Below are 288358 nucleotides of genomic sequence, written 5' to 3'. Positions count from 1 at the left end.
TAATGCCCCCAGAGGTGCCCCCATGAGCTAATAATGCCCCCAGAGGTGACCCCCATGAGCTAAAAATGCCCCCAGAGGTGCCTCCATGAACTAATAATGCCCCCAGAGGTGCCCCCATGAACTAATAATGCCTCCAGAGGTGCCCCCATGAACTAATAATGCCCCCAGAGTTGCCCCCATCAACTAATAATGCCCCCAGAGGTGCCCCCATGAGCTAATAATGCCCCCAGAGGTGCCCCCATGAGCTAATAATGCCCCCAGAGGTGGCCCCCATGAACTAATAACGCCCACAGAGTTGCCCCCATGAACTAATAATGCCCCCAGAGGTGCCCCCATACACTAATAATGCCCCCAGAGGTGCCCCCATACAATAATAATGCCCCCAGAGGTGCCCCCATATACTAATAATGCCCCCAGAGGTGCCCCCATACAATAATGATGCCCCCAGAGGTGCCCCCATGAGCTAATAGTGCCCCCAGAGGTGCCCCCAAGAACTAATAATGCCCCCAGAGGTGCCCCCATACAATAATAATGCCCCCCGAGGTGCCTCCAAGAACTAATAATGCCCTCAGAGGTGCCCCCATATACTAATAATGCCCCCAGAGGTGCCCCTAAAAAAACAAACATCCTACTCACCTAATCCACGTGCAGGCAGCAGCTCTCCTCCTCCTCTTCGGGCTCCATCTTGCGAGCCGCAGGGACGGGACTTCCGGCAGACGTGATGACGTCACATCCTCACGCCTGCCGGAGAGGTCACGGCCCGGCCTCCCATAGGCTGCTGATATGAAGTGCCGGCAGCCTATGGGAGAGAATACAGGAGGAGGACGCTGACAGGTCCTTCTCCTGTATTCTGATCGCTTTAATGTTCCGCCCGCTCACTGTGCGGGCGGAACATCAAAGCGATCTGTGCATCCCGAGAAGCTGCACGGCCGCAGCTTCTCGGGATGCTTAAAGTGACACTGCCACAAGTGGCAAGGGGGGGCCGTGCGGGCCCCCCTAGCGTAGGGGCCCGGTCGCCATGGCGACCCCGGCGACCCCTATAGCTATGCCACTGGCAGGGACATCACTGGAGCTCAGTGGCAGTCATATACATGCAGGGACATCGCTGGAGCTCAGTGGCAGTCATATACATGCAGGGACATCACTGGAGCTCAGTGGCAGTCATATACATGCAGGGACATCACTGGAGCTCAGTGGCAGTCATATACATGCAGGGACATCACTGGAGCTCAGTGGCAGTCATATACATGCAGGGACATCACTGGACCTCAGTGGCAGTCATATACATGCAGGGACATCACTGGAGCTCAGTGGCAGTCATATACATGCAGTGACATCACTGGAGCTCAGTGGCAGTCATATACATGCAGGGACATCACTGGAGCTCAGTGGCAGTCAGCTCTTCTCCATAGATACACAGGGGGAGATTTAGCAAACATGATGTAAAGTGAAACTGGCTCAGTTGCCCCTAGCAACCAATCAGATTCCACCTTTCATTCCTCACAGACTCTTTGGAAAATAAAAGATGGAATCCGATTCGTTGCTAGGGGCAACTGAGCCAGTTTCACTTTACACCATGTTTGATAAATCACCCCCTGTATTTATGCAATGCAAAAGAGCTGACTGCCTGTGCTGGCGGCTTCTATCATGCTACAGCAGAGGCAGCAGCATCTGGGGATATGGGAAGGGATCATATGGGGAAAAGATGGCTGGGTGCTTGTGTATCTGTGTGGTTCTTACTTAGATATGTTAGTGGTCACTGGGGGGAGGGAATGTGGGAGGGATTACAAGATGTAGGCTGGTGGAAGGGGACGGGCTTCGGCACACAGAGAATGCTGGTCTATGTAATTTAGCAGGTTCTTTGCTCAAGTGATTCAAACCAGGAAGTAAAGAAAAGATGGGTGAAAAGAAAAACATCCACAAGAGTTGAACATCCTCTTTAACCCCTTCCCGCACGAGGACGTAACTGTACGTCCTCGCGCGGGTGGGGGAGTTTAGAGCGGGCCCGCGCAGCGACCCCGTTCTGAACCGCCGCGGTCCCGGGTGCAGCATGTAGCCTGGGACCGCGGCTATTAGTGCCGTGCCCGCTAATAAAGTCTTCAGATGCAGCTGTCAAAGACTTACTACAGCTGTTCCCTGGTGGCCTAGTGGGGAGATTGCCCTCCTGTGACGTTGTCTGGTGCCGGCCGGGTCTGCGCCGTAATGGCGCTGATCTCGGCTTGACATTCTATTGCTTTTGGCTGCAGCAGCCAAAAGCTATAGAACACTGATCTCATCGATCTATGCTGTATATCCTATACAGCATAGATCTCTATGAGAGATCAGTGTTGTTACTAAGAAAAAAAAACCCTCCCCTAGTAAAAGTTTGAATCACCCCCCTTTTCCCATGTTATAAATAAAAATAAATAAATAAACATGTTTGGTATCGCCGCATGCGTAATCGCCCGAACTATTAATTAATCACATTCCTGATCTGATCGGTAAACAGCGTAAGCGCCAAAAAATCCCAAAGTGCAAAATTGCGCATTTTTGATTGCATCAAATCCAGAAAAATTGTAATAAAAAGCGAGCAAAAAGTCGCATATGCGCAATCAAGGTACCGATAGAAAGAATACCTACCACAGACCCATAGACCAAAGAATAAAAGCGATATAAGCATGGGAATAGAGCGATTTTAAGGAACACATATTTGTTAACAATGGTTTGAATGGTTTTTACAAGCCATCAAATAAAATATAAGTTATACATGATACATATGGTTTTTACATATCGTACTGACTTGAGGAACATATATAACATGTCAGTTTTTCCATAGGACACCACGCATATAATTTTTTTCTAGTTTCGCAGCATATTTTATGCAAAAATTCAGCCTGTCATTGCAAAGTACAATTAGTGACGCAAAAAATAAGGGCTCATGTGGGTCTGTAGGTGTAAAAATGCAACTGCTATGGCCTTTTAAGCACAAGGAGGAAAAAGCGAAAACGCAAAAACGAAAACTAGCCCAGTCCAGAAAGGGTTAATGACTGAGCATTACCACCAGTACTGCTACTGAATAAAAACACTGTCAGAGTCCAGCATTACCCCACATAGTGACAGTATAGTGATTATAGTTACATCTAGTAACTCACAGGTGATGTCTTCTCTCATCAGTTGTTTGCTTTTCTTCTCTATTCAGTCCGAGCCATCATAAAGACTTCTTTTAGCCATGACCGTACCATCTATGGGACAAACATTTAAGGCTCCACACTTTACCAACACTCTCTTCACCTATACATACTTCATCCATAGTGCTTCAAACATGAATATTTTCCCCCATTTGGCACTTACACAATAATCCCTTCTGTTCCTCCATGGTGTAAATTTTTGCTCTGACTTAAATGGGCACGGTCAGGAAAACTAACTTTTGACATGTCATCAGACATGTCAAAAGTTGTTGATCAGAGCGGGTTTCACTGCAGATACTCGCTCTGATCAAGAGATGTAGCCAAGAAAAGATCACAGCTGTGCAACCCTCTCCCCGGCCAGCGGCTAAGAACAGCAAAATTTTCCATAGACTTCTATAGGGAATCTTAATGGACTGCGCTGCTGGCCGGGGAGTGCATTGCGCAGCCATGTTCTTTCCCTGGCTAGATCTCTTGATTGGAACGGATGTCAGTAGTGAGACCCACTGTGATCAATAACTTTTGACTTGTCTGATGACATGTGAAAAGCTAGTTTTTGTGACAAAATCCTATCTGTGACAGATCCTATCTGTGTCTCTACACTATTATAATGCCCTGTTCTTTGCCCCCAAATTATAATATTCCCTTCTTAGCCCTCATTTCACATTAATCACCCCTCCTGTGCCCTCTAAGTAATAAAAATCCCCCTCCTGTAGCCCCAAATTGCAATAACCCCCTTTGTGGGCTCCAAAGTAGCAATCTCCCCCCCAAGGAGCATTAATTCCCCTCCTGTGCCCCTAAGTATTAAAACCCTCATTCTATGCCCCCAAGCAGTAATAATCCCCTCCCCTCTGTCCCCAAGTAGTAGTAATCCCCCTTCCTGTGCTTCCAAGTACTAATTATCTCCCTTACTTTCCCCCAAAGTGGTCAAAACTCTTTTCCTGTGTGCCTAAGTATTATTAATCACCCTTCCTGTGCCCCTAAATATTAATAACCCCCCTTCCTGTGCCCCCAAACAGTAATAACCTCCTCTCCTTTGTCCCCAAGTAGCGGTGATCCCCCTTCTTTACCCCCCCCCTTCTCTTTTCATAGAAAAGCTGCATATAGCTTTTAGTCTATAGTATACTGTGATGGAAGCTTCCTGCATCAGTAGATGGTAGTACATAGTGAGCACTATATAGATGTAGCACAGCTGGGTATGTCATGGTACAGTTATCTACATAAATCTGCATATTGTGCAATAAAACCTGCAGAGTCAAGTGACAAACTCTGCCCTGCTGAATCTGTGCATGGCCCCTGACAAATAAAACAACAAACCAGCTACTCACCTCTCCAGTGGCTCCCATGCTGCTGTCTCCCCCTCCATGCTTCCTGGTTCAGGCTGCAGGCTGTTCTCATGGAGCAGCCTGACCAGGAAGACATTACTAGCTGCTCCAGATCACTTATAAATCACAGGCGTAATGCAGCCTGTGATCTAGAAGTGAGAGACACATAGCAAAGAGCTGATGTCTGCCTGCTCTGTGCCTCATGTCAGCTGTGTTTGTGTCCTAATAGGATACAGACACAGATGACAGCAGGGCAGCCCCATACAGTGCAGGAGCAGTTAGTTTGGGACCATAGTGGAGTCCCTGCTTCCTGTGCACCCCCAGTAGTATAGATCACTTTGTGCTACCTCAATAATATAGACCCCTTGTGTGCTGCCCCAGTAGTATAGACCCCTTGTGTGCTGCCTCAGTAGTATAGACCCCTTGTTTGCTGCCCAAGTAGTATAGACCCTTTGTGTGCTGCCCCAGTAGTATAGACCCCCTGTGTGCTGCCTCAGTAGTATAGACCCCTTGTGTGCTGTCCCAGTAATATAGACCCCTTCCCTTATCCTCCATACTATAAGAGAAACAAAGAAAAAAAATCATTTATACTCATCTGATTTCCTTGTGCCTCCCATTCTTTGCAAGCGGTGCTCTAGTGACACCACTCGAGCACCGGAACACCAGGGAGAGAGTGGCCTTTTATGACCGCAGGCAAGACACTGCCTGCAAACACAAGAGTGACTGACAGGATGTGAGCCAATGTCTCCCGCTCTATCAGTGTTGCTGCATTTAACTATGAGCGCTTGTTATGAGCGCTCATAGCTCCAGATGGTGCCCCCCCCTACAGTCTGATGGCTGACGCCCTGTGCGATAGTACTGGTCGCACATTGCTATGGCCAGCTCTGCTTGTAATGCTGCTAAATAACTATGGTGAGCAATCATGTTGTTAGACACACTGGTCCCAATTTATCTAAAGTTTAGACCGATTATTAGTACATGGTGCAGACACATTAGTACATCTAGGCCAATGCTGCCAAAATATGTGTGTACTTTTGTACACACAGCTTTTTGTTGAAATTTATCAATCAGTTTATACTTCTTATACTTTTACCACAGATCACTATGTGTGAAACCATCCTTACACAAGCATAAAAGCACACCAGCCCAAAATATTATAATTTATGGATAAATTAAATCCCAATCCCTTTAACATATGCACACCCGCTGCTTGTTGGAAATTTACTTGTAGAGAAATGAAATACTGGCCCATAGGGGATCAGAGTTTGCCAGAGTTTGGTCTCCCTGTTTAGCAGCTACAGGATGACATATATGAGTTTCAGCTTATTATATAGAGGCAGGGAGTGACCGGGGTGACAGGCAGCAGCATGTAGTGTGCAGAATCAGCACAGCCCCTCTCCTCTGGGACCCTCCCCGACCTCCTCCTCTCAGGCTGCTTCCATCTGCTCTATGTGCTGCTGCTGGCAGTCGAAACACAGGAGGAGGGGAGGGAGAGGGGCTGCAGCCGCACAGTGTGCCTTGGAGCAGCTCCTGGAGCTGCCGATCTGACAGCATGTGAGCTGTACCTGGTGCTTTCCTTTACCAGAGAAAGCACCAGTAAATCACACCAGTGTGTGTACCTGTGTGTGAGTCTGTGTGTATGGTGCATGTGTGTTTATTATTTATGCATATAGGTCATGTGTATGTGTTTATATCTGCATATGGCGTGCGTGTGCACAGTATTGTCCATGTGTGTCCATGCATATAGGTAATGTGCATTTCTTTATACCTTTGTGTGATGTGTGTATGTAATGTGCATATTTGTATTTAATATGTATCTACACATTATGTGCGCTCATTTGTAACTCCCTCTCCCATACCTAAACCTGCTGGGACTCCAGGGTCCAGGTGTCAATTAAGCAGGGAGGGGGAGAGAGAATAAATTCCAGCTTGCAACTGTTCAGGAGCTTGGAAAAGCCTTCTTTGACTCTTTGTACTAGAGAATAGAAGCATTTTCTATGCTAGGGAAGCACAGACAGTATCTAACAGTGTCAGCAGTCTGAAACATGAATTATAACTGACAGATTCTCTTTAAAGAAGAAATCTTGTAAAACTAACAAATGACAGGCAGGCAGTGAGGTGTGGGAAGGCATAAAGAAAGTATACTTACCAGTCCCTGTGCCCCTGTCCTGCGGTTCTCAGTTCTTTCCCACAGCTGCCAGAAGTCATTTTCAGCTGGGTTCCATGCCAGCTCCTCCAGCTGCAATATCACTGACCGGCTGATGGCTTCCCCGCTTAACCAGTCAGTGACTACTGTGGTGTCCCATGCCCATCACTGATTGGCTGAGCAGACGGTCCATCAAACGGTCTGTGACGTTGCAGCTGAAAGAGCTGCAGGAGGCTTTCGGCTGTCCTTAAACGGGTATTCCCCCCAAAATTATTTTTGCATTAATATGTTGCCCACCCGTAGCTTTCCATCTTTCCAATATAAAGTTATAATTGATTCTGCACAGTTTTGCTGTTATCTAGCTGCATTCACCCCCACCAAATGCATAGAATCATCAGACCTCAGTCCACTCCGACACGCTCCCTGCTCCTGGCCCCCACCCTCCGAGACGGCATCACTTGTCCTGCATCTCTTCAATTGGCCGGGTTAGCACTTCTATCCCAGCCAATCCGAAGTGATGGAAGACACTGATAGGGGATGGCTTCTGTAAGAGAGGGAGACAGTGATCAGTGCAGCTGTCACTGTTTCCCTTTCTAACAGCAGCCACCCCAGTCACCCGCACTGTGTGGCCCCAGCCCCAAAGTTCACCCCCTGATGACTATGCCCCCTCACTCGTGTCGGCGCTTACCAGTGGCAACATTTGCAGACCCCCGTCACCTGCAGCGGCGCTTACCGGCAACCGCCCGCCCGCATCGCTCGCAGCACCGGCGCAACTACCCCCCCTCCCCCCCGACACTCACGGCACCCCTGTTATATACAGACGGCGCTTACTGGCGGCAACCCCCCACCCACCCCCGTCACCAGCGGCTCACTCTCGCCCACCCGCCTCAGCTGGGCTCATTTGCGGACCCCCGTCACCCGCGGCGGCGCTTACCGTCGCAAACACCCCCCCCCCCCCCACTCGCGGCACCTCTGTCATATACAGACGGCAACCCCCCCCCCCCCCCCCCGAGGGCCGCGGTTGACAGGTGCCGCGGGACTCAGGGGTTCCGCGAGTGACCGGGTCTGTGTACAATGATAAGGGGTGAGAGTGGGCAACACCCGTGTCATCCGCCGCTCACCCCCTTGTCATCCACAGGCGGCTGCAAACCATCCCCCCGGAACTCACCCGGCTGCCAGTACTTTACCCCAGCACCACTCACCCGCAGCGGCGACACCCCCCTCACCCGGAACTCACCCAGCCCCCAGCACTTTACCCCAGCACCGCTCCACCCCCCCCCCGTAACTCACCCGCAGCGGCGGCACCCCGCTCACCCAGAAGTCGCCCGGCCCCCAGCACTTGACCCCAGCACTGCTCCGCCCCCGTAACTCACCCGCAGCGGCGGCACCCCTCTCACCTGGAAGGTGGTAGGCACCCCGAGCACCCCCCCACCCCCACCCCATGACTTACCTGCAGCGGCGGCACCCCCCACGGCATGCACCCCCACCACCCCGTGGCTCACCTGCTATTTTAACTCTGCTGCATCACACAATCATCTCTGCTGCATCACACAATCAACTCCACTATATCACACAATCAACTCTGCTGCATTACACAATCAACTCTACTATGTCACACAATCAACTCTGCTGCATCCCACAATCAACTCTGCTGCATCCCACAATCAACTCTGCTGCATCACACAATCAACTCTGCTGCATCACACAATCAACTCTGCTGCATCACACAATCAACTCTGCTGCATCACACAATTAACTCTGCTGCATCACACAATCAACTCTACTATATCACACAATCAACTTTGCTGCATCACACAATCAACTCTACTATATCACACAATCAACTCTGCTGCATCACACAATCAACTCTGCTATATCACACAATCAACTCTGCTGCATCACACAATCAACTCTACTGTATCACACAATCAACTCTGCTGCATCACACAATCAACTCTACTGTATCACACAATCAACTAAGCTGCATCACACAATCAACTCTACTGCATCACACAATCAACTCTACTGTATCACACAATCAACTCTGCTGCATCACACAATCAACTCTACTATATCACACAATCAACTCTGCTGCATCACACAATCAACTCTACTGTATCACACAATCAACTCTGCTGCATCACACAATCAACTCTACTGCATCACACAATCAACTCTACTGTATCACACAATCAACTCTACTGTATCACACAATCAACTCTGCAGCATCACTTAATCAACTCTACTGTATCACACAATCAACTCTACTGTTTTGCTCACTCAACTCTGCTGTATCACTTATTCAACTCTGCTATACAACTCGCTCAACTCTATATCACTCGCTCAACTGCCATATCTTGTGAATATCAGCTCTGCTACATCAGGTATCAATCAGACATAAGCATTGCATGATGGGAAATGTAGTTTTCTGGCCGACGCCATGTTGGATATAGATCGGCTTTTAAAAAAAGTTGTAACTATAGAACGGAAGCAGCTAGAAATACGGGAGACGGCTCAAAATACTCAGGGGGACTTGGTGAGTAAGACTGGCTAGGTTTAGGAGCATTTTATTTTTTTAGCTCTTGGGGGGAATACCCCTTTAAGGAAGTTATTATTGTCGTTATTGTTAAGGAAGTGCTATGGGGCCATAGGGACTGATGAGTATACTTTCTTTGTTATGTTCCCACACACCCCTATCTGTCTTAGTTTAATGGAACTTCTCTACTCAAGAAACATAAGTGGCACGCTATACTGTTTGCACAGAGTTTCTGACAAGTTACTAGCAGCGAGCTAGCATCACTGGTCACATACACAGCTCTGTGCAAAGTCACTATAGTAATATGAAAGGTTTGGTGCTGGTTATATCTGGTATATGTAGGGTGGGCCCCTTAAGATGAGTTGATGTCCTCTCAATTATTTGTCATTTTTCCCAGACAAGTTTACTGAAATATAGCTTATTATCTATTTAACAGCAATAGCGTTTATGCTAGGTCAGGCAGACTTCATGCACAAGATCATTATTTTGTAACCAGAAATCACATTGGGACTTCACATCATATTGGGACAAAATGAAATCACAATGGTTTTTGAGAGTAGGGTCCATGCACACAGCAAAGTGATCTAAAACAATAAAATGCAGTATGAGCCCATACCAATCTATGGTAAGTACGAACCTTAAAAGTTGTTGCTTAACTTACATTTACAATAAAGAGTCACCGATACAACCACCACCCTAAACTTCTAGACATCTTGTGTGGCTCATGCGGTTCTTAAATGGGCTACAGAGTAAGAAATTAACAGCAACTATTCCATGCACACGGACCATCATTGTTAGTGACATAAATCTCATATAAAAAATATATATGTGATGAATATTCCCCCTTTTTAAGTTTTACATCACACTTTTTACTAATATTCTGTAAAAATAATCCTCTTGCACTATGCAATATCCTTAAAATACATATTCTGGGGCAAATATGCAATAGCAGATGTTTAATATCTTAAAAAATCCTATTTTATATACAAAATTAAGTGAGAAGGAAGCACATACAGCATAAGAGACATTCCAATCCAATCCCTCCATCTGTCATCTCACCCTCAACTGTGGGGAAATTAAATGAATCCACATAATGGAAGATTTTCTTCATCACAGCTTACAAGATCTAGCCTGGAAACAAATTAAAATATTCTAGCGTAATTACATTTTTCCCTTTGGTCTGGGTGCTTGTGAGTGAGAGCTTCTGACACATCAGGTATATGGTAGATAATTCCGGTATTTCCATGAGGGATGGAAGATATCATTAAAAGTGGTTCATAGGTTCTTAAGCCGCATCTATAGTTATACAGACAATGCAGGGAGGAATAGGACATTTAATCTACAGGCAAATAAGGAATACTGATGAAAAGGTTTTTAGTATACATCTGGAGGTTTCCACAGACATTAGACTAAATACAGGAAAATGAATAATTCTGACAAGTTTGACTGCAGGCACATTTTTAGGAATCAAACCATTTTAGCAGGTACCGAAAGTGATATGAACCACTATAAAGTCAATTGGTGGGGCTGGATGTTCTTTATTGGAAGGCTGTCTGTGTGCTCATGTGATCGACAGACATTAGTAGATGATCCGTCATAGAAACCCTAAATGAAACAACTTTTTATGAGTTAGGGAATCCATTTCTTTTGAAAAAAAAAGAAAAAAAGAAAAGAAAATGTATTCTATATGATACAAACAGCAACCTAAAAGTTTACTGTGAATATAAATTATGCAATATCAAAATCTCAATAATATAATTTGTTTAGATGATATGAATCCTATGCTATCCTATATACATTAAACCTCCTTATAAAGGACAGTTGTCTACAACACAGCTGTCACGGCCGCGGCGGCGCCCCGTGTTCCGGGCCGCCGCCGCGACCTCCTCCTGCCCCATGCAGCCGCCGGGGTCCTTGTGCAGGGACCCCGCGCTGCTGCTAGTTCGGCCCCTGGGGGCGCCTCACCTCTCCTCCGCTCCTGTCTCCGTCTGTGCCGGCCGGCGCGCGCGTCCCCGCCTCCTAGGGCGCGCGCGCGCCGGCTATCTCAGATTTAAAGGGCCAGTCCGCCCCTAATTGGTAGTTGCACCCAATCACTTCCTATAAATCCCAGCGTGCCCTGTCCCTCGTGTTGGAGCCTCTATATGCTTCCCATAGCGTTTGGCCCAGCTCCCTGTTGTTCCTGACCTTAGTCCTTGTCCCTTGTTCCTGTCTTCAGTCCTTGTACCTAGTCCTTGCCCGCTGCCTTCCCATTGTTCCTGAGTCCTGTCCGCCACCTGCGAGCACGTCTACTATCCTCTGCCTGCACTATCTCCTGCCTACTGCTCCTGCCACGCCTCGCCTGCCGTCACTAGCAACCAAGCCAGGGGTAGCGACCTGAGGGTCGCCTGCCGCAGCAAGTCCATCCCGCCTTGCGGCGGGCTCTGGTGAAAACCAGCGGCCCCTTAGACTCTGCTCCCTGGTGAGGTTAGTGCCATCGCTGATGACGGCCCAGTGGATCCACTACTCCAGGCGTTACAACAGCAGACCTGCTATAAATCTATTAAGTCCGGACAGACAACAGTTTTCTAAAATTAAAATAAAATTGCACATGGCCTCCTTTACATACTATAGAGCAGTAGGATATAGTGTACTGCATGCTGCTTTCTAGTGATTTCTACAGTTTGGTGCTATAGACTTAAACTCCTTTTAATGTAATAATTTACATTTTACATCTGTAATGACATCTGATGGAAATAGATCTAGTTGAGCTGGAGCACAACAGGATAATACGTGCCTATACAATGTTTGGTTATATTAAAGAAAAGTAGCATAACCAGTCACTATTGTTGCTCTACTTAAAATGGATAATAAATGGCTATTTCTAAGTACGTCCTAAAAAGCACAGACTGACATTTGGTATGTTAAAAATTCCAAATGGATCGTATGCATTCAGTATCTGCCTTAGAAATTTGCTGATGACATTTATGTTGATGGTGTAGATGTAACAATAGTGAACGCATGCACAGACCCGGTTATGTGTATCTGTACAGTATTCTTTGTGCAGTCACCTTATTTGCCAGTATTGGTGTCTTTGGGAACACAAGAAAATATGTTAATAGCATGATGATCAGCTGTGTTCATTGAATGGCCACAGTTTTCCCACGCTTCTATTAGTCCACACTGAAGTGTGAGTGGCAGAAAGCCAATGCTGGCCACTTCATTATCTGGTGACCTTCGTCCTCTTGGCTAGCTGTAATCCTCAGTGGTGGTGTAACCCAAGTGACCAGGCCTCATTAGAGGTCATGACCTGCAGGGTCTTAGCACAGGGCACGCTGTGTTTTTTCCCAGGAAAACTCCTTCTAGCAGTCTTTCTCTATGAGCCCAATGGTCTTTGCTGGGGAAGTGTCAAAGTATTTAAGACTAATGTCATGAAAGGCAGCCAACCCTCTGCTGCAGATTGAAACTAGTGGTATGTGGCACTTATAGTAGGTGGCTCTGAACTGTGATGTATATTGATACCTGTAAATAGTTGCTAAGCATTTGTATTGATAGTATATTGCACAAGCATACTCCATGGCCACAAACAAGCCGCCCGCTACAGGTACATTGATCGCCAAGTGCTCTGTATTCAACAGAAAGATCAGATCCTAAAAGGTTAATCACTTTGTAAAATCTATCAAAGGGTTTAGAGAGGAAATGTTTGTATTGACAGGAAGATCCTGAGGCCTGAGGCAACAAGAGAGCCAGACAAGCAGAGGCTTTTACAGTAGAAGCAGAAATCACTATAGCCGGGGTTCCTGAGCGGAACACACAAATCACCTGAGTCTTCATTCACACCCAACTTACGGAATTAGTTGTCATGGAGATGAAGGTGAATATTTACAGAACAAGAGGACTAGGTGTGTTGCAGGAATACATGGTGCAAGGGCTGGAGCAGATACATATCACACACACAACTCATTTTATTCTTACCTTCACACCTTGAATACTATAGCCCAGGCTTCTACACCAGTGATAGATTGGTATGTGAATTAAAGAGTGATAAGGAACTAATCAGCAAGACAAACATTTGTGTGTGTGTGTATATATATATATATATATATATATATATATATATATATATGACAAGGAAGTTAAGGGAACAAATGCAAGCGCTAATAGAGAGTTGTGGAAAGTACCTGCTAAAAGTGGTGTAAGAGTAAAGACCCCCATACACATTAGTCACATTTTGGCTGAACCCATTGATTTTGGTGGGACTTGCCAACAATCTAATTTGTATAGTGACCTTTAGACTCTCTTGACAGCTGGATAGGTGAGGCTCTCAAACATCTCATATCTCAGCCATTGAAGTCAAGGAAGTAAAATGAAGGTGGGACCTCTAGACGATGCTTGATCACAGTGATTCTATCATATGACAATCAAGAAAACAAAGCATACTCTAAACTAGACTAGCCTATATAATGTATATTGCATGCTGCATGTGAAGGGAGAAAAATGTATTCCAATTCACTTACAGCCAATATCTGGCTGCTTAGTTTTGTAACGGCAAAGAAAAGAATGCAGTCCATGTGACAGCAGATGGCTGTGAACCACCCTTCTACTGCTTCACTATTGATCTTTAAAACCAAATCATTAAGAAAATGGTCCATGCGATAACATATTTGTGTATTGGGGTGCTCCTCTGTATACCAGACCATCAGTGGAGCAAACAGTCGGTTATTATGCCCTGTGTAAAGAATGAAGCAAATGGCCAATGAATGAGCAAGTGGTTGTCCATTAGCTGATTGCTGAGATAGTACGACTCTAAACAGGGCCTAAAGGCCCTATTAAACCAACAGATCTGCAACAGATTATCTGCCAAAGATTTGAAGCCAAACCCAGGAACAGACTATAAACAGAGAACAGGTCATAAAGAAAAGACTGGATTTCTCCTCTTTTCAAATCCACTCCTGGGTTTGGCTTCAAATCTTTGGCAGATAATCTGTCATCAGATCTGTTGGTGGAATAGGGCCTTTAGGGAGGGGGGGGGACAGGGGGGGGCAGCTGCCCTGGGCGCAGAGACCAGGGGGGGGGGGGGGGGGCGCCATCACAGGGAGCAGAGAGAGAAGGATCACAGTGGATGAGGCAGTCTGGAAGCGTCCTGCCCTCTGTCAGTGTGGGGAGACAGGAGACGATTTTAACTTGATCAAAAGAGCTATTTTCCATACTGTACTGTCTCCTGGCTGTTTAGCTATAATTTGTGCAAAATCGCTGCATTTTTACCGAGATTTTGCGCAAATCCGGCCTAAACAGCAGCAAGGAGACAGTACTGAAAAGTTACGAGTGCCCAGTCTGGAGTGGGGAGGGGGGCAGGGGGGTACAGGGTGACACCAGTCTGGGATGGGGGGAGACACACAAGAGAGTGTCCAGTGTCTATTTAGGGGTCTGGTCTGGTTGTACATTATTATATACTCAACCCCTTAATAACTGCCCTCTCGAAATATATATCACATTTATATAAACCTTACCTACTATCTGCAGAGGTAGGGAACCTTGGCTCTCCAGTTGTTGCAGAACTACAACTTCCATCATGTCTGGACAGCCAAAGTTTTAGCTTTGACTGTCCATGTATGATGGGGGGTTGTAGTTTTGCAACAGCTGGGGAGCCAAGGTTCCCTACGCCAATCTATAAAGCACCTGTACCTGTATATACAGCGACCATGATACAAGGGTCATTTTTCTAAATTATTTCTATTTTGAATTTGGTGATGGAATACCATACTGGAGGTATTGCCGCTGTTGTCTCCGCTGCTGAGTAGAGTTGATCGAAGCTCAGGAAATCCTAGGTTCGATCGAACTCAAACATTCACAAACCTGTCACATTAGATTGCTGATGCCCACCTGGTCCATGGGGAAGGAGGAGAGTGCCCAAGTACCCCCTAGGTAATAGGCTAATCCCGGAATTCCAGGCGGTACCCGGGCACTCTCCTCCTTCCGCATGGACTGGGAAGGCATGGGAGGGGGGGGGGGGGGGCAAACTGAATCTTTGCCCCGGGTGCAGGAGAGCCTAGCTACACCTCTGACTCTAAAAATCACCACTGGTCGGGCTGCATTTCTCAAAAACATGGTAAAGTGATGCATTTATAAAACATAATGTCACCTCTCTAAACACAGACATCAAACTAGTCTATGACAAATGCAATGGATAGTAAATGCTGTGGTTTTAGTAAATCATAGAGTGGCCTAAAACATTTGGTTTAGAGCTGCACAATTTGAATAGGGTATTTTGGAATCTTGTCCACAATAGTTGCATATCTGGCCACAATGCACAAAATATTGTACATACAAACATGCCCTAATGTCTAAAATCTGCAGCAATGTGTTCCATTCCAACGCAGAGGATATCCAGAATGCAGCAATCGATTTGAAAATATACTTGTCCCCAAAAGAGGGCAATTTTTTTTTTTACATTTTACACATTATGGCCGGGTGCACACGCTGTAAGACAGCGGCCGTTCTGTGAATAGCAGCTGCACAAAATTGACATTTCAGTTTTGAGTGCGGCCGCATGGAATCCCGGACGGAGTGCATACTGTGTATACTGGCCAGGATTCCATAGAACACAATGTCATTAGACATTTTCAATAAATAGCGGCCGTTGTTGCAAACTGCAATAACAGACGTTATTTATTGAACAAATAAGCTGTGTGATTGTGGCCTTTAAGTTTATATTCATACATATCAGCAATACTTGAGGGCAATCGTAGTAACAGTAGTGTGAAAGGAGTCCACAGCAAAGCAAATCTCTCTAAAGCAACATTCTGGGGCGAAATGTTTACATTTCATCCACTTCTGTAGCGTCATATCCCTGCTTTTAGGTACTAAGAACATTATAGATTCATGTATTCATTTTAATATATAGAAAAGTCTTCTAGCAGGAAGCAATTTTAGAAGTTGCTTATATTTCTGGTAAATGTACAAATACACAGATCCTGATCTTATGACCTGTTCTTATTGTGAAAAATAAGCACACAGTATAAAGTAACCTAATAAACACTCACTATAGCATACTCAGCGAGCATATGTTATGTATATGAAACTGTGTTTCTATATATAGCATATCACCCAAAGAAATATGTGTGATGTGAAACCTAGTGACATATTAGTGTCCAGAGAAACCCTTATATTCCACATTTCCAAAGCAGACCTGAAAAATGTTGCTGCTTTGATAAGGGTCTTGTGGCCAATGTTTCTCCCTGGCTTGTTCGCTAGCACTATCTGCAATATAAAGCCAAGAGAAGCCACAAATTGTAAAAGTCACAGAAAAACTACTGTCAAATGCAGTAAACTGTGACAGCAACTGAGGCGAGCATTTTATTTACAGACCTAATCCAGTCGCAGTTAAAATTAACATCAAGGGTTCAGTGAAGTTCATAAATTAAGCTGAAAAGTTTTACCAATTATAATTTATTTATTCTCAACTTATCTTCTAAGGATGGAACAATGAATTCATATTCTCATTAACCTGAAAAGAGCTACCCTTGTGCTCACTGTCGCCCCCTGCAGAGCAATGCACTTTGTATGACCTTCTATGAGGAGTTGGGTAAGAGAAACAGCAACAGCTCCGAGAACATTTCTACTGCATCAAAATTATTTTGGGGACACAAACAAATAAAAAAAAAAAACGTCTTTTCTTTTTCTGCACAACCTACTATGATTTTGTTCCAGTGTGCATAGTCTTATGAGGAAAAGTAGACCTGTCAGCAGGAAAACAGTGGTGTAAATAAACCCATGGCTGGATAGGTCTAGTCATTATGATTCCAGGCCTTTTTATCTTCAATATCCTTTCCAGCACTAAGATATAAGACTTGTTAACATGTAAATGAGACTCAAGTGCCAAGGGGGTGTTCCCCAGTAGGTCAAGAGCCCAGGTAAGTCTAATCCTCTTATCCACCACCTCTGTACCAACTTGCATCTGGAACAAGTTATTACCTCATCGCTAGTTCAATTTTATCAGTGATTTGGAATACATACTGTAGTATGTCCAAAGCATTGTTGCCTATCAGTACTATTATTCTGACAGACAGTCTATTAGCACAGCCTAACAGGCAGAAGCTGGTGACAGAACTGGGGACCTTTACCAGACCCCCAGTTAACAAGGTAACCACCGTCATCCAGTGATCACATTGTTGTGTGCTTATGGCAATACACCTTAAGGCTATGTTCACACAACGTGTCTGGATCATCCTGGCCAAAGCACGCAATGAAGCAAGCGGCTGGAGCCGCTCGCTTCATTGTGTGAACTGACAGGGTTTCCTACAGCCGCAATTCATTGAATTGCGGCCTCAGAAAACTGACATGTCAGTTATTTGTGGGTCCCATACCATACCATAGAAATACCATAGAAATGTAGGCAATGTTCCACACTACATAAAGTATGGCCGTTGTTGCCTATGAACATAGCCTAAATGTTATGGTCATTATTGACCATGGCCTGCAAGGGGATAAACTTAGAAGTTTGCTTTGATCCTTGCAGTAGCAGCAGTCCAGCTCTATATAACAGCTGAGCTCCTGCTGGGAATCCACAAATGGCAGAACCCACAAATCTTTAGAAATGAGCACAAACTCATGACGTATATATCTCTCCCCGGATGATCTCCAGATCGCCCCACGGCTCCTTTGTTTTGAATACAGCTTTATTCATTCTCTATTGAGCTTCCAGGAAAAAGTCAATTGCTTCGGTAATGATGGCCACAAAGAATGTGTATGAACATTATTTGTGGTCATCAGTATGAATAAACGGCTGTCCAGAAGAACGGCTGTCATTTTTACATAGTGGGAACATAACCTAAATCTGACAAGCTAATGCATACCAATACAAAACCCCATATAATACTTAAAATACATAAAAAATGGAAAACATGGTTTGTTTCTTCAAGACAAAGCACTTTTCTTGTCCATTGTCTAAGTTAGTATTGCAGTATTAGGCTATGTTCACACTACGTAAAACAACGGCCGTAGTCCTCGCCGCAAAACTACGGCCGTTGGTTTGAGGTTCCCTATTATGAATGCAATGCACTGTAACTACGGCTGTTGAATGCACACTGCGTATCAGATACCGGCCGTTGTATATACGTGCCCGTGAAAAATTAACATGTCAATTATTTCCGGCCGGTAATTCTGCAACAACGGCCGCGAATGTAAAACTTATATCTGCCGAATTAAACTTGATTTTGATGTAAAAAATTTTCGGAGTGGTTTCTCGGACTGGGTGCAGTATTTAAAGTAAATGACCCGTTTCAGCCCGCTTAAAAACATGCTAGGAAGCAAAATTAAACAACGGCCATAGTTTCACGACTAGCCTGTACGCTAGTAATTCCACAGACGTAGTATCAGTCGCAAAAGTCCGGCCGTTGAAAACAACGGCCATTATTTTATGTAGTGTGAACATAGCCTTAAAGTAAATGGGGCTAAGCAGCAATAGCAAACCAAGCTCATAGAGAATAGTGGCACTGTTTCAGGTACAGATCAGCCATGTGTTATGCATCTTATTTATATCTTATGTGCTTCAAACTATCTAAAATTATACTCTGGATGAGTCCAGGTACAAGAAAATTGCAAAAGAACCATTCCTGTAAAAGTAAAGGATTACTAAATGAATGATTGAGTTAAGGGCCATTGTATTCATGTTAGCTTAATTTTCTTTAGAGGGAGCACCAATTTCTCACCTTACAGTATATTTATAGACTGACACTAGAGTCAGACTGGATGCAACGTCACCCGGATGCTACTCTGGTCTTTCATTGATTCCAGGCTTCCCTGATCTTTAGGGCTGTCTGCAGGTCAGTGTCAAGGTCATAGATCAGGCTGAAGCCACTTGCTAATATAGCGTCAGCTAACAAGATGTGTGTAGTGCAGAGACAGTGTCCATCTCATGCAATCGCTGACCTCACCCTGAGGGAGAAGGGTATCAGTGGTATTGGAAAGCTGCCACTTTTGCAGCTGATGGAAGTGTCTGATAACAGCTAAAGACTCTTTGATTATGGAGACACAGGCAGAGCTGAAGGCAGTTCATTGACTGACCCTGTAGAGCAAGAATATTGATGCTTTGGATTTTCTCACTTGATTAATTCTTCCTATCCCCACCCACCCTTGTAATATTGATGATACTCTGTGTTCAGCAGTATAACCACTGCCCCTAGTCTTAGAAAAGTCTCTGTCTTCTTATTACTGACATTGATAAGATTCATTTCTGCCAACAGTTCATGTTCCATATTCCTTCCATGGTGATGAAAAAAATTTAGAGGGTGACCATTGATTTGTGGTGTGCCAATGGGCTTCTACATTCTGCCCCAGAAAAGTAAGGGAAAGGCCTCAGGTGCAGACAGAAGATCTTTGAATAGTGAGCAAAACTAGACATCTCAGAGAAAGTCAGAACCCAATTTGCCAACTGACAATACAATGATGTAATAATACTCAGGATTATCATTTATACCTTTAGGAAGAAACATGAGCTGATTCACCTTGTGTCTAACCTGAACCCTGTGAGATCATGTAGGCTAATCTGTATCTATTTTGTCTGAACATCTGTAGATTGATTTATGACAATATCATACCCTCCCCTATAGGAAGCAGCTCAAGAAGCAAGAGTTCAAGCAAATACATAAACTCTGTTACATTGCTGAAGCTCCCTTCCAAGCAGTTAACTCTCAGGTAACAGACACAAGGATGTTTACCACAGTGCTTCTCATACTGAGGCACTCCCTAGCTGTTGGTAAGGCACAAGTCAGGAGGTAGGTTTCATAGAAGTGACTGTAAGCTGTCACCTCTCTCACTGGCTGCAGCAATCACTGGTTTAGCAACAATATTGACTTTTTTTTATACAACTGTGTAGTTATGATGTCAGAAATGAGCTTTTTACACAATTTCCATTTCCTCTAGACATATGATGACATTTATCAAACAGTTAGAATATACTTTGTTGCCAACAGCTCATATATTAATGAGTTTGGGTAAAATTAAAGTTGCACACATGTTTTAGCCAATATAGTCTCCCCATATGTTTTATGGAGCACGGCCAGATGTAGGTTTATGTGGTCCCTTGGGTGACAGAGCCTTAGTGGGCTCCCTTGGGCCTGCAAACAGCAAGACATTCAAACAGAGACAGAGACGCCAGAGGAATGGTAAATGTAAAAAGTATGTTTATGATTGTTTTTTTTTTCTTTATTAGTGCCAGAGTACCCCTTTAAAAGAACCCGTCAGGCCCTTAGCACCTCACAAACTGGCCCCCAAGTCAGGGGAGAAGCTTCCCAATGACATTTATTCACTATGGCCTACTTCAGTGCAGAACTTCTCTTTGAACTCAAAAAATCAGTAACCTGCTGGGCTGTTGCAGGGTTCCTTGGGCAATTATCACGGTGGTCCGGAGTGGAGTATTGACCCACCCGGACTATTGTCACTCCCACTCACAGAAAGGGATGATAACCCAAGGAAGTGTGATTACTGTGTCAGTGCTTAGTGAAGAACCACATGAGTCCCGTTAGAATAAATATAATCTTGTTTACTGTGAAGATACTTGATACAGGAAGCAGGTAATACAACTTTGCCTTGATAGGGTATGTTACACTTGCGTGAAAAGAGGTAGAAAGTTCAGAAGAGTAGAGAGGAGGATGTCGAGAGAGTCCCACCTAATGTACTACTGTGCTCTGTTGGAACTTCAGAGGTAAATTAAGTAGAATACTTAAGAGAAGAAAAAATACTTGTGCCTGTGTTTTCACCCTTTGGTCTTTGCATTACCTATTGCCCACCAGTGTCAGGTGACCCATCCTGGAGGCTGACACAAGCCCCAGACCTTGTTACCTGGGATGAGCAGAGTGTTCAGTTAGAATAAGTATAATCTTGTTTACTGTTAAGATACTTCATACAGGAAGCAGGTAATACAACTTTGCCTTGATAGGGTACGCTTGATAGGTTAGATCTGCCCTGAGAATAGAATAGAAGATACAGTCGTGCTGGCTGGGTTGCGTGACAAGAGGTAGAAAGTTCAGAAGAGTAGAGAGGAGGATGTCGAGAGAGTCCCACCCAATGTAGTACTGTGCCCTGTTGGAACTTCAGAGGTGAAATAAGTAGAATACTTGAGAGTAGAAAGAATACTTGTGTGCCTGTGTTTTGACCCTTTGGTCTTTGCACCAACTATTGCCCACCAGTTTTAGGTGACCCATCCTAGAGGGTGACACAAGCCCCAGACCTTGTAACCTAACCTGGGATGAGCAGAGTGGTCAGAGTTCTCTGATGACACCTGCGCTCTGAGTACATAGGCTTCTAGCAACTTGAACACCCCTACATATATAGATATATACTAGCAGCAATATACAGCACATATATACCAATAGTGAATATATTGCACAGATATATTCTTTTTATGGCATTCACCATGCAGGAAAAGTAATGTAGTTTTTGTTTAGTTTAGATATTTCTATAGATATATATATAGTTTCTATAGTCTCAGGGTATGTTCACACTATGGAATACGCTCAAAAATTTCAAGTTTAGGCCGTGTGTCGTGAAGTTCCATCTGTCCCATTGACTAAATGATATTCTCAAGCTCAATCCGCCATCCGCCCAAAGAATTGAGCTGGAGAATATCATTGAGTCAATGAGACCAAATGAAACTTCAAGTGGAGTCTGCCGCACTGTCTCCGCGTGAAATTTCCGAACGTATTCCATAGTGTGAACATACACTCATAGTTATATATATATATCCTTGTTTACATTTTTTTAATTAGAAAAATAGGGAAAAGTAGTGATTTTCATTTTTTATACAATGGATTCATTTTTTTTTACATCTTTTTAAAGTACACTGCACTAATAATGTAAGTAGTGTACACTAATTCTTATGGTATTATTACAGTGTGCGGCTATAACTATGGCATCTAGGGATTTTTTATTGCTTCCCTAGCAAGGTGAATGTGTGTACAGGCTGTGGGGGCACTAATAACACAACAGAATGCCAGTCACTGGTGACAGATAGCAGCTGGCAACCCTGGGTATAGACTGGGCTCAGCTACAAAGATCACTCCGTACTTATACAGGAACATCTGCTGTACGTACAGGGCAGATTAGATACACACACACACACACATATATATATATATATATATATATATATATATATATATATATACACACACACACATACACACACACACTAATCTCCTGTATCTGTCTCCTCTCTAGCAGATGTCATATCCCAGGCCAGCAGTGAAGGGGTCAGGAGATGAGGCTGTATGGGAGGGGACAGGGCACACACAGCTTCCAGTCATACCTGCTGTGTGTCAGCTCTGCTGTGGTGCTGGGCCTGCCTCCCCCTTCTCTCTGCTCCGACACAGACAGCCAGCAGCTAGGAGACAGCCGCCCCGAGTGACAAGGCATTGAGCTTTTGAGAGGGGGCCTGAGGAGGAGGCAGAGGGGCCTGAGGAGGCAGGGGTGTCTGATGATGTACCTGCAGTAAAAGTGAAAGTAAGGGATTGTGCCGCCCCCTAGTGGAGCAAAGAATCTGCCGCCTGAGGCAGAAAGCTCACTCTGCCTCATGGCAGAAACGGCCCTGAGTATATAGACCCCTTTGTGCTGCCCCCAGTAGTATATAGACCCCTGTGTACTGCCCCAGTAGTATATAGACCTCTGTGTGATGCCCCTAGTAGTATATAGACCCCTGTGTGCTGCCCCCAGTAGTTAATAGACTCCTGTGTGCTGCCCCAGTAGTTAATAGACCCCTGTGTGCTGCCCCCAGTAGTATATAGGCCCCTGTGTGCTGTCCCCAGTAATTAATAGACCCATGTGTGCTGCCCCCAGTAGTATATAGACCCCTGTGTGCTGTCCCCAGTAGTATGTAGACCCCTGTGTGCTGCCCCAGTAGTATATTACATTGTTACGAGCGCTCATAGTTACAATACAGAGCGCAGCAGCGGGCGGGGGGCCTGCAAGGGGCACCATGGATGAGTAAGTAGACCAACTACTTACCCATCCTGATGGCGCTCCCTCCCTGACAGGCTGGCAGCCGGAGCCCTGTGCGACCGCACTGGTCGCACATAGCAAAGGCCTGCCTGCTGGGGGGGCCCTTTCACCAGTGGGCCCGATGCAGATGCACCATTTGCCGCCTGGTTAAAGTGACCCCCAGCAGTTGCCCAGGTGACACATACATTCTATATTAACGTTTATCAGTGTTATAAACGTGCTTTGATCACCTAACCAAAAAAATAAATAATTCTGCCTTGCTCCACAGTCCTCTAAGGATTTCAGAAAGCCGTCATTGAATGCAGCCATTAATGCAGCTTTGCTTACATGTAAAAAAAAAAACATTTATTTTACTAGAAAAAAAATGTAAACTTTAAAATATATATTTTTTTTTACTGTCACTGTAAAATCCTATGGGGGAGATTTATCAAAGGGTGTAAAATTTAGACTGGTGCAAACTGCCCACAGCAACCAATCACAGCTCAGCTTTTAGCTCTGTTAGCTTGATAGAGGAGCTGTGATTAGTTGCTGGGCCCAGTTTGCACCAGTCTAAATTTTACACCCTTTGATAAATCTCCCCCTATGTGTCTAGATACATTTCAGCCTCCCAAAGGCATGACTTTTGTCTTAAACTACATTACTCAATTACTCAATACTTAAGGCTACATAAAGTTATTAAAGTACTTTTGCTATTGTGTGCTGGCACTGGGCTAGTCTGCATAGTTAATGGAAATGTTACTCAAATCAGTGCTGTTTGGAAAGATATTTAAAAAGAAAGACCTTCAAGTTTCTGGCAATAAGGTATTAATTTCCTGTCATACATATTTTAAATGAAGCATCTACAAATGGTCTGGTGTGACTGAGAGAAAGGGTGGGGTGTGCTGATGGGAAACAGAGACCGTCTGCCCAATCCCCATAATTCTGCCAGGCTTGTTGAGGCCGATGAGAGGTATCAAGCTCCTCACCATTTTCCTGCACTGATTTGAATATGTAAATATTCTCATGTGCTCTCAAAAGCTGATAATATATAGTATTTTGTTCCCTACTTTATCCTGGGAGATTATTTTTTAACCCAAATTATTTTGCATTGTTAATATTTAAATCCACATTAAATCCAGATTAGTGCTGGAGAGATATGACAAGATATTTACACGAAACAAAAAACATCAAATTACTGCAGTCAACTCATTCTGAGAAATCCTTTGTGTGGTGACGGCGTACGCTCAGATGGGTTAAGAGAACAGCACACTCTAGCAGTGTCCACACCTCACACCATCATCCTCCCCTGTGCTATGCAACATCCATCACCGGAATTAATAACACAGATAAATCCAAAATAAATCAGGATTAGCGTGAACTGCATCTTGGGGTTTAGGAAAATGAAAGGATAAAGAATTCTGCTGCTTAACACTATCACTGCTGAGCGGAGGGGCTAAACGTGTTAATTCCAACCAGGTGAAGCATCTTCGGTCTCTTGCTTGGTTTTGAAAACATACAATAGCTGCTGTCTCCTCATATACCTTCTACTGGGCATGTTTTTCAGATATCGTTTTGTCACCAAAACAAGTAGTAATGCCTAAAATAAATCAAAAGTTATTGTTTGTGAGGTAAGTTTTTAAGGGTCAACAAGGTCACAATTTTAATTGACATTAAACTTGAGCTGTGCCTATAGACGTTGTTGTCACATAAACGGGGTCCCACACCTGGTTCGGCTACAGATAAACATAACAAAAGGGTGGAAATGTTTGCTGGAGATAGTCAAACTAGAGTAGATGGTAAAGTATGGTGTCAGGTTGGCAGCATGATGCAGGTACCCATGAGCGAGGTGCTTACCGAGAGTAAGGTTGTCCATGAGTCCTTATGGGGTGGCCAGAGGAGGAGGATATGTCACCATGTCCCTTTCCACCACTGACTAACTACTGGGAGGCTATCGAGTTCAGCTAGGATGTAAAGGCTGTTCCATGAGATCCACCACCACTACCACCATAATCATGGCGCTCCCTGGAACCAGGGAGCAGCAATTCCACTGAGCCGGTATGGCTTTTCTGAGCATGCAGTGGTCTCACTGAGGCCGTACAACTTTCCTGAGTATGCAGCAGTCCCACTAAGGCCATCCAGCTTTCCTGAGCATACATTAGTCCCACTGAGGCCATCTGGCTTTCCTGACAATGCAGCAGTTCCAATGAGGCGGTCCAGCTTTCTGACCATGCAGCAGTCCCAATGAGGTCATTATGCTGATTTGAAAGAACCCTTAGAGGCTGACCCCCAACTGCTTCAGCATCATTTGGTCCCAGTCCACCTTTGTCTCATGGAAGATTGTACCAGGACAGGAAATAACAGAAGTTGTACATCAGAAGCTATGTAGAGCATCCGCACTTGGGTGTAGCATGTCCTCCACTGAGGAAGGCAATTGTACAGGATTTTGACAAGGTGAAAGGGTACAGCTTTCTGAGGGACATCCTAAATGGCTATATCTTGTTTGCGAATATGAGGTCCTGGAACTCAGTGAAGACGTGGAGTACACGCCTGTGCAAGGTCCTTGTTGATGGTGGGCTGCGGCAATTAACCCAGCCGGGTGTGTTGCCACCCTCCTCTGTCCCTACAGAGTTGAAGGATTGTGACAAGAATTATCCCCTGTACCAATTTAAAGCACTGGTTGACACACCTGAGCTTGACACCAGGACTTGGAAGCCACTGCACAGGAGCAGAAATCATCCCCACTGCAGCTGGTTGCACCTCACCAGCTCCTCCAACAATCCAGGGAGTCCCTCAAGTGACAGACACCATCTCACCCTCTCCCATAGTGGCAGTCCTTCTTCCGGTGACTTGCACAGTAGGTACAGTTAGAGAGCCCATGTTATACACCCTTTGGGCTATTATTGTTTGTTTTATGTATGCCAGGTCTTTGTCTGATCTCTGCCCCTTTTACACGGGCCGATTATCAGCTGCAGGATCATCTCTAGTGACGGACGATAATTGGCCCATGTAAAAGGATCCTTATGTTTTCTCATCACCACTACGGCAGTCAGAATCTTTTGATTACAGGTGTTTAAAGGTAAACTTTAATATGGAAGCTGTATCAAGTGATTCTTAAAAGCCGTACTGTGTACCATAATGAATGCTGATTACAAGTGATGTTTACAAGTTCCTTATCAATGACTTTAAGTGTGTTCCCCATTGGGCAGAAGACCATCTCAGTGTAAGAGTCATGTTATCGTTATTGTTATATCCAGGCCTTTTACACTAGATTTGTGAATTTAGTGAGGTATATGAAACATTTGCACTTACTGTCCCATCTTAAGTCACCCATCTCTAGCCAGTGGACATTTTGAAGGTACTCCACAGATAAAAGACTATAAACCGTTGTACCTGAAGTTCCAGTAAAGTGACTGTCGAACAATAATGCCTACTCTCCCTGTTGATCACCTCAGACAACAGTACTTGGCAGTTGGCAAGATCCGTCAATATCACCAACACCTAGGTGCAGCCCCCTTCAACCACTGTGGCTGATCTCCTCAATTTGTTTGCTTCTGAATCAATATTTTTGCAAAGTTTGGTACAAATCTCGATTTGCTCATCTCTAGTATGAATGTTTCTTCTTAATCACAGCCAGCCAAACTGTGAAGATCCTCACAAGAGTCTACTTTAATTGGACTGAGTTCCCTTTAAATTGATTTGTAACCCACAGCAACCATGTGTCACAAAAGTGTCTTAGTTAACCCACTATTCACAGAATCCTTAAAGGGACAGTGGCCTTGTGTTGTATTTATGCACAAGAACTGTTCCTAATGTTAGAAGTCTTCTGTTCACACTTTGTATCAATATACAGTTAACTAACAAAGAAGTGTGGATTGCCCTAGATACATTGTGCTAGCAATGCCCCCCTGCCACATAACATATACAGAGCACTACTTCACCCAGTTATACCGGCGCTACATATCACCAGTTGCCAACCCTTGATTACGACACTAGATTCACCCCTGTATTTTGTACAGGTATTACATGTGTTTCAATATATTTTCTTGCCAGTAGCTTAGTGGAGAAAATTGGTCCTCGTACGGTACTAACATAGCACCATGGATGCTTTTTTTTAGTCTTTATTGACTTCTATGGGGTCATAGAGAGCTTTGGAAATCTCCGTAGGATTACATTACCTCCATACAACTTGGAACCTGTATAAAGTCATAATATGGTCATGTTCATTAGGCCAAGATGATGCACGACCTATCTGTTTACCCTATCCTTTAGAGAATAATGCCATTTTTGGAAAAATCCACACTAATTCCTCTGTGAATTTAAAACATACCATTCACCTCGATAGCTGGGTATGATATGACAGCACAGAAGACAATTTTTACAGGTCACATTTTGTAGAACACACAAGAGCTCCAGTGGTGGGGCGAAAGCATCTGAATGATTATTAACACAAGACTCTGCAGTAAAACAAGCCGCTCGGTTACTAATGAGGCCACTGCTCAGCAGCCTTTCATTTTTTTTTTGAAGTTTGCACATTATATTCTTACATTCTCCATATGGACGCAGAAAAAAGAAAGGAACCGCCCTCTGTCACCAGTCCACATATTTAATCCATGTGCTTATGTCAAACTTAATTACAGTGTGTTGGGGGAAAGAAAATAACAAGTAAGTCCTGCGAGGGCAGAAATAAAAGAGTTGCTGTAATAAGTGTAATTCTGTCAAAGCGGTTAGTTGCAAATTTAAGTCCGAAACACAAGAGATGTAACTAAGGTCTAAAATGCTCGGTAGAACAATTAATTCAGTCGGTACAATTAAAAGTTTATATATCTATGAAAGACTAGCATAAGCACCAGCAGATTTTAACTCCAAGAGAAATTGATCTAGTGGCCTGGATTTATCAATCTGTCTGGGATATAAACTTGACAGAAAGCAACCAATCACAGCACATTTTGTAAAAATAAAAGCTGAGCTGTGATTAGTTGCAATTTTTTGAGCCAAAAATGTGTCCAACTTTTGTCTCAGGGCCTTATTGCACGAAGCGATAATCTGCTGAATCAGGCCGTTTCGGCAGACTATCGCTCTGTGTAATAAAGACAATAATTAGCCAATGAAAAAGATCATTGGCTGATTGTGTCATTTGATCATGCAACCGGACGTGTATCACAACGTGTAATAGTGATGGCTGAGCATGTGAAAAGAAAATAATAAACTTTATTTTTACCTGCTCAGGCTCCTCCTTAACGCTTCTGTCTGCTACCAGCAGCAGCCGCTCGCATTTCTAAGATGATCTCTGCAGTGACAGGCTGCTCAGCCAATCTCATCTTGGCCAGTGATTTGCTGTGCAGCCAGTCTCTTCAAAGACCGTCAGAAGTGTGACCGGTGGCAGTGGGTAGCGGGCAGAACCTAAAGGACACAGGGAGCATAGAAAATCACAGTATGAAATTTACTAGTTTACAGTTAAGGCAAAGGCTGCACAGACATTACTAACAATGTCCGTGCAGCCCTTACTGCACGATTACCGAGGTGTGTAATAGGCTCAGTAAGTGAGCACTGATCTAGCAGATTGACGCTCGCTTACACTAGTCATCGGACCATGAAATATGGCCCTCAGACAGATTGATAAATCTAGGCCATTATCTATATTTGTACCCTTTTTTACCCTCACAGGATCAGTTGATTTCAATGGACCGACTATAGTCTAGTTAATTTCCAAGCATATATATTTTTTATGGTATCTGTCTGCATTTTGAAGTCCTGAAAAGAAAAACTGTATATGCTCAGAAATTGACTATGTTTAGTCCATCGCGAATCAATGGATCTGGCGCAGGTGTGCTGGCAAACTGTACTGCTGTTTTGGGGATGTATACAACTAAAATCACCTATATTTCGAAGTGAATGTAGCATAGGGTCATGTGTGAGTGTTGGCTGTAATTAAAGCAACAGTAATGGCTAAGCTCAGTATTATAGCTATGCTGTACAGTGATTGGTTTATACCCATACTGTACTGTACAGTTCTTATAGCAATCTGCTTTCATGTTGACAATGTAATAATTATCATAGGAAGCCTTGTCACAAGGGGGTTGCATATTAGAATTTTAAGAGATTATTGTATGAAATAATGTACACATACTCATGGGAAGTTCTGTTTACACATACTCCTGGGAAGGAGGGCAATACATGTGTAACAGGGATGCACTTGGATGGCAGTCTGAGGATCAAAGAGTCTTTGGTCACAAGGTCAGCATTTGACCTGCTTTAAGGGCTGCATTCTGAACGCAGGAGGCAAATTAATCACAACTGGTCTACCAAGACCACATACTGTAGTCGTGAAGTTTCTACAAACTCACTCTCTTATGGAAAGCACTTGAGTGGAAACAAATGTTCCTGCTCTTGATAGCCTCCAATCTATATACCCATCTGTATCTGCAGAAATGTTCAGTAATGTTTTACTGTCCCGTGTTTCTTTCATTAGGTTAATGAATTCATCTTTGATGTTCACATGCTCCGATCCCTCCCCTATCTTCCGTCTCCCCTCTCTTCCCAGGCTTGCTGGATACAAGTTTCTTGTTTGACACAACCAAGTTTCCAGGGAGAATTTTTCCCATGGCTCCGTCCCTCAGTTCAGTTTAGCTGTTCAGTATTTATAGCAACATGAAGTTCTTAATGGGCCAATTTGTTTTAATTTCCACTGCTTTTGTGTTTAGCTTGCCCTCAGCTGTGGGTAGCCTTTTCATTGCTTTATTGCCGGGGTGTGTTAGGGAGAGCATGAGGGGGGGGGGGGGGGGGGTACTTACAGGGATACAAGATGCACAGGGCACAGAGCAGTCTCTGCAAATATAGTGTTCTCTAAAGCTGGTTTTCTCATTGAGAGAGAAAAGGTATGCAGTAAGTGCCAGAGACAAAGACACAGAGACAGGCTGTATGCCAAGCAGGGCCTGCTGCCAAAGCACATATAACCAGAACCAGCTCATAGCAAGCAAATCAGAAACACATGTTGGGGAACACGGGCTACTAGCTGTTCACCACTGCTGCTGACACATCTCCAAAGGAACATTTTCCACTGGGCTGCTAGTGGCCTGGCAAAGACAAGGGTCTTGGACTCAGAAACAGGTGCTAAACAGGGATAAAGGGGTGGCAGAATGTACAGATCAATGAAGTTGGGTTGTCAGGGTTATGGATTGCTTGTCGACTATTAAAAGACTACTAGAGCCAAACTTCAAAGTTTATAAAACCACCTTCTGATATTCTCTACACATATATAAATGTGTCTAGATATTTTCTGAACTGGATATACAGTGGTACCTCTGTTCTCAAACTGAAATGGTTCAGAAGGGCATTATGAGTACTGAGCAGTCTGAGAACAGAGCAGTGTCTTCCCATAGGAAATAATGTAAATGTGCTTAATTGGTTCCAGCACCAACCAATAATTACCTACAGTACCCATATATTACATTGATAAGTGCCCAGTTTAATCTCTAAAGTACAGAACAGCACTATACTATACAGTACATTACATAACAGCACTATACTGCACAGTACATTACAGAACAGCACTATACTGTATGGTACATTACAGAACAGCACTATATACTGTACAGTACATTACAGAACAGCACTATACTATACAGTACATTACAGAACAGCACTATATTGTACAGGACATTATATAACAGCACTATACTGTACAGGACATTACAGAACAGCACTATATACTGCACAGGACATTACAGAACAGCACTATATACTGTACAGGACATTATATAACAGCACTATACTGTACAGGACATTACAGAACAGCACTATATACTGCACAGGACATTACAGAACAGCCCTATACTGTACAGTATATTACAGAGCAGCACTATATACTGTACAGTACATTACAGAACAGCACGATATACTGTACAGGACATTACAGAACAGCACTATACTGTATAGTACATTACAGAGCAGCACTATACTGTACAGTACATTACAGAACAGCACTATACTGTACAGTACATTACAGAACAGCACTATATTGTACAGGACATTACAGAACAGCACTATACTGTACAGTACATTACAGAACAGCACTATACTGTATGGTACATTACAGAACAGCACTATATACTGCACAGGACATTACAGAGCAGCACTATACTGTACAGGACATTACAGAACAGCACTATACTGTACAATACATTACATAACAGCACTATATACTATACAGGACATTACAGAGCAGCACTATACTGTACAGTACATTACAGAACAGCACTATACTGTATGGTACATTACAGAACAGCACTATACTGTACAGTACATTACAGAACAGCACTATACTATACAGTACATTACAGAACAGCACTATACTGTACAGTACATTACAGAGCAGCACTATACTATACAGTACATTACAGAACAGCACTATACTGTACAGGACATTACAGAGCAGCACTATACTGTACAGTACATTACAGAACAGCACTATACTGGACAGTACATTACAGAACAGCACTATACTGTACAGTACATTACAGAACAGCACTATACTGTACAGGACATTACAGAACAGCACTATACTGTACAGTACATTACAGAACAGCACTATACTGGACAGTACATTTTAATGTTCAATAAATGTTTAATAAAACCAGCAATTATAGTACAGTAGTCACTAACTCCTCACTCATCCTTTACTGTTTAGTGCCCCCCCAGCACAGTAAAGGATGTGAGATGGTGGTGCACTGACTGTACTATTACTGTACTGTATATGCACTCCAGCAGTCTTATACAGTACAGGATGGGGGATGTAAGTGCACTGACTGTACTACTACTGTACTGTATATGCACTGCAGCAGTCTTATTTAGTACAGGATGGGAGATGGTGGTGCACTGACTGTACTACTACTGTACTGTATATGCACTCCAGCAGTCTTATACAGTACAGGATGGGGGATGTAAGTGCACTGACTGTACTACTACCGTACTGTATATGCACTGCAGCAGTCTTATTTAGTACAGGATGGGAGATGGTGGTGCACTGACTGTACTGTATATGCACTGCAGCAGTCTTATACAGTACAGGATGGGAGATGATGGAACATTGACTGTACTACTACTGTATATGCATTCCAGCAGTCTTATACAGTACTGTACGGGAAGCCTCTTCAATGCTAAACTCACCAGGTAGAACCTACGTTCCACGCTTGCAAAAACATTCTGAAAAATTCAGAGCAAAGTTGGAATTCAAAAAGTTACTTTCAGGCAAATTTACGTTTGAATACTAAACTGTTCGAGTTCAGATGCTTTTAAATACCGCGGTTATTACTGTACTTCATGACTGGGTTGCAAAAAAGTGTTTGAGAACCAAGCAAAAGTTTGAGAACTGAAGCAAACTTTTCTTGAAAATACTGTTTGAGAACTAAACTGTTTGGGTTCAGAGCAGTTTGAGAACCGAGGAAACACTGTATGTGGGATAAATTAGAGAGAGTGGGAACGTCTCTTATGTAGTCTCATGAATAAATACTGCAGTCCATTTATGTTAGCCATTTAATCAACATTCATGGGAATGCGGCCTACTAATTTCCTAGAAACCTCTACCCTAACTGAGATGTTGGTCACTTGTGTCTCATATATCTGTAAAATCATGGCATTCTATGGATTCTGGACACTTGGTCTACATGATTGCTGCTTGCACTTTTCACACTACTAGTAGGTTACTCGTGAGAGGCTGCTATATGCAATCAGGGTCTGGTCTTGGTCTGAAAATAAGAAGCCGAGAAGACATGGTGACAAATATAATGAGAATATTGATAGACTATGCATTGAATATATTTAGAGATTATTGAATATCTTTTTTAGATTTCACAATGCTGGGAAACTAAGAAGCTGTAAACCTTGTAGCCCCCCCTCCTTTAATACAGAATTGTGGAATGCTGACTCCATTGCAGAAGAGAAACGGGGAGGGCCGGATTCCTTAGTAAGTCTTGCTGTACTTTCTTAAATATAATTAGATGCGCCTCATTAGCTCGCACTGAAGGTCCTTTGTACTTTTTTGGAGCTGGGTTTGCTATACGCTCTGACGGCCGCAGTGTGTAGCACCCCTGGCCTGCGGAAGCTGTGCCCTTTCATCTCCCAGTTTTATCCTCTTTCCACGCTTTAACAAAACACTTTGTCATTTCCTTTGTTTTTCACAGGCTCTTTCCAGCTGTGTCACTTGTCTTTGAGTACACACAGCAGCTGTTATATGAGGTACACACCTAACTCAACCTCCTGAGATTTTTGTGGTGCAAATTCATCACCAGTCTCAAAACTTGTACCTTTCTTTCACCTTGCACTTCAGAAAGATACTGGAAACATTTAACTTATTATGGGCACCCGAAGATGCTGATAAAGATGGGGATATTTTGAAACATCTAAACACCAAAGATCTATAAAATTTATTGAACAGTGAATTTTGCTTGGCCTATTTCTATCACCCCAGGCTCCTGACAAAGCTGCTTTGTGCAGCATAACCCATTGGGCCACACTGTATTTTTGCCCTTTTATACTGTTACTGGCATCGCAGGTTGTATGGCATTCTGTGTATACCTTTAATGTCTAGGCGATACATGTAGGGGTGTGGATGCTGGCTCTATTTATTGTCTCTTTATGTAATAAGACCTTTAACCACCAAACTGCCTATCTTTTTTATGTGCTGTGCCCAGATTCTGTCGTATGTTCTTTGTGATGCCCCTTGAAACCCTCACACCTCACAAGGAGACAGACTGCAGCTGTATTTCATAGGATACTCAATAATCTGGCTGAGTGGACAGAAGTTCTGTGTCACTAAACTATCACCTTCTGCTGTTAGTTATGATTTCAGAGCAGAGCAGAATAATGGGACTGTGTCCCCAGTGGCATTCATTATGCAGGATAAATAAAGTTATATTTAGATAGATTGGACTTTTTTTTTACATGCATTGATACCAATTGTGTTTAGTTAGTTATAAGGATGGTGGCATCCTCGGGAATTCACTTGAATGATGTCAACTTTTTGGTAACTATATGATCAGTATAGGGGCACTTATACTTTTTTTTAAATATTCAAATACCGTCCCCCCCAACCCCCCCCCTCCACAAGAAAAAAAAAGGGGGCACTTATACTTTAAATAACTAATTTTATGGATTCTTTGCATGCAGATCATGTTGTAATTTAAGTTAGACTATTGGAATATGTATTTCTTCCCTGGTGTAGCAGGCCAAATTAAAGGGGTTATCCCGTCTTACAAAAACATGGCCACTTTCTTTCAGAGACAACACGACTCTTCTCTCCAGTTCAGGTGCAGTTCCTAATTTAACTCCATTCACTTCAATGGAACTGAGCAATAAAACCCCACCCAAGCTGGAGACAAGAGTGGGGCTGTCTCTGGAAGAAAGTGGCCATGTTTTTGTAGCGCTGGATAACCCCTTTAAACCCCACCCAGATTATTCCTAGGTATAGTTTGGCCTAGGCCAGAGTATACCTCGGGGTATAAAATAGCCTAGGCCAAACTATACCGCTCCAGGCCAGAATATACCACAGGGTAAAAAAAAATAGCCTGCTAGACCATAATATACCCTGGGCCGAAAATAGCCTAGACCAGAGTATACCCCAGGGTATAAAATAGCCAAGGCCATATTATATCCCTCAAAGCCATAAAGTTATCTCTTCACTGGTTTTCTCACACTGTCTCTAATTTGTTAAAAAGTACGCTGTCTCCTATGTCTGCATGGCTTCCGGGTGACCTGATTGGTGTATGTCATATGCTAATCAGTGTATGACACACCATGCGTTGATCGGTGTATCACATGTCATGTGCTGATCCGTGTATGACACGTCATGTGCTGATCAGTGTAGGACACATCATGTGCCAATCGGTGTAGGACGCGTCATTAGCTGATCGGTATATGACATGTCATGTGCTGATAGGTGTAGGACACATCATGTGACAATCGGTGTAGGACGCGTCATTAGCTGATCGGTATATGACATGTCATGTGCTGATAGGTGTAGGACACATCATGTGACAATCGGTGTAGGATGCGTCGTTTGCTGATCGGCATATGACACGTCATGTGCTGATCGGTGTAGGACATGTCACGTGCTAATCGATCCATCCGATAATCACCCCATGTAAAGCTGCCTTTATAAGTTCAAGTTTCAGGATGGTATGACTTTGCTATATTATAAACAGCCAAGTTTTTCTGGTTGAAGTAATAAAAGTCTATGGCTAGAATTTTTAATCTCCACAATTGCTTTGAGCAGGAGAAGCTTTTTATGGGCTGCGCAAAATTTTATGGTTGTTGCGCAAAAACCATCATTAGTCTCATGTTCCTTGATACAATCTATGCCTAAGGCTGGGTTCACACTGTGTTTTTTGCAGTCCGTTTTTTTTCATCCTATTTTGCAGACAAAAAAATGGATTAAAAAACGGATCAAAATGCATTTTTTTTTGTGTACACAAAAATGTTGAAAAAAACTGATGCGTTTTGATCGGCTTTTTGATCCATTTTTTTTATTATGGGAGTCAATGGTGAAACAGATCAAAATGGAGGCACACAAATGCATCCCTTTTTAATCCGTTTTTTTTTGCAAAAAATGCCTAAAAAAACAAAAAAAACTAAACGGACTGCAAAAATACAGTGTGAACCTAGCCTAAAACAGCTTGGCTAAAAAAACTACACTAAGGTAGGATTTTGCGCAAAAACTGAACATTTTGCAAATTTAATGAAAAAAGTAGTTAATACAAAACCATGCCCCTCCCACTGCAAACATTAAAAAAGGAGCAGGCAGTGGAAAATAGCGCAAAACCCTTAAAAGTGCACAAAATCTCATTACCTTAAAAAAAACAGTGCAAACGCAATGATAAATGTCTTCGATGTATTTAGTTTTTAAGATTTACATCAGTGCGTCTCCCTTATTTCAGCAGACAAAGCTGAATCCCTAATAAAATGTTAAAAATTAAGTAGGTCTTGTGTCTATCACTCAATGCTACTGATTTCATGGGGTTATAATATGGTCTGAGGAGGTATGAATTGGCCTAGGCCAAAATATATCCCGGGGTATAATCTAGCCAAGGCCAAAATATACCAGGGGTATAATCTAGCCCAGGCCAAAATATACCTGGGGACTAATCTAGCCTAGTCCACTTAAACCCCAGGTATAGTCTGGGCTAGGGGTATTCTCTGGCCTGTTACATTACAACTGCCATGATGTTTTAAATGTGTTTTCCTTTGATTTATTTTAATGTACTTGCGGAATTCATAATAAACATAATTTTAGTTACAAGTAGCTCAAAGAGAACCTGTTAGCACCTGAAGTGGTAGTCACCTAGTGAGCATGTAAAATTTTTGTAATTTGGCCATACAGTGAATTATGCTCAATCTCAGGTCTCCTACTGTAATGAACAGTCAAAGAGGAGTTGTGGCTCTGTGTTTGTGCTGCACCCTGGCACTCCTCACCACTGCTTTCTCCTCCGTCTAAATAATCTCTGATGCCCAGCCTCCTGCTTGCTTGCGCTGTCAACCAGTGGCTCTGAGTGTTGATTTCAGTCAGGAACTACCTACAGAGGACTGATCTGAAATCAGATATGGTTGAATTTCCAAGCCTAACTGTGTTGAAGTTGGGATCTAGGGGTAAATCACCTGTCTAGAGAGCCATAACAGGTTTTTTTATTCTATTTCCCATTATTTTTTCTCATTATTGTGTCATTTTCTAAGTGCAAAGAATTCCCAATCAGGTCCAAATTAGTTTTAAAATTCATTTTTTTTATTACAATGATTACAAATAAGAGAAAGAAAAATATATTTAATTTCCATCAGGAGACTTAAACATAGTAAAACCTGTTATTGGTCTCTAGACAAGTGATTTACCCCTAGACCATGGCTTCAACACAGTTAGGCTTGGAGATTCTACTATATCTGATTGTCCTCTGTAAGCAGATTATGTCTGACATAAACACTGAGAGACACTGGCTGACAGAATGAGTGAGCAGAAGACTGGGCAACATTGATTATTCATGTAGAAGAGGGAGGAGAAAGCAGTGGTGGGGTGTGCCACAGTGTGGCACAGATGCTGAGCCACGATTCCTCTTTGACCCTTCATTACAGTAGGAGAACCAAGATTGTTCAAAATCAACTCCACGGACAAATGACCAAAATGTACCATGCTCACTAGGGGATTGCCAACTACAGCACACTGACAGCACCTTGGGTTGGGTCTGGGTGCTGACAGATTCCCTTCAACATTTTTTGTATAGGTGAATTAGTTTGTTATAGGTAAAGTTTTTTTTTTCTATATAGCCCTTTTAAAAAAATATTTCTAAAACTTTTTTTTTCTTAGTCATGGGTGACTCCCCACCCAGATGACTAGGAAACCATAATAGAAGGAAAAAAAGGAATCAAGTTGGCTGACAACCCATGCATCCCAAATCAACTAAAATAGGTAAGCACAAGACATAAAGATGAATCTCTACATTAGTCACAAAAGCCTACACTGCACTATATAAGCAAAGGCAAATTCCCTGAGTGCTTCCTCTAGGAACTGTAGTGGGACATCCTGTTCACCATAGTATAGGAGTGTGTAAATTAGCATGATCTCATTCTGGCACTGAATTTTTAATAGTGTGTAGAAGCATGTTTAAATCTCATTTATGTCCATGTATGAATAATATATGTAGTTGTTATGAGCCATGATTAACAGGGGAGATAATGGTCACCTCTTATTAACATTGTGCAGAAATTGGAGCCCCAGAACAATATCACACTAATTTAGTATAACTAAGAAAGATTGCATTATTGTTTTCTGCATTTTCTGGGTCTGCTGATCCTGCATTGTAACTTTTGGTTACAATAGAGGTCATGAGTGTGGTATGGCTCTGATTATCCTTCGAGCTGTTGAGTTTTTCATATACAGTGGTGCCTTGGATTACGAGCATAATTCGTTCCGGGTCCATGCTTGTGATCCAAAACCACTCTTAAACCCAAGCAAATTTTCCCATAAGAAATCATAGAAATGCAGACAATTGGTTCCACACCCCCAAAATAATGATTTTTTATTCTGAATAACATGTAAAACAAATGGAACAAACATTTAGAAACAGCTGAATATGTCACATTATATGTTACTGTACAGTATTGGAGAGGATAGGAAACACAAGGGCTGACAGAGACTGCAGGGAGCATGAAGGAATGAGCAGGGCAGATGTAGGCATATACATGCAGCACTCTCTGTCTGGGGAGAGAGGGGATACAGCTATGGAGAGATTACCTCCATAGTCCTGTCCCCTGATGTAAGCCCCAGCCTGAAGTGGATCTGCTATGACTTGAAAGGTGAGGGACACTTCGTGGGTCAGAGTACATGGCTGTAGACCCCACTGTGCAGACCATGCCCCTCCCCCACCCAGTACAGGGAGCTCTTAAACCAAGTTACAATTTGGAAAAACTTGCAAAACACTCTCGATCCAAGTTACTCTTAAACCAAGGTACCACTGTATTCTGAAACATACAGAGGTGCCTTTTTTTTACTAATTGTATATGAAGTTGTCACAAAATATAACAATGCCATGCTCCACCAGATGCTATATTATAGAACTATTCTCTAACAACGGTTTGGGGGGATAATAACCAAGTAATACAGTGCCACAGGAGCATCATACACTGGCACATGGAATGCCTACAGCTTCTTAATATGGAACTGCGGGAAGTATGTGGGCATTGGGCAGCATGGTGGATCAGTGGTTAGCACTGTAGCCTTGCAGCGCTGGGGTCTTGGGTTCAAATTCCACCAAGGGCAACATCTGCAAAGAGTTTGTATTTGTGTGGGTTTCCTCCCACACCCAAAAAACATACAGATAGGTGAATTTAGATTGTGAGCCCTATTGGGGACAGGGAGCAATAATTGGCCAAACTATGTAAAGTGCTGCGGAATCTTTGTGCGCTATACAAATAAAAACATTGTATTTATTGTGTGTGCAATTTCTATAGCTTTATGCACAAGGCTCTGCCATGTGCAAAAAACTTAATTTAAACATATACCCAAAGCCTATAGGTTTTCTGTAGTGCTTTATCATCAAGCAAATCTATCTGCTGGTGATTCATATTTCTACCATGTGCTTCTCTTTACAGCCCTGAATGTTTTTCAGCAATAGGTTACTTATGAATTTTAAATAGTAATAACATGTTGACTTAATTAGCAATTCTTTACAATTAGAATAATATTACTATTACTCAGCATGCTAAGAAAAGTACATTTATAGTCAAAACAAAAGGAAACTTGTGCCATATCCTTTAGGGCCAGCGCTCAGGAAAAACACCACTTAGTCATAAAGTATCTTGCTGCTTTACTGCTCTGTGATTAAATAATACAGTCACATATGTATTTCTGATGAAGAAATAAAGACATAGCCCATCAAGCAACTTTCATTGTGACCGTTTTCAAAGAACATATAACACCCAAACGATGAAAGAAAACAACAACAAAAAAAAAAGAACATGATGCTCAAAAGTTAAAGTTAAAAAACACAAAGAAAGGATTATAAAAAAAAAAAAAAGGATGAGTATGCTCACAACTGACAGAACATAGAAATCGGTGGGGCTCCAGCAAACACGAATCTGCTGGTAATAATAGAAAAAAGTACAAAGTATAAACCAGATACAGAAAGATATGAATATAGTATTGGTCAAATAAGGTCACACCAAACTTATGGTATTTCACCTCTAAATATAGAGGACTAGAGGAGTGTAAACATAGAGACAAGCTATAAACCACCCATAGTACACATAGACAATACCCCCCCATACATTGACCATACATTGCTAGATACCAGTGCTACACATTCTCCGCAGACTGTACAAATGATAACAGTGACATATCCAGTTACTCACAGGTAACAGGTCACTTTTTTTATTTTATTTTCCATCTAGCCATGATAACTCCAGAGAAACATTTTTAGTTTTTTTTGCTCCAGTAACTTTATTACGTAGGGTGCCTCTGTACCCCCATATAATATTAAGGCCCCTCTGGGTCACTGAATAGTAAAGACCCCCTGTGCCCCCATATACTATTTAGGTCCCCCTCTGTGATAAAGTATAAACACCCTCTCGGTCTCCAAATAGTAGTTAGGCACCTCTGTGCAGCCCCCATATAGTATTAAGCCCATTTATGCCCCATGTAGTAGTTAGGCCTCTCTGTATAGGTATACCCCCAGTAGGTAGTATTCCCCATGTAGCTACCCCCCTTGGTAGTCAATAGGTAGTATCCCCCCTGTAGGAAGCCCCCCAATAGGTAGTAGGCATCCCCTTCTGTAGTAGGAAAATAATCATACTCACCTGGCTCCAATGCAGTCCTCCAGCATCTTCTCTCTCTTCCTGCCAGATGCTCAGTAATATCACTCAAGCACTGGCGACCATTCTCAGAAGAAGAAAACTGCCTGTTCCAAAAGAGGCACAGTGATTGGCAGTTATTGTCGATCAGAGTGCCAAATTTAACTGTAAGCATTAATTAAGAGAGTTTACAATTAAAGGGTCGGTGCCCTCCAGTTGCTGATGCTAGACCTAAAAATCAGCACAGGTTTTCGTGTGCCGTTGGTAGCAGTTCCTGGGCTGTTTTTTTTTTAATGTTCTTAGCTACTTCCCTTCTGACAGCAGTTGGTGCTGCCTGAGAAAGCCACTTCAAATGGCTTCATGGCCAAAGCACCTCTGAGAATATAGCCTTAGCAGGCATTAGTAGATGCAGGAGACCCACCACACCCTTGCTTTTAAAGAATAATAAGAATAACAGAATAAGCCCAGGGGACTATTGCCCTCTGTTGTCATATTGGCCTGACTTTATAAACATAAAAAAAAATATAAAAAAAATAATTATCTTTTTGGGTCATGGGCCTTACTGGAATAAGCGTGTAGACCATGCTAGGGTCTCATCTCCACAACCTTGTCCATATACCCTATTATTGCATGTAGAAGTCTTAAAGGGCAAGGCAGTGTCCCTCATAGACATGTACTACTACATTTACCCTGTGTTGGACACTGCAGGGAAGGTAAACAGCCCTCAACATCATCAATCAACAAAAGCAGCTGATTGCTGGGGGTCTCGGGAACCAGAGTCCCAATCAGCGGATTGCCAGGACAGATCCTATATTAAAGGAATTGTTGGTAAGACGACAACCTCTACAAATGTACTCCTTGTGATTTCTTACTGATTGCTGCTATCCCACTAGTGGGTAAGCTACTGTGGGGTTCACAGTTATTGGGATCAGTGACTAGTGGGTACACATTTGAGCACATCCATGTGGTTGGATGTGGATGCAATTTCTTAAGACAGTTGTCTTTACTAGCCATAATGTTTGTTCACCAGCTAGCCACACCCATGCCCATAGACCACTGGTCACTTATATGACAATAAGCTACTTGTTTCTTACAGTACATTATATGACATAGCTGAACTAATGTCAGCTGACTTGGAGTTCGTCACACAGCCGTCTGCACTGAAGCAGTTAATAATGCATCACAACCATTTTAAAAGTGCTTCTGACAATGTGCAGTTAATAGGGAGAGACTCCAATGGGATACTGTGGGTTGCTAAAGAGAGATCACAGATTCCATGTAATGTGTGTACCACATGCTCAGCCCATGTGTTCCATGTCATGTGTGAATGAATGTAAAGTCCAGACAGAGGCATCCTTCAGCAAGGCTCAGATTATTCAAACCATCTGCTGATCCCTGGCTGTGAAAATATTCCAAGTTACAAGAGCCAGCACAGTGGAAGGCTGGCCCCCTGTCTGCTTCCCAGCTCCCTCCTCTCTGTCTGCATTTTATCAAGCTGAAGGTAGGAGCTGGGAGAGGCTGCAATGCTAAAGTTGCAGAGGGCGTTAATATGTAGCACTGATGCAACTCCAGAGATGGCTGAGGAAAATATTTATCGGAAAGTAAAAATATTACTCATGATGAAGTGTCCATCCGTGATGTCATGAAGCCATATTACAAAACACATGTGAGCTGTACAATTTCCAGGGTCACTGCCAAGTTTAATAGATTTGTCCCAGGAACTATTTGTCCATAGAAGGGCTTCTAAGTTTCACTGGTAAGAAACTGTAAAATAAAATAAGTATCCTTGTACACAGAAATTCATATTGACATCATAGTCAATGCTGAGGGATTCAGCATGATAAGAGCTCCTCTCCTAGGTGCCTGTATTCCTATGACAGCACTGGCTATGCAGCAGAGTTGGATCATGTACTTGTAGAGGGCTTTAATACTACTACTACTACTACTACTAGTTATTATAGAGTATACATTACATAAACTTAAAGGGAACCAATCAGCACATTAGAGCTGATTGGGCTCTCAGAACAGCTGTACAGACCTTGCAGCTGGGTGTCCTATGGTGTCAGGGGTTCCGGACTCCATAGGTTTTATGCTTTGTAATCCTGCACAGGGTGAGAGGTAATGGGCCTCCTTGCCTGTCAATCACCCCGCATAGCACACTGACTGGACAGAGAACGGTGACTAGTCACTGCCCAGATGACTAGTTCATGGCTCTGCCCCTGCCTTGGAGGATTAAATAGCATTTTACCTGACATGTTGCCTACGGAGGACAGAACCCCCAATGCCATAGGAGACCCAGCTGCAAGGTCTGGGCAGCCGTTCTGGGAGCCCAGTCAGCACAAATGTGCTGATTGGTTCCCTTTAAAGGATAAGGACAACTTTGCAGTTGCTCCAATGCATCTAAAATTGAACTAATCTGCACATGGTCTTTTTTAATTGGTTATGGACTACAAACAACCCTACATGGTGTATGTCCAATATATATATTGACTCCATTGTCAAGAAAACAAAGAAAAGAAGACAGCGATGCTGGAAACAGCCTTTTTTTGTGTTATGAAACATGCAATGCTTCAAACACTGTTTCCGGGTCTTGTTCCTATGACGGGCAAACTGATAAGCTGCATTGTAATGGCTGCACCCATATGGGTTGCTCATAGCCTTTGCACATGTAAGGATGTAAAAACAAAAATTCTTACTTACTAATGTAATTTAACCTACAAATGCTCAAAATTAAATTCACCTTGAGACTGGTCATAAGACCAAAGCAAACAATGTGCTTCTGCTGCATAAATAATAATAATAATAATAATAATAATAATAATAATGAAATGAACTTTAAGCCACTTGATCTCCTGTTCTATTTCCCACTGGTCATCTGCTGCGCTGAGCATGAGAACAGGCCAATGTGACGTGCAGCATGGGACTCAGAAAGTGCTATCGGTCCCTCAGCGAGTCTGTCTGTGGGAGGAAACACATTAGCATCTTGCAGGCCAGGAATGCTGACCACTCAGATGCTTAAAAAAGGTTGTGGAAAACCATTAAAAACAAACCAAACAAAAATAACTTTAGCCTTTCCCGAGGCCAGTCTGTGAGAACGCATGTGAAACAAGCCAGGGAATGACTGTCTGAGGGAAAATGACACAATTTCTACTATATATGCAGAACCTCTCTAAGGTCATGATCCGAGTACTCTTTAAATATCATTTAAAGATACTGTTCTACTTTATGCAGCTCTATATATCTTTCTTGCCATTCAGTTGACGGGGTGATGCCCTGACGATATGGGTGGAGAGGTGCAGTCATATTAATGGTAATCAGGGTCACCATAGGCCTAATGAGCCACAGTCATAGACTGTACCTGTTTTCCCTGGCAGTTGTAATAAATTAGCTTCTACAATGACAGGAATTATTCAAATAGACTCATATATGTATATATATATATATATACTGTATATATATATATATATATTTATATATATATATATATATATATATTATATATATATATATATAATCAATTGGGAGCAGTAACTATCAAACTAAATGTAATACTGAACAAAAAAACATGTGTTATGGCCCCATTACGATAATTTGCGCAATCAAGCGATTAACAATTTGAAGTAACGCTGTGTTTTTTTTATAACGATCAGTGTTATGATGGAACGGTAAATCGTTTAAAAAATTCCTTATTAAAATCGTTTTGAGATCGCTTAAGCCCATCTCACACATAGGGGGAATCGTTGAAAGACTGTTTAGACAAAGCGATCTGCGGATTTTCAGTGAACGACTAACAACGATTTTACAACATGTTGAAAGAACACAATGAACCATTTACCACTCGACGCTTGATCGTACGCAGTTTACACGAGCGATTATCGCTCCAATGCGTCTGCTATTGTGAAAATTTGAATGATAATCGCTCTGTGTAAAGGGATTATTTGTGTAAATCTGCAAATGTTCATTTGAAAATAGTCTGCCATTTTGTGTCTACAGCTCTGATGTAGAGCTACACATTTCATTGGAAAAGGCAAACTACTACTTCTACTACTAATTATTATATGGTATGTACCTCTGTGTGTCAGTGTATGGGGGGTGATAATAATCTTTGTATAGTGGATGTTATTTAGTTATGGTATGGTGCAGGGCTGTGGAGTCGGAGCTAGTTTTGGCTGGAGTCGGAGTTGGAGTTAGCTAGGGCTGGAGTCGGGGTTGGAGTCGGAAAAAAATGTACCAACTCCGACTCCAGCTTTAAAAAAAATCTTTAAAAAATGTAGAATTGAATTTTGATATGAAGTTTTGCTCTTGAATATATATTATGAGCAACATTCTAATAGGACACTGGCCCTATTACATAAGGGTGGTCATGGAAAAGTTGACGGTCACTATTTGGCAGTTTGTTTCTAAGCTGGAAGAGTCCATTGTGTTGGGGGAGATCTGTGCTGTTCTCTTCCTGGATGCTGGATGACTATATGAGCAGCAGTGTAATATGAAGATATCCTGTGTAACATAGAGGAGAAGACATAAGTAGTGTAGCAGTAACCTCTGTCCTCAGTGTGGTGTTTTCTCTCTGGGAGAAGATTGTGTGTTTTTCTTCAGTGTTCAATGGCTGCAGCTGTGTGTGTGTGTGCTATGGCTGCAGTAGGTTGTGTGTGTGCTATGACTACAGCAGGCTGTGTGTGCTATGGCTGCAGCAGGCTGTGTGTATGTATGCTATGGCTGCAGCAGGCTGTGTGCTATGGCTGCAGCAGGTTGTGTGTATGTGTGCTATGGCTGCAGTAAGCTGTGTGTGTGCACACTATGGCTGCAGCAGGCTGCGTGTGTGCTATGGCTGCAGCAGGCTGTGAGTGTGTGCTATAGCTGCAGCAGGCTGTGTGTGTGTGTGTGTGCTATTGAATGCCCCCACAGTGACCTTCTATATCACTGTGTGACCTCTATATTACTGTGTGACCTCTATATCACTATGTGTGACCCCTCTCTATATCACTATGTGTGACCCCTCTTTATATCACTATGTGTGACCCCTCTCTACAGTATATCACTATGTGTGACCCCTCTCTATATCACTATGTGTGACCCCTCTTTATATTACTATGTGTGACCCCTTTTTATCACTATGTGTGACCCCCTCTATATCACTATGGCTGACATCTATATTACAGGTATCTGGCACTGTTAGCAGTGTTTCTGTGTGTATGGTGAGTATTTAGTTAGAAACATAGAAGATTGTCAGCAGAAAAGACCACCTGCTCCATCTAGTCTAGTTCTAAGTTGTTCAGGACATGGAGGCTGGAGACTGGCTGCATCCACTGCACACACAGGAGAAGCTGCTTTATATCTTTCCTTATTCCCTCAGAAATCGCCCCAGGAACATGTAGGACATTAGAGAGAAGCTGCTGAGCCAGTGTGATAAATAACTCCCCTGGTATATGACCGGCCATTTATGAAGGAGCAGGAGTCGGAGTCGGGAGTCGGAGTCGGTCCTGATAAAATTCAGGAGTCTGAGTTGGAGTCAGAGCTGTGGCTTACCGACTCCACAGCCCCGGTATGGTGGTATTAGTCACTATATGGTAGTAATGGTGATGGCCACGTTGTGGTGATATGTGTTTTTTAAATACTGGTATTATTGGTCTTGGTATACTGGATTTTAGTAATGATATGGTGGTATTAGTCACTATGTGGTGAACATTTGGTGATAATATATGTTTCTTATATACAGGTATACTGGATTTGGTCAGTAACAGTGTGGTGGTATGATAACATGTGCTGATAACAATTATATACCATATAATCTTGTTGGACCGGGAGCTACAATTCTCAGCAGTTTCTTAAGGTCTATAGCTGTCAGGGCATGCTGGGAGTTCACAGTTGATGGAGTTGGGTATAACATACTCCTGGGGTATTCATTTTACATTAATAAAATAATTTAATTTGTAGGGAGAACTACAACTCCCAGCAGTTCCTAAAGGCCTATAGCAGGGTGTTACATTTTTGGGGGTCGGGTGTTACATTACAACTCCATAGATTGGGAAATACAACTCCTATCATGCCATGACAGCTATAGACCTTCAGGAACTGCTGGGACAGCTATGGACCTTCAGGAACTGACATTTTAGACATTTCTTACCTGCTTCTAACTAGTTGTACTGTGTTCACTGCTCCTCATAAACTGCCCGCTTGTGACAAAACTGGCGCGAATCAGGACACGGCGGCGCTTGGAATAGGGGTGGAGCTGAGAATGTTAGGGCATCACTGGGGAGGTGAGGACATGTCACAGTAGGCAAGCCAGGAAGAAGAGGAGGCTGAACTGCACTGCGAGTGAGACCAACAGCCTGAAAACTCCTGATGCTGCACAGCGAATTGTGCGGCCGTGCAGCTGTGCAGAGTTGGGAGAGGGTCAGAACCGGCCCATGGACCATCTGGCATTTGCCAATACACCACACAGCATGCTGTATTCTCTACCTGTAACACCACACAGCACGCTGTATTCTCTACCTGTAACACCACACAGCACGCTGTATTCTCTACCTGTAACACCACACAGCGCTGTATTCTCTATCTGTAACACCACACAGCACACTGTATTCTCTACCTGTAACACCACACAGCACCCTGTTACTACCTGTAACACCACACAGCACGCTGTATTCTCTACCTGTAACACCACGCAGCACTGTATTCTTTACCTGTAACACCACACAGCACGCTGTATTCTCTACCTGTAACACCACACAGCACGCTGTATTCTCTACCTGTAACACCACACAGCACGCTGTATTCTCTACCTGTAACACCACACAGCACTCTGTATTCTCTACCTGTAACACCACACAGCACGCTGTATTCTCTATCTGTAACACCACACAGCACACTTTATTCTCTCCCCGTAACACCGATCTTGGAGTAAAGAATTATTCTTTTAAAGTTAACAATTTAGTGTGTGCTATTTTTTTTTATTCTCATTTCCACGCACATATTATGATCAAGCATCATTTGTCTTTGAAGTTGAGCCCACAAAAATGACTTATCTTCCATTGGATATACTGCTTATGCCTCGTTTTTTGTCTGATTGGGATTGGCAGTGCCAGCTCTGGTTTACCATAATTTAATAACATTACTGCATCAATTCATTACAGTACTGCAATATTTTTGTAAAGACGCAGAACTGCAATTAGGGATGTACATAGGCTGTATCCCAGTTTTCCAGGCGTTCTTCCCGCTGTATCCGCCCGCTCCACGGAGCGGAATCTGCTGCCGAGCGTTCAGCTTCATACGAACCCGAACGTCGGCAGGTTCGGACCATCCCTAACTGTGCAGGGCCGTTTCTAGGTAATTTGAACTACAGGGCGAATCTTGCTAAACCCCCCCCCCCCAAAGTGGTGTGTGTGTGTATGTGTGTATAGGTGTGGGGGGGTGTTACTGGGGAGTAGCAGTGTGTATTATGGCATAGAGCCATGTTATTTAACCCTTTTCAACTTGGGGCAAAAAAAAAGTCATTCAGTGACTCAAAGGTTTGTTCCCTTTTCCTCTCCATCTGGCCTGGACCACCATAATGATTTCTTGCAGCAACAATTCGTCTCTTGTGAACCTGTCAGACAAAAATTTTAGGCTCCGCACTTTTACAACTTCCACTTTTTTTGTGTCATGTGCAGTAAAGTGAGTAGGTATGTGGTTTGCACCCTGTATGCAGGGCTGTATTAACAGCTGCTGCTGCCCTAGGCACTAAACCTGAAGACGCCACATCTTCACACACCTATTGGTGATACCAAACCTGACCAATACAACCATACCCCCCACCCCCTGGAAAAGACACCAGATTTACTGGCAAGTCTGAACGGGAGGAGGGAAACTAAAAAAATAAAAACACAAAAATTAGTTTTTTCTGTCCCCCTGCTCCCTGGTGCTGCCCCCCTGCAAGGTGCTGCCCTAGGCACCTGACCATGGGTGCCTAGTGGTAAATACGGCCCTGCCTGTATGTAGCATCCCCTGCTGTGCCCCCATATAGTAATAATGCCACCTGCTTTGCCTCCATATAGTAATAATGCCCCCTGTGCTGTCCCCATAGTAATAATCCCCCTGCGCTGTCCCCCACAGTAATAATCCCCCTATGCTCTGTCCCCCATAGTAACAATCCCCCCATGCTGTCCTCATATAAATAATCCCTCCCGCGCTCTGCCCCCCCATAGTAACAATCCCCCCATGCTGTCCTCATATAAATAATCCCCCCTGCGCTCTGCCCCCCATAGTAACAATCCCCCCATGCTGTCCTCATATAAATAATCCCCCCGCGCTCTGCCCTCATAGTAACAATCCCCCCATGCTGTCCTCATATAAATAATCCCCCCCGCGCTCTGCCCCCCATAGTAACAATCCCCTCCATGCTGTCCCCATATTAATAAACCCCCCTGTGCTCTGCCCCCCCATAGTAACAATCCCCCCATGCTGTCCTCATATAAATAATCCCCCCTGCGCTCTGCCCCCCATAGTAACAATCCCCCATGCTGTCCTCATATAAATAATCCCCCCGCGCTCTGCCCTCATAGTAACAATCCCCCCATGCTGTCCTCATATAAATAATCCCCCCCGCGCTCTGCCCCCCATAGTAACAATCCCCTCCATGCTGTCCCCATATTAATAACCCCCCCTGTGCTCTGAAACATCCATCCCCACGAAAAAAAAAACAAAAACATTATACTCACCTCAATAGATAGAGCAGGTCCCTGTCTTCTGATCTTCTCATCTGGCCTGCGAGGAGCAAGCAGGCCGCTGCCGCCCCCGCACACATCTTCTCCCTCCAGCGCAGTGATATGATGTCAATGTGGAGACCACGTCTGAGGGGGCGGCAGCAGCCAGCCTGCCTCGCCGTCTGGGGGGGGGGCGAAGCGGCGGTCCGGTGGGCGGTTCAGTGGTCGCGGCAGGTAATGGGGAGGGGAGGTCAGGCCAGGCCAGGTCATGAGGTGGGCGGGCTGGCTGACGGCCGGGGGTTCGCGCCGCTAAGTGAGGTCCTGGGGGTGCCACCAGTGCCCCCAAGCTGTTGGTGCCCCGTGCGGTCGCCCGGCCCGCCCGCCTCTAGAAACGGCCATGCTCCTGTGGCATCAGACGATGATGCGTTGTGAGAGAGTGAGAGGCTGAGGCCAATACAAATTTTGTAGTCCTTTTATTTTTAATTTGGTGGAGCACTGAAAAGCCACTGAAGCGAGGAATATTGATAATAACATTATATTAGAAAGTTATATATCTTAATTTAAATACAATTTTATCATACTGGAATACCCCTTAAACCCCATGACGACCCAAGGCATACCCATACATCCTGGCCTGGGTAGGGGAGTTCGGAGGGGGGGGGGGGTCATGCCGTGTCCCTGCCCTGAGCTGCATAGTGGCTATAAGTGGGCATGGTCCGATCGCGGCGCCCACTAATTAGCCATTTAAATGCAGCTGCTTTGACAGCTGCATTTGAATGGCCTGTGTCCTCCATCTATGGTGGTCTATTGGAGGGATCGCTGATCCCTCCAATAGCGCTGGAGGGATGGCGCTGTAATGGCGCTGATCCCGGCTAGGCTGCTGGAGCCCAGAGCAATGCATTACTGATCTCAAGGGTCTATGGAGCACATATGTACTGCATAGATCTTAATGAGAGATCAATGCAGTTATAATACAAGTAGAAGTTCCCCCTGGGAGTCTTTTAGTTAGTGTGTAAAAAAAAATCCCCTTCCCTAATAAAATTTTTCCCATTTTATATAATAAATAAACATATTTAGTATCGCCGTTTGCGTAATCACCTGAACTAGTAAATTATAACATTCCTGATCTTGCACAGTAAGTGGCATAAGTGCAAAAAATGCCAAAGCTCAAAATTGCTGGTATTTAGTCACATGAAATCTAGTAAAATTGTAATAAAAAGTGATCAAATAAGCAAGCAAGATGCCAATAGAAAGAACAGATCATGGCACAAAAAATGACATTGCGCAAAAAATGAGCAATTTTAAGAACATTTAGTTTTCATTAAAAAGGTTTTAATTTTTTAAAAGCCATCAAATTAAATAAAAATTATATAAGTTGCATATCATTGTACCCATAGTGACTTCAGGAACATATATAACATGTGAGTTTTACCATAAGGCGAACAGCATAAACACGAAACCCCCCTGAATGAAAAAGATTGTCATTTTTTCAATTTTACTGCGCAAATACTTTTTACTCGGTTTTGCTGCACATTTTATGGAAAGATTATGTCTGCCATTACAAAGTATAATTGTCGCTGCAAAATAAAAACGGATCACATGGGTCTGTAGGTGGAAAAATGCAAGTGCTGTGGCCTTTTAAACATGAGGAGGAAAAAACGAAAGCGCAAAAACTGAATTTGGCCTGGTCATCAAAAGGTTAAAAAGGTAGTGCGGCGGTAAAGAATTATTTACAGAATAACACACATTACAAAGTTATACAACTTTGTAATGTATGTTTTGTCTGTGAATGGCCCCCTTCCCTGTGTCCCACCACCCCCACCCGTGTACCCGGAAGTGTGGTGCGCTATACATACCTGTCACGTGCCGACTCGTCTCCGATCTTCAGTCAGTGATTTCCTCTTCGGACGGCCGGGCCGAATCCCTCCGGCTGTCCCGAGTGACGGCTGCCCTCTTCAGCGTCATCAGATGCTCACAGTTTGGCTCAGCTAATCGTGTCTGAGCACCTGATGACGCGGCTGCGTCATCGGCTGCTCAGCCGCGATTGGCTGAGCACAATTTGGCTCAGCCAATCGCGGCTGAGCAGCTGATGACGCGGCAGAGGGAGGCGGGCACTCAGGACAGTCAGAGGGATTCGGCCCGGCCGGCCGAAGATGACATCACTGACTGAAGATCGGAGACGAGTCGGCACGTGACAGGTATGTATAGCTCCCCACACTTCCGGGTACACGGGTGGGGGTGGTGTGACACGGGGAAGGGGGCCATTCATAGACATAACATACATTACAAAGTTGTATAACTTTGTAATGTGTGTTATTCTGTGAATAATTCTTTACAGCCGCACTACCCCTTTAAGGGCCTGTTGCCCACACAGAACCCCCCTAACGCTGTATGTATGGGCATCAGGACCTAAACAGTAAATGGGGATGGGAAGTGCACTACTGCTGGGACCTGGCCCTTTTTTGCAGTTTGCAAGCGCAAATGCTAACCACTCCTGCTAGCACAACAGGAAAGAATGCTACTAAAGTACTAACAAGCTGTGTTACTATATTGCGTTTTTAATTTAAGTGCAATGTGGGAACACAGACTAACACTTACCTCTCCCTGCCCCTGTCTGTATGGCATCTTTCTGTACACTGCAGCCTTTAATGTCATGCGATGGTCACCAGAGGCAGCACTGCAGGCAAAGACACAGCCAGGAGCAAGTAGGGGTAAGTGCTTGCTTAGGTGTACCTTTACAGTAAGCAGCAAGGTATCTGTATTCATCTCTGCTTATTATCTGCCCCCAGGGGTTAAGTGGCATTGCTGCAATGTTGTGAGACCCCACCTAACTCCTTCCTGACTGAACGCACTTCCCAGGCGCACACCGACACTGTTGCACACTCCCACCAGCTGTATCTTAGGATCGCAGTGTGTCTCAGGAATGAGACCTGGTAAAATCAGTACCAGAATGACATGTCAAAAGTTATTCCAAATGCCTTAAATACTTTAAAGAGAACATCACCTAAAGGGAATCTGTCAGCAGCCAGGCTCTATAAAAGGTGCTGATAGTATGCTGTAGCTGGCAGCCCCCTAGTAAGCATGGTACCTTTTGGTAATTTGTCTGTGCTGTGGATTATGAACAATCCTACTGTAATGAAGTGTCAAAGTGTAGTTTGTGCCACACTCTGACACGCCTCACCACTCCTTCCTTCTCCATCCTCTTCATGAATAATCAATGCTTCTGCTCGCTCAGCTGTCAGCCAGTGTCTCTGATTGCAGATCAGTCCTCTGTAGGCAGTTTATGTCTGAAAGAAAAACTCAGATATAGTTGAACCTCTGAGCCCAAATGTGTTGGAGCTGTGGTCTGGGGGTAACTCACCTGTCTAGAGACCTGCCAGCAGGTCATTATTTGGTTCAAATCCCTGTTGAAATTAAGTGGAAAGCCGTCATTTGATGGCAAATAATTGCGGTTATTTCAAAACAAAGGCCTTTGTTTTGAAATAATAGCCATGGTTTTCAATCCACTCTTGGTTCTGGTTGCAAAATGCCTCCAAAATACTCAGCAAGAATACGGAGTGTGAACATAGCCTTCAAGAGATATAATAAAAAAAAAGACTTATTTTTCATTTCTGTCAGGGGATTTGAACCAAAGGATGAACTGCTGGCAGGTCTGTAGACAGGTGAGTTACCCCTGGGCCACAGCTCCAACGCATTTGGGTTCAGAGATTCAACTATAGTTTTTCTTTCAGACATAACCTGCCTAAAGAGGACTGATCTGCACTCAGAGACACTGGCTGAGAGCTGAGCAAGCAGGAGGCTGGGCAGTATTGATTATTCATTAAGAAGAGGGAGGAGGAAGAAGTTAGGAGGTGTGCCAGAGAGTAGCACAAACAAGACTTTGAGACTTCATTACAGTAGGATTGTGCATAATCCACCGCATGGACAAATGACCAAAAGGTACTTTGCTTACTAGGGGGCTGCCAGCTACAGCAAACTGTCAGCACCTTAGGTAGGGCCCGGAAGCTGACAGGTTCCCTTTAATTACTTATGTTATGCTTATAACACAGGCACAGATTGGGACAGACTGGTGAAAGATCCCTCTCTATTACTCTGAATAAGGAGATAATCATCTGTTAATCATCAGGGGGTAGGTGGGCAATGTACCACTTGCTTTCAGATATAGATTCTTCTCACTTACAGTACATTTTTATCAATTGACAAAATGCTAAGTGAATGATCAAAAGAAGAACCCTTAATAAAATCAATATTTGGAGTGACCATTTTTTTTTCCAACTGCCTAAAACTTTTGCTTAGTACTGTTACATTGAAAATCTGCATCAGTTCCAGCAAAGATTCCTGAGTTGACCTGGGTTGGCATTTATGAACTTAAAAATACCTCTAAAAAAAGGCAGCATTTAGAAAATCAACAATAAAAATCTTATATATCCTTTTTTATGTCAATATATTTACTGCATTTTTAACTGCTACCTGTGTTTTGCAGTTTTTTTCCTGTGGCATTATTTTCATGATAAATCACGTGATTCATATGTAATATGATAAAATGATTTCTCTGATTTGTAGTGTGAAAAATCACGTCACGCCACATCACGTCAATGCATCAAAAAACAAAACAAAAACAATAGTTTTTTTGTTGTTGAAAAAAACAGTTAAAACAGGCTAAAAAAACTCTCTACCATGTGGCTTATTGACTAAATGGTAGACTTATTGACTAACTACTGTGTTTCTCCGAAAATAGGACCTACACTGAAATAAGACCTAGCTTAACCCTTAGAGGACCCGGCCAATTAAAATTTTTACGTTTTCGTTTTTTCCTCCTTGTGCTTAAAAGGCCATAGCACTTGCATTTTTTCACCTAGAAACCCACATGAGCCCTTATTTTTTGCACCACTAATTGTTCTTTGCAATGACAGCCTGAATTTTTTCATAAAGTACACTGCGAAACCAGAAAAAAATTCAAAGTGTGGTGAAATTGAAAAAACCCAAAACGCATATCTTTTATTTGGGGGGTTTCGTTTTACGCCATTCGCCCTGGGGTAAAACTGACTTGTCATATATGTTCCTCAAGTCATTACTATTACAACGAAATGTAACATGTATAACTTTCATTGTATCTGATGGCCTGTAAAAAATTCAAACCATTGTTAACAAATATATGTTCCTAAAAATCGCTCCATTCCCAATCTTATAAGGCTTTTATCCTTTGGTCTATGGGGCTGTGTGAGGTATCATTTTTTTGCGCCATGAAGTGTTCTTTCTATCGGTACCTTGATTGCACATATGCGACTTTTTGATCGCTTTTTATTACAATTTTTCTGGATTTGATGCGACCAAAAATGCGCAATTTTGCACTTTAATGGTGCGTTCACACCTACAGGATCTGCAGCTGATTTTCTGCAGCAGATTTCCCACAAAGCACCCCATTTCAGAAACTGCACCCCCCACACTCTGCAAAAGCATATCCAGAAAGTTTTTTAACCCTTTAGGGGAGTCACAGAAATAAAAGCTAAGTGTGTAAGAAATTTGAAAATTTTAATTTTCTGTGCAGAGATTTTATTGTAATCCAATATTTTTCATAATTATAAACCTATTACCAGAGAAATGCACCCCACTATTGATTGCTCCGTTTCTGCAGTTTATAGAAATACCCCATATGTGGCCCTATTGCGCTATTTGACGCAACCACAATCCTCAGATATAAAGGAGCGCCTAGTGAATTTCAACGCCTCCGTTATATTTGGTCATTTTTGACCGTACCACTTCAGGTTGGCAGAGGCTCTGGGGTGCCAAAACCTAAAAAACACCCCTAAAGGGACACCATTTAGAAAACTACACCCCTCAAGGAATGTAACAAGGGGTGCGGTGAGCATCTGGACCCCACAGGTGCTTCACAGATTTTCTGAACAATATGGCGTGAAAAAAGAAAAATTTATTTTTTACACTAAAACATTGTTCTAGCCTTCAATTTTTCATTTTCTTAAAGGGATAAGAGGAAAAAAAAGACACAAAATGTGTAGTGCAGTTTCTCCCGAGTACGGAAATACCCCACATGTGGCGATAAAGTGCCAAGGGGGCACCGGACGAGCCTCCAAAGGGAAGAAGCGCCAATTGGCTTTTGGAAGCTGAATTTCACTGGAATGGATTTCAAGGGCCATGTCGCATTTACAGAGCCCTCGTGCTGCCAAGACACTGGAAACCCCCAATAGCGGCGATCGTAAGCACGGGGGGTGTTAACCACCCCCCGTGCCGAGAAGCTAAGATGGCCTGCTATGATTTATAGCAGGCCATCTTCCCAGATCGCTGTGTGCGAACACACAGCGATCGGGGAAACATCGGGCGTAAATTTACGCCCTGATGTGTTAAGTACCAGGGCGCGAGGGCGTAAATTTACGCCCGATGTCGTCAAGGGGTTAATAGCATAAATCCGTAGTAACCAGCCACAGCAGAAGTATGACACTGCACACTACTCGAGGATAAATAGCAAAAAGGATGGAGAAAGAAAAGGTCCTTCTGCACAGGCCGTTATTCACACACACTTTATTGGTCGCTACAAATAACGCGTTTCAAAGTCATCAGACTTCTTCTTCAGATTAATCGGACAGCATAAACACTCAAAGAATTGCCAACATTAAAAAGAGCTGGCCCCGGAAGTAGGTTGCTGCTTTTACCCCACTCCCGCTCCATCAAATAAAAAAACAACAGATAGTAATGTCCAGACCTTTCAAAACAATGCAACAATTGCATCCTAATAGGAATTAGCATATATATTTTGTAATAAAACACTTACGTTTAGACCTGCAGCTTGTATTCCCCATGAGTACAGGGAGGTCGTTCAAACTTGCTGGTCTGGGCTCTCTGCACATGTGAAAAGGTCCTGTAATCTGTACCACAGCTGTTTTCAAACTTGTAATCAGTCAGTCTGCCTATTTAGAGGGTAAAAGTAGTCACTGTGCTGCTTGGTATCATGGTGTTTACCACACTGAACATGCACCAAAGAAACCTAAGAGTTAACTTATAAGAGAGTTGTCTAATGAGATAGGAAAAATGATAGACACACATGTTAAAGGTAAAGGCTATAAAACTATCTCCAAACAGCTTGATGTCCCTGTGACTACAGTTGCACATATTATTTAAATGTTTATTGGGACTGTAGCCAACCTCCCTGGATGTGGCCGCAAAAGGAAAAGTGATGACAAATTTAAGAGACGGATAATAGAAATGGTAGCCAAGAGCCCAGTGGAAAGAGATTAGAGATTAACTCCATGGTCAAGGTACCTCAGTGTCAGAGTGCACCATCCATCGCTGTCTTTGCCAAAGGTCACTTCGTGGAGACAGCCAAGACAGCCAAGGAGGGAACCACGGTTGAAAGTAAATCATAAAAAAAACAACAGAATTTGCAAAAATACATATTAATAAACCACAGAGCTTTTGGGACAATGTCCTTTGGAAAGGTGAACTAAAGCTGGAGCCGTTTGACAAGTCCTATCAGCTCTATGTTCACAGACACTAAAATAAAACATTATGGAGGTGGCTCGGTTATGTTCTGGAGCTGCTTTGCTGTATTTGGTACAAAGAAACTGCGCAGGGTATAATAAAATCTTAAAGTGTACCATTACTTCAACTTAAAGGGGTTGTCCGACGCTAAAAAATTATTCACATCCACGTCATCAGCTGCTCAGCTGCGATTGGCTGAGCACAGTTATGCTCAGCCAATCGCGGCTGAGCTTCGGATGACGCTGCAGAGGGCGGCCGGCACTCGGGAAGATCCGCCGGCCGCCCGAAGAAGACGTCACTGCTGAGGATCGGAGACCGTGGTCGGCACGTGACAGGTGAGTATAGCGCACCACACTTCCGGGTACACGGGTGGGGGTGGTGGGACACGGGGAAGGGGGCCATTCACAGACATAACATACATTACAAAGGTGTATAACTTTGTAATGTGTGTTATTCTGTGAATAATTTTTTAGCGCCGGACAACCCCTTTAAAGTGTCACTGTTGTTATAACTTTCAAAATCTAAATCAACAATAGATGTGATATAAAGCAAGTTTGCAATTTACATTCATTATTGTTTTTTCTTGTTATAATGCTGTAAAACAAAGCTGAACTTACCAGAAATCCAGGTCCAGTCTCCTGAAGGCAGATTTTCTGACTTGTGCTGGTTGAAAAAAACCAGACTAAACACAGGAATTCCGGCCAGTACAGAGAGTCACAGCTCAATGGGGGAGATTTATCAAACATGGTGTAACGTGAAGCTGGCTCAGTTGCCCTTAGCAACCAATCAGATTCCACCTTTCATTTTCCAAAGAGTCTGTGAGGAATGAAAAGTGGAATCTGATTGGTTGCTAGGGGCAACTGAGCCAGTTTCACTTTACACCATGTTTGATAAATCTCCCCCATTGTGTCTGTCAATCACATGACTGCCTTCTCTCTGTGAGCGCTCAGATGGCCTGGGATACACAGGACTTTCTGTTTTCTGACTGTTTCCTGCTTTTTGAGAAAAAAAAGAGTCAGAAACCAGGAAGTGCCGTGTTTTTCATAACTAAAAAAAATAAAATGAATTGCAAACTTGCTTTATATGACATCTTCTGTTGTTTTAGATTTTGAAAGTTATAACGACAGTGACACTTTAAGACTATCAAGGCTTTCTGGGGCAAAATGTGCTGTCCAGTGTCAGAAAGCTTGGCACGGTCACAGGTCATGGGTCATACAAAAGAATAATGGTCTAAAACACACAGCTAAAAACATCCAAGAATCCAAGAGCAAAGCATTGAACTATTCTGAAGTGAATTGTATGAGCCATGATCTAAATCCAATTGAACATCTGTGGAAGGAGTTCAAACATGCAGTCTGGAGAAGGCAACCCAGTAGGCAACCTGTAAACCTGATACTGATGGAGCATGTACATGAGGAATGGACATTTGCAGAAGTCTCATTGAGAGTTACAGAAAACATTTGTTTGCAGTGATTGCCTCAAAGGTTGTGCAACAAAACAATAAACAGGTGTTCCCATTTTAACTAACATTAAGGCTACAAACACACTTGCCGGATCCGCAGCGAGTCATCTCGCTCATGGTGATCATGCGGCCGGGGGCTGCGGGGGGGCAATCGGGGCAGCAGGGGGGCTGCCAGGCTATACATTACCGGGTCCCCGCTCCTGCCCCGAAGCAAGCAGAAGCAGGGACCCGGAGCCAGGGACGCTCAGAGCTGGCGTAGCTTGATTGACCCAATGCATGTCTTAAAGTGCATACTGATAGCAAGATATTTTGTTGTACTTGCACTTTATTTTGTGCACTTGCTACTTTTGGTAGCAAATTTGTTCTTTTGGGCACAGATGTTCATTGTAGTTGTAGAATTTCAGGAGGGAATATCTTGCATGTAAATAGTGTATTATTCAACATGGTTCTCGGGTGTATAGGTGTTTAATAGATTGACTTTACTTACTTAACCTGCCTTATTTGAATAAACTGCACTCAGAAATAATAAAATTAAATACTAATTTCTAGCATTATGAAGTTTACATTTAGTTGCATTTGCTTGTGAACTCCTAGTCTGGAGCATTTTACTAATGCTGACATTTATGTGACCTTGTTTTATCAGTCTTTCCTCTTTTAAAACTTGTTTTACTATAGTTCTTCTTTTTAGATTTATTAGTGGTTTTGTAGTTACACAATTTCCAAAGAAACCCCCATTATTGTTGGTTCATGTGAACAGGAGTTCTTTTTTTGTTACTCTATAAAAGCTTTCATCATTTTATTGTTATTTGCATTTAGGATCTGAATTATGACTATGATTCATCATTCAATTTATTGGAAAGCTACAACAACAGACTATACTTAATCCCTTCTTGACATATGCTGTTATGCTGTACATTTACGGCATGGGCATCCAAGCTTTGGCGCATCGTGCCGTAAGTGTATCCTTTCCTCTGCTATAATACTGTGAAGCAAGCTCAGCAGCTTGTATGAAGTTACAGTTAACCCCTTCCCCCAATATGACGTCCAGGGACGTCATGAAAAGCAGTGCCAGTCTACCTCATGACGTGCCTGGACGTCATGCTCTCCCTGCCTCCCCCCGCTGTCCCTAGCTAAGATCTAGCGGTGAGAGGAGGCTGTTGCACATAGCCTCCTCCCGCTGACACTGCCCAGGGGGGGGGAGCCGTGCTCCCCCCGGGCAGTTAACCCCATAGATGGCCGATCGGAGGAGGCTGCAGCACATTTCCTCCTCTCACCACCACTCCTTGATCCTCCCCCAGGCCCCCTTTCATCTGCTCCCCATGGCGCAACTCCGGTGCATCTGAGTTACTGTGGTATATGATGATCAGGCCCTGCACTGAGCTCTATTGCTGACAGCTCATTCACTATTTAATGCATTACAGCACAGATCATGTGCTGTAATTAGAGATGAGCGAACCGCATTCGGATTCGAGTCCATCCGAACCCGAACAATTGGCATTTGATTAGCGGGGGCTGCTGAACTTGGATAAAGCTCTAAGGTTGTCTGGAAAACATGGATACAGCCAATGACTATATCCATGATTTCCACATAGCCTTAGGGCTTTATCCAAGGTCAGCAGCCACCGCTAATCAAATGCCGATCGTTCGGGTTCGGATGGACTCAAACCCGAACCCGGTTCGCTCATCTCTAGCTGTAATGCATTATATATACCTGAAAAAGTAAAAAAAAACTGTAAAAAACACACACGCAAATAAATAAATGAATGAATAATTAATTAGAACAAATAAATAAATACATAAATAAATAATTAAATAAATAAATATACACAGTCCCTAACCCCAGTGTATGCCGCAAAGAAAAGCCCTCACATAACTCCATTGGCGAAAAAATTAAAATATTGCAGGTCTTACAATATGCAAGACACAAACATTTTTTATAGTATAAATGCCATAAACTATAACAAAAGCTATATAAAATGGATATCACTGTAATCGTATCGACCAGACAAATAACGATATTATGTCAGATGTGACGTATAGTAAACAGCCAACAAAAAAAATGATGAAAAAGAGCTGCTAAATTGTGTATTTAATTTGTACCTCATAAAAAAATTACATAAAGATTGATTAGGGTGTCACATGTCCCCCAGAAAGGTACCGATGGAAATGTCAACTTGTCTTACATAAATATTTTGACACCCCAAGGCCTTCGTGACATGATATAATGGCTATAAAAACCTGAAAAAAAAAAAAAAAAATACACAAGCCTTCTGTCATGTCTGAGGTTTGTGTTTGAGTCAGGTGATGCACTGCGCCCACATATGGGGGATTTCTAGAAACATTGAAACATGCAGAATTAAAGGGGTACTCCAGCGGGGGACACTTTTTTGCTGGGACCGGGGAGGAGGTGGCCGAGGGAAAAGACGTCCACTCACCTCCCCAGTTCCAGCGGCGGGTCCCGCATTGAACAAAAACATATGCAAAACAGCTCTCACACCTCTTGAGCAAAGAATATAACTTATAAATAGAGATGAACGAACCGGGTTCGGGTTTGAGTCCATCTGAACCCGAACGTTCGGCATTTGATTAGTGGTGGCTGCTGAACTTGGATAAAGCTCTAAGGTTGTCTGGAAAACATGGACACAGCCAATGACTATATCCATGTTTTCCACATAGCCTTAGGGCTTTATCCAACTTCAGCAGCCACCGCTAATCAAATGCCGAAAGTTCGGGTTCGGATGGACTTGAGCATGCTCGAAGTTCGCTCATCTCTACTTATAAACAAACATATTTGCTATCGTAGTGTGCACAATTGTCTGATCTATTAAAATATAACAATATTGTTTCTGCAACATGGGTATGTACCCAAAATGTAGGCATGGATATCATTATATTTGGACTGACCTATAGAATAAAAATAACGTGTCAGTTTTTCTGTAAAGTGCATTGTGTAAAAATCAAGGTTCATACCCTGATCCCAGCTCCCCCTGTCTATTCCTGTGATCCCTGTACCTAATTCCTCTGCTCAATTTACCTGTTACCTGACCTCCCACCTGACCTTTGACTGTCTGATTGTTTACTGATTTTGTACTGCGTTGCCTGTTTGGTTCTGACTTTGGCTTGCTGACTCTCCTTTGTGTTTGTTTGTCTGTCTTGTTCTGTGTTACACCTATACCAGAGCAGGGACCGCCTTTGTGGTTGTCCACATCTGCCTAGGGCCTTTTGAGGCAAGCAGGTAGGGACAGTGGGTGGGTTCATCCTTAGGGCTCACTGTCATGTCTTATCCCTACCTCCCTGTCCTGACAATATCTCTGTAGATTGAAGAATAAAAGAGTTATGGCTGCTAGAAGGTGAGGAGGATAAAACAAAAATACAAAAATGAAAATGGGCTCTGTTCTCCAGGCCGAAATCTGTGTCTGTAAAAGGTTAATGTACTTTTACATTGTTTTCTTTTCTTAAAGGGTACCTATCACAAGGGCAGAGTAAGGGCAGTGAGATGAATGCAGCAAGGAAAGCTCCAGGAGAGAGATAGTAACTACAGCACACATGGTACAGTTTTTCTTCATCATCTTATTCTGCCTCAGTAAAGCAAATTACCATGTAAAACAAAAAAATCAGTAGCCCTATCCCCAGCAATGTACCATAACCACTGATATAAATCTTAGCATAACTACTTCTCCCATAATGACAAAATATATTAGGGCATGTTAGGAGTTGTAGTTGTTCAACAACCTGCGTTACACTAATTTGTATATAAAAAAATACTCCGTTTTGCATTTTTTTGTTTTTTTGGTTCACAACTAGAGATGAGCGAATTTACAGTATTAACAAAGTGAAGTTTTTCAGGACTGGATCCAGCTTTTCCAGGTACCCAGAGAGGAGTGGCAAAGAGCTCAAAGGCAGCTGGCTGATAAGCTTACTGTTAGCTAACAGCAAAGTGCTTTGCTTTGTTAATGCTGTAAATTCACTCATCTCTAATCACAACTCCTCTTGATTTATTTGAAAAAAATAAAATTTATGACAGTGTCTTTAAGCCAAAACCAGGAGTGGATTAAAAACAAAGTACTTTTCTTGATGGATCAACTTCTGGTTTTGGAACCAAAACAAAACAAAATTGCAGTGGCATTTAAAAACAACATAAAAAAAAACTATATACGACATGGAGAGAAAGGACACCTATGGCTGACACTAATGCCACTCGGCTATATTTAAAAACCAATGCCAGGAGATCGGCACGTGGTACATGGGGCAATATGGTTTAATCAAATTATATACCAACATCCTGGCGATGGTTTTTAAATGTAGCCGAGTGGCATTAGTGTCAGCCATAGGTGTGATGTGCAGCAGCTCCTTTCTCTCCATGTCGTATACATATATAAAAAAAAATTTCTGTTTTGGGCCAAGGGTCCAAAATAAAGTACGCCTTTCAGAATTGGGGCACATAACATCATGAGCTTAATTGCTCTATCAGAGCTCTATCAGCACAGATAGTTGACATGCTGTCCATGGTGCTGAACACAGAGCTAAAGGCTGGATCCAGTTACTATGAACCCGCATTAAAAATTTCTGTGTTGATAATGTTTGAACCACGTAATAAGATATTGTATATCTTTTTGCGGTATTAAATTTGTGAGGCAATTCTGGTTGTCCCTGATATGCTACATAACCACCTTCCCATTTGAAAAACTTGCCATGAATCCATATGGTGGCTTTTAAGATGGTGGCCATGTTCTGGACATAGCCTAAAATATAGGTCCTCTCACCCATTACTTGCTGGGGTATTTAAATGTATAATTTTCCTTTTATTTTCAGAAATAAAAGGGTGTCCTTAGACTTTTGACTAACCCTGTATAGCTGCCTAAACACACACATATATAGAGGTAAGGGCAGTCACATGTATAAGGCACTTACATGCCAAATACATTCTGTTGGATGGCCAGAAACCACTATAGGGATGTTAACTATATCTCATACAGCCTGTAAGTATCTGATAAACGCCAAAAAACATACATTTTTTAGGAACCATAATATCTAATATGCATTATGAGATAAAACAATGCTTAGTTGCCTTCTCAGCTTGACAAAAGTTCCTGTAGAATGTTCCTGTAAAATGAACACTTGTTTTTTTTTAGTAATTCAGAAAGCATCCTAAGTCTCTGTACTGCTGGCGTCCAGATCATCCACTTACACACTGGCTTCCTCAAACAAAAATACCCTTGATTTTTTCCTCTCTGTCTTTTCTTATCAAAATTCTGACAGCCCCCAAAATGACATTTCTATGTTCTGATCTTGGTAGAGATAGAGGGATTTTTTTTTTGATTCAGATGATGTATTCTGCAGATCAAGCAGCCAAAGACCAAGGACAGCTCTGAGTCCTAATCCCTTGACCCACACGCCCTCCTCTAACTAGCTATTGACATTGAACGTAAAAAGCACCAGTGCTTAGCTGAGATAATGAGAGCTGCAGGCTAGCAGCCGAGGGATCAGGAAGAGCTAGAGAGAAACATACAGGCATGTTGCTGTTAAGAGCATCAGTCTTGGGTTTGAAAGGTGGCTTTTTACCACCAAACTAAATCTGAAGCCTGGGCACAGGGTCAAAAGGATGACAAAATCAATACTGCTGAATGATTTGCTTTACCAATTCACAGAAACCTGTTACTTACATATTTAATTGTACTACCTTATATGATAACTTCACCCAAAAGTTAAATTATAGCTCAAAATAAAAAAAAAATCAGTGAAGCCCTGTCTATGAAGATTTGTGGCTTTGTGTCCAATATACAAAGGATATCCCTACATATTGCCACTGACCACCACTGCCCTACTCCTACTCCTTCTCTATCTTTTTATTTTCAATCCATTCTAACTAGAGATGAGAGAACCTGGAGCATGCTCGAGTCGATCCGAACCCGAACTTTCATCATTTGATTAGCGGTGGCTGCTGACCTTGGATAAAGCCCTAAAAACATGGATATAGTCATCGGCTGTATCCATGTTTTCCAGACAACCTTAGAACTTTATCCAAGTTCAGCAGCCCCCGCTAATCAAATACCGAACGTTCGGGTTCGGATCGACTCGAACCCGAACCGGGTTCGCTCATCTCTAATTCTAACCAACTGTCTGACTGAAACATTAGGCGATTTTCTTAGTAGTTTTAACCTAGTTTTCCGGTGATAGATCACCGACTGCTAGACATGGCTCTACAATGCATTGAAATGCACTGTATTTTGCCTAGACTTTGAAGAGGGCACATCAGTGGCCTAAGAGAAGCAGGATAGTTATTTTCATAAATTTTCCACCATTTAGGCCATTGATGGCAAAACTTTTAGAGACAGAGTGCCTAAAGTGCAAAGCAAAACCCACTTATCTATCACAAAGTGCCAATACGGCAATTTAACATTAATACTATAAAAAGCAGGGACATTATTATGAAGGGAGTCTGGGCTTCAACACGGTACACAGCAATGCTCTATGTACCATTGAGTACTGCATGGCCCTAAAGGTAAGTGGTGATAATAGCCATCACCACCTTTGTCCTTCCTTAGGTATGTGATGGAAAACAAACAATAGCACCAATATATAAAGAGCAAATATTATCACCATAAATAGTACTGCCATACTGTTACTGACCAAATCCTGTATGCCAAGACTAATACTACCTAAAATACCATTACACAAGGGAAAATATTACCACCACACCATAACCACTACTATTACCAGCATACTGATACTGACAAAATCCGGTATACTAAAATGAATGAATGAATAATGCCAACAGTACAAGATTACAAGGGAGAAATATAACCACTACATAATTACTAACACCACCACATGCTGACTATTGCCACCACTGTTACTAAATAAAATTTACTGTACAAAGAGCAATATTACCTTATACAGTGACCATATAAAGGTAGACTAGACTGGTTCTGTAGATTATACAAGTGATTACAGTGCAGTTACATCCAGTGACTCACAGGAGACATCTTCTCTGAGCGAAACATAGGGGGCCTTTTCTTCTCTATCTGCCTGGGCCATCATGAGGACTTCCCCCAGCCATGACTTGCTGCCACAGAATCTGCCAGGCAAACAATTTAGAATGCTCTCCTTTGCACCATCCTCATCTCTATACAGATTCCCAATATGTCTTGGTCCCCATACAGTAGATAGCTCCCTCTATGCAGCAGCTATACATCTGCCCGCCTTATGCTGTTCCAATATAGTTGATTGCCCCTCTACAGTAGAATCCCCCCTTACATACTGATCCCATATAGTAGATGGCTCCCCATATGCAAACCCCCCATATGTAGACCCCTGTGCTGCTTCTATAGTAGATGCAACCATACAGTAGATCCCCCTGCCTTTGTGCTGCTCCCATTTAGTAGATAGCCCCTGTACAGTAGATTCTCCCCATGCTGCTCCTATATAGTAAATGCGCCCATTTAGTGGATTTACCCCCATGCTGTTTTCATATAATAGATGGCCCACATACAGTAGATCCCCCTGCTCCCATACAGTAGATACCTGCCCCCTATTAAACTCCAGCTAACCTTACATATGCTCCAGTGCTGCTGCTCTTCTCGAGCATCTCTCCTCTATTTTTTTTTTGGCACAGACTGTGTGTTAGAGACACTGCCTATGCCAAAAGTCCCGGCAACCTGTACTCAGTCAATTGTTTTTTTCTTAATTTTATATTCCTCATGTTGGTAAGATTACAATGATAACCAATTTGTATCATTTCAATTATGTTTTACTATTTTTCTAAAAATATTTCTTAAATATTTAATTGCCATTTTTTAACCCCTATATTTTTTTTCCAACTGTAACATCTGCACTACACTGATCTATGAAATCGGCCCTCTGTTGGTACAGCCTGCCACAGACAGGCTGTATCAATAGCTGAGTCCTGGCAGCTACAGTGTCCCAGGCCATTTAAATGCTGCTGTCAGCTTTGATAATAGGATTTAAATGGTCAACTGTCCTACTACACATGCAGGATAAATGTACTGTAAGTTGCGACAGATCACCACAAACAGTGCACAAATAGCAACTTGGCCTTATCTGCAAAAAGCAGCCATGTGTGGAACAGGCTCTGCTCCGGAACCTGCTCAATACTTCTATAGTGTCCATTTGTCATATGTATAGCAGATGTCACCCAGGAATAAAAGCACCTACATACATATAAACCCATATTCACACAGACATACACTAATACACTGACACATACATACACATACATGTATGTATCCATATTTATACATACATACACCCACACATACATAAACACACACACTGACAAATACATATATGCATACACATACATACTCTCACACATACTAGCATATACATACACACACACACACACACACACACAAATCCATGCATACACACACTCACACACTTCCTCTTTTAGACTTGACTCCTCACTGGATTTGTAGTCATCCCAGGAAGCCATGGAGAGGTCAGGACCTCACATAAGAGGATTGCTAAAGTCATACAGAGGAGGGGAGCCTTGACTCAGTCACCTCTGTCGAGGAAGCTTCCTGTTACTGAACTGTGCGGCATCTGCAGGCTGTGGTGCAGTGGATCCCCGCCTTCCCCTTCCCCCAGACCTGACAGCCATGAAAAACCTTTGGGACACTCAGACAGCTGAGGATACATCTTGGCCCCAATAGTAGCTTTGCAGAGTACAGTGCACAGCAGGGGACCACTGGAGGATCCTTTGGTCCTCCGGTGGGCCAGTCCGATACTGCACTTGGAGGACCTATGGTATGATCTACATTTTCACAGCTAGGTTATGGTCTTTGCCTTGTAATATTAGCAGTTGTGAGGGTCTGGCAGGACAGCACCATTTTAAATTATTCCATACAGGGCATTATGTTACAATGTCTTTGTAGCTTGTATTGCTGTATTCTTGACAAAATAGCAATAGGTACTCCTAAGTTAATTTCTTTGAGGGGGTCCATATACCCTTAGGTATGTAATACACACATATGTGACGAAAGAAGAACCTGTAAAGTAAGATTGGTAGGGCACACGGTATAGAGTAAAGGTGCTACATGTCCTCTTCTTGCCATGGTTTTAGACAAACTATATTCAGCTTAGTTTTGCCCTCAAGCTTTCATTTAGAAAATTATCTATATCTGTTTTCTTTTCCAAAAGAGGTTACAGCTAGTGACCTTCACACTATGTCTGGCATTTAATTAACAATGTCTCCAGTATAACATTTTAGTTTCATCCATAGCTGAAGAGCAAGTAACCTCAGTCATCGGAGCTTGAGCCTGTTTCCTATTAGCCATGAACATCCTGAGATTTGGCTAAGAACAGGTCAACCCGTAATTGATGTACATGGCAAATGAATCAGATATTCAAAAGGTAAATGGATGATTGCTAAAAGAGCATTCAGGGTGCTCCAGAACCTGCAGTCCAGTATTGACATCTGTTCTGTCTTCTCAGTTAGGCCAATTTCTCCCCTCATTGCCCCTTGTCCCTTTTCACCTCTTCATTTCCAATTTCCTGTTCTTTCTTCTTCTGATGGTAGATAATTTCACGGAACATACAGTTGAGGCTTCCTTTTGTCTCTGACAAAACGATCTGTGGTCCTTGGGATTTTACTCCCAGTGCTCCCTCCCTGCTGCACTGGTACTCTATTTCATTATGTATCGATCTTCTTACCCCTTGCTATATGTTTGTAATTTACACAAGTCCTTGTAGCCTTCAGCAATTCTAAACACTTGAAACCAGCCTCCTCACCATCCGCTTTTTAGTTGATCCCAAATTCAATAAATAATCAAGAAAACCTAAAACACACAAACCAAGGGGAAAAAAATCTCTCTACAGAGGTAAATATAAGTGAGTGTGGCTTGTCAAGATGGAGCCATGCATGTTATCCATAGAGCAGTATATGTTTAAACGGGGTGCCCTATAAAGATGCTGGTACCTATACTTATAATGTTAATAGTAATCAGCCAACAAACTAGTCGCTATAACGTATAAAATCTAAATCAACAGGGGATGTGAAATAAAGCATTTTGCAATTTACATACATAATTTACATTTTTAAAATGTTGCTGTACAAACATTTTTATAATAATTGCTGTAAAACAAAGCTATACTTACTCATATCCAGGTCCAGTTTCCTGAAAGTAGCTTTTTAATCATGTACTGGTTGAACAATCATACCAAATGTTTTTTTTTTTCAATCAAAGTAATTTTTATTGAATTTTCAGAAAAAAAGAGAGGTTTACAAACAGCAGGGACGGACGAAAGACAGATGTCTCATCCCCACTAGACATACAACAAAAAACATTCGAACTAATTTGGCAATGTCCCATATATCTCGAACCAAAGTCCAGTAAACGTGCAACCTCCAACATCCAGTAAAACCAGAGTTTATATGAAAAAGGCTGGTGCGCTGCGATCATTTCAATAGTTACACAGATGTCATCAGAACCACCCGACAGAATACAACATAAAGGTATATGTCCTATCTAGAACCCGGAAGGGGTTCAGCCCTGCCCCTAGTCAGAGACTGCGGCGCCAACCCCGGAGCGTCTAACCAATGGGCCCAAATTTTTTCAAACTTCTTCATCGCCTCGCGTTTTTCATAGGCACACTTATCGTTGGCTATAAGCCAGTTCACTTTAGTTATCAAAGTGGACAACCGCGGGGGATCTTGGTCTAACCAGGACTGTGCGATAAGTTTTCTGGCCATATACAGTATTCGGGCAACCCCTATTTTTTCCGGGGTAGTTAAGGCAAGGTCTTCTACATACCCTAAAATACACACCAAGGGGGATTGTTCCAGATGGATAGAAAAAACTCTATAAATATGGGATGTTATCTCCCGCCAGTACCTAGTTAGCTTCGGGCAACGCCAGAATATATGGAGGAGACCCCCTTCATCCCTCCGGCACCGAGGACACAGTGCATCAGACCTGATACCCACCTTAAATAGAAAGGCGGGGGTTCTGTATACTCTGTGCAGGAGGTAAAGCTGGGACAAGCGATGCTGCTCTCCAACGGACAATTGAGGTGTCATCTCCAAGACCTCCTTCCACAAATTATCCTCCAAAGGGCCCAAATCAGCCTCCCATTTTTGTTTAATCGTCAGGGGATGCCCCTCCAGGAACTTGTCATGCAAATGCAAATATAATAGTGAGATCAAGCCAGCGGTGGACGTTGAGGTGCCCACTATATTAATGGGTGGTATTATAACCCGATCCCGAGTCAACACATCTCCCTCCCCGTCACAGGCATGTCGTAGCTGCAGATATTTATAAAAATGGGACCTCGGGATAGAGAACTCCTCCCCCAACTGCTCAAAACTCTTAAAATGGTCTCTCTCATACAATTGTCCCACTCTCCTAAGACCCATCGCCTGCCACTGAGTAAACCCGTCCAAAAAGAAAAGCTCCCCCAACCATGGGGTGTCCCAAACAGAAGTGTAGGCTGAGCACCCCGTTAACTGATACATATCCCTCATCTTCCACCATACCCTGTGATACAATTGTAGTGTAGGCCGCCCCTTCGAAGCTGTATAAAATCGTTTAGCCTCCAACACCTCAAACAATTTCTGGGAATTAAAATGAGTTTGCAATAACTTAGCGGTAGGATCAGAGATAGTATCAGTCTCCCACCCCCTAATATGCTGAAGCTGGGCAGCTAGGAAATACACCATAGCATTGGGCACAGCCAACCCCCCCGCTGATTTAGCCCTCTGGAGAGTTTCCAGTTTAATACGAGGGTGTTGAGAGCCCCAAATGAGGTTCCTAAAGAGTCAGTGAACCTTATGAAAGAAACGTATAGGGACCCAAATAGGAGAGTTGTGTAACCCATATAATAATTGGGGCATCCACACCATTTTTATCAAGTTAGCACGGCCAACTACCGACAATGGGAGCCTCCGCCACACCGCCAGCTTGGTCTGAAATTTAGTGAGTATGGGGGTAAGGTTAAGCCGTTCATATGCTCTAATATCCCTGGAGATCACTATACCAAGATATTTAAACTCAGTGACAATTTTGAGAGGAATGGAGGGGTCAGACAGCTGTACCGAGTCCGCATCAACTGGCATCAGTGCCGACTTGTCCCAGCCAACAGGCAGCCCTGAGTAAGAGCCATACTCCCGTATGATCGCCACAGCCGTGGAAAGGGAGGCAGAAGTGTCATTTAGATATAGCAGTAAGTCATCTGCATACAATGCAATTTTCTCCTCATGAGGACCCCTCCTAAATCCCCGCACCCCTGTGTGGTTGCGGATGAGAACCGCCAGTGGCTCGATGGCAATTGCGAACAGGAGCGGGGACAGGGGGCATCCCTGTCTCGTACCCCGCCGCAAGTCAAACCTGGAGGAAAGGCCTCCATTGATCCGCAACCGGGCACACGGTGACATATATAATAAGCGGATCCAAGAAAGAAACTGAGGCCCAAACTGCATTTTCTCCAGGACGGCCCATAAGAACGGCCACTCGACGCTGTCAAAAGCTTTGACAGCGTCGAGCGAGCAGATTGCCTTGTCTCCCGGGTCCTCTGAGGGGAGCTGAAGATTAATAAATAACCTGCGAATGTTCATGGCCGTGGACCTACCCGGTATGAACCCTGTCTGATTAGGATGGATTAGGGACGACATGTAAGCCGCAAGACGGTTAGCAATGGCCTTAGCTATTATCTTAACGTCTGTTGATAATAAGGAGATGGGTCTGTAAGAGCCCGGTAAGGACGCGTCCCGTCCAGGCTTAGGTAACACAATTATTATGGCCTCCCTCATAGATTCGGGTAATAAACCCGACTCTACGGACGCCTGCCATACCTCCAACAGTCTGGGAAGCAACACATCCCCCACCTTCTTAAATAATTCCCCAGGCAGCCCATCCAACCCCGGCGCTCTACTGTTAGCCATGGAGGAGGCCGCGGCCTCGAGCTCCTCTAATGTGAGTGGGGAATCCAATGACTCTCTAGTGTCATCTGTCAAGACAGGGAGAGGGATAGACGCTAAATAATCGCCAATGCCACTGGGCATAACTTCTAAATGGGAACTATAGAGGTTCTCATAATAAGAGTAAAAAACACGTAGGATGTCAGGGGTAGCAGTCACCAGGGCACCACTGGCGTCCTGGATATGGGTAATGAATGCGGACCCTCTTTGGGAGCTAGAAATGACCGACAAAAGGTGTCCCGTGCATTCCACCTCCACAAAGAACATATGCCTGGCAAAATTACGCTTATGGGCAGCAGACTCCAAATCAAAATCAGTGATTGCCTGTTGGGCCTCTCTAAGTCTAGTGGCAGAAGCAGCCGAGCTGCACGTGATGTGCCTTGACTCAGCCTGTGACAGGGAGTCCTGCAGCGCCAAACGAAGGCGGCCACGATTGCGCTTAATATGGGTAATCTGTTGGATAAAGTGTCCCCTCAAAAAGGCCTTCATGGCATCCCACTCCACCTGTGGGGTCGCAGAGCCTGCATTATGCGTAAAAAACTCCTCCACCGCCATATGTATACCTGGAATCTCAAGTACCGTTAACCAATGAGGGTTAAGTCGCCATGAGCAAACAGTAGAGCGCCATACCCCGGGATGTTCTAAAAGGAGACTCAGAGGGGAGTGGTCAGAAAGGGAGCGCGGAAGATATTCAACCTCTAGGGTCCTAGCTAATGCACGAGAGTCTCCCAGTGCCAGGTCTATTCGGGAAAGACTACCATATGTAGCTGAGTGACAGGAATAAGCCCGCACACCAGGATGCCGTGCCCTCCAGATATCAAACAGTGCCACCTCCCCCAGTAGGGTTTGTAAGGAATTTGGGCGGTTTGCAGTGGGCATGGCCCCCAAGGACACTCTATCCATGAGGTTGTCCACAACCGTGTTAAAATCTCCTATAATGAGCAGTGGGGCATCCGGGTGTACGGCTCCAAATCCAAACACCGTTTTCAGAATAGAGCTATTATAAGGTGGAGGAACATATACCGAACAAAGCACCCATTTAACAGCATAGATAGAACAGTACAAACACACAAATTGACCTTGTGGATCTATTTTTTCCTCCATACACTCAAATGGGATATTTTTATGAATTAGAATACTAACTCCGCGGGAGTATTGTGAATAACAAGAGTGGTAACTCCAGCCCACCCATGCCCTCTGCAGCGACTGATTCGTATCCTTAGTAAGATGGGTCTCCTGCAAACACAAGATGAGAGGCTGTAGAGTGCGCAACTTATCAAGCAAAGCATAGCGTTTGTCTGCCTCACCAAGACCTCTTACACCCTAATACCAGTCGCCATAGTTGAAATTTGAAAAGTGAAATCGCACAGGTAGCACCGTCAGCCCCCGCACAGGAGCAGAGCTAAATACAGTAATATAGGAGAGCACACAAATCAGGCATATATGAGAATGGGCACTGCCAATAACCCAAAGATCACACATGTAACCAGAAAAAACAAGAAGAAGAAAACAAAGTAAAAAGCAACATGAAGGAAAAATCTCCCATAAGGAAGAGAAAAAACATAATAAACCAGGTAAGCTATCCACTACGTGCGGACAGGTGGGGCAACAAGTTCTCCACGCTACTGGGTGTATAAACAGATATTCTCTGCAGACGGCCCTGCGATAACAGGATCATTGAGTGCAACTGCGGGCTTTCAGGAACCAGGCGGCTATACTACGAAGACTTTAGAGACGGGCACCCTGTTGGATCTGCTGCTGGTGGGCGTCCAGCCAGTGGGCGGCGTCCTTTGGGTCAGTGAAGAAATGTGTTTCATCCAAGGCCACAACACGTAACTTGGCTGGATATAACATGGCATAGGAGACCTGTAACTGACGCAGCCTCCTTTTCACATCAAGAAAGCGTGCACGTTTCTTCTGTATTTCGGCAGAATAATCCGGGTAGAAAGAGACTTGTTTGCCATTAAAAGTAATATCAGGTTTTAGACGTGCAGATTGTAGAATGGCATCTCTGTCCCTGTAGTGCAACAGTTTTGCCAGTACCGGGCGCGGCGGCGCCCCTGGAGGGAGCGGGCGCGTGGGGACTCTGTGCGCCCTTTCAATAGCATATAGAGGGGACAGAATCTCTTCGCCAAAAGTGTCCTTTATCCAATTTTCAAAGAACCGTGTGGGATCAGGACCCTCCACTTTCTCAGGGACCCCCACTATGCGTACATTATTGCGGCGCAGTCTATTCTCAAGATCATCAGTTTTAAGAAGCAGTGTAGAAATTTGCTGTTCATGCCTGCGGCCATTTTGTCCTCTATATCACTGATCCTGCCCTCTGCTGCCACCATTTTTTCATTAACTTTCTGCACATTCTGGCGCATGAAAGTCAGTTCCTCCTGGAGGGTGCCCATCTGTTGTTGCAGAGCAGCAATGGCTAGGTTGCCTTTAGTAACGGCCTGGAATACCTCTCTCAGCGTGGGCTCAGGCTGGTCATCTCCCTCCTCCTCCTCTTCCCTATGTATCTGCACCACATGCTCCTGCTGCACCACAGGGGTCGGCGCCCGTACCGCTTGTGACCGGGGACTCTGGAGCAGTGCCATTATGGAGCCACCTTCACTCCCTTCCATGCTGGGTCTGGCGAACGCTGCCAGTTTAGTGGCTGTAGTGAGAGGGGCGGCCTTACCAGCGCGCGCTATGGAGGAGCCGGCGCCATCTTGGGAGGCCTTGCGTCCGGACCCCGTCACCTCTTGGGCGGTCTTTCTCGTGGTCCCGCCAGCCATATCACCGTCCGGGTGGATGCCTGATGCTGCCGGTGAAAGGTAGGAGCAAAATCCGCCGGTCTCCAGCCCGCAGGAGCAGCGAATCTCAGCCGGTATGCGGGAGCTAACGCACCGTGCGTCCTACAGCGTCCCCAGTCAGGCTCCGCCATCATACCAAATGTTAGAAGTCCTGGCCAGTCCAGAGTGTCACGGCTCAATACGTTTGTCAATCAAATGACTGTCTTCTCTGTGAGCGCGCACATGACTGGGACTTCCTGTGTTTGGTCTCTTTTATTTTTTTTTAACCAGCACAAGACTTAAAATCTGCCTTCAGGACACTGGACCTGCATACAAGTAAGTACAGCTTTGTTTTACAGCATGATAACAAAAAAATAATGAATGAATGTATATTACAAACTTGCTTTATATCACATCTACTGTTGGTTTAGATTTTGAAAGTTATAATGACAGTGAAACTTTAAGAGGTAATTAGAATAAAATGCTCCTTACAGTGAATACATAGTGTACTACAACCAACAAAGTTACGACAGGCAGTGACATTGAAGATTTTCAGATCATTTTTCTCTTTCACTACTTCTCAATTTTCTGTGTATTATCTGCTATGCAAACATCTTTGAAAGGTTAATGTGGTTATAAAAGAAAGGATGACTGTCAAGCTGTGTTTGAAAAAAAAAAAAAAATCTATGTATATCTTATAGTTTTATAACATAAGTGATTCTAGCCAAAACTGTGCCTGAAACTGCAAGAAGCCTTATACTCGTCCCATTCTGTTCTCTTTCCACTCTTGAGGTCAGACTAACTGGCTGAACCTTAGCTCTGATTTTAAATTAAGACCACTGAAATGACCAGAATTAAAAAGGGTGACTGAGTATGCCTCATAATCCTTTGTAAATGTCAATTGCTGTCTCATACTGTCTAATATTGGTTATCTTTCAATACCACCTCAGCTACAATGTTCCGCTCTAATGAAAAAGACCCATTGCAGATAGTTTCAGTCCATATTCATAATATTATTGTGCAGTGGCTGGATTAAAGGCTCTTTGCCTCTTGGCTTCACAAAGGCACTGTACAAGAGGAGAGCCCTCCAGCATCCTCTTTAATTCCATGCTGGCAAGTCTCTGGCAGCCCTTTCACTTATTGCTATTGGTGTCCAATTGTCCACCTTGTTATGGATGGGAGTCAAGTAAAGAACACTTCTTTAGAGGAACACACTTGAGACACAGAGCAAACAAGTTTTGCCGGAGTGCAGTTTGATTCTATGAGAGATGTGCATACCTAAATGTCGTATGATATTTGCTACAAAAGCTGCTAAATGACAGGTTGGACAACAAGTCCCAGATTGTACACTCATTGTGTCACACTCTGACAGCATGTGAAGCTCAGTAACAGAGGTACAGATTCTTCATATGTGCTAAGTTATGTTATATTTTCTGTTCTTGGAGGTGTCAAAAGAAGTCATACATAAAATAAACCTGAAAAAACAGCCACAGTTTGTAGATAGAGGATAGAGCTGTAGATCCTCCTAATACAGTAGTGTAGTACAACAGGTTAGAATAGAGAAGCAGGGCTGCTGTCAGAAGTCTGTGTGGTCACATGACAGCAATGGGGGAGGGGTGTGTGTTCAGCATGGACCAATAAAGAAGTGAGAATCACAGAACTGTGCAGGAGGACAGTGACAAAGACTTTTCTATACAGCAGTGTAAGTGCAGGTACATTATAGCAGCAGTGTGAAAGGCTGAGTGTGAGTGCAGGTGCATTATTGCAGGAATGGAGAGGATGGGAAACCCAAGGACTGACAGAGACTGCAGGAAGGAATGAGCAGGGTGTAGGATGAGCACAGTATAGCAGAACTCTCTGTCACCTCCACAGTCCTGTCCCCTGATGCAAGCCCCAGTCTGAAGTGGATCTGCTATTATTTGGAGGGTGATGAAGACTTCCTTGGGTCAGAGTACAGTGCTGTAGACCCCACTATGCAGACCATGCCCCTCCCTAATACGCCCTCCCACCCTGTACAGGGAGCTCTTAAAGAGTACCAATCACGGGCAAATGTTTTTTTTTTTTTTTTATTGCTCCATTTAATAAGATTTAATTTTTAATAAATTTTTGTAAATATAATTAATCAATTTTTTTGCCGGGTTTTTAATATATTTGCATTTCCGTTCACTGTCGTGCGCCGGCTCTTTTGAAAAGAGCCGGCGCGCGACAGGAAACTCCCGGCATGCCGAGCGGCGGGAAGGGCTCCCATGAGCCTTTGCCCGCCGCTCTGTAAATACACAGTGATCCCGCGCTATACAGTGCGAGATCACTGTGTATGAATGTCCTAACTGACAGTTTAGTTTATCTCTGAAGATACAGACTGCCTTTGCAGTCTGTATCTTATATTTTACCTAATCCATCCTAGCGGCGCAGTAAGGCTGAGCGCGGCCATCTTGATTATGTCCCTTGCGTTCCAATGGTGCGTTCCACCGTCGGACCGCAAGTGACGTCATCAAGATGGCGCCCGGCTTTACTGCACCGCTACAGAGGACTGGGTAAAGTATAAGATACAGACTGCAAAAGCAGTCTGTATCTTCAGGAATAGACTTTATGAAGATACAGACTGCCTTTGCAGTCTGTATCTTATACTTTACCCAGTCCTCTGTAGCGGTGCTGTAAAGCCGGGCGCCATGTTGATGACGTCACTTGCGGTCCGACGGTGGAACGCACCATTGAAACGCAAGGGACATAATCAAGATGGCCGCGCCCGGCCTTACTGCGCCGCTAGGATGGATTAGGTAAATTAGAAAGATACAGACTGTAAAGACAGTCTGTATCTTCAGAGATAGACTTAGGGAGAGAGGAACTTTTACAACAGGGACAGTTAAATTTAGGTGATTGGTGCTCTTTAAACCAAAGCAAAGCTGTTAAATCAAGTTACAATTTTGAAAAACTGTGAGCTCTTCTTCCAAAACACTCTTAATCCAAGTTACTTTTAAACCAAGGTAACACTATATATATATATATATATATATATATATATATATATAAAAAAACGAAACGTGAACAAAGAAGTTAACAGTTTTTGAAGTTGAAGTGTTGGAAGCTGTAAAGTGGGCAAGTATAAGGACCTTTATGTGCCTGTGCACTGATTGACTTATGGAGACCAACGGGAGCCTCACATGCAGCCGTGGCACCGAGCAGGTCATGTATGCTCTGGGCTGCGGGCTCAACTTCACACTGCATGGATTCGCAGCGTAAAATCCGCTGCAAATCTGGTACGTGTGAAGGCACCCTAAACATACCATCATTACCTCCAAATAGTGACCATATAATGATAACAGTTACTGTACATTCAAAATATCATGATGACTTTTTCAATTTATGACTCATCTCTGCCAAAACTGTCAGACAAACATCTAAAGCTCCATAATTTTATAACACCCCCTACCCACCCCAACACAAACTCCTCAATCATGGTGCCCCAATCGATAATAATGCCCCCTTTTGAACCCCCTGCAGTATTAGTACCCTTCATAGTACTCCTTCAAAAAAGTTACTCCCTATAGTGCTGCCCCAAGGTTGCACCTAATAGTGCCATCATACAGCAGTTACTCCTTAATAGTGCCCCCTTATAGTAGTTACCCCAATAAAGCCCCACACAGTAGCTAGCCACAATAGTGCTTCACACAGAAGTTGTTGCTCCAATAGTACCCCACACAGTGGTAATCCCCTAATAGGACCACACATAGTAGTTTATCACCCCAATAGTGCCTCTATTAGAGCCACCATGTGTTTGCCCCTCAAAAGTGTATTTGCACAGTATATAGATACTTGATTGGGGGTTAGGATTTAACTGGCCTTGCTTCCATGCTGTGGCTCTTCTTATTGAACAAAACACTCAGTGAAAGAAGTACAGTATGAGTGAAGTCTCTATGGAGTCTGAACCAGGATGTGATGTCCTCTGCTGCTACTACTCACTTTAACCACCCATATTCAAATCCGACACTGATGTACAGACACCATAGATGTTAGGCACTGGTAGAACTAGCAGAACTGGCAGCACTGGGCTATTTGCATATTCTGAGATTGAAGGGGCTGCAACAATAATTTAGTATTTCCCTGTACAGTCATTCTCTAGCCATCTGCTTTGCATGGGGAACTGCAGCACAGCTCCAGCCAAGTGAAGGGGACTGAATACAGCTGTGTGCACATCTGGTGGCCAGTAGCACTGCTGTGAATGAAAAAAACAGTAATGAAACTCGTTGGTGATTACAGAGGTTGGATCCTAACAAGTATAAAGTAATGGCATATCCTATAGATACGGGTGAGGAAACATGCCCAATCCAAGGAAACCTGTTGCAAACTTTGGCAGTCCTGAGCAGGTTTAAATGGGGTTATTCAGATCAGAAAAAAAAATAGCTGCGTTCTTCCAGAAACAGCGGCACTTCTGTGGTGATGTGAATGGAGCTGAATTGTAATACCACGCATAATCTGCTTTTGAAAAAAAAACAAGAACAAAAACCAGCTGTGCTTTTTAATCCTTGATAATACTGGTGACCAGTCAAAGTCCCACCTAATATAGGCCTATCACTTTAAGATGTAACAACTTGCACATACATTTCCATGGATGGGACTAGTGGTAGCATAGTGGTGAGATAAGGAGTGTGATGTATGTGCAGTATGTGCAGCAGCCAGAGTTTTGTTATACTGTATTATTTAGAATGTAAATGCATGATATCATTTATTTGTTTATAAATGCATAATATAAAAAGGCCCTAGTCATTTTTCTCCTGGCGGCTCTCAGACCCCTCCCCTCCTTACCACGTCTTGCGCTTCTTGTTCATGTATGTTCATGTATGTCACCACATGCAGAGAGTGCTGCTGAAGATATAATTGTGCCTTATCTAACAGACCATGAGAGCAGTAGTATAGTAGGTGAGTCCTCGCAATGATATAAAACTTCTAAAACTGGATGACTGGGAGAAAATTATGACAAGAAGAAAGACTGAAGCGGTATTACATAAGAATACACTGACACGCTACACCATGATTTAGGGGCAGAAGTTCTAGGTCACTGATCTGTCACTTGTTATATATAAATAGGGGTTACAGCAAGTAAAGCAATAAGACTGTGACCCTTGTGTCTCTGGAAAGCCAGATTAGGAGAGCCACATCAGAGGGGAAGATTAAAGTGTACCTGTTATGACATATAAAAAATAGAGAAACCCAGCAAATATATAGTTAAGGCTGTTTTATGGTCGCAGTCAGTTTTGGTTTCAATTTCGCAGCTCCGCCGGTCCATTTAGTGCCCCATTGTGCTGCTCATGCTTGTGCATCTGACAGTAAGCTGGTGGTTGGGCCTTTAGATTAGTTAGTTTACTCAGCACAAGGGCATAAGGGGCTTCTGGCCAATCAGCATTCATCTTCACTGGTCCAGTGTGTGCAGAGGGACAACTGACATCACTTCCTGCATTTGGTCTTATTTTGTGTTGTTACTAAAGATCACATTTCATAGCATTGTATTTCATGTAGAAAACAGGCAAAAATAATAAATAAATAAAAAATATAGTAGACTGCAGATGTACTTAAACACCTCCCCTGCTTATTTACCATTATTTAGTGGTAATGACATGACAGTGGCTATTTAAATTAATATGACAGACAACCCATAAATGGAACACCAACTAAAACATATATACACAAGGCATATAAAGGAGCCTCCAAATTGTTGTCTGAGTAGAACTTATGCTACACTACATAAATAGAGATGAGCGAACTTTTCAAAAGTTCGTTCCGACCGGACATCCGGATTTTTTCGGAAAGTTCGGTTCGACCGAATTTCGGATTTCTTCGGATTTCATAGTTTAAAGCATCTATATGATACGGGGGTAGTGTATTTGGTTGAATTTAGGGCTCTACATGTCAGTGACATCATTATCTTTTCGATATCTCAAAGTCAAATTTTTTTTTTAGACTTCAATATTCACCATTACAGGGTCTATGCACGAAATTCACCATTACTGGGTCTATGCAGGAAAAAGGTCACAAATGCAGTGAAGGAGCAGCAGTAGTCATTGGAGGCCAGTGGAGGTCCAGCAATAGTCATTTGAGGCCAGTACTGGAGCAGCAGTAGTCAACATGGAGGACAGGCATCAGCAACAGTAGTCAACATGGAGGCCAGGCAGGAGCAGCAGTACCCAACATGGAGGACAGGCATCAGCAACAGTAGTCAACATGGAGGCCAGGCAGGAGCAGCAGTAGCCAATTTGGAGGCCAGGCAGGAGCAACAGTAGCCAACATGGAGGTCAGGCAGGAGCAGCAGTAGCCAACATAGAGGCCAGGCAGGAGCAGCAATAGTCAACATGGAGGCCCGGCAGGAGCAGCAGTAGCCAACATGGAGGCCAGTACAGGAGCAGCAGTAGTCAACATGGAGGCAAGGGCAGGCACAGCAGTAGTCAACCTGGATGCCAGTTAAGACCCTGCACCAGGTATTTTTGTCTGTCAGGATAAGACGGATGTGATATACACACTATCAGAAGGGTCCAAGTATAGAAATTGTCTATATGTATAGCAATTTTTTAAAGACTTTTATGCTATACACCTGCACCAGGTATTTTTGTTTCTCAGGATAAGACAGATGTGATATACACACTATCAGAAGGGTCCAAGTATAGAAATTGTCTATTTGTATAGCACTTTTTTAAAGACTTTTATGCTATACACCTGCACCAGGTATTTTTGTCTCTCAGGATAAGACGGATGTGATATACACACTATCAGAAGTATAGGACTTGTATATCTGTACAGCATGTTTTTGTTCCGTGCACCCTTTGCTGTCCTATGCCTAATCTATCTATCTTTCGCCCTCTCTATATTTCTCTCTCAATCACTCGATGTTTCCCCTCTCCGCTTTCCTTATCTTTCCTTTCCTTGTAGTCTGTACTACACAACAGCAGCAGCAGAACCAGCAGCAGCGTTTTGATTATCACGAGCTGTGTGCACTGCAGCCAGTAACAACCTCCTTCCTCTCTCTGTGCAGACTGCGTGGTGCGGTCATGTGACCGCTCCTCTTAAAGCAATAACGACATCAATATTTAGTAGAAATCAAAATTCCTGCCCATTCGTTAAGGAAATTTGTAAAACAAAATGGCAGCCACACATGCTCTCTGGAGCCCCACTGGGCAGGAGAAAGGGATTAACCATAATCCCCAGCACCCGTCCAATCAGCTCTTCTCCTTGGCAGAAATTGGATGATTGACATTTATTTAAATTGTGATTTTCCGATTTTTGACACTTTTACAACAACATGCTTTAACAAACTCGCCCTTCCCAGTACTGTAGCTAATATACTTTTGCCTGTTTTAATTAAATTCGCGAATCTAATGTTAAGAAGTTTGACCCAAAATTTGCGAAGCTCCAGAAACAAATTTCCGGCTGCTTTGCTTATCCCTAGTTATAGGGTATAGTGGAATTATTATGAATCAGCTGTCTACACATAGCCTTGTGAATTGAGTTAATCTGACTGTTGGTGGAATATTTCAGCATTTGGCAGGCTCATTTCGTCCAAGGACATATTCCATCTAAAATCTACGATGGTAAAAAAAAAATACAATTAATTCACATTGTGCAAATAAAATAATTAAAGAAAACAAATTTTTTGTTTCATATATTGTAGTATATTGCCACTGTTTTCACTCCTTGCTTCTTTTTTTCTCTCTGATGACCCTAAAATGTCAGAAAGCTGTCTCTAAGCTATGTTTGGCAGCATTCCCTCTGCAAACTGTATATGTCTATGAGCAGACTTGGATGCGAAACTGAAAATCAGTTTCACTTGGAAATTTACAAAATTTGGAATGAAAATGTAAATATCCTGCGCACGCATGTTCACATGGCAGCCAAGAACAGAGGAGCACTGCCTGTGCTGTTCAAAAAACACAGACTTGTGTGACATACAGTCTGCACCTGTCTATTACAGCAGCAAGTGAAAACAGAAAGACTGGAGACAAACTAACACATGTGCAGCACAAAGAAAAGAAACAAACATGGTGATTTTTGCCACTGTTACAAATATGGCCACACTTTTTTCAGTGCCTGTCCAGTAATAGCATGCTAGAGTCCGATCGTTCAGCATTTAAATACCAGTGGCTGAAGAAGTTGGATGCAGCCCTAAGGCTGCCCGAAAAACATGAATACAGCCATAGGCTATGTTCCCACACTGTATTTTTGGTCATTATTTTGTGACCAAAACCAGGAGTGTATTGAAAAAATAGAAATGTTCACACACTGTTTAACTTTAGTGGACAGACGGACATTATTTTAAAATAACGACAATTATTTGCCATTAAATGACGGCCATCCACTCAATTTCAGCAGTGTGTGAACATAGCCTTTCTGTGTTTTCTATCCACTTCTGGTTTTGGTAGCAAGATACTGAGCAAAAATACTGTGTGGAAACATAGCCCTAGGCTGTATCCATATTTTCCCGGACTCCCTAGGGCTACATCCAGCGTTTTTAGCCCCCAGAATTTAAATGCCAAAGGATCGCACTCAAGCATGCTCGAGTTGCGCTCATCTCTAATCAGGACTTATTCAGACTATCATAGGATCTAGATTCCTTGCAATGTCCATGTCATAGTTGACCCACATGTCCAGTGGGCCATGTGAAAAGAGAGCTTCCCTGTTCAGGATCGTCATCTTTTGATCAGAATAAAGTATGGCTGTGTTTACAAGGAGTCTAAGAGGACCTGGTGTGACATTCCACTAATATGAATAGGCACAGTGTAATGCTTAGATTCTCCCAAGGTGGCCCTGCTCTAAAATTAAATGCTCACTTACAAATTTTCCCACTTTAGATTGTAAGGAAACACTTTTTGATCTAACAATTAGTAGAATCCTTTTAAAGCATATCTGTCTTTAAAAAGGTTTTTAAAAACCTGCTTGGTTTTGTTAGAGTGGTGACTACGTCATTTCAGTGCTCTACGTCTTGTTATGGAGTCCCCTCCATGGTGGACAGCTATTTGTTATTTTCCCACTTTCAGAGAACTGGGCTAGAGCTGAGATTCCTTTCCCTGACTCGCCAATCACAACTGTGCAATGAAATGGAAATGAAGTAATGTACTGGACAAGACAGGCTAACACTGTTCTGAGCTGATGATTTACGCAGTACAGTACTATTTGGCATGTGGAGGGAGACGGGGGTTACTGATGCACTGGGTTTACAAAGTGCTAGGTGAGCAAAAAGAAAAGAAACAGCAACATTCAGCAATGAAAGGGTTACACTAAGCACTGAGCTGCTACAGTTGCAGCTGTGTAAAAGGTAAAGGGAGGCAAGAGGGGGAGATTACACTGTAGCACTGTGTACATCCAGCAGTAGGTGCACTGGTATTTACAAAAGGGTCAGCTGCCCAGATCTTTTTGGGTAGTCAAAAGTCAGTCCAAAGCCCATGCCCTATATCTCTCTCATCAGGAAAGCCTTTCTCACAATCTGACTTATTTAGTTTAAAAGATTCTTCCCATTAATGGCTGTATATATGCAGCTGTATATGCCTAAAATCTAAGGATGGGGCTCCATGGCCTTAGTCCCCAATGATGTCTGTAACATCTTGCCATTACTAGCAAGTGACCCTTTTTTGACTCATGGAAATAGAGGAAAGAATACCTGGATAACATGGTGCTCTATGACAGCACCATATAATGAGACTCAATGTAATACCACAGCAATGTATATGAGGTATTAGAGAGGTGCCTGTTTTATTTGTTCCTACATTAACATGAATGAGCAAAGCTCCTAGTATATAATTGGGTAAAGCTGTGTTCACACTTGGAATTGGTTACCTAGCTGCATGTTTTACAGTATGTCTATTTAAATTTGGCAACAAATTGCATAGCTAATGGAAACAATGGATCAGTTATGCAATTGCATTTTATTAAAATATCACCGGTGTGTATGAAGCAATAATTGTATGATTTATACTAAACACTAAGAAAATAAATACATGACACAGTAACACTTTTGTATGCAAATGATTTAAAAATAACCCAGCGCATTTACTAAATCCTTTATTAGGACTATATTAAGCTCTATGTTAAAATACCCAGGTAAAGTCCACCATCATTTATCTTGCAGATCCAAATATTGCTTCTTGTAATAAGGAAACATAATCTCCATGCATTTACACAAAGCATATATTATGATTAAACTGTGATTGACTGCAGTGAACCTTTGCTTCAGATGGTAATTCCGCAGACTGCTCTGAATCACATACCCAATATCTAACTGCCCAGTGCTGACGGATGACTTCAATGACAGATTAGATATAGCGTCTATGATTGGTGCGCTGAAATCAGAGGAGGAGGGTCTCTTCCTGCACTTCTCTCTGACATTCATTTCATTCATAGGAAGCTGTGAAAAGTATTCAGAACCCCTAAGATATTCACAGCTGAATTTACTGATATTTCATGGTACAAGAGATTATTTCTATTAACATTTTACACTGTAATTAGAGAATGATATGTGGATTCTAAATTTTTGATCGCTCTTGGACTTGCTGGGACACCATTAAAGTTGATTAACGTTAATTGCGGTGTAGGAAGATATTAACCAAAGTCACTTTAACATCATATAATTGGAGTTTAAGTCAAGCTGCAGAAAAAAATGGAAAGCACCTATACGCCTAAAGAGAAATGACCTGCTGTGCCTGACGCAAACTGGGCGGAATATCACAGTTCTGTGACATAAGTTGAGGTACTCCTCAGAAATTTTACAGCAGGAGATCTACACTATTCAGGATTATTGCTCCTCCTGGTAAGAAAACATTGCATCTCCTGCTGAAAATACAGCTGAAAATCACCTGGATTTACATATTTATTACCTATTGAGTAAGGACCCAGTTTTTAAGCCTGTAGTGAGTCCTCAAAACAGAAGTGAATCACAATTTGCATTAATCTTAATTTAACAGTGAGCATTTGATGTCGAGGCCATCTAGAGTATTATTCCCATCATACCCTTGGATGAAACACATATTTCACATTCTTTTTTTGCTAAATTTCCCCCCCCCGTGCTCATGCATGCCATTGGCGATAATAGAGGAATTCTGACAACTACTCTGCGGCTGTACATGGCTGTACTGAAAGAAAACAAACACCAGGGATAAAAACACCTATTTACATTAAATCAAGCTCCATTGACTTCAATGGAACTGAGTTGCAAAACCCCACCCAAACTGGAGACAAAAGTTTTCTCTCTTTCAAAATGTAACTGAACACAAAATACGTAGATTTGCATTTTTTTCCAGAGTAAACATGCTAAATTACAGAGTACGCAACAGTTTTGAACAAAATGTTCCAAAAGAGTCACAGAAGTCTCAAGTTGGGATGAGTGCCAGACCTTCTCAAGGCGAATAGTAGTATCATTTCATATACTAGTAGAAAGCAAAGGCTTGCATTAGAATTCCTGCAATGGATGTACCAATGGATCTGCTTCACATGAGAATTAGCCCTATTGACAGTCACTGGAGCTAATGCAAAACTTTTCCATGCAATATCTAGCATGCTGTAGATTTTAGTATCCACAGAGCAGTTACTTGAAATATGCCATTCACGGCTGTAGAATGTCAGTGGATGTGATTTAGATGTTGATTTAACTAGATCTTTATTAATGGTGGGTTTATACAGAATCGCAGTTGATTTCATGCTGCGAGTTCACAACAAAATCCGCTGCGGTTCCTGTACTGTCAGTTTCAATAGGTTTATATACTCGCAGCAGAATGAAAACGTCACCCCTCTAAAGATAACAATTATGGATTGCTTACCTCTCCCATTGCCCACGATGCGCCGCTTAACCAGCTCAGACCAGCTTCCCTGCTTAAAGGCATTTCCCCCCGAGTTGTGATGATGTCAATATGCGGGGGAAAATGCCTGCCCCGGCTGATGGATTGCACGCTTAGCCAATCAATGACTGCAGTGGCGTCCCGCCCCAGTCACTGACTGTCTAAGCAGGCAGTCCATCAGCTGGGTCATGATGTCGGCTCTGCTGGATATCCTGGAGCCCAGAGGGGGTCTTGGAGTGGCGATAAGGCGTTGCAGAGGCACAGGAAAATGCCCTGCCGTTTGAAAAATTCCTGCAACTAGACTTCTACTTTAAGTGCCTAAATGAAATAACATAGGCTAATAATACAGTCCCACATGACAATTTTTTGCAGAAATTTCCAGAACTAAAAATCAGTCCCATTCACATGAATGGGGTCGTATTGATGGCAAGCACATTGATTTCTACATGGATTTCCATTTGAATGAATGTTGTAGAAATTTGTCTAACCGCACCCAAATAGAGATGAGGGAACCTGGAGCATGCTCGAGTCGATCCGAACCCGAACTTTTGGCATTTGATTAGCGGTGGCTGCTGAACTTGGATAAAGTCCTAAGGCTATGTGGAAATCATGGATATAGTCATTGGCTGTATCTATGTTTTCCAGACAACCTTAGAGCTTTATCCAAGTTCAGCAGCCACCGCTAATCGAATGCCGGTCGTTCGGGTTCGGATCGACTCGAACCCGGTTCGCTCATCTCTACACCCAAACTAAGCACAGGAGAGGTGGTTGTTCCATAAGAAAGTGGACATGTTTAGCTAAACCTGGGTCTATTTCACTGTTGCAGTCACTGTCAGTATAATTTGTAATTGGGTATAGGACACTGGGGCTAATAAGGCTTGGGCCTTGTTCTTTGCTTATCTGTGCCCTATTACATAATGATACATTACAAATGCCACATATATTTATGCTAGACGTAGACATCTTATAACAAAAATATAAACAGTAATCATGCTCATAGATTTTACTATATGGACATAGATTCTACTTAGCAGGATGTAGCAATTTAGGACAAGAGGATTTTTAAGTAAGGCCATGGAGCTTGAAATAACACCTCTAAAAGTGAGCATACACAGAGGACAATGAATACACTAATTCATACATCTAGAAGATGAGAGAGAGGTGACTACACTAATGTAACAATGCTAAGAAATGCAAAAATGTCCTGAGAAATCAATATACAGAACAGGGGAAGTACCACTGTGCAGTCTAAAATATAATCAGAATTAAAGATATTGACAAGTGCATGTAGCATGCTAAACAAGAGAAGCAGCACTGTGCAGCTGGCCATGCATGAACAGACCCTGAGAACACTTACCATTACCATCACCGTACAGAAGTGGTACTACGCAACTGATTCATAAAAAACACTGACTGGCAGGTAGAATACTGTTCTGAAAAGAACACAGACAGCTACCTGTACTGTGAATTACAGTGGTGGAACTAAATTAATCACAGCAACCGTGCTCCAGCCCCTAGAAGGACCAATAGGGGGGGGGGGGGGGAATAAAAAGAGGGGTAAATAAAAGTGATATATTATGTCTGCATGTGTGGACTAAGACCATTCCTGACAGAGTGGGGGAGATCTGTAGTCAGTCCATCGTAGTGTAGTCATATCTATCGTATATCTGCAGAGGCTTAGCTTAAAGTGTCTAGGCACCAATGCAAACTCTGTAACAGGGCCCACTATTCACTCTGCTATCTGAAAATTATAATACTAACATCTGCTTACATTGCACCCGAATGTAGCTGTAACTGCTACCTCTGCACATCTTATTGTTATCCTCATGCATATTTTTTATATTTATCTATGACCTAAGAAGATGGGCAGTGGGTACCTCCAGCCCATCATGAGGCTTGTACACAGCTTGCTGAATATTCTGGCTCAGTCTCGCCTTTCACTTACATTCTCGCATACTGTGCTAATAATTGTGTTGCAGGAGAAAGGGTGGTTCATACAGTAATAGCATGGATTTATTTAGACCTGACCTCTGAGGTTAATATTTACCCCAGGCAAATATTTAAATGATATTTATGGGCTCTCCTTAGCTTGTCACAAACTGGTTCTGCTTAGTAAACTGATACTAGTAAGGAAGAGGCGTGAACTAGAGTCCACCTCCCAACAATCTCTCACAATGTGCTCCTCTTTGATCTCTCCCCATCTTCTATCATTTGTCTAAATGAGAATCTGAGTAATTGGATCCACAAGCTGGGGAAATGCAAACATCTAACATGTAAAAAAACAAAGGCGTTTTTTTTTATTTTTAATCATGAAACGAAAACAAGCAGGAGTTATAGACTTTATGAATGAGCTGCATGACAAGATCAAACTGCCATGTAAAAAACAAACAAGGCAACTATTTTTATCTACCTACTCACTTGTGTCTGTCTGTAAAATTTTAAAGGGGAACTATCAGTAGGTTAGGTGAATCAAACCTGCTGAGAGTTCCCTTGTGGGCACAGGGGGCTGAGGATGATGGTATGTCTGTTGCTTTCATCCTCTGCGCTGTTCCTGTGCTGTTAGTTGTGAAATCCTCTACCTGGTAAGCCGCCCCCCCCCCAATGATTATCAATGGAGGGGGCTGGCGAGGGGCCGGAACAGTGCTAGAGGATGCAGTAGCCCCACCCCAAGTGCTCCTAATGGTTTACCAGGCAGAGGTTTTTACAGCTAACAGCATGGACACAGCGCCGAGGATAAGCTAACAGACATACCTTCATCCTCAGCTCCCAATGCCCACTAGGGAGCTATCAGCAGGTTAGATTTGTCTAATCGTCTAGTCGAGTTCTTTAAAAGCACCACTTCATATTTGTCACCTACCAAAATAGTATTCTGTTCTCGCATAGTAAACAGTTTAGGTGAACAGGGCTAAAACACATCCTAAAACAAAAATGTGCCAAAAATGGTTTGTGTGGCAAATAATAACAATAATAATAATAATAATAACAACAATAATTATAATTATTATTATTATTTACATCAGCTTAATATAGGGCCAAAGGGGCAACCCCCTCCATATATAGAATAAACCCAGCTAGGATGTTCAATGTACCCTGTCTTCTAAGTACTGGCAATTGCGTATTATAGGGTCGGTACACTCCTGTGTTCTATGGCCTTTGACATGCGCAGTTTACACCTTTGCCATGACATGCGCTTTGGGGATTTAACTCTCAAACTCGTTTATATGCACAGAGGCTCTTTATAACCCAGAAGTATTTGCGTTCTTATATTTTATGTTGTATTATTGGGGATTCTTTATTCTTTCAAGTGGCCCAATGAGTGGGGTAGACCTCATATGTTTAGCTCACGGCAGGTATCTGATAGGTTGTCCTTACTGACATTGCCTATAGGCATAGGGCAATGTTGGCATCTGATGTCACTTAGATGCATGCCCCAGTGTAAGGAATATTCATTCATTTTTTTGCACATAGGAGTCTCTTTTTCTTTGTTAGAATTTTATACTTAAAATTAATCTACATTTTTTTTTCCAAGTAACACCTGTGAATTAATATAGGTAAAGAGCAGCTACAAAAAAATGCTTCCACTCTAGAGGACCTAACACCTCCATGATTTAAATGACTACTAACTATGAATACATTAGTTTTTATTCCTACATCAAAAGTAAATACAAATCATGCAGGACACGTTTGTACAAAAGCCTTTTTCAGCTAAAAAGATCACCCATGATTCAATAACGTCAAGTATGATAACCATTGATGATGACATAATCTATTCTTTCTTAAACAATATAAACAAGACTTTCCTCTGACATCACTTCTATCTACTGGATTTAGCAGAACTTTACTGCTGCTGACTCTACAATAAAAGAACAAAAACCATATAATCAACCAAAAAAACACATCATTAAAGAGATTATATCACCTCATAATCACAATTTAGATTGTTCAGCTCTAATGTCCCCAACTTATGGATCCAAAATGCTTCCTTGCATAATGAGAATTTCCCTCACGTCTCAGTGGTAAGTTTTAAATAAAAGAGATATTACCCAAGCCCTCCAGCAACGGGTATGAGTGGCTACAGCAGTGACATGTGATAACACGTCATCATTGGAGGCTGAGTGTACAGAAATTGGTGACATGGTGCCACGGGAGCTACAGGGGAGGCTTGTGCATTTCTAAAAAAAATCTATCTGTCATCTATCTATCTTTTTTTAATTTATTTAAAACTTCACTTTCAAGTATTGTTCCAGTTTTGTGGAAAATGCAGAGTGAAATCTGCAACACATTTTAGTTGTTTCTATAATGTATAGCCTCCCACTAGTGTTATCATATCTTTACAATGGAAATGTGTCTGTGTCGCACACAATAACCAATCAAATTGCTTGTTCAATTATTCTATGTGCCTATAAAAGTAACATCTGTCATTTGATTTGTCCTAAGACATAAAGTAATCATTTATGCTACACCTTTTCTAACTTTATAGATCTTAAGTACACATCAGGTGTAAAGCCAACAATTCCACATCATCTACTATGTGGCATGAGTAATCACATATTTGTCCATTTAGCACACAATTATAAGTGGTTGCCTAAGGAAAAATCCATTTTAGTCACCTTGATCAATTTCCACACCAGTAAGGTTTGGTCTACGATCCAGACACAAATGGCTCATATCCAAATTGGATATCCACAGAGTAGGTTATTTTGTAAATTGCTCTAGCTATTGAATGCATTTTTCAATTCTTCATATATATTTATTTTAAAAGCCCACCTGTTCAACACCACTTGACACTTAATATTGGAACCATCGTCAATCATTACAGATGTATGGCTTCTTAATAAGCTGTGCCAATACTGCAAGGCCAAAGTCTCTACCACTGGTAATACAGACAATAGAGAATAAACTATTCAAAATCCATTTAAAAGTCTACATTTTTTATGATACATGAAAGCAAGTAGAGTCGAAAACAATGAATACTACTGTACACCCATGATGGAATTGTATGTCTCCCTAGAAAATTTCCCCATTTGTGAGAAACAGCAGCAGAATTGTATTCTGACTGGTTAAAGCTGAAAAAATTGAACACTAAAGGTATTTATTTGTTATAATATGCAATCTTCTGCATAAATGATACCAGCAGTACTGCACAAAAGCCTGTAACTTAGTATCAGGCCCATCAGGTTCTAGCACTGCATGCAGAACTATTTTTCTCATTAAATATGGCAAATATTATACCCTGATAATATATATACCTTGTATTGGCTATATGTCCAGTGTACCATGTATATATCAGTGCTGCCACGTAAGACAAATGCATGGCGAGCATGTATAAGCTATGCACAATGTGAAAAGGGCCTAAGGCCCAGATTTATTAAGTTGCGTGAAGCAATAACTGGTGTAAACTGCCCACAGCAACCAATCATGACCCAGCTTTCATGTGTAAAAGCTGAAAGCTGAGCTGTGATTGGTTATTGTGGGCAGTTTACACCAGTTACTACTTTATACAGTTTGATAAATTTGGGTCAAATTTTTATGGTACATGAAGTGCAAATATAATGATATTATTTTATATTGACATAATGACACACAAATTTTAATTTAGTATTACATATATGTTAAAACAGCATCACTGACAGATTCAGCACCTAGAATTGCACTAGGACATAAACCTATGGATACAACAGAGCAGATGACCGCATGTAGAAACATGTCTTTTACCCATGATTAATACCATGGACAGCTCCTCAATGGACAGTTCTATGTAGGCCCTGGCCTTCTCTGTGTCATTCCAATAAAGTGGTAATAAAACCACCCATGAAGTGTCAAAGATGTACAACATTTTTAATGCACCCTTGCAGGACACTTTTCGGCACTAGGCCCACATACAAACAGAACCCACACGAAAACAAGTTCATGTGTAAAATGGCAGGCAATAAAAATGCTGAACATCTTGCGATCTATAAATGGCATATTGATACCTTAGATAAATTGGCACGATAATTGTAAACCAAAAAGGGCATATGTAAAAGTTTGCCATGTTGGTGGGCATTCAAAGCCAATAAAATTCTGCAGAGCTGGTTCTTCTGGATTAACTTGGTATGCAGCATACGTTCAGTGACCTTTCAAGAACCAGAGACTAGATAGTAAGATTTATTAGGAGAATCTGAAACGGGGACATGTGCTTTTGAGTGTTAGTGGGACGTGTCTATGTTCTTTTGGTTTGCTCTGTCAGCCAATGGCACTTGAGACACAGAAGAAGAGCGACACGCTTTTAGGACAATATGAAGAGAAGTCTATCCAGAGCTAAAAATGAAAGCAGTTTAGACAATGGTGGCGTGAACAGTTCAGGTGAAACGCAGAACAAGCAGTAGAGAATGGCCATATTGAGCCGTATACAGCAGCCTGTTATCCACATAAAAATCTTCCCTTCGCTCTGTGTGTTGTTCTCCCTCCTCTCTCTTGCAGTACTTCCCTTTGCTTACACTCTGCCTTGATGTAGTTTTCTTTCTCACAACACTATATACACATTGATCGATGTCTGGAGCCTCTACTCTCCTCCGCTTTTTTGACAAATCCGTTCCCCGTTCTCAGTGGTTTTGCTTGGCGAGCACGATGCACATACTTTTCTCATTTTCCTTCATTTTTCCCCCTTCGGAATTGTGCTGATGAGGCGTCAGAAGTAAATAAGCATATGCATTTATGCAAATTGCAGAGTAGCGTGAGATAATGAAAACAAAGCTGTGCTGGCTTTCTGCCAAGCAGTGGCACTCAGGGAGCCTTAGGCAAATCTGTGCCTCCTGATTTCTCTGTAGAAGCAGCTGAGAAGAAAGCCAGGACGGGCGCCCCTGACATTCCGGTGCCCATCGCTTGGCAGACGCAGAGAGGCACGATATGAACGTCGCTACCTTGGGAAGAACGGCATTCCCAGGAGTCTATGGTCCTGACACATACGCCTCCCCTTCCTTGCACGGCTCCTTCATGATTCCCTCCTTGGAATTTACAAACATTTCCCTCAGATCAATAGCTGTATTGATTATTCATTGTGAGCGAGTTCTATGTCTCTGGCCATAGAGCTCTGGCACAGTGTGAGCTGCTGCAGAGCAGGAAGTGGGGGGGGACCGAGCTGCTGTTCAGGGTGAAGCCAAGACAGCAAAAAGGAGCGAGCAAAAGCAGAAGTCAGAAAGGAGAAACAGCAAAATGGGAAGAGAGAGAAATGTCACATACAGCAAACTTGTTCCAGGGCACGTGGGAGTTTTGTTAACCTTCCACCAGTCGCTGCCACCTCTATGTGCTTGGCTAACTGTTCCACGCAGGAGATTGTGTTCCAGCATGACTGTATGAGGGATTTCTTGGCTTCTTGCAAGGAAAACAGGAAACATGGAAGTACGTGATGAGAGGAGCAACGCGCTGTTGTAGTTCAGTGCCTTGGCAGGCGCCTCGCCAACAGAAGTTGGCACCAGCAAAGCCTGGAAGCTAAGAGCAATCGTCTGCGTTTCCAGGGAGAAAGAGCGATGCTTTGGGTTCTATTCTGTGCATGAAGGAGGCTGTAATTTTCTAACGGATAAAAATCAGCGCGCAGCAGATCGGCTGCTTTGAAGACATGGAATTAGCTAATTATCTGGTTAATTAATGGGATCACCCAAGCAGGCTGCGCCACATATGATCGGATATGTGTTGGACATGTGCCAAAGTCAATAAAATAAGGAGAGAAATCACAGAAAGACAGCACTGAGCGATGGGAGAAACAGCGAGTGGAATATTCCCGAGTAATGCTAACAAACAGGGGAGCATGTGGTCTGGAAGGAATCAGCCAAAGAAGCCATTTACTTTGACTATAGAATCTGATGTGATTCAATGGTGATTGGCTGCATATTGTGTTATTCCCAACCAAAGGTATCACTGATGGGCAGGACAGGCTGTTCCTACAGAGGCCAACTGGAAAATAACTGTACAAGCCTGCACAGAAAAGCCTTGTCCATCAGAGACCACTACTGGCTGCTGTGCTGCAAGCAGATGGCTTCTGAGATGACCCAGCCATGTGCTTTCAGATCCCTAATATGTGCAGTGGGTTCTATGAGTCGGCATTTGTATATTGCCTGCCATTTCTAGGCACAAAGACTGTCAATCTCAATGTCTGCAGGTGTGTAGGTCAAATCTGTTCCTTGCATATTTTACTGCATCTTCCTAGAAAGGTGTATGGTCTCTAGAAGCCACTGTATTTCTGTAAAGCTATTGTGTCTGTCTTTTAGTGGTTTGTATTTTTATGTATAAAGTAGAAAGCATTGTACAATTCTCTAATTATATATATTATCTAATACAGACATCCTTGGACGCTGTCTATCGTAAGATATATACTTCTACCTGCATTGTTCTATTTTCATAAGGCTTTGCTAATATGTATATATAGTATTAAACATAACTTTTTCTTTTCTATATGTTTGGAGTACTGTGCAGGTTTCTAGCACTATATGCATAAGTCCTAGGATCCATCAAGCATGTCTTCATCAACTCTAACAATATAATGTACACTTTACAGTGTTACCAAAGGCACCCATACAATATCTCCATTATTGCATATGTTTCTAGTATTATGTGTACCTCTAAGGGAGCAGCTATCTGACATATTCGTATGTACACAAGTACTAAATGTCTAGGATACATACAAGTATATATTTGTCTAGAATTGCATGCATGTATACACACATGTTTACTGTATATCATTGGTGCACAACAGTATGATTTTATATGATTTTATAATTATATGATCACCACAAGTACTGTATAAATTTGCCAAAGAATATTTTACAATAGCAACATGTACATGTCTGTGACAGGTTACACTACCCTGTCTATGTCTATCTAAAAAAAAATATATATGTATTCAGTATATATAAATGCATACAGTAACATGCATACCTGGTTGTATGAAAAGCTCTACATACAGTATGTAATATGATGTAATATGTGCTTCTCTACACAAGTATACCTAGTACATAGTATCTTATGTACATTTCAGGAAAGCTCCATACAGCAGATATTTTTATTGTCGGGTATGTCTTTCATTTCAATTAGGAGCAGTACAATATACATAGTCTACAGTAGTATGTATGCCTTAAGTAGCATGCATTTCAATAGCATTCACACCTTTTGGTGTATACATGGCTATTAGTATACATGTTTTGTTGCTGAATCAGCATATTTTGCCCTTAGCTCAGGTTGTGTAGTATGTGTCCAGGTAGCAGTTGTTGTGATTGTATTAGAAGTTGTATGTCTCTACTAGAAACCAACCTTACTAGTACAATGAGATCTCTGTCTTCTCTGCTACTTGTAGCAACGAAAAAAGTTAACACTCTAGTTAGACAGTGCACATGCAGGTACGGATGCAATACGGATGCAAATACGGATGAATTTATATGGACCACGGAGTAAAAATAGCGGTGGGTTTTGCGGTCCAGAAAAATTACTGAAAGTGTGAATGAGGCCTTATACTATATATGTCTAATAACATATGTAGTACTGTAAATCTATAAAACTAGCCTAAAACAAAAAAGGGCAACAAATGTACTTTAACTGCTTTCACAGATTATCTGTCATTATTTGGACCACAGTCACTGACTAATAATATTGTCTGCTAATTCTTTTTGTCACTGTAAGGTTATGTTCCCACAATGTTTTTTCTTGTCCGTTTACAATTTTTAAAATGACATCCGTCATTTTAAATCCAAGATGACGTCCATTATTTTGAGAATTGGCTGCCTGTCAGTGCAAAAGCTGCTGGTAGATTATTCTAGTTTAGGTTTACTAATTTCCCTTTGGGTGTGTCTTTAATTGAAAAGTACATTGAATTTTATAATAAAAAATGTGAAAAGACGGTGAAAAAAGAAAAACTGTGTGTGAACAAGTACAAAATAATGTCTACTGTTTGCAAAAGACGTCTAAAAATTTTTTTTAATGATCATTCTTTTGACGTTCGTGCAGATAACGTCCGTCATTTTATACACTGTGTGCATTGGACGTCTGTCCTCCCATTGACTTCAATGCATTGCACTGCAGTCAAATTGCGGCAATAACTGACGTCTTTTTTGGACATTGTGTAAACATAGCCTTAGTCCATAAAGTACTGTAATTGGCTGATGAAGGCTCCAATGAGCCCTTCCTTTAGCTCCCATTACAATATGCTAATATTATAATGTATATTTCTGGTAGAATTAGCCAAAAATCGCTACCTAACTACTCGTCCATCCGGCATATATTTAGGTCTTGGGATATTTTCACACAGGCAAAAAATGCTAAAAAAGAATTGTATTTTTCTGGTTATATAGTATAGGCTATTATTATACATAGTAATACAATGTAGTAATACAGAAGCTCTTGTGTATGCTCCTGTGTGTGCCCTTTTTTATTTGATGTGGAATGCATAGGTTTTCTGCATTATTTATTCCTGTTACCGCCTTTGATATGGTTCTCCTAGTGTAGCCTAATGTAGTCCTGCCTAAGAGCAACAAGTGATTAGTGACATTGAACTTCTGATTTCCAAATCACTATAGAATATTATATGATACAGTTGAAGCCCTTTTTTTTTATTTTCCCGTTTCCTTACAGGGGAGATGAGTGTCAAGCTGCAATACCCCTAGACACACTAGAGAATCTGCACACAGCAGAGAAAGGCAGAGTGAATCAGGGGAGTTGTATAACTCTGCAGCTATACAGTATCACTGCTCTCATGGCTTCTTACAGAGGGTGGGCATTAATCTTCAGCAATATTCTGTGCACAGGGGAAATACAAAGGAACAAGGAGGGCAGTGCTGGATAGGGAGGGAAAGGATATGAGCTGCCAAGAGGGGTCTGATAGGTGTTGATGTAATCATGTAGTTTACAGGAAGCCAGCCAAACAAGACAGAATGACTTTCTGTGTACACTGTGGAGTAGGGGTGCACAGTGCACAGTGCAGTGCATACTGCAGTGCAGTGCAGTAACTTATAATATCACATATCCAGCTTTCTAAATGTTTGTTTCATTTGTTTTACTTGTTCCTTATTTTGGGGGTGTGGAACCAATTGTCTGCATTTCAATCATTTCTTATGGGAAAATTTGTTTTGGTTTAGAGTGATTTGGATTACAAGCACGGTCCAGGAACGAATTATGCTCCTACTCCAAGGCACCACTGTATCTGAATTTTTTTTTTTTATTTGGCTCCAGTAGGACATTTTAATACATGGGGCATTATAACTATATGTGGACACATCAAATGACATTATAGCTTTATGGGGCAAAGGGAACATTATTACTGTATGGGGGCACTGGGACATTATAACTATGAGGGAGTACAAGAGAAATTACAACTATATGGGGGCACAGGGGACATTATAAATATATAGGGACATTATAACTTAAAGCGACTCTGTACCCACAATCTGTCCCCCCCAAACCAGTTGTACCTCCGGATAGCTGCTTTTAATCCAAGATCTGTCCTGGGGTCCGTTCGGCAGGGGATGCAGTTATTGTCCTAAAAACAACTTTTAATCCTACAGCGCTGTGTCTAACGGCCGGGGCTTACATTTGTATATGCATTAGGCTGGCACCACCTCTCTGTCCTTCCTCCCCACCCTCCTCATCATTAGGAATGCTCCAGGAACATTTACTGCTGTTTGAGCTTTGCACAGGTGTCTTAACGATCCAGCCCATGTTCATTATACACACAGGTGGGGAATAGGAAGCAATCTGCCTGGAGCATTCCTAATGATGAGGAGGGTGGGGAGAAAGGACAGAGAGGGTGAGCCAGCCTAATGCATATACAAATGTAAGCCCCGGCCGTTAGACACAGCGCTGCAGGATTAAAAGTTGTTTTTATGACAATAACTGCATCCCCTGCCGAACGGACCCCAGGACAGATCTTGGAGTAAAAGCAGCTATCCGAAGGTACAAGTGGTTTGGGGGGTCAGATTGTGGGTACAGAGTCGCTTTAATGGGGGCACAGGATTATTACTAAATAAAGGTGCAGGAGACATCACAACTGTCTGAGGGCAGAGGGGGGCTTCATAACTATATGGAAGCACAGGGGGCTTTATTTCTGTAAGGGCGCTCAGGAGATATTATTACTGTACAGAAGCAGGGGGAACTTATACCTATAAGGGGGCACAAGGGGTAATATTAATGAGACATTGTTACCATTGTATCATGTAGACACTGTGTGCAAAGTACCAAGATTGTATCAAGTATGCACTGTATGTAAATATCATGATCACAAAATGTGCACCTTGTAAGTAAAGTACAGTACTGTAAGTACTGATTAAACTGTAGGTAGAGTACTAGGAACACACTCTGAAAATATGGGATGTAAATTACAATGATCACACTTTGTATACACTCTAAGTGAAGTATAAAGATTACCATCTGTGTACACTTTATGTAAAGTACTATGATCGCACTCAAAATATACTGTACCCTAACCACTATGATCACATTTTCTTTACACTGAATTTACAAATTTTGCATTTGCTCATTTTCAGTAAATAACCTGTGTGTTACTCATGGATTATTTAGTGTTTCCGATCAAAGTGCAGAAATGTCATTGCAGAACAACAGCAACCAATCAGATAGTGGCAATACAACCTCTGCCCTACTCTTTTCATGTTGGCTGCTATTATCTTCAAGGGAGAGAAACCCCACTGGTCGACTGCTCTGTACTTGCATTTTATGATCTGGGATGCACTTCATAATAACTGGGGCTGCATAAAACACAGCCAATAATGTCACCAAGTCCCCTCAGAATTCAGTCAACGAGTTTCCTTCAAGAGAGGACAAGGTAATACACAAAGCGTGCACACAAGCCTCTTCTTACATCCACATCACACACAAAGCGAGTCTAGAGCACAGGTCCCTCTACATGATTAATATACTATCATGTTATCTGCACGTGAGGGCCTTTCCTCTCCTCTCTAATAGTTGCAGCTCCAAAACAAAAGTATTTGTATATAAAATACAGGAGTAGAAAGAATAGTATGCCCATAGTCATACAGAGAGAAAAAACATAACCATTAAAATAAACAGAGACTGACGTTTGTTACCAGCAAACTACACTTGCCAGAGTTCCCTGTTCGAAAAACAAAATGCCTGGTCCACTTACTGGCTATAAATTAGGGTGACGGTTATGTTCTGTCTGATACAGAACATTAGTTAAAGTGGAGCATACATTACCTGCTCCATGCTCCGACTTACTTCGGGGGTGGCTGGCGTCTGCACATCCCGCTTAGCCAATCAGTGCGCTGTGGCAGGGCTGCACACTGATTGGCTGAGCAGGACATCCAGCTGGGAGCCCCTGAAGCAAACTGGAGCATGGAGCAGGTAAGGTATGCTCCGGCCAGTGGGGGGTTAATGGGGCAGAATTTACATACTCGCAGCAGGATGTCAATGCCGCTGCGAGTATGTCTTCACATTCAAAATAAATAACAAGGGATCTGCAACGGATTTCGCAGCGAATTCGCAGTGTAAAATCCGCTGCGGATCTGTTGTGTGTGAAGCTACCCTTACACGAGTTTAATAAATCTCCCCCTTACAGAATTAATAATGGTGTAGGAGCACAGTCCAATTCTCATTTTGACTGAATGTATGTTCTAGCCTCTATGATTTCTGAAACACATATGAATTACAGTCAATTGGTGACCTCATGTCAGATATCAGTCTATGATTCACCCTGTTCAACTGATATCACCCGGAATAAGACATCACAATAAAAAAGTCAAAAAGACTGCATTACTTTCCATAGTGGACAATGCAACAGTGCAACAACAAAATCAATAGAAATTGGGAAAGTGCTAAAAGCAATACTACCTGCAAAAGCACATAGAAAGGACTTCAGTAGTCAAACTAATGCCAATAAAGTTCCTTTGGCCTAACTTTTTGGCTGGTATATAGTTGATTCGATGGTACTGGAAAGCATTAAAAACTACATTTTTAAGTATAAATATATGCAATAAATGAATGTGTTTATGGAGGATGTATCTAACTGTACAGTTGCATACATCTAGGGGTGTATGGTGGAAAATGTTTGTCTCGCAGAAGGTCATTTACAGACATAGGGGAAGATTTATCATCCCAAAAAGGTGTATTTTTCGGCGGAGAATGGCCAGATGCGAATAAATTTATTCGCAAATGGCCGTTTTCCTCACGTTTTGCCTGGGTGGCGGGGAGGGTGTGTCGAGGGGGTGGAATGGGGGACGCAGATTCTGCGTCTGCTTAATTTATAATTTTTCTCGCCAAAAAATGATAAGGAAACCTACGCCAGCTCTGAGCTGGCGTAGGTTTCCTGGTGCAAACTGGTGCGCCTCTACATAAATCAGAGTACTGTAGACGCTGCAGGGACAATTTTAAGCCTGTTCGTTTCTGCAAAGAAAGTACTAAAAGCATATGTAGTGTGTGTATGCCCTAAGCTACTGATTTCCCATAGACTTTTTTTAAATAGAAAAACTAACAAATTTTGATATGTAAAGGCACCTATTACTGAAATTTTAGATATGATTGTATAAATACATGTTTTCTGTGGTTTATGATAGACTTTTCACTGACCCACCTGTAACAAACATTTTCATCTGCCATTTATTTAAAATTGAAATGTAAAAATACAAGACTGATACATAGAAGCAAGAATCGGCTTTGCTGATAACAGAAGATTTCCACCCCCCAGGGCTACAAGGAAAAATTCTTGGAACTGGAATAGGTCACCAATTTGTCCTATGCGCATCCCCTTCCTAGAGATGAAAGAGAAGAGGGGTAGAGAAGTGATTAGCTTCCGAAATGTAAATTTGTAGCAGGATGATCAAACACAGTAGAATAAAATGAAGTTATTTTCTCAGAGAAAACCTATTTTGAGCGATGACTAGAGCATCTTGGTTGCCTGATGGTAAGGGTAGCCAGACACCGCAGGTCTTCTCAGTATAGGATTATATTCCCTGGATACAAACAACACATAATCCCTTCTTTTAGCAACACTGCAAAATATGAGCATTTTCATACTCTATCATCCATCTCATCACAGACAGATGGAGAAGCATCTGCTATTTCCTGCTTAGTGACACAGAGATTGTTAGTGTGCTTTTAATCTTCACTCTGCAGGTATTCATAGTCTATGATACTGCAGCCCCAAACATCACCCACTGTGATAAACTCAAAGGGTAGACATAATACTTTATGTACCTGGAAGCCATAGATATGTGCTGGGGGTGGCACCTGAATCCAGCATTATGGGACTATTGTTATTTTCTCACATGCAAAGCTATAAATAGAATTGTATTTTAGTTAATGTGCTTTGGAATGGTATAATATATATATATATATATATATATATATATATATATATATATATATATATCTATATATATATATATATATGCTATAAATAGAATTGCATTTTAGTTCATGTGCTTTAGAATGGTATAATATAAATATATATATATATGCAGATGTGTAATCAGCCGATTACAGGACCAAGAGTCGAATCCACACCAGGTATAATAAGCACAGGAGTATTTAAATTTGCACACAGCGGTGCAGCCAGGGTTCATCCAGAGGTAGATGGCATAGTAAACATATACTCTTTATTGCAACGCGTTTCGGCCCTATATTGTCTAATATGGGCCTTTATCAAGCATCATGCCATCTATGCCATCTACCTCTGGATGAACCCTGGCTGCACCGCTGTGTGCAAATTTAAATACTCCTGTGCTTATTATACCTGGTGTGGATTCGACTCTTGGTCCTGTAATCGGCTGATTACACATCTGCATTTGCTTCTCCCACCGTTGGTGGTGACGTCCCCCAGTACAGCTGCGGAGTACACCCCTTTATGCTGCATATAGAGTTGTGCCTAAATTTTGCACAACCTATCCAGGTGAGTGGATCCCTGTAAGACCCTGCTACCATCCACCTGGTTATCTTTTATTACACGAGGAAGCGCCCCCTGTCTCTTTTTTTTCTCATAAATATATATATATATATATATATATATATATATATATTTATTTCACAGTGCTGTACATTGGTCCCTGTCCTGGACCCATTGGGGTTCACAATTTAAACTCCTATTTAACCCATCAGTATCTTTTTTAGTGTAAGACGGAGCTAGAGTACATGGAAGAAACTCAGGAATACATACAAACTTCATACAAATGGTGTTGGTTTCAGAACCAGTAGCCCAGTGCTGCAGGCATCAGTGCTAATCACTCACCCACCGTGCTTATGATGACACAGGACAGAAAATAGGATGAAAATTTATGGAATGCATTGCTTTAGAATGCCAGACTCACCTCAAATACCCAAAGCTTCAAACGCATGGTCAAAACTCATCTTTTCAAACACACCTATCACGTTCCCTAATCTGTTCCCCCCCCCCCCCCCATACACACACTACAACCACTGAAGCACTTAGACCTGCACATACATGCATTGGTTGATGACTGGTTCACCCATCTTTACCTGCACTGCCTTATTTATAAAGATGGCTGGACCATGATAACAATGAAGCACTTTGCCCCTTTGCCTTTTGTCTCCAACCCTCTCTACATAGTCTGTAAGCTCTTGCCAGCAGGGCCCTCACCCCTCATGTCTGGTTTGGTAATTACATGTGTGTCTCTGCAATGTCTGATTTATGTCTTTGTATGTACCCCCAGAATTGTAAAGTGCTGAAAAATATGGAGGGTTTTTTTTAAATAAAAAATTATTCTTATACTTATTGAAATCAGGAGTCTTAAAAGTAGTTCACAATTTTTTTTTTCTTTCACATTAGCTGGTCCCAGAAAGTGCCATAGATTTGTAAATTACTTCTATTAAAGGGGTTGTCCGGCGATAAAAAATTATTCACAGAATAACACACATTACAAAGTTATACAACTTTGTAATGTATGTTATGTCTGTGAATGGCCCCCTTCCCCGTGTTTCCCCCCACCCACGCTAGACCCGGAAGTGTGGTGCATTATACTCACCGCATCTCGTGTCGTCCACGGTCTCCGATCGTCAGCAGTGACGTCTTCTTCGGGAGGCCGGCGGATCTTCCCGAGTGCCGGCCACCCTCTGCAGCGTCATCCGAAGCTCAGCCGCGATTGGCTGAGCATAACTGTGCTCAGCCAATCGCGGCTGAGCTGCTGATGACGCGGCCACGTGACAGGTAATGGTCGGCACGTGACAGGTATGTATAGCGCACCACACTTCCGGGTACACGGGTGGGGGTGGTGGGACACGGGGAAGGGGGCCATTCACAGACATAACATACATTACAAAGTTGTATAACTTTGTAATGTGTGTTATTCTGTGAATAATTTTTTATCGCCGGACAACCCCTTTAAAAAATCTCAAGTCTTCCAGTACTTATCAGATGCTGTATGACCTGCAAAAGGTTGTGTATTCTTTCCACTGTGACACGATGCTCTCTGCTCACACCTTTGCATGTGACAGGAACTGTACAGAGCAGTAGCAAATCCCCATAGAAGACCTCTCCTGCTCTCCAGACCGGAGGACGTACAGTAGCTGATAAGTACTGGAAGTACTCGACTTGAGATATTTTTTTTTAAATAAAAGTAAATTGCAAATGTCTGGCACATTCTGGCACCAGTTGATTTAAAAGAATTACCCCTTAAAGCCTAATGCAAACTGGTATCATAAAGGTATCTGTGAAGGGATAACATAACTCACCATACAGGGTTAGTGCATGTGGGAAACCTATGGAGATTTATCAAACTGGTGTAAAGTAGATTTGTCTTAGTTGCCCCTAGCAACCAATCAGCTTCCACCTTTCATTCCTCACAGACTCTTTGAAAAATTAAAGATGGGATCTGATTGGTTGCTAGGGGCAACTAAGACAATTCTACTTTACACCAGTTTGATAAATCTCCCCCATGTGTATGGGAAATTATTAGGTACACATGCTGTATAGTTCAATACAAGAAAGATGTTTGTGCCTGTGCATCAAAGTTGCACTGTAAAATAAACTTGAAAATATATGCTTGAAAAATATTTTAACAAATAAAACTAAAGTTTTGATCTATAAAGGTTGAAGAACCAAAAGATATTGGCCCACATTTACTAAAACTGTCTAAAAAGTGCAAAGTTAGACTAGACAATCTTTAAATGTGCCATATTTATCAGTCTGTTTGATAAATCTGTTGCATTTAAAGACTGTCTAGTTTTTCTGGTGCATAGTTGGCATCTATTACTTGGTTTGAAGTTCGTCAAAATTTTAAGCCCGATTCAGGTGCATTTTTTCTTTGTGCAAAATAGACCACGTCCCCTTTTTGCATTAACCCCACCCCTTTTTGTACCAGTTAAAAAAATGTCTGAAAGTGGTGGAAAAGTGTCTTAAATGCATAATAAATGTAGAGAAAAGTCCCGTGCACCACTTTTTCAGCCAAAATTCTGTTGGAAACACAGTAAATTTGGGCCATTGAATTATATTATATCTAATAATATCCCCTTCCTTCTGAGATGCTCATAAGCAGGGCATTTCACTGGGATACCAGTATTGTATCATGGTGTGATGTTTACGAATGGTGACTGGACAGAGTGCCTCCATTTGTCAGGTTACATTTTATACAAGCACAAAGGTCTGGAGGCCTCTTTCCATCAATAGAACTTGTTTCTTAATTACAATTGGTAAAAGGAAAAAAATAGTCTTCTCCAAGGCCTCTTCTAGGATGCAGCCTGTACTTCACAATCTAAACACATACTAATCAGCATTTCCCCCAATGTTGTTAGCAGGCTCTCAAGTAGACCACTCATTCTTTGGAGAAAGATAGGTGCTCTTTTATTAGACGTAGAAGGCCAAGACAAAGATGCCAAGCAAGTCTGAGCCCTTCAAGAGATCTTCGTACCCTGAATCTATTCTTTCCTTTACTTCTAATCCCTTCACTTGGCTTTGACCGGTAACCTCACGGAAACATCTCTTAAGAACTGGCCATTGAGCTCTGCACTCCAATTGCCTTAGAGCCCAGTGGATATTCCTTCAGATGTCTAACAAGCAACTAACGCAACGAAGGTTTAGAGAGACACAGAAATCAATACTGCAGCCTACACTGGTCACGCTGAGGGATTAGCCATCCTCAGGAAAGGCACCGGCAGCTGAACAAGGGAATCATGACTTAGAATACCCTTAGAGGTTTAAGGAAGTCACAGACAAGTATACATCTTTTACTACGTCTACTATGTTACATAGTTACATAGTTACATAGTTACATAGTTACATAGTTACATACATAGTTAATACGGTTGAAAAAAGACACATGTCCATCAAGTTCAACCAAGGAGGGGATGGATACAGGGAAGGGGGAGGGGTGATATGTTCTATACATATGCATCTATATTATTTTGGTCTAAGAACTTGTCTAGCCCTGTTTTGAAGCCCTCTACTGTTTTTGCTGTGACCAGATCCTGTGGTAGACTGTTCCACAGATTCACAGTTCTCATGGTAAAGAAGGCTTGTCGCCTCCGGAGATTGAACCTTTTTTTCTCCAGGCGGAGGCAGTGCCCTCTTGTCCTTTGAGGGGGTTTTACCTGGAACATCTTTTCCCCATATCTCTTGTAGGGGCCATTTATATATTTAAATAAGTTAATCATATCTCCCCTTAAACGTCTCTTCTCCAGACTAAACAAATGTAATTCTTTTAATCTCTCCTCATAACTAAGATGCTCCATTCCCCTTATTAGTTTAGTTGCCCGTCTTTGTACCCTCTCCAGCTCTAGAACATCCTTTTTATGAATCGGGTTCCAAAACTGGACGGCATACTCCAGATGGGGCCGCACCAAAGCTTTATAAAGCGGTAATATTATATCCCTGTCCCGAGAGTCCATGCCTGTTTTAATGCATGACAATATCCTACTGGCCTTAGAAGCAGCTGACTGACATTGTGTACTGTTCTGTAGTCTATTATCTACAAGTACACCCAGATCCTTCTCCATCAGTGACTCTCCCAGAGTAACTCCCCCCAGGACATATGATGCATGCGGGTTATTAGTACCCAGGTGCATAACTTTACATTTATCCACATTGAACCTCATTTGCCAAGTGGACGCCCAAACACTCAGAGTGTCTAAGTCATCCTGTAACATCTGCACATCCTCCATAGACTGTACTGTACTACAAAGCTTGGTGTCATCTGCAAAGATAGAAACATTGCTGTTAATTCCATTCTCAATATCATTAATAAACAAGTTAAACAGAAGAGGGCCCAGTACTGACCCTTGGGGTACACCACTTATTACCGGGGACCATTCGGAGTAGGAATCATTGACCACCACTCTCTGGGTACGATTATTAAGCCAGTTTTCAATCCAGTTACACATTAAATTTTCCAAACCAATAGACTTTAACTTACCCATCAGACGTCCATGAGGAACTGTGTCAAACGCTTTTGCAAAATCCAGGTACACTATATCCACAGCCGCGCCGCCATCCAGGCTTCTACTTACCTCTTCATAGAAACATATTAGGTTGGTTTGACAGCTTCTGTCCTTAGTAAAACCATGCTGGTTATCACTTATAATACTATTAGCCACTACATACTCCTGGATGTAGTCCCTTATAAGCCCCTCAAATAGTTTCCCCACAATGGACGTTAAGCTTACGGGTCTATAGTTACCTGGGGAAGTTCGAGAGCCCTTTTTGAAGATCGGCATTACATTTGCCTTACGCCAGTCCCTCGGCACAATACCAGTAAGCAAAGAATCACGGAATATTTCATACAAGGGTAGTGAAATTACAGAACTGAGTTCCCTAAGAACTCTGGGGTGCAATCCATCAGGCCCTGGAGCTTTGGTTACATTGAGTTTGTTTAATTTATCTTGGACCATATCTATAGTAAACCAGTTCAGTACATTACATGTGTTAGCAGCACTGGCCCCACCCACCTCAGTACTGGCCCCACCCACCACAGCTCCATCCTCTTTTGTATATACAGAACTGAAGAACCCATTAAGTAACTCAGCTTTCTCCTGATCCCCAGTTATTAATTCCCCGTCGCCATTATTTAGGGGTCCTACATGCTCTGACCTTGGTTTTTTTGCATTAATATATTTGAAGAATTTTTTGGGGTTTCTTTTGCTTTCTATAGCTACCTGCCTTTCATTGTGAATTTTTGCTGCTTTTATTACATTTTTACAGGTTTTGTTGACTTCTTTGTAATGTTTAAATGCTACAGCTGACCCCTCTGATTTATATTTTTTGAATGCCCCTTTTTTCTCATTTATAGCCCTTCTAACCTCGGTTGTAAGCCATGTGGGATTGGATTTTAACCGTTTATATTTGTTACCCATAGGAATATATTTGGCAGTACAGTTATTTAATGTGGATTTGAAGATTTCCCATTTATTAGCTGTATCCGTATGTGACAGCAGCCGCTCCCAGTCTATGCCCTGAAGTTCTGCCCTTAACCCAGGAAAATTGGCCCTTTTAAAATTAAGAGTTTTTGCCCTCCCAACATGTTTTTCTTTTCTACACTTTAAGCTAAAAGTCACTATATTGTGGTCACTATTACCCAGGTGTTCATGGACAGTGACATCCCCAACCAGCTCAGCGTTGTTAGAAATAACCAGATCCAACAAGGCATCACTTCTAGTTGGCTCCTCCACAAACTGGCCCAGAAAATTATCCTGCAGGAGGTTAAGAAATTCCCTCCCCTTTGTGGTTTTAGCTGAACCGTGACCCCAATCTATATCTGGGTAGTTGAGGTCCCCCATTATCACTACTGTTCCCTCCCGGGCAGCCCGCTCTATTTGTCTATTCAACTGGCCATCTACCTCCTCAGTAATGTTGGGGGGTCTATAGATTACACCAAGAATAATTTTTTCACTCTTTACCTCCTTCTGTAGTTCTACCCATAATGCTTCCACATCATCACAGTCATCGCCCACTATTGCATCTTTTACACTCACTTTAATATCATTTCTGACATACAGACATACTCCTCCTCCCCTTCTGCCCACCCTGTCCCTTCTGAACAACGTAAATCCCTGAATATTGACAGCCCAGTCATGTGAGGAGTCCAGCCATGTCTCAGTCACACCAACCACATCAATGGACTCCTCCAGAACCAAGGCCTCCAGCTCCCCCATCTTGCTGGCTAGACTTCTGGCATTAGTTACCATACACTTTATATTACCATTGAGTTTAACCGCTTCATTATAAGAAATGGGAATTATTACTGTGCTGTGGCCACAATCATCCTCACTGTTCATCCGCAACATATGGATCTCCCTATGCACTGTTTTTATCCTCCCCCCACAGGACCCTTCTCCTCCCTCCTCATTGTTCTGTCCCCTCTCTAACCTATCCACCACTATATTACACACTACATTGTCCTCCCTCCACATCCCTAGTTTAAAAACCCCTCCACCCCTTCTAGGATTCTCTCCCCCAGCACAGCGGACCCCCTTCCATTAAGGTGCAAATTATCTGCGGAAAACAGTTTGTACCCCAATGAAAAGTCAGCCCAGTGCTCTAAAAACCCAAACCCTTCTTCTCTACACCATGACTTGAGCCATGCATTTAACTCCCTAAGCTCCCGCTGTCTTTCCTGCGATGCGCATGGCACAGGCAGTATTCCAGAGAATACCACCTTGGAGGTCCTCCCCTTCAACTTAGCACCTAGTTCTCTAAAATTATTTTTAATAGACCTCCACCTACCTTGTATCCTGTCATTGGTTCCCACATGGACCACGACAGCTGGGTCATCCCCAGCCCCCCCAAGTAATTTATCCACCCTTTCCACCACATGCCGAACCCTGGCACCAGGGAGACAGCAAACCATTCGGTTGAGGCGGTCTTGGCGACAAATTATTCTATCCGTCTTCCTGATTATAGAATCCCCTACAACCACTAGCTGTCTATTATGTACTATATGTACTATAAGAAAGTTTATTTTTTTATACTTAGAAATCTTTAATTAGAGGTTAGTATATAGTTAATTCCTTAAAATAAATAAAATATGGAATATTTTGGAATAAATGCATTTAAGGAGGCCTGTATATGACACTCATTCACACAGTGCTGATGACAAGGCCCACTAAGCTATTTGTTCATTTACATCTATCCTTTTGTGTACTATATTTACTGAAAAGCACCTATAGCTGTTACTGTTCATGCAGAGTTCCTAGGTTCATGAATAGTGACAAAACTAAGCCTTTAGCAGGGCTTGAATATTTGTTATAGAGACCGAGCTCTTTAAATTAGGGCTCCAATAATAGGCTGAAACAGCACAAAGTTGGTTTTGGGGGCGGGGGTACATACAATAGTATAAAAGCTATACTTTGCAATGGAAAATCACTAGCTTTTCAGCACCAAAATCCACAGCAGAAAATCCTCATCAAACAGGGGTGTAACAGGGGGTGTAACTAGGATTCATCGGGCCCCATAGCAAAAAACTGTAAAGCCCCCCAGCCCACCATACTCACCTGGCTCGGCGCAGTCCCCTGTTGTGTCACTCGTGCGCCTGGGAGCTGGGAAAAGCAAAGAACCCTGTGCCAGGCAAAGTCAGTATGTGTATGTGGGGGGAGGGAGGACTCTTACGGCTGAAGGTGCACAGCTGCACAAGAGAAACCATCAGTGCCATGCCATGCGACATGTTGTGAGCCACTACCATGAAGGAGTTGTGAGACGCTGGGGCTCCCCCAGCTTATCCGAGGTAGAGGGAACCCCCCCTGGCTTCCCTCTACCTCAGATAAGCTGGGGGAGCCACAGTGTCTCACAACTCAATCATCCCCCTGGTGGAGGGAGGCTGTGGCAGAGGGGCGCTGGGGCCGCTCTCACATGCTGTGCCCGGGGGGTAGACACTGAATCAATGTCCCCTGACTACCAGTGTCCTAGCATCATAGAGGCAGGCCACACTTTGCCCTGGGGGGGCCTGGGCAAAGCAGCTGCATGGACTACCCCCATGGTAGCTATGCCACTGTCATCAAATCATGCAGATTATAGAGCATGTGCAAAGCTAAAGAAAATGTTTTTAAAAACCCACAGTTGCAGATTTTGCTGCAGATTTGATGTTTCTGCAGCATAACCACAATACTTTAAAGCATACAGACATATTAAAACTTTTGACCGATCACGAGAATAAGCCTGGGAGATGTCTGTGTTTAGCATGCTGTCTTCTGACTTTGTTTCACGTGACCTGAATCAACTCCCATTGCAATACTATGGGTTTGTTAAGGCTCATAGGCACAGGGTGTGGAGGATTTGAACTTCACTAGGGGTATCAAAGATTTTTATCAGTTGGGGCTTGAGTGTTCAATGCTGTGCGCTTCTGTATCCACTTTGTGTTTATGTGAGCGAGACAGTCCCATAGACCTACATTATGAGTTGGTCACATGACACAGAGTCTTGAGAGAAGGTGGACTTCTTGTAGCTTGTTCTACTGTTTGGTTGGGGTCTGAACTCTCCAAGACTCCAGCTGATCAAAACTTTTTTTTAGTGACCCATTAAATGTGTTGCTGTCAGGAAGCCTGGATGCAGGGCGGCATGCAATCCATTTGCAGAAGGAAGTTCGGGTATCCATAGAGACGACCAGCCGTATTTTGGAAAAGCAAGTGGTAAAAAATGAGCTTGTACATTATTATGGCCATTATTCTATACTCCGTACTCTGTGTGCACTGCTGTGCAATTTCCTATTGACTTCAGTTGAGCCTGTGGTTATCTTGAAAATACAGCCATATTTTTACCTCAGAATTATGGCCAAATTTTACATTTATTTTTTCCTTTGTTTTAAACTCACAAATATATACAATGGTATTTTGGTTGTCGAACTGCTCGGTACTCAAAATGACTTTTTGCTAGAAGTGGCGTTCAGTACTTGAACATTCGCTCGGAACTTGGACAATTGCAGCTGGTGCTTCAACCCAAGTGATTGCAGCGTACACTACCACCTACTGCTTGTCTCATCATGGATCACCATGTAGCACCTGGCCGGATGTGTGCTCCAGTGCGTGACATCAGCCAGCGCATAAATGCGCGACAGCCAGCCGCAGCAACGCCACGTTCTTGCCCCACCCCTGCTGTAAAAGCTGTGTACACATATCTGTGTGTGTACAGATGACTGTACAACCGTGTAACCCTAGCTGTAGAGCTCATTCCTGGTAACTACATTCCAGTATCTACAGTACAGTATTCAACTCTTGGGTCACTGGGTACATATCTGTAATCTTTGTGCAGACACAGGCAAGTGGTGCTGGGAAGTTTTCAGGCTCAGAGCTGTAGTGGTGGTCACTTCCCTAACAGTAAGTAACTGTTTTTTGCTCTTATGAATGTGTGTGTGAGGGTGGAGTAGTGTGTGTGTAAAGGCCGTATTACACGTAGCAATTACCGTTCAAATATTCACTATAACGATCGTTCTCTAGCGATAACTAGCGATTTTTTAGCGAATGATTCTGAGGTTATTACATTCACAGATTACTGTTATGAATGATCGTTTTTATGTCGTTATATGGTTGTTAATCGTTCCTCAGGACGACCCACACAACATGTTTTATTGGCGAACGACTTATTACATGAACAAATATGCAAACGATCGGCGAACTACCAACTATAATTTTTCAACATGTTGAAAGACAAAAATGAAAGATTTTTCATTCGTCATTTCATCGTTAGGTGTTATTACACAGACAGATAATCGTTCATTTTGATTGTTTTAGCGAATTTTTAAACGATAATCGTTCCGTGTAATAGGGCCTTTTGGGGGGAAGGGCTAGGTGGTGCAGTGTGTGTGTGTGGTGGTGGGGCGGATACAGGAATACAGTATGGTACAATTCGGGTTACTTATTGCTTGTTCTATCTTCACTTTTCAATGCAATAATGTAGACACATTTACATTATTTCCAATGGGAAGACACTGCTCGGTTCTAAAACTGCCTTCTGGAACCAAGAGAACCAAGGTACCACTGTACTTATATTTTTACACAGCTCTGAAGGACTCTCATATAATAAGAAATACATACTCAAAGGTGTTGTACAGTACTAGGAAAACATTGCAGTCCTCTGGCAGTTGTGTGGGGCATGGCAGCTTAACCCTACTGAAGTCAATTGAGTAGAACTGCAACCACACACAGCTCATAGACAAGTGCTGTTTCTGGATGGAATCAGACATATTTTTCTAGTCCATACAGCCCCATACAGCAAATACCATACAGCATGATGGCATTATATGTCTATGTTCACACATAGTATCTCCATTAGTGTTTTTTCAACCAAAACCAGGAGCTGCTTGAAAACATAGAAACCGTGCAGATCTTTTTAATTTAATTTTGTCAGTTCCACTCCTGATTTTGGTCGATAAAAACTGACCAAAAGACTGACAGATATACAGGTGTGAACATAGCCTTAATGAGACCACATTGCCAGATGGTATAGCTTTGGCTAGGAAACAACAGAGACCAAAGTCATAATGAAGAGTACTACATCAATAGATGCCATGTAGTACTATATTAATAGTCTCAGGCAGTATCCCCTGGTGATATCTGCTGAGGGCAGCGTCTTTCTTAGAAAAGAATGACCAGTTAACCTTAGTAATAAATTAAATGACCCTTGTTTTAAACATAGATATTATCATAACAGTTTTAATAACACTGAATGTACAGTATAGATCTATTCGTGTTCTCTACCACCCATTCCAATTTGAATGCTTTATGTTTTTTATGCATTTTCTTGGTGAATGCTATACCATTGTTATAAACTCTACTATATTTAATTCTGATTCCACACAATGCTGCAGAGACATTGGTGCTATAAATATTAAACATCCTCCTCATCATCATTTGTTCCTACAAGCTCTTTACATGAAGCTTCTTATTGGAGCAATTTAATGGAGAGTGTTCCTGTGTGAGTTGCTGGTTTCCTGCAATCATCCAGCAGTGAATATGCTAGATAGAAGCTAGGCTAAAAATGCTCCTTCCCTGCCTGTGCTGAGCAGCCTGACCCTCCGCCAGAAGCGCTCATAAATCTGCCTCACCTGATAGGCGATGGGCTTTTTAGGATCTCTCAGGGTGCTCCCAGCTAGCACTTCCCTGAACTCTGTGCCACAATAAATAACACTACCTGCAATATGTCTTTGGGAGTGTGTCAGCAGCAGCTGTTCTGCCATGAATTCTTATTCTTCTTTGCCCTGGAAGATAGATTTCAGATACAGCACACTGCTGATCTCAGTGTCAGCTCTCTTTACCCCCTTGGCCCAATGAAATGACAGGGGCCACAAATAAAATGATATAAAAAAAGAAGTGACACATAAAAATAGCTTCTGGGAAAATGAATGGAACTATACATGTAATAAAAAACAAAAACAAATCAGAGATAGTAAATAGACTTACAGAAAGAAAAAACGAGATAAATAGGATATAGACAGATTTTGTTCTCCACTTTAAATGAATAGGTCAACACTCGAAAGGGGCAGCACATTGTGGGCAAATGTGTACTGAACACATAAGATCTAACTGGCAGAGGCATCCACATAATCTTTTATCTCCAGTAAGAGTATATTCCAAACGCCAACTAGCTATAGTTACTAGATAGATAAATAGATAGAAAAACTATTGATTTATCGATTGTTGATTGATAGATATGAGCAAAATAGATAACCGAGTTAGATAGATTTATAGATAGGTAGATGGTTAGATTTATAGATCAATATATTTATAGATAGATGACAGATACAGTAGATAAATAGAAACGTGAAAGATAATTATGGGTTAGATCAAAGGATCCAATGATAGATAGATAGATGGCAATGCAGGTATCCCATCACAAAAAAAAATGCCAAATACATATCTTAGAAGCATATGCACAAGCCTGTGAAAAAACGTGGATGTTCTATCTTCTGCTACATATGTCTATGAATATTATTTAGAAACATGACTAAATCAAATTTAATGTGTATCATAAACTGTGCAAAAAAAGGAAAGGATAAATTCATAAAACCATTCAAAGCACTATGGTGTATGCCACTTAATGCCAATACCAACACGTAATTTTGCAGTCTTCAGAGCAAAGTAGGGTGCGAGCCAGCTACACACATGAGACTTCCTACTGCACCTACAGTAGTGTCTTATAGAGGTGGCTTATGCCATAAAACAGAGTGAAACTGGAGGTGATTTACAAGGTCGTTGACAGATGCGAGTATTGATCGGGTATTAAAGTGTCTTGTGATTAATACAGCCTTCTAAGTAATTAGTGCGGAAGATCTCTTATAACTCACCGTCCTTAAATAATGTATCTGTGAACACAGAAGCACCTTGTCAATCACGCCGGCTGCGGCCAAACATCATATCACCTGATAACTCATTTGGAAACTGGGCTCCATGCCTGCTGAATACCTTTTCACAAACAGCAGCTCTCTCTTCTAATTGCCTTGGGTGACCTAAATTTAGAGCCCAGCAATCAGCAGGGGTGGAATGCTAGAGGGAGAATTAGAGCCTGAGACTTTGATAGAGGCCATGAGAAGAGGGATGAGATTCCTACTAGAGGAAGATGCAGGAAGACAATGGTACGAAAACAGCAAAAGCCTCCTGAATCTAAGGTTAACCTAAACAGATCAGAGGGCAAAGAATGAATGTGCACAGTATGTGGAGTGTCCGCCTTTCAACCATTCTAGACGTGTTTATACAAAATATGTACTAAAAGGGCCTTGGAATATGAATAAGGCATTAGGATGGAATGAGCATGCTTTGGAATGCTTTTATTAATCGTACCTGTCCTTCATCTTTCCACCTAAAACTATTAATCAAAAGCAGCTTTTTTCTGCAAAATATTGAAGCTGTAGAGATGCTGCTGTAGGGTGTTGTAAGAACTACATGTCCCAGCATGAATCGGCAATGGCATGTCAAAAAACAAGCGAAAAACTGCATCCCATGGCAATCTCCTTTTGGTCTAAAGATAAGACTATAGTTTTACGTTTTGTAAACCTCACTAGTCATTATACATTGAATTTTGTGTACGAGTTATAGTAACAAGGCAGATTAATAATCTTGGGGTAATTTAGTTTGGAAAAGAAATATTAGGTAGATTCTGATCACAATGTACAAATATCTGAATGGACAGTACAGAGATATTTCTGCACCTAGATGACATTTACTAGGCCTAGAGGAAAGAAGGTTTCACCATCATCACAGACAGGGAGTCATGGCTATAAGAGCAGTGAGACTCTGAAACTCTCTCCTACATGATGTAGTGATGGCTGATTCATTATGAAAGTTAAAGAAGTGCTGTTAAGCCTTTCTATAAAACTATAATAGTACAAGCTATAGTTACTACATTTCTGGAGGTGAGATGTTAATTCCAGAATTTATTTTGATTACCATCTTTGGTTATAGGTTTAACCTGATGGATTATGTTTTTTATGCTGAATTATTACGAACCATTATTATTACACAATGCTGAGAAATAAAATTGAAAAAAAAAAAAAAAAACCTTGATCATAACCTGTGACTATGGTAATCTAGACATGGAGGGTGGATTTAGGCGCAGATCGGTTAAAAAGTCACACATTTTGGCAGGGGACTAATTAATACCGACGTCTTAATAAATCCCCCATAGTGATTATTGATCATCAGTTATGGTTATATTGTGTGCAAAATCCTTACATCCATGGCCAGCTAAAGACAGTTTAAAGACATGAGGGTCATGCACGCTATACGGCCTTATTGATTTCAAGATGGCACAATTAAGTCTGACTCTATAAAAGTAACGTGTTAGACCTTGGCTGTCTTTTCAGTTCGTGTCTTTAAAACATGATGCTCAGAACCTATATTAAAAGAGTCATTTAAAAATCTACAAGGTGATTAGTGGGATCTAAGAGGCCAGAAACATTACAGGCTCCAGCAAATGCCTGCCTGTCTACCTGTTAATGTATTTAGTCACCCACCTCAGGCTCGTACCTCCTCCATCTGCTATCCAGTTGCTATAAGTTTATTTATTGGGTCTATTTCAGCCAGAGATTTCACTTAAATATTCATCATTTAGCTCTCTGGGTAAATCGTATTTAATCAGCACAAGAGAGAAAATAGCATAATTATAGATGCCGGATGCCATTACAGTGAGAGAAATGAAACCTGGTCTGAGACGTCCAGCCGAGCTTTTGATGAGGAGTAGATTGCATTACCAGCGGGGTTACTGTGAGGTTATTGGCCAACGGGCTGACTGCACCTTGTAGTGTCTGTGACCCCAATGAGCCGTAAGAGGATAGAAAGGGCTAAGCAACAAAACCTCCTCCCTTAGCTGCTCATGATGAATCTTTCATTGTACTGTGGACATGATTAATGTCAGCGTAATCAAGCCACATTAATGCGCAGAGATGCAATGATCTATGTAAATAAACATGCTCCAATAAGCCCAGAGCCACACACTAGTTGGGGATTTTTCATCTATTTGTCATACAGAAAAATGGCAACCTAAATAATAGTAGAGGTGGCAAAGGATAGTCGTCCATTTAGAAAAATACATCTGGGACCAAAGAAGACCTGAAATCAAAAGCATTAACAGGCTTGTGGATGGGATATAAAGGCTCCTACCCAGGGTGGCAGAATGTTAGGTGGTGACTTACTTTTTTTTCACCCTTTCCTTGTCCTACCCCATACTATTTTCCCAACACTGTGATGCAGTGAATAATTGAAAGGTGCAAATGAGAAGACAGCAGAATAGGAGGGACTTCAGCGGCACAGAGTAAGTGGATTATTGGGGGCAAAAATGTCAGCCCGAAAGTGCACACAGTGCAACTACCATGGAACTCACATAATGAAACTAGCTAATATGCTATAAATATTAATATTTTGAATGTGGCCCCCTGTGACTTTTCCTCCAGGTGCCAATAGCTGTAACAGACCATTACCACTGGTGTCTGCAAAATGATCTTTATAGATATGCAAGGAATAGAGAAAGAATAACACGATTCCAGAGAAAGAGGCAAAAGTGTGCTGAATTATATTCCAAAAGTTCCCCAACAACATTGCACAATAATATTCTGTAAAGCTCTATTGGTATCTATTGTGAATATAAACAGATGGTGTAAGCCCAGGTTCTCATCACGATTTTACAATACATGATAGGCCTATGTTGGCATCCTGAGACACTGCCGTCTACCTCCATGTAGAGGCAGCAGCACCATTCACTTTAATGGTCTAAACATAGTCAAATAGAGACTGTTCAGTCCATTCCAAACATACTGTATATATTTACTTTGTTATATTCAACAGGGTGGTCTGCTATGCCATTGAGTCACACTAAATAAACTTATTGGTGCCGGAATATCCCAAACTTAGTTATTAGTTGACTCTATTTGAGCCAATAAAATGAATGGGGCTTCTGGCAGTAGGTGGTAAAAATATGTTGGCATTCCTTTACAAAGAATGCCAAAGTATACCTGATGGTCTTTCATTTTGAAAGAAGTCATATATGAGGATAAAATGTTGCCCAAATTCTTACATGAGAGGTGCACACAGGAGATGTGATGACACTGTCCCCACTTTACCCCACAAGTTTATGTTAGAGCTTGTTTAAAAGTGGGCCCACCATTTGTGACCAAGTTCCATGCACCAGAATGGATAGCCACTCACAAATAGGCATTCTTGCTCTGATGTATCTAGCTCATCTATGCAATATGATGTCAACATTTGGAGGTGAAACATATGACCAGAAGTGAATTTCCTTATAATAGTTTATCGTCAGCGGGTTGGAGAAGCTTTTTTTGAAAGCAGAGGAGCAAACTCATATCTAATAGAGGTTTGTGGCTGGCTCATATGGAGGCACTTGGTTTGACTTTCATATGACAATCTTGTTGGCATTTATAAAAGCTTTGTGGTTGTCAAAGTAGAAGTCACTTTAATGGGGAATTCGAAAATGTCACTTCAATGAATATGGTATCTGCTACAGTTAGCAGGGAACTGTGGTGTTATGGGGGAAAAGTTGTTGGATCTTCTATCATGGCATACTGGACATAACTGTTGTAGTGGCACTTTTTTAGGCCTTTTATTTTTACTAGGGTATTACATCTTGCTGTGCTGTGGAGGCACTGTGGATGCCACTGCTTGGGTTCAGTCACGCTCAATAGCAAGACCCTTAACCTGTTACTTGTAGAATTCGGTACAAACTGACAAATTTAAGACATTAGAAAACATTGGTTTTCAAACAGATTTTTCTAGTTCCCCACTTCTTGGATCAAAACCAGTCTCCTGCATGATATATACTGAAGAAATAGAGATCACAAGATCAAGCACATAAGCAAGACCTGTGTGTATGTGCATGGCTATTTCTTGTCCTGACGATAGCTGAATGCATAGAATGCGCTCTACATGTTGAATGTAACATAACATGATATATATATATATATATATATATATATATATATATATATATATGTATATATATATATATATATATATATATATATATATATATATATATAAATCTCATAAAAAAGTGATCAGTGGGACTTTCAGTGAACACTTTTGGTATTGGAAAGAGGTTGGTGCCAGTCCAGTCACTTTAATGGAGTGGTGGCCACATATCTCTGGTAATTTTCTAATGAAATAAATGTGAATTCCCAAAACCTGAAAACATAAATGAATACCAAAGAAATTTAATACAATCTTGGTTTTAACATAAAACCATCCATGCTGCTTACCGAAGTGACATGTGAAGTAGAGCTACATTGACATGCATAGGAAAGCACTAAATGGCACAAATGATGCATCAATGACATGACCATTACAAAAGGACAGTTATACCTTAAATATGACAGCTGAAATAATGCACAACCACTGCAAAAGAAAAGTTGCATAACTTAAATTACACGTAAATACCATGTCACAAGATAAAATGTCTCTGTCTAGCCGACCTACATGTGGTCAGTAATGGATCACATTAGCCGTAATTTTTTATGCATGTTTCTGCCACTGACAAATTGTTACGTGTTCGACTTGATTCAATACATTTTTATCTTTCACCTTCTAGAGCCAGGGAGATGAAGAGCAGGAAGAAATATCTGGCGACAAACTATGCCTGGTCTCCCCATCTCACCACTGACAATTAAGAAACCTCAAAGTAATTTTTGAAAATGTCACCATCTCATTTAGCAAAAGGCTAAATAATATATGAGGCATAATCAGCGTCCTGTGTTGCTGGTACAGCTATGCAGTGTCATTAGTAAACCCACACTATAATATCCGAGTGTCACAGTTTAATTATAACATGTAATTAGTTTCTTCACTGGATAGCGCAGTCACCTCCCCTGAGCTAAACAAAAGGTAAAGGAGTCATCGACCCCCTAACATCAATCAACTAACTGAAGGCCAAGCAGAGTTAACATCGGATTGTGGCCAACACATATAAAGATCCTGGGTAATGACATGTCATACCAGCTGCTATAAAACCTCACAACATGTGATAATACTACAGAAAATGAAGATTCTCTAAGCAGCGAGAGCCACCTTTATTTCTGTTGCTCAATTACATCTCACAGTCACACTGTAGCTTTTGCAATTTCTCTTAAACCTTATGGGGGACACCCACTGTTGCTAAAATATAAATACAGAAGTGACTGAGAAAGGGGGTTATTAGCTAATAATTAGTATTATAAAAAAAAAACATTTGCCTTAAAAGTGTATGTTAAAGTTGAAGGTAAATTTTCATAAGCTGTCATGTGTGTGTAAATGATAAGAAGCACTGTTTATGACCATTATATAACTTGTATATGGCATTTTTTACTAGATTTCTGATTGTATCACACTCATACTAGCAGCAGCACTGTGGATGTTTTAGAACAGCACTTAGTGTAAGGGTATAAACCCACACACCGTATATGCAGCAGATATCCAACAAATACGCAGCAGATTTGTTGGTACAGATTTGATGCTGTGTTCAGTTATTTAGATCTAATCTGCTGCGAGTTTGCTGCGAGTTTGCTGCGTATCGCAGCAGTAAATACGCTGCATATACGGTGTGTGGGTTTATACCCTAAAGCTCTGTTCACACAGTGACACTGTGTCATACTGGCAGTCTATGGGGGGCTCGCACACCTTCTCTCTCCGTGCCTCTCCGCTTGGAAGAACTGACATGTAAATTCTTTTGTATGGAGAGAGGAGCCGTGCGAGTCTCCCATAGACTGCCAGTAAGACATAGAGGCAGGCGGGATTTCACAGCGGAGAATTCCACCAGTTTTACTCCATGTGAACTCAGCCTGAGCTGTGAATTCAGCATTGGGGTGACATAAATCACTCACTACAAGCTCCTGCAGTCTCTGTGTGTCTCACTATCTGCATTTGCCTCTATCCAGCCATTCTCCTTCCTCTCCCTCTTTCTTATGGTGTGTTTACATAGACAGGTTTATTTGAAGCCAAAGCCAGGGATTTATTTGAAAAGAGGAGTAATTCCTATATGGTGGCACAGCAGGGGATGCTACATACAGGGGGCAACCCACATTCCTACTGACTTTACTGCACATGACACAAAAAGGTAAAAGTTGTAAAAGTGCGGAGCCTAAAATGTTTGTCTGGCAGGTTCGCAAGAGACAAATTGCTGCAAGAAATCATCATGGTGGTCCGGGCCAGAAGGAGAGGAAGAGGAAACAAAGAAGATGAGGGGGGAGGGGGGGGGGGCTGGCGCTTTTAGCAAGATTCACCCTGTAGTTCAAATTACCTAGAAATGGCCCTGACACATAGTATAGACTCTGGCCTGGATCCCTAGCGGCGCAGTAGAAAGCCATTTCACTGTAATTTCTCATATTGCCCTTTTAAAATCAGACAAAATATTTCCACCACAGCGCACTGGCAGCATAGAGAATTTGTTGTGTTTTTACTATACTTTTCCTTTTACAAGAGATTACATCTTAATTGTGCCCATAGTTAGTCAGGACCTAATGACATGAAACCCAAAGGTACCGGACTATTACTTTAGTTCTGTCTATCATAACTGCAGAATATATTCCATAGCTGAATATAATAGAGTTCAACCCCCATTTGGGGAAGCTTTTTCATTTCTGCATGGCATTAAAATACACACTGAGACCCTGAAACAGTAAGGGAAAATTACTAATAGTATTTCTATTACTAATTGGCAGCCAACTACATTTATCCCCATCAGCAGTAGTGGTCATACTATGATACAACTGCTCAACACTACTTACACTACAGTAGCACTTCTCTAGAAAAGTGATGTTCCCCTATTTGTCTATGAGTTTTGTACTGCAGATTTTGATATGATTATTGTGAGGAAAAGGAATGTCACTTGGCCGTGGATCATGAAGCCCTGTGCTTTATATTATCTGGTCTTGCAAGGTAGAAAGAGCCTAATGAAATGCATGTGACTCTAATGACGTAACGTTTTCTTTCTTCAACCTATTAGGGTACGTGCACACTACGTAATCCTGACGGAAAACCCGTCGAGGATTCCACAGCTCGCACCTGTTCGTGGACTGTGGCGGCTGTGTGCATTTCCGTCTGTGCTATAGACTCCATTCTATGCATGGGCAGATTCCGCCGTCTGTCCAAAGAATAAATGGAGTCTATGACATGGGCAGAAATGCGTGCGGCCACCAGAATCCGCGAGGGGGTGCAAGCTGTGGAATCTGCAACAGGTTTTCCGTCGGGATTCCTTAGTGTGCACGTACCCTTTAAGAGGACCTATGGTCAGTATAAATTGGGTTTCTATGTAATTTTGTAGTCTATAGTGCACTAAATACGAAAGTGTCTTTATTTTGTTGATATGCCCCATCTTTTTGGACATAAAAAAATGTATGTGCCCAGTGTCCAGTATATTTATATACTGGACACATGGAGGCCTAACAGCAACATGCTATCAGTCCTCCAAAAAGACAAAAAACAACTGTCAGGAAGAAATACAGGACATGAAGACATATACAGCAGATCCTATTTGAGTGAACCATGTCCTATCATACGCCCTGATGGATAACTAGCTGATGACCTGAGCCACCCACCTGTGGACCAGTAGGTTTTCCAGACAATTATCACACCTCAACTGGTGCAAATAAAGATAATAAAGAAGGAAAAGAGCTCAGAGGTGAGCAAGAAGAGGGGAGAGAAGAGACAGAGGAGAGAAAACTCAAGTGAAGGGGAGAGAGAAAGACGGACGAAAAGCATGAGGGGGAGGGTAGGATGGGGGGATGGCACGGTGGGAACCCCTGTAGGCGCGGGCAACCATTGAGCAACACCAGTGTACCCTGGGTGGGTTGTGTTCACAAGGGGACCAGGGCTCTGTCTACCTGCGTGATCTTAGAGCGTACAGTGCAAGGCATCTCAACCCGAGTCTAGGTATCCTTAATAGGGCCAGGTACTCTGGTAAATCCTTGACAGTCATCCAGACATACCAAGTTTTTGTGAAATTGGCAACTGAGTTCTGCAGAAAGGAAGATAAATCTTCCACCACCATCAGGTCATTCACTTTTGAGACCCACAGGGAGACAAGCGAAGGGACTTCTTCCAATACAATGGGATACAAGCCCTAACTGCCATCACCAGAAAATGAAGGAGGGATTTCTTGTATTATGCTGTAGGAAGTGCATAGTGCTGAAGGAGGAATAGAGCAGGCGTAAGTTCCCTTGTACTGCTGATCACTTGGCGAATGGTCAGTTTCACCACATCCCAAAACGATATCTGAGAATGACATGTCCAGAAAATTTGTAGATCTGTCCCCTCTGCCGAGTTGCATCACCTGCACAACAGATCAACATGTGGCCAAATAGCATTCAATCTAGTTGGGAATCTGTATCATCAGGTCAGTATCTTATAACCAGTTTCCTGGAAGCCCAAGCTAATGGATGACTTATGAGCCAAAGTGAGCACTTATTACGGCTGCCTCAGGAAGAGCATAAAGTTTAAATCCAGCTGCCATTTAAGTAAATAGTCAGGGGGAGGCTGGTCAGGGGGTGATAACAATGCAGCGTATAAGAAGGATAGAGAATGTCTGAGTGGACCCTTGCCTAAGCATAAGGCCTCATTCACACAATCTGTGCAGCGATCTTTGCAGGAGGAAGATCACGGCACGGATCTCCCAAGAGGAGTGCAGCCCCCTGCTGCCCAGCAGCAGAAATGCCAGGAGCACAGGAGACAACTACACGCATACTCTCCCCATGGGAATATGTGCCGCGATCCGCACGATGACATGTCCTATTTTTTCGCGGGGTGGATTGCGGTGGGGGTCATGGCATGGATCCTATGAATGGCAGCATTCATTTGAATGGTCCCTAAAATTTTACGAGATGTGTGAACGCAGCCTGAGGCTACAAAGTATGTCCTAGTATTATATGAGGAAGGAGACAGTAATGAGCGTAGGAAATGGCGTAGCTGAGTAATGCGGCATGGGCCCAAAGGGACCGATTCCAATAGGGCCCCCAGCTCTGTCAGGGAAAGCCAGTCCACGCCAGGCAGGAACATGTCCACCTTAAACGTATTGTCGTTAATCCTGGCTTTAAAGGAAGGGTCCTTCATATCAGGTGGGAACGATGGTTTCCCAACTATAGGATATAACGCGACCTATGTGGAATAATGTTGGAGCGTCTGACAGAACTTGCGCAGGCCAAGAAAGTAGGGCCTATGGTGGGATGTGAACATAACGTGGAAAGATTTGCTGGATGTAGCCAAAGAACACATTGGAGGGGAGTACTGGTAAAGGACTATTTTATTTTTACCAATGGCTTGGAATCTGCATGACAGCACCAGTCTATCGCTCTTGCTAAGAGCGCTGCCATATAGTAGAAACGTAAGTACTCTTAGGGTGGCACAGTATCACTCTCTTCACCAGAAGAGAGGGAAAATTTAGTGCACACAACCTTTTCAGGTCAGCAGGAAGGACTTTCCCCAGGTACTTGATTGCTGTGGTTGCCCACCGGAAGTTAAAGGATTTTGATGCTTAGATTGGCCCTAACTTTGCATAATAGAGGCTCCAAAGTAAGAATAAAGATCAGTTGAGACAGCGGGCAGCCCTGTCTTGTTCTGCTTAGGATAGGAAAAATCCTCCAAGAGAAGACCATTCACCCTCACCCTTGCTGACAGCAATTTATAAAGAGGTGATATCCAATTCATAAAATTGCAACCAAGGTGCAGGTAGCGGATCGTTTCTGACATGAAGGACCAATTGACCCTATCGAAGGCCTTCTTTGCGTCACTGGATAGGATCATTAAGGGTTAGTCCAAAGACTTTGATTTATAGATAAGGTCAATGGCCCTCATGGTCTTATCTCTCGCTTCTCTGTCCACTTGGTCAAAATATAGGGATTTTACTATCTAGTTTATCTTTATTTTTACCCGAATAAGAACTGAATTAAAAAAAGGAGTGTGAATACTGGGCTTTTGGGGGTGTGAGACTAATTCATGTCCCCTGAGCCTCATATTCATCCCCCCCCCCCCCAAGCCTGATTCATGCCCCTCTTTGAAAGTTTCCTGCCCATCAGAAAATTGCAGATTGTCAACCAAATATTATAATCATTTTTTTTTAAAGTTTAATGACATTCTTAATTGTAATGCGAGGACTGTGAAATACACTGCAATACACAATTACTGTGCTGAGTCTACGTGGGGCTCCAGCCTCAGAGATTCTTACCATCTCATTCTGGTCATCAGTTTTACTTTTCATAAACATCCCCCTTCCCTTCCCAATCCATATCTGCTGATCTGAACCAGATGTCTATCCTAATTTGATTTCCCCATTTCCCCATAGAATAAATAAAAATGTAACATCTTTTGTCAAATACTCCATTGAGAAGAGCATATTCTAAAACTAAGGTAACTATGAGAAAAAAGCATGCTTTGCATAAAGGAATCCAGATTTAGCACAACTGCATGCTTTATAAAACTGACCAATTCCGTGTGAATTGAAATCTATGCTGTAAGCAGAATCCCATTCCAACGCGACCTTCATCACCTCTGTCAAAAGCCAGGGATAAACATGGAGGAAGATCTTAGTAAGAGTCGGCTATGTAGGGGGATAGTGTACAGGAGAGGAGCAGACACACTCCCCCTGGAAGCACTTCTGTAAATTTAACAAAAGAAAAAACAGGAGCAATAATAAAAAAAAATGTCTAGATCCCAGACTGGTGTGCTGCAATCTGGCTGTTTCCATGGAGACATGTCGTACTGTTCACATGGCAACATACCTGCGGTCCACTATTAAAGTGATGAGATGAGCAAGATAGTGAATGCATATGGATGCTTATAACCCCTTGCCTGCCAGATGATCCGCTGCTCCTTATTATGACCATAAAAGAAAAAAAAGGCTCTGTTTTAATGGTTAGACCTGGGCGTACTGCTTCCCTGATCCCACAGAGAGAAAAAGAGGTCGTATTGCAAATAAATATTAATATCACTTCCCCGCCGCTCTCACTATATAACCTCAATGTACTAGCCAAGACTTGGGACAGGTGGCTGCTGCAAGGCAACTGAAGTGACAAAAATATTATTTGCAACTCAGTATGAAGAGGACCATGAACTTGTTAGATTGGTAGATGAGAAATCTGCTCACTCGCTGCTTAATGATGCCCCTGTGAATGAATCTTGGGATGTGTCAGTTTTGCTGCGGGAGTAGATGAACAGTGCTGAGCGCTCCATGCATACAATTTTACAATAGTGACATTTACACAATTAAATTGTGAATTTTGTACAGAACATTTTATTTGTCACATTTGTCAAAGTGCACAATATTCATTTTTTTTTTCTATTGCTATGATGGCAAGGCTGGTGCTCTGCTAGTGTAAAATTATCATCATTGCCTTTCCCTAAACAAGCAGTTCCTAAAAGGGCAATTTGCACGCTTCAATAAATTGGACTGGAAGATTAATGTAATTCATATTCCCTAGCTTTTTAGAAATGCAAAATCAATGATAAAAAAGAATTTAAGAGTAGCCGTGTGCCTTGTGTTACTTACAGTATGTATGTACATGTGTTTTATTTGACTATGTGTTGACTATATTTCCATTATTTAAAGGAAATTCATGTAAGCAACACCAAACATCAATGCCGCACATAAACTATGTTTCAGTTGTGTCTATTGCCTACATTATAGGTTTTTTGTTTGGGTTGCAGCTGTTCCATATTAACCCAAGAGGGGGACAAGCTGTGCACAGTATAAATTCGAAAATGCACCAGATTTAATATTTATGTGCACCCCAATTTTCATGCAAAACATGGGTCTCAAGTAAGAGAACCAGGAGATAGCAAAAAGGAAAGTGTTACGTGCACTTCTAGATGCACCAGATCTATCACACAGCATGCAATACTGTGAAAAATGTTCTGCCTGCCTGGTTTAGCTAAAATCAGGTGCCAAGCTTTAACCAAACCTTGCATAAATCAGTAGTACAATTAAATGTAAGAAACATTTTTATATATTTTATTAGAGAAAAATACATTTTCTGGCTCCATCCCTTATTTCTACTCATATGCTTCTTAGTTAAAAGAAACATTCAAATACATCTTGAGTAGGAATGAGCGAACTTGAACCACAAAGTTCAAGTTTGTTCCTGAATCCACATGTTCTTGGATACGAATGAATACACGAACAGTAACACATCTGTTCGTGTATCTGTTCATTGTTCTGCAATAGTTTCTTAAAAGGCTGCTGAGCTGACGGTTCGGCAGCCAATCAGCAAAATTCTATGTGTTTCCCTGGCAATCCCAGCCCGGTGTAGAATAACACTGGTCACGTGTAAGGGAATTGGTGGAGACGGAAAGTTTTGTGAACCTGACTGCAGTGGCTATCCCCCAGTATGTCATTTTCAGTTTACATTACTTCTCTAGGCGGGCTATCCTTCACCTGCACCAAGTTAGAGAGAAGATACGGTGTGTGCTGTCTAACACCATTAATGCCAAGGTGCACAATACTAGTGATTCGTGGGCCAGTAAGCATGGTCAGGGACCTTACATCTCCCTAACTACCCACTGGGTAAATGTAGTGGTAGCTGGGCCTGATGTGGAAACGGTCCTGCCACATATCTTGCCACCATCCAAAATTGCTGGATGTCAATCCTTTGCCCCCCTGTTTATTCCTACTTTGCCACCTCCTCATCTGGCCATCGTAGCCCATGCACCACTAAATTTTAGCACATCTATAGGGAAGTGACAGCAGGCTGTGCTGTAGCTGACCTGTCTGGGGGACAAACCCCACACCGCACAGGAGTTATGGGAAGGGATAGAGCAGCAGACAAACCAGTGGTTGCTGCTGAACCTAAAGCCGGTGTGCGAAAATGGCGAAATCTGTTGACTCCTCTGGGCAGGGAGGATGAGCATGGCTGCAATGTGAATGACCTTCCTCAGCACTCTACAAAATGCACCAACACCATCAACGCATACTACATGTATGAGCAGGAGGCAGAATTATAAGCACATGGTGGATTAGTACATGTTAACACATTTCATGGAGCTGAATGATGGCTCCTCCCCATTCAATTTCTGAGTTTAAAGATTAAACACCTGGAAGGAGCTCACCCTTTATGTCTTGGAGGTGCTGGCTAGCCCTGCAGCAAGTGTACTTTCTGAAAGGGTATTTAGCACCCAAGAGGGTGTCATCACGGCAAGCATGTCTGCCTATCCACCGCCAATGTGGACAAACTGACATTCCTAAAAATAAGCAAGGCGTGGATCCCAGACGACTTATTGGTCCTGGTGCCTGGTTAAGGAGCCTATGTGCAAATCTGCACTGTTGTCTATTGGCTCCTCCCCTGCTTCTAACTTTCACTGTTACCTCCTACCACCTTTTCTTAACTTGGCCGTCCATGTCCTTTTTTTTTTAAATATTATTTATTCAGTTAATTTAATTAATTTCTTCAATTTTTCCTTTTATATATTTTTTTGTTATTATTTTACATACTTTCACTCTCCCATTATAGCCAGGGCAATTGCCTTGTTCTTATCCCCATTTTAGCTGCATTTATGGCCCTCTAACCCTTCCTACACCCATTTTACAGCTATATTTGGGTCCCTACTGACTTTAGTGGGGTTCGGGTCCGGGCAAAAGTCTGTGGTAAAGTCATCCAACTTTTTTAAGTTTAAATGAACAAGTCATCACTAATTTTGAGATAGATCACCTCACTGAAAATTTTATTTTGAAATGAATCCCGTTTAGCAGAAAAAAATAGTGCTATCCTCAATGTACACACCAGGCAGTTTATCCTAAAACATTACGTGAAAGTGTGGCAATGATTTAAGCTGTCTAATTTAACAATAATAAATCATCAGATCTTGGATCAAAAGCAGCTATCCGAAGGGGGAAGATTGTGGGTATAGAGTCACTTTTAGTTTTGCAAGCTGTAATGCCTCCTTATTCTCTCTCCCATTCCTGACCCTGCTTGGGACTTAGCTTCCATCTGACTGGTTCAGGCATGGGAAGAGGAATGAATAAGTATTCCAGCTTGCAAAACCCCAAGGGGTTTGGAGAAGCCTCTTTCACATTTTGCACTTGAGAATTAAACATTTTTTCTACATTATGGAGGCACAAGTGGATGTAAGGAAGGTAGGATTTGTCTCCTTGACCTAACAGCTGTCTAACAGTGTCTGCAATCTGGAATGTGAATTGCAGCTGACAGATTCACTGGGTTTCATCTGAACTAACATAGAAGGGCTCAATGTATACCATGCTCTGTATGCACAGATTGTGCCAAACATACCAAAGGCACCCAAAACTCCTTTTATTCCTTTTTTTTTTATTACTACCTACTACTACAGTGATGATGAACCTTCAACACTCCAGCTGCTGGCAAACTACTTTTAGCTGGACAGCAAAAGCCATGATGGAAATTAAAGTTTTGCAAGTTTTGCAGCTGGAGTGACCAAGGTTTGCCATCATTGTATTACTATATAATCTGTGTTGATTAGTACAGACCTCACAGCTGATTTTTAAAGAGGGGAGCATTAAAGGCACATGATTCCCATCATTCAATCGAGCCAATAATCACAGGATCAAAAAAAAAAAATAATCTTAAAAAAAAGGACAAATGTACAGAAATACATGTACTTACTGTACATGTCATGGTATGTTATGAATGAGGTTGTTTACTGTGAGAAGCCTGTGAGGCCGAAACATGTTAACATGTCTTGCAACATCTCCGGATGTATCCCATCCCATCTAGCACATTGGCATGTCATTGTTCGCCAGTTGCAATGCCCATTACCAGCATTAGTGATGAGCGAACATCCCAATGTTCAGTTCGGATCCCGAATACAAGCATTAAAAAAATGATTGTGATCGGTTTGGTTCGTGTTCGCCGAACATTCATGGTAAATAATGAACGTACAGTAGAAGCGTACGTTTTGGTGTGCACAGATTATCAGGTGCAAAGCGTAAAATACATAATAGCAAAGTAATTACGAGGTGCGTAGCATTAGCATATCTTTTATTCGCCCGTGTGTATACAGTATATGCAATGACCTGCATACTGCATGTATAATGCACTACGCACGAGGAATTCTAGGCCACAGCATACAGTCAGCTCAGAAAGTCAAGATGTCCCAGCAAGCCTCCCCTTTTGGCCTTGGAGAACTCAAATACATTGTGAAGTTAAAAGACAGATGGACACCTGGTCACTACAGGGTTAAGAAATTAATGCTTATAGTGCTAAAACGTGGGATTCTGTCACTCTCCCTACACTGACAATTTCACAACGTACTACTCAGTCAGCTCTCCCTTCCTATACCGACTAACTACCACTGTAAACATTGCTGTCTAACTAAATTCAGATGCTGTCCCTGCTCGTTTCACTCTCCCTACTGAACGACACAAGATTCAGAAAACACTGTGAAAAAATTCACCTCAGTGTCACGTTTTTATAGCATGTACGTAATGTTTCTAATCGTACAGCCAATCACAGTAATGCCAGTAGTGAACATGGCTACTACATTACCTGATGTGCCTTTCCTTCCCCACATGTTTATTGGCTCTTTCAAATTCGTGGTAGGAAACTAAGGGCCCTATTTCAGCGGAAGATTATCATTCGCATAATCTTTAACGATTAACAATCTGAAACGACCGCTATTGCGAAAGACCTGAAAACGTTCACTCATTTCCATGGAACCATAATCGTTACTTATGATCGTATTTGCGATCGTTTTTTCTTCTTTATTTCTTCGCTATTGCGTTCGTATCTACTGCAAACGACCGAATGACGTCTTATTCAATGCAAATGATTTGCGAACGTTTTGCGAATGAGCAATGATAAAAATAGGTCCAGGTCTTATAATGCGATCAACGATTTCTCGTTCGGTCGTTAATCGTTAACTGCTATTCAAACGAACGATTATCATTTGGATTCGAACGATTTAACCATAATCTGAACGATAATCGTCCGGTGGAATAGGCCCCTTACGCAGTTGCGTACGATGCGAGATAAAGGTTCGCATGTTCTAATATGTTCGAAAATGATCATTATAACCATTCCAATCATCAAAGTGTTTGTGATTGACGAAAACGAACAATTAGCGTCATGTTTGTACGAATATACGAACATTTACGAACATGTTTGCTTATCACTAACCAGCAGTGGATCTTTATGACTACATGCCCATGTGGCTTCAGCGTGGCACAAAACGACTCCCACAACCATCAATAACCTCACATTGATGGCATGCCATAACAAGTAAGTGTCTGTATTTCTGCTCATGGGGTTTTGCTGTGATTTCAAGCAAAATGGTATCAGTCAATCCAAAATATCCTATTTGTATGTTGTGTGAAGGCATATTCCAATCAAGAAAAATATCAGCACATTTGATCTATTGTGGTAGATCCTTCTATGTCCAGTTTTATTGTAATTTAAAGCATCTCTTCAGTAGACAATGTGACCTTTCCTCTCTTATATCTGAGATGCTGCTGCTTTTTGTCCCTAGTTGTCCAGCCTCTGGTTTCCCTTGCCTGCTGCCTCTGACACATTACATGTCTACCTTTCTCTCTTTTTCTGTTACCCGATTTTTCTCATGTAGACTATATTTTCCAGTTTGACTCAATGATGGAGTTGTTTCTTTGCTTCTTGTGCGCTTAGCCATTTAATTAAAGCGATCCATATTGAATTCATGTCCAGATGCCTTGACCAGCGGAGTCAGACCCTCATTGGCATGCCAGCTGCTCAGTGCTTAGCACGGCTCCTGCATACTAATCAAGCAGCGAGCAGTCATTCATCAGCCCATGATACAGCTCCAGCATCTACAAGCACTTATGACATGTAATTGGTGGTGCATAAGGAAGCCAGGCCACATTAAAAACCCTACAGATAGTCAGAGATAAAAATTAATGACTTTTGCTTTGTGTAATCCAGCATGCGTTGGTGGGAAAAGGGAGGGGGGCTGGGATTAATAAGAGCACAAAGGAACAAAGCCTGACTTGCTGTTGTTTACGAACTAAATAATACAAATTTTCGGCACGGGTGAGTTAGGACCCCTTGCAGATTTAGCATATTTACGCCAAAGAAAAAGAACCATCTTGATGGGGTCCAGCAGGGCAGCCTGGATTTCTATTATTTTCATTAAGTACAACTGAGATTATTATTATTGTGCTGTGAGCATCTAAACAGGGCAGCTATGAAATTCCTCTCCCTAAATGTGCAGAATAATGTGAATTTCACAAACAGCTGCAAAGATTCATTTATTAATAATGCTATTTATACCTGTGCTAGTTTCCCCAGAATTCATTAGGGAAATGTACAGGATGAACCTGTACACTGTGGGGACTCTATGGAGCAAACATTTTGTGTATAAATTTAGAAAGAAGCAGTTAAGGAACCTCTTGATACTGTAGGCCCTTGAACACCATGATCACTAGAATAATTTTTCTGTAGTATTCTTTACATTAAAATGCATTTATGAACAGCTAAAAGATACCTATCCACTTGGCTGTTGTTTAAGATCTTGGATTCAGGCCTAATTCAGATCAACAGTGAATGTATTCCTAGAGAGCCTTGTAAAATATTTGAGCTTTGCGTAGCTACTAACCTTTACAAAAAAGTTAACTTAGTTTGCAAATAATTTGTATTCAGAACAAAGGGTGTGTATAAGGACATTTGGTTCCTTACTAGAGATGAGCAAACCTCGAGCATGCTCAAGTCCATCCCAACCCGATCGTTCGGCATTTGATTAGCGCTGGCTGCTGAAGTTGGAAAAAGCCCTAAGGCTATGTAGAAAGCATGGATATAGTCATTGGCTGTTTTCATGTTTTCCAGACAAAGGTTTATCCAACTTCAGCAGCCACCGCTAATCAAATGCCGAACGATCGGGTTGGGATGGACTCATCAAGTCCCCCTGAGTATTTTGGGCCATCCCCTGTTTTCAAGCTGCTGCCATTCCTGAGTAACAAGTTTCTCTAAAAGCCAATTTATAACCATGATGGCGTCGGCAAGGAAACTACATTTCCCATCACGCATTTCCCTGATTGGTCTATTTGTATACTCGCCCCCTTAGCTTTCTTTCCTGCCCACTGCTGTCATTACTATTGCACAGTAAACACAGGACTGTTTTTTTCACTGATTTTGCATAACATCACCCCAATATGTATTTAATACAAGCTGAGGATGTAGCATAGCGGACACGCGCATGGTGTAGCTATGTGCTGCATAATAGGCATCTGTTTACCAGGGGTGGGGGGTGTAGTGTAGGTTTAAATTTCTGCTTGCTGACTGCGAATGAAAACATTCTAGTTCCATCCAGACTCTAAAAACATCCATAACACTTACAATATGCAGAGCTGTGACACATATGCCTACATTCACACACAGCAAGCGGAGATAGAACTATAACTTTTCATATTCCAGAAAACTAGGCTCAGGGACACATGTAAGTCTATTGAAGCAGCACAGGAGCATTGAGATGATGCAGACCATGTCTCCTGGAGGTTGGGTTTCCAAGTCAATAAACAGCTAACCGAGCCCCCAGAGAAGAGATCACATGTCCTGTGACTACAAAGGGAAGGAGGAAGAGGGAGCTGACCGTGGTCAGAGTGGACCCAGAGTAAAGGATTTTAGGCATCCAGTGCAGATAAGAATGAGAAAAAACAGGGATGGGTGAAAGATTATACATGTATATCAGTATTGGGAAGGGGAATTGTTTAGAATATTTATTTTGCTACCCGAATAACCCCTTTAAAGGGGTGTTCCCCATATCACATCATATTACTCCTAAATGAGAATATTGACGGCAACCCTCTTAGTAAGGAGCAGGTGATAAGAAATGGGCCGTTCACCCAGGTATGCAGTCCATAAAAGTAGAAGGAAATCACAGCTCCAAAAAAACGTGAAGGAGTTAAAATGTCCAAAAATCTTTATTCCAAAGCATATTAAAAAACAACAACCATGTTAAAAACAGCACATCTACGCGTTTTGGGGACAAGCCCCATAATCATGACAGTACAACAACATAATAGGCAAACTTATATATGCTTTGGGTAATGGCGTCTGAAAACCCAAGTTCCACCCCTCTGCATCACTGGAATAGGAGAAGGGAGGGGGGTGGGGGGAATGAAGCAAAACGCAGGTGAAGCAGGTCACAGTGGAGTTAACCATGTATGTTCTGTGAAACCACCTGATTAAAGCATAGTGTGTATTGTGCAAACCAAAAACAAGCAATACTGAATAACATGCTATATTATACACTGATATCAGGGCTCTAGATGCATAGCAAAAAAAAATAAAAAATAAAAAAAATAAATAATGATTGCAATTGTTATATGTACAAACAGAAAAACAGAATGAGCAGTAAGCAATATAAACAAAAATGTGATTATGTGAAAAAAAAAAAAATCAGTATATATAGAAAAGATCACTTTTGTAATTCAGCCCCTCAGGAACGCGAGTGCCGAGGCGTAGAATCCAAAATGCCTCGCACTTCCTGACTTTGGGGCAGATCACATTTTCTATCCCTCAAGTGATATGTTCTATCGCGGTCTGAGAAATAAGCCAAAAAATTTGTTGAGTTCTGTAACGATCTCAACCTACATTTCACATACCAATTTGAGTTAAAAATTTCTTTTTTGGATTTGTCCCTTACACTGAACAACGGCCGTATTCACACGTCCCTATATAGAAAGCCGAGTTCAGGTAATGGGCTTCTCCATGCCTCCAGTAGCCACCCAAAACATGTATTGCGCAATCTTCCCATCGGTGAATTTATACGCACTCGCCGTAATTGTTCAGACAATGCGGCTTATGCAGCTGTGATTCTTGATCTCAGACACAGATTGTTTCAGAGAGGCTACTCGAGGCATGTAGTGGATAGGGCTGAGAGGATAGCGGAAAGCCGCGATAGAACATATCACTTGAGGGATAGAAAATGTGATCTGCCCCAAAGTGACTCCAAACAGGAACAACAGTGTCTAGTTTTTTCAACTCCTTTTAGTCCCCAATTTGGAGAGATACAAACTATTATACGCAGATACTTACCAATTCTTTTTCAGGATAAGACATGCGCAGACATTTTATCCCCGGGTGTGAGATGTGTTGCCCATAGAGGACAAACCCTTGGCAACCTTCTCTCACCCAGCGATATACATAACCGTACTAAACACAATAACTGGTTGCATCTCCAAGGTTTCTTTAAGTGTGCGGAGAGCAGATGCTCTGTATGCACATTTACTGAAAAACGCAGGGCTTTTTTGTCAGTGTGCACAGGGACTTCGTATGTAATCAAGTCTTTTGTTAATTGCAATTCTACATACGTCGTTTATGTTGCTCATTGCAACATTTGTAATTCACAATATGTTGGTTCTACAAAGAGAAAACTAAAAATCCGTATCATGGAGCATATAGCCGATATGAAAAATACTTCAGCTCTCAATAGATGCAGATCAGGGCTGGCCAAGCATTTTAGAGATGCACATGGTGGGGATCCATCTGGTTTCTCCTTCTATGCAATAGAGAAGGTCTGTAAACCCCGTTGCGGTGGTGACTGGGTACATCTCCTCAGGAAGCGTGAGGCCTTTTGGATTCTACGCCTCGGCACTCGCGTTCCTGAGGGGCTGAATTGCAAAAGTGATCTTTTCTATATATACTGATTTTTTTTTATTTTTATTTTTTTTATTTTTTTCACATAATCACATTTTTGTTTATATTGCTTGCTGCAATCATTATTTATTTATTTATTTATTTAATTTTTTTGCTATGCATCTAGAGCCCTGATATCAGTGTATAATATAGCATGTTATTCAGTATTGCTTGTTTTTGGTTTGCACAATACACACTATGCTTTAACCCCTTCGTGCTGCAGCTAGTTTGGGCCTTAATGACCAGGCTAATTTTTCAAAATCTGACCTGTCTCACTTTAGGCTCTTATAGCTCAGTGATGCTTTAACGTATGCTAGCGATTCTGAGATTGTTTTTTCGTGACATATGGCACTTTATGTTAGTGGCAAAATTTGGTCACTACTTTGTGTGTTTTTTGTGAAAAACATCAAAATATCATGAAAAATTAAAAAAATTTGCATTTTATGAACTTTGAAATTCTCTGCTTCTAAAAAAAGAAAGTCGTAGCACATAAATTAGTTACTAAGTCACATTACCAATATGTCTTCTTTATTCTGGCATAATTTGGTAAACATATTTTACTTTTTTAGGGTGTTATGGGGCTTAGAAATTTATCAGCAAATTATCACATTTTCGTGAAACTGATTTTTTTAGGGACCAGTTCTTTTTTTAAATGGATTTAGAAGTCTGGTATCCTGAAAACCCCCATAAGTGACCCCATTTTGGAAACTACACACCTTAAAGAATTAATCTAGGGGTATAATGAGCATTTTAACCCTACAGGGGCTGGAGGAAAGTATTCACAATTAGGCAGTAAAAAAATTGAAAATTAAAATTTTCCAATAATATATACGTTTAGATTAAAGTTTCTCATTTTCAAAAGGAATATGAGACAAAAAGCACCCCAAAATTTGTAATGCAGGTTCTCTTGAGTACAACGGTACCCCATATGTGGGTGTAAACCACTGTATGGGCACACAGCAGGGCTCAGAAGGAAGGGAGCGCCAATTAGCTTTTCCAATGCAGATTTTGCTGAAGAAGTTTCTGAGCGCCAGGTGCGTTTGTAGTGCCCCTGTAGTGTCAGCAGAGAGAAAACCCCCCATAAGTCACCCCATTTTGGAAAGTACACCCCTCAAAGAATTCATCTTGGTGTGTGGTGACCATTTTGACCCCACAGGTATTACAGGAAAGTATTCAAAAGAAGACAGTAAAAATGAAAAACTCGAATTCTTCCAATAATATGTTCGTTTAGTTTGAAATTTCTCAATTTCACGAGGAACAAGAGGAAAAAAGTACCACAAAATTTGTAACGCAGGTTCTCCTGAGTACAATGGTACCCCATATGTGGGCATAAACCACTGCATGGGCACACAGGAGGGCTCAGAAGGGAAGGAGCGCCAATTAGCTTTTTCAATGCAGATTTTGCTGCAGAAGTTTCCGAGCGCCAGGTGCGTTTGCAGTGCCCCTGTAGTGCCAGCGGAGTAAAATCTCGCCATAAGTCACTCCATTTTGGAAAGTGCACCCCTCAAAGTATTCATCTTGGTGTGTGGTGACCATTTTGACCCCACAGGTATTAGAGGAAAGTATTCAAAAGTAGACAGTAAAAATGAAAAACTCAAATTTTTCCAATATTATGTTCTTTTAGTTTGAAATTTCTCAATTTCACGAGGAACAAGAGGAAAAAAGTACCACAAAATTTGTAACGCAGGTTCTCCTGAGTACAATGGTACCCCATATGTGGGCGTAAACCACTGTATGGGCACACAGGAGGGCTCAAAAGGGAAGGAGCGCCAATTAGCTTTTTCAATGCAGATTTTGCTGAAGAAGTTTCCGAGTGCCAGGTGCGTTTGCAGAGCCCCTGTAGTGTCCGCAGAGTAAAATCTCCCAATAAGTCACTCCATTTTGGAAAGTGCACCCCTCATAGAATTTATTTTGGGGTGTGGTGAGCATTTTGACCCCACAGGTATTTGAGGAAAGTATTCAAAAGTAGACAGTAAAAATGAAAAACTCGAATTTTTCCAATAATATGTTCCTTTAGTTTGAAATTTCTCAATTTCACGAGGAACAGGAGAGAAATGTCACCACAATATATGTAAAGCAGGTTCTCCTGAGTAGAACGGTACCCCATATGTGGGCATAAACCACTGCATGGGCACACAGCCGGGCTCAGAAGGGAAGGAGCGCCAATTAGCATTTTCAGTGCAGATTTTTCTGAAGAAGTTTCTGAGCGCCAGGTGCGTTTGCTGAGCCCCTGTAGTGTCAGCAGAATAGATTCCCCCCAAAAGTCACCACATTTTGGAAAGAGCACCCCTCAAAGAATTCATCTTGGTGTGTGGTGACCATTTTTACCCCACAGGTATTAGAGGAAAGTATTCAAAATTGGCCAGTAAAAATGAAAAACTCGAATTTTTCCAATAATATGTTGGTTTAGTTTGAAATTTCTCAATTTGACGAGGAACAGGAGAGAAAATTCACCCCAAAATCTGTAACGCAGGTTCTCCTGAGTAAAACGGTACCTCATATGTGGGCATAAACCACTGTATGGGCACACAGCAGGGCTCAGAAGGGAAGGAGCGCCAATTTACAGGAGCAAAACCGCAGCTAGTAATGGTTATTAGAATAGCGCAGTTACTAAAATAAAATAAAAAAAATGAGATTACAGGTAATGTGGGGTGGTTACGGGCAACCAGGGGTGGTTATGGGCAACCTGAGGTGGTTACGGACAACATGGGGTGGTCACGGGCAACCTGCTGTGGTTACAGGCAACGTGGGGTGGTTACAGGCAACGCGGGGTGGTTACGGGCAACATGTGGTGGTTATGGGCAACGTGTGGTGGTCACGGGCAACCTGCTGTGGTTACGGCAACGTGGGGTGGTTACAGGCAACGTGGGCTGGTTACAGGCAACGTGGGCTGATTACAGGCAACGCGGGCTGGTTACAGGCAACGTGGGCTGGTTACAGGCAACGTGGGCTGGTAACGGGCAACGTGGGCTGGTTACGGGCAACTTGCTGTGCTTACAGACAATCTGGGATGGTTACGGGAAACGTGGGGTGGTTACGGGCAACCTGCAGTGCTTACAGACAATCTGGGGTGGATACGGGCAACGTGGGGTGGTTACGTGCAACCTGCAATGCTTACAGACAATCTGGGGTGGTTACAGGCAACGTGGGCTGGTTACGGGCAACCTGCAGTGCTTACTGACAATCTGGGGTGGTTACGGGCAACGTGGGGTGGTTACGGGCAATGTGGGGTGGTTATGGATAAACTGAAGTTCTTATAGGCAATCTGGGGTGGGTACCTGTAATCTGACATGGGCACGGCAATCTGGAGGGGGTCATTGGCAATTTGGGGTGGTCAGAGGCGATGTGTGGTGGTCAGAGGCGACGTGTGGTGGTCAGAGGCGACGTGCGGTGGTCAGAGGCGACGTGTGGTGGTCAGAGGCGACGTGTGGTGGTCAGAGGCGACGTGCGGTGGTCAGAGGCATCGTGGCGTGGTCAGAGGCATCGTGGCGTGGTCAGAGGCAACGCGCTGTGGTTACGTGCAATCTGGGGGGGTTACATGTAATCTGGCATGATTACGGGGAACCTGGGGGGGTTATGTGCAACCTGGAAGGGTTACAGACAATCTGGGATTGTTACTGATAAACTGAAGTGCTTATAGGTAATCTGGGGTGGGTACATGTAATTTGGGGTGGTTACGGGCAATCTGGAGGGGGTCACTGGCAATTTGCGGTGGTTACGGGCAACGTGCGGTGGTTACGGGCAACGTGCGGTGGTTACGGACAACGTGCGGTGGTTACGGACAACGTGTGGTGGTTACGGGCAACGAGCGGTGGTTACGGGCAACGTGCGGTGGTTACGGGCAACGTGCGGTGGTTACGGGCAACGTGCGGTGGTTACGGGTAATCTGGGGAGGGGTTAGGGGTAATTTGGGAGTAAACTGCAATTATTACTATAATAAAAAGTGTGTGTTTTATTTTTTTGTATGTTTGTCACTTTTTGTACTTTATACATTCATTTTCACTGTATTACTATGATTACTGTGATATTTTCTATCACAGTAATCATAGTTCAGTGACAGAGACCAAATTGGTCTCTGTCACTTTAAATTTTCAGAGTTGGCTGGTTGTGAAGCGCATGCGCACTTCATAACCAGCCAGGACGTCGAGGAGGAAGGAGCTCCAGGAGCAGGTAACGTATATGGGGAAGGGGGGGGGGGTGACTGGGGGACGGGGGTGACAGGGGGGGTGGGGGGCGACTTGGGGGGTGGGGGGACATCACTTTTTATCCCCTGTCACCAATCATTCATGGTGACAGGGGATAAAAAGTGTCGGGAGCACATGGTACAAGCGATCAGCGGTATATACTATATACCGCTGATCGCTTGTACCGGGACCCCACAGGGGGGTCCCTGATGACTGCCCCATGCTCTCCGCTACCTCCGGTGGCGGAGAGCATGGGGCTTTCATTCATTTTAACTTTTTAATCGCTGTGAACCGACGTTAGTCGGTTCACAGCGATGGCGGCGGCCATCTTGGAAATGATGGCCGCCGGGGGAGGGGGGTTAGTTATCGGGGCACTAGGGGGGTCTGATCTGGGGTCTGATATACACTTATTTCATCTCCCCCCGCCGTAGATTCACGGCGGGGGGAGATGAAAGGCGGCGGCACCGGTAATCCCCTTTACCGACGGCCGCCGCTATAACGTTAATAGCGGCGATCGTCGGTAAGGGGGGGGGGCCGGGACGGACCCCACACACTGCCCCAACCCCTCAGCTACCTCCGGTAGCCGGGGGGATGGGGGCCGTCCCGGCCCCGCAGCCTTATTCTCTGCCATCGCCGTAAAAAGCTGATGGCAGCAGAATAAGGACCATTAGTGACCGCCGTAGAAAGCCGTATCGGCGGTCACTAAGGGGTTAATCAGGTGGTTTCACAGAACATACATGGTTAACTCCACTGTGACCTGCTTCACCTGAGTTTTGCTTCATTCCCCTCCCACCCCTCCCTTCTCCTATTCCAGTGATGCAGAGGGGTGGAACTTGGGTTTTCAGACGCCATTACCCAAAGCATATATAAGTTTGCCTATTATGTTGTTGTACTGTCATGACTATGGGGCTTGTCCCCGAAATGCGTAGACGTGCTGTTTTTAACATGGTTGTTGTTTTTTAATATGCTTTGGAATAAAGATTTTTGGACATTTTAACTTGGAGCTGTGATTTCCTTCTACTTTTATGGGTTGTTTAAAAATAACGATAATTATTTGCCATTAAATAGCAGCCATCCACTTAATTTCAACAGTGTGTGAACACAGCCTTTCTATGTTTTCAATCCACTCCTGGTTTTGGTTGCAAAATACTGACCTAAACACTAAGCAAAAATACTGTGTGGGAAAATAGCCTGAATGTAAGTGGTCTAAAAACATGTCCCTTCTAGGTAAAGAGACTACTCATACTGTGGGCTTATGTAAATCTGTGCAGAGGAAAGCAGTGATGATCAGAAACAAGCAGAATGCTCAGTGATCAAAACTTCTAACCTGTCATTATGACCCAGCATTTAAAGAGACAGATACAGTAACCTTTAACAGTGATGTAAACAGTGACCTAGAGTTATAGCTAAAGTCTGTTTAAAAGAGTCCTGGAACATTCAAGCAATAGCACCACCTACAGTGAACTGCAACTATCAAGCTTCAGTTCAATGTATAAGAATTGAAACAACAGGTATATTGTGTCTCTGTACTGTAAAGTAGAAAAGTAAATCGCCTGTTTTGACCCATTTGGGTCCACTTAAAAACCACCTCTTACAAAAATAAAACTTAAGCAGATATAACATTTTGATGTTCAGAATATGGAACAAGCCATAAGGAATCATGGTGAACAAGGCTTCCTACATTTTATTCACAGTTATGTAATATCAGGATACTGTAGTTTTCCCGTAGGTGTATATCTGTCAACAAGATTCAGTAGCAATCAGAAAAAATCTAAGTGAGGCTCTGGGCTATTACTTTTGCTGTAAATCATTACCAGTTAAGAAAAGGAATAAGCTGACTAAGGTAGCAATTTTGTATGTAGATTATAGTATAAAAACTAAAAAAATGGTAAAGAATTAAAAACTGTAAAAGGCAATAGCACACAATTCCATAAACATAGAGTAACCTATACATAAGGGGGTACTCCAGAATGAGAAAATTGTGTTTTAATGAAACTATCACCCCAAGATATATAACTTTCTAATATAATGTTATTGCCAATAGTCCTCACTTCAGTGGCTTTTCACAACTGACAGGAAATGGAAAATGGAAGGACTACAAGACTTGTATTGGCCCCCAGCTTCTCTCTCTCCCGTGTCAACGCATCATCTATGATGTCCCTGAAGGCTTGGCTGGATCTCCCACCCCCCTAAATGATTCACCAATTCAGCATCTCTGACCATCCCCTCTAGCCTACTCCTAAACAGACAAGAAGTGACAGAAATCAACAAATATGTAATAGCTGATATAACACCCCACTAATGAATAAAGCTAGTGCAAATATAACAAATACGGTGGTATCATTCTGGGTAAAGCCACAGCGATGCAATACATATACCTACAAAAGAATACTGTGCCCAGAAATCATATAATCAAAAAGAATTTTATTAATCATAATCAAAGATAAAATACATAAAAATCATTAAATGAATCAGAACAGCTGCTTGCAAAACACATGGGTAAAGTACATGTTCCAAGTGCAGGCATACAAAGAGCCATAAGGCAATATAAGAAATAAATAGTGAGGTGACTGACACAGTAGACTAGATAATCTGCATACTCAGTGGGACTCAAGTTCCAGTAAATGACACATGTCAGAAAACAATAATAATGAAATAGAAAACCCTACTGGTAAAGCATTACGTGATCCGTGGGTCACGTGTGGTCCCATGCTGTGGGTCACATGTGCTCGGACCCGGAAGGGTTTGGACGGACTGCCTTGGAGACATGCGTCGACCATACATGCATGCAGGTGATTTTACTTGTTCATTACGGAATGGAGCCTGTCATTGGTTTGAGCCTTGGTTAGGGGATATAAAAGATCAGACCTAGCAATATGGTGTCACCCCTCGAGAAAGGCGTGTTGCCGAAACGCGCGTCGGGGCGTACCGCATTGGTATAGTGTGAACCAGCACCTTAGGTAATGCTTTACTAGTATGGTTTTCTATTTCATTATTATTGTTTTCTGACACGTGTCATTTACTGGACCTTGAGTCCCACTGAGTATGCAGATTATCTAGTCTACTGTGTCAGGCACCTCACTATTTATTTCTTATATTGCCTTATGGCTCTTTGTATGCCTGCTTTTGGAACATGTACTTTACCCATGCGTTTTGTAAGCAGCTGTTCTGATTCATTTAATGATTTTTATGTATTTTATCTTTTGATTATATGATTTCTAGGCACAGTATTCTTTTGCAGGTATATAAGAGGTGACAGAAGCAGCTGCTGCTGCAACTTCTAGGTCATAATACTTGTGTGGAGATGAGAAGAAAAAAAAAGTCACAAATTAAATCATTATTTTATTCGAATATCAGCATTACAGGTAGAGAATATAGCGTGCTGTGTGGTGTTACAGGTAGAAAATACAGCGTGCTGTGTGGTGTTACAGGTAGAGAATAAAGCATGCTGTGTGGTGTTTCAGGTAGAGAATACAGTGCTGTGTGGTGTTACAGGTAGAGAATACAGAGTGCTGTGTGGTGTTACAGGTAGAGAATACAGCGTGATGTGTGGTGTTACAGATAGAGAATACAGCGTGCTGTTTGGTTCCAGGTAGAGAATACAGCGCTGTGTGGTGTTCCAGGTAGAGAATAAAGCGTGCTGTGTGGTATTACAGGTAGAGAATACAGTGTGCTGTGTGGTGTTACAGGTAGAGAATACAGTGTACTGTGTGGTGTTACAGGTAGAGAATACAGTGTGCTGTGTGGTATTACAGGTAGAGAATACAGTGTGCTGTGTGGTGTTACAGGTAGAGAACACAGTGTGCTGTGTGGTGTAACAGGTAGAGAATACAGTGTGCTGTGTGGTGTAACAGGTAGAGAATACAGCGTGCTGTGTGGTGTTACAGGTAGAGAATACAGCATGCTGTGTGGTGTTACAGGTAGAGAATACAGTGTGCTGTGTGGTGTTACAGGTAGAGAACACAGTGTGCTGTGTGGTATTACAGGTAGAGAATACAGTGTGCTGTGTGGTGTTACAGGTAGAGAACACAGTGTGCTGTGTGGTGTAACAGGTAGAGAATACAGTGTGCTGTGTGGTGTAACAGGTAGAGAATACAGCATGCTGTGGAGTGGTACATGTAGAGAATACAGTGAGCTGTGTGGTGGTACAGGTAGAGAATAGAGTGTGCTGTGTGGTGGTACAGGTAGAGAATACAGTGTGCTGTGTGGTGTTACAGGTAGAGAATAGAGTGTGCTGTGTGGTGGTACAGGTAGAGAATACAGTGTGCTGTGTGGTGTTACAGGTAGAGAATACAGCATGCTGTGTGGTGTTACAGGTAGAGAATACAGTGAGCTGTGTGGTGTTACAGGTAGAGAATACAGCGTGCTGTGTGGTGTTACAGGTAGAGAATACAGCGTTCTGTGTGGTGTTACAGGTAGAGAATACAGCATGCTGTGTGATGTTACAGGTAGAGAATACAGCGTGCTGTGTGATGTTACAGGTAGAGAATACAGCGTGCTGTGTGGTGTTACAGGTAGAGAATACAGCGTGCTGGGTGGTGTTACAGGTAGAGAATACAGCATGCTGTGTGATGTTACAGGTAGAGAATACAGCGTGCTGTGTGATGTTACAGGTAGAGAATACAGCGTGCTGTGTGGTGTTACAGGTAGAGAATACAGCGTGCTGGGTGGTGTTACAGGTAGAGAATACAGCATGCTGTGTGATGTTACAGGTAGAGAATACAGCGTGCTGTGTGATGTTACAGGTAGAGAATACAGCATGCTGTGTGGTGTTACAGGTAGACAATACAGTGTGCTGTGTGGTGGTACATGTAGAGAATACAGTGAGCTGTGTGGTGTTACAGGTAGAGAATAGAGTGTGCTGTGTGGTGGTACAGGTAGAGAATACCGTGTACTGTGCGCAAATAGAAATCTCTGGATTTCGATCATCTGAGTAGTCTTGGCGCAAACCAGTAGCATGTACCAACTTCTTATAAGCAGATACTTTTATTCTTCAGGTACACATAAAAAACACACCATTGTGGGTGTGAATAGAGCAACGCGCTTCCTCGCCGGTCTGGCATCTATCACAGCGCTGTGTGGTGTTACAGGTCGAGAATACAGGGTGCTGTGTGGTGTTACAGGTAAAGAATACAGTGTACTGTCTGGTGTTACAGGTAGAGAGTACAGTGTACAGTGTGGTGTTACAGGTAGAGAGCACAGCATGCTGTATGGTGTTACATGTAGAGAATACAGCATGCTGTGTGCTGTTACATGTAGAGAATACCACATGCTGTATGGTGTTACAGGGAGAGAATACAGGGTGGTGCTGTGTGGTGTTACATAGAAAGAAGACAGGGTGCTGTGTGGTGTTACAGCTAGAGAATATAGCGTGCTGTGTGGTATTACAGGTAGAGAATACAGCATGCTGTGTGGTGTTACAGGTAGAGAATGCAGCATGTTGTGTGGGTGTTACAGGTAGAGAATACAGTGTGCTGTGTGGTGTTACAGGTAGAGAATATAGTGTGCTGTGTGGTGTTACAGGTAGAGAATACAGCGTTCTGTGTGGTGTTACAGTTAGAGAATACAGTGTGCTGTGTGGGTGTTACAGTTAGAGAATAAAGCATGTTGTGTGGTGTTACAGGTAGAGAATACAGTGTGCTGTGTGGTGTTACAGGTAGAGAATACAGTGTGCTGTGTGGTGTTACAGGTACAATATACAGTGTGCTGCGTGGTGTTACAGGTATTGAATACAGTGCTGTGTGGTGTTCATTGTAGAGAATACAGCGTGCTGTGTGGTGTTACATGTAGAGAATACAGCGTGCTGTGTGGTGTTACATGTAGAGAATACAGTGTACTGTGTGGTGTTACAGGTAGAGAGTACAGTGCGGTGTGGTGTTACAGGTAGAGAAAACAGCATGCTGTGTGGTGTGGCGGGGCTGCGGGGGGGCGGCCGGGGCTGCGGGGGGGCGATCGGGGCTGCGGGGGGTCGATCGGGCGGCCGGGGCTGCGGGGGGGGCGATCGGGCGGCCGGGGCTGCGGGCGGCTGGCTGGAGCATATACTTCACCTGATCCCCGCTCCGGCTTGCTGAAGACATCGGGAACCGCCGGAGCCGGGATCAGGTGAAGTATCAGCTCCGGCGGCCGGGGGGTTAATGGGGTGGGCTGCAGACAAATTCGCAGCAGGGATGTACATCCCTGCTGCGTGTTTGTCTGCCATTAAAAGCATAGGGCCGGGATCTGCAGCGAGTCTCGCTGCAAAAACGCAGCATGGAGACTCGCTGCAGACCCGCCAAGTGGGTTTGTAACCTTAAACATAATTTACAATACATTTTTTTTCCTTTTGACGTGTTAATCATAGTATCTATGATATATCTAACCATGATGCTTTGCGAAGACAATGGGGGACATGTATGAAAAGGCGTAAATGCCTTTTTTAGGCACAGATGGGGCAGATCGGCATAAATATATTTGCAAATGGTATTTTTTTTGCATCTGCCCCATCTTCACACATCAGTGGGGCAGAGAGGAGGCGTTACGGGGTGTGTGGCTGCACGCAGAGGGGGCGTGGCCTCTGCCTGCACCGCATTTATAATTTTTTTCCATGGAAAAATGATACTGAAACCTACACCAGCTCTGAGCTGGTGTAGGTTTCAAAATTTTCGTACAGACAGGCTCCGTGCGTTAGGGATTTATGTAGAGGCAATGCGCCTCTACATAAATCCCCTGAGCTCTGGAGCTGCGGGGACATTTGTAAGCCCGGCGTAAAAAATGCCGGACTTCATAAATGTCCCCCAATATGTTCCATGCCAATCTGCTGACTAGGAAAACTTCATGCTTCCTCACCATCAAGTGGTTTTGTGCAGAGTGCCCCCAGAGGCAATGGGAAGGAGAAGGCATTACAACATTTTGTGTAGTTGTATGGAGGGTACAAAAAAAGATGTAAAACACTCTAGTGGGTAATGTGTTTCCTAGATACAATAATTGTCTCTTAAAGAGGTTATCTAGCGAAAATCTTTTTCTTTCAAATAAACTGATTTTCGCTGGATAACCCTTTTAAGATTGTGCCTTCAAAAGGAGCCTATGTTCTGGTAATTTCCTGCACATATACAAGATTTTGCTTGGACTCAAAAGAATAGCTGCTCCCTATAATAGATGTGTGGCTACCCCCTATAATAGATGCCCCCCTGCGCTACTGCCCCCTATAGTAGTTGCCCTCCTGCGCTACTGCCCCCTATAGTAGATGCCCCCCATAATGACTAGATAAAAATAAAATAAAAATAATAAACTCACCTCCCACACACTCCTGATCCTCTCCACTCTCCCGCGTGCTCTCCTTTTTTGTGTTCTAGCACGTGTTATAGATGCTGTCTGTGCAGGAAGTCCTGGTCGCGTTTGCTCCATAAGGGCCAGTTCTCACGGAGTAAAACTGGCAGAATTCCGCGGCGGAACCCTCTGCCTGGAATCCCGCTATCCTCTGTGTCATACAGTCTATGGGAGGGCTTGCGCCTCCTCTCCCCGTCTGGAAGAACTGACATGTCAATTATTCCGAGCGGAGAGGCGCAGAGAGAGAGGAGGCGTGCGAGCACATGTCCCAGGACAGCACTGAAGTGTAGCACATCACTTGGCCCATCAGAAATAAGCTGAAATATACTACATGCAACTAAGGTGTAACATGAAGGGACAATATTTATGGTTCCGCCAATGTGTGGTGGGAACTCTTGTAATTAAAAATGAATCCAACATTGATAACAGCTACTGCAGAACATCTTTGGAGCAACAGCTGAAATACAGAGGGATCAGGATAGAAAAAGGACACCTTCCAGATACAGAGCTCATGTTCTGAATGATCATAGCATTAATAGCAGTTGCTTCAGAAACTCTTTAAAAGCAGACCTGTCAATCACCTGATAGCTGAAATTTGATAAGAAATAATTCTGAGCAATATGTAGATGGGGTAGTATAAAGGGGAAACATCTAAGTGTAAAGGGGTAGGTGGTCTTACAATTAAAGATCAGAACAGTATCAGTATAAATAGCAGCTGCTGCAGAACATCTGTGTAAACAAACCTTTCAAGATACTGTTCACATACAGAGACACACACACTACAGACACACAAATACATCTGTCTACAGCGGCAGTTATCAGAGGATTGTACTACTGTACTACAACTCCCAGCATATCCCGAGGGCTGCAGACTGTCAACTTGGCCCTACCCTTCCTTGACAGATATTACCAATAATACCAGTATATAGGAAGGAAATACTATCACCATACATAATACCGCCATACTGTTACTGACCAAATCCTGTATACTTAGACCAATATTACCACTAATACCAGTATACAAGGGGGGAATATTACCGCTACACCCTAACCACTACCATCACAACCATATTGTTACTGAATAAATCCTGTATACTTAATCCAATAAAACACAGTACCAGATTTCAAACAACAAATAATACCCCCACATACTGACTAACACCACCACATACTGACTAATACCACCGCATACTGAATAACACCACCACTGTTACTGAATTAGATCCACTGTACACAGATCACTATCACCTCATCCAGTCATATAGACAGGGCCGGCCTTAGGGTAGATCGCGCCCTGTGCAGAATATTCTTTTGCGCCCCCGCCCCCCTCCCCCAGGCTGCCTATCCCATCCCCAGCCTATGTCTTGGAGCCCATGTACTGTGAGATGCGGTGGTGAAAGTATGGTAACTTTCATAGTTTCTCCAGCTACTTCTGTGTCTCACTGCACAGGATCTGTCATCTCTTCTCTCAGCACTGACAATTCTACTGGGCAGCCGTCATCCTCATTTATAGGATCGTAAACTCTCAGACTACAGCCACTCACTACTACTATGTGTCACATCCCAAAAGATGTCTCCAGCTTCCCTAATAATATTTTATTACAATATTCAAGTATTACTGATGTACAGTAGAACTGCAGAGAGAGGACATAGATTGCCAGAGAAACTGGGAAGTCAGATACTATTTTAATGACGTTTGAGACAACTGTATTGCTTCCCAGTTTGACAGTGCTCCCCTTGTGACTGAGGCAGACTGGGGGTGATGGAGGGGGAGCTGGGGGTGACTGAGAGGGACTGGGGCAGCTGGGGGTGACTAAGGGGGACTGAGAGGGACAGGGGCAGCTGGGGTGACTGAGGGGGACTGACAGGCTGGGGGTAGTAGTTATATACATACAGGCTGGGGGTAGTAGTTATACACATACAGGCTGGGGGTAGTAGTTATACACAGGCTTTCAGGGCATGCTGGGAGTAGTAGTCCTACACAGGCTGCCAGGGCATGCTGGGACTAGTAGTTGTACACAGGCTGTCAGGACATGCTGGGAGTAGTAGTTATACAAAGGCTGTCACGGCATGCTGGGAGCTGTAGTTATTCTCAGGCTGTCAGAGCATGCTGGGAGCTGTAGTTATACACAGGCTGTCAGGGAATGCTGGGAGCTGTAGTTATACTCAGGCTGTCAGAGCATGCTGGGAGCTGTAGTCATACACAGACTGTTAGGGCATGCTGGGAGCTGTAGTTATACACAGGCTGTCAGGGCATGCTAGGAGCTGTAGTTATTCACAAGCTGTCAGGGCATGCTGGGAGCTATAGTTATACTCAGCCACACATGAGCACTAACACACACTCCACTAACACACAGACATACACACACAGACAGAAAGATACATATACTCACACAGAAGCAGCAGTGGAGTATGTCTCTGCCCATGAGGAGGTAGAGCGGAGGATCACACTGCTGATGTGTCTGCCTCGGGAGAGGGGGGAAGCGTTATGGGCATCTGTGAGCTGGGAGATGTTGGGGCGGGGGATGGGGCCAGGCTGCAGTCACATGTTGCGGGGAGAGGAGCTTCCCCCTTGCTGTGCTGAGGCGGAGGGCGGATATATGGGTTCAGGGGGACGCAGGTGACGCACCCTTCCTGCTGGGAGTGCACAGTGCCCAGTGGGGCCACACTGCTCGCACACCCCTAAGGCCGGCCCTGCATATAGAGGTGTATGCAGCCCTACACAGGTTCTGTACAGTGCAGTTATATCAAGTCACTCACAGGGGACGGCTTCTCTGATCACAGTTCTTCCCTTTTTATTTTCTTCTCCACCTGCCCTGGGCCATTATGAGAACTTCTCCGCAATCCACAGAATCTGCCAGACAAACATTAGGCTCCTCACTCCGGCACCATCCTCATCTCTCTACAAACTGCACATCTGTATTGGCCCTCATTTAGTGGGTAGGCTGACTCTTTGTGACCCCCCTTATAGTATATGCCCCCCTCAGTGTAGCCACCTTATAGATGGCCCCTTGTTCAGTCTTCCATATAAATGACCCAATGTGCATCTCCTAAAGAGACCCCCTCTGTGTAGTCCCCCTATAGTAGATGCCCCCCTCTGTGCATTCCCTATAGTATATGGCCCTATTCTCTGTAGCCCCCCCCTCATAGATGCCCACTGAGCAGTCCACTATAGTAGATGCCTCCTCTGTGCATACCCTATTGTATACGCCCCCTGTGTTGTCCCCCTTATAGATAGTCCCCCTGTGTGTATTCCCCCTTATAGATGCCTCCCCCGTTTTGTCCCCCTTATAGATGCCTCCCAGTATATTCTCCCTTATAGATGCCCCCCTGTATATTCCTTTTTATAGATGCCCCCCTGTATAGCCCCCCTTATAGATGGCTCCCCCTGTATATTATATTCCCCCCTAAAGATGCCCCCCGTTTTATCCCCCATATAGATGTCCCCCTGTATTCTCCACCTTATAGATGCCCCCTCCCCCAGTGTTATCTCCCTTATAGATGGCTGCCCTGTATATTCCCTCTTATAGATATCTTCTCCCTGTATATTCCCCTTTATACATGCCCGCCTTGTATTTTCCCCCTTATAGATGTCCCTCCTTTGTTGTCCCCCTTATAGATGCCCCCCCTGTATTATCCCCCTTATAGATGTCGCCCCCAGTGTTGTCCCCTTTATGGATTGCTTCCCCTGTATATTCCCCCTTATAGATGCCCCCCCGTATTATCCCCCTTATAGATGCCCCCCATGTATTTTCCCTCTTATAGATCCCCCCCATGTATTATCCCCCTTATAGATGCCCCCCGTATTATCCCCCTTATAGATACCCCCTCCCTGTATTATCCCCCTTCTAGAAGCCCCCCCTGTATTATCCCCCTTCTAGATGTCCCCCTATATATTGCCCCTTCTAGATGCCTCCTGTATATTCCCTCTTATAGATGGCTCCCCGTGTTTATTCCCCCTTATAGATGTCCCCCCTTTGTTGTCCCCCATATAGATGCCCCTGTTGTATTATCCCCCTTATAGATGTCCCCCCCTTGTTGTCCCCCATATAGATGCCCCCCTCGTATTATCCCCCTTATAGATGTCCCCGATATAGATGGCTCCCCTGTATTAACCCCCTTAGAGATCCTCCCCCCGTATTATCCTCCTTATAGATGCCCCCCTGTGCACAGCATAATTTAAAAAAACAAAAAACAAACAAACACACAACTCACCTCACAACACGCTCCCCCGTCGCTACTGTCTTCTCCTCCTATGGCCCTGGCTGATGCGTCGCTCCCTGAGGTGTCCTGGGCGGTTCACACATCAGGAACCTCAGTGTGCGCCGTGGCTGGTATTTCCGGGAACAGGGAGCGTTTCTAATACACACTCCCTGAACCAGAAGTCCTGGATGACGGATACTGAGGTTTCTGATGCGTGCATTCCTTAAGAACCCCCGGGACACCCCCAGGGAGTAACACATCAGCCAGGGGCCAGATTTCCTCTTCCCCTCCTCTCCCTCTTGTGACCGCAAGCACTTTGGCGCAGCACTTACTGTTGGGGGGCCCTGCCGAAGGATCTTTGGACTTGTGGGTCACTCTCTATCTCTCTGTGCAGGAGTATAAGCTGAAGGCTAAATTGCGCCTCCCCTCTTCTTGGAACTGTCTTATGGACAAAGAAGCCCTGACAGAGATGATGTGGGTGGTTTGGGCCTCTATGGGCCCCCGTGGTCGCCCAAACCACTCATATAATCCGCCACTGGTTCTGTATGTTCCATAGTGTGCGTTCCAGAGTTTGGTATGTGTTGCATATAGCGCAGAGGTGTGTGTGGCGTATATATACAGAGCAATGTGTGCATAAGTGAATACCTCCCAAGTGTCCCTCTTTTGGAGGGACAGACCCTACTTTTGAGCCAAGTCCCTCTGCCCCTCTTTTTGTCCTAGAAATGAGATTAGCATTAAATTACTTTCTATGTTGCATCAATCTGCAGCAGGTCCTGTATGCGTAATTGCATCAATCTGCAGCAGATCCTGTAAATGTGATTGCATCAATCTGCAACAGGTCCTGTATGTGTGACTGCATCAATCTGCAGCTTGTCCTGTACGTGTCATTGCATCAATCTTCTGCGGGTCCTGTATGTATGATTGCATCAATCTGTAGCAGATCCTGTATGTGTGATTGCATCAATCTGCAAAACATCCTGTATGTGTTATTGCATCAATTTGCAGCAGGTCCTGTATGTGTGATTGCATCAATCTGCAGTGGGTACTGTATGTGTGACTGCATCAATCTGCAGCAGGTTCTGTATGTGTGATTGCATCAATCTGCAGCAGATCATGTACGTGTGATTGCATTAATCTGCAAAATATACTATATGTGTGATTGCATCAATCTGCAGCAGATCCTGTGTGATTGCATCAATCTGCAGCAGATCATGTATGTGTGATTGCATCAATCCGCAGCTGATCCTCTATGTGTGATTGCATCAATCTGCAGCAGATCCTCTATGTGTGATTGCATCAATCTGCAGCTGATCCTCTATGTGTGATTGCATCAATCTGCAGCAGATCCTCTATGTGTGATTGCATCAATCTGCAGCAGATCCTTTGTGGTTGCATCAATCTGCAGCAGATCCTGGATGTGTGGTTGCATCAATCTGCAGCAGATCTTGGATGTGTGTACAGTATACAGTGCAAATCTGGGTGTGTGCAGTACACAGTGCAGAGTCATGTGTGCACCCATGTGCACAATGTAGAGGTGTGTGTGTAGCACACATTGTAGAGGGGTGTGTGTATATGTGTGAACATGCAATGCACAGAGCGTGTGGCATACAATGCATAGTATAATGTGTGTATGCATATATTTTTCCCAACTGCACAGCCTGGTGCCTGGCTCCTCCCATATACATGACTAGTCACATGGTAATGACATCATGAAAGGTTCTCCAAAAATCAAACTAAGTTGCTGCTCTGCCACTTAAAGGGGTTGTGCAGTTTAAAACCTTTTTCTTTCTTCCTGTTCCTTTCCCAGTGTTATACATACCACCCATGTGCTCCCAATTCCAGTCTGGTAATTTTCCCTGACTTTGACCACCTCTACAGCTGCAGGAAGTTCTGTAGTTCTAAAAAACTTCTATGACTGTTGTCACAATGCATATTACTGTCCTCCATTTTGTGCCAATACATCACAGAACGTCTCATAGCACTGGGCGATCCTGGCAGTGAGAGATTCCTATTAGTTTGTTACACTCAGGGTCACATGTTCCTTTTTAGCCACTGACAGTGCTCTTCAGGACCTTCATCACATGGTCCCTCAGAGCCAATAGAATCCCAGAAATTGACCCTGCTGCCTAATAGTGCAGTGTTCTGTGGAGAAGAAATGGACTATCTGTGCTCTATGGAAGGAGAGAACAGTGATCACTACTCCCCCCATCATCTCCTCCCATCCTGCAGAGCTTGTACATACATGCAGAGACATCACTGGACCTCAGTGGCAGTCATATAGATGCAGGGACATCACTGGAGCTCAGTGGCAGTCATATACATGCAGGGACATCACTGGAGCTCAGTGGCAGTCATATAGATGCAGGGACATCATTGGAGCTCAGTGGCAGTCATATACATGCAGGGACATCACTGGAGCTCAGTGGCAGTCATATAGATGCAGGGACATCACTGGAGCTCAGTGGCAGTCATATACATGCAGGGACATCACTGGAGCTCAGTGGCAGTCATATACATGCAGGGACATCACTGGAGCTCAGTGGCAGTCATATACATGCAGGGACATCACTATAGCTCAGTGGCAGTCATATACATGCAGGGACATCACTGAAGCTCAGTGGCAGTCATATAGATGCAGGGACATCACTGGAGCTCAGTGGCAGTCATATAGATGCAGGGACATCACTGGAGCTCAGTGGCAGTCATATACATGCAGGGACATCATTGGAGCTCAGTGGCAGTCATATAGATGCAGGGACATCACTGGAGCTCAGTGGCAGTCATATAGATGCAGGGACATCACTGTAGCTCAGTGGCAGTCATATACATGCAGGGACATCACTGGAGCTCAGTGGCAGTCATACATGCAGGGACATCACTGGAGCTCAGTGGCAGTCATATACATGCAGGGACATCACTGGAGCTCAGTGGCAGTCATATAGATGCAGGGACATCACTGGAGCTCAGTGGCAGTCATATACATGCAGGGACATCACTGGAGCTCAGTGGCAGTCATATACATGCAGGGACATCGCTGAAGCTCAGTGGCAGTCATATACATGCAGGGACATCACTGGAGCTCAGTGGCAGTCATATACATGCAGGGACATCACTGGAGCTCAGTGGCTGTCATATACATGCAGGGACATCACTGGAGCTCAGTGGCAGTCATATACATGCATGGACATCACTGGAGCTCAGTGGCAGTCATATACATGCAGGGACATCACTGGAGCTCAGTGGCAGTCATATACATGCAGGGACATCGCTGGAGCTCAGTGGCAGTCATGTACATGCAGGGACATTGCTGGAGCTCAGTGGCAGTCATATACATGCAGGGACATCGCTGGAGCTCAGTGGCAGTCATATACATGCAGGGACATCACTGAAGCTCAGTGGCAGTCATATACATGCAGAGACATCACTGGACCTCAGTGGCAGTCATATACATGCAGGGACATCACTGGACCTCAGTGGCAGTCAGCTCTTCTCTATAGATACTTTATGCAATGCAGAAGAGCTGACTGTGCTGGCTGCTTCTATTATGGGGATATGCTTTGGAATCATAAAGGGAAATGATGGCTGGGTGCTGATGTTTGTGTGGTTCTTACTTTAGATAGTGGTCACTGGGGGGAGGGAATGTGGAAGGAGTTACAAGAAGTAGGCTGGTGGAAGGGGACGGGCACCGGCACACAGAGATTTAGGGCCCTTTTACACAGAAAGATTATCTGACAGATTATCTGCCAAAGATTTGAAGCCAAAGCCAGGAATGGACTATAAACAGAGAACAGGTAATAAAGGAAAGCCTGAAATTTCTCCTCTTTTCAAATCCATTCCTGGTTTTAGCTTCAAATCTTTGGCAGATAATCTGTAAAATAATCTTTGTGTGTAAAAGGTCCCTAATGGTGCGTTTACACGTAACGATTGTCGGGCGAATTTGCGCGATAACGATCGAAATCGAACAATAATCGTACGTGTAAACGCAGCAAACGATCAAACGACGAACGAGCAATCGTCCGTTTTGATCTTTCAACATGTCATCAAACGTCGTTCGCAAAAAATTTGCCGATTGTTCCGTGTAAACAGTCGTTGCGCGATAGTCCGGCCGCCCGCCGCCCTGCCCGCCGCCCGGCCCCCTGTTCGCAGCCCGGCTCCCCGCTCATCCGCAGCCCCCTGCGCCGGCTCGATCGCCACCACCGCCGCTCTGATCACTACCCGCCGCTCCGGTCGCCCCCCCCCCCCCGCCGGTCCGATCGCTACCCCTGCCGCTCTGATCGCCACCCGCCGCTCCGATCGCTACCCCCGCCGCTCTGATCGCCGCCGCCGCTCTGGTCGCCACCCCCCCGCCGTCGCCATTGCCGCCCCGATTGCCCCCGCCGGCCCACGGTCATATGTTACCTGCTCCGCGCAGCAGGTCTTCAGCCATCCCCGACGCCGCTCTTCAAAGCACTGATTGGCTGAAGAGGAGCACTAATTGGCTGAAGAGGAGCCGTTTGAAATTCCCGGCTCCCCTCTTCAGCCAATCAGTGTACTGAAGAGCGGAGTCGGGGATGGCTAAGGACCTGCTGCGTGGAGCAGGTAACGTATGACCGGGGGCCGGCGGGGGCGATCGGAGCGGTGGTGGTGGCGATCGGAGCGGCGGGGGTGGGGGCAACCGGAGCGGCGGCGGGGGTGGCGATCAGAGCGGCAGCGGTGGGGGAGGGGGGGGCGGTGACTGGAGCGCCGGCGGCAGGGGCGGCGATGAGAGCGGCGGGGGTGGCGATGAGAGCGGCGGGGGTGGCGATCGAGCCGGCGCAGGGGGCTGCGGATGAGCGGGAGGCCGGGCTGCGAGAGGGGGGCCGGGCAGCGGGCGCGCCTGGCTGCGGGCGAGCGATCGCAAAGCGATTTTTCCGTACGATATATCGTACCGTCTAAACGCTGATCGTTATGAAAAAAAAATCGTTACTCTGACATCGTTAATCGTACGATCGGGCCAGTTATCACTTCGTGTAAACGCACCATTAGTCTATGTAGTTTATGTAGTCTATGTAGTTTAGCAGGTCCTGTTCTCAAATGATCCAAACCAGGAAGTAAAGAAAAGATGGGTGAAAAAAAAAACTTCCACAGTGGCACCAAAACATAGCGGATTAAAACAGAAATTGCTATGGGGACTTGGGTAAGCTAGAATTACTATGCCTGCATTTTCTTTTTAATTTTGCATAGAGTTGAACATACTCTTCAACACAACAGAACGTACCTTTGCCCCCTGTATGCTGTCAGGACTTGAAGGGGTTACCTAGTATTAGAAAAACATGCCCACTTTTTTCCAGAGGCAGCACCATTCTTGTCTCCAGTTTGCAATAGGTTTGGCAACTCAGTTCTATTGAAGTGAATGGAGCTTAATTGCAAACCACATCTGAACTGGAGACAAGAGTGATGCTGTCTCTGGAAGAAAGTGGCCATGTTTTTCTAATGCTTGATAACCCCTTTGGAAAGAACTCCAGAAAAATCGAACAGTCCAGGTCGGGTGGGGGGAACATGATAAAGAAGTTATGCTAACCTGTCCCTGTGCCCTGCAGTGCAGTGTCACCAAGTCTCTAACGCCTGCCGTTCTCCTGTTTCTACCTGCTTCCTGCATTGTAATGTCCCAGCGGGAAGTACACGCTGATCCGATCAGTGACTGTAGCGGTGTCCCACCCCAGTCACTGGCTTGCTGAACAAACATTTCTGAGCCAGGATGGGACATCACCGGACCAGGAGCTGCAGGAGGCCAGAGGAGGCACACTGCACAGGTACGGGTAAGTATGGCTTCTTTATTATGTTCCCCCACCCCTGCTTTCCCCGGAATTTTTAGATTTGGCTGGAGTTCTCCTTTAACTCTTTGAGGACCCAGCCAAAAATGACCCAGTGGACCGCACCAATTTTCATTTTTGCGTTTTCGTTTTTTCCTCCTCCCTAGGTGTACTTTGTAATGGAGTCTTTTATTCTACCATAACATGTATAATGTATCCCCCAAAATATTATTCATGAAAGTATAAATTGGTGAACTTGGAAAAAAGAATACAATATTGTAACTTCTGGCGGGTTCCTGTGTCTACGTAATGCACATACGGTTTAAGCGACATGATACCATTATCCCATAGGTCAGTCCGACTGCAACCATATGCAGGTTTACACAGATTTTCTGTGTTTTTTTTTTTGTTTTTATGAAATACTTAAAAAATTTTTTTTTTGCAATTAATTATTAATAAAACAGCCCTATTGTGACTCCTATAACGGTTTTAGTTTTTCATCTACGGGTTTGTATGGGGTGTCTTTTTTGCGCCATGATCTCTACTTGTTATTAATACCATATTTGTGAAGCTTGGACGTTTTAATCAATTATTTTTATATTTATATATATATATATATATATATATATATATATATATATATATATAGTAACAAAAAATTGGTAATCCTTGAGCTTTTTTCTTTTTTCCCTCTTTTCGTTTACGCCGTTCACCGTACAGGATGGCGATTGTTATTTTAATAGATCGGTCAATTACGCATGCCACGGTATATAATATGTTCATTTATTTATTTTTATCTGTTTTATTTATACTATAGGATAGGGGGTGATTTTAATTTTTATTGGGGGGGGGGGGGGCTTTGGGGTATTTTTAAAAACATTTTTACTTTTTTTTCATCCCACTCATTTAAAGACCCCTTGGGGGACTTTTACATGCAATTAATAGATTGCATACACTGAACATTGCTATGCCATAGGCATAGCATTGATTACTGTAATAGGTGCTCTGCTCATTGAGCCTGCCTGTGGCAGACTCAATGAGCAGAGCGCCGAACTGATTCTGTTTAACTGTTCATTCTCCTAATATGTGGGAGAATGGGCTTCATGCAGTGCCACTCCCTCCACCCTCTGGCTGCTCATCAACAGCTGTCTGCCTATACACAGTAGTATAGGCAGACAACTGCCAATTGGCAGTTGGTGGGTAGAGGGATCTGGTGTTCATGAATATGGAGGACTACTGAGCACACACACATAATGGATAGGACTAGTGTGCAGTGCTCATTATTCAGGCAGATATCTCTGAATCAGCTGCACAGATGTAAGTGATACACCATTCTGTTCAGCTTCTCTGTCACTAGTTTATTCCACCCTTAGATATGGCAGGATGAACCTACTGACAGAGACTCTTTAAGAACATACATGGAGAGGGGTAAATAGGAAAGGAGACAGAAGAGGCTAGTTTTGTTGTGTCATTGAGCAGAATTCAACTGTAGCATGGTGAGGGGGGCCTGTGGGTTCCCTAGTTTAGAAGCTCAGACACAACTACAACCTCAATGACCCTTAAAATTACAACACTGCCATCAAGTATCATACAACCCACCCCCTGTGTACTAGTTTCCATGGTCCTCCTTCGGTAGACTACGCACCATGTCCCCCCTCTTCATCAAACACAGCCTGCTTCCCCATGCACCTTTCTTTCTAAGACTTCTCCCTTATTTCCTTCTTTCTGACTATTATGCTCCACTGTTTTCAGACTGCCCCATATTCCCCTCCTTTTAACACTAATTGCCTCCTTAAGTACCTCTTTCTCAGAGTGCCCCCATGTGCTCCTTTTTTCCTCACACAGACTGCTGCCCCCCTCTGTCTCATGTACATTGCTTCCATGTCCCTCCTCTGCCTGACTCATGTTTACCCTCTGTCTAACACAGACTACCTCCATGTTTCCGTCTGCCTTACATAGATCCATGTTCCCCCTAGGTTTACATAGACTTCTTCCATGACCCTCCTGTCTCTAACACAAACTGCCACCATGGTACTTCATGTCTCATGTTCACTGCTTTCATGTTCCTCCCTCTCTCTTTCCCACATAGACTCCTCCCATGGCCCCCTTTGTTTTATATAGACTGCTTCTGTTTTTCTTCCTATGTCTTATATAGACTACTTCCATGTTTCCCCTCTGTCTCACATACACCGATTCATGTTGTCTGTTGATTCTTTCTTTTAAGTTGATGCATCTATCTCAGGGGGCATTCACACATTCCGTAAATGGTCCGTAAATACGGAAGATGTGCTATGGAACAGTTCAGGTCTCCCGCCATCATCATTTATTATGATGCTGGGAGTTCAGAAACTGTTTAAATCTTTGCACAGTTTTGGATCTCCCGGCATCATAATAAATGAGGATGCAGGGAGCCATGAACTCTGATCTGTAGCACATAGTCTGTATAGGATATTTTTGGGCTCTTGAACTTATCATTTTAATATTGAAGATTTGCTGCTATCTTCAAAAAAATAAATATGCAAAAGATCACAATGGACAACAGACAAGAAATTCTTATTAGCTTGAACCTTTGCTGGTGGAATCTATTCTACTAATATACATCAACAACACCTTGTGAAACATGAAAGGTCAGAGTATACCTGAGCTGCAAGGGTAATTTTCACCTCCCTGCAAAAATAAATATCCTCTCATTGTGAGAACACTTGTTACATATTGGCACCTAGTGACATTATCACTGAGCAATACACCTGTGCATTGGTACCACAGACCACAGGCATACTGTATGTTTTTGGTAGTACAAGTCCGGAATTCTTAGGGCCATTAGTTTTTTAGGAAAGATAGGCTTGACTTGACCATAAAACCATCAGCATATCTGTGATATATAAGAAATTACAAAGACGCAGAAACAGTTAATTGGAAATGCTCTACAGATTCCTTAGTCCACTGTTCTTTATTCGTGTACAGCTAGGGCAGTATTTACAGCTTGTGCAGCCCTAGGCGCTCAGACTGCATATACCCCATTAGGGTGATTCCACAAGTGTCAGAAAGATTTCACCATGAAAGGAGTGAAATCAATCATAAATCCACAACATAATGAGTGGCTGCTGCTTTCTCCAGGCCACATTATCGCAGCAGCATTACATTAAAAATATTTATCTTTTTTTTTTTTAAACTCACTTGAGCTGTGCTGCACCCCTCATCACTGCTTCCATAGGCACAGGACCATGAGTGCCTAATGGCAAATACAGCCCTGTGTACAACATATCCACTACTACATTCATGAAGTGCTAACTCCTAACCTAATATTCTTATTTATCCACAGATTCTCCCCTATCATGCATTTTTTCTTAATACATGTGTCATCTTTTTATTTATGTAGACCTTACATGATCCCATACAACCCCATACATGATCATACTTTAATATCAGGGTACATGGCTAAATAACTTTGAAAAAAACTGACCAAGAACACTTAAAGGGGTTAGCCACTTTATAGTAAAATTGCTCAGTGTACAGTATTAGAACTGTACTCATTATACTTACTGACAGAAGCTCCCTTTGTACATCATAGAGCTAAAATAAGACTCCCCACCTCCAGGCTGGGCTGTCCTGCTCTGTGGTGAGTCTGTCCATAACATGGCTGGCATGGAAGAGCATGTGACCATGCCCTGCCCCCAGTGTCCACCACTGGGCCTGTGTATGCCTATGGAGGACACTGGGGGGCGGGGCATGGTCACATGGTCCCCCATGATAGCCATCTTATGGACAGACTCACCACAGAGCAGGACAGCACAGCCTGGAGGAGAGAAGTCTGATTTTAGCTCTATGAGGTACACAGGGAGCTGCTGTCAGTAAGGGCTGTGAGTACACTTACTAATACTGTACAATGAACAATATTATTATAAAGTGGCCAAACCCTTTAACCTTGACATTTTATTTATCTAGAGCTCCACTTTTTTTTTTATCTAGTTTTATCACAAGTCCTGCCATTATTTTTATGTCTAGCCTTTTTATGTCTATAAGATACCAATTAATATATTACACATATATTTGCAATTATTGAAACAGAACTATAGGCAAATACATTGTATAAAAAGACACATAACAAAGGTATCCTATGGTTCCATCATTTTAGGGGATCAACTCTATAAGTACAATCAACAGAGTCACTTGGAAACATCACAAATCTTTTCTGTTAAGGAATTAAAAACTTATTGGGTGGCTTACACAAAAAAAATATGCATTGGTCTTTAGGGCGAGAATGGCTGAAGGGATAGCTTTTATGATTCTGGTCACAAAATGACTACTGTAAGAGGTGCTCTTTAAAGATACAGCTGGAAAATGATCTGTAAACCGTACATAAAACACAATAGCCTCAAACGTGCAAAAAGCTTGTGAGAAGAAAAGAACAACCACAGACATTATGGGTAAGTACGACAAGGCGGGAAAATGGCCAACTTAACAGTAATCAGCAAGTAACAGACTGACAGAGACAGAAAGAGAAGGAACAGATATATTTAAAGAGAACAAGCCGACTCTAGTAATGTAATTTAAAAGAGATAAAAGTCTTCTGGTAGGACTGTCCTTTAAAAGGACACATGCCTTCGTTCAAGTGTCAACCCCAATCCTACAGAGGTCACCCCACTCAGGCTGTAGTCTAATATACTCTCAAATTGTCTCAGTAGATTCACACACAGATACACAGGGCTGGCAGAATTGTCTTTCATGCTGCAGTATTGCTCCCTAATACAATTACCTGGCAATGAGTCAGCTCAATGAGGTATACGAGCTGCTAGTCAGACACACAGAAAGCAGGATATAACTTAAAGGGGTTTTCAAGGAGCCTAATGTTTTTTTTTTTTTTACTCCATATAATGTATACAACTAAATGTTCTGTTTTTACCAATATTATGCCACTTATCAGAACAAAGTTATTAAGAACCGTGAGGTAGGCCCTTGTGCCTAATGTGCCTAATCTGAAAACCTGTGGCTATATGTTACATATGTGACATATCATACATGTTTATTTTTCAGACGTCTCTGGTCGAGGTTTATCTTTTGGGAGAACAAAGGATTGGTCATTTGTAAATACAACATGCTGATCTTTGTTTTTATGTTAGGGAACCTTAAAGGGGTTAACCAGGATTAGAAAAACATGTCTGCTTTCTCCCAAAGACAGCATGCCTCCTATCTCCAGTTTAGTAGGAGTTTTGAAGCTCAGTTTCAGTAAAGTGATTATGTCGGGAGCTCCTAAGCAGTTTAACCCTTAGGCGACCCTGGACGTACCTGTACGTCCAGGGCCGCCTACGTGTGTTCAGAGCGGGGCCGCGCGGCGGCCCGTGCTCTGAACCGCCGCGGTCCCGGGCGTTGCATGTCGCCTGGAACCACGGCTATTACATAATAAAGTAATCGGATGCAGCTGTCAAAGTTGACATCTGCATCCGATTACTTGCAAAAAGTCGCATATGCGCAATCAAGGTACCGATAGAAAGAACACATCATGGCGCAAAAATGACACCTCACACACACCCATAGACAAAAGAATAAAAGCACTATAAGCCTGGGAATAGAGCGATTTTAAGGAACATATATTTGTTAACAATGGTTTGAATTTTTTACAGGCCATTAGATAAAATATATATGAGGAACATAGATAACAAGTCAATTTTACCCCAGGGCAAGCGGCGTAAAAACGAAAAACCCCAAATAAAAGAAATGTGTTTTTTTTTTTTCAATTTCACCACACATTGAATTTTTTCCTGCTTTTGCAGTGTCCTTTATGAAAAAAATTGGGGTGGGGTGCTAGGTGAAAAAATGCAACTGCTATGGCCTTTTAAGCACAAGGAGTAAAAAACGAAAATGCAAAAATGTAAATTGTCCGGGTCCTTTAAGAGTTAAAAGTTTGCGCTAGTGTAATGACATAGCCTTGTGACTTTGTCAGTACTTGAGCGCAAACTTTTAAACTGCTTAGGAGCTCCCGACATCATAATTAATCATGATGCTGGGAGCTCCCAGTCCAGTCCGCAGAACATTTGCTGTGCACAGACAGAATTTTACAGACATGTGAATGACCCCTATCAGACAGATGGAGAAATTTTGGGTCAATAACAAGATGTATATTACTATATGCCAAGTTATTGAAAATGACGGAACAAGGTTGGAATCTAACCATTTGTATTTAGAGTGGCGAAAGTATTGTTACAATAAATGCCTTTGATGTGGGTGTTTGGAAGTTTAATAATTATGCAATAATTATGTCCAATTACCTTTAGTTTCAGATCTACCTAGAGGAACCCTGAGCGATTGTATGTGTTTAATTGGCTGCTGGAAGGTAATTTGCAAGTGAGAATGATGTTATATACAGTAAGGGGTATCAGTCCTTTGTAGATTACAATAACAAAAATATAGACAAACTAATCTAAAGTCATAGCCAGATTAATCATAGGGACAGTTGTGGTGGTGTTTTAGATCTCAAACTATTCAACAAGATTACATAAATGACTAGAAAATGTACCTGGTGCTGCCTGGGTTTGAAGTGTTTTTATGGGTAAGATGATAGAAGCCCTATATATCCCTATAAACAATATTTACCCCAACAGCTATGCACTGTTTATGTAAATAGGAACTCATGCACATTAGAAATAAACTAAAAACTTAAATATCTAATAGCCAAACTGAGATGTCATGTCATGACAGAGCCTGTTTATAAACAACATTGGCAGTTTTATTGCCAGGTCATAGACATAAAGAGTTTTACCTGATCCAACTCTGGAGCAGCAACCCACAATTTTCCATGCAAAAAACATGCATAATCCACATATATATCGCCACCTGCAGTGATTGGCCTTGTGCTTTGTTTATTCTCATTGCAAATGATAGCTTAACTGGAAACTTTAATAATTTAAAAGGTATTCTTTTTAATCTGTGATAATCAGTGGAGTTTATGAAATGAAAACTTTTTTCACAGCAGCACATCCAGTAAGGATGGTCACTTCCAGCATATGGGGATGACATGAATCAATGCAGATCTTGATTTCTTTACACAGTTTTGGAGCATCTACATTCTGCATTACAATAACTGAAGCACCAACCTTTACATTCAAGCAATGAGAAGGCATTCCAGTTGGTTCTAAAGAGTTTTCAAACTCAACTAAATGCTGCAAGATCAGCTGAAGGTCTCTATGAGGCTAATCCCCTCACCTATTGCTGGGGAGACACACAGCTCTAATGATGTCACCAGTGTGAGCAGTGTGGAGATTTTCCTATTCATTTCTATGGGTCGGTCTTCTCCATCCCCCTCCTCTTCTGTACATCTGGCAAGCTTGGGACACTTTAACCTTCCTGGGCACCCAATTTACCTGCATACCAAATTTGGTCTCAAAGTTCAGCCGTTGAGAATTCTATAAAGTACAGACAGACGGATGTACATACATTCATACATTATTATATAGATCTTTTTCAAAGTAAGGGCCAGTTCACATGGAGCAAAAGTGACGGAATTCCATTGCGGAGCTATGCGCCGTGGAATCCCGCCTGCCTCAGTGTCACACAGTGTGTCAATGGAAGGGCTCACGCGCCTCAGCTTCTGCCCATTCTGATGCTCTCGTGTCAATTCGTTGAGCGGAGAGCGATGGAAGCGGAAGCACGGAAGCCCTCAGATTGACACACTGAGGCAGACGGGATTCTGCAGCGAAGAGCTCCACCAGGGAATTTTGCCACCTTTGCTCTGTGTGAACCGGCCCTTACTGCAAATAAACACTATATGTATCTGAATCCAGTATTTGATAAACAACCTGGGGAACCAGGTACCCCCCCCCCTCTTTAGTATAAAATGTAACCTTTATTGGATATGGTTAAAAGACATGACCCTTACTCAGGGCCTTAGAAGTCAGACCACCAGCAATCAGCTAGTTATCCATAGGATATACTATTAATGTCTCATTACTTCTTGGGCCTGCACCTATGTTCAGCTTTTCATTTCTGTGTTTGAAAACCCATCTATCCACATAAGTGCAAATCCCAGACATTTATATTATATCCCATGGGTGTGCAATAGATGTCTATGGTGTGAGTACCTCTTTAACAGAAAGCATATTGCTAAGTTAGAGGTCACCTCTGTTTCTGGAACTCCAATGATACATTCACACAGGGAAGTTTTGATGTAGCAGAAAGTCATTGTGGCAAGACCGCTAGTAGCTTTGCCAGACTTTGTCTTTGTTACTATACTCTTAATGCCTACAGATTCTCTGAGCCCCTGGCAGTTAATAGGTTAATCGCATGGCTCCAGGAGACAGAGACTTCTTTAACATACCACTAACATTAGGTCAGCTATGGTCCTAAAAAGGATTAGCCAGTTAGGTTAACAGGGTAACATGATTCACAAGCCGCACACAAGTGTGTCACTGATCTAGAAGAAGCTCTAGTGTCACTTTAATAGACACAAACATGACCAAAGTGTAACAGGACCTGCCCGCATGCTCTGAGTCCCTCTTAAAGGCCACTTTATATCTGATCGGGAAAATCAACCTTTAAATCTGATTTCTGCCAGCCTGGAGAGACAGGGCCAGGAGCTAGTCGTATTTCTCGACATGTGAACGCAGACGCTAATTCGTCATGTAGAATATCTCTTGGCATCAGAGCTTGGATTCTCTCCTCACGCCTGGTAAATCGGTCTTCATTTAAAACCCTCTCTCTTAGCCCTAAATGGAAATCAATTCTGCAAGTTTAGCAAATAGTTAATTACTCCACAAAGAGGATTGATCGGCCTTTGATCACCAGAAAGCTCTGTAGTGCTATTAGTCTCTTTCATCTGTGATTAAACCACAGAGAGAAAGAAACAAAAACTAAATTAGGCTTCTCCTGTTATCCTACAAATATTTAATGACGGGATAATCTTCTAGAGGTGTGTTCAGGGATGTACGTTCCGACAGGAACCAGCTGCTTCTCATCCTGGAACCAGCAATGTGGAAGAGGAATAGATTTTTAACACTTTGTAAGTCTTTGTGCAGATGATGTGAACACTATGGATCATTCACAAATTCTATTTCTATGTTGCATCATCACTCCAAAGATTGGATGCAATTAGAATAGTGTATAATGACTTCCAAAGTGGCGGTAACAGGCTCGAACATGGAACGTGACAGGGCGCTTCTTAGTCACTGTGATAAAAATGATTTGCTGTTTTTAAATTGCCCCGCTTTCCATTTATTACCACTAAATAGAAAATAGCATTTATACAATTATAAAATGCTTCAATTAGGTCTCTACAGGACAAAAGTGTGGCTAAAGGAGTTACTAAAATAATGTCAGTAACAAGAGATTAACTTGCTGTAAGTGGCACTCTGACTCGGCTCTATTGCCTTGCAGCTCCAGACCCATAGTATTGAATTTGTCTAGGTTTGTGTAGTATTTTTATGTGTTCCCCATTTTTGCATGTTTTTAATTTTCCAGAATGGAAGCTGCTTGTGTCCTGGCCTGAACAGGGGAGCTTCCTGTCCAACAGGGCGTATGGACAGGGATTGTCTTCATAAGGCAAACCATTTGAGCTACTTATACACACTGTGTGACTGTCTGAAGATTTTATGGTTTTAATGGATTATTATTCATTTGATGTATTCCAGGTCAAGACTAAAGAGGTGGGAGAGTTAGATCTTTATAGCTTGTTCTAGAATTTGTATAATAGTGGACCAGTAGGGCTACTGTTGCTATTGTGTATATGGGGACTGTCCAAAGCCACTATTACACGGGGTGATGTGGAGAGGAAGCTCGCTCCTCGTTCCCACACTGCCGTCACTATTACACGCGTCGACAGCGAGCAAGGAGGAGCAAGCAAATGCCAGGGAGGCATCAGGGGGCTGCCAGGGTGATCATTAGATCGTCTGGGCAGCCCATAGGGGACAGCAGCTGTCTGATGCCGCCACTCCTATTACATGGAGCAACGGCAGCTGATCATTAACAGGTTGATCATTGGTGTTTCAGCCTATTGAAAGACAGCGATCAGCCGACATCTTGCCGGCTGATTGATGTCTTCTATTACACAAAGCGATTATCCGCTAACGTACCGGTCGGTATCAGCCGAATACGGACGATAATTGCTTTGTGTAATAGGGCCCCTAACTGGCATCATGACTGTGAAAGATGTTTACAATCTTGGAAAAAGATGATAATGCAGGTTGGCTTTCAATATGCACAAAACTTTGTTCTCATAGGAGATAATTACACTCCTCCAAGCCTGCATTTGTGTAGAGGATTCAAAAGAAATAACTTTTTTTTAGATGCACAGACAGATGTAAAGCAACTAACAATAACCAAATCACTAAGACACTACATTTTTTGACATTCCCAAATTGTTATTATATTAAATTCTACCATGTCTGATGTTTACAGACATTTCTACCTGCAAAGGTAGAGAAGCTAGATTGTAAAGCAAATAATGATATAAGAAGAGGAGAATTTAAAAGGAACGTGTCATCAGAAACTGACTTATTGTTTAAATAATGTTTTTATGATAAAGATATATTTTTAGGAGTTTTTGGTGATTTTTTTTTTTTTTTAATTTTCCATTTTTCTATTTATACTATAATGTAAGCTTTTATTCTCACCAATGGGGCTAAAATTAAGCTGACACTTCCTGTTGTGTCTGTGGTGATAAGAGGAGGCTGCTGTAAAGTGATCCTTACAGTATTTCAGCAACATGTGCCACCAGTATATAGATAGCAGCAATACAAGGCAATAGCAGCTCCCTGTGAAATTACCTTTTCAAAGGTCACAGAGCAAGCTCAATTACATTTTACATTCCTCTTAAATGGCCAGAGTCTGTCTATTGCTGTCTATGTCCATGAGTCTTGCTGTAAAGCATGTCAATAAATGCTATAACAGTCCAGGCAATATGGCAGTCCCCTTAACAATGTACAGAAAGCTAAATAACAAAAATTTAAGTCAGAAAATAGAAACAGATTAGAATAAGAGAATACGTTTTAGTATCTGACTCTAATCAGTAAAAGAAAATTTACTTGACACATTCCCCTTAAAGTGTTAATACTGTTACATTGCTTCCACATGTTTAGAGGTGCTTCTAAATATATACAGTATATCAGTTTAATGGAGATCCATTTAGTCATATTTATACATTAATTAAGGACTTTAGATCATCCACATTCAAGCATCATTGTGTATCCTATAATTTTTTTAAAATAATCATTTATATTATATTTATGTATAAAAGTCAAAGATACTGTAAATGTGCTTTATATGAACAATCTAACTAAATTTACTATAAATGTTTTCCATGTACTTTGCTGGGAAACTTGCTTGGACCATGGAGAAATTCAGAAATGGACAGCAGGCGGGTACACTGAAAATGTAAATCAGACGATGTTGGCAGGAATAAAGTCGGAAGTTTTATTACTATGGATTTTGAAGAAACACAAGTATGAAATAGGACAAGTGGCTTTGTGGCTTGCACAGATCAAGTCAATAATATCCCAGGTGACAGGTCACACAGCAGTCCCTGACTGCTGTTCTCAAGTGCAGTTGACCAAAGCAGACCAAGCAAAAAGGCTTTCATGATGGAGCCAAATCTGCATATGTGATGAGCAGATGTCAGATAATCTTATAAACTGCAGCTCTTTCCTGCCAGCCCCATTGAGTGTTAAATCTAAACTGACGGGGCCCAAACAAAGTAAAGAAACTTGTCAAACCGGAACCCCAAGAAAGGAGGCACCTCAGCATGCCTCTTCTCCCCTGCACAAAAACATCAAAGACTAAAAGGAATACTTCAGCATAAAAAACGTCAAACGCCTGTCTTGGAAATGTTTAATCCTCATGTTAAAGATGTCCCCAAAGGGGTTGAGATTCTGATTGCACATAATCTCTTTTGTGTCAATCACATAATTATTGGCAAACCCGCTCTCAGTTAGCACTTGAGGTTTTCTTTAACTACAGAATCTGAGATCATTCAGTATATGTTATAATAGTCTAACCCGCCCCTCCAATAAGGCCAATAGAACAACAGAGATTGGAGAGAACTGGAGATAGGGCAAGAGAATTATAAGTAGGCACCATGACTGCAATTTATTACATACACTGTTTTACATCATTTTATGCCTTGAAATATATGTGTATATATATATATATATATATATATATATATATATATATATATATATATATATATATACATATATTATTTAGAAAGGCTGATGTATCTGTTGATGCTGGGGAATTGTGATGCTTTTCACAGCTATCAAATAGTTATACCTGACATCAAGCGAAGATCTACATTCATCCTGCTTTTCACAGATATCGCTTTGACATGACTGCATGCAATGAAGACAGCCATTTTGGGATCTAAACAATTATTGATCCTAACATTTAACTGGTGCCTCTAACATCAATGTGAATCAAGTCAGTTGTTCCACTGATATTCTCACTGGTGTAAAGACTAGCCCTTGGAGACTTGAACTGTCCGAATCTTACTTCCATGAGAGAAACCGGTATATGTCTACACTCCCGGTTTAATGTATGCCCCTTTCACATGAAATCTGTTCTCCCATACATCATGTATAGGAGATTTTGCCACAAGATACAGGTAAAACATTCAGAATTTTTGGGGGGAATTTTTATTCTATTACCCTTCAGACTTAATAACAGCAAAAGCTTGAGAGTAATGCCCCTTTTACATCATGACATAACATCAGGGGCGGAACTACCGCCATAGCAGCCGTAGCGGCTGCTACGGGGCCCCTAGCATCGGGGGGCCCGTGGCCTGGGCCCCCGGAGCTTACTGCCTACAACACCCGGTGGCCGAGTGGGCCTCCCGGGTGTTCAGTGTTCTGATTGACAGCGCGAGAAGCCATAGGCTTCCCACCCTTTTAATCACTCTTGTGACCGCAAGCAGCATTTTGCTTGCGATTACAAGAGTGTTGCCCCCGACAGATCAGCAGCTTCTAGGCGAAGTCCCGGGCAGCGACATCACTAAGGTCAGTGTGCGTCGCGGCGGCTGGGACTTCCGGTACAGGAAGTGACGTGCACCCTGTACCGGAAGTCCCAGCCGCCGCGGTGCACACTGAGCTCAGTGATGTTGCTGCCCGGGACTTCGCCTGGAAGCTGCTGATCTGTCGGGTGCAGATGAAGAGAGAAGAAGAGACCTGCAACCGATGGGGGATCGTGTGGTTAGGTGAGTTGTGAGTTGTTGTTTTTTTATCAAAGGGGAACACTGGGGGCTGTATATATATGGGGGATGCACAGCACTAGGGGCTGTATATATGTATATATATATATATATATATATACACACAGCCCCTAGTGCTGTGCATCCCCCATATATATATATATATATATATATATATGTATATATATATATATATATATATATATATATATGGGATGCACAGCACTAGGGGCTGTATATATATATATATATACTGTATATATCTTTTTATATATATATATATATATATACACACACACACATATCTATATATGGGGGATGCACAGCACTAGGGGCTGTATATATGTGGGGGATGCACAGCACTAGGGGCTGTATATATATATATATATATATATATATGGGGGATGCACAGCACTAGGGGCTGTATATATGTATATATATATATATATATATATATATATATTTCCTGATCGTCCTACGGCAGCACATACTCATGGGTTAATGGATTTCCGTTGACCCGGATAGAAGAGGGTTAATCTAGCAATAGAATACAAACAAATTATTAATTAATAGACAGCACCTGATGTCCACCCTATAAGATACCACCAAGAATCACAAAACACTGTATTTTTTTCTCTTCTCGGATAGAAGACGGAGTGGTGCGGTCTCTATACCTTTCCAGGGTCCCTGAGACTTATCTATATCTCAGCCGTATACTGGCGTTATGCTGGTCCCTCAGCTGGGTCCATGTGTTTGGCATTGCACCGTCCATTCATGCCGACCATGGTACAGTGTTTTACTCACTGTTGTAATTCCCCAGGTGAGCATTTGAACTACATGTGTTTGTATGCTTACCGCGGTGTACACGCTCTGTAGGGCCCCTCTGATCTGTTCCGGTTCCAAGATGAAAGATGGCTACGGCATACTCGACGCAGGCGCAGTCGCTCCTGCCCAGTTCTAAGATGGCGCCCGGGATAACGGCGCATGCGCAGACACTGCTGCCCTCCTCCAAGATGGCGACGGCGGCAGTGCGCCTGCGCGGACTTCCGGCGTCCGGAAATGGGGTCTGCGCATGTCAGAGGTTTAAAAACACCGCGGTTCCACTCAGAGGTAAGCACTCTGCCTAGGCAGCAGATCCCTCTGGTGTTTAAGGTAAAAATCAGACCTGGGGTTGCCTTTCCTCTAAATGCCTCAGTGTATCACTGGCTAATGTTTTTTCTATGCTCTCTCTAGATGTCGGGTGCAAGAGGAAAGAGCAAAAGGAAGTTTAAGCATAGTCTATGTGCTACATGTCACCAACCACTTCCTGAATCCTGGGAACGTTCCAACTGTGCATCATGCATGTCAGTCTCCCAGCAGCGTCATAACCGGCAGCAACAGCGTCAGACTGGAGAGTTCCTGAGCTGGTTTAAAGACCAGATGTCTGAAACCTTTCATGAATTGAAAAACTCCTTCTCTGCCCAGCTACATTCACACAGTAGTGGTCATACACCCTCAGTCTCTAGACCATCTGCCTCTGTCTCAGACACACAGGCCCTGTCTAACAATGAAGAATCTGAACTCTCAGAGTTTGAAACTGTGGAGGATATGTCTCTCCTGAAGAAGGACTCTGTTCCTAGGCTTCTCTCAGCTGTGAAAAAATCTCTGGAATCTGACAAGGATGTCACTCATAAGCCTAAACGAGATCAGCTATTTTATTTTCCACCCACAAAAGACAAAGTTTTTCCTTGTCATCCCCTAGTGAAAGATCATTTCCAGAGTGCATGGCCTAAGCCTGATATCCATGAGTCAGGCACTAAGTTTAAAACTGTATACAGACTCCAACCGGAGTATACTAATGAATGGGTGGTCCCGCCCCCAGTGGACCTTGAAGCAGCCCGCTTATCAAAGAAATCTCTGTTCCCATCAGAGGATTCATCTTTATTATGTGACCCTATGGAAAGAAAAGCCGACTCTCTTTCCAAAAAAGCATACGCGGCAGCAGCTGCGTCATCTAGAATCTCTATGGCTACTGTGCCAGTGGCCAGAGCACTGAGACTGTGGATAAGTGAACTTTTTCATGACATTGAAGATGGTGTACCCAGGGAACAATTGCTTCAGAACATGTCGGTTATGAAGCTTGCTGCTGACTTTATGTGTGATTCCCCGATGGACAATCTAAAATATTCATCCAAGGCTATGGCGGTGTCTAATGCTGCAAGAAGAGCCCTATGGATGAAACAATGGTCATCTGGGGATGTGAACTCTAAAAATCACTTTATCTCCCTACCTTTCCATCCATCCTCCTTATTTGGGCCTCAGCTGGAAAGTATTTTGAAGCGTCTGAGTGAGAAAAAGGGCATAGGCTTTCCCTTTAAATCCAAGCCCTATAGATCATTCAAGGGAAAGTATAGGCGATCTCCTGGAAGGCAATCCAATTTTCGTGCCTCTGGCAAGAGAAAGCAGTATGGAAGACAACAGTCTAATCAGGGTGGAAAAAAGAAAAATGACTCCACCAAGTCTGAGCAATGACGCCAGGCCCCATCCCTCACCAATGGGAGCAAGGCTGATGGACTTTTCCACAACTTGGGCAAAAACATCTTCCGATGCCTGGGTAACCTCGACGATATCAAGAGGTTATTCCCTGGAGTTAAGAGAATTCCCTCCAGACAGATTTATTCTGAACAGGACACAAGATCCGGTAGTTCACAATCTTCTACTTCAATTTATCCAAAAGGGCGCTTTGGAAATGGTACCGAAGCGGGAAGAAGGCAAGGGGGTGTACTCGCCAATATTTCCTGTCCCAAAAGCCAGTGGAGACTGGAGACTGGTAATCGACCTCACGTTTCTAAACAAGTTCTTCCTGAAAAAGAAATTCAAAATGGAATCTATTCAGACGGCTGTTCTAGCCATTCAGAAGGGGGATTATCTTGCCACAATAGATTTGCAAGATGCTTATTTACACATCCCAATCTTAAAATCACACAGGAGGTTCCTCAGAATAGCGGTTATTCTTCATCGCCAGATTCAACATTTTCAGTTCACTTGTCTACCTTTCGGGATAACATCTGCTCCCCGGGTATTTACCAAGATAGCAGTTGTTCTGACAGCCCATCTGAGGACGCAAGGGGTCTTCGTGACTCCATACCTAGACGACTGGTTGGTCAGAGCCCCTTCAAGGGATATACTTCTGCGTCACCTCAAGCTAACCCTGGAGGTGTTGGAAAACCACGGATTTTTAATAAATCTAAAAAAATCCAATCTTGTACCATCAACAAGACTCACTTACCTAGGGTTCATCATCGACACCATTCAGATGCATCTCTTTCTCACCCCGGAGAGAATTACGAAGATACTTCATGCAGTCCGGAACATCTGTTCCCAGGACAGCTGCTCCATACGTTTTGCGATGAGGGTGCTGGGCATGCTGACCTCCTCAATAGAGGCAGTACATTGGGCCAGATCTCACATCAGAATGCTTCAAAGCCTCATCCTGAAGCACTGGGAGAGATCTCCATCTGGCCTCGACGCTTCGATGCCAGTGACTCTGAAGGTGAAGCAGGATCTGAAATGGTGGCTATCCAGCTCCCGTCTAAATCAAGGCAAGAGTCTGATGTCTCCTCCTCCCCTGGTACTCACTACGGATGCCTCAGGTTTGGCTTGGGGTGCTCATGTAGGAACTCTGTGGGTCCAGAGAAAATGGTCACGGACAGAACAACAGATGTCTTCCAACCTGAGGGAACTCAGGGCAATCAGATTAGCTCTCCTACATTTTCAGAGAATACTCCGCAATCAAGTAGTTCAGGTTCAATCAGACAACATCACCTCAGTATTCTATCTAAACAAGCAAGGTGGGACCAGAAGTCCTCTCCTTCAAAAGGAATGCATGCGTCTGATGGAATGGGCAGAAGAGAATCTCCTATCAATATCAGCAGTACACATAAAAGGGGTTCTCAATACCCGAGCGGATCTATTGAGCAGAAAGATTCTTCATCCGTCAGAATGGGAATTGGAGACGAAAGTGTTCAACTCCATTGTCAGCAGGTGGGGACGTCCCCAGTTGGACGTAATGGCATCACGGAGGAACACGAAGTTGGCACAGTTTTGCTCCCTATCCAGGGCAGATCACCCGTTTGCAGTGGACGGCCTGTCCATCAGTTGGTCAAAGACCTTCATCTACGCTTTCCCCCCAGTTCCTCTGATCGCGAGAGTACTGAGGAAGATTCGAGACGAGAAGGCAAGAGCAATCGTCATCCTACCCTATTGGCCCCGCAGGGCCTGGTTTCCGCTTGCGTTGGCCTTATCGAGGGGAGAGTACTGGAAACTGCCAACTCGTCCAGATGTATTACAGCAGGAGGGGATGTTTCACCCCGGCCTAACCAATCTACATCTCACGGCTTGGAACATGAACGCAGCCGATTGAGAAATCAAGGTCTTTCGGATGAAGTAATCCAGACATTGATAGCATCAAGGAAACCTAGTACAGTAAAAGTATACGCCAGAATCTGGGGAATCTATACAGATTGGTGCACCACTAACAAAAGGTCCACTAAAGAGGTCTCATCTATCCTTCAGTTCCTACAGGAAGGACTCCAGAAGGGGCTGAAGCTGAACACCTTAAAAGTACATTTGACCGCAATCAATGCTCATCTGGACGGGATTTTTTCTAGAGTTCCGATTATTTCCAGGTTCTTCAGAGCGGTGGCAAAATTGAGACCCACCTTCCACAACCCGGTGCCTTCATGGGATTTAACGGTGGTGTTAAAAAAGTTGTCAGAAGATCCGTTCGAGCCATTGGAATCTTCTGACTTAAAGTGGCTGTCATGGAAAACTCTGTTCCTTATTGCAGTAACATCAGCTAGAAGAATTAGTGAACTGCATGCCCTGTCAGTTAAAGAGCCTTACCTGCGGATCCTACCAGACGCAGTGGTACTTCGCACTATGCCAGGTTTCCTTCCCAAAGTTCCTTCCACTGTCAACCTGAATCAGGAAATCATCTTACCTATAGTCGATCCTTCACAAGATGAAAAGTTACAGCTACTAGATGTGAAAAGGTCCATCTGTTGCTACATAGAAAAGACAGCATCATTCAGGAAGACCGAAGCATTGTTCGTCCAGTACTTCGGGGAAAACAGAGGAGCAAAGGCAAGCAAATCTTCCTTAGCCCGCTGGATTAAGGATCTAATTAAGTTCTGCTACAACTTGGAAGGTCTTCAATCACCTCTAACCATAAGAGCTCACTCAACGCGCTCCACGGCAACTTCTTGGGCAGAGAGATGTCATGTGCCATTAGACCAAATATGCAAAGCCGCGACATGGTCATCATCATCCACCTTTGTGAGGCATTACCGGTTGGATGTCGCATCTTCAGAGGGGTCAGCCTTTGGCTTGAGCGTGCTGAAAGGAGCTATTGCAGTCTAATCCCCCCCTGTTTGTTATTATTGCTTATCATGTCCCATGAGTATGTGCTGCCGTAGGACGATCAGGAAGTATAAAATTTTACCTGAAATTTTTATTTCCTGGAGTCCGTAGGCAGCACAATATACCCCCCCAAATAAATCCTATTGCTGCATACTATACAGTGTTTTGTGATTCTTGGTGGTATCTTATAGGGTGGACATCAGGTGCTGTCTATTAATTAATAATTTGTTTGTATTCTATTGCTAGATTAACCCTCTTCTATCCGGGTCAACGGAAATCCATTAACCCATGAGTATGTGCTGCCTACGGACTCCAGGAAATAAAAATTTCAGGTAAAATTTTATACATATGGGATGCACAATACTGGGGGCTGTATATATATATATGGGGGAGGCACAGCACTGGGGGCTGTATATATGGGGGAGGGACAGCACTGGGGGCTATATATATGGGGGAGGCACAGCACTGGGGGCTGTATATATGGGGGAGGGACAGCACTGGGGGCTGTATATATATGGGGGAGGCACAGCACTGGGGGCTGTATATATATGGGGGAGGCACAGCACTGGGGGCTGTATATATATGGGGGAGGCACAGCACTGGAGACTGTATATATGGGGGAGGGACAGCACTGGGGGCTATATATATGGGGTAGGCACAGCACTGCGAGCTATATATATATGGGGGATGCACAATACTGGGGGCTGTATATATATGGGGAGGCACAACACTGGGGGCTATATGGGGGAGGCTCAACACTGGGGGCTACATATATGGGGGGGCACAACACTGGGGGCTATATATAGGGGAGGCACAACACTGGGGGCTATATATATATGGGGAGGCACAACACTTGGGGCTATATATATATGGGGGAGGGATAACACTTGGGGCTATATATATGGGGGAGGGAAAACACTGGGGGCTATATATATGGAGAGGGACAACACTGGGAGCTATATATATGGGGGAGGGACAACACTGGGGGCTCCCTATGGGTGAGGTACAAAACTGGGGGCTGCCTATGGGGCAGGGAAACACTGGGGGCTGCCCATGGGGGAGGGACAACACTGGAGACTGCCTATGGGGAGGGACAACACTGGAGACTGCCTATGGGGGAGGGAAAACACTGGGCGCTGCCTATGGGGGAGGGACAACACTGGGCGCTGCCTATGGGGGAGGGACAACACTGGGTGCTGCCTATGGGGGAGGCACAACACTGGGTGCTGCCTATGGGGGAGGCACAACACTGGGGGTTGCCTATGGGGGAGGGACAATACTGGGGGCCATTTGTAAGGGGAACAACACTGGGCGCTGCCTATGGAGGAGGGACAACACTGGGGGCCATTTGTAAGAGGAACAACACAGGGGGCAATCTATAAGGAGGATGTCACAGAGGAGGCATCTATAAGGGTAACTACACTGCGGGATGTATATAATAGGGCATGCGCAGAGGGGGGGGGGTATCTATTTTAGTGGACTAAACAGAGGGGTCATCTATAAGGGGACTACACAGAGGGGGCCATATACTACAGGGCAGGGATAGGAAACCTTGGCTCTCCAGCTGTTTAAAAACTACAGCTTTAGCTTTGACTGTCTACACATGATGGGAGTTGTAGTTTTGCAACAGCTGGAGAGCCGAGGTTCCCTACCCCTGGTATAGGGGATGCACAGAGGTTGTCATGTACTATAAACACACAGGGCCATCTATGTGGAAGACTGAACAAGGGACTATCTATAAGGAGCCAGGGCTACCCACTGAAAGAGGGCTTAAAGAGGCCAATACAGATGTGCAGTGTGTATAGAGATGAGGATGGTGCCAGAGTGAGGAGCCTAATATGTCTGTCTGGCAGATTCTGTGGATTCGTGGCTCGGAGAAATTCTCATAATGGCCCAGGACAGATGGAGAAGAAGATGAAAAGGGAAGAACTCCGATCAGAGGAGAAGTCCCCTGTCAGTCACTAAATATATTTGCACTGTAATTTATATGTAGTACAGACCCTGTGTAGAGCTGGGTGTGTTGATGGCGTAGTGGTCGGTTGAGGGGGGGGGGGGCCCAATTAAAAGTTTTCTATGGGGCCCAGCCATTTCTAGTTACGCTCCTGCATAACATGACACCTGTTCATCTCAGTGGTAGAATGTCCATTACTCTCAAAGCTGTGTTATTTTTTGGAGGTCCATATTCTGCACTATAGGCTATAGAGATTAAACTTTTTTATTTTTTTAGTGGTGAGACATTGACAACATTACTGGCTAAGAACAACATGGCGTTTTTCCCCCCCAGAAATAGCACCATACTGCCTCCCCAAGTTGTATGTGGTATTGCAACTTTGCTCCATTTACTTCAATGTAGCTGAGCTGCAATACCAGACACAACCCATTGACATGTGTAGCACTGTTTTTGGAAAGCAGCCTTGTTTTTTTTCTGGACAACCCTTTTAAGACATGTCACATGCAGTATGGATAGTTGGAGGCTCTGAGTTGTTTTTTTTTTTTTAAAATAAAAGCTAGCAATAAATTACCATATGGAGCTCAGAATCTATGACCTGGTCTGTCAATCTGGAGTTAATGGGGGAGCACCACTAAATCAGTAGTGCTTTATTGCACATTGAAAAGTTTGTGATAAACCTAATCATCGATTAATCTAATTTTTCCCATTTTGCTTTGAAAACAGAATTTTGGCGCTCAGTAGTAATGTGCGGCTGAGAAAATGATTCGTGGGTCATTATACAATATATCCAACCAAGCTTCATTGATGGGTGATTTGGGGACATGACAGAGCTCTCATTGCATTTTTAGGGATTCATCAAACTGATACCTTATGAATTACTGTCATAGTCCAGTAGGGCTCTCAGTGCTGAGATATCCGTGGACCTTTAGAAACATAGCTTTACCATTCACTCCCTGGTTCATCACCTGCTCCTGTTCCATTATGTCTGCCTGGAAAGTGATCTCAGCGCTGAGATGCTGAATTATTAAACTTTTTTACACATTTGTGTGACATGTGTAAAAAGTATTTTTTAATTATAGCAACGCTTTACCTCCAATCCTGTGGTAAACCACCAACGACACAATACTATACAGTATGTGTATATACGAAGGGCTCCAAGTTATAAATATCCCTATATTGCTATACTTCCAAACTTAGGTGCAAATATGCTTCCACTAAACCATGTCCTTATATATGTAGCCAAATAAAAAATGTAATTATCCTTACATAGCTATAATATGCAACCATCCAGAGGCAGAATCGGCAGAGAAAGAAGCAGAACGTTGTCATACTGTGTTGAATGCTGAGGATGGATTGAGGATAGATAGCTCTTGATTGTGTCATAAATTAGCTCCATTGTGTTGACTTCCTATTAAAATGTTCTTTGATTCGTTGAAAATTGTTATGTAATGTCAACTCATCTACTGAAAGTTAAGTATCAATTTTTATCAATTTTTTTTTCTCCTAATTGGCTGAAAATGCTTCACAAATGCATTCAGCAAGGTACGAGCACATCTCTGTTGTAATTTATAGGTAGTAATCTAAATCAAGCCATTCATTATATGTGTATAATAGACAAATAAGCTCCAGTCCAGGAATACCTCTCCATGAGCTAAAATAAAGCGTAATGTCTAAATGAGCCACTACTTGAATCACACTTTTGTTGAACTTGCATTTACATGGTGTCATGCAACTTTGCTACTTCACAACAAATATTGAACATAAGTAGTAACATGCAGCTTTCAGTGTCCTCTACTACTCAATGCATTCCCTATGTTATGCAAGGCACAATGCTGGCACCATTCTAATTTACTGTGTCACTGTCGTTATAACTTTCAAAATCTAAATCAACAGTAGATGTGATATAAAGCAAGTTTGCAATTTACATTCATTATTTTTTTTTTAGTTATCATGGAGAACACGGCACGTCCTGTTTTCTGACTCTTTTTTCTAAAAAACAAACAAACCCCCCCCCCCAGGAAACAAAAAACAGGAAGTCCTGTGTATCCCAGGCCATCTGAGCGCTCACAGAGAGAAGGCAGTCATGTGACTGATGGGCACATTGAGCTGTAACTCTCTGTATTGGCCGGAATTCCTGTGTTTAGTCTGTTTTTTCAACCAACACAAGTCAGAAAATCTGCCTTCAGTAGACTGGACCTGGATTTCTGGTAAGTACAGCTTTGTTTTACAGCATGATAACAACAACAAAATCATGAATGTAAATTGCAAACTTGCCTTATATGACATCTACTATTGATTTAGATTTTGAAAGTTATAAAGACAGTGACACTTTAAGTACACCGATAATAACATTTATCTTTATATAAGTACTGGAAGTAAGATATCTTACCAGTCCTTCATGCAGTTGAAATCCCTGATTGGATTCTTCCTGTTCTAGTTCTCCAGAATATATTTCTATCTTAAGGAAAAAAAAATGAAAAAGAAAGAGGAATTAAAATTCCAAAAGAATAGCAGTTGGGCGTTAAAGAGAAAATACCAACAGAAACAGAATGACCTATTATATAAACACTGTTTCTCCAAAAAACAAGTCTTAGTATGTATTTGCAGGTTTTTTTTTTTTGAGTAAGCTTGAAATATAAGCACTACTACAAAGTTAAGCCCTAGTTACATTCAGCGCCCCCAGTGCTGGGTTATGTCACATGACATCACAGAAATAGAGAATTAGCATACCAAAGCTTCCAACCTTCGTGGACAAGTCCCCCCACTACCTCCCATCACAGCAGGGCAAGATCCACTCACCCGCTTTTAGGTCGCGTTCCAGGGTCCCGCCTCCTGCCTCCTTTTAGCATTTATGGTGTCTTTTTTTTAAATTATTTATCCATGTCACTATATCTAAAAAAAACAGTATGTGCCTGATACTAAGCCAGCAATTCCTATTCTGTGGAGATCACTTTGCAGCAGTCATCTCATTATAATCACAGGCACAGGTGGACATACTCAGGATTTTCTCAAGGAAGAGGGGTTTTAAAAAATTCATTATGAAGCTTTGGCCATACAGAGTGTTTACACATTACACTTCTCCATATTCTCATAGCTCTTATTACAGCTGGCTAAGCATAGGATATGGCTCCTGGTTACTGGGAAATAAGACTGCTAGTTTTCTAATATGGAGAATAGACTTGGTTCCTTTCTCCCAGAAAATTGTCAGCCACATTCTTTGTTCTGTTTTACTGCACTGTACAATCTGCGTCCCCTGCCCTGCTACTAGCGGTGCTGTGCCAGGAGAGAATACATGCGCTTCAAGACTAAAATTCTAGTCAACAAGTGATCTCTTCTAGTGCTAGAACAGACAGGGCAAGCTGTATAGAGCAGCAGAATTACCTGAGCAGAGGATATGTCTCTAGGAGATTATAAAAAAAAGCAGCCACCGTCACTGCTCAGCAAAGTGTACTGCACTGTGCAGAGCCTTAAAGGGAATCTGTCAGCTGTAATTTACTTTTTAAACTGCTGACACTGTTAGATAGCTGTTAGGTCTGGGAGACACCTGGTACCTTTTATATATGAGTCTGTGCTTTCAGAATGTAGAGAAATTCTTTTATTGTCTATTGTCTATTTTATTGTTTATTATGGCAGAGGAGGTAAGCGGGCTGCTAAGGCCCCGAAGAATTTGGCTCCCGATGTACTTGATCGTACCCCCAGGAGAGTGTCGGCGGCGGTGCGCGCCTCTGCTTCCAGGGGAGCGCACGCCGCAGGCTGCGCGGGAACCGCCGTGACTGCTGCTCTGGGGCAGTATGAGACGGCGGCGCCCCAGGCTTCCGGGGTCTCGGCTGCCGCCGGTGACGCCACTCAGGTCCCCTCATCATTGATCCGGTCTGTCTGCCCCTATGGCTGGGTCGGCGTCGGCAGCTGCCCCCCTCCCCCTCCTCCCGGGCGGCTCGCCCGTTGGTTTGGGCGCGCTTCCCAGGCCAGTTTCTCTGCACCCCCTCCCCCCGCCACTGTAGAGCCTCCGGCGGTCTCCCCCACTGAATTGGATGAGCTGGATAGCTCTAGTGGGGAATTCTTTGATGCGGAGCCTGTTTCTGTTAGCGGCCATCCACCATCCATCAAGGCCACCTCGGTTTCCCAGGCTTCTCGTGCCCCTGGGAGAGGCAGAGGGCGCAGGCGCAGGAGGCGCGAAGACTACAGCCCCAGTAGTTTCTCTTCCCCCTCTTCTGATGATTCATACTCCACTGCTGGCCACAAGAGGCACAGGCGTACTTCCCACGCCTCTGGTGCTGGCGGTCACGGGTCAGCGTGCAGGGGAGCGGAGGAACACAGGCGCCAGAGGAAGCGCTATCACATGTCGCCGAGATCCAGGCGCTACTCGTCTCCTTCTGGTTCTTCACCGGAGGTTTCCAGATCTCGCCACACCTCACATCGCAGGGTCGGAAGTCGTGGGTCTTCAAGGCGGAGTAGCAGGGAGTCCCGGCTCCAGCGATCTTCTACAACGAGGTCCGTGCTCGCCCCCCGGCATCTTCGGCTCTGCAGCCTTCCATTGTTACCCAGATTTCAGAACCACTGCGTCCAGCTGACGGTGAGTTAGCCTGTTTACGGGCTTGGTCTAATGCTTCTTATCCTTCTTTAAATGTTGATACTGAAGTGGTGACTATGTTGCGGACAGTGTTGGACAAGGTGTCCAATAAACAAGCGGTTCCTGAGGGGGCTTGCTTGTCTTCCCCAGCGGTGGACTCCCTGCTTGCTGCGCCTACGGGGCTGATTTAAGGATTCTTATTTTTGTGGGGTTGCCCCTTTGGGGACTCATTTAAATTAAATGCAAATTTAATTACATTAAATAATGAGTATGTGGACATATGGTCCTTAGTGTCGGTGGACCATCTAACGGTTGACAAGGAGAAACGTTTTGATAAGTCGGATGATAAAAAATTGAAGGTGGCTAAGACGTTTGGAAATTGGCTTCAGGACTTTTCCACGCTGTCTTGTGTCTTGACTTTCAAGTATCCTACGAAGGCTGGTGAGTTATTTGTTTACCTGGACACTATTCATACAGCCCATAAGCTACATGGTGGAACGGCCTGGTGGCGGTATGATGAGGAGTTCAGGAGGAGATTGGCACTGCAACCCGAGGTGGGATGGGCCACAAAGGCCACTGATGCATGGATCCAATTGATCCTATCGCAGCATAAGCCTTCCTTTCCTGCCACAGCTGCTTCCGAAGGAGCCTCCACTGGGGCAGCCGGAAAACGCCCGGGGCGTGCTGGCTCTTTATTGAGGGTCACTGAAGATTCTTTGCCGCGTGTTGCTTTAAGCACGAGTGCTCAATCTGCGGGGGCGCTCATTCATCCATTCGGTGTTTTAAAAAGGGTAAGTCAACTGGCACTCGGCCAGGTGTTAATGGAACACCCGAGGACACCGGTGAGCGTGCAAAAGATGCTCCCTTGGCTCGAGCAGTACCCCAGGAGGCGGGAGGCAGAGCTCCTCATTAAGGGGTTTTCAGAAGGTTTTTACATTCCACATACTCCTAATTCCAGTTTATGTTTGGTTAGCAACTTACGTTCAGTGGTTGAGAATCTCGAGGTGGCGCAGGACAAATTGGACAAGGAAGTGGCCGCTGGCCGCATGGCGGGCCCCTTTTTGGAGCCGCACTTGGTTAATTTATGGTTTTCTCCTTTGGACTTGGTCCCCAAGAAGGAACCGGGAAAATTCAGGTTGATCCAACATTTGTCCTTTCCACCTGGCGAGTCTGTCAACGATGGTATTAAGGCTGCACCCCCGGGCGCCGAAGGAAGGAGTGCCTTGCCCGCCTTTTCTATGGGAGCTGGCGAACCATTGAGGCCATTACTGGAATCGTCCTTGTCATCAGCTACTTGGTCCAATATCGGTAAGGCCTGGGCCGAATGGCTTGAAGGAGCAGAGGGGCAAGATGGTCGGACCCTTTGGTTTGTAAGCAGGTCACGTGGGCCTACCTGGCAAAACTGTGTGCAAAAGGGGTTTCAGTAATGGTAGCAAAAAAACGCCTTTCAGGTGTCTCCTTTATGCTTCGGCTCTTAGGTTTAGCAGATAATACTAAGGATCTGGCTGTCAAACTGGTTCTGAGGGGTTGGAAGAAAGAGACTGTTCGCAGGGACAAGCGTAGACCTATATCCTTTGCCCTGCTGCAGCAGTTAATGGTCGAGCTATTTACGCTATGTTCGTCTCCATACGAGGTGAAGGTTTTTCGGGCCGCCTTTTGTTTGGCTTTTTTCGGGGCCCTAAGGGTTAGCGAATTAGTCGCCCTGTCCAAAACGAAGCCATCCGGCCTCAGGGTTTCCGATGTAGTCATCCTTCCGAGTTCAATGAAGATATTCGTTAGAAAATCTAAAACAGACATATATGCGGAGGGGTCTTGGTTAGCCGTCAACCGCTTGGGCGGGGAAGCCTTTCCGGTGTACATAGGAGGAGTACCTTAAGTTTAGGCCTGCTACGCAGGCGGATACTCCCGCGGCCCCTTTCCTAGTTGAGGACAGCTCACCAGTGACTAAATTTCAATTTGAATCGGTTCTAAAAAAAGGTTTTGGAGCGGGCTGGTTTGAATGCTAAAGAATTCGGCACGCATTCCTTTAGAATAGGTGCGGCCACATTGGCGGATGCCATCGGGATGCCCGGGGATTCAGTAAAGCGCTTGGGGAGTTGGTCCTCTGACTGCTATAAGCGGTATGTTCGTCCGAATTTGTTGTCTTAAAATTGTTCTTGTTCCTTTCTTTCAGGTCAGCATCGCCCCGAGGTGTGGATAATTGGGCATTCGTTCATCCACAGAGCTGCACAGCGAGCTTCGTGTCGCCCGGGCGGTTTGAGCCTTGGTTTTTCTCAAGCACGTGTTTCTTGGAGAGGCGTTGGTGGGTTGCTGGCTGAGGGTTTTATCGGAGGTCATTGCCATTAGCGGGCAGGTGCATGGTCCCGCACTGTTAGTTATCCACGCTGGGGGCAATGACCTCTGTTCTGTGAGGCTAGTGGAGCTCATATCGGTCATTAAGTTCGACCTGATTAGGATGGCTGAGCTTTTTACTGACTCTATCATGGTATGGTCAGAAATGGTACCCAGAGTAGTCTGGAATGGGGCCAGAAACCCAGGGGCCATTGAGAGAGCGCGTCGTATATTGAACACCCGCATATCACTGTTTGTCAGGTCCCGGGGTGGCGTAGTCATACGACACCGAAAGCTGGAGGGCGATAATCGCCGTCTAATGCTGCAAGATGGCGTTCATTTAAATGACATTGGTTTGGACATATTTCTATCAGGCCTCCAGGACGCCATAGAAAGAGCATTATTCACGCTAGCTAGTGGGGGTAGGTGCACAGTGTAGGGTTACACAGTGCACCTATGGCGCGGGGGAGGGACCTTGCTGAGGTGAAAGGTGAAGGATCGGCGAGGCCACCCAGCAGAACAACGAGGACATGCCCACCGCATCCGTGGTGGCCTGGCATTCGGTGACCTCGCCAGGAAGGTGCAGAGCAAGGTCCTATCCTCAGGTTACATTTATTTGGGTTTTATTGTTTATGAATAAATAGCTGTGGCCTACCCCCACGCACTTTAAGAAATAATGGCGTCCATGTGTCATTTTTGTAGGTTAAGGTTTAGTGTCTGTTAGAAGGTATGTCACCAAAGGGGAGGGGGCAATGGTGTACCTTCAGTCTGGAGAAGTCATGCTGTTTAAGCATGCACTGCTTGTGACTGAAGGGGACGGGGGAGCGGAGCACACCCCCTTCCGACAGGATGAGGTCAGGAAAGGGGGCTGTACAGGCTAGGGGAGCGAGGGCATATATAGTACTGGCCGGAAGCACGCATTACCACACCAGCGTGACCGGCTGTGAGAATTTAGCGTTCCCACCCTCCCGCCCTCCTTTTCTTTCCCTGTACCTTCAATTGAGTATGATTTGTTTTTTTCTGTTATTGTATTTGTCACAGCTTGGCGCGGGGGAGGGACCTTGCTAAGGTGAAGGATCGGTGAGGCCACCCGCCAGAACAACGAGGATATGCCCACCACATCAGCGGTGGCCTGGCATTTGGTGACCTCGCCAGGAAGGTGCAGAGCAAGGTCCTATCCTCAGGTTACATTTATTCGGGTTTTATTGTTTATGAATAAATAGCTGTGGCCTACCCCCACGCACTTTAAGAAATAATGGCGTCCATGTGTCTTTTTTGTAGGTTACGGTTTAGAAGTCTGTTTGTCTGTTAGAAGGTATGTCACCAAAGGGGAGGGGGAAATGGTGTACCTTCAGTCCTACTCACCCTCCCATGGTCTTCTTTCTTGTTTATGGCTGTTAAGCCAATCAGCTGCAGACAATCAGGAGCCATAGCCCCCTTACCCTCTGCACTGCACCAATCCCATCAAGGAAGCCCTTCCTTGCTGGTATGGGTGCAGTGTGAGACCAGTCTGGCCCCTCAAGGGGTTAAGTGGGGATGCCATATATCCTCACTTAACCCTTTGGGGGCCACACTATATGCAGCTATCTGTAAAGATGCTGCATACTGTAAGGAGGAGAACACCTGTCAAAATGGGTGTTCTGCTCCTGGCTTTTTTTTGTGTTTCTCCCTTTTTGCTTTTCAGATATTGGTATCCTGAGGATTACATCGGGTTTGGTGGACTATATCGATGACCAGCATTTTTTGGGGGATTTTTTTTTTTTAAATAAAATGGTCAACAAGGGGTGCTGAGGTGTTTTCATTTGAATATATAAAGAAATTCACTAGTGTCTTGTGTTTTTTTCTTCTTTACTTTACAGACTTAGTAGTAAAAGCTGTCTGAAAGAACATGGAAATGGGGGCCAACCCTATTCAGTTTTTTGAATTATTTATTAAAAAAAAAAAAGCAGCAGCCTAGTAGTACCAAGGTGGGAAAGGCCATTTTTTTTGGCACCCAGCCCTTCCCAGTTCCTCTAGTGGCATTGGGTACTGGGGTAATAATGGGGGGGGGGGGGGGGTCAGTGTTAGCCATTTTATATTGGCTAACATTAGGCCCTGGTTTAGTAAGTGGTTCGGCCAATCAATCACTGACTAAGACATGATAGCAACACAGCCAAGCTGCAGGGCTGTCAGCTAGCCGGAGGAGGCCGAAGAGGACGCCGGGGGAATGCAGACAGGTAAGTGATCTTTGGTAAACTTTACTAAAACAGCTAAACAATTGTTTAGCTGTTTTAGTAAAGTTTGTTTAGATTTGAATTTTCAATGAGATACTTGATCAAAACGAATCGTTGGAGTAGTGCAATACTCATTTGAATAGCTACTCGAGCGAGTATTGCTCGCTCATCTCTAAAAATTACTAAATAATACTATACTGTTATTAAAAGAAATACTATACAAAGACTATTATTACAACCACTTACGTAGTAATAGAGATCAGTTCTACACAGGTACTCGGCAGACCATATAACTTATTACAGTAAAGTTAAATCCAGTGACAAACAATCTTCTCTGATTTTAGCTGCTCATTTTCTTTTACTTCTCCAGTATTCTTTTAGTCACAAAACTTCTCTGCAGAGTTTGCCAACCAGGTGCAATATCTACTTAATCTCTACTCCTTACACAAACTTTTCATCTTGCTACCCCTTTAAGAGTTTAATTCTGTGCCTGTTGTTCCCTCCAACTCCTTCATAACTATAGCTACCCCCCAAATAAAATCACACTTGATAATAGTACCTCCCTTTGGCTTACACAGTAAGGGCCCTATTACACGGGACGATTATCGCGCAAAAAATCGTTAAATCGTTTGAATTTAAACGATAATCGTTCTGTGTAATTGCAGGCAACGATCTAAAAATCGTTTGTATGTCGTTGATCGTTGATTTAGATCTGAACCTAAAATTATCGTTCAGTGTAATTGCACATTGTTCATTGTTTTTCTAGGATCAGAAGGAATAATTGATTATAGTAACGATCGCAATAACGATCATAGTAACGATCGTAACTAACGACTATCGTTTTGTGTAATATGGTGAACGATTTCAGGTTAAAGATAAACAATCTTGTTTGTGATGGTTAATCGTTAATCGTTAAAAATCGCTCAGTGTAATAGAACCCTAATAGTGCATCCTTTTGTGCTCCTTCAGCAATAGTGCTTTTTCAGTGGAATTACAACATTAACAGTGCCCCATTAATACCCCATACATAGCTAGTGCGACCACAGTGTTCAATTAACAGCTGAAGGGCTTCATTGATGCCCCACACCCAGCAATTTAACTGCTTGCACCCAATGTGAATGTCCCTGGTAAAACATCTCCTGTTTACAAGAACCTTTGGTCTATGTAACTGCACTAAAGCATACCTCTGGCATACCTCCAGCAGCTCTGGAAAGATGCCCATTTCCATAATTGGGTATAGAAAATAGAACAAAAAAAATCTATAATCAGAAAATAAAAACATAATTGAGAAAAAAAAGAATTAGTATCTGGTTATAATTAATAAAACCCTATAGGTGATACATTCCTTTAAATACTATTCTTTACTCCACCTCCTGTCATCTAGAACATTCATTTAGAATTGATTGCAATTATACACCCTGTAATTTCCATAACATTTAGTACCTTGAGTTTCAGATAGATCTACACATATACTGTTCTTAAATCCATTGCAAGAAATAGACCAGGGCCCAAGAGAAAAGAAATTTATAGGACTGCAGACAGTGTATTTGACAAGTCTCATGCTGTTGTTCTTACAGAGAGAGCTCGGTTCCCCAAAAGGCACATTTTAAGGGCATATGATAATGCAATTAAGTAATTGTTATGCAGTCACATAAAACTGTGCATAGCCCATGGTGCAAATCTACTTGTCATTATAATATTTGAAGACCAGCTGCTAATGACCGTGTTGCACATCAATCTAAATTAGGAATTAATTCCAGAAATAGGCATAGGAAAGAGTGAAGCATTTAAGGGCAAAGCTATTTTTTGATGTCTAGAGTTAAAAAAATTAAGGCATAACACACAAGTGCACATCTGAACTGTTACCTTGTAAAATCTTAATGTGTGTGCTGCAATTACTAGGTTTATATTCACAATACAGGGTAAGAAGCAGTGGGATCCAGCGCACAGCGAGTTGACTCTCAATGTAGCAATGTTGAATTTTGTTTTTGGTTTTCACAACTTCTCAAAACAACATTATGTCTGTCTATAAGATTATTATATAGTGCAACTCTTAGTACTTAGGAGACAGGTCTAGCTAATCACTTAGAACAGTGGTGTCAAACTCAAATACACAGTGGGCCAAAATTAAAAAATTGTACAAAGTTGCGGGCTAACCTTGACAATTATTGAAGCGCAAATGCGGCGGTCCTGTCACTGTCAGAGCAGCATGCGGTGTGTCTTGTCACTGTCAGGGGTGTGTGTCTCCCAGCACTGTGCACTATGATAAATGACATGATAAATTGCTATTACATGATTAAACCCCAACCCATGTAATAGCCACCCCCCCCAATATTACCCCATGTAGTAGCCAACCGAAACAACACATAGTAGCCAGCCCTCCCAGTAGTGCCCAAATAGTAGCCAGCCCCCTAAGTGTCCTATATAGTAGCCAGCCCTCCCCAATAGTCTCCTATAGTATCCAGCCCTCCCCAATAGACTCATATAGTAGCCAGCCCTGACCCATCGTCTCTTATATAGTAGCCAGCCCCTTCATAGTCTCTTATATAGTAGTCATCCCTCCCCTGTTGTCTCATATAGTAGCCAGCTGCCCCCATAGTCTCTTATATAGTAGCCAGCCCCTTCATAGTCTCTTATATAGTAGTCAGCCCTCCCCTGTAGTCTCATATAGTAGCCAGCTGCCCCCATAGTCTCTTATTTAATAGCCAGCCCTCCCGTGTAGTCTCATATAGTAGCCAGATCTCCCCATATTCTCCTATATAGAAGCCAGTCCTCCCCAATAGTCTCTAATATAGTAGCCAGCCCTCCCCCATAGTCTCTAATATAGTAATCAGCCCTCCTCCATAGTCTCTTATATAGTAGCCAGCCCTCCCCCATAGTCTCTTATATAGCAGCCAGCCCTCCCTCATAGTGTCCTATAGTAGCCAGCCCTTCCCATAGTCTCATATAGTAGCCAGGCCTCCCCATAGTCTCATATAGTAGCCAGACCTCCCTAATAGTCTCATATAGTAGCCAGCCCTCCCCATAGTCTCATATAGTAGTCAGCCCTCCTAAATAGTCTCATATGGTAGCCAGCCCTCCCCATAGTCTCGTTTATAGTAGCCAGCCCTCCCCAATAGTCTCATATGGTACCCAGCCCTCCCCCATAGTCTCGTTTATAGTAGCCATGCGGGGCCAGATGTACTTTAAACTCTGAATTGCCTGGCGGGCCAAAAATAATGGCACCACGGGCCAAATTTGGCCGGCGGGCCAGAGCTTGACGTGACTGACTTAGAATTATTATTTTATTGATTTCTATGCCAAAAAAGTAAATTTTTGCATAAGAACAAAGCTGCACATAAAGGGGCATAATAAACATCTACGGTTTGATTAACCCCTTAATGACGGCAAATGTACATTTATGTCGCCGCCTGGGCCTTAACGCAAACAGGCGTACTTGTAAGCCCTGCCGGGGTACCGCACTATGAAGCGAGCTCCGGAGCTGAAGTTGCTTTATAGCAGGTGAGGACCAGCTGCTACCGTGTTTCCCCCGAAAATAGGACTTTAGGACATACTCCAAAAATAAGACCCCCCCCAACTACCAGCTAGGCTAAAGTAAGACATCCCCCCGAAAATAAGGCCCCCCCCCCAAAAAAAAAACATAAGGCACCCCCCGAAAGTAAGGCACTGTCTTATTTTCAGGGAAACATGTTATCAGCAACCGGGCCCTCACTCTCACCTCACTGTGACTGCAGCATTTAACTGTAAGAGACAGGAGCAACTCCAGTCACTTACCGATTTAGACCCCCACAGCGTGTCTGCGGTGGTCCTGATTGCACTGCCTTACTGCCAGAGGTATACAGCTTACCTCCGTGTAGTCAGATCTTAGGTCTTCAGAAGATTGCAGATAACACTGATCCCTGCTATGCTATAGCAGTGATCAGTGCATGCAATCAAATGTGTGTATGTAATAGTCCCCTAGGGGACTAAAAAAGTGTAGAAAAAACAAAATGTTTTTAAAGTTGTGCCTAAGCCCCTCCCCAATAAAAGTCGAAATCATCCCCCTTCCCATTTTTCAAATAAAACACATAAAAATGAAATAAACATATTATATACAGTAGTAGGGGTAATTATCCAATCTATTAAAAAAAACAATATTATTCCAGCACGGTGAACAGCGTTATCAAAAAGCGGTAAAAAAATGTCAGGATTGCTGATTTTTTAAATTACATTTTATATATAAAAAAATTAATAAAAAGTGATCAATATGTCAGATTTACACAAATATAGTACCAATAAATCTAGAGATCGTGGCACAAGAAATGATGCCTCATACAGCCACCTAGGCTGAAAATAAAAGCGCTATAAAAGTCACAATAGGGCCATTGTAATCACACCTATTTTTTTTAAATTTTTTTTTACTGTTAATAAAAATTGTAAAACATTAGAAAAGCTGTAAACATGCATATCGCTGTATTCAGACTGACCTATAGAATGAAAATAAACTCAGTTTTACTGTAAAGTGCATTATGTAAACATTACGTAAAAATGCAGAAATGCGGAATTGCATTTTTTGTCCAAAATTCACCCTATAAATGATTTTTTGGCGGTTCCGTCATTCATTTTATGGTAGATTGAAAGAAGCCATTACAAAATACTCCTGTTCCTGAAAAAAACAAGCCCTTGCATGGCCCTGTAGATGGAAAAATAAAAGAGTTACAGCTCTTAGAAGGCGAGGAGGAAAAAATAAAAATGCAAAAATGAAAATTGGCCCGGTCCATAAGGCCATTTTAGGCTCTGTCCTTAAAGTGACTCTCTACCCACAAACCACTTGTACCTTCGGATAGCTGCTTTTAATCCAAGATCTGTCCTGCGGTCCATTTGGCAGGTGATGCAGTTATTGTGCTAAAAACAACTTTTAAACTGGCAGCCCCGTGCCCTACGGGAGTGGCCTAGATTGTGTATGCATTAGGCTGGCACAACCTCTCTGTCCCTCCTCCCCGCCCTCCTCATGATTTGGAAAACTCCAGGCAGATTGCCTCCTATTCATCAGCTGTTAGAGGACGGCACATGGGCTGGATCGTTAAGACACCTTTGCAAATGTTAAGCATGTTGAAAATGTTTCAGTGGCATTCCTAATGATGAAGAGGGTGGGAAGGAGGGACGGAGGGGTGGTGCAAAGTTAGGGCACAGATACTCCCATTTTGCACGGGATTCAAGTTTAAAAGTATTTTTTTAGGACAATAACTTCATCACCTGCCGAACGGACCCCAGGATAGATCTTGGATTAAAAGCATCTATCCGAAGTGGTTTGGGGGGGGGGGGGTCAGATTGTGGGTACAGCGTAATAGTCACGGTATACATAAAAACGTATTACTTAACTGAACATAAATAGAGTAACCTAACAAAAAGTCCTGCTTAGTACACACACATGCAGACAATCGTGCTTCCAGGGAATTTCTCAGTGTCCTCAAACTAGAAGCCGTAAATGTGGCTTGCGGAAAGGCGCACCATGCCCTCCATACCCTTTTAAACTTATTAGGGTGACCTCTTTTCACATAAACTAAATAAGAGAAGGGTATTACAGCAGGTTCGGACTTGCCTACAGAGGAACAGGGGAAACCCCCGGTGGGCCCTACTCCTTGGTGGGCCCCCCTGTCTGATTCTACCAGAGAATAAAAACAATTTCTATGCTATAGAAGCACAGACAAATATATGTAAGGTACCATGTGTCTTCTTGACCTAACAGCATCTAACAGTGTCAGTAGTTTGGAACGCGAATTACAGCTGACAGAAGTCTCGTAACAAATGATAGTCAGACAGTGGAGTATGGGAAGATAATAAAAAACTATACACACCAGTCCCTGTGCCCCTGGACCACGCTCTCTCCCACAGCTGCTGGAAGTTTTTCAGTCATTTTCGAACAGATTCTGTGTATGTCACGGCCCCAGCTCAAAGTCACATACTCGCCTGATGGATTGCCTGCTCAGCCAGTCAATAACTGCAGCGGTGTCCATCCCCAGTCAGTGATTGGCTGAGCGGGCACATTAAGGAAGAGCTTCGGGGGCACAGGGATTGGTAAGTATACTTTCTTTATTATGTTCCTGCAGCCCCTGCCTACCTGAGGTTTGTTAGTTTCATGGGACTTCTCCTTTCAAGAAACTTAAGTGGCACGTTATGCTGTTTGCATAGACTGACTGAAGAGTTACTAGTAGTGAGCTAGCATCGCTGGTCACATACACAGCTCTGTGCAAGGTCACTATAGTAATCTGAAAGGTTTGGTGCTTATTATATCTGGTGTAAGGTATGGTGGGCCCCAAGAATCAAATTCCCAGGTGGGCCCAAGGTGGTGCTCCGCCTAAAATCCATAGGATATGGGATGTCAAGCTAAGAAAAAAATCTTTCAAATCAACTGGTGTCACAAAGTTATATAGATTTTTAATTTATTTCTTCTAAAAACCCTCAAGCCTTCCAGTACTTATCAGCTGCTGTATGTCCTGCAGGAAGCAGTGTATTCTTTCCAGTCTGACACATTGCTCTCTGCTTCCACCTTTGTCCATGCCAGGAACTTACTTTGGACAGTTACTTTCTTTGGCAGCAGATATTAATGTTTTAGACTGGAAAGAATAACCACTTCCTGCTGAACATACAGCAGCTAATAAGTACTGGGAGACTGAAGATTTTTGTTGATAGAAGTAAAGTACAAATTTCTGGCACCAGTTTATTTGAAATATTTTTTTTTGCTGGAGTTCCCCTTTAATACTGTGGACTATTTTACTTTTAAACAACTTGACAGCCCCTTTTGTACAGTCAGTGCAGTTTCTCCATTGATCACCTAATCGGGTGATCACCGATTTCCAATGACAGCCTGGGAAATGTAGTAATACTCTTTGGCTGCCCTTTCCACATACAACGAAATCAGATTGTCAGCTGTCTCATTCATGTTAACAAATCCGTCGTATATAACTGTATACCAGTGGTTTTCTAAACTGTGTATAGAAATGTCTGTGAACCACAAGTGTCCCTCCAAAAAGTTGGGAGGTATGGAGGAAGAGCTGACTGCAAAGCATTATGGGGAAGCTTGATGTCCTGTGTTTTCAGTCATCATCATCATCATCATAGGATTTTACAGCAATGGAGCAGCTTTATCAACCTGCCAGAGACAAAACACAATCTGATTTGCCTATAGCAACCAATCACAGATCACCTTTCATATATTAACAAGCTCTTATAAAATAAAAGCTGAGCTTTGATTGGTTGCTATGGGCAGATTAGAGTGTCTAAATTGTGCATGGCAACCAATCACAGTTCAGCTTTTATTTTACCAGAGTAATTTGAGAAACGAAAGCTGAGCTGTGATTGGTTGCTATGGGCCACATCAAACCATATTATTTAGTGTTCTTAGTGTGGCCTAACCATAAGATGTTTGCTTGGTCACAAGTGTGTTTAGTGACCTCTGCAGTAAAGTGCATGGCCAGTCATTAATGGGTTAATGCTTCACATGTGTTTACCTGCAGTAACCATGGCAACCGTGCACTGTGATGACAAGCGCTTATGTCATAAAGAAGGTTCCATAAAGCAATGCACCGCGCCCTGATCAGTGCCATCTTGGATGGGCCAGAGGGCCTTGAGCTTGACTACTTTACTGCCCCCTACCCTTGATGAAATTTGGAGGTTCTAGCAGGGGATCTGGATCTGTGAAGGAGAAGAGATACATCCGCCTAGCCATCAATAAGGTGACAGATATTGCAGCCTCATCTCTCTCACATCCAGTTTATTATACTTATAGTATGGTATTACCCTCTAAGCCCAGGGGAGGGGCAGCTCTCCAGCCATGGCTTCCTCGAGGTTTCCCCCACAGGGGGTTCTTCCTCGCCTGAGTGCTGGAGGGTGACTCTTCGTGAGTCGGGGGTCTGCCATTTTCAGTGTCATGTAATTTTAAATAAAATTGGGACCCTTTGACACCTGATTACAATGTGTTGTGTCTTTATTTTGCTTTTATTTTGTGTCTTTATTTTGTTTATCTTAGGGGAGTTGGGGGTCCATCACATATTGCAGAGTCATAAAGCTGGACATCTGCCTGCTACACAGATCTATCACCTGCACAATGCGCAAAAGTAGTTTGGCAGTAGTAGCTAAAGTAGTTAAAGGGGTAGTGCGGCGCTAAAAAATTAACTGTGCTCAGCCGCGATTGGCTGAGCCCAGTTATGCTCAGCCAATCGCGGCTGAGCAGCTGATGAAGCGGAGGGGGGACGGCGGCAGGGATTCGGCCGTGCGTCCGAAGATTACGTTTGGCACAAAATGGCGGACGGCCCTCGACACGGATCAGGTAATGTATAATGCACCACACACTTCCGGGTACACGGGCGGGGGTGGTGGGACACGGGAAGGGGGTGATTCACAGACATAACATACATTACAAAGTTGTATAACTTTGTAATGTGTGTTATTCTGTGAATATTTTTTTAGCGCCGCACTACCCCTTTAAGTAGTAGCTTGGCAAAAGGTTTTATCAAGTGACAGGGTCACACCATTTATAGCAACACGGACACCACCATACATATACATCATATATACATAACCCAGTGGCTCTTGTGTGTGTGGGCAGGATCAGGGGCAAGTCAGAATATTGTGCCCCCACACCCATACATGCAGGTATTTGGGCTAGGTAGCTGCCCCCCCCCCCTTGCAAAATCCACAGGATAGGGGATATCAAACTGATTGGTGGGGGTCCCAGTGGTTATGAGAATGTGGGAAACATATCCCCCTCAAATAAACAGTGTGGACGGTGCTCCATTAATTCTCTTTAGGTCTTGTTATCCCTTATCCTGTAAATAACTAGGAGAGGGGTATGTTCTCACGTACTATATGGCTGGACTTTTTCAGAAATATGTCATATGGCATTTTTGGGGTTCAAAAATGCAGAGACCAGATGTTAGTTGATAGTCAGTAGGGAAAAGTGAAACACAACACCCATAGGGCATTTTTCTGCTATGGTGTGTTTTTGTGTTTTGCCACAAGCTTCTATAGGGGGGAATATTGTCATGTCTATATGAAAATTTGTGTTTTTTTACCCAGTTCTTCAACATAAAACCTGGATTCACATGATAAAGGATCACATGACTTGTACCGAAAAAGCCCCACAGGGGATAAAATGTTAATAGTACTTTACACTAAAATGAGAACATGACAGAAAAAGTGCCAGAAAAAAACACCAAAAAGCAGGAAGATGTGCAACAGTCTTAATCTTGGTTCACATTTGTAGTGAATTCAGTAGAATTAAATTGGTACTTTTTTTTTCTTTCAAATGAACTGGTGTATAAAGATTTGTATTTAACTTTTATTTAAAAAAAAAAAGTACTTATCAGCTGCTGTATGTTCTGCAGGAAGTGGTGTTTTCTCTCCAGTCTGACTCAGTGTTCTCTGCTGCCACCTCTGTTCATGACACAAACTGTCCAGAGTAGAAGAGGTTTTCTATGGGGATTTGCTACTGCTCTGGAGAGTTCCTGTCATGGACAGAGGTGGCAGCAGAGACTGTGCACTGTGTCAGCCTGGAAAGAACACATCAATTCCTGCAGGACATACAGCAGCTGATAAGTACTGGAAGACTTTTAAATAGAAGTAATTAACAAATCTATATAACTTTCAGACACCAGTTGGTTTGAGAAGAAAAAAGTTTTTGCCAGAGTACCTCTTTAAATCAAATAAAAAAGACTAGCTTGACAGTGGAAACTTAAACTAGACAGTGTAAAAATGCACCATATTAAGGTCTCGTTCACACCACGTTTTTATCCTTTTTGCACCATGACCGCCATACCTTCCCATATAGTTATGAGGGAGGCCACTTTATACCATCTGTTCTGCATAGACTCCCAAAATCCATACTGAAATACCTCCCATTCTTGCTTTTTTTTAATCACCCCCCCCCTTTTCCTATTTTATGAATACATATAAATAAATAAATAAACAAACATATTTGGTATCGCCGCTTGCATATTCTCCCAAACTATTAAACAATCACATTCCTGATCATGCACAGTAAACAGCGTAAGTGCAAAAAAATTATACTATTACTATACTACAGTATATACTATACTGTCGTTATTATGTTCTTGCCTACCTGAGATTTGTCAGTTTAAAGGGGAACTCTGGATAAGAAAAACTTGTTTTCTATTAAAATAGAAAATTAATATATTAAAAGTTATATAGATGTGTCTATACAATGTATTACCGTATCTGTACGGTTCTGCCACACTGGTAGCTGATAGAAATCCAGGAAGTAAAAAAAAATGGTCCCTGTGCAAATCCACATTGTCTCCTGCTCCCTCTGCTCTCCCCCCTTAGGAGATAAATCTTCCATGTCTCTGTCTCACATTGTGTGTATTTGCTGAGCACAGGCTGATGATGCAGACAGGGGGCAGGGCGTGATCTCACAGGAGGCTTGGCTGGATCCCCCAATCCCCTGAGTGATTCACCATCTCTGACCGTCCAGAAGCAGGTGTTGCACTGATTTCTCTAATTGTGCAGAAGTGTGCAGTGAAATTAGGGCTGTGTTCACACATGTTGGAGTGTCATTGCAGTACTGCAGCGTATTCACAAAAATTATGCAGTAACACATGTAAATGATGCTAAACGGCAGAGAGCATCAGAGCCTTATTGTGGGGCTCAACTTCAAAGATAACAGATGCTTGATCATAATTTGTGCGTGGAATTGAAAAGAAAAAAAATTCAAAAAGTTCTTTACTTTATTCCAATATCAGCGTTACAGGTACAGAATACAGCGTGCTGTGTGGTGTTACAGGTAGAGAATACAGCGTGCTGTGTGGTGTTACAGGTAGAGAATGCAGGGTGCTGTGTGGTGTTACAGGTAGAGAATACAGCGTGCTGTTTGGTTACAGGTAGAGAACACAGTATGCTGTGTGGTGTTACAGGTAGAGAATACAGTGCTGTGTGGTGTTACAGGTAGAGAATACAGGGTGCTGTGTGGTGTTACAGGTAGAGAATACAGTGTGCTGTGTGGTGTTACAAGTAGAGAATACAGCGTGCTGTGTGGTGTTACAAGTAGAGAATACAGGGTGCTGTGTGGTGTTACAAGTAGAGAATACAGGGTGCTGTGTGGTGTTACAGGTAGAGAATACAGCGTGCTGTGTGGTGTTACAGGTAGAGAATACAGCGTGCTGTGTGGTGTTACAGGTAGAGAATACAGCGTGCTGTGTGGTGTTACAGGTAGAGAATACAGTGTGCTGTGTGGTGTTACAGGTAGAGAATACAGTGTGCTGTGTGGTGTTACAGGGAGAGAATACTGTGCGCTGTGTGGTGTTACAGGTAGAGAATACAGCATGCGGTGTGGTGTTACAGGTAGTAACTGTTTGCTGTGTGAGTGGGACCACAATCAAATCATAAAATACTGCAAATAATTCAGTAACACAATGAAACTGCAAAGTGTGAACACAGCCTAGATGTTCTGCAACAGCTTTGGGCAGGCAATGTGCAGGATGGAGGACTGTGATGACCAGCTGAGGGAAAGCATTGCATTCTGGAACCTGTAGTACTGTGTACAACTGATAAACCAGGAAGTGCAGAAATACAAAACAGAACAAAACCCCCCAAAACAAATGGATTTTTGGTAGTTTCAAAAATGGAATAGATAGGTAAGTAATGCTATATGCTTCTGCAGAAGTTTAATTTTTTTTAACCTCTTTTCAAGATACTTATGTGGCATCCTATACTGTTTGCATAAAGTGACTGACAAGTTACCAGCAGTGAGCCAGCATTGCTGGTCACATACACAGCGCTGTGCAAAGGTTTGGTTATATCTGGTATATGTAGGGTGGGCCCCTAGTATTAAATTGCCTGGTGGGCCCAAGGTACCCCAGTCCGACACTTCATTACAGTATTTACAAGTTTTTCCATTTGGATAGAGTGGGTTGTCGGGGGTCCATCCAGCATAAGGCTATTACTTTCCTGGCCAAAAATAAAACCTCTCTTAGGAATATGCATTCATGATGCGACCATTATTCCTCTGCCAACACCCTGAACAAACTGGCAATTGGATTTAAGTTTATAGGCTTTGTCAGTACCTTTTTTAAACATATCTAAGATTTTCTGCCAGTAAGCAGATACATACGGGCACTGCCACATCAAATGCCAAAAATCTTCTTTAGGTCTATGACACCTGTGACACTCATCTGTGGCTGATTTACCCATATAACACAGCCTGATGGGGTAGGGAACAGCTTTTAATAATGAACAGCTGAGTCATTTTATTGTTCGCAGCTGGAGAGGCCTGTGTCTGTGGGAACATATTATTTCCTGCCAATCTTTGTCTGGTAATGTAGGGATACATTTTTTCCAATATACCTCTGCCGGCAGAGGAGTTCTGGCAATTTTGAGTTGAATGAGGTGTGTATACAGAGACAATATTAATCCCTTTGGACCCTGGGAATGCAATACTCCAATTAGGGGTATGCTGAAATGCATACTGAAATACTGTATTTGCGTAAAGGTCTTAATAACACAGTCATACAGATCTTGTAAACATGTAACACCTTAAAGGGGCCAGAAGGCAGGGTCAAGGGCCGTAGTCAGGTAAGGGAAGTTAGGATTATTCCATAGAGAAAGATATGCTATAATATCTCTAAACCCATGTAATTTCTTAGTTTGGTATCCCACCACTGGTGCTGTCTATGGCACCTTAGAAAGTCACTCCCTTAGGTTCACAAGTGGAAGGTGTAGTATTGTGTTTTTCCCACTAGTTGTCAGGTAACTTACTGCCTAGCTGAAGGAGTGAAAGGGTTAAACTGTACCATGTGTTTTATGTGTGTTTTAATACCAACTGCTAGTTCTCCTCAGTCCTATCTCTTCTCTTTCCTCTCTCACACACATCACTCACAGGAGGGTTTAGTTTATCCCTTGGAGGATGTTAGTTTTGGTGGAGGGAAGTGTTCAGTCTGAGGATAATATTCAGTGTGAGAGGAAGCAAACACAAACTAGTCTCTGCAGAAGTTAAAGGACAACTCCCGCAGGACCCCAAAAAAAAAAAAAACACAGACACACACAGACACCATACTCACCATCTCTCCGGTGACGATCGCCACTCGATTCGCCCGCCGTCCGCCTCTCCGTCGCCGCCGTCCGCCATCCAGCGATGTCTCCAACTTCCGGGTCCAGGGGATGGAAAAGGCTGCCAGTGCGCTTGCGCACCGGCAGCCTTTTCATTGGCTGGAGCGCATCACATGGCTTCCAGCAAGCTCAGCCAATCAGGGCTGAGCAAGCTGGAAGCCATGTGATGCGCTCCAGCCAATGAAAAGGCTGCTGGTGCGCATGTGCACCAGCAGCCTTTTCATCCCCATTCACTTTGCATGAAGACGCCGAGGAGGAAGAAGACCCGGACCGCCCCTCGGCTCTGACGTCGTCGTCACCAGATGCCGCCCCGGAGAAGAGGACCGTGACGATCGTAATAGGTAATGTATACATTCCTTAACTTCCGGGGTGGGGGGTCGGGGGTCCGAAAGTGGGGGAAGGGGGCCAGGCCGGGTATTTAACCACATTACAAAGTTATATAACTTTGTAATGTGTGTTAAATGAGCAAAAAAAAATTTTTGTGGGAGTTGTCCTTTAAGCCAGGGCCTGGCTTTGGCCAGGACCCCTGAAAGGGACCAAAGACAACAACTAAAGATTTATTTATGCAAATAACTAAAGCAACTATGCAGTGTTAAGCTGTAAGCTAGGAGGAGAAAAGCCACATAGGAAACACCTTGCCCACGCCAGGAACCTCTCTAAAACGTGCAGGGCAGTTACCTGAAGCAAGAAGAACTGACCCCAGAAGGACAAAGCTACCATAAAAAGGTCTACATATCCTACTTCGCAGTGCAGGATGACTAGAAAACCCCGGAAGTCTGCTACACCTAGATAACCAACGACTGAGGCTCATATTACCCACCTAGGACCGGTATCCCACAACTAGGGGGCATAAGGCGGTTCAGAGCCAGTATAAGCAGCTGTTAGTATGAGTATCTTCTAATCTCTTCTTTCTCTACACCTGTTCCAGCAGAGCACATTTACTACTTTGGGCAGGGCTCCTCTGGCAACTCCTCTCCTCTCTCTGGTATAAACTCTCCACAGCAACCAATCACAGCTCCTCTTCCCTTTCACCAGAGCTGAATGCTTAACATTGATTGGTTGCTGTGGGCAGTTTACACCAGTCTAAAATTTACACCCTTTGATAAATCTCCCCCTATATGTCAAGATTTGCATCACGTGTACTGTTGATCCTGAGTTATTCTACAGTAAAGTGTTATATTTTTACTAAAACACACAGGGCTCTAGCCTATTCTGTCTGCACCTGCACCTATATACGATCATATACTTGGGTTATCTCCCTGTTCTGTGAGTTGTGGTACCAACAACTCGGGGTGGATCTACTAACACTCCAGGCTTCCGTGACAAGTGCCCAAGTGACCCTAAACTTTTCCGGAAGGTACCAATGACCATCGGTATCCATCCTTCCATCTTCCACAACCATCACATTAGCAGCAAACCAGACCTGTCTTGCTAACAGATGTATGGGCAGATAAGGCTTGCCAGCCCCCGATGTCATATGCAAAAACTGCAAAGGTGACTTTGTTTGACAGTCTGATTTTAAAGCTGATCATGCCCATATGAAATATGGTAGTGGTTTGGTGATAAATCTAATGTATATCTGTGCTCTCTCATTGGGGGAAGGCAGGATTTGACATGCTGGATTTTGTTATGCCCAAACCTTGGCTCCCCAAGGAGCCACTGTAGTTACTACCAAAGGTATCTAGGAAATGCCAATAAGCACACACATTCTGCTGATAGAAGGCAGCTGAGCTGTATGGTTATTTATGAATAAGGATCAAATTCTATGAATGAAACAGAGGAAAACCTCTCCCAAAAAGCGTGGTGTGGGCTTCCCTTTATAAAAATGCTGATCGCTAGAATGTTTAATCTGCACATATTCATCACTATCCAGTAATCTTTTACCAATAGCTGTTTGATCATTTAAAAAAAAACTGTCTAACAAGACCTGCCTCTGATCAATACACATTCAGGCTGAATCTGTAATAGTGTCTTATCAAATTAGCAGCTACTGAAACAGCTCTATACAAAAATCAATCTCCTTCTGACCTTAAAACACGGACCAATTTCCACATAGACATTAATATACTTGCTGCATGAACACATGTTTTTACACACTTGTGGGAATGTGCGCACGCCAAAATAAACCACAAACATATGCTGCCACAAACTTATCAACGCAAGCAAAAAGCATAATAAATAAACGCCATGGAACAGCAGATGTCCATATGACACCCAGATCTTATACAAGCTGTCACAGTGTCTAATACCGCTGACAAAGTGTAGACATGACAAGTCGTAGATCTTTCTAGTACTGTAGACACATGTATAGCACAGGAATTGTTAGCAGTTTGCAGTAAGAAACACTGCAGCTAGAGAGTGACTTTAAGCCGTGTCACATCTGCAGAGGTAAAATGGCAGATAAACACAACATCAAACAGGTTTACAAGGCTGGGACCTAAGGTAAAAGAAACTATGGATTAATTGCTGGGAGAAGCTTGTGCCTTTACTCCTTAAAGTGACTCCGTACCCACAATCTGACCCTCCCAAACCACTTGTACCTTCGGATAGCTGCTTTTAATCCAAGATCTGTCCTGGGGTCCATTCAGCAGGTGATGCAGTTATTTTCCTAAAAAAAACTTTTTAACTGGCAGCCCCGTGCCCAATGGCCTTGAGTGTGTGTGCATTAGGCTGGCACAATCTCTCCCTCCCTCCTCCCCACCCTCCTCATCATGAGGGTACAAACCCACACACCGTATACACAGCAGATACGCAACAAATACGCAGCAAATACGCAGCAGATTTGTTGGTACAGATTTGATGCTGTGTTCAGTTATTTAGATATAATCTGCTGCGTTTTTGCTGCGTATTTGCTGCGTGTTTGCTGCGTATTTGCTGCGTATCGCAGCAGTAAATACGCTGCTTATACGGTGTGTGGGTTTATACCCTTAAGAATGAGGAGGGTGGGGAGGATTGTCTCCGATTCCTCACCTGTGTGAATACTGAACATGGGCTGGATCGTTTAGGCACCTGTGCAATGTTCAAACAAAAGTAAATGTTCCAGTGGCATTCCTAATGATGAAGAGGGTGGGGAGGAGGGACGGAGGGGTGGTGTAAAGTTAGGGCACAGATACTCTAAGCCCCGGTCGTTGGGCACAGGGTTGCAAGTTTAAAGTTGTTTTTTTAGGACAATAACTGCATCACCTGCCGAACGGACCCCAGGACAGATCTTGGATTAAAAGCAGCTATCCGAAGGTACAAGTGGTTTGGGGGGGACAGATTGTGGAAACAGAGTCGCTTTAAATTACTAAAAAAGTAAGAAAAAAATATTGGGGGTGGGGATCATCTACACTGCTCCTGAAGAACAAATTTCCTCTGCATATCCGTACATCACAAGCAGAAACAAATGAACAGCAATGCTCCTTTGAGTGCTGCTGCCAATTTATTTTAGCAATCTGTAGGTGTCTCAGCAACATGATTCCTACCAATCAAAATTCCTAATATGTCATGTCAGATGTTTTTTTTTTTGTAAGAGATAGGTACCTGTTTATACCTGCCATTTGTGGATGACAGTTTATTACCGCCATTGTGGATCACACCTACTGTATAATAAAGCTTTGCTTTGAACTTTCACCAACTCGTTCAATATGTATTACAATACACTGTCTAGAACAGGGCACCCAGGACTGTAGCCAACTTGCTTATAGTTATACTTCGGCTGACCTAAAAGTGGCAACACTTATGCTGCGTTTAAACGAAACGATAATTGGCCCGATCGTAAGATTAACTATGTCGGAGTAACGTTTTTTTTTTCATAACGATCAGCGTTTAGACGGTACGATATATCGTACGGAAAATTCGTTTTGCAATCGCTTAAGCCTATCTCACACATTGGTTAAATCGGCGAACGACTGTTCACACGGAACGATCTGCAAATTTTTTGCAATCGATCAACGACGATTTGAGAACATGTTCAAAGATCAAATTGAACGATTTCTCGCTCGTTTGATCGTTCACTGCGTTTACACGTATGATTATCTTTCGAACTCAATCGTTATCGTGTGAATTCGCATGATAATCGTTCCGTGTAAACGCAGCATAAAACTAAGACTTCCTACTTTGTGATGATAAAGAGGAGGCTGCTGGAAAGTGATCCGTACAGAATCACAGCAAAAGGGACACCAGTAGATTGAGAAGACAATAGATGATATTTAAAGCTTATCCTCCCCTTCTCTGTGAAATTACCTTGGTGAATATCACCGAGCATGCCTAGACAGGTCAATGGTAGAGCTCCTGTCTGTTGTTGCCTATATCTATGGAAGAATATAGGGAGATTTTTCAAATTGGTAAAAATAGAATTGTCTTAGTTGCCCCTAGCAACCAATCAGATTTCACCTTTCATTTTTACAAAGAATCTGTGAGGAATGAAAGGTGGAATCTGATTAGTTGCTAGGGGCAACTAAGACAATTCTACTTTACACCAGTTTGATAAATCTCCCTTAGGCTGCGTTCACACTACGTATATTTCAGTCAGTATATGTATATTTCAGTCAGTATATTTCAGTCAGTATTGCAACCAAAACCAGGAGTGGATTAAAAACACAGAAAGGATCTGTTCACACAATGTTGAAATTGAGTGGATGGCCGCCATTTAATGGCAAATATTTGCTGTTATTTTAGAACAACAGCTGTTATATTGAAATAATGGCAGTTATTTACTGTTATATGGCCGCCATCCACTCAATTTCAACATTGTGTGAACAGATCCTTTCTGTGTTTTTAATCCACTCCTGGTTTTGGTTGCAATACTGACTGAAATATACGTAGTGTGAACCCAGCCCTATAGTGTTTAGAAATTGTCACTTTATTCAAGAAACAGAACCACACAGAGCAAAAGGGGAGGAATGCCGTTAGCCTCCATGTCATAATGACACTCTATTGTACGCCTCCCATAGAGTGTCATTATGACACTGAGGCTAACGGCCCCGTACTTCCGCCCCTCTTGCTCTGTGTGAACGGGGCCATTGGTTGGGTTTTTGCAGCTCAGATTCATTGAAGTGAATGAAGCTAAATTGTAATATTAATACACATAACCTTTTGACCCGTGTGGTTCTGTTTTTGCAAGAAAGTACCTGTGTTTTTTCCTAATCCTGAATAACCCCATTAATATTTATAGAAAAATTAAAACCAGTAACATATATGTAACCTTAACATTTGGTATTAATTACATTTTTCATCAAATACTGTGTTATGGAAGCTACAGCTAAGTCCAGGCTTATACAGTAAAAACTGATCATCTTATAAGTGAACAAATGGCCTCTAATTTCTCCGAATGAAAAGAACAAAGATATCTATCTGATCATCTCTCGATCTATGATTAGGTAACAGAATTTGCTCTGACAGAGAAATGTCCTCAAGCATTGGAGATATTTTTATTGCTGTTAAATATCTGCTACTCCAATTGAATTTGTGACATCTAGAGTAAGTTCTTGACTCCCCCGAGACAGAACTGATCAACCTACAAGAGACAAGATCTGAATACTGATACTGAGGAAGAAGAAATCGGGGAAGGACATGTTGAAGATGCAGAGTGGCAAAGGCAAACAAGGGACAAGAAAAACCAGTAAACAAGGAGTGCGGCAAAGTTAATGAAAAAAAAGTACATTAAACGCCCCTAAACTGAGTCTTGCGAATATTCATGACATTTTCTAACATGTGATCTTGGAAAAGCATATTAACACATCCTTTGTTGATTCACATTAAACAAATGATTGAAAGAAGAATTACACTCACATCTTGGATGTAAAAATGGATAAAGGAGAACAATTATCCTAGTCATACATTAATGCTATGAAGTTGAATTAAATTACTGGATATAGAAGACTGTTTAAAGGTGTCTGCTTTTGGCAATTCCTACTTGTAAGTAGGGGCCCTTGACAGTAATCAAATTACAAAGTGTCCCCTTGTAATCTATGGGAAAACTAGATATAGTTGTTCAATTTTCCTGCTTTGTCACCACAGGGTACCACAGTGCCCATTCAGATCAATAGATTATCTGTGTAACGTGGGGTAAGGGACCTTTTACAAAGCCTGATATGGGGCAGTGCAAGGACGCAAATGAAAACCCATTTGAGACATACTGTATGTGATCTTGGAAATACTAGTCATCATGGTAGAACAACAAACAATCCTGATATCAGAGGAATTACTTAAAGCAGTATAGACTACAATGAAGCGGTGGGGCCAGGAGAATGGAGTGCAGTATTGTGCACTTCCCCTGCTAGGGATTGCAGTAGGCCTCAGGACTAAGACCTGATGCAATGTAAACTTTTGAACTATCTGGATAAAATAAAGATACTATTGAAAACCAGCGATGTCCAAACCATAGAGTAGTACTGTTATGACTGGTTGTATACTTTGTCAGGAAAGGGATGGGGAAGACACACAGACAATGGACCCTGCACTTGCCCCTTTCCAATTTCCCTGCCTACTCACTACAATTAGCCCTAGGCGGCTGCAGACAACTGGGCGACTGTCCTTAACTTAGGTACAGTGTCACACAGAATGTAGACAAGACGGACATACACAATAACACAGGGTCACAAAGGGTCACAACCAGGGGACAACGCGATACAAAATCATAGACAAATGGATAGTTAGGGGAAGTAGCAAATCTTCAGGGCAGGCGGAAAGCAAGGATAGTCAAGGTAACAGAGCAAGAGGTCAGATAGCCAAAGAGTAAATACAGAATAAACACAAGGCTAGCTGACTAGCTAGCGTGAAAACTAGAGTCAATAGCTAGCAAAGGGAAAAGAGACCAGGTGACTAGTCCAGAATTTATTTGGACCAGTCCCCTGATCTCCAACCACAAACACTTGATAACAAAACACAATGACTGGCAGGGAGACCTGCCAGTCACAGAATTACCAAGGCAAAACAAAGTTTACTGTGTACCCGGAAATAACTCAGCAGGGAGAGACAGGTGGAGCAGATTAAACAATTAACCCATTCATGTCACCAATACATAGATATGCGTTCCTGCTGCACATACCCTGTGCAACAGGAACATATATGTACATCCCTGACTGTGAGAGGGGGTTGATGTGTGCGGGACCGCTGCAGTGAGAGCGGTCCTGCACACATCAGTGTCCCGGGAGCCCAGCATGACACACAGCTGCCTTTCATTAACCCCTTAAACACCGCAATCTATAGCCATTGCAGCGTTTAAAGTACTCATTGACAGGACAAGCTCCTGTCACTGAGTGATCGGGCCCCCCCAGCCATGCTGTGGGGGTCCTGATAGCTTGTACCGATTGGCGAGGGTAAGTTACTTGCCTCCATCCTGACGTATTGGCATTCCATGCATAGAGTCTGCTCTCAGGCAGGCTCTATGCATAGATCGCCGAAAAAATCGCATAGCATATATCAGTATATGCAATCTATTGATTGCATGTTTCAAAGTGATTGCTGATTTTTTAAAATTATATATCAGAAAAAAGTTCTGGCGCAAAAAAAATCACACCTAACTAGCCTTGTAGGTGGAAAAATAAAAGTGCTATGGCTCTAAGGCGGGGAGGAACATTGCATTAATTTGACCCGGACATCCGTGCATCAATGGGCTCGGTCTTGATGGGATTAATAGGGCATAGGACAAAATAGGACAAGATCAAAGGAAACACAAAATGATTACAAAATTATTGCTAAAAGCGCAGTTTTGGTCGCCCTATACGACAGAAGGACTGTGCCAAGATCCCAAAAGTAACAGTCGTTACAAGTACACACCCAAAAAATAAAAGGAAAGGAAAAAAGACTTATGAAATATTTACAAGGACATCAGACAAATATGAAAACTTCTCAAAAGGCTCATAAGGGCTGTAATTCCAAAAAGTCACAAACATAGACAACAGGTCAAAAGTTTAGATGAATGTTAATATGTGTTGTTGTTTTTTTTTGCATACACTGGGCTGGTATGTGACAGAATAAATTTTTCCCCCTATATAGCTAAGTATAGTATAGTATACTTTGATATACAGAGGGACACAGAGAAAAACAAATACTGCATGCTATGTGCCTCTCTACAATAGGAGCTGTGCAAGGGTACATCCCACTATATTACTACAAGAGTGACATAGGTCACAATCTTACAGGTTAGGCATACCTCTGGGGATCCTCTCTGGGAGGAACAAGATGTAAATAGAGCCCAGGAATAAAACGTATATCAAAAGGTATAACAGGTGGTGGAGAATTTTAATGGTATAGAGATCAACTCTCAGGCCCTATTAGGGGTGAGTGACTTGCAGAAACAGGTAAGACTAAAAACTGACTATGTAGAAAGCTAGGAAAGTAAATGATTGTGAATAATAAATGAGGAGAAAAGAAGCAAACTGAGCACCATAGGGTAAATTATAAATAAAGGCCTTAGGGTAGGGGGTAGGGTTGACCCTTGTTGTGCAGAAACCAGGCAAAACACTACCATAAAGTCTGGTGAGTATGCTCCTGGTAGAGGGTCCCCAGCAGCTGCTTGTCTCTTGGTACATAATCTGAATAAAGGACCTTTAGAACTCATCTTGCAGTGCTCTAGTAACTGGCTTAAAGGTGTGCTCCAGCGTGGGGGCACTTTTTTGGGGGGACCGGGGAGGAGGTGGCTGAAATAAAAGACGTCCACTTACCTCCCCAGTTCCAGCCGCTACGCTACGTCTCAGGGCCGCTCAGCCACTCAGTGAAGGAGGCAGCATCCGTTTGAAGTCCGCTCGGATCCCGCCTCCTTCAATGAGTGGCTGAGCGGCCCTGAGACGTAGCGTCTCGGGCGGCGTCAGACACCCGGAAGCGCCCTGATGCGGGAACCAGGCACCGGAGCGCCCTGATGCGGGACCCGCACTGGAACCGGGGAGGTAAGTGGACTTCTTTTATTTCAGCCAACTCTTCCCCGGTCCCCAAAAAAAAGTGCCTCCACGCTGGATAACCCCTTTAACTTTCCTATCTCCTTAATACCTAATAACACCTTACACATTGCAAAACAGAAAACTGTAGCATCAGAGTATATCAGGGCATGAGGGCATAAATGAATTGAAATTAAGGTGGGTATATGCGGTATCCCACCACGGGTGTTCCTTATCTGGCGCCTGTAGCAAAACCCTAGTACTCAAACTTAAGGTGGTGATGAAGGTGTTTGTGAGTTTCACCACTAGACGTCAGTGTTTTATGTATAACCTTGTATATATGAATTGCAGAGCTGTAGTCCCTAAAGGGTTATTGTTTCTTTAAGTTATGTGATTCTGTGAAGAAACTTCTTTCTTCTCTACCTCTTCTTTCTCTTTTCTATTTACACTCTCTTCTCCACCACCTACGGGGACTCTTACATACTCTGTAGTACAGAACGAAACACCTCCAACACCAAACTACACGGATCATGGACAGTGTCCTGAGTGACTGGACACTGTCCAGTTGGACCTGCGCCCCATGATCCGTGTAGTTTGGTGTTGGAGGTGTTTTGTTCTGTGCTTGCACAGAGTGGCTGCAGTCCGTCATCCATGTGTTTAAGAGTGTTGTGCCTACATATTTGCACAACCATACCAGGTGAGGGTTACCTTGCACCCCTAATCCCTTTGCACCTTATCCCTCTGATCCTCGCTATGGAGCGCTGTCGCCCTTTGTTCTGTCTATACTCTGTAGTAGACACTTGGGGAGACGAAGTGTAGCGTCAGTTTCCCTCTGATTCTCTGAGGAATAGGATATACACATACCAGGCATCCATGCTGTACTTAGCCAGGGCCTGGCTCTGACAGGTTCCCTGTTCAGAATAGACCAACTGTGAAGTAGTCAGAGACATACGTATATGGAAAAGCGAGAGGCTTTTCATTTCTAAGCTATAGCTACAGGCACTATGCAGTATTAAACCCCTAAAGGAGGACAAGTCAGAGATCATCCCAGCCCACGCCGTGAACCTCTCTCACAAAATCAGGGCGGTATCCTAGGACAGAGGAACTGACTCGGATAAAGCAAAGCTACCATAACCAAGGTCTATGTACTCTATTTCCCAGCGCAGGTGAAACCGGGACACCCTCGCACATTAAGCTTCACCCAGGTAACTTAGTCTGGGGCTTGTGTCACCCTTGTAGGACGGGTACCCCGACACTACAGGGCAGAAGGTGGTTTAGTAAAACACAGGCACAAGTATTCTTCTCTCAAGTATTCTACTACCCTGGGTTGGGGCTCTCCCAACAAATTCCTCTACTCTCTTCAACACTAAGCTCCACAAGCACTGCTACTATACCTCAGCACTTAAGGTATCTCCAAGCATAGATTCAGTGAACTCCAGTCTGTATCACAGAAGTTACCTATTGCCAAGCTATCCTGTATTACAAGAAACTATCAGTAAAGCCATCTTATTTATTCTACTGGGACTCAGTGATCATTGCACCAGCACCTACACATACCAGCTACACATTCCTTGGGTTACTGTCCCCTTTCTGTGGGTGGCGATACCGACAGTCCTGGTGGGTCATCTTCCCACTCCGAACCACTGTGACAAGAGCCTAAGGGACCCATCTCAACCTGGCAGGTCACCGCCCATTTCAGGGGAACAGTACTGCCAGCCACCAAACAAAACAGGTATACCACCACACCTGTGTGCTGAGTTAGCACTGGCGTCACAACAGTACCATCACTGGCTAGGCTATACTGCACTACCAACCACCATAGATGTGGTAGTACGAAACAACACCAGAGCAACAAGAGCGCCACCACACATACACCTTCAATAACTAACGAACCATTTTAGCGTTCCTGTGTTTTCTATGGGGAGTAGAGGGGTAAGTTGCAGACATACAGAAGAGCCCCATACACCTTACACTAATGTCCAAATCCGCTACGAATGTACAGTACAGACATCCACAATTTAAGGTGTATTGGGACCTTTAAGGTTTAGGCCTCACCAACATAATTATCTGTCAGCTGCAGTTTATGTTCCAAATTGCTAGTACTGTTATATAGCTGTTAGGGAAAGGAGACATGTGGTTTATTTAATATATCTCTGGGTGCTTTCATAATGTCCATAATGTTCGACACTAATACCACGCCGGATGCTTTTAACTGTCCTATTGAAATGAATGGGATCAGTTCAAAGATGCGTTTCCCTCCAGTGCTTTTCTACTGTGCCGGAGGGAAACGCCACCCCATGAATGTAAACCCAAATTATGCCTGGGTCTGCTCTGTAGACCATGGAGGGAATTTTTAAACTATGCATCTAGTCTAGTGTGAAATATTTTGTGACATTTTGCTGGGTCTGCACGTCACCAGCCAGGTGGGTGGACAAAGGGGCACAGCATTGCGTTAAGGGGGTATTCTCTCCCTGTGAGCAATTTACTACAAGTTATGTCTGCAAGCAGGCATAAATTATAGCGCAAATCTCCATCAGCTTGAGATTGGTGCTACACAGCAAAAATTCTATACCAAAAAAACTCACCAATTCCTAATAGTGATGACGCTGGGTTACCTGGGACAGAGCATGAGAGAGAGTGAATGATTCCCAGTGTGAACAATCAGCTGTGCAGATGAACAGATCTCCAGCTCCAAAATTTTAAAACTTCAATGCTCTATTCGAAGGAAGATGCCAGTAACGCATAGGAACGCCTCCCTCGCATGTATGGCTGCAAGTATTAATTCTAATTCTGGAAGTACAATATGCTTCTGCGTGGGACCAAGTTGTTGATCCTCACATGTTGTTCATAAGTTGCCCATCAAAATAGAGCAAGTCTACTGGTGCTGGAATTTGGCTTAGCCCTATGTAGAAGAAAGGCTTAAGGTCCTATTAGATGGCCAGATCATAAAGTGTAAACGAGCGCCAATCTGCTAAATTGGCGCTTGTTTACTGAGCAATTACACAAGCCGCCTATAGGGCAGCAAGGGCTGCATGGACATCGTTAGCAATATCCGTGCAGTCCTTGCCTGTAATGCAAAATAATAAAGCCTCGATCTTGTCTCGGCCAGTGATTGGAACAGAAGGCAGAGCTGCTTTATATAATACTTTATTATTATATGCTACAATTATCACTTGTCAGCTGCACATGATTATTACAAGTAGCGATGTGCAATAAACAATAAAGCTTCATTAATAAGCAACAAGCAAGAGTCTGCCATGCCCCAGTCTGACATGTTTTTAGGAGTGTTATTTATGTAACATTGTGGATAATTGTCTGTATTGTCTGTCAATACTAATGCTTATTACTGTTTTGTTTTGGTTATGAGATGAACTAGTTACAAAAGTCAACTTAATAACACTCGATTATATTGAAATTCTTTAAAAGGAAGAAGAATCTAACCTGCTCATAGCTCCCTATTTCATACGAGGCGCTGAGGATGAAGGTAAGTTCATGTTATTTGGAGTTAAATATTTATGCTAATTAGGCATTTGGGCTCAATGCGAGTGGGACTACCTCCCCCAGTGCACAAATCCACCCACGGCCAGCCCATCGCCTCTAATGAATATCAGTGAATCTTGCCAGACAGGTGTGGGCCAGATCGATGCACTGGAGGCGGTAGTCCCCAGTGCACCAAAACGCCTAATTGGCATATAGATTGACCTCTTAATAGCACAGAAGCTGTGACGGGGATGGAATTAAGAAACTCACCTTAATCCTCATTCCCCATGTGCAATAGGGAGCTATCAACAGGTTAAAGTCAGCAGGTTGTTTGCTAACCCAACAGGTATTTCCAAGCAAAGATCATTATTTATATTTTTGTACTTTTTGTCTGTTTGGTGTTATCATCTTCTATGTAGTCCTACTTGTATCTGGAAACAAAGGATCAACCTGTGCACTATATATGACTCTTTAGTGGTTGTGATACTATAGCTATGGCTAGCCTAACTGTACAGGTTTAGAATTTTGGTATTTTTAAGCTAGATGTCAGACATAGACTACCTAAGACTGGAAATGTGAGACACTAAACAGCCTTTCTAGCCAAGTCCTTTCTACCTTCACGGACTATATGCACATTTGTCCTATATACTGTGTATAAGGGGATTACCAAATACATTTTTATAATTTAAGTAGCAATAAACAACAATTACCCAATCAGACCAACTTTGCTGGAGCCATTGAGAGTAAGGATATTAGTGATTAGTTTTCTTGCTCAGTTCCCTCCTCTACAGAGAAAGAAAAAGACTCGATGAGCGCTCATTTCGTGGTAACAAGCTCCAATTTACCATGATCATTATGTCTGACATTAAAGGTTTGTGAACACTGTCACATGCCCAGCGGCTATTTTTTTTTTTACCTTCTAAAGCCTGAAATAATAAGCTGCAGTCCAGAGATTCAATCCTATCTTTAAATCAGTGAATCAAATGTAAAACTTACTATTGCATGATATACAAGACAACCAGGGGGCTCTCTACCTTTCAGGAGGTTCTGCAAACTGAGATAATTGTAGTATGATCCCCTCCAAACCCATATTTTACTCATTATATCCATTGGTGGCTAAAATGTGGACTTCCAGCATGTTAGCAAATTTGCTTAACTAATGTTAGCTGTAAACCAATAATACTGTGTTTAGAATGTAATTAATTGCCGTTTTAGAACTGTGACGGATATTGCCTGCTGGTGAGACCAGCAATTTATACTCCCAGTGATAACAGAAACCACAGCTCTCTGTGGCCCTATGATTTCTAGCTTTGTAGTGGCACTAATTTGTTTTCCAGTTACAAGGAAGAACCAAATGATACACAAGATACTTTGGCATCAATGCAAAGATCTGTCTCATTGTAGATAATGATTTGCCTGGATTCTCTGCCTGGCTTTTCAGTGGAGTTGCTTAGACCTGGGAAGTTGACTGAAGAAGCTGAATGCATTTTCATAAAGGTGCAAATGGCTTGATGAGTTTATTCCGGGTTACTGGAAGGCTGTAATGCGCTGGAGCATTCATTGGGTCTTCTACCACGCTTGGATGGTCAGCGATTGCTCTGTGTCTAACAGCAATCGAATGCTCTCTGACGTGTGCTAATAAAGGGTCTTGAACTTTTTTTTTTTTTTTGCCAGAATTATGGAAAGAATCTTTGCTACATGTAACAACATCTCTTGCAGAAACAATTATACAAATGGCAAAAGAAAACGCACACAGTTATTAGTCATTCTAGAACAAATTTATTCACATGAATGCTTGTCACATTGGAACTCAGGAGTCACCTAGCACAATTATGTACCTATGTAATGCTAACTTCAGGGCAAGCTTATTAACCTACTCACATGGTTTAAGGGATGTAGAAAGAATTTAAGGTACCTTCTATATGAGGAACACCACCTTTACCTGCTCATTGTAAATTGTATCTGTCACCAGAGGCACTTTTGTTTGGGCAACTACTGTATAGGATTCCCTAAGGCTTTGTTCATGCTAGCATCCAAGCTTCTATGTATAAAGGAGTCATGACAAGTATTCCAAATCTCATAGATCCTATCTAGCAATACCAACTTTAAATAAAGCAATGAAAACATTTAATTGTAATAAAAGATCCAGATGGCATCATTTATACTGACAGGCCTAAGCCCTGGATTCTGGACTACCACCATGAAAAATGACAATCCATTATTGTTGTAAGATAATGGATCATCACTGTGCCACTATAAGGGATCAAAAGTCACCTGTTATCAATGAAAGATGCCTTTAAAAAAACTAATGTTTATTGGATATTGCTCTCTAAATAATTTTTCATGTCAGGCAAAAATACGTAGTTGGTATTTCCAAAATGCTTAGTGGGTTAACATAGACATCCTGTAATGTGACATCCACCTCTACGAAATCTGAGCTACATTTCAAAAACATCCCTTACATTTTACTAGACATCCAAATATTTGCCTGGATTCCTTATATAGTTAAATTGGAAAAGTATATGAAAACAGGAAAACAGCTCTTTAGATGGTTATGCTGCATATTTATAGGGAAAAAAAACAAAAACATTATCTTCGATCATTATATAAAAAGTTAGTGGGGTTACACAATTTACGGGTTTTGTTTCCTGCGGTTTATTGCATGCAAGGTGGCGGATCACAATTCCTTTGGCCTTATTTGCCTTCCTTTTTGTTTGTCTTTTCAGAAACCCAATTTCCCCTCCTTGATTTCAGAATCTCTTTGTCTCATTTTTCTCTCCATGTCCGCCTTCCATTTCTCTATACAGTGATTCTCAGTCTTCTCACTCTTATAAAAGCACCTTACGCCACCTTCCAGAGCTTACAGTATGACATCCCTCTTTTAATTAAAAGCAGAGGGGCCTGCATAGGAACCCTTATAAAACGGAGTCTTCTTTGTAGACAAAAAGAGAAATAGCTGGATGGTGAAGCGTTTTTAATCTGTGTCTGAATTGAGGGGAGGACGAAGAATGTGCACGGTGATGGAAAGGCTGAAGGAGCGTCTACAGGAAGCGCTCCCAATTTGTTTCTTTCTCTCTAATTGGTTGTTTGTGTAGATGAAGACTGAAGAGTAAGGCTAACAGAGCAGGCTAAGATTTCCTTGTCTGATGACTGGGAGAGAAATTGTTAGTAACCAGAGTTGGTCCCGCAGGGGTTCATTAAGTCACTGGACTTCTGCATTGTCCTATTTTCACCTATCTTAGATACTAGCAGCATCTGTGTCACTTAGGGCTCATAAACGTCTGCTACCATGTATCTTCCAGGAAATATATGCATTTATATCACCCCCATTCTCTCTGCTCATTAGTCCTATAATTAAACCCAATTTATTTGACATAATACTCCTAATTGTGATGGTACAATCAAAGGCAATGGCTTCCGTACATTAATATTGTATGCTCTGCACTGGTGGCTTAAATGTTGGAGCAGAATGTAATAATGTTTTATCGGAAAACACTGAAGTATTGTACACAATTCTTTTCCTAACTCAGCTAAATTCTGCGTGTAATTGTGTTTTGTTTTAGGATGAGTCAGTTTTTGCCCCATACATTCCTACAGAAATGTCACTTCAACCTAAAGATTAGAAAGCCACTTCACCAAATGGACTTATATCTGGATTTTTTTCCTATTTGATTTAATATATGAAGTTCATGTTACAGACCCAATGCTGATATATATATATATATATATATATATATATATATATATATATATATGCACATATATATATATATATATCTAGCACTCTATGCGGCTGGCAGGATCTTAACTTCAAGTAGCAGCTAGCTAAGGATTATGCGTAGTGCTCTGCTAAAGGTATGTAACATGCCATAATGTAGAAAAATGAAAGGCGGCACTCACCATGAATCAATTGAAGTCTTTATTTCTCCTTCATGCCTTGCTGTAATGTGCAGGGAATAATAGACAGCAGCTGCATTCCACAAAGGTGACGTCCGTTTCAAGCAACTGCACTTGTTCCAGCTGAAAGAAGGCCAGAAGAAGCGCAGTTGCTTGTAATGGCCTTTGCATTTGTGGAACGCACCCCTTGTCTGTTATTCCCTGCACATCACAGCAAGGCATGAGGGAGAAATAAGGACTGGAATTGATTCATGGTGAGTGCCACCTTTCATTCTTCTACTATTTGGCATATGTATATGTTATACATAATGTGTCAGAATTGTTGATTTGCTCCATGGATTATCCCCTGTCCTAAATTCACTGACAATACACATAGTTTGAAAGTAATGCCTGCTATGGAGCATGTGGACTATGTACTTCCACATGAGCTCTCTCTCTCCAAGCCCTCCCCTTCAATAAACACCTCAATTATAGAATAAGGCCATGTTCACATGGTGTATAACTCCGGTTGTACTGTGGCCCAGCCGGGTCACAGAATGGCTGGTGTTACTGAAGATCATCACGGTACCGGCTGGATGATCTTCATTTCTGTTGAATTGGGATGCAGGTGCATCCATGTGTGCCCACATCCCAATTCACCGCTGCACACAATGGAGCGTGCGGCCGGAGCCACACTCTCCATTGTGTGAACTGACGTTTTCTGTGCGGCTGCTATTCAATTAATAGTGGTCGCACAAATCTGACATGACATGATATTTTATAACAACCGCCATTGCTTTGAAAGAATGGATGTTGGCGTCCACCCGCTCAGTTTCAACAATGTGTGAACATTGCCTTTCTGTGCGTTCAATCCACTCCTGGTTTTGGTTGCAAAATACTGACCAAATTACTGAGCAAAAATACTATGTGGGAACATAGCCTAAAGGGGTATTCTGGAAACTCCAAGAAAAAAAAAATTGCTAATACATTGCTTTAATAAAGTTATATTTCTTTGTAATATAACTTCATTAAAATTAATGTATCGTTTTTTTGTTTACATAGCCACTTCCGTTGAGTGGCAGCAGAAAGGGATGACAGGGGCCCCTCTGTTGCCACCAGCGTTTGTGTCGAGTAACTGCAAGGCTTCAAGTGTTGCCGCACGTTGCTATTCAGAGCAGGGTCATGTCCCCCTCATGTGCTGCTCATTGTGGAGCTATAGTAACCCTCTCCCCAGGTACTGTATATAAGAATATATAGTACACAGGGAGCAGTACACCACTCTGTATACTGTTGTTCTCTATTCTAACTCAAAGAGGACACATCTTAAATCATCAAGGGTCCCTATACAACCCCTTGGTCAGAAGGCCAATTGCAATTAGTTTCCCTAATGGTGCGTTTACACGAAACGATAATTGGCCCGATCGTACGATTAACAATGTCGGAGTAACGATTTTTTTTTCATAACGATCAGCGTTTAGACGGTACGATATATCGTACGGAAAATTGTTTTGCGATCGCTTAAGCCTATCTCACACATTGGTTAAATCGGCGAACGACTGTTCACACGGAACGATCTGCAAATTTTTTTGCGAACGACGAACGACGATTTGATAACATGTTGAAAGATCAAAATGCTGCATTTACACGTACGATTATCGTTCGAATTCGATCGTTATCGCGCAAATTCGCACGATAATCGCACCTTTATATGTAAATACTGCAGATATGCCAAAGTCCTAACCTAAGAATGGTAGAAGGGGACAGTATCCACAATCTAATATATACCATGTATTCCAAGAATAAAATATACATTTAAATAAGAATCTCTTTGTATATTCATTAAACATATAGAAAAAAATTATAGTTTTATATTTAAAAAAAATGTCTTTTGGGGGACTGTTTGACAGACTTTATATAATATGTATAAGTACAGAGGCAACAAAGGAATTAGATAATCATTACTGTTATAAATTCAACAAGGAGCCAAACAGTTTATAGGAGACAATAAGCAGGGTGATCCTATAAAGATTGACATAAATATGTTACAATGGAGCTTTGTTTGGCTCTTGTGTAAAAAGTGCCTTTTATAGAGGTGCCAAGTGGTATTCTGAATAGAGGTAGAAGACCCTTCAGTGTCAGCAACAAGGAATGCCGGCACTATTAAGTGGAATGTATGATGATGTGGTGTAACTCCTTAAGATGAAGGGTTAAACATATTAGTGTTCACTGGGTCATGTTTGGATTGAAAAGAGCTAAGAACTGCAAACAAACAGGAATTGTTGTAATGCATGGTGCTTAATTACAGCAACAGTCCTGGCATTCCTCATAACCTTGTTAATGAGACATATTTCTGAAGGAGTTAATAGCTGGCAGCAATAGAAATGAGTGAAAAAGACTGCAATACACCACTTCATACACTGGTAGCGCATTTGCTGTGTTTACCACTGTTCACATTTTCCATCATCAGTCTTATTTTGTATATTAGAAGACTCTGACAGCAAGGAAAACAGTTCGGAATGATTTACATTTACATTGCAACCTATAGGCATTTTTAAGGTTAATTCACACTGGACAGAATAGCTGCAGATTTCCCCTGTGTTTTTCCTGTATACCAGGAAAGTGAATGAAATTTTACAAATATATGCAGATATTTTTTTACACAGAAAAGTGTAAATGACGCAGATTTTCAGATCTTCAGCATGTCAGTCATGCTGTGAATTTGTTGTGTATTTTCACTGAATCGTTCACCTCTTATGTGGCAGTGGAAAGTTGAATCTGCAGGAAAATCCATGTTACACATAAATATTTTTGGAGATTCAAAGTGGATTTATGGTGCTTAGCATTTGCACTTACTCTAAAACGGAGATTCCAAATGATGGCTATGTTTACTCGCAGGAAAAAATATCAAAATACGTCCCTAAATAAAACTATGGGTGCACATAATTCCTCTTGGCTATATTCCCCACAATGTTATTAACTCTTCGTTTTAAATAAGAAAAAAATGACCTCTGTGATTTTGTGGCCACCCATCACTGCAATGATGGCTGCTGCTGGTACATTATTCTAGCCTAGGTGGACTGATTGGTCTTTAGCTGTGTCTTTATTTGAAAAGTCCATTGAATTGTAAAGATGTTAAAAGGACAGTGAAAAAAGATAAACTGTCTGTGAACAACAAAAAAATAACATATGCTGTTTGCAATGGACGTCTGAAAATAATTAACATGATCATTATTTTGAAGTCTGGGCAAACAATGTCCGTTATTTAATTAAATCGCTGCAAAATCAGACACCTTTTTTAATAGAAAAAGCGGACGCTTTTCTGTTTTTTTTTACGTAGTGACATCACTTGATCACCATGTTCTGGAGAGGGCACCTCAGTCAGAGCAGGACATATATCTTGATTTGATACAACCTTTTATTGCAATTGTAGCAGAAAATTGGTGCAATGTAATTGATAATAGTTTCTGTGCATTTGGCAAATGTGTTGAATGCTGGATCCTCACCTTTCTATTTGCTTTGTAGGTGATGCTCTGCCATCCTCCGGCTGCCATAGCATACAACTTGCTTCCTAGCATCTCCTCAACATCAGTTCTAAAGTTCCAGTTGGCATTGCCACTTTCCCTTTCCTTATATTCACATAATTACTATTGTGCAAGTAAACATGTACCATGTTTTCTTATTCTCTGAAAAGTTTTATACAAAATACTGATCAATTGGGGCCTGACCACCAATTCCAAGAGGCTACGTTCATACACCGACAAAATGCCGTCCGCTTTTATTGGACAGTTGGTAAACGGGTAATGTCTGTCAGTATAAAATAACGTCCGTCATTTTGACAGTGTCTGAACATAGCCAAGGGCTATTTTTGTTCACAGCTGCCTATGAAGTGCAGGCAAGAGATATGCAGTCAATCTGAAAGCAAATGGATGGGAGTTATTAAAGTGGACTTGCAGCCACAATTGCTATTTGCTTCAAGATGTCAGCAAAATTGGTGTTCAATCATGTAAAAGTTTAAAATAATACTGTTGTGTATAAAGTTGCAAACTGGTAATGACAGCATACCAGTAAAATAAAAACATAAATAGGTGACTACTAACTGTTCCCTGAGACTAATTAGCTATGTGAAAACTGTTCACAATAGTGACCCAGAAGTTTGCGGGAATTGAGGCAATCGAACCAAAAGGCTGAGGCTTTGATTGCCAAAAAAAGCCTTATTAAAAAGAGAGGCTTGGTGGGTTGCCCATACCAAAGCAGAGAGTTCTTTGAGATTTAATGAAAAAAAAGAACTGAGTATTCTCTTAAAATATTTGTTTTTATTATATCCCTTTGTTTACATGGTTCTATGGTTACCACTCTGAAGAGAGCCAGCTTACCTCTTATATTGAGTAGTGTTTGATGTGTACATGCTCACTGACGCCTGACGGAGGAGAATACTTATTTTATGCAGATGCCATGATGTAAAAGAGAAGGCCGGAAGAAGCGAAAGTTACGCAAAAACGGCAGTTGTTTATCTGTGGAGCACCCCAAGCTTTATTCTATGCACCTCTCCTGTTGTGCTTGTTTAATGGAATAAAGACACTTTGCACATCTATCCCGGAGGGTGAGTGCCACTGCTTTATACTTCTATCTATGTATGACTACTAACTGCGTTCCAAAGTGTTTGTGCATTTGGGCCCTCCCACAAATTCTGGATTATGTTAAAATCAGATTGATGGCATCTAGTGCAAGTATAGTTTTTGAACTAATCTTAGTTTGCAACTAGAAAAATCAAATGGACTCTATAGCGGATCAATATGCCATATCTTGCTCTTTACTTGTTTACGACTAGAGATGAGTGAATAGTGAAATATTCTATTCTCAGTAGCTCTGACTATCTATCTTTCTTTATAGAGCATTTGAAAATCTGGCAAATCCTTAGACTTTCTGGTCAAAGTTTGCACCCTTTATTGGCTGCTATAGTTTAATGCCAAAATGTTCTAAAACTGGCGCCTCTGGAGACTCTTAGAGCTGCAGACATTGGCAGATAGCTGACAGGGAGGTAAAACAATTATATCTGTGTCTTAACTTATGGTAGTTAGTTATAAAATGATGTGTTCCTTGTAAACTGAAGTGTTATAGAGGCTGTGCTAAGCTACAGCATGCAGACCTCCTCTCTCTCCTACCTCATCCCTTCATGCCCTACATGACCGATGCAAGGCTTAGTGCTGGAAGACAAGCCCGGTATTCAAAAATATATATAATATGTGTAAATTCACCCTAAGGCCATGTTCATACACAGTATGAGACCCGCCATTCGATGACCCCGTCGGGTCACGGAAGGGCCATTCTCTGAAAAGATGATCCTGGCCGGCACTGCGGTACCGGGCGGATGATCTTTAGGGCTACAGAGTTCTGATGCGGACGCATCCGTGCACGCCCGCATCAGAACTCTCCACTGCACACTATGGAGCGAGCAGCCGGAGCCGCTCACTCCATAGTATGCACTGATAGGGTTTTCTGCCGCCGCTATTCAATGAATAGCGGCCGCAGAAAACTGACATGTCAGTTTCTTGCGGCCAGGGCCGTTTTAATACATTGGTTGGCCCAGTGCACAGCCCTCAAGAGTGGGCCCCCCCTTACCTTTCTGCACATTGTATAATGTACTGAATTTGCCCCCACACTGTATCAAGAGCCCCAATACATACAGTAGTTACCTTATAACACTATTTCCACCATTCAGTGATTACATATTACATAAAAACTGCACTAAACAAAACAGAAAGATATCACCAATGATACCATTACATAATACCGCCACACCATGACCCCTAACACTACAACCCTATAACAGAGTGCAGTTACATCCAGTGACTCACCGGGGGCGTCTTCTCCGATCAGAGTCTGTCACCTTTTCTTTTTCTCTCCATCCAGCCTGGGCCACCTTGAAGTCTTCTCCTGGCTGTGAATCTTCTCTCCAGAATCTGCCAGACAAATATTTTAGGCTCCAACACATACAGTAGTTAGGTCCCTTGTACCCCTATGCAGTAGTTACACCCCTCTGTACTCCTACATAGTTACACCCCTCTGTGCCTCCATAGTTTTAAGGTGTCCCTGTGGTATATAGACCCTCATGTGCTCCTCCAGTTATATACAGCCCTCCTGTGCGCTCCCCCATTAGTATATAGCCCCCCTGTGCACTCTCCCCAGTAGTATATAGCCCCCCTGTGCTCTCCCACAATAGTATATAGCCCCCCTGTGCTCTCCCCCAATAGTATATAGCCCCCCTATGCTCTCCCACAATAGTATATAGAACCCCTGTGCTCTCCCACAATAGTATATAGCCCCCCTGTGCTCTCCCACAATAGTATATAGCCCCCTGTGCTCTCCCACAATAGTATATAGCCCCCTGTGCTCTCCCCCAATAGTATATAGCCCCCCTGTGCTCTCCCACAATAGTATGTAGCCCACCTATGCTCTCCCCCAATAGTATATAGCCCCCTGTGCTCTCCCACAATAGTATATAGCCCCCCTGTGCACTCTCCCCAGTAGTATATAGCCCCCCTGTGCTCTCCAACAATAGTATATAGCCCCCTGTGCTCTCCCACAATAGTATATAGCCCCCTGTGCTCTCCCCAATAGTATATAGCCCCCCTGTGCTCTCCCACAATAGTATATAGCCCCCCTGTGCTCTCCCCCAATAGTATATAGCCCCCCTGTGCTCTCCCCCAATAGTATATAGCCCCCCTGTGCTCTCCCCAATAGTAAATAGCCCCCCTGTGCTCTCCATAATATATAGCCCCCTGTGCTCTCCCCCATAGTATATAGACCCCTGTGCTCCCCAATATTATATAGCTCCCCTGTGCTCCCCAATAGTATATAGCCCCCTGTGCTCCCCAATAGTATATAGCTAACCTGTGCTCCCCAATAGTATATAACCCCCTGTGCTCCCCCATAGTATATAGCCCCCTGTGCTCCCCCATAGTATATAGCCCCCTGTGCTCTGCTCCCCAGTAGTATATAGCCCCCTGTGCTCCCCATAGTATATAGCTCCCCTGTGCTCCCCCATAGTATATAGCTCCCCTGTGCTCCCCCATAGTATATAGCCCCCTGTGCTCCCCCATAGTATATAGCCCCCTGTGCTCCCCAATAGTATATAGCCCCCGTTCTCCCCCATAGTATATAGCCCCCCTGTGCTCCCCAATAGTATATAGCCCCCGTTCTCCCCCATAGTATATAGCCCTCTGTGCTCCCCCATAGTATATAGCCCCCTGTGCTCCCCAATAGTATATAGCCCCCTGTGCTCCCCAATAGTATATAGCCCCCTGTTCTCCCCCATAGTATATAGCCCCCTGTGCTCCCCAATAGTATATAGCCCCCTGTGCTCCCCAATAGTATATAGCCCCCTGTTCTCCCCCATAGTATATAGCCCCCTGTGCTCCCCAATAGTATATAGCTGCTATATAACATTGAAAAAAACAAACACTGTTACTCACCTAGGTCACGCGTTCCTCTTCTCTTCCCTCTTGTAGCCGCACTTCCTGCGGTCACAATAGGCTGCACTCCCCTTACCCTCGCGCCGACGCTCCAGTGACGTCGGGCGCTAGAGGGAGAGTGCGGCCTCTTGTGACCGCAGGAAGTGCGGCCACAAGAGTGACTGACAGGGAGGGAGCCAATGGCTCTCTCTCTGTCAGTGTCGCTGCTGCTGCAGCGCTGAAGCGCCGCGGCAGCAGCGGACGGGGGCAGCGGCGGACGGGGGGGCCCTGCAGGGGGCGCCATGGAGGGGTAAGTAGATTACCCATCCATGGCGCTCCCCCCTGACAGGCTGGTGGCTGGAGCCCTGTGCGACCACATTGGTCGCACATAGCAACGGCCGGCCTGCTCGGGGGGGCCCCTTTAACCAGTGGGCCCGGTGCACGTGCACCATGTGCCCTCTGGTTAAAGCGGCCCTGCTTGCGGCGCCACTAGGGATTCCGGCTGGAGCGTATACTATGTGTATGCACTCCAGCTGAGATTACTTAGGCGGCAATGTTACGTATATTTTCGTTGAACAACGGCCGTAGTTTTACGAAAATATACGCGGTGTGAACGTAGCTTAAGGCCTTATATCATATCATAACCCCATAACACATGACCATTCAAATCAATGGGTCTGTGGTGCTATCAGTAATTGCTATAGAATGTGTGACTGATGCCTTGGACTACTGACACCCTCAGGTGAATTGTCCATAATAAGTGATTTTCTCTTATCCCATGTGAGTTTCTTTAGTTGGGAAGTGTAAGGGTATATTCACACGAACGGTCTCGCAGCGAGATTCTCGCTGCGAGTCCGGCAGGTCCTGGCAGTTCCCACAAACTATATACTCGCTGCGGTCTGAACGACTGCAGCGGCTCTCCCGCTGTAAGCATACATTACCTGTCCTCGCTGCACGCGTGTGGCGTCCTGCTCTCCCGTCCGGCCAATCAGTGGCTGCGGCTGGGCAACACACTGATTGGCCGGACGGGAGAGCAGGACGCCGGACACATGCCAGGACCTGCCAGACTCGCAGCGAGAATCTCGCTGCAAGACCGTTCGTGTGAATATACCCTAAAACAGTTTCTAGTCTCCAGATTGGGAACATGTGTTTCTTGTGTACACTGTCAGGCTAGGTTCACACTATGTATCTGTGCGGCTGTATTGCGGGCGGTAAATCATCGGCCGGATATACGGCTGCACAGTGCACACTATGTATGAGCCTACGGCCCAATCGTAAACGGACCCGTAAAAAATGAACAAGACAATTGTTTGCGGCTGGAACTGTGCAAATTCACAGCCGTGGATTGACAGGCGGTCTGTACGGAGTACTTCAAAAATAGCCGAATGCCGATGCCTCTAATAGTTAATATATTAAATTAATAAAACACATTTTCTTTGTAATAAAGTCCCTTTCGTTGTTCAATAATTTAATTCTAACAAATCCATCATTGTGCAATTAAATATACTGTTAAAATAAATATATATATAAATAAATGTATATTTATATATATATATTTATTTTTTGACAGTATATTTAATTGCACAATGATGGATTCGTTAGAATTAAATTATTGAACAATGAAACTGATTTTATTACAACGAAAATGTGTTTTATTAATTAAATATTAATTAGTACAGGAAGCTCCATTAAGCTGTTAATTCATATTGCCGGCAATAGAGCATTCTGTACTAATCATCACTTTACTTTAATGAAAACATCAAATGTTTCTTCTAATTATGTTATCACAATAGTATTATTAGAAAAAACATTTTTAATTATATGTGCGCTCAGCTGATTGGCTGATCGGCTAAGCGCACATATAGAGAGCCGGTACGCAGTACAGTGACTTCATTGTGCTGCGGACCAGCGAAGAGGACACATCGGGGTGAGTATACAGCTCTCCCCACCCCCTCCCCAGCACTGCACCCCTCCCAGCAAGGAAGGGGGGTCACTTAACCCCTTCCTTGCTGGGATGGGTGCAGTCTGACATCAGTCTGGCATCCTCCCTTAACCCCTTGGGGGCCAGACTGTAAGCAGCGATCTGTAAAGATGCTGCATACTGTAAGGAGCACAACACCGCTCACAATGATGGGTGTTGTGCTCCTGTTTGTGTGTTTTTTGTGTGTTTCTCCCTTTTTGTTTTTCAGATATCGGTATCCTGTGGATTACGTCGGATTCGGTGGACTACGTCGATGACCAGCGGTTGTTTGGTGTTTTTTTTTTAATAAAATGGTCAATGAGGGGTGTGGGGGTGTTTTTATTTGAATAAAAAATTTTTTTTCACTTGTGTCTTGTCTTTATTTCTTTACTTTATAGACTTAGTAGTGGAAGCCGTCTAATAGACGGAATCCATTACTAAGTCGGGGCCTAGTGTTAGCCGGTATAAAATGGCTAACACTAACCCCCTATTATTACCCCAGTACCCAATGCCACCAGGGGTACTGGGAAGAGCCGGGTGCCAGTGGTCCCGGAGCGTCAAAATTGGCGCTCCTGGACTGGGCGGCAGCAGGCTGGTAAGATTTAGGCTGGGGAGGGCCTAAACCAATGGCTCTTCCCACCCTGGTGTTACCAGGCTGCTGTTGTTTGGTTTTTAACCCGGCTGGTTATAAAAATAGGGGGGACCCTATGCGTTTTATTTAATTATTTATTTATTTAAAAAAAAAAAAAAAAAGGCATAGGGTCCCCCCTATTTTTATAACCAGCCGGGTTAAAAACCAAGCGACATCTGCTAGAATGTAACTGTCAGCCCCATCAAACACCCCCCCCCCCCCCCCCCCCCGACGGCCAGAGCGTACTGTACCTGCTCCACGCTCCGGCTTGCCCCACCGCAGTGCACTGATTGGCTGACAGCCCCGAACCTCCAAAGCAAGCCGGGTACAGTATGCTCTGGCCAGCGGGGGGGGCTGTTTTAATGGGGCTGTCAGTTACATACCCGCTACAAGAATGTCCTCTTATAGAAACCAACAGGAAGGGATTTGCAGCTGATTTCACAGCGAGAAATCCGCTGCGGATCCAGTACGTGTGTTTGTACCCCAAAGGGGTTGTCTGTTAAGCTCTTCCCTCCAAATGCATCCATGGTGATACTGCCCAGTCCCTGCTGAGCAGTGCTTCCTGGTTTGTCATGACATGGAGAAAACAACTCCTTATCATTGGTTGAGGCAAGCCACCACCATTAACCTTAAACTTTTCATCCTTGATTGGGGTAATTTTGCTGACCCATTTACCACAAACATTTTGGACAGCCTCAAGTTCTACTTTTTATTGTAGAGTTTAAGGAAAACTAGAATTGTTTGAAGGATATAAAGTCATTAGAAACAGAGAAATGTTCCACTGTGATAGTAATAAGGCAATATTGGTCAGAATGAGAGATATATTCAGTTGTCTATGGTACTATATTGCTTAAGCACAACAGGGTTCTCGTAAAATCAATGGCTTTTGTGACCTTGTTCTCTAAATATGGAACTCCCCTTTAAAACAACATCAGAAACAGAAAAAAGAAAAAACAACAAGTGTAAAGAACCTTACTGGGACAGACATAGGTGTGCAAGACCTTACCATCGGGCACTGTCATTGCTTCGACCTCTTGACAGAGCATTTTTGTATGTGCCAAGCACCCTGTACAAGTTGTAAAAAACAAGGGGAAATAAAACAAGCTGCATGTTAAGCTGTCTTTGATCTTTCCTTCTTACACAAGGACATGTTGCAGAGAGACATGGAGACAGGCAACAGCAGAGGGTTATGTAGGCTATGCTAGACCTTCATTTCAAAGACACAGCCTGGGGAATAGGAGCACTGCCCTTCCTTTGCCCTGTTCATTTCTTTTTACAGCAAAATGCTTGCTTTTATCAGAAGTGTCTCCCCCCATCCCTTTAGAAACTCATGCTCAGGGAGAATACGGAGCTAGCTGAAAGGCTGCCTTTCCACCTGAATGAAACTGGACATCACTCTGCAGGAAAGGGGCTGAGGGCTTGTAAAAGCAGCTCGGAAAGTAAATGCAGTGACTTTCTTCTGCTTGGGTGGAAGGATTTGGCCTGGGCAAGGAATGTCGATGCTCTTTCTAAGCTCCCGTAGGCAATGCAGTATTATATTGTCTGTTGGAAATCTTCTGATGGTCGTTGACCGAGGAACTTTCTACAGCTGCTTCTACATACATTTACAGAAGAAAAAAGGGAAACGGGAAAGGAAAACGATCCTGTGTGTTTACTGAAGGGGATAAGACATTTAAGTGTCTATTTGCCTGCCCTGCTGTGTGCTTCTGCACTGTACCTATATTAACATGTTAAACACTTAATGGTCTGGTCTAGCATAGAGAAAGAACTACAAGGAATGTGCATATGACCTAGCCCTCAGCAACGTGTCCTAAGTAGTATTTGCCAAGACAATGATACAAAAAATATCACATGCACAAATCTTTTTTATCAACTTTCTTTTTATTAATTTTTCAAGATTTTAGTGCCGAAATAAGTACAGAAATTGATAAAATAGACATGCAAATCTTCTGACAGTAGGCGAAGAAAAGTGGTTTAACATCAGCATGAATCAAAAGAGGAGTTGCAAAATCATACACATCAAATCTGCACATAAACATTATAGAAGTAAAACGTTGGTCCATGGGTGGAGATGAACTAGCAGTTTAGACCGGCAATGCTGTTGATTTCACAGTCGTCGCTGATCGAGAATAGGGGTATGAACCTATAAAGATAACATCATGGGGTCTCGAGCATAGAATAGTAACTATTAACGAGTTCTATATTTCTCAGGGCAATGAAACGGAGGTAAAATAGAAAAGAGTAGGGATAGGAGAGGTAGGAATGGAAGAGAGCAGTCAAGAGCAGGGTTACACATGAGGAGAAAGGGGAAGGAAGGATGGATGGATCATGTATCTCCTGAGGAAGGAGTTTATCCTGCCGCAGTGGAGGGGTGTAAGGGTGAAGGGCTCCTCGGAGGAGGAACAGGGATGGCAGGTAACCATGCTGAAAAATGCTGTGAGTCTATCCAGGGCTGCCACACTTTAAGGAAAGTGTCGTGTGTTCGACTCGCCCAGCTAGATAGTTCCTCGAATCTGCAAATTTGGTTCACTCTACCAATCCAGTCCCCAATGGAGTCCCCTGTGATTAGGTCTTAAGGGAACGTTTCCAAGCTTGGCCCAAATGTTGTCATAAGTGACTTGTGCAACTGGGGAAAGTCGTGGGGCTAGAGACGCGGGTAGGATGGGTGAGGGGGAGGGTGCTAAAGTAGGCAAAAAGAATTTCCATACCGCACTCATGCCTGCTAGAATCGGGTGTTGGTGCGGGGTTCGTGTGGAGGGTGTCTGGGGGAACCAAAGAACGGCCAGCTCGATGGGTTCCAGAGTTGAAGTGACGGAGTTGGGAAGGATAGGGAAGGTCAGGTTTATCCAATTATGCAGCTGTATGACTTTATAGTACATGTGTACATCAGGGAGTCCTAGTCCACCCTTGGATTTATGTTGCGATAATAGGGCATGGGCAATTCGCGGTCGTTTGGCCTTCCAGAGATATCTGGAGAACAGGTGGCGAATGGAGTGAAACAAAGTGACTGGGAGCTTAATGGGGACCATTTGTAGAATGTATAGCAGTTTGGGAAGAATGTAGGCCTTAAGTAGGTTTTTCCTTCCCATCCAAGAAATCAGTTGGAGATCGTATTCTTTCAGGAGGGAGGAGATGGATGCCATTAGGGGAACATAGTTTAGCTGGTACAGATCATCTAACCGTGAGGAGACCTTGACCCCTAAATATTTTATGGCGTGCAAGGTCCATGTGAATGATGTGATGCCCTTTATAGCTACCTGGGTGGAGGGTGGGATGTTAATGTTCATCAGTTCTGACTTGGTGAAATTCACCTTAAAGTTGGAGACTGAATGAAAGTCAAGTAGTGTGCGTTCTACTTGGGGTAGAGAAGAAAGTGGGTTAGCTAGTAGGAAAAGGAGATCATCTGCGAAGGCGAGAACTTTCGTCTCAGAACTATGAGTACGAATTCCAGCAACATCAGGGTTTTGTCTAATTTTCTGTAGGAGCGTTTCTACTACCAGTACGAATAGGGTGGGGGATAGGGGGCAACCCTGTCTTGTGCCATTAGTAATGGCAAAGACAGGGGACAGTGTGCCGTTTATTTTGAGCCTCGCATGGGGTTGGTCATAAAGGGAGAAGATGGCGCAAGTGAAAGCCAGGGGAAATCCAAATTTTTCTAACGTAGCTCGCATGAAGGTCCAATCTACTCTATCAAATGCCTTCTCGGCATCAATGCTGAGAAGGACTGACAGTTGTTTGTGTGTGTGTGTGCTGAATGTATAGCATGGAATAATTTTGCTGTGTTGTGGCGACCTTCCCTCCCAAAGACAAAGCCTGCTTGGTCCTCCCTCACTAGATTAGGGATAAGGAATTTCATGCGTGTGGAAAGAATTTTGGCCCATATTTTTAGATCCAGATTAAGCAATGATATCGGCCTATAGCTTCCACATATCGTGGGGTCCTTTCCTTCCTTCCAGATAAGGGTCACGTGAGCTTCCTGTGTTTGTTTTGGCAAGGGGGAGCCCTGGAGCAGGGCATTACATGTGGCTGTGAGGTGTGGTATGAGGGTGTCTTGGAACTTTTTATAGTAAGAAAGTGGTAGTCCGTCAGGACCAGGGCTCTTACCCGGGGGAAAACTATGGACAATTTTCATAATTTCTGAGGGTGTGACCGGGGCAGTGAGCTGTTCTGTTTCTGAGGGAGTGAGTGTGGGTATATTCAGGTCCGCTAGTAAGGTCTCAATAAGGGGTTTCCGGGCTTCTGGGTCCAGGAGGCCTTCGGATGAATTTAAGTTGTATAGGTTTGAGTAGAAACGTTGAAACGCTTCGGCAATTTGTTTTGTGGAGGTGTGTGATTGGCCTTGAGCGTCTTTTATGGAGGTGATATGCATACTATCCTTGGCCTTCTTTATCAGCGAGGTCATAAGGCGACCACCTTTGTTGCCATGGGCATACAGAGAGTGTTTGAACTGCAAGAATGCCTTAGCGGACTTGAGGTTTAGAAGATTTTTCAATTTTTCTCCTTTTGTCTGTCCTTACTGATTTTGGAGGCCAAGGATATAAAAATCCCACGGATGTATGCTTTATGCGTTTCCCATAATAAAGGGGGTGATGTGTCCTCTGTTTTATTAGTTGTAAAAAACTCCTGGAGGTGTGTTGTTACTTTGTTTCTGAAAATGGGTGAGTCTAGCAATGTTTCATTCAGTCTCCATCTCCATTCTCTATCATGTAGAGAGGGGAAAGTTAAGGAAAGTGTGACAGGGGCGTGATCTGATATCGTGATTGCACCAATCGCTGCTTTGGTGAGAAGCGGAATTAAGGAGTTGCTGGCGAACATGCACAAATCTTAATGGTAACAATGATATCCAATGCAACAGAATCTGACAGGTGCTATATACCTCTAATGCAGTTCATAAGGTTTTGGCAAGGTGTTTGTCATTTCAATGGAAAAAATTAGGGTTTCATAAAGTTAAATTTTTCCTGGCAGCAACAATAGAATTTGCAGCAAAGGCTCTGGAACCTCTGGCACAAAGGTGAACAGAACTTAAAGGGGTACTGAAGTGTGCATGGAATTCTTCCCTCTTCCAAGTACGAAAATACAGTAGATCTATACAAACATATTCATTGATGTAATGTTTCAGAATAATCATTCTAATAATGAGGGAATAAAAGATGTGAAAACATCTATGGCCGACATAAAACTAATAGTTTCCTAATCAGAACATACCATAGAGACTACACAATATAATTAACACATTGGTATTGTAGTGAGAGGATCTTGACTCTTGTTGCTATGCTTAAGGAATAAAAAAATGTGCACAATTGTATTGAATGTTGCATTTTATCGACGTCTTCCAGCAATCATTGAACAAGCTCATTTGTCTAGATCAGACCCCTATAGGCAAACAGTTTAGTTACCACGGGGCTGGTTCATAGTCATGAGCTGGGGTCATGGAGCAGCTGGCTAGTGTTCAGGACACATCAAGCCAAGATCTAGTTCAGAGGATAAATTCAGTATGGCTATTAAGCTGTGCCTGCAATCTGGCCACTTCAATTAATCAAATTTCTTTTCCGTCTCTCTGCATATGCATGTGTTGGCAGAAGAGGAGGGGGGATATGGAGTGGGGAACCTTTTGACCTCTCGATGGAAGTGAACTTGCCTTGACAATGGATCGCCTTAGCAAGAGATAGATGCGGAGAAAGGAGAGGAAGGATAAAGAATAGGCAGGGATCAAAGAAGGAAAAAAAATGGATACTGGTAGAGAAATCAGAGTCAGAGATTTGTCAAGGCTGAAAAATCAAAAAGCTGAAATTTTGCACAAGAAAAACCTCAGAATATTAAACATTATAGTATTATCTAAATGTATATTAATATTTACATATACTTCAACAGATATATAAATCATTGAGTACAGAGTATCTCGTATGGTATATTACACTTGTGTGCTACACAGAAACGTCCGGCTTCATTTTTGCAAGTTCTTTATTTTCTTTATAATTTTACCAGATTTTTGTTCCTAAGAGATATTTGACTTTGCCTATTAATAAAATTGCCATTATTTCAAGGGAACTGCTCCATATGCTTGGATATGTATATGTATATGTATATGCACATGATTCTGCATTGTGGATGAGGCTTAGATATAAAGCTACCAAATAATTTATTGGATGTGAGTCTGATGTAAGATATAAGCATGGGAAACACAGAAAAGTTTGGTTATAGTAAAACTACACAATTTCATGATTACACAATCTAAAATAAGAATGAGGTTTTGATTTAACTATGTAAAGAGTATAGTCTTTTCTCAGTAATAAGACACAGTAGATTTAATTCTATGTAAATGTGCAGTAGCTGGATTAATTTTAGAAAATTGTTTACTTTCCCACTGATTGCAATAGAGAAAGTTTGCAACACATATGCAATACAAATAGACATCACAGGTCAGTTTGGTCAGAAAAATTCCTTCTATATACAGATGAGATTACAAAAATCACATCTACTGTAATGTGCTCCAGATTTGCTGTGCAAACTTCTGAGTAGCAAGCCTTTCTAGTGTGCATTTACCCTAATGGTGCAATGCTTGCTGCACCAGGTCACGTGAAAGATGCCATTTGAAGATGTCAGGACACTGCTCACACACAGAAGGATCCATTCTTACAGTCTATGAGGGAGATTTATCAAACATGGTGTAAAATTAAACTGGCTCAGTTGCCCCTAGCAACCAATCAGATCCCACCTTCCATTTTCCAAAGAATCTGTGAGGAATGAAAGGTGGAATCTGATTGGTTGCTAGGGGCAACTGAGCCAGTTTCACTTTACTTCATAATTGATAAATCTCCCCCTATGTGCGTATAAAAACATAAAGGCTATGTTCCCACTATGTTTTTTCCCTATACGTTTTTGAAAAGAAAAAATGACGTCTGTCGTTTTGAGTTTAAAATGACGTCTGTCATTTTGCTGTTTGGCAAAAAGTGTGTGTAAACAACTAAAAATAACATCCAGTGTAGACGTCCGTTATTTAATATACTGTGCGGATTGGACATCACTCATTTCATTGACTTAAAAACAGACGTCTTTTTAAATAGAAAAAGCACACGTCTTTTTTGGTTTTTTTGTACATAGTGTGAACATACCCAGACATAAAAGGAAAATTCTATCTATCTATCTATCTATCTATCTATCTATCTATCTATCTATCTATCTATCTATCTATCTATATATCTATCTATCTATCTATCTTGTGAAGATTTTGTAAGAGCTGCAATCCATACCCACTGTGGCTCTAAATGAATAAATAAAATAAAATCGGCCTTTAGCCAGCCACCCTGTGACTCTCCGACAGAACGTAGGTATGAGGACGCTGACCTGAGTATTCCTTGTTGTGCTTTATGCCATCTGAAGAGCTGTACTCTTGTCCTCAGACGTGAAAGGCACAATGCACAAGGAAAGAGATACGATTCAGGCGGTGTGGCAAAGGGATGCTCCCTGAGTCTAAATGTGCACACAGGAGACTCCTGACACTACACCATTCAGAGAGCTTCCTTTGATTGTTTCCAAAGTAAAAAGGAAACAAGTGAACAGAAAGAAGCCGCACAAGAGTCCGCCACAAGTTGATTTGTTCTCAATGCGGCAGATTGGGGCTGTGATTCTATAATGCAGTCACAGCAAGGCAACTCATTGTCTCCTAAGTGCTATAGATGCAGCTTGCTTCCCTGCCCATGACATCCCCCCTCGTCCTGTTTCACTTGACCTGGAGGTCAGGGGCACACATGCTGGCCTTGAACCCTCCGTCTGTCTCCTCATCGTCTTCTTGCCATATTAATTAACATTCTCCTCAGTCAGGGCAAGTGAACAACCTTCACAGCATTAGTGCTAATTAGGGGAAAGCCAAGGACCCAGTCCTGCGACATCACCGGCCCCTGGCTCCTAAGACATGTACAGGACTGAGTGGTGACAAAGCCAGCACAGACATGGAGGATGCTCTGATGGACGTGTCAGTTCTCCACTAGCACTCCTAATATGACCAGATCAATCCTAATGTATCCATGAGAACAATGATACCATATGATATACCGCAAAGAGCAGTAGATCTGCTTTCGATGTAACCCTAATAGTCTATCTATTTTAAAGCATTCCCTGAAAACGTGTAAGCTCTATCAATTTACTGGTCCAGGAGAACATTCCATCCATTACTTAGGTACTTTGAGAGGAGTGCATAAATAATTGATCTTCCCTATCTGCAGCTTGTGTATATATTATTGCAGAAATGATGCAGGTGTCTCTTATCGGGAGGTATATACCTGCCTGCACTAAATATATATTGACGAGACAGAACATTGTTGCAGATAGGTTAAAATAAATGGATTTCAGCAGTGGAGCATTAATGTCTTACTCCTCTCTTTCTGTACTAATTGACATTAGAGATAAAATGTGTGCTTTTTCCAAATGCCTTTATTACAGCATATAACATGAAATTCTTAATGACTTTATGAAGACTGTTAATAATGTTTTAGCAGATCTAAAGTAAATGTCACAATGTTGACAATTTGTCGTGATTTAGCCTAAAATTGTAAGAACTGCAGTTACACGTAAGTGTCACTGCGTATATTGAAGGCGGCATGTTGTAAGTTACTCCTTATGAGAATGTGACCTAGTATCTAGGAAACAATTGCCACATTTATTGTAGACTAGTTGTATCCATGTTGTGAGGACACTTATTTCTAGACCCAATATATATTGAAATATGCCCATCTACAAATAACTTGGAACATGAAAAAGCCTGTAGCAGAGATTTCATTTTTTTGGGTGTGGTGTGCAAAATACTGTGCATATACTTATGTAAACTTCATGTGCGACTAGATGGTGCGTCTGTATGAAACCATAACTGGATTTGTCCATGTCCACATATGTCTCCATGTCCATGTCGACATAAATGTAGACATATGTCTCAAATGACCCAACAAAGGTCCAAAGAGGAATCTTTTGGACTGGTCCTTTATCCTCTAGACTCTGGAATACCTTTTTTTTTTTTTTACTGTATTGGTAAGTGCAGAAAACTATGCATTCATACCTTTCTTTCTCTTTAACATTATAACAAATGGCCAACATATGCTATTGCATAGTATATAATGTTATCCATATGTATATATATAAGCCTAACTTCATTAGGAATAAAAGTTAAACTATGACTCCAATGTACATTTCTTAATCATATATTATGAACCTCAAGAATCCAAATTCTGCGGTTTACAGTGTCCAGCTAAAATAGAGGATGCTGCCTTCACACACACACCATTAGCTGTGCACTTCGTATAAGTTTATGGCCTGTCTTCATAGACTCCAGTTAAGTGGTTTACAACCAGATGGAGTTTGCAGTTTCAAAGCACCGACTGCCAATACTGTGCAGCTCTTGGTGGGAACCAAATAGTACTACTTGAGGGCATATAGAATATATATGGATATTAGCATTTTCTCCAAAGACTTAAGGTCTTATTAGACAGCCTAATAGTTGCAGTACATGAGTGTCAATCTTGTTTACTGAACCTATTACAACGCTTGAGCAGTATGCATGGAGGGCCAAACCAACAAAACTTCTCATGTGACCCTTTGCTGCCATCACTCATCAGACGCACACACCTTACTACACCGGAGATGTGTGGCCTAAGAATTTTTGACAGGTCAACACAACATGATCATCCAATGAACAGGCAATTGCTTGTCAGCTAATTGCTGTGTTTTTGCTGTGTCTGCCTGTTGAGCCAATAATCACCCCATGTAATAATTGATAAGCTTGGTGCATCTTACTTCAGTATGGTTCAGGGAAGAAAAAGAGTGCTGCACCTCACACCTATGGCTGATACTAGTACCTCTCGGCTGCATAAAAAACATCAGAATTCTGTATGTGAATTGATCAAGCCACACTGCCCCATGTACCGCGTGCAGGTATCTGATACACATGGGTCCCTACACTAAGTCCACACTGTGCCAGTCAGCGACCACCACCCCCGCAGGCGTGCACAGTCAGGGAAGGGAGGCCATGGAACGGTCCTGCAACCCCCATGCCACAGGACCAGACCCAAAAATGCCACACCAAAACCCAGCCAGCACCACCGGCGGAGGAAGCTGCCCCCAAACAGCACAAGTCTGGATAAGGTATTGCACTCACCATAGCTATCAAAGATAGAATGGGACAGACAGGAGGGATTAAAACCATGAGCACTCAGGTGTCTCCTGCTAATTGCAGTCATGTGGGTCTCACCAGGAGGAGTGCAAAACACGGAGAAAAGAGAGAAACAAAATATGGTTCAGGGAAGAAAAAGAGTGCTGCACTTACTTCAGTATAGTTTTACCTCAGACCAACATATTAAACATTGGCATTGTTAAAGCCTAAAGCCTCTTTTGCTTCCAGATGTTACATAAAAGAGGTTATCCAGTGCTACAAAAACATGGCCGCTTTTCCCCCTACTGTTGTCTCCAGTTCAGGTGCAGTTTGCAATTAAGCTCCATTTACTTCAATGGAACTGAGTTTCAAAACCCCACCCAAACTGGAGATAACAGTAAGGGGAAAGTGGCCATGTTTTTGTAGCGCTGGATAACCCCTTTAAGGTCTATAGTGAAATACAAAGGGGGTAATTTAGGGATTTGCAAAGGGATTTGCGCATATTTTTAGGTGAATTATTGGATTTTTCACCCATTTTTGAGTTCTATTTATGAACCAGTATTCGATTGGTGAATATTTTTTAGATGCAACATTTTTTTTATCTACCTGTTTTGAGTATTCAGCCAAAAGTTTACAAATTTCTGGGATTAGCGCCCAATTTATGATTTGCCACTTTTTAAAAAGTTGCACATAGCGGTGCAGGCCTACGTCTGGTCAGTACCAGGTCAATATGCTTGCACAATTTTGGATTTTCAGTGACTTTTTACTTAGATACAATCACTATGGCAGTGCCACGTTTTAATAAATCAGTCTCAAGATATTGGAATAAAATGTACACCAATCCTCATTAGAAAAGTCACACACATAAGACTCCTTAGTAAATGTCCCCCAAAGTGTTTTGGTTTTGTGGGTTTTTGGGTAAATGGCATGTTTTCTTTAAAATGCAGAATATTCTGGTTTAAGCAACTTTTTGGACTGCAAATGGCAGGAAAAAACTTATGGCAGGAAAAAAATTATTATTATTATTATTATTATTATTATTATTATTATTATTTAGCAGCAGTGTGGTGTTAAGTTTCTGTATGGTACTTTTATTCAACTGCTATTTAGTTTTACTATGGTTATCTAGTTATGATATGGTATAATGGTATGGTTTCAGTATGGTGATTCAGTTGTGATATAATAGTATTATCAAGTCATGGTATGGTAGTTGTCATGAACCGGACGGCAGGAACAAGCCAAGACAGTGAGCCCTGATGCTGAACCCACAAACCGTCTCTACCTACTTGCCTCAAACGGCCCTAGGCAGCCGCTGACAACCACAAAGGCGGTCCCTGCACTGATAAAGTGTAACACGCAACAATGAAAGACAAACAAAGACAATAAAGAATTGTGAACAGTCCGGGTCACAACAATTGGGCAGCAAAAGTACAAAATCATAATCGTATAGGAGAAGTCAAAGTCCAGGCAATATGGTCAGGGGCAGATGGCAAGCAAGGGAGGTCAAAGATACAAGGCAAAGATAAAGAGATAAATAACAGAAGACACAAGCAGGCAGATAATAAGTCAATAACCAGCAATGAGAACACAGACTGGGGTTAGTTATATAGGAGGCCAGGGTTCTGATCCAGAATGTAATTGGACCATCCCCCTGATCTACAAGCACAGACACCTGACAACAAAACAAATTCACTGGCAGGAAAAACCTGTCAGTCACAGCAGAACCAAAACAAAGATTAACCATGGCATATCCAGACAGAATTCAGCAGGTGCAGTTGGGTGTGTCCACCAAACCAAGTGGGCAGATAAACCAGTGTTCAAACACTGCAAAACAAAACACAGAAACAGAATAGTGGTGGTGTATGGTTAGTTTGGGTAAGTTTGTGTTACCCAGTTTAGTATGGTGGTGTTATCCGATTACAATATGGTGGTATTACACACTCAAGGTATGGTGCTAATATTTCATCGATGTAGTTATCATTTGGGTTTGGGGTAATTTGTGTATACAGATTCCAAAGTCTTGTACAGTGTGGTGTGTTTTATATTTCTCGATGGACCACATGATGTTTGAGGAACACAGTCAACCATGTTGAAGTTAGTGACTTAACTGTGTGCTGGGCAGAAATGCTTTTTGTCATGTTGACAGTTGATAAGAAACAATAAAAGATAATTTTATCATCCATCTATTCCTTTTCTAAAATTAATCAGTTATCATTACAATGGTTTAGAGATGAGTAAATCAGGATGATAATTAACAAGTGTAAATTGGCCTTTATTGGGGCATATTCAGACTCAGTGGCCAGGGCAGAATGTGCTATAAACATAGCTTGTGCTGTGATTGGCTGAAAGATGAGCGAGGCTTCCTGACCTTGTTTATTAGATGATAAAGGAATGTTCTGGAATGATATCTCTATCACAAGAAACAAGGGAAGTAGCTGCATGGCCTGATAATGAAGACAAGTGTTCTATGTGTATTGTCTCTATGGTATATGTATTAGCATAATGGACATGTATGACAATTATGGGTATAAAAGACAAGTGTATTAGGAGGTTTGTGCCGTACACAAGCTACTTATTCAGTCTTTGTGTACAATTACCTTATCTATTGCTAATGGTACTGTAGAATAGCTCTTTTGCCAGTAAAGCACCAATTGTATAAGTCTGTAAACCAAATTTTGTGTCAGCTGGAGCTACGGATAATCGTACAACTTTAGCACTTTGCAGATGGTTTTAGTTGTCTTTATGTATCGGAGGGGCCTTTGGAGCTCTTCGTGCACCTGGGCCCAGCAGTCACTGCCACCTTAGCACCGCCTAAAATACGCCCCTGGTGCCAGTCTGTGCCCAGTTTTTCTCACAAAGATATAACATTGCATACTTCCATTGAGTTTATTTGTATCCATGAACACATGGTTATTGCAAATGTTATTGCAAAACAGGTTTCTTATTTTATTTTTTTTTTAATTCCTATAGATTATAAAGCTTGGATTTGTATCTGTTCGTTGCTTCACTGTCTCGGATACAGGTGACGCCAAGTGTGTCTGGCAGCCACACATCTCAGGGTGTATAAGAGCTCATTTGTTGTAAATCAGAAGTTTGTGCTCTCTTTGGACCATATTGTTAGGAAAAATTAAAGTTTGACTAGTTTGGCTTTTTATACATGCTCATAATTTTTTTTTTATCATACTGGTAATTGTATGTATGTGGCTAATATATACATATATACTGTATATATATATATATATATATATATATATACTACCTTTCAAAAGGGTCACATTGAAATGTCCTTATTTTTGAAGGAAAAGCACTGTACTTTTCAAGGAAGATAACTTTAAACTAGTCCTAACTTTAAACAAATACACTCTATACATTGCTTGTCAGGATTGTGCTGAAACCTGGTGTGAACTGAACCTGCTTTTGCTTCTGTGTGCCACACCCGCTTGCTTCTCTGCTACCTGGCAATGCGGCAGTTAATCTGATTTCCTAGGAGACTTGATCTTTCCAGCTGAGTAGGTTTTTAGACTGACAGGAATCTCTGCCTATCTGGAACCTGGATATCTGAGCGCCGGTCCAATGGGGGATTCGGACTGGGCTCTGGTTCAGTATAAATAGGAAGCTAAGACAGAGTTCCAGTGCTGGTTATTAGCTTAATACCCTGATCCCAGCTTCCCTTGTCTACTCCTGCGATCCCCACTCCTAATCCCTCTGTTTTGCTCGACTTGATACCTGACCTCCTGCCTGACTTTTTGACTACCCGTTTGCCTGCTGATTTTGTACTGCATTGCCTGTTTGGATTTTGGACCCGGCTTGTTTGACCATTCTTTTGTGTTGTTTGTCCGTCTTGTTCCGTGTGCACGTATTTAGCGCAGGGAACGTCAACGTGGTTGTCCACGGCCGCCTAGGGCCGACTGAGGCAAGTAGGCAGGTGACAGTGGGTGGGTTCAGATCTAGGGCCCACTGTCTCTTGTCTTGTCTACGCCTGCCAGTCCTGACAGAATAACCAGCCAAAAATTGCCTTGGGGTCATGGACGCCCTGACAACGATAGTGGACCGTATGCAGCAGCTCAATACCTCAGTCCAGGAGCTTGCTGAACGGGTCCAGGTACAAGAGACGGCTCCCCGACAAATTACCATGACCTCCCCGGTACCTCCTGAGCCTCCCGTCCAGCTCCCAGAGAAATTTCAGGGGGACAGGAGAAGCTTCCAAGCCTTCCGGGAAGGTTGTAAACTATTTTTTAGACTGCGTCCTCGCTCCTCAGGTAATGAGGCTCAGAGAGTGGGTATTGTTATGTCCCTTCTCCTGGGGCCCCCTCAGGAGTGGGCTTTTTCTTTGTCACCTGACTGCCCTGACTTGCAGACAGTTGACCGGTTCTTCTCTGCATTGGGACTGCTTTATGATGACCCGGACAGTGCAGCCAATGCTGAGCGACGCCTGACTATGCTACGGCAAGGTGACCGACCGGTTGAGGACTACTGCTCGGAGTTCAGGCAGTGGAGCGGTCCTTCCATGTGGAACGACTCTGCCCTCCGGTTCCAATTCCGGGCCGGGTTGAGCGACCGACTTAAAGACATGTTAGTGGCCTACCCGACGCCTGGCACCCTTGAGGAAAGCATGACCCTGGCCATTAGGGTAGACCGACGATTGAGGGACCGACAGCAGGAAAGGGGTACTTTAGACCATACCAGACCCTCCTTCCCTAAACCTTTACCACCTGTGATATCCACTCTGGGAGAAACCATGGAAGCAGACGCCAAGACCAGACGAGCTCACTGTCTTCTGAGCAACCTCTGCCTATACTGTGGCAAGGCTGGACATCGTGTAAGAGGATGTCCTTCCAGGCCGGTGCCACCACCAGAAAACTCCAGGCGCCTGAGTGACTATCGAGGGGGTCACTCAGGTGCACAGGTAACCTTCACCAAAAAGAACAAGCTCTTATTGCCTATTTCTCTGATGTTGGGGGGAAGATGTATTTCTGGGTATGCCCAGGTCGATTCTGGGTCTTCTGCAAATTTTATTAACCCCATTTTCTGGTCAGGTTTAGAGGTATGTCCCCTGCTGCTCAAGTGTCCAGTAAATGTCACTGGAGCAGACTCTGCCCCGTTTGCTCAAGGGAATGTACAGTATGTTACCCCCTGCCTTGAAGTTAAGGTGGGGTCTGTTCATGTTGAAACCCTGGATTTTCTTCTCATGCAAAATCTTTCTTCTGATGTGATTTTAGGTTTACCCTGGCTGGAAGCACATAATCCTGTATTCGATTGGTCCAGCAGGGAACTTGTTCGATGGGGACCTAAGTGTGCCTCCCATTGCATTGCTGTGTCTCTTGCAGAATGTTCCCCTGGGGAGGGGGAAATTCCTGAGTTCTTGTCTGATTATGTGGATGTGTTTGATGAAAGTGCAGTGGACGGATTGCCTCCTCACAGACCATATGACTGTTCGATTGATTTAATTCCCAATGCCAAATATCCCAAGGGTCGTATCTTCAATCTGTCTTGTCCTGAGAGGGAGGCCATGCGGGAGTATATTAAGGATAGTCTCCGTAAGGGCCACATTCGCCCATCCTCCTCTCCTCTGGGGGCGGGGTTCTTTTTTGTGGGTAAAAAGGATGGTGGGCTTCGGCCCTGTATAGACTACCGGGAGTTGAACAAGATCACTGTTAAGAACCAACACCCGCTACCCCTAATTCCTGACTTGTTCAACCAGATAGTGGGTGCTAAATGGTTCTCCAAGATTGACTTGCGGGGAGCATACAACTTGATAAGGATCAAGGAGGGTGATGAATGGAAGACTGCTTTCAATACCCCTGAAGGGCATTTCGAATACCTTGTTATGCCTTTCGGCTTATGCAATGCCCCAGCAGTCTTCCAGCATTTCGTAAATGATGTATTCCGAGAGTATCTGGGTCGTTTTTTAGTTGTGTATCTTGATGATATTTTAATTTTTTCTCCCAATTGGTCCTCACACATCCTGCATGTCCGTACAGTCATGGAGCTTCTGAGAGCCAATAACCTTTGTGCAAAGCTGTCAAAATGCCAGTTTGGTATACAGGAAGTCTCATTTCTGGGGTACAAAATAACTTCAAACTCGTTTGGTATGGACCCCCTTAAGGTCATAGCCATCGAAAACTGGGAGCGTCCCAATAACCTGAAGGCTCTGCAGAGGTTTTTGGGGTTCGCCAATTATTATAGAAAATTCATTAAGGGGTTTTCGCTTATAGCCAAACCCCTCACGGATTTAACCAGGAAGGGATCAGATCTGGTAAACTGGACCCCAGACGCTATCAGGGCATTCAACAAACTAAGACAATGTTTCTCAGAGGCTCCAGTACTGGCACAACCGGACTTTGAGCGTCCTTTTATTGTGGAGGTGGACGCATCTGAGGTTGGGGTAGGAGCAGTCCTGTCTCAAGGGTCAGCTACTCTTACCAACCTCCGGCCCATTGCTTTCTTCTCTAGGAAGTTCTCTAAGGCAGAGTGTAACTATGATATTGGGAACAGAGAGTTACTAGCTATAAAAATGGCGTTCGACGAATGGAGACACTTCCTAGAGGGGGCAAAACATAAGGTGGTTGTGCTTACTGATCACAAAAATCTCGTATACTTAGATAAAGCTAAACGTCTCACACCAAGGCAGGCCAGATGGGCCCTGTTTTTTACTCGCTTCAACTTCGAGATCACCTATCGGCCTGGCTCCAAAAATGTCAAAGCTGATGCTTTGTCTCGCAGCTTTGACCTCGAGAGCACTCATAGGGACCAGCCCGATACTATTCTGAACCCTGGTGTAGTAGTGGCCGTCTTACAACCTGACCTAGTGACTTTGATTGCAGAGTCTCAGTCCCTTGCACCCCAGAATACTCCAGAAACTCTATTGTTTGTACCCCCCAACCTTCGTCTCCGGGTCTTGGAGGAGATTCATGGTTCGGTGTTGGCTGGTCACCCGGGGGTGGCAGGAACTAAGTATTTGCTCGCGCGTCATTACTGGTGGCCTTCCTGGGCCCGAGACGTAAAGTCTTTTGTTGACGCTTGTGAGACCTGTGCTCGGTCTAAGGTTCCCCGTAGGCCACCTGAGGGTCTCTTACGTCCTCTGCCGGTGCCTACGAGACCTTGGACACACATTTCAATGGACTTTATCACTGACCTGCCGCTGTCTAAGGGAAAAACTGTAATTTGGGTTGTTGTGGATAGATTTTCTAAGATGTGCCATCTCATCCCTCTGTGTAAACTGCCTAATGCTCTCACCTTAGCTACATTGTTTGTTAATCACATTTTGCGCCTTCATGGTATCCCTGAAAATATTGTGTCTGACCGGGGCGTTCAGTTTGTAGCGAAATTTTGGAGAGAGTTCTGTGGACGGTTGGGAATCTCCTTGTCCTTCTCGTCAGCCTTCCACCCGCAGACGAATGGGCAGACCGAGAGAATCAACCAGTCTCTAGAGCAATTTCTAAGATGTTTCGTGGCTGATGCCCAAGACAAATGGAGGGACTTTATCTCTTTGGCAGAGTTTGCCTTAAACAATCAAGAACAACGTTCAATTAAAATGTCGCCATTCTTTTGCAATTACGGTTTTAACCCTAGGTACTCTTCTACTCACTCCGCAGATTCAGTTAACCCTTCGGCTGAAGCCTTGTTCACGAAACTGTGCACAGTTTGGGCCCAAGCTCATCAGAGCTTGGTTAAAGCCCAAGAGTTATACCAAAAACATGCTAATAAAAGACGCATACCTGGCCATCAATACGTACTGGGGGAAAAGGTCTGGCTCTCTACCAGGAATTTAAGGTTAAGAGTACAGTCTGCTAAACTAGCACCCAAATATATCGGTCCGTATACCATTGTGGAAGTTATTAATCCTGTGACTTTTAGATTAAAACTGCCTGCATCACTTCGTATTCACAATGTGTTTCATAAGGCTCTCCTGAAAAAGTATGTTCCTCCGGTGTCTCCGTCATCTCCCCCTGCTCCACTCATCATCCAGGGTGAGTTGGAGTATGAGGTGGAGAAGATTCTGAATTCTCGTTGGGTACAAGGTTCACTGCAATATCTAGTCCACTGGAAGGGCTTTGGCCCAGAGGAACGAACGTGGGTTTCTGTCAAAGACATGCATGCTCCTCGCTTGGTTCGGCGATACCACGTACTAAATCCTTCCAAGCCTGGTCCATTGTATAAGGGTCCTGAGGCCCCTCGTAAGAGGGGGGGTACTGTCAGGATTGTGCTGAAACCTGGTGTGAACTGAACCTGCTTTTGCTTCTGTGTGCCACACCCGCTTGCTTCTCTGCTACCTGGCAATGCGGCAGTTAATCTGATTTCCTAGGAGACTTGATCTTTCCAGCTGAGTAGGTTTTTAGACTGACAGGAATCTCTGCCTATCTGGAACCTGGATATCTGAGCGCCGGTCCAATGGGGGATTCGGACTGGGCTCTGGTTCAGTATAAATAGGAAGCTAAGACAGAGTTCCAGTGCTGGTTATTAGCTTAATACCCTGATCCCAGCTTCCCTTGTCTACTCCTGCGATCCCCACTCCTAATCCCTCTGTTTTGCTCGACTTGATACCTGACCTCCTGCCTGACTTTTTGACTACCCGTTTGCCTGCTGATTTTGTACTGCATTGCCTGTTTGGATTTTGGACCCGGATTGTTTGACCATTCTTTTGTGTTGTTTGTCCGTCTTGTTCCGTGTGCACGTATTTAGCGCAGGGAACGTCAACGTGGTTGTCCACGGCCGCCTAGGGCCGACTGAGGCAAGTAGGCAGGTGACAGTGGGTGGGTTCAGATCTAGGGCCCACTGTCTCTTGTCTTGTCTACGCCTGCCAGTCCTGACATTGCTAATGTGGTAATTGACTATTCTAGCTGCAAATGTCTGTTTTTTGGTACAATATCTACATAGGTGTATAGAGGCCCATCCCCAGCAACTATCACTCCAGTGTTCTAATGGTACAATGTGTTTGCTCATTGGCTCAGAAGGCTAATTGATGATTAGAAAACCCTTGTGCAATCATGTTCACACATCTGAAAACAGTCTAGCTCATTACAGAAGCTACAAAACTGACCTTCCTTTGAGCAGATTGTGTTTCTGGAGCATCACATTTGTGGGGTCAAATAAACGCTCAAAATGGCCAGAAAAAGAGAACTTTCATCTGAAACTCGACAGTCTATTCTTGTTCTTAGAAATCAAGGCTATTTCATGCGAGAAATTGCTAAGAAATTGAAGATTTCCTACAACGGTGTGTACTACTCCCTTCAGAGGACAGCACAAACAGGCTCTAACCAGAGTAGAAAAAGAAGTGGGAGGCCGCATTGCACAACTAAGCAAGAAGATAAGCACATTAGAGTCTCTAGTTTGAGAAACAGACGCCTCACAGGTCCCCAACTGGCATCTTCATTAAATAGTACCCGCAAAACACCAGTGTCAACATCTACAGTGAAGAGGCGGCTGCGGGATTTTGGGCTTCAGGGCAGATTGGCAAAGAAAAAGCCATATCTGAGACTGGCCAATAAAAGAAAAAGATTAAGATGGGCAAAAGAACACAGACATTGGACAGAGAAAGACTGAAAAAAAGTGTTGTGGACAGATGAATCCAAGTTTGAGGTGTTTGGATCACAAAGAAGAACGTTTGTGAGACGCAGAACAAATAAAAAGATGCTGGAAGAATGCCTGACGCCATCTGTTAAGCATGGTGGAGGTAATGTGATGGTCTGGGGTTGCTTTGGTGCTGGTAAGGTGGGAGATTTGTACAGGGTAAAAGGGATTCTGAATAAGGAAGGCTATCACTCAATTTTGCAACGTCATGCCATACCCAGTGGACAGCGCTTGATTGGAGCCAATTTCATCTTACAACAGGACAATGACCCTAAACACACCTCCAAATTGTGCAAGACCTATTTACAGCAGAAGCAGGCAGCTGGTATTCTATCATAGGTAATGGAGTGGCCAGCACAGTCATCAGATCTGAACCCCATTGAGCTGTTGTGGGAGCAGCTTGACCGTATGGTACGCCAGAAGTGCCCATCCAACCAATCTAACTTGTGGGAGCTGCATCTAGAAGCGTGGGGTGCAATTTCTCCAGCTTACCTCAACAGATTAATAGCTAGAATGTCAAAGGTGTGCAATGCTGTAATTGTAAAAACAATGTTATTTCAAATACATATCATTATTTCTAACCTTGTCAATGTCTTGACTCTATTTTCTATTCATTTCACAACGTATGGTGGTGAATAAGTGTGACTTTTCATGGAAAACACAAAATTGTTTGGGTGACCCCAAACTTTTGAACGGTAGTGTATATATATATACACTCACCGGACACTTTATTAGGTACACCATGCTAGTAACGGGTTGGACCCCCTTTTGCCTTCAGAACTGCCTCAATTCTTCGTGGCATAGATTCAACAAGGTGCTGGAAGCATTCCTCAGAGATTTTGGTCCATATTGACATGATGATCACACAGTTGCTGCAGATTTGTCGGCTGCACATCTATGATGCTAATCTCCCGTTTCACCACATCCCAAGGATGCTCTATTGGATTGAGATCTGGTGACTGTGGAGGCCATTTGAGTACAGTGAACTCATTGTCATGTTCAAGAAACCAGTCTGAGATGATTCTAGCTTTATGACATGGCGCATTATCCTGCTGAAAGTAGCTATCAGATGTTGGGTACATTGTGGTCATAAAGGGATGGACATGGTCAGCAACAATACTCAGGTAGGCTGTGGCGTTGCAACAATGCTCAATTGGTACCAAGGGGCCCAAAGAGTGCCAAGAAAATATTCCCCACACCATGACACCACCACCACCACCAGCCTGAACCGTTGATACAAGGCAGGATGGATCCATGCTTTCATGTTGTTGACGCCAAATTCTGACCCTACCATCCGAATGTTGCAGCAGAAATCGATTTATCAGACCAGGCAACGTTTTTCCAATCTTCTACAGTCTAATTTTGATGAGCTTGTGCAAATTGTAGCCTCAGTTTCCTGTTCTTAGCTGAAAGGAGTGGCACCCGGTGTGGTCTTCTGCTGCTGTAGCACATCTGCGTCAAAGTTCGCTGTACTGTGAGTTCAGAGATGCTCTTCTGCCTACCTTGGTTGTAACGGTTGGCTATTTGAGTCACTGTTGCCTTTCTATCAGCTCGAACCAGTCTGCCCATTCTCCTCTGACCTCTGGCATCAACAAGGCATTTCCGCCCACAGAACTGCCGCTCACTGGATGTTTTTTCTTTTTCGGACCATTCTCTGTAAACCCTAGAGATGGTTGTGCGTGAAAATCCCAGTAGATCAGCAGTTTCTGAAATACTCAGACCAGCCTTTCTGGCACAAACAACCATGCCACGTTCAAAGGCACTCAAATCACCTTTCTTCCCCATACTGATGCTCGGTTTGAACTGCAGGAGATTGTCTTGACCATGTCTACATGCCTAAATGCACTGAGTTGCCGCCATGTGATTGGCTGATTAGAAACTAAGTGGTAACGTGCAGTTGGACAGGTGTACCTAATAAAGTGGCCGGTGAGTATATATATATATATATATATATATATATATATATATATATATATATATATAACCAGTATTTCCTTTTTTAGCTATCCCTTTCTATCTGAAACTTATGGGATCCCTTTCTTTCATTGGCATTGGTGACCCCCTGGAAATTACATGTGTTTCTGTGCTTTAAATGGGATCTCCATCTAAGCAACCTCCTGTCTGATGAAATTGCTTGGACTGTTCCACATAAGTTCTCGACAGGATAGACCCTTTTATTGCAGTCACTGATGATGATTAGACAGCTCCTGGTTATAATGGAGTTGATGACAGCACAGCCTTTCTTCAACTATTCTGTATAATTCTTAGCTTATTTAGAATGTAGAGGTAAGGATTATTACACTGTCATCCCAGCAGGCTGAGATGTCACTGGTTTTAGTCTCCTGTCAATGTGATGCTGTGCTGATTCACCATGGGATTCATAGCAAAGCACAGAGAGAGAGAAAGCAGGATGACATCTAAAAAGTCAAGATGGTGGCTGATCAGAAGCAGAGAAATGAGTAAATGCAATATACATAGAAGTCCACAGCGTAATTGTTTTTCTCTGCATTAGAGGGAGATGTGCATAAGAAAAATTAAGACATCAGAATAAACACCTGAAAATCTAAAAGCAGGGTGGACATAAGATTTGCTTATCCAAGCTTTCATAGTGCAGGGCAAAACATATTCCCCCCCTCCATCTGCCAGTCTGGATTACTTGCAACTAGTGTTGAGCAAGCTGCTGAATGTTCAGGTTCGCCTAAACCCAAATGCTCTGCATTTGACTCCCGGTGGCTGGAGAAGTTGGATGCAGGCCTAGGGCTGTCAGGAAACCATGGATCCTTGTTTTTCAGGACTCCCTATGGCTGCATCCAACTTCTAGAGGCACTGGAAGTCAAATGCAGAGCATTTGGGTTTAGGCGAACCTGAATGTTCAGCAAGTTTGCTTATCACTACTTGCAACCTTTTATAGACCAGTAATTTAACTGGGTAACCATCTAGTTGCAATATCTAAGGGAGTAGAATGACAGGTCGCACTGGCAATATGCCTGCCTTTCCGCACCCAGACCCAACAGTTACCTCAAACAATGGCGCAGCAGAATAGCTCTGCTATCAAACCTGGATTTTTACCATCCCACATTGGCTTCCAGCCTGAGATGTATACTACTCCATAACCGTACTAGTCACCTGTTTACATATTAGCCACCTGTTTAGACCATTATTCCTCCACTAACCTACATTACTGCAGAAAAACGAGAGGGCAATCCAAAAAATCCAATATCCAATACAGGATAATCCATTATTTTAAACTGTATTTAGTCAGAAAGCCACAAACACTGTATTGATTCAACATTTCTGACAGCTTTTATGCATAAATCTTTTCTTACACTGCAAATGATCTCACAGTATTTCTTGTACAGTAAGTACAGTATTTTTGCTGGCTTCTATTTGCTTTGTATGGCAAGCATTGGATCATATTGTTTTTCTTTGCCTTGTTTTTGCTAAGAGTTCTCATTCAATTTTTTTCCCCAAATGACAATCTGGAACTAGGAGTTATTCACCCACAACTACTGTTATCCACATAAGCAATAATAAATGGTACTGAGGGTTTGTACTTAGTCTTGTGATAGATAGGATGGGCATCTACTTTATGATGGTTACTTTAAAGTTTTCTAATTGCAAATAGGGATATCTGACTACACACCTATAGATGACATTACATGAACAGCAAAACAGTATTTGCACCTATGAGATTCAGTACAGAGAAAGATTTTTTTAGTGTTGATGGACACAGACAAGTAGTTTGGTTCTAAGGTGAAATACAAGGTCTCTTAACCCCTTGTTGTGAATTGACAAGACCTTCTAGCTGTTCTCGCATGCTGGTGCTTGTAGAGGGCCATAGGGTGCCTAAGCCTGACCCAAAGTCTCCTGTTTTATTACAAGGTACAGTTTATTTGTGCACCTTCTTGTGTTTCCAAGGGGGTTTCCTGTGTCCGCATGTGTTTCATGTTTAGCTTGCTCATAGCAGAGCTTTATGAAATAGAATCACCGCAGCACAAAGTCTACAGAATCAGTCTAATAAAAGAAACACTAATTTGTGGCAAGCTTGAATGGCAGTTTAGAATTTGCACTCTGAAGGCACCTAATTCCTTTGATCCTGTGTTTTCTCCAGAATTGTGAGATATTCTCCAGGGAGAATGCTCTTTTACTGAGCTCTGGATGTTCAAAGCTTATTACAGGAAGCCTTCCTCCTGCTTTTAAATCACCTTCTGTACAGCAGACACCACTGTATGGAACCATAGGTTTAAAAAAAAGAAAAAAAGAAAAGGGGGCCTTGTTCTGGGGTCAGTACATCATGCTTTAACACAACTGCCAAGCTGACATATAGGGAGCCATTTAAACATCTGGAAATAGTTTGCACCTAGTTTGAGTAAGAAATAGCTGCATGAAATCCATAATTTGAGAGTTTATTGAATAGCCAGGATGAACGTCAACTGTTTGATAAGTTGTTTTCTTGCCCAGAACGGTTCACACGTACTTGATGAATCTGGTGTTCTTAGGTTACACCTGTTTGATTATGGCTTAATTTCCCAACTTTCAACACAGAGTGGGATAGATTTACTAGAAGGCGATTGAAATGTATTTACAAGGTTATATGAAGATATGATTATATAAGAGATTGCAAATATATAACACCCAGCTGCAGTGCACTTATATTACATACAGCTTTCTTTGTTTTTCCTATGTACAAATGTGGTTACCATGCGGTCCGGTAATCCAGATGTCTCCTGCATTATTTTCATGTGTTCGATACATCTGCTTTATTACTGTGGCAATCTGATCAACTCACCATACAATAGCTACATTTAATTGTGCATTTCTGAGAAAAGCCTATTTGCGTAAGACCACATGCACACAAGTGTATTTTGGTTATGGACAGTGTTGCACAGAGCTATAATACCTATGCCTCCAGGTTTATACCGAATCTGGAAGAAAGAAATTGTGACATGCCCCACCTGTATTACTTATAGAAAAAGAATAATTCTATGATATGGTGTCATACAGTGCACCATACAGTGCTGTAATGTGCAATATGTTATAAAAGTAGTCTGAGACCTGTGGCTCTCCAGCTGTTGCAAGACTACATTGCCCTGCATGCGCTGACAGTCTCTCAAGTGAAAAACCACAGGCACCATTGCATTATACATTTAGGGGTTAATTGCTATCCTGTAGCCTTCCTGCAGGCTTCCCACATAATAATTGACCATCTAAGAAACATTTGTAAAAATGTAAAATTGCTGCTAGGTAATTAACTAAAAAGACACTGAACTTAGTAAAGCTTTGGTTTAGACCAAAGTAAAAAGGTATTGTGCATTATATTGTATCAGGGATTATTCAACATGAGCCTTGTTGTCTGAAGAGATGCTCCTGGGTCAAGCTGTAAACATGGACGAGTGTCTAATATCCCATTTATAGCACTGGTGTACTTTTAAAGTAACTGTGAGTTTTTGTTTATTTGCTTATCTAAACCTAGTTTCTGTGAAGGCATTGTGTTTACTTATTTTTGCTGATGTTTCCAGCTATGTTGATTCCTATTTCTCCACTAAAATGATTTCCTAATGCTGCCTACATATCCCATGATCGCTCTGGTTTTGCAAAGAGGGGGTGGAGTCTCTTTGCAGCACTTGCTCTGAGACCTTATTGCAGTATACATAAACCATATAGTATTTCTAAAGGGCCTTTTAAAACTTCAGATTTTCATAAAACACCTCAATTGTGATTATAATCATATGAGTCCTATAAATCCAACTATATGCTACTGACTGCTGGGGTTAAGCCAGATGAACAGAGTAAACCTATAAGTGGGTTGGTGTCAGTTCACATTAAATGCAGTTACATTTTCTTATTCAAAGTGCATTTTGTACAAAAATATTGCCACAAGGAATGATTTGACCTATAATCACAACTGGGTTGTTTTATTAAGATTTGTCATTGTCGGTGGAGGTGTATAACTATATATTTTAATCCCATAGAAAAGTAGCATCTTACATATCTATTAGGGGTGGGGTCTGGGAGCTGCCAGGAGGAATCTTGCAGGTGATAATGCCATCCTACGTTTACAGGAAGTCAGCCAGCTGACCCAGGACAGATCACATCCTGAAACACATAAAGCCGTGTCATTTTCTGGTGGTCTGAGTGATGGTCAAATGACCCAGATAAAGTAATGAAATGTATGGATGCTGCAGAGATGGAATGAAACAGATGACACTGCAGGAGTAGCAGACATATGTGTGCATCATATGGTAAAAAATAACCAGGAGTACAGAGAGAGGCAGAGGGTACCTCTCAATCACCAAAGTTAGGGTGCTTCCTCTCTCTAGAGCAGTGCTTCTCAACTCCAGTCCCCAGTTACCCCCAATAGGCCATTGTTGAGGATATCCCATACAAATAACACATGTGGTGATACCTGATGCACTGACTATAATTATATTACATGTAAAATCCTCAAAACATGACCAGTTGGGGGTACTTGGGGACTGAAGTGGAGAAACACTACTGCCACTGCATATAGATATTTTTTTTCTAAAGCATCCACAAAATATTATTTTTTTTTTGTGTCCATGTTTCTTCTCCATATTGAGTATAATATAGTGCAGAGGCATCATCTATTTGTGGCTTTGCAGTCATTGTCAAGAAGTCAGGATAATCATGGGAGTTGCAGGTTCACACTGGCAGGAGAGCTACAGATCCAAACTACTGATACAGAAAGAAATACCAAGATATGCTGGCACCAAAGCATCATATGTCACTGGCAATTTGAAGGATTCTCGAAAGCTTATCAGTAGTAGTAGGACAAGAGAAAAAGCTCGACTGCTACCATGATGGTGTCACAGCAGCCTCTGCCAACCAACATCTCAAAGTGATTATCAGCACATCACATCGTGCCAGAGCAGCCTGCAATTATACAATTACATTGATACAAGCTTTCAGCAAGTGTTTATTTTGCCTGCCAATCATTGAGCTTACTGGAAAACAAAAGATTGAACCGCCCCAATCTGAAGAGTTTCTCTTGTCTGTCATTTTGCATCTTCCTCCATCTTCCTCTATCTTGCCGTTTCATGTATAGTTTGTATCTCATAATGACATTTTTTACATTTTTTACACAGAATAATTGTTTAGCCTGGTAAACAGTGCAGCCCGGACCACAAACAGACAAATAACAGGGTTAATTTAAGGTGCGTATACCTCCATGTTATAAAAGAACCATAGAGACAGAATGATTATTTATAATATTTAAAGGGGATGTCCACCTTCTTTCTGTTTTTGTTAAAAGAATATTAATGATGATAATATGCTACTTATTTACTGTGCTTTACTTTAGTTGTTTGTTATGCATGCTGGTGAAGTCCTGTGGACTTTAATGGGCTTTGGCATTTCTCCCAACACCGCTCTCTAGCTCTGCATTAGGATTCTCCCTCTGATTTTCAGTAGGTATGTAATACATGCCTGATATCACAGTTTGTCAATTCAGGTGGGATGAAATAAAGTCCACATGTATAGTTAGGAGTCATAGTCATTAAAAATAACATGTCATCAGGCATGTCAAAAGTTATTGTTATTGAGAGCACAGCAGCAGCCCGATTCACTCTCTGGCTGCTTTATAATTCAAATAATGTAGTCTTAGGGATTTACATTGTCAGAATTAGTCGATCAGGAGATACAGTCGGGGAGTGTATCATGCTGCTGCTGCGCTCTTGTCCCAGCTATATCTCCTGATCACAGTGTGTCTCTGCAGTGAAACCTGCTGCAATCAATAACTTTTGACATACCTGATGACATATCGAAAGTTATTGTTAATGACAGGTATGCTTTATAACATGAATATCTACAAATTCAATCCCAAATCCCCCACAATATGACACTTATCGATACACCTGAATAGTTAGTGCCTCTTTAAGCATCAACAAAGAAAAAGTAGATCATATTTACTTGAGAAAGAAATATTACAATGTTCCTGCCAATGACACAGAGAAGTGAAAAAATATGTAGCGTGGGATAAGTTCCTTTAAGTTACCCCACCCTTCACTGTATTTGTATTATAATAGAGGGTAATTACTCAATGTAAAGGTGAAGAACTGTTTCTTGTTCTGACAATGTTACGAGATGTTCAGTAGTTTTGCAGGACATAGTATGAGGTTTACTCAAGATCAGTGTAAGCTGGGGACAACCAATTACAAAATTTGGTCACACTTTTACATTTTCTGCAGCAGTAATTCATTTTATTTACAATTATTTTGGCTGATTGAACACTTGTGCAGTAATTCACGTGTAATTACTCCATAGTGCACAAATCCCACCATCTCCTTCCTGCTGTGAACTTCAAACCACAGGTCAAAAATCCAGATGAAACAGATATAATCACTAAATATTCTCCCTGAAATATTAATGAGATTTTAATTTAGTGCTTTTTAAAATACATCTTTCATCAGTGCCTCTTTATTGAATCATTATTTTATTTAAACATTTTTAATCACATAAAAAAAAATAATAATGACATTTTTGGCTGGGTGCAAGATATTGAGCAGTGTATTGTCTTCTTGTTAAATGGTAAAAAAGAAGGTCCTAAGATATATTTTGGCCTAATTTAGCTTGATTACAATGCTGATAATTTCACATCTGCGACAAACATCGTTAACAGCTATTATGTATATGGAACAGGTTACAGGTGAGTAGAATTTTTTTTTTTTATAGTGGTCGCCCCATAAGGTGGGGATGCGGCCATTTTTGAATTTCCCCACAACATTGTACCTGGGGTATAAGACGACCCAACTTCTAAGAAGATTTTTTTTGGTTAAAAAGTCGTCTTAAACACCAGAAAATACAGTACATTTGCTTTAAGTGTTGCATATGAATAGAGCGGCGCTGACGTGGGGAAGTTGGTGCCGCAGTCCTTTTTTTAAACCACGGCCCAGTTTCCTCACACAGTGCCGGTCTATTACCAAGCACTGGCCCAGGCTGAAGCACTGGAGGTGGGCCGGCCCACTCCCAATGGGAGGAAACGCCCGCCGTTCTATGACGCGGCTCCATTAGAAACAATGGTGTGCCGACACCGTTCTATTCATATGCGACACTTAAAGCAAATATATCTGATGGTACATTTATTAAAGATAACCACACAAAAACAGGGAATAAAACAAAAGATCACAATCATGGCTGCTCAAGTTTCTCAAGAAAGAAGTCAGCACTTCTACATTGTCACAAAGACTTATTTTCTAATGAAGTCTCTGGGTTTCCTTGGTTCTCCATCAATCCCTTTAAAGAGGACCTGTGGCCAATCAGAAGAAAATTGTATATGAGTTTATAATCTCTGGTCTCCCCAACAGTGGGAGTAACTTCCCTTCCCTGAATAGCCACATTTTGTTCTGTCCAGCATCAGTATTTGACTATGTTCTATTGTGAATGGTCTGATCTTGTCTTATCTTATATATATACTTGTATCACTCTTCACTGTAATCCTGCCTGTGATGATACATAGGAGGCTTTGCAATGATTTTTCAACAGAACAGAAACTTTCAGCTTATTATTGGATTTAGTGGCCATGATAAAAATGCTAATATTTCAGCATTGTTTTAAAATCTAGATATAATGAAAATATGTAAATCAAAATTCTTAAAAGAAACACAGTTAACATACACACCTGATTTAAACATCAGGTTATATTCTGATAACCATCGCCAACAGTTTTCTTTCTGTAAAAGTATAACAGTCATACGCACTTCCCTACAGTTCCCGTTGCAATACCAGCACTTCTAATGAAAATGGAAGCTGCAGTAAAAGACCCTGTGGATACATGAACCACAATTGGTGTACTTTCCATCCCATACGGACTTGTGAGATTTGGTGCACACTGTAAGTTTGGCACAGATCCTGTATGAGATCATCCTAAGTATTAGCTGCTTAGCGGTGCTTGCACTGCTTTTACTGCTCTAATAAGGCTAATAATAAAGTAGAAGTGATATGTCTAGTCAAATGGAAAATCCCACTTGAATATTTACTAAGCCCTCCCCCCTAAAGTATTGACTCATTTTAATATCGTGTCAGCAGTAAAGCCGCAGTCCAAAAATATGACATATTTAACATCTCAGGAAAATAAACAAGACGCCAAGGATCAAATCCAACAGGTTCTCTGAGGACTCCAACTAATCAAGATTAAAAATGCAATAAACTAGTAGAAATATCACAAGACAAGGCTGGAGGAAATACAGCAGCTTCAACACGACTCTGAAATGATGAAGATAATAGGTCAATGACTTTTATATTCTAAGCGTTTCTGAGCATCACCGCAGTAAGATTTTGTTATATCTTGCCTATTTGAGAAGGCTTCTGACTTTGTCTTAAGCAGCAAATTATGTTAATCCTTCAGCAAGTGATATTGATTTTTGTTCCTAACAATCGATCCTTAATTTGGGTTACATCATTGTCCGAGGCAGTTCCAGACATGATAGGTAATGCTGTGAAGGCCGCTCATTACTGAGTCTCCTATGTCCAGTTTTCCATCTGTTAATGATCATTTGAAATGTAAGGAATGTGGTAATCACTTATTAGGACGTTGTTATCCAGATGGCTGACCTACCTCAAACCTGGACATTAAGAGCTTCACCTGCTGGTGCATTCATTAGGGACCAGCACTGATCTGTTCACCATTAGTTATTGTTTTATGATTACAAGTGGTCATCTGCCTGGCTACAGTCGGCTACCTTCCACACAAAGCCAGGAGACAGGATGTTTTTATTTTCCTTTGAAATTGTTTGAATAAATATGTATTCATTTATATCACATGTAGGAGGCGTAGAAAAATAATACTGAGGCTACATATACAACTACTTAATAAAGAATATATATATATATATATATATATATATAAAATTTCATTTTTTACTATTTTCTATATTTTTAATATAATCACTGCAACTGGTCCATCATTAGAGATGTACCAATCGCAGTGTGAACTGACAGAAGGGACCGGTTTCTGATAGCTCGCTCAGCCTTGATCTCCTCCACTATGTGTGGAAACAGTTCAGAGCCAGGAGAGAACCGCAGCATACCATACATATGGTCACAGTATGGGAGTAATGCTGGTCTATGTACTGTTGTTATTATTTGGTCCTTATATAATGTAGGTCAGTGTACAGTGGTTTTTATGTACGTAGTAACAGTAAAGTGGTAATATATGATCACTATGTGGAGGTAATATATGTGACCATGTTATAGCAGTATTATTTGTTAATTAAAAAATGTTGGTAGTACAGTGGGTTTTGTTTAGTAACAGTATGGGAGTAATGTGTTTTGCTTGTATAGTGGTATTATTTGGTAACTGTCAGGCTTTTATATAAAGGTGTACAGTATTATGTCATAGTGTATTATTACATGTCATTAAAGTGAATGTCCCATTAGATACATCGATGTGCTTTTTTTAACCTTAAATGATCAGCAGTTCCCTTGTTCGCCGCCGGTCTTTTCCCAAGCAGCAGCCCACCCTGGAGCACTGGGGGCAGGCCCGCTGGCCCCCAATGGGAAGAAACCCCTCTGTGACGTGGCTCTATTAGAATCAATGTCACAGAGGGGAGGGAATATTGCCACACTGGGGGCAGCCCGGTACTCTGGAAAAGAATGTCACTGAGTGTGGCAACTGGGAAGAAATAATTAAAAAAAAAAGATTGTGCCACCAATTAAGGTAAAAAAAAGCACTGTGATGTACCTGATGGGACATTCTCCTTGGGGAAAGGGGGATAGTTTTTTTAATCTTCTTAAGGGGGGTTCACAAGGTATTAGTGCATTTATGGGGGGTATGAAGTGGATTACACCTAATTGGGGGGGGGGGCACACATATGACTAACCTGTATATAATTATTATAATTACTTCACCCATGTCTCTTACTAAAATTATTAAGGTTATAAAATAGAACAGTGTTATGTAGATGACAGTACTATCCTGCCTAATCCGACATCAGTGGGTGAAGAGATGTAACTGGTGGCTGGGCAGTAGAGTTGCTGAGGCCGCTGACTATGGTGCCTACATTTCATTGATAAGATTTAGATCCCTGCACAATACTCAACAGGTGTCATACAGTGGCCTTTGGTCCAGTTATGTCTCTTAACGCTGAGGGATGTGTGTGTGTATTTGTGCTTTAATTGCTGTGAAAAAAAAAATGTCTGGAGTTGTCCTTTAAAGCTGCCTTTGAACTACAAGTGGTAGCATCAGTGCAGGGAGCTGTTGGCTCTCTGCTCTGCAGTAGCTTCCAAATGAATCTGCATCCAGATAATGAAAGCTACTTTGAGCCCTATAGAATCTGTGTGGACTACCTTGTAAGTAAGCCACTGATACTTGTATGTACATATGGTATGTGCAACTTGTATATCGGCAGAGCATGTAACATCTTTAGAAGAGCCAGAAGATTTCTACTATTATATCCCATATAAACAACTATTCGTTTGATCACTATTGCTGGTGGGTTGTTACATAGACTCATTAAGGTTACTCTAAAGTGGCTGGGGAGCAAGGGGCCCATACTTTTATTGTACTAGGATCTTTGCTGTCTATGTCTATCACTACATATGAATATGGATATGAAAAGGTTCCGTTTAAGGGTTCCTTCACATGTACTGTATCACAGCAGATTTCACGCTGCGAGTTCTGCAGCTAAATCCACTGTGATTGTCTGCACTGTCATTTTGTTTGGCTTTACATTCTTGCTGTAGATTTTTCATTCCTCTGAGAGAATGTACCCCCTTCCCACCTAACCCATCACTGCCCATCTAATACGTTACCTGGCCGCGCTCCGGCCTGCTACTCCAGTTCCCAGCTCCCTTGCATCCCACTTAGCTAGTCAATGACTGCAGCAGGGCAGAGCACTGATTGGCTGAGCAGGACACCTGGGAGCTGGCAGCCTGAGAAGTGCGGCCAGGTAACGTATTAGTCAGGCAGCGCTGGGTTAAGTGGGAAGGGGCTACTCATACCTGCAGTGGAATGAAAAATCCGCTGCGAGAATATAAAGCCATAAAAATTGACAGTGTAAGTAACATCCCTACTAAACCTTTCATTGCTCCTAAACTAAACTATCCCTATCCTGTTAAAACCTAAAGACATAAAACAAGTTCAGTTTGGTATTTAATGCAAATTATTTGCATTGGTAAATGTGCTAGAACAGTAAATTAGCCAGGAAGCTTGCTAGCCTTAACCTTCCTAATATTAGGATATACAATGTAGCATGCCTGACTGAACAGCTCATAATTTGTGTACACCATAACAGGGTCTTTAACAACTATACCATCCCTTGAACCTTGCAGCAATATTTGCCTTTAACATCCCGCTTACCCCTGACCAACCAGAAAGACCTTTCGCAACCAAACTTATTTATTGGAAGGTGGTCCTTAAGATGGATGCAGAACTTTTGAAGCCTTGTCCTGCAGTATATACTGTAAGTCACCTCTGTGCAGATAGGATTGAGGCAAATAGGAAAAGAAATGCGGACTAAGCAATCTTATACTCATTGGGTATGTTTATTTTGGTTTCTTAAATCCTGACACGTAAACATGTGTAATGCTTTTTCTTCTAGTTCCTAATCTATATCTCTGCACATATACAACCTGAATGCCAGTTGAGGTCATACTGTAAAATGCCAATAACTTCATGTCATCTACAATATGTAAGAAATGGTATAGAAAACCCTAAACAAATTAAAGATAATTGACCACCAGGTGGCTGCTTTTTTTTATTTTTTTTTAACCTTGATCAATAAACACTGGCACCGGGATGTGGGTGTTGAAAAGCCGCCCAGTTCTTTTCCTGAGCACCAGCCTGTCCCCCCTCCCCCGATAACCCCTCCCCTTTGTGATTTGGCTCCATTGATTCTAATCGTCACAGAAGGGAGGGAGTTTAATTAGTTCATTAAGGTAAAAAAAAAAAAAAGCAGCGATGTACCTAATGGTACAATCATTTTTAGTAAATAGATAAAGAAGGAGACTGGAAGGAAGCTTATTTCTGGTTCAGAAAAATGGTTGTCACCCATTTAGCCATAATCTTGATCAACTATACTAAATGTCTACTACACAAGGAATATCCACCATAATTCTGCCCCTATAAAAAAGAAAACTGACCTTAACAGGATGAGGGTGTAATTTGTTTAAATAAAGCTGCATTATACGCACTCACCAGAAGTATCTTCCTCAGACTATTTTTATCATATTAACATGAGATAATCCTTTTCTATATGGATATCTCATTTTTATTACCCAGAGTGGTCCCAACTATGATAATAATTGGGATCTTTTGAAGAAGGACCATGGTTGACCAGTTGATACTAAGGGCCCTATTCCACAGGACGATTATCGTTCGCATAATAGTTAACGATAAATGATTCAAACGGCTGCTATTGTGAAAGACCTGAAATCGTTCACCCATTTACATGGAAAGATAATCATTACTTATGATCGTTCTTGCCGTCGTCTTGTCGTCGCTATTGCGTTCGTCACTACTGCAAACGACGGAACGACGTCTTATTCAATGCGAACGATTTGCAAACGAACAACAATAAAAATAGGTCCAGGTATTTCTCGTATGGTCGTTAATCATTAACTACTATTCAAAAGAACGATTATAGCTTAGATTTGAACGACTTAACGATAATCTGAACGATAATCGTCATGTGGAATAGGGCCCTAAGGCTGGCTTTCATTAAAAAAAAAAAAAAGAGTTGTCTTTATATAGCCCCAAAGGGATATTCCCACTGGAATATCCTAGGGTTATGGCAAGCATGTCTACAGTTAATCTCACAGAAACCCAGTTATTTGAAGGATAATGATACTCACACAGGTGACAAGAATTCTGGTCCCATGTGCAGAACTCAGATCTCTGTCAGTTTCACAAAGCTAAATTGAGAGGCTGTGTTTATTTAAACAGGACGACACAGAACCTCTTCCTTAGTGATCAGTGGGGGTCTCGAACAGTGTGACCTATTCTTTAAATAGATAAAAGTTCTGTTAGCGGGACAACATCTTTTGGCCACTAACTATAGTCTTGGTTTTTTAAACATGGTCCTTTGTCTATATTCTAACAACTGGGTGTTCTTTTTTCTGTTAAGTTATATTTAAAATTGTTCCACACTAAAGGGCAAATTTAAAAGGACTGATATATTTTAGTATTTAAGTAGTAACCTTACAAAAGATAATGCATGCCTATACTTGCAGAATCCGTGGTCTTGCCTACGAAGGGGTTAAAGTAAACAAGATGTAAATATTGAACATCCATCATGTCTGTAGCTGTTCATTTAATGTATTTACATAAATTCACGGTCAGATTGTGTTTAATGCATTAACATGAAAATGCAATGTGTTTAACACTTGAGCAGTCGGTTTCTTTGTCCCCTCCATCATTAAGTGATCAGTAGGTGCTAAAAATAATAATCCTGTATATATGGAATGTGCTTTTGATGAGACTTCTGAGCATGGATCAGGGTAGGTTCAGTGTGGAACGGCTGTGTGAGCATGTTGCACCTGTGTGGGTCAATGTACTTTGATGTCTTTAAGGTGCCAAAATGATCTGGAAAATAATATTTGGCATATGTATTTTTTATAGCCGTTGCAATCCATATGTTAACAATATGTACAGAAATAATAGCTGGATGTTGTGGGGGCGAAGTGATGGAAATTGTGTAATTTTAGGTTTGGCTGTAATTTAAAGCAGGTTTGATGTATTTATGGATATTACTGGGAATATTTCCCCTTTACAGATGCCGATAAAGGGAATATTTTATATCTATATAAACCTGTGTTGTAGTGAGCTACATAATGTTTTAACACAGGATACGAGGCTTTTGTAAAGAGCATATCTAATTTCTATTATATCACTGCACCTAGGGCCCAACAGATATGAAACTGTTGCCAGAATACTGCCTAGTCCGGCATCACAATTTGTGGTTATATACAGAGAAAATCCCTGACTTGGACACATTGAATTCATGGGCCAAATAGCTGCTTGACAATTGCATTGAGTTACTCTATATTATGCACATTGGTTCGTTCAACTTAAACCAAAATAATTTTGCAATGCAAAAAGACCAACTACAGCAAGCAGGCTGTCTTATCATTGAAGATGCCATTGCTTATCTCTCATTTACCAATATATGGAAATGCCAGTGCTTGTCCTCGTCATACTCGGAATGGACTTCTGCAGTAATATCCTCCAAGACATACTATACCATCCTGACCCCTTCAATCTGTATTTGGCTGCTCTGTTTATTCATCTCTCCACTGTCACTTCTATGTGTCAGCCCCCCTGTTTACAGCTAATGACAGAAATATAAAAAACCTTTCAAAGTTCTCTAAGACCTGTTTTCATTCATTCTCAGATACCAGCACAAATATAGCCTCCTATGTCCTATGCTCTTTTCAAATTTTAGTAGGCTTGTCTCCAGGACCACCCATGACTCTCCATGATTAGAAGAAATACAATACAGCAGACCATTTAATAACCTACTATTCCAACCTGTTGCTAAGAAGCCTTTGGTGGAATTGGCAAACCTCAGAAAAAGAGAAGTTTCTCTTCAACTCATGAACCACTGGACTTGTTTATAGTGTCTCTCTCTGGGGGACCTAACACATCTGCACATTACATGGACAGCCCTATGGTCAAAGGGCAATGCTTCACTTCTCCAGCGGTGGTGTGGAAGGTGAATTGTTATTGCTGGGTTCCCTCACAGATTACAACTGATTACTGGGGTTTTTACATTTACCCGGTTTCCCGCCACTGGATTTATGCTCATACTTAAGCATTGAAGCAATGCATTGCACTGCATTGCACTCATCAGCGTTATTGGCACTCTGCTAGTACTGCCTATCTGAGGCAGGCGCTACAATCAGATTTTCTATAGCAGACATCAAGGCCTTCAAAAGAGAATTATAACCAGTTGACACCCTGCAATTGTGTTGTAGGGGTGACAGTCAGACCCCTCATAGGTGCGGTACCCATCAATTCACTTTTTATATGCTATGATTGCTATTGATTGCAGCATGTAGAGGGTTAAACTGCTGGGATAGGGCTGAAATCCACTGATTTCAAGCAGATGTTGTAAGATATAGCCAGCACCCACTGCATATAAAGAAGGCTTAGCCCCTGAGCTTGCTTTATATTCAATGACTGCTAACCCTCCATAAAAAGTATATCGACAGTCATTAAGGGGTTATTAAAAAATATCTCATACTTTTGATTATCTACTGCATTTACACATACCACATTCACGCTATGAGTCTTGCAGTGAAATCCACTGCGATATGTGATACAATCATGCCCTGTGGCTTTATTTAACTAATCATCTGACAGGCCTTTAAACAAGGTAGTATGTTACCTGCCTGTGCTGCCGTCTGCTTCTCTGGCTTCCGGGTCCCCAATGTCTCGCCCAGTCTGGCTGGTTGCGGTGCTGGGAGCGGGCATCAGGGAGCCGGAGAAGCAGGGAGCGTAGTCTGGTAACATATAACCTTGTTTAAAGGCCCGGCAGATGATTAGTTGAGTAGGATGAGGTTACATTCTACAGAGCCATAGGGTATAACTGTACCACATATTGCAGCTGATTTCAAGGCAAGACTTGCACCGTGTACTCTGCTGCGAATGTGGTATGTGTGAACACAGCATAACACCATAAATCTAAAATTTATAATTATCTGATCATTAAATGGCTGCCTATAAATTTCAGACTTTTTTTCACAACATACAAGAACATCTGATGCACAATGTTAATCGTTTCACAGATAATATATATTGACATGCTGATCTTTTTGTTGAGTTTAGATAAAAGAACAATGTCATTCTATGATACAATGGTACAGTACTTGGCAATACGTTACAATACACACTTGGCAGCAATATATGTCACATGGTCACAATTCTTCTAAAGTCAGATGCCTGTGTTCTTTATGACAGATACCATGGGGCTGAAAAAAAAGAGTCCTGTTTCCTTTTTTTTACAGCTCATTCAGTTGAGCTTATTTCAGCCTCCTGATTGCCTGTCTGTCCGCTGCTTAGAATTTCAAATGAAAGCCATGCAATTCACTGAATTTAAATCAGCTGCAAACAGGCTGGAAAATAAACAGGTGATTTTCAATCTCTGTCTGAGAAGGGAAGAATTCTGTTGTCCCTTTTCCTGCGAGCTGCCGACTGATGAAATGTTTGATGCATGGATCAGACGGTACATATCTACACTGATGTATTGTGATGAGCAGGGCATACAGACAGCAGTAGTGATGCCCAAACACACTTCAGCCAGTGGCGTTGGGACCAGCCATGCGCTCTGTGTCCTAATTAGCCCTGGCCTAAAGAAAAACTGTATGACAAACACATAAACACAATATGGTATAGACAGGTTGATAGGTAATGAAAGGGATGCAATGTGCCACCTGTGTTAAACAGCTTTGGAAGCAACATACACGTCTCCAGGAAGTCTTGACAAATGCAACTCTTTATGGAATCTATTCTTTTGCAATCCAGAACACAACTTGATACTGTGAGTGGTCTAAACCACAGGTCACATTGACCACGTGGGAGTTCCTCCTTGGAAGTGGATGCATTTGACTCTCATTTGACCTGGCAACCAATTGCTGAATATAGCAGCCATAGATTGTATGCCCCACAACCCTTGGTTGCCATGTAAGCTAAGAATTACAGAATGATGGTGACAGCACCTTTGCAGGCCAATGCCACTATGTTTTGCAACCTTTTTAACTTCCACTTTAAAGTGGTGGCATAGGGCAGTATTGATTTGCCTACTGTGCAACACATTTGAGGGGAAAAAGGAGCATACAAATTTAAAGTATAATTAAGTGGCACCATGTAATATTGCAATTATACATTTAACGCATTAAATCACATTGCATAATACAACTTAGTGATGACCAGTGCAGCACCATCACATAGAATGTTTCTCAATGCACACATGACAACATAGTTTTTAAGGGGGCAGATATCAGGCATCTACAGTGCACCACTCTTACAACCCCACTTTGGAATGTGCAGGCATTTTTATTGCAAACAGATTCAGATATATCTCATTAAGGACTATGTTCACACTCAGCATTTAATGCACGTATATTAGCGTTAATTAGTGCTATTTTGCTGTGAATACACAATTTCTGCACATGCAGTTGGATCTTGGATCTGTGCCTTAATAGTAATAATGTCCCCCTGTATTGCCCCAACAAAATAAAAAACAAACATTATACTTACCTAATCGAAGCATGGAGCCAGTCTTCCTGGGTCGGTTGTACTGCTGTCAACGCCCCTAGCTTTTGGTGCCCTGTGCGGTCGCCCTACCCACATAGTTTTAGAAATGGCGCAGCACGCATGCCAATAGCTGGGAGAGGAAACGTCATCTTGTGATTTGAGGCAGAATGATGCCTCCAGCCACAGGACTATTGGCAGAGCAAAGAGCCCTTGGCTCCTGCTCTGTACACCCAGTACTTACCTCGACGCTAGGAAGTGGGACACATGGGGGCTGTCCCGGGACATCAGGACATCACCCCAAAATCTGGACTGTCCCACTAATCGGCAGAATTGGGCAGGGGGGGGGGGTGATTCAACATGTATGAGTGGAATACCGCTTTAAGCACATGGCCTTGTACTTTGTTAATTAATAGAACCTATCTTCTCATCTCATCTGCAAGCAATTTACAATTTATAAAATTGCAATTTATAAATTTGTTTACCCAAACCAAAACAATATATAGAAAAGGTTTGCTATCTTACCTTTAATGAAAGTTGATCTTCAGGCCATACATGAGGTGCTGACGCAAGTTGAAGAAAGTCTCACTGAGAACATCTATTTGTCTTATTCTCTCATAGACGTCAGTAGACAAATGAATTGTTGGCTGAAAACGCAAGGGACAATTCCTGGAAAAGACCAAAAATAATGTTGTTGACCTTGTTGTTAATAATGTATATAAAACCATTACATTCAATATTAGATGTACACCTGTTTTCATTAACAATTTGGTTTTGTCTTCAGAGCGTTCATCTGACATTTGTTTGCTTTGTTTTGCAAAGTCCTACCAATGTCAAAATATATAAAATATGAAAGGAAGAGCTGATATTGCCTATAGCAAATACTGAGCTGCTCCTATTTCATAAAGTATGTAAGAAAATCTGGCACATTATTATTGTTTTTTTTTTCTGACAGCAGCACCTTCTTCTTTTGCATTATTTTTCATGCATAACCATCCTCCTTTTTAGCACCTTTGTATAGTATTACAGACATTTACTATGTCATTTTTGTTGTTTTGTGTTCTTGATAATAATGAAGATAATTTAGGTATTAATGTAGCTTTTGGTTTATACAAAGAGTTCATCTACATAAGATTAAGCTGAATAACTTTTTACATTCATTGCATTATTTATGTTACAATGTGTATTATATTAACAGCTATGTTCAGGTTTCAGTAGGCATCAACATTCGCTCTGCATTACTTTGCATCAAGACAAAATGATCTATTGTTTAAATCAAGTGCTTATGCTAAACATATTTTTACAGAATTTTTATCCGGGCTGTACGAACAATCCACTTACATTTGTGCAGCCATGGAAACTGACAGCATACATATATCTGTGCTGTCAGTTTCCAGATCACACAGCAGTGCATACTGAGCCTAGTGAATCATTCTAGAGAAGGTGGCAGAGGGAAAGACAGAATGGGATGCTGGATCACAGCAGCAGTGCCATAGGTAAGTATCCACTGTTGTGTGATCTGGCAGTGCTCCTGGCCAATAATGGGCTGTGTAAAAGGTGGAGACTTGGAGACTTCTTGTTCTGTACAGATCATTGCCCAGTATTGTGCTTCTTATCAACACAGACAGAAGCGCAGCGAAAGGTAACACCTTTATATAGATACACACAATAGCCGTTGCTCTCACCTTTTGTGGATGAGGCCGCACAGCATGCTTACTAATATGTCCCATGCAAGGTATAGGGTCTGGAGATGTTCATGATGTTTATGTCCTTGAGGTGTGCCATAAAGATCATGTTCTCAGCGTCTGTAGAAGCGTACTTCTGTTATGTGAAACAGCTGTCTTGCTGCTTAGCTGATTGAGCAGCTCTGGCATCTTCATCATGCTCGGCCTGCACTTGTATTTCGTAAAGATTTTTAAATAGATTTAATAAAGACTAGAGATTTTAAAGGTGAGTGCCTTCTCCATTTTTCTATATTTTTGCATTTACTTATGTTCTACACATTCTAGAAGAGTGAGCACCCCATATTTATATGCAAAACCAAACTCTGCACATCCCTGGGATTTCCTAAATAATAAAGGAGTGCTGGTTGCTGTTTCTTCTCCTTTGTCATGTTCTACTTACTTACTGTCCTTGGATGTTCATTGGTTCTTCCTGCTTCTAAGTTGGTTATTTGGAGTAGGACTTGCCCATGCAGCCATTTGCTGGCCTCTGTGGTATCACAGCTTGTTTGTTATATTTAAATCATGCTCAGCTACATAAAAAGGGGGTATTCCAGCAAAATAATTTTCTTGAGTCTTATGGGAGTGTTTGACAAGAAGCCAGTCCAAAGTTTCCAATATATACAGTTAATGCAGCTCTTTCTGCAGTTTGGCTATTTTGTTAACAGCCAAGTCATAAGTGTAATAAATTTGTGCAAAAGCCTCAGAAAAATAAAAATATTTTGGTTTTGCGATGAGACTAGCTGGTGTGCAACCAAAGTTTCTGTGACGCCTAGCCAGAAGTAATTGTTCCTATTGTATGGCATTGTATGAAGCATTTTGTAGTAGAACATTAAGTAGCTAAGGCTCCATTATAAAGGACTGTGAGACCACATACATGCTATGTTTTTGTTATAGATTTATGTTCTTACATGCATGTACATTGCATGTTATGTATGTACTTTTTTTGTATTTTCCACTTTCTTAGCAGAGATTCCAGTTCAATCCTATTTCTTTCATACCAAACAAGCTATAAAAAGTAAAATGCAAAAAAACATCTATTCCTCTGAATCTGCAGTTTTTACAATTACCCCATTTGTGGATGTAAAGTGTTCTGCGGGCGCACAACATGGCTCAGAAGAGAAGGAGCACCCTTTAAATTTTGGAGTGTGGATTTGGCTGGAATAAATGTAGAAGGCAATGCTACATTTTTCAAAGCCCCCCTAGTGCCAAGTGAAAACCCCCCAAGTGACCCAATTTTGAAAACTACACCATTTAAAGGGGTTATCCAGCGCTACAAAAACATGGCCGCTTTTCCCCCTCTCGTCTCCAGTTCAGGTGTGGTTTGCAATTAAGCTCCATTTACTTCAGTGGAAATGAGTTTGAAACCCCACCCAATCTGGAGACAAGAGAGGGGGGAAAAGTGGCAATTTTTTTGTAGCGCTGGATAACCCCTTTAAGGAATGTAACAAGGGGTACAATGGGCATTTGGACCCTACAGGTTTTTCACAGTTTTTTTTTTTTTGCAAAAGTGGGCTGTGAAAATGAAAAATTACATTTTTCACACTTATATATTGGTGAAATCGCACATTTTTCAAATTTCAAAAAGATTGGAAGAGAAAAAGCCCCCCAATATTTATAAAGCAATTTCTCCTGAGCACAGAAATACCCCATTTGTGAACATAAATTATTGTGCAGGTGCACAACAGGGCTCAGAAGAGAAGAAGCACCTCTGTCTGTGTGTGTACTCCTGCTCTAGCAGTAAATGCACGGACCCTGACTGAAGCTTACTCACACTTACTAATGGACGCTGACTGACGCTACTTACAGGTGCTGACTGACTAACGGACGCTGACTGATCATTACTAATGGATGCTGATTATTGCTAAGTAACGGACACTGACTGACTCTTACTAACGGACGCTGACTGATGCTGGCTGACACTTACGGAAGGTGACTGATGCTTACTGACACCTATGAGCACCGACTGATGCTGATTGATGCTTACTGACGGATGCTGACTGATGCTTACTGACAAATACTAATGGGTGCTGACTGAGGCTTACTGACACCTGCTAATGGACGCTGGCTGACGGACAGTGAATGAAGCTTACTGATGGACACTGACCGAGTTTTATTGATGAACGCTGAGTGAAGCTTACTAGTGGATGCTGACTGACGCTCACTAACGGACGCTGACTGACTCTTACTAACTGACGCTGACACTGATGCTGACGATACATACTGACGGACACTGACACTTACTGACCCCTACTAATGGTCGCTGACTGACTCTTACTAACGGACGCTGACTGACTCTGACGCTTACTAACGGATGCTGACTCTGACGCTTACTAACGGACGCTGGCTGGCGCTTACTAACGGACGCTGACTGATGCTTACTAACCAACTCTGACTGACGCTTACTGACAGACACTGACTAAAGGACACTAAGATCTCCCTTATTACTGAGAGAGCACAGGGAAGGGGCTATTTTTTATTATGTGTGTGTGTGTGTGTTTTTACACTGTATGGATGCAGGCTCTGATCTCCTCACAAAGTGAGGGGCCAGAGCCTGCATCCATGCTCTGCCCTAACAATCAGATACTGTGATTGACAGCTCTGACAGCTCTGAACACAGAGCTGCCAAGCACAGTACACAGCAGCATGTACCAGCATCATTAGCGTCGGAGGACACGGCAGCGGGGGAGGGGGTAACGGGGGGGGGGGGACACAGCATTGGGGGAGGGGATCGGAGGACACAACAGTAGCGGGGGAGGGAGATCGGAGGACAAGGCAGCGGGGGAGGGGGGTCACGGCAGCAAGGGGGGGATCAGGGGGATACAGCAGCGGGGTCGGGGATGGCGTGGCAGCAGCTTCCCCCGGATCCCAAAACTCAGCAGAGATCTGGACTGGGGGTTTACTGCTTGCTTCACCGGGATCAGTGGATCGTTACCGATCCACTAATGCCGATGATCGCCTGTGCTGGACCCCTTCAGGGGGTCCAGGGGCAGCTACACTTAACTGTCAGCTAGCAGCTGACAGTTAAGTTTCTTCTCCGGGTCACTGTTTATGTAAACAATGAGCACCGGGAGCCGGTCAGTTATAATACGTCCTGGTGCGGAAAAGTAACCTCCTGCCAGGACGTACTATAAGTGCCTGGTGCGGCTCGGGGTTAAGTGCCTGGATTTATCACAGCACATAACAAAGTGTGAAAAGAGCCCTAGTATTACACTCATGGCAACATAGCCTTCTTATCCAGGGGCAGAAGAGCACTGTTTATTGCCCTATGAAATGAAAAATGCAATGTGGTATACTTTTAAATTATATGCACCTAAAAGTGTCCCCCTAAAATGCAGCCCACTAACAGTCATTAGCCTATGTTAATTCACAATTCTTTTAATCAAGAAAAAGAAGGGAAAGAAAGCTTGCTTCTGTCTGAATATGCAAAACCTCACAAAGTCAGGTCAAGGTTTTAAGCTGGACAAATGTAATAGTCTTTTAAAGACAGAACCTTAGAGTTTGTGCGGCTGAAACCCCTTCACTTTCATTCTATCTTTTAAGTACCTCTGCTTAATAAAAGCCATCAAATATCATTGGGAAATATTACTATTTTTTTAACTGCACTAAAGAATTAAACCAGAAGCAAAAGGCAAAAGGGAGAGCGAGAGAGTGAGGGAGAGAGAGAGAGAGTCAGGTTAAGCTCAAAGACACAGAGAGAGAAATGGACCAGATTATACAAAATTAAAAAGCAAATTCAAGCGGACAATTTGTGCCGAGTGATTGCAAGCAATTACAGGCCAGCTTTTCTGGGAGGAAGGGTGCATTATTTCAGCTTAAAAGGAGACTTTATTCATTCCTGATCAGCTTCTCCTGCCATTCTCTTTTATTCTTGGCTATCAATTTAAAAATAAATAAATAAATCTTTACATTTTCAACCCCGGCTGAATGAAACCCTCCGGCTAGTGAGTAGGATTTAAACTTCTCGACCGCTCCTTCCCTGGCCCCTGAAAAACCAATTTGCCTCATAAAAAAGCAAAACACACACACACATACACAGCACTGGGCATGTTTCTTTTAGATTTTTTTTTCCAGCAATCACACTGTAATTGTCAGGCAGAGGACAGCTTTGATGTGAGGAATTATTGTGATTATGGTTACTAATGTTGGACTATGGATATCACATCTAGGGTATAGAAGAAATACATCAAGGCAGCATTTGGGAAAATGGCACCTTAAATGTATCCCACGTGTTACCCAGGCAGAACTGGAGGTGATTGCCCATTAAAGAGAGGTCTACAAGGTCAATTCATATATGGAATTTGCTGATAGTCCTCTGGATTATTTTTTTCATTTATTTTGTTTTTCATTTACATTGTGATATATTTTATTATTATCACCAGTTATGATTGTGAACTGCAAGGTGGTATGGACACTGTAGAATCATCAGAGACCTTGCAGTTGCATACTATAGTGTAGTGCATGTCCTGTTGTCACCTTTTTGATAATGCTGTTTTGTTTTTGTTGTTGGCAGTATAATTATAATACCCTATTTATTCATACCCTTTATTGAACTATTTTTAAAAATTAAAAAGTGATAAAAATTTTTTTACCAATTCTAAGGGGCCTATTCCACGGAGCGATTCGGCCAATTATTGCTCGGTGGAATAGAGAAAACGATCAGCCGATGATCGTGTCATCGGCTGATTGTTTATTTAGGCCTAAACCTAAAATCATCGGTCACCCACCTTGAATCGCTGCATGGAATAGTGATACGCGGCGGGCGACCGATGATTCAATCAGCATACATTACTTATCAGGGCTTCTCCTCCGCTCCGTCTTCCTCCCGGTCCCACGCGCAGCAGCAGCCGCGGCCAGTGATTGGCTGAGCGGTCTGACAGCTCAGTCAGGCCGCTCTTGAGTTGATGCTGCAAGCAGGACCGGGATGAAGACGGAGCGGAGGAGAAGCCATGCTAGGTAATGTATGCTGCAAGGGTATCAGTAACAATGTCCCTGCAGCCCTCGCTAAACAATCATCGGGCCGTGGAATAGGCCCAGTAAACGAGCGCCGATCTAGCAGATTGGCGCTCGTTTACATTATTGTTCGACCTGTGGAATAGGGCCCTAAGCCCTATAACTTTTTTTAATTTTCAGTCTGTGGGGCAGAGTGAGGGCTCATTTTTTACACAATGACCTGTAGTTTTTGGCTATGTTCAGACAACGGTTTTTCAACTCCGATTAAAATGATGTCCATGATTTTGAGTCTAAAACAATGGACGTTATTTAGCTGTCTGGCCTCCCCTTAGTGCAATGACTGGTGTTTGTACATTATTCTAGTTTGGGGTTACTAATTGCTCTTTGGGTGTGGCTTAATTGAAAAGCCCATTGAATTTAATAGTAAGAATGGTGGAAAAAGAAAAACTGCATTTGAACAACTAATAAAAACTGTCAGCTGTTTGCAAAAGACATCTGAAAATAATGATTATGTTCATTATTTTGACGTCTGCGGTAAAAATGTCCGTTATTCAATGCATTGTGTGCATTGGACGTCCATCTTCCCATTGACTTTAATCCATTGCAGTCAGTTAAATCGCGGCAAAAATAATTTTTTTGTAATATGACCAAAAATCAGGTGCAGGAATATTTTAATTTTAACAATTCTACACACGTGAAAATAGGGGTGATTTGAGGTTTTGTTAAAAATGGCGCTGTCATTACCAACAAATAATGATAAATCAGCAGGGGAGGTGATATGTTACATACATTAACAATTTACTTCGTTTTTTTTTTTTTTTTTTTTTTTGCCTGTTCTCTATATTAAATACAATGCTATAAAATCAACCACTAGGTGTCTCACTGCAGTACAGGTCTTTAGTAACAAGAAAAAAAGAACCAAAATGCAGGAAGTGATGTCAGTTGTCCCACTGCTCTGCACAGAGTGGCCCAGATGAATGCTGATTGGCCAGCACATGTACATGGCCCTGCGCACTGCTGCAGCTGGATAAACTAACTGGCAAATGTCATTCATTAAAAAAAGGCCGCCCACTGTCTCAGAGTGACATGCAGAAGCATGAGCAACACAATGGGTCACTAAATGGACCGCTGGAGCTACAATATTAAAATTAACAACCAACTGCATACATAAGGCAAGCATTACTACATATTTTTTACACTATATCTCAACAGGTACACTTTAAGGGAGGGATTTATTGTTAAATCTGTGCTCTATTGGTACAGTCTGCTGTGGTGAGGCTGTACCAATAGCTGAGGCATGACAGCCACGGAGGCCTAGCAAAAGCTTTGGGCTGCCATGACAATGAATTGTTTTCCCACAACCATGTGTATTAATGTAGATTTCTGTAAATCTCTTTTACCCATTGATTTTACATCACTTTGTACCATAATTTATATAAGCTGAAAATTTTATAAAATATAAGGGAAAAATGTAGGGCATCTACTGTATTCTGCTACTGTAATTTTGCTTCCACACTATTGACTATTGCTAAAAATAATGTTTTTGCTGAATACCATATACTTTCATACACGTTTGTGATATCGGTTAAGTGGAAATGAGGGCAGTTTTCCATTGTAAGGAACACAGAAAGGATATGATTAGATTTCTGGTCAACTTCATGATGGACTTCTTGAAGGAAACCATCAGGCTGTGTTTAGGATTCTGTCAGGGGTTTGAGGTATAGCTGACCATAAGAATTGCATAGTCTTAATATTCTTGCTGTCAAAAATACCATAATGCTGAAGGGTTCCTGGTGTGCCCCATCTTATAAGTTAGGTCTGACACATTTCATTGAGGTCCATCCAAAAATTGTTTCTGACACAAATGTCATGTTATTAACAAACACCATGATGTCAATGTGAACAGAGCCTAAAGTGCAGTATATAAGCAAGAGCCATCAGCCAAAAAAAAGCACAAGAATGCTTCCATGTAGACACTCTGTACAGCACAAGGCATAAAGGGAAATTCAGTCTATGTATAAGACTATAAGACATTGGACTTACAGCTACTAGTGACATGGGCCATTCAGGATGACATTAATGACAGGCATTTTGATTTATTCCAGGAGGATAATGGCTGCACTATAAGTGGATCCAGTTCTTAGAAGCAAATTTCTTGGTAACTTCACGGGAGCTATTTTCAATGCAATTGTAATTTTGTTTAATAATGTGGAGCGTCACTTCAAGAGGCCTCACTGAAAAAGCAAAGAAGATCCGTAAGTTAAAATGAAAGAAAAAAAAAGTAGCCAGATTGCTTCATCTCACCTGTTATCGCTTAAGGAAACAGAATAGACCCAATGAAAGAATGACTGTCTACATGGAGCAATTTTAGACTAGAGAAATTGGCATTTAGATTTGCTGGACTGCTTTTCCTATAACAGCAATAATAACACAATAAAAATAGATTTCCATAAACATATGCTCGATAGAAGAGAGAGAATGGGGATTATCAGAGGAGGGGAGTCTCAGAACTGTATAACAAAGGACAGAATGATAGCTATCCATCTGATTCATAAACAACTTGAACAAGTTACTGCTTCCACAATAAAATTCATGGTTACACCAATGGTGGCTTGGGAAGGGATCCAAATCTGTGGTCCTTTACTACCCGCCAAGTGTAGATAATAATGTGCAAAGATTAGTTGGCTTACTTCCTGCAAGGCAAATGAATGGTCTAATGGACCTGTGGGCTGCACCGTGCAGTGCTGTACAGGATTTTATCATCCTGTAGTAGCAATGTTCATGGGACCAAACAAGGCTGGACTGGGATTCTTTTTTTAACAAGCTCCTCACATGATCTTGCCCTATGTACATCTTTGGTCATCAGGCAGCTACACATCAAATCTACTCTAGTCATAAGCATTGAAATCCATTAAATGTCTTTCCTCCAAAGTGTAAATTAGAAAGAGAAGGTAATACTGTCACTTGACCCTTATAATCTTCACTGATTGGCTGAGATGGTTTAAAGAGGGAGGGGTATATGTCACCAGCTATTTTAACTTCTTATAAGTTTATTTATAAGGTGATTAATAAAGCAAACACGGAATATGCATGATGTAATATTTGTTTGTAACAGTATACTTTATTATGATAGCTAAGTCACAATTATTCAACCCCTTATGCAATATCATTGTTTTTAAAGCTTAACAATACAGGATGAAGGCTGGTGAAAATGCTTCACTGGCAACTATAACTATAATGAGCTCTGCATAAACAAGGATTTCATGGCCAGACTCCAAGATGTAGTCCAATCTTTACCACAAGGCAAAGTCAAAAGTCAACTAAAATATACCTGGAGGAATTTGAATAACACTACATAATTTTATGAAGCAGTTCTATGGACTGATGACACTAAACTGGAACTGTTTGGACATATGGAACAGTGGTAGGCCTGGCATGTGGAAGGCCAGACATATATCAGAAGAATACTACCTCCACAGTCAAGCATGGAGGTTGGTTATTGACAATGTGGGACAGTAATTCTTCGGCAGGAACTGGCAATCTTGATCATGTACCTGGCATCATAGATTCCCAGAAACACTAAGCCATTTTAAACAAGAACTTGATGTTTTCTGTTCACAGATTTAAACATTGGGGATCAATGGAATTTCCAGTGATCCCAAGCACATCTCCAAGTCAACCAAAGCTTAGCTGAGAAAGAGATCCTGGATTCCTGGAGTGGTTTATTAGTCAGATTACTACGGACTATTACTGTTGTCATAGTAACGCACATATGTATTATTTAATATTTTTTGTTGTGTAATATGGTTTGTTTGTCATTTATTGCCAATACCTTTCATCCATATTGCTTGTTTTTTGAGGCCAGGAAGTTGAATTTCTGATTGCAACTGTACTAAGGGATTAGTACTGAAAAATATCTACAAACAGTAATATATATATATATATATATATATATATATATATATATATATATATAGTTGTTATTCGTCTTCCATAAAATTTTAGACCAAACCTGCTGTCTTATCTCTGTGATCACAATGAAGAAACAATGCAGCTGTGAACATGTGTAGTAAACAACAAACTCAACTCTACTACATAGGTCCCTGTAAAGTATATTTTTGATGAGGCCTGCATTATTAATATCTAACAATTCAGAGTTGCCTTTCAAAGCCCTCATCACGAATTGTATTGTTTCATCTTTCTCTCCTCTGATCTCAGCCAACTCTGTGCTGCCGCTTAAGGTGATAGAACAGACCATCTTCTAATATCAGAAAGCAATGTCCTTTCACCTCTGTTTTCATGCAGGCTTGCACAGAATCCAGGCAATTACACTTAACCCCTTCATGGCTGCAGGACCCTCAAAAAGATTACAGAGCAATACGAAAATACTTATGTCGGCATTGTTGGTTGGGCAGCAGCTTCGGGCAGTTGGTGCAGTCAGATCTGTATAGTTTTATTGCATGACAAAATGATGGCGGGCCCCTCTTTGTCTTGATCAGACATTCATTTCTTTAGGAGGTCATTGCAGAGATGAGGTCACAGGGCAAGCAGCCCACCTTCACTTGGTGATATGCAAGGCCCCTCTCTCTACCCACTAATTAGAAATGCAATCTCACAAGGAGTGAGCCTGCCTGCCAATGTCCCTCACTCAAAATGATTTATTAGCAATTTGTACAAATGGAGAAAATGAGATTTTAGATTTCTCTGCCATTTCAGCAATGAGGTGATTGAAAGACAACGAGGTCTGGGTGAATATGTAGATTTCCTGTCCCCAGTGCATGCACTTCAAGGTGCGCTTTGCAGAGATGAACATTTCCCTGGTCTCAGTTGTGCGGCGGGTTCACGAATATGATAGCGATGTCACAAGCATTAGTATGTCATTTTGTGAATTAAATCCAAAATGGAATTCAGGATTAACAGACTCACCTGGCTCTGATCCTAAATGTGTACTATATCTAATAATTAACAAGTCCATTAATACTCTAAGCCTTTGTCCCCATTGGTCATTGTTACATAGGCACATTATCTATGAGATCTGTGCAGTCTTGAAAATTTATGGTGCAGTAAAAGCGCAACAAAGATTGCTGCAGCACCACACACTACAAGGAGTTAAACATTTCCAAAGTCATTGTGTTATGATGCACTGTGATTCTAATTGTGTGACAGATCACTGTGAGAAACACAGCATTGACACCTGGGCTCATACAACAATGGCATGCTGACATTTTGGGTCATGGGGCAATGCACAATGGCACTTGAAGTTTTTGAGCAATTACACATGACACTAGGGATCCCAAAACAGTGACACAAAGGACATTCCATAGCAAACGTCTGCTGAAACTTGGGATTTCAGAATAATGCGGAATTTCAATCTATTGAGCACCTGAGCCTGAATTTTCTAGATCAGTAACACTAATATCAGGGTATACCGCACTGTAACACTAGGGGATCTAGAACATACAACACTGGCAACTAAACAATGGCACATTCTAGGAAACTAGAACATGGAGTAATGGAACTGGAAAGTCTAATTGATAACACTGAGGGTGCGTTTACACAGAGAGATTTATCTGACAGATTTTGGAAGCCAAAGCCCGGAATGGATTTGAAAAGAGGATAGATCCCAGTCTTTCCTTTATGACCTGATCCGTTTATAGTCTGTTTCTGGCTTTGGCTTCCAAAATCTGTCAGATAAATCTGTCTGTGTAAATGCACCATGACACCAGAGGATAAAACAATATCACATTGACTCACATTGATTAAAACATGCTTTAATGAAACTCTGAGACAGTATAATAAATGAAAACCAAAATAAAATAAAAAACAATGGCATATTTGACATTACAGTATTTAGAGCATGCAAAACCGGCAACTGGATACTGCAGGATACAGAAGAATGACACAATGGCACCTGGATATTCTTGAATAATCAAAAACAGACTAGGGGATACAATAGACCACTGACACTAGGCTGACTAAAACCGGAAACATTGGAACCTAAACTTTGGCTCTGCTGAATGTAAGTACTGATAGTGACTGTGGTTACAGAGAAACTCAGCAGGTTTGGATTCCTGCTAATTGTTGTGTTGCAGTATATTGTAGGTTACAATGCAACTACTGTACATGCACTACATTAGTTGCAACATAGCATTGCTGCATCCATACTTTTTCCTCTGCAGCTGCAACATGATCAGCAGACTGAATACATTACATGGTTTAATGTGAAGACCGGATTTTCAGTCTTACTTGTGTTACTCACTTTTTGTTAATTACATCTATCAGACCACTCCTCAACCCATCCAGCCCCACCCATAGAGTCTACCATATCTATGAGACTTAGGGTCCTATTGTATGGGTTGATGACGGCCCTATCAGTAATGTAAATGATTGGTGCTTGTTTAGTGAGCTTATTGTATGGTGTGATTATCATTTAGCAAGGGCTGCACAGACATCATTAGCAATGTCTGTGCAGCCCTTGTCCTAAACTGTTCATACAATACCTGTCCTGGTTTTCTCCTGTCCTCTGCTTGCTTCCCTGCACCATGCGCTGCAGATTCTCTGAGCTGAAAGGCCACTCAGCCAATCACTGGCTGCAAATCTAACCTGCTCATACCTCCCTAGTGGGTGTGAGGTGCTGAGCATGAAGGTATGTCTCTTACCTACATCCTCAGCCCCATTCCCATGCTGCTATTTGTGTCAGGTGTGCCGTTAGGCACACTGGGGGCATGGCTAATCATTAGATTATTAATGGAGGAGGCTGGCCCCGGGGCGGATTGCCACATGAGGGGGATGGACACTCCTTCTGATGATTATCAATGGAGGGGGCTGGCCTGGGGGCTTGGAGGGGTGATAGCCACGCCTCCAGTGCTCCTAACATCTCACCAGGCTCAACTAACAGCACGGGAATGGCAAAGGTAAACATAAGAGACATACCTTCATCCTCAGCTCCCTTTGCCCACCAGGGAGCTATCAGCAGTTGAGATTCCTTTAACCTGCTGATAGCTCCCCTTTAAATAAAGCTCCACAGCTATTAACCCGGCAGGTGTAAACCACAATAACTTAGACATGGGAAGATGCCACAAATCAAGCAGGGGTACAGCTTGCACATGCCATGGAAAAGTCAAAAATCTTCTCATCTCCCGTACCACGTACCAGGGGCACAACTTTCACAAATGTGCTCCTTTATGTCTATATACCATCTGCAGTGTGCAGATTCTCCATAGTGTACTTGGGGATGGAGCCTGCCAGTGCTGTCCTGTGTGTAGGATCTGACACATAGTGACCCATCACGAGGAGACTGAATGAAGCTGCATCTCATGTGACACTCTATAATCAGAGTGCTTGCAGAAAGAAGAATTCACCTCAGAAGTGTGTCATTAACACATGATGCAGTAACACAAGTAAATTATGCTAAACGGAGAGGATCAGAGCCTTATTGTGGGGCTCAACTTCAAAGATAACAGATGCTTGATCATAATATGTGCAGGGAATAAAAAAGAAAAAAAAAAATTAAAAAGTACTTTACTTTATTCTAATATCAGCATTACAGATAGAGAATACAGCGTGCTGTGTGGTGTTACAGGTAATACATACAGTGTGCTGTGTGGTATTACAGGTAGAGAACACAGCGGGCTGTGTAGTGTTACAGGTAGAGAATACAGTGTGCTGTGTGGTGTTACAGGTAGAGAATACAGTGTGGTGTGTGGTGTTACAGGTAGAGAATACAGCGTGCTGTGTGGTGTTACAGGTAGAGAATACAGCGTGCTGTGTGGTGTTACAGGTAGAGAATACAGTGTGCTGTGTGGTGTTACAGGTAATACATACAGTGTGCTGTGTGGTATTACAGGTAGAGAATATAGTGCTGTGTGGTGTTACAGGTAGAGAATACAGCGTGCTGTGTGGTGTTACAGGTAGCACATACAGTGTGCTGTGTGGTGTTACAGTTAGAGAATACAGCGTGCTGTGTGGTGTTACAGGTAGAGAATACAGTGTGCTGTGTGGTGTTACAGATAGAGAATACAGCGTGCTGTGTGGTGTTACAGGTAGAGAATACAGCGTGCTGTGTGGTGTTACAGGTAGCACATACAGTGTGCTGTGTGGTGTTACAGTTAGAGAATACAGCGTGCTGTGTGGTGTTACAGGTAGAGAATACAGTGTGCTGTGTGGTGTTACAGGTAGAGAATACAGTGTGCGCTGTGGTGTTACAGGTAGAGAATACAGTGTGCTGTGTGGTGTTACAGGCAGAGAATACAGTGTGCTGTGTGGTGTTACAGGTAGAGAATACAGTGTGCTGTGTGGTGTTACAGGTAGAGAATACAGTGTGTTGTGTGGTGTTACAGGTAGAGAATACAGCGTGCTTTGTGGTGTTACAGGTAGAGAATACAGCGTGCTGTGTGGTGTTACAGGTAGAGAATACAGCGTGCTGTGTGGTGTTACAGGTAGAGAATACAGCATGCTGTGTGGAGTTACAGGTAGAGAATACAGTGTGCTGTGTGTTGTTACAGGTAGAGAATATAGTGTGCTGTGTGGTGTTACAGGTAGAGAATAAAGTGTGCTGTGTGATGTTACAGGTAGAGAATAAAGTGTGCTGTGTGATGTTACAGGTAGAGAATACAGTGTGCGCTGTGGTGTTACAGGTAGAGAATACAGTGTGCTGTGTGGTGTTACAGGCAGAGAATACAGTGTGCTGTGTGGTGTTACAGGTAGAGAATACAGTGTGCTGTGTGGTGTTACAGGTAGAGAATACAGTGTGTTGTGTGGTGTTACAGGTAGAGAATACAGCGTGCTTTGTGGTGTTACAGGTAGAGAATACAGCGTGCTGTGTGGTGTTACAGGTAGAGAATACAGCGTGCTGTGTGGTGTTACAGGTAGAGAATACAGCATGCTGTGTGGAGTTACAGGTAGAGAATACAGTGTGCTGTGTGGTGTTACAGGTAGAGAATACAGTGTGCTGTGTGGTGTTACAGGTAGAGAAAACAACGTGCTGTGTGGTGTTACAGGTAGAGAATACAGCACGCTGTGTGATGTTACAGGTAGAGAATACAGCGTGCTGTGTGGTGTTACAGGTAGAGAATACAGCGTGCTGTGTGATGTTACAGGTAGAGAATACAGCTTGCTGTGTGGTGTTACAGGTAGAGAATACAGTGAGCTGTGTGGTGTTACAGGTAGAGAATACAGGGTGCTGTGTGGTGTTACAGGTAGAGAATACAGCGTGCTGTGTGGTGTTACAGGTAGAGAATACAGCATGCTGTGTGGAGTTACAGGTAGAGAATACAGTGTGCTGTGTGGTGTTACAGGTAGAGAATACAGTGTGCTGTGTGGTGTTACAGGTAGAGAATACAGTGTGCTGTGTGGAGTTACAGGTAGAGAATACAGTGTGCTGTGTGGAGTTACAGGTAGAGAATACAGTGTGCTGTGTGTTGTTACAGGTAGAGAATATAGTGTGCTGTGTGGTGTTACAGGTAGAGAATACAGCGTGCTGTGTGATGTTACAGGTAGAGAATAAAGTGTGCTGTGTGATGTTACAGGTAGAGAATACAGTGCGCTGTGTTGCTGGGACCACAATGGAATTATAAATTACTGCAAATAATTCAGTAACACAATGAAACTGTAAGGTGTGAACACTGCCTAGATGTTCTGCAACAGCTTTGGGCTGGGAATGGGCAGGGTGGAGGACTGTGATGACCAGCTGAGGGAAAGCATTGCATTCTGGAACCTGTAGTACTGTGTACAACACAACTGATAAACCAGGAAGTGCAGAAACACAAAACAGAACAAAACCCCCCAAAACAAATGAATTTTTGGTAGTTTTAAAAATGGAATAGATAGGTAAGTAATGCTTTATGCTTCTGCAGAAGTTACATTTTTTTTAACCTCTACCTGGAATTCCCCTTTAACCCTCCCCCACCCCTCCTCCCTAAAGCTGCAGAGCCTTGTGAGCTAAGGGAAAAGGATGATGGGAAGTTAGAAGGAAGACAGATAAAGTATAGACTGTGGGGAATGAAGCTGCCCATCACCCTTCACCCCCCAATTACATACAATTAGAGATGAGCGAACCTCGAGCTTGCTCGAGTCCATCCGAACCCGAACTTTCGGCATTTGGCTGCTGAACTTGGATAAAGCCCTAAGGCTATGTGGAAAACATGGATATAGTTATTGGCTGTATCCATGTTTTCCAGACAACCTTAGAGCTTTATCCAAGTTCAGCAGCCCCATCTAATCAAATGCAGATCGTTAGGGTTCGGATCGACTCAAACCCAAACCTGGTTCGCTCATCCCAACACAACACTGCTGATCCCCCCCCCCCCCCCTCCAGACAGCAGCAGCACCACCACCACTTACAGAGACTCTCTCTTCAGCTGTCTCCAGGCCGGGTCTGGGGAGGAGACGTTCTCACACAGGACCTGCTGCCTGTGTGCTGGATGTCTGCAGAGCCATGGGGGAACGTGGGGAAGTCCCTGCTTCCTCAATTATCCTCTTCCCTTTAGTCACAGGCCACAAAGGAGCCCCCAGGAGCCAGATGCTGTGTGAGGGGGCATTCTAAAGTCTGAGCCTGCTGCCCTGTGCGGAATGTCACTGATGCTGTGTGTCGTGAGGGAAGGCGCCACCTAGCTGTCAGTGCCCCGTGCAGTGGCCGGGCCTGCATGGTGCTAGAAACGGCCCTGGTTGCATACTTTATTTCAGGTTCAACACAGACACGAATTTTAAATGTTTTAAAATGTTTTTATCCTGTCTTGAATAAAGCTTATAAGGCTAGGTTCACACTGCGTTTTTGCAATGTTTTTTTCATCAATTTTTTGCAATAAAAAGATGAAAAAAATGGATGCATTTGTGTGCATCCGTTTTTCCATTGACTTCCATTGTAAAAAAAACGGATCCAAATACAATGGAAGTCAATGGAAAAACGGATGCACACAAATGCATCCTTTTTTCATGCATTTTTCATCCGTTTTTTGCAAAAAATGGATGAAAAAATTGGATTGCAAAAACGCAGTGTGAACCTAGCCTTACATGGTAATTATCTGAGTGTTTTTTTTACTTATTAGTGCTGCTTTTTTCTGTTCTATGTGCTCAGTTTACCCTGGGGTACCAAGAGCACCCCAACTTTTGGCAATGTTCTGAACATAGCCTTACCCTGAACACAACATCCTCACCCTAAAACATGGTGGTGGCAGCATAATGTCATGGGGATGCTTTTCTTCTTTAGGGACAGGGAAGCTGAGGAAAACCTGCTAGAAGCTACAGGCTATCCAGAAGGAAAACGGAGGACAATGGCCCAGTCAAAGTATAGACATATACAGTCATATGAAAAAGTTTGGCCACCCCTATTAATCTTAATAATATTTAGCTATCAAAATGTGGGTTTTTGCAACAGCTATTTCAGTTTGATATATCTAATAACTGATGGACACAGTAATATGTTAGGATTAAAATGAGGTTTATTGTACAATGTACAATATGCATTCAAACTAAATTTGACAGGTGCAAAGGTATGGGTACCCTTATCATTTTCTTGATTTGAATACTCCTACTTTTTACTGACTGAAGCACTAAATTGGTTTGGTAACCTCATTGAGCTTTGAACTTCATAGCCAGATTTATCCAATCATGAGAACAGGTATTTAAGGTGGCCACTTGCATGTTGTTCTCCTATTTGAATCTTCTCTGAAGAGTGGCATCATGGGCTTCTCAAAACAACTCTCAAAGGATCTGAAAACAAAGATTGTTCAACATAGTTGTTCAGGGGAAGGATACAAAAAGTTGTCTCAGAGATTTAATCTGTCAGTTTCCACTGTGAGGAACATAGTAAGGGAATGGAAGACCACAGGGACAGTTTTTGTTAAGGCCAGAAGTGGCAGGCCAAGAAAAATATCAGAAAGGCAGAGAAGAAGAATGGTGAGAACAGCCAAGGACAATCCACAGACCACCTCCAAAGACCAGCAGCATCATGTTGCTGCAGATGGTGTCACTGTGCATCGGTCAACAATACAGCGCACTTTGCACAAGATGAAGCTGTATGGGAGAGTGATGCGAAAGAAGCCGTTTCTGCAAGCATGCCACACACAGAGTCACCTAAGGTATGCAAAAGCACATTTGGACAAGCCAGTGTCATTTTGAAAGAAGGTCCTGTGGACTGATGAAACAAAGTTTGAGTTGTTTGGTCATACAAAAAGGCCTTATGCAATGGGTCAAAAAAACAAAACATTCTAAGAAAAACACTTGAGAATAATGTTCAAGAATCAGTGACAAAGTTAAGGTTACGCCGGGGATGGATATTTCAGCAAGACAATGATCCAAAACACCCCTCCGAATCTACTCAGGCAGTCATGCAGAGGAACAATTACAATGTTCTAGAATGGCCTTCCCAGTTCTCAGATCTGAATATCATTGAACATCTGTGGGATCATTTGAAGTGGACTGTCCATGCTCGGTGACCATCAAACTTAACTGAACTGTTTTGTTAAGAGGAATGGTCAAAAATACCTTTATCCAGGATCCAGGAACTCATTTAAACCTACAGGAAGCGACTAGAGTCTGTGATTTTTGCAAAAGCAGGATCTACTAAATATTAATGTCACTTTTCTGTTGAGGTGCCCATACTTTTGCACCAGTCAAATTTTGTTTGAATGCATATTGCACATTTTCTGTTCGTACAATAAACCTAATTTCAATCCTGAAATATTACTAATAAACGAAAGACTAATACGAAAAGAAAAAAAAAACTAAACGAAAGACTAATAGCCAGCGAGGAGTGGGCGAATGAGGGAATGTTTTATAGGAGATCAGGGGCCTGGTCCAGAACGTGATTGGACTAGCCCCCTGATCCTCACCAGGGATGCGAGGGACGCCGTCGGGTATCCCCTGACGCCATCTGGATACATATAAGACCTGGAGTGCGATTCTGCAGTGTGCCCATTGTGAAGCTACCGGAGCATTCCTGGAGGTCAGCGGCAGTGCTCCAGCCACTGAAGAAGATGTCGTTGGAGTGCGACAAGGTAAGGATATGACATCTGTTTCAATGTCTGTTAATTGGCAGTGTCAGGCATTACAGCTCAGCTCTGGTTTCTGGTGTGGGTGTGTTTGGGAAGGCGGACTGCTTTTGTTTGTAATCCTGGATTACAGGTGACTTGTGTGTGTGTGTGTGTGTGTGTGTGGGGGGGGGGGGGGGGTGGTCATGATCTTTTAAAATTTGTATTTGCATGAGGAATGTACTTTACACTTTAAAAAAAAAAGTCATAGTGGATAGCCAGGATTACAACAAAAAACGGAGCAAACCCAACATCTCAGAATATGTCCATGTACCCTTGCCAACATTAAGAGTTGACTGGGTGTTTTTACACTCCTTAATTTCTCGTAGCTGTTACCGTATTTTCCGGCATATAAGACGACTTTTTAACATCGAAAAATCTTCTTAGAAGTCAGGGGTCTTCTTATACGCCGGGTGACATACACTCACTGTGCTGGGGATCCCCAGAGCTCTCCCAAGCAGCCGAGCATCTCGATGGAGAAGCTCGAAGACGCTTGGCTGCCAGGAGAGCTTCGGAAGAATGACAGAGGCTTAAATGGAAATTAATATCAAACTTCCAGAATTGCAGATTTGTGGTCATATCACACATCAGATAAAACAGAATAAGAAGCTAAAGTAAAAGTCCTTTCCCAAGCTGGAACAAATTTGGATATTCAGCATTTCTCATTAATGTGATGTGGCCAGTGTTGCTGTATAGGTGTTAATGACACATTCCATGATGGGCTGGTCATGAGTGTAACCTGAAGCCCCTAACCCCATTGTAAAATATGTAACGATTTATAAAAAATTTATAACACTAGAGCTTTTTTATGTCCTTTCTATTATATGTATTAATCACAAATTGGTTATCTCGCTAAAATATTTTAGAAAAGCGACTCTGTACCCACAATCTGACCCCCTAAACCACTTGTACTTTCGGATAGCTGCCTTTAATCCAAGATCTGTCCTGGGGTCTGTTCGGCAGGTGATACAGTTATTGTCCTAAAAAAATACTTTTAAACTTGAAGCCCGTGCCAAACGTTAATATCTGTGCCCTAACTTTGCACCACCCCTGCCACTGGAACATTTTCTCTATGCTGAACACTGCACAATCCAGCCCATGTTCAGTATTCACACAGCTGACGAATAGGAGACAATCTCCCTGGAGCATTCCTAATGATAAAGGGCACAGATACTCCTGTTTGGCACAGGCTGCAAGTTTAAAAGTTGTTTTTTAGGACAATAACTGCATCACCTGCCGAACGGACCCCAGGACAGATCTTGGATTAAAAGCAGCTATCTGAAGGTACAAGTGGTTTGGGGGGGTCAGATTGTGAGTGCAAAGTCGCTTTAAGCTAGGTATGCAAATGGTAATCGTGCAAAGGGACATCAGGTAGAAATGTATCCGTTCTTTTACAGATTGTCCAGCTCCTTTCTGTAGGAAATGAACTCTCCAACAGAAAGCCCTGTTGAAAATGTGAAATTAGCCATACACATGTTTATACATATCATACAGTATACATATTTCATACATACAGGAAAGCTCTAAATTCAATTCGAACAGACCGCAGTGTTCGACTATTCAATGAAATATCGAACCCCATTAAAGTCTATGAGAGAAAAATGCTTGTTTCTTGGTGACACACAATGACACCTCAATAATTGATGCACACACCTCTGGAATGCAACTGGGACGGCAGGGGAAGCATGCCTGGGTGCATCTAACATGCCCAAGTCGCAGTATTACACCACTATCACAGGTTCTCAACAATACACTCCAAACACAATATATGGTGATAGGTGTGACTTTAACATTATGTACAAAGGTGAGACAACAACTGGTGTTAAATACACCTTGTACCTTCATACCTTAAGATTTTAGTCCTCTTTGCTACTGGATCCTCAGTTAAAGAAATCCACTAACTCTGAACTGTGTCAATGCAAGAAAGTTTATTCCATGGTACTGGTACAAAAATCTAGCTCACAGGCTGCTACATTAACCCAAGCGTCCAACCTGATGTCCTGCAGACGTTTCGGAGGATAGGCTCCTCTTTTTTTCAGGCGCAAGAAGAAGGAGCCTATCCTCCGAAACGTCCGCAGGACATCAGGTTGTAGCAGCCTGTAAGCTAAATTTTTTTGTACCAGTACCGTGAAATAAACTTTCTTGCATTGACGAAGTTCAGAGTTCATGGAGTTCATTCTTCAATTGAGGATCCAGTAGCAAAGAGGACTGCAATCTTGAGGTACGAAGGTACAAGGTGTATATAACACAAGTTTTTGTCTTACCGTTTGTACATGTTGAACTAAAAGGGATGTGATGGAGGTCCTATGGTGAGAAGAACCGTTCTGATACATATGGTGCAGTGGTTACCTTATGTATTGACGGGTGTGACTTTAAGCTACTGCTTAAAGAGGTTTCCACAGGATACGGGAACTTTTAAGAGATTGTAGGTGGTCCTCCCTACCCCCGGTGATCTCCATATTGGCCGTGCCTCCTTTGCTTTTAATAGAGCCGTGGGTCTGACATTTGACCCACCTGCAGCTCTCTGCATTCTTTATTGATCCGCCGAAAAGAGCTGAATGCTGTACTCAGCTCTCTCCGGCGGTTCCATAGAGAATGAATGGAGCCGCCGGAGAGAGCTGAGAACAGCACTTGGTTCATTCCAGCGGCTTCATAGGAATGAATAGAGCCACGGATCAAATGCCATACCCACGACCCTTTTGAAAACAAAGGAGCTGAGGGCTCATATGGCGATCGCCAAGGGGTATGGTGGTCGCCTCTCCCCCCCGCCCCGCAACCTCTTTCTTGTCACCTAGTTAGTTTTATCTTGGAAATACCCCTTTAAATAGAGGGAAGGTGTTTGAAATAAAGTGATTATTTGAGACATCCTTGTTGCCCTAATGGAATGGAGCTGAGGTTCTCTACATAATTCTAAAACCACAGCAAAAACCCAGAGATTTACATGACTGTAAGTCTCGGATGCAAATCTTGCTGTATTTCACAATGCACAGATCAATTTGAGGGTAATCTGGTAAAATCGCCCACCCTAAAATGTGAGATTTATTTCAACACCTCTGGTTGCCACAACCCTAGAATAACTCAAAAATAACACAGTGATCCCTAGCATTATGAGAAAAGAGGTGAAAGGTTTACAATGTAATTTCTTCCTCAATACTTCAACAAAGAGGCTCTATAGCCCACACTACCCCTTTCCTTCTATCAGCTGCTCTGTCCGTGGTCCAAAGTCTGGGAGGTGAAAATAGAAATAATGGGAGAGGCTAATCGCCCCTAATTATCTAGGAAGAAGTTGCAGGCAGCTGTTTGCCATTCCAGGGATGTATAGTATGTTAATATCCCCCATAGAAACATCACACTTCTTTTTTTTTTTTGCGGACACTGAGGGTAACCAAATTAGCCGTTGGCAGCCATAGTAATTGGGAGGAACAGCTCCCATTAGGAGTCCAGCAAATTAGGAAGAATAATGGAGCAAGGGCTTTGTTACGAACAATAATAGTGCAACAAAAAAAGAGTGACCTTTTCTTTTAGCTCGGCAGAGCTGTTAACCAAGCTCACCTGCAATCAGTACTCAAGTCACAGTCAAATATGTGGGCTCGGAGAGGGCTGAGGGCTTCCCCTCAATGACCAGAAAACTGTCAGTAATGGCCAAGGCAAACAGGCGCACTTTCCATGCATTTTGAAAAATTAAAGAAATTGTAAATACTCCATTAATTTTTTGAGGATTGCTCTTTTGTTACAAATCTTCCTTCCCTGCTTCTTAACACAATGTTTACACACTTGGGGAGACATTTATTAACCCCTTAAGGACAGAGCCTGAAATGGCCTTAAGGACAGAGACAAATTTTATGAATATGACCAGTGTCACTTTATTCATTAATAACTTCAGGATGCTTTTACCTATCCGGCTGATTCTGAGACTGTTTTCTCGTGACATATTGTACTTTACATTTCTGGTAAATTGGAGTCGATACTTATAACGAATCTTTATGAAAAAAAAACAAAATAATGTGAAAAATTGTGAAAAAATGCATTTTTCCAACTTTGAAACTTTTCTGCTTATACAGAAAATGGTTATGCCACAGAAATTATATATTAAATAGCATTAGCAACATGTCTACTTTATGATGACGGCATTTATGAAACTATATTTCATTTTTTTAGACAATAGAAAGCTTAAAACATTAGCAGCAAATTTACAAATTTTCTGTAAAATTTCAAAATCAGATATTTTTAGGGACCTGTTCAGGTTAAGGCTGGGTTCACACTACGTATATTTCAGTCAGTATTGTGGTCCTCATATTGCAACCAAAACCAGGAGTGGATTGAAAACACATAAAGGCTCTGTTCACACAATGTTGAAATTGATTGGATGGCCGCCATTTAATGGCAAATATTTGCTGTTATTTTCAAACAACGGCTGTTATATTGAAATAATGGCAGTTATTTACTGTTACTGTATATGGCGGCCATCCACTCAATTTCAACATTGTGTGGACAGAGCCTTTCTGTGTTTTCAATCCACTCCTGGTTTTGGTTGCTATATGAGGACCACAATACTGACTGTAATATATACGTAGTGTGAACGCAGCCCCAAAGTGTATTTGAGGGGACTGTATGTTATAAAGCCCCACAAAGCACCCCATTTCAGAAACTGAACCCCCCAAAACTCTGAAAAAGCTCATCCAGAAAGTTTTTTAACCCTTTAGGGGAGTCACAGAAATAAACGCTAAGTGT

General features: G+C 42.6%; 1 long non-coding RNA gene across 3 annotated transcripts; it reads right to left on the bottom strand.

Annotated features, from left to right (window-relative positions):
- Positions 1–100186: 100186 nt before the first annotated feature.
- On the bottom strand, positions 100187–265800 carry LOC138789747 (uncharacterized). 3 transcript variants are annotated; one of them, XR_011362783.1, is made up of 5 exons: positions 265611–265800; positions 264451–264594; positions 178929–178997; positions 100785–100863; positions 100187–100339 (listed from the first exon to the last, which is right to left on the bottom strand). It is a non-coding gene; the product is annotated as an uncharacterized lncRNA (long non-coding RNA). The 3 variants fall into 3 exon arrangements; XR_011362782.1 differs by lacking the exon at positions 100785–100863; XR_011362784.1 differs by lacking the exons at positions 100187–100339; positions 100785–100863 and adding an exon at positions 167316–167370.
- Between the last annotated feature and the right edge of the window lie 22558 nt (positions 265801–288358).

This window comes from Dendropsophus ebraccatus, chromosome 4 (assembly GCF_027789765.1).
Source record: "Dendropsophus ebraccatus isolate aDenEbr1 chromosome 4, aDenEbr1.pat, whole genome shotgun sequence".
NCBI lineage: Eukaryota > Metazoa > Chordata > Amphibia > Anura > Hylidae > Dendropsophus > Dendropsophus ebraccatus.
This window is presented reverse-complemented; position numbering and strand designations above follow the sequence as displayed.